At 47.4% G+C, this 288,358-nt stretch overlaps 1 protein-coding gene and 1 long non-coding RNA gene across 2 annotated transcripts; one reads left to right on the top strand and one right to left on the bottom strand.

The window, feature by feature from the left end:
• Positions 1-137,731: 137,731 nt before the first annotated feature.
• LOC138489807 (uncharacterized) lies at positions 137,732-272,426 on the bottom strand. The gene is made up of 3 exons (XR_011274916.1): positions 272,315-272,426; positions 240,696-240,807; positions 137,732-138,126 (listed from the first exon to the last, which is right to left on the bottom strand). It is a non-coding gene; the product is annotated as an uncharacterized lncRNA (long non-coding RNA).
• Positions 155,837-156,308, top strand: LOC138489548 (histone H4-like). Its single transcript, XM_069617277.1, has 2 exons — positions 155,837-155,853; positions 155,957-156,308. Exons 1-2 carry the CDS (start codon positions 155,837-155,839, stop codon positions 156,306-156,308), a joined length of 369 nt encoding a protein of 122 aa, XP_069473378.1.
• Positions 272,427-288,358: the final 15,932 nt, after the last annotated feature.

Below are 288,358 nucleotides of genomic sequence, written 5' to 3'. Positions count from 1 at the left end.
CGGGGGTTAAGCTCGGTGGCGTATATGATGTGGTGCAACCTACGCAGGTTTTCGGTGATAGAGCGCCCCGGTACGTAGCCAGTCTGGTCCTGGTGGATCAGCTGGGGGATCACTCTGCGTAGTCTATTAGCAAGCAGTGCTGTTAATATTTTGCAGTCCACATTTAGCATAGAAAGTGGTCTATAAGACCCGCAGTCTGTTCCATCCCTTCCAGGCTTTAGCAAAGGGATTATTGTGGCCTCCCTCATGGAGTCGGGGAGGGTGCCACGCTCATATGCCTCATTGAAAACCTGTGCTAGCATTGGGGCGAGGGCTTCTTCATATGTCTTATAAAATTCCCCTGGTATGCCATCTGCGCCTGGCGCTTTTCCGGTTGGTAAGGATCTGATTATAGCCAACACCTCATCTGGGGTAATTGGCTCCTCTAGGGCCTCGGCCGTTTGGGCGTCTAGTGAAGGTAGCTCTATGCCACTCAGGGCATCCTCTATTTCAGTGTTGGTGGGGGGAGGGGTCTTGGAGTAGAGTTCTCGGTAGAACTCGGAGAAGGCCAAGTTAATCTCATCTTGGGTATGTGCTGTGGTGCCATCTGGTCTAAGTATGGAGCAAATGGGTGTCCTGGGGACTTCTCTCTTGTAGAGCCAAGCTAAGAGTTTACCAGGTTTGTCCCCCAGTGCGTGCGTCCTTTCAGAATGTTTAGCGTAGCTCAGTTTCCCAAGCGACTCCCAGTGAGCCAGGCAAGCCTGTCTCAATTCTGTAATTTTCTGTATATGTTCCGGGGTCGAGTCTGCCCTACCCTCCAGCACACTCAGTTCTCTTTCAGCGCCCACTAGGGAGGTTGTGATGGACTTCAGGGTACCCCCGATTGTGGCTATCATCTCACCTCTCATCCCCATTTCCAGTGTTACTTCCCATTCCAGCGTTCACGGTCTGCCCTGCGCTCATCGTTTGTGATCATTGCAACGGTGACTGTTGGGACTGTCGTTGTGGAAAATTCACTATATTCTGAGGTTGCAAACCTTGTTGTGCTCCTGGGGCTTGATGTTGCACCGTGTGATTCTGTGCAACTCCCTGTTGTATGAAGGCGGGTGGATTTGCCACGCCTGCTCATATTCCTTGACCGTTTTGCATCATGCCTTGATTTCCACATGTGCGCGCTAAATGCCCTGTCATCCCACACAACCAACATACTGGCGGTGGTCGGATCATTTGCCCATTTAACAAGTCTTGATTGCCATTTTGCATGTTTTGGAAACCTCCTTGATTATTCTGGAAACCTCCCTAATTACTTTGCCATCCTCTAAATCCTCTTACCCTGGGGTAACAGCCAGTGCTGCCCTGATTATTCTGTTGCGGATTATTGACTTGTGGCATGCTTGATTCAGCCGTGTTAGTTATCATGGCTCCCTCAAGAGCATATTTTGACAATTTCTTCTGCACCAATTTTGCTTCCTCACCCATTCGTACAGCTTCCTTTTTGGGTTTCTTCTCTTGCAGTAACCTGCAATAGTGTGCAATGGTCAGCTGTATTTCTGACCAAGGTTTAGCCTCGATTCCTACCAATTTCTTGAGCTGTTTCTGTACCAGTTCTGGCAGCCCTTGGCATACTATATGGTATAACACAGGTATAGATTACCCCTAAGATTCATGAGTCTCGAGTACCCACGCATCTTGAAAATTCTGTATGTAAATCAACAGATCCTCAGACTCCTTCATTTTATGTGTCATTATAGCTCCCATATCAGAAGTGTCTGGATAAAGCACTCATAGTGCCTTCCATACCGCGGCTCTGCAATTGTTAAATGGAGCTCTGTCATGCGCAGTATTAATTGTGTTCACACCAGGGTAACCTGCCCATGTCCACACGTCGTCTGCTCTCTCACCAAGTATGGCGATTAGGAGACCCTTGATATCCCCTATAGCTAACCTGTTTCCTCCTGTCATTTTTCTAACTCGTGTATCCATTTTCCAGCTCCCGATGTCAGCATTGGAATATTTTTTTCAAATGTTCTCGATCCATGTGTAGCCATGGAATATATTGTGGTCTTGCTCCTCCTTTCTCAAGTAACGGAAATTGGGATGTATAGCTCTCTCTCTCTTATCTCATTGTTCTCCTGTCTACTGCAGGTGTAATGTTCCCGCATCACCACCTGCCTGGCAATGTCCTAAGCCTGCTCACATAGGGAGGTGGAGACACCCCCCTCTGACCGTGAGATACTTCTTCGTATCGGTCTGACTGTGTGGCTGACTCTGAGTCCCTCGGTGCAGACTCGCTAGTGTCTGACCATCGTATCCCTTTCTCCCTTGGGAGTCGTCTTTCGCTCCTTCTCCTCGCACTCCTCCCTTTCTGTGTCGGACATGGTCTGTCCCCAACTCATGCAACTTCTTGTGTCTTCAGACATCTTCAGTGTCATAAAGCTGAGTGCTCTCTAGGCGCTCGTCTTCCCCCTCCCTTTGGGGTATTTGTTCTAACCCCATTTCGTCATATATTCTATTGATTGTTTCTCTGATGCTTCTGATGTCGAAGTCATCTTCAATATTTGCCCTAGTCGTGCCTGGGACTGAATCATACGCAGGGAAGAATTCTTCGATGTCTTCCCAATCTACCACTGGATCAGGTTTTTTAACCTCTCTCTCCAGATATTCAAGATCACACGCTCTCTGTCTTCGCTTACGTTCTACATCGTCATCGAATTCCCTGCGCTTCCTCGCCTTTTCTCTGACCCTATCTTCTTCCTTTTTCTTTTCCTTTTTACGTCCATCTGACCTCCGGATTTCCTCATCCCTACCTCTCTTTATTTTTTCCTCTCAGATCCATTGCTCTTCCTCTAATTTATGCTGCTCCTGTCTGTCTTGATCATTGGCTGTTCTCTGTTTGCGATCGAGCTGTCTTTCTTGCTCTTCGCGATATAACTGTTCTCGTCGCTATCTTTTTTCCTTATTCTTTCATCTCTCAATTCTTTCTCTTTCTCCTTTCTCTGTACATTGTCTAGCCTCTCCTTTTGTTTTGCATCATCAATGCCTTCGCCATCGAGTTTCAATAAAATGTGCCCTCCCATCCAATCGTCTTTTGCGAATGCTATCTCATCAGTTCTATCTTCGCTTCCTTTCCATCTTTTACCTTCTCTCTCCTTATCGAGAGATGCACTTGTCTGTGTCTGGTCCCTTCTCTCGTCATCGCATCTCTCCTTGTCCCTTGGGACTGTGGAGGTGATATCCTTATCATTTTCCTTCCCTTGATTTTTGTCACTGCTTTGCGTAGGTGACTCATATGCCGGGTTGCTATACCCTGTAGCTGCATTAAGTTCTCTCAGCGGGTATAACCCCTCGATTTTATTTTCTTCAATCTTCATTTCGGATGGAGTGGGTGGCGCGGTAGGCATCTCACCCCCTTCTTTGCATACATTAAGTATCCAATCTATTGGCAGCTCCTCTCCCTTTTCTTGTTCATACATCTTCCAAAGCTCTAGAAAAGATAGGCATTTGTCTAACTTTTTGCCCGTGTATGTGGCGTGCAAATATGTCGTCATGTGTTGCAAAACAGCTTTAGATAAGGACCCGCCCTGTGGCCATGGCATAAACATCTTGTGGGCGGTTCCTTTAACCCACTCTGTACTGTATTTTTTCAGTTTAGGAGCATGTTTCGGCAACTGTTTGCACAGGTCTGCTAATGGAGTTATGTCCTCCATGTTTAAATCTGTTCCCTTTCTCCTTATATAACACTTGTCAAAGCTTCATGTGACTTAAACAATTCCCACAATGTGAGCAAGCACCAATCATCACAAGCTCCAATCCCGGGACTCTGAATACCCGTTTCTTCTAGCCGCTATATTAGCGTAGGAATAAGGCGAATTCTCTCTCTTCTCAGGTGTCCTCCCCGGTATCTTTCCTCTATTTACTTCATTATTCTTGAGTCATTATTCCCTTCCCCCTATATATATATACATCCTTCTCTACTTCTAGCTCTATTTTGTTTTCCCACCTCACTCCGTTACCTTTTCCCTTTACTTGTTCTAAAGCATGCACTTTTGCCAAAACACTTAGGGCCTCATTACACGGTAGGCGGTAAGGGTTTACCTATACCGGTAAGGGCACTGGTACTGGTAAACCCTTACCGCCTTACTACGTGGTCCCTTTGCGGGACCCGACCTTAACGGCTGGTGTAGATCAGCCGTTAAAGTTGGGACCCGCAAAGGGACCTTGGTGCTAATTACAGTACCGCAATTTGCGGTACCGTAATTAGCGCCTTCCCCATTCCCATTATGCCCTATGGGGCAAAAATGGGAATGGGGTAGGGCCATGGAGGAAGGGGGAATTACCGCCCGACCAACCTTGGAATGGGGTGGTAATTCCCCCTTCCTCCATGGCGGAATCGGTAAATTACCGGCATGAACCATGGTGCTAATAGCACCATGGTTTAGCGCCTACCGTGTAATGAGGCCCTTAGTCTTTTTCACTCACCGTTCGTATGTTTCCTCTATGGACCCTCATGATCACCGCCTTTGTCACCGCCTTCTTGGGTTTTTCTCCCGCTCAGCTGCCCGTAGGAGTGGGAAGGGGTTAGGTGGGTAACACGGGTTCCTTCAGACCCTAGTCTGCAGATTTTCTCTTACACTACCACTGTCTACAGGGAGCTTCATGGTCTACTCAGCCGAATGGCAAAGGACTTGTGATATTGCCGAAGACCTGGAGTTACTTTATGTCGACGATCAACGGGTGTCTTATTCTAATCGATAACTATCAATCTCTGCTACCAAGTGTACTCCGAGATCCCTGGCTGGCCCATAGAGCCGAGGTTTGCTCAGAAGTACTTTAAGACAAGATAGCTGCACCCGTGAGATGGATGGGGGTGCAGATTTATTACTCCAACACCAATCAATAAGGACAACTCAATGGTTTGGCAAAGGGAGTCCGTTTAATTACAAGTACAAAAAACAGGGAGTTATGGATATCAGCAGTGATGCAATCGTCCTTCTCGCTTCAACTCCAACGAACTTCATACAAGTTGTAACATTTATACTCAAAACTCGTCATCATTGACGTGTAACAATCAAAGGTTAACATGCAATTCTATTGGTTAGGAAAAGGTAACTTTACTATTGGTACTTTATCTGTATATGGCAACGGAGTGAGGGGATTGGGTAAACACTGTCAGGTGGGCATCTAAGCCCTTCCTTCAAAATGACTACTGCAGACGTCACTAAAAGTATGATGTCCTATTGGTACTACTAACTATAGGACCCTAGATTATTTGGTCCATTGTGATTGGGTTGGCACCAACCCCATGTATACTTTTCTACTTTTCTTAGCAGCACGCAGAATGGTCGACCAGGTGCAGGGTGCCCCATAGTTACCCGACCTTCCTCAGATTATGGTTACAATCAATCATCACTTTAGTAGCCATGTGTCAATTAGTTCTCTGCGGTTGGCCTCGAAACTGTCATGATGCCTACCTCCAAGGAGCCAGGTCCGACCCAGCAACCCCAGAGGCAGGCATCATTTCCCCCAGGGGAGTGCCAGCGGGCCCAAGCTGGGGCCCTTTGGACGCAGTCCTGGCGCCTTAGGCGCCAGGCTCATGTTGGACCTCTGTCCTGGCGCCTTAGGCGCCAGGCTCATAAAGCTAGACATGTGTTCAAGTGTTTTAATGTGCACTTACCTGATGCAGACCATGCTGCCACATCCAGGCCCTCTTGAGGCCTGAATAGGAACTACTTTACCTGTGGGACTACTTTCCACCCGGGTGTGGTCGGGTAAGGATACATACCTGATCGGAGGAAGGATACACACTTGGAACTTCTTCCAAAGCTATTTAAACCACACCCGATCAGCAACTCACGCTTCGCGTTGTTCTGCTCCTCGCAGCTGGACGCTCACCGTGTCAGCTCCTGCATCTGGACTTCAGCCACGCCTGTCAGCATCCTGGGTCACCTGCAAAGGGAGACAAGAGACCTACCAGCTAATCTGCACCACGGAGACATCACCGACGATCCTGAAAGGGAAGACATCATTTTTAAAAGCATTTCGTTACGATCGCTGCAGCGCTGCATTTCACTCACCTTTCCTGGGTTCCTCCATCTTCAGCAGCGATCATCCGGATACACAGTCACTTCCCAGAGCCTAGAGAAAAAGACAAGAATAAGAGGTGAGAGAAGGAAGGGAATAGGAAAAGCTCAGTTTCCTTCTAAGACTTACCTGTTGGGTCATTCCCATTTCATTTCGGGTCTTGCTGCTTCCAAGCAGTACCCCGGCCCCTATGGGGAAAAAAGACAAAGACATTAGATGAGCGAATGCAAAAACATTACCTGAGCGCTCATCTAGGACTTACCAGATCTTTACTGGAACTGCATGTTTCACTTCGGGTCGGCGCCATATCTCCGGCATTCCGAACCCCGGCCCCTATGGGGAAAAGACATCAACATCAGCGCTTTGTTGCAAGAAGTCTCCAAAGGAATCTTCATTCATCACCTGAAAAAAGACAATGAACATTATTATTTAAAGCTTGAACTTTTGAACTTGCAACAGAACTTTTACAGCGCCTTACCAGTATAATCAAGCTTACCTGAACTCCCATCCAACCTCAATCCAGTGAAGTAACTGGGTTCAACGCGCCCCTTCCTCAGAAGCAGGATGGAGAGCTCGTCCTTTCAGACCCTAAGGTGAGACTTCACGGGGAATCGTGGAAGGGTATCGTGGAGGGTTGGAAGAGAGTGGGAGGCTTGAGCATAACTCAGTCAGTAGGTAATACTCCCTTTTCACGCACAGGGGAATATTCCTGCGAGCCAGAGAAGCCAGAGTAGAGGGCCCTTCCTGTCCATCTTCAGAGTCCTACGCTTCACCATTGAAGAAGCATCAGCACTCGAAGCCAGACCTGCGCCTCCGTGGGAATCAGGTGAGCGTTACAGAAACTGCATCTTCTGTCTGGAAAAGGTTCTGATAGCTCTGCCTGGTCAGGTGCCAAGCGTAGGTGTGAACCCTCGCTTCTTCTTGCTCGGCTGGTCACGTGATTCTGACACAGTGAATTTGTCTCTTTTCTCTCAATTTGTGTATTTGATTTTCGTTTCACCCGCCACCTGCCTTCGCCTTCTTATCTCGACCTTTCAGAGGCAGGATATTCTGTTCTTAGTTTCAATTAAATGTAGCTACTTTTCGGAACTTCTATTGGTATGACCTTGGCTCTCCTAGCACGAGTTGCTTCTGCTGAGTTTCGTTTCAACCATCCTTCTCGTTTTTGCTAAATATGAAGCTTTCTCGTGTGGCCTTTAGTAACCTGGGTTGATTCTGCTTCTTGTGCAAAGTAGAAATATACTTATAATACTGTGCTTCGCTTGAGGTAGATTATGTAAAATGGCTCTTGCCGCACTACTCTTCTACTAAGCATAGCAAGCCACACTGTTTTCTTAGCTTTCTTGCGATTCCAAGCATATTTACATGTGTAAACTGGTCGAATATCTTCATCTTGCTTACAGCTTTAAACTTCTTCCATTTTGACATTGTTCTTTTACTTTAAGTTCACGATATCATTATTCATGGCGTTTCGTATCTTTGTGTCATTTTCGGATCGTCATTTCTTCTATCTGTGAGTCTGTCCGGCCCTCGTGACATCACCATTCATCTTTCATTAAGGCCTTTTTGGTTTCTTCAGGGACTGTACTCAGACGATCTTCATTTCGTTTCATTTGTTGGTAGGGTTTTCTCAATGGGTACCTTACTGTCCATGGTTTTCTTGGTATTGGTACGTCAATAGGTGCTGTTCTTCTAATAGGTACTGGACAGAGCCCTACTGCGGCTCTCTGCTGGTTTATTTACTCATCATACGTGACATATCCCGGTGTGAATGTTCCTGGTACTTCAAAATGGGCGACTGGAGTGCAGGCTTTATTTGGGACCTCCTCTACAGTTCATCCAGCCTTGGGCTCTGTTATGCGGTGCCAAGGTACGTGGTGGGGAGGAGGGATGGGCGAACCGCTATGATCAGGTTTTAAGAAGTTACTCCCTTCTCGCCCCCATGCCGATGTTCTCTCTTTCAGACATGCCTGTGGCACTGGCGTGCCATCCACCTTCCCACATACACAGTAAGCCTAGCAGTTGTGCTATCTAATTGGGCCTGGAATAAATGGCCACTGTTCCACCCACGTGATGAGAACCACTGTGCTAAAAACCAATTTCGCTCAGTTATTGAATTTCCTACTGTCCTAACCTGTGTGTGCTTTCCTTCGATGGCCACTTGGGGCGCTGTGTGTTCATTCATTATGGGATCAATTGGCACGGTAGCTACTTGCACCTGGCTTTCAAAGAGATCACAGTGTTCTCGCTGCTACCAATAGAAACTAATTCACTTAATAATTGCACGCTGTCAAACATTATCCGGTGCGGTTTCATCTGTTAGGCAGAACTCCCCTTTGCACACTGACCTTAGTGCTTGGGCTGCTGTCTGAGCCTAGTGAGGCCTGGAATTTTGTGTTAAACCATTTTATATCAGGATGCAGTATTTCAGAATTGAGGCCTTGCAGGGTTTGGTCTAATTAGTGGTAGTACTTCTGCCCTTTCTCTGCCATGTTAGTGTTCTTTGTGCCTTGCATTCCCCCATTAATTATTCCCTGCCTGTGTATGCTGCAACCTCTCCCTACCTGCCCATTTCAAAACTACTTCTATAACCCTGTCTGGGTATTCTGAAACCTTTCCCTACTTTTATAAATGCAAACTACTTCTTGCCCTACTTGTGTCGCACAACCTATTCTACTCTTCATGGCAGCTGCGTGACCATTGGTGTTTTACTGAACGTTTCTCAGCTTGTACTTTCGTTCATACCCAGGAACGGGTGTGGTGTGACCAGACCCAGTGCAACTCTCATCTGCACCATCAGACTCCCCCCACACCTCCATTCTCCTTCATGCGGTCGTACCCATATTTAGGTATCCATACGTTACACCCCTGAACCCCTCAAGCTACCTCCTTGTTTTATGTACTCCTATGGTCCACATGTTATAAAGCAACAATCCCAATCTCCTTCACAATCGACCCAGTGCTGTGTGTAATTATCAGGGTGGAAAGGGGGTGTGAACCTGGTGCCAGGGGGTCCAACAGAAATTTCGATGACGTGCATCTGAGGTGTTATTTCGGTTGAGTGTGGACATATACAACGTTATCGTTGCCCAATATTACTGTCATCATGTACTGCTCTACTATCTTTTTCTTCTTTTTTTCTACACTGTGCTAATATTATTTGCAATATGTAGAGACCTGCTAGTACCAATACCAGAACTGCTATTATTATTTTAAACATGTTACCTAGCCAGGTAGGCGCCTAACACAACAGAGCATTAAACCAGTCTTTATCTTCAGCTCCACTAATTTCCTGGGCAATTGTTGTGTGCAACTTTTGCAGGGAAGTTATCATGAGTTGGTGTGAATGTGCAGCAATTTGTGGCAATTTTTGCACATACGCCACGTTCCATGGCAGTGAGGCGGTCGAGGACATACCTATTTTGGAGAGTCCTCAATCTTATAGCTTTCAGATCTTCCTTAATCGCATTGAGCCTCTTGTCAGTGGCATTTATAGTCTGTACTAACTCCCATCTAGTTAGCTGCAACCACTTGGCATTTACTGCCATTTACAAGCCAAGGGCAAGAAGAGACGGAAGGAACATTGATGCCTTGCTAAACAGCCTGTGTTCAGATGGGATAGCGTCCATTGCATTGTTAGATGTCTTAGAAAAAGAATTGTCTCTTTTTGTGCATTGTAGTCTTTTGTTCTTTCGGTTCACTTTTTTTTAACTATAGGGTAGTTTCCTATATGTACCACATCACTTTGAGGCACTACCAGTGCCGGTGCATGTAACACTGCTAGTGAGCATGTGCCAATTTGGGGGGAGCTGCATATAGGCCTGTGAACCACTGGCCCAAAAGTGGTCCATTGGTACTGCTGTGCCTACTTTCATACCTGGCATATCCATGATACGTTTGCATCCAACAATGTCTCCCATCTGTACTGTGCCATTGTTTCTGAAGCACAGCGATTAATTTTCTATCCTTATTATGTGCAATGGCGCTTCTTCATCCTCCATCTATGTTAACAGTCTGGCATATTTTTTCCATCCTTCTATGCATATCTTATTAATGTTTTCTACAGGTGCCTTCAAGAATCCTATAAGTGCTTCTGCTCTACATCCCATCATCCCTTCCACCCAACTTCAAGAGGCAAACACCTCTCCTATTATGTGTAACTGCAGTTTGTCCCAGCAAAAATGTATCTCATTTCCTTGTGGTCAGTACATTTCAACAATTGATGTTCACTTACTGTTACTTCACCTCTTTGTAGCCCTGATATTATATATTTCATCACCTTGTTAATCATTTTCTTTTCTTTGATAACATTATCTTCATAAAGGGATTCTGCTTTTGTCACCCATTTTAAATAAGTCGTACTTCCCTGGAATTGTCCCATTGTTTTGCATAATGCAATGTGAGTTAAGCAATGTGCCCTGTTACTGGTATTTCCTAGGCCACAAACAATCTGGAGACACTCAAGGCATACGGAAGGAGCGAGTATACGAAGCAGTTTTCATCAGATTTCTCCCTTCCCACCTTAGTCATATGCCTATACCACAGGTTATTAAATGTGTTAATATAACCTTCAAAGTGTTGTCTCAGGAGATATTCGTCATTAATCACATCTTATCTAGTTCTTGTCATTCCTTCACTCATGTTAGGAGCTACATTGATACTATCATCACTAACATATCTTACTGCCATAGTATAAGCAAACCAGAATAAATAAAAGATGAGAAAAAAGCAGCAATCATGTGTAAGGAAGGCATGATATCAAACAGTGAAGACAGACACAAGTGATCACAGTTCAAGGGTGTTTATTGAACTTCAATGGGTTGGATAAACACATATGTAACTCTAAATCTAAGGATGGGAGCAAGCTACAACCATCAAAGTAAAAATAACACAGTCCTAGTGGAGTCTTGTCAAAATAAAAAGGGCCTATACTAATAAACCTATTGGCAATCCCTGCTTCTAAATTCAAATGGTGTGGGAAAATGATGTATGCAAAAGAAAGAGTGTTCAAGAAACAATATGTCAGCACAGCAGGACAATTAGCTTCCCTTCCCCACGTTTTCAGCACGGGGCAAGGTGGCACACTCAAGTTTAGCACAGACTCTGGCTTCTCCAGCATGAGGATGCAGTTCAGGATATAAACCAGGGCCGTCTGCAAAAAAGTCTCTTTCTGTTCAAAAGTCTCTCATTCGAAGAATACCTTGGATACAAAACACAACATTAAAGTTCCTTTCTCTTCAGGAGTTTCACGCATACAAAGTCTCAGGTGCACTGTTCACCTTGGGTCTCCCTCAGACGGGCTCGGACCTCTTTATACACCAATTCACAATAGGTCTCCCTCGATCGGAGTCAGACCATGCACTCTCGCGTTCTCCTTATTTCACTGTTTGATAAATTCACAATTGGTCTCCCTCAGCCGGGCTCAGACTTTGATGCATTTATTCATAATCGAAGACTTTCGATTGTACGATGGATTTTTCTTATACCCTTGCAGGCCCACTTCAATTAATTCTTATTGATTTCTATTCTTCATTTTCACATTCACGTATTGCAGTTCCTTTTGCCACTTCTTTGTGGGATACATCAGTCAAAGACCTTCGATTGGGCACACGCGTGGTACTGGACCACTCTGCTATCTTGTATCTTACTTCACGTTAAATGTTCAAACAATTCATCAGACAGCTGGCCTTTACCCACGTCTTTCATCAAAAGCTTCAACGTTCGCTCTTTCATGCAACAATGGTGCTGCTTGCAACCTTCGCTTCAACACAGACCAGCCTTGTACAGTTTCCTTTAACTGTATGGAACTCATGGTGGCAACAGTAAAGACAGACCGAAGTGATCACAGTTCAAGGGTGTTTATTAAACTATAAATGCAGTGTGGGAAAATGACTAACCTAAACCTAAATCTAAGATGGGAGCAAGCTTCGACCATCAAATGAAAAATAAGGCAGTCCTTGTGGCGTCTTGTCAAAGTAAAAGGCCTATACTAATAAAACCTATTGCCAAACCCTTACAACTATTACAGAGAGTGTGGGATAGGGTTTCAATAAAGAAAGAAGTGTTCACAAATAATAAGCCAGGATGTGATTGCCAGAGGTCTCCCTTCTCCAGGTTTTGAGCACGGGACAATGTGGGGCTTCTGAGCAGAGCACACATCCGAGCTTTCCCCAGCACGAGCCGACAGTTCTGATCCAGCTATCAGGTTCTTCGATGGTTAAGTCTCTTTTTACTAAAAAGTCTCTTGCCTTCGAGGGCCTGATATTTTCAACAAACAAATATAAAGTTCTGTTTCACGTATGGCTATGGGTTATGGCTTCAACCCTGGGCTCCCCTCTTCCGTGTGCAGACACTCTCAACGAACTATGGTGATAACTTTCCACCCCTGGATCTCCCTCCTTCGGGTTCGGACCACTCTTCAAAGTTCTGTTTTCAATCGTCAGACTCCCTCTTTCGGGTTCACAATTACTTTTCCTGCATTCACTAATCACAATGTACTTTCAAATATTGCACTGTGGACATCCCTCCGCTGGGTTCACTCCTGTCAACACAATGTTCATGAGTCTTCAAACTTTGTCCCTTCTTGTTAGCATCCCTCACTCTTGCCAACCTTTACAACACACTGTTCGTGTAAAACCTTTACCATGCGGGATTCATTCCCCTTCGCTTCACAATCATCTGTCGGTCAAAGTCTTTCGATTGTACAGAGGATTTAACAAGACCCCCCCGTATGACCACTTTGACGCCCCTTCTGCCTTTTCGTAAGGCCTTCTGGTTATGGTAGTTTCTTATCGTCGGGTAATCGCCCAGAGTTTCCTACTTGAGCACCCATGTGGTGCTGGACTTTTCTGTTGCTGGTTCCCCCTTGTTCAACAATAGTTATTTTACCGTTCAAATCAGCCGTTTGCTACTTTATGTTCAATACAGCTCAGTTTCTTATCGACTCCCCCCTCGACTCACCGGCTGTGATGAAACGCTTTTCTTTCCTTCTTTTTGGAGTCAAGGTTGGTACCGAAGAGACAAGCGTCTCTCCCCGGCCTGGCAATCAGCCGTCGAGGGTCTCGTGTACCGCCGACACCTGCTGCAACACACGCTGGCTATTTTCTGCGGTCTTATGCTCCATCGGCTGAGGCTTCATGGGCCATAATCGGAAAGGGCAGGGTCGCTCTCTCCTTGTCACCCACTCGGTACGTCCCATCTTTTGCCTTCTCTTGAACTGCTGTGCTGACTTAGCTCTCACATCGTGCGGTCTGCCTTACTCATCCTGTGCTCTTGTGCTCAACCTTTTATCCCTGTGGGGAAGGGAAAGGGCCGTCAGGTGTGTGTGGTTCTAGTCAATTGCCTGACCCTTGTATTGGGACATGTCAGGTAAACGGCGCTGGTGTTGGTCTGTTGTCTTTCGTGTTGTGCCAAAGTGTTCGTGTCAGAAAAGGGGGGGGGCAGTGTTTTGGAATGTCCTACGTGGCAGGATGGGGAAAAGGTGTTTAAAGAAGGGGGATACTGTGTCTCACTCGTCAGTGTCCCACTCCCACTCCCCAAGGACTCCCCATCCAGGCGATCCTCCCTCACTGATCCACCCCCAGGAACTGAATCCAAAAGCGATGGCCGTGTCCTGGCCACCTGGATGACTTGGGGACTAGTCAGTGAGACACCCTCTGGTTTCTCACATTCCCTTCCCCTATGCAAGGTGGATATACTTGGTCTTTTCCGAGGTCCTTCAATTTTAGGACCTTGGAAAGAACAAGTGGAAAACGTATCCAGGGAATCTTGAATATTCCATGGTTTCTTTTCCTCCATTCTCCTAGAGGCGGGGTGTTCATATTTATCTCCCGAATGTATCTTATAAACTGGGATCATTAGGTGCTCCTAATGTTTCATGGTAAGCTCTTGTTGAATTGTAGGTTCATGAGATTCTGTCTCCGTCCACTCCCACACTGGAGAGGTTTGGGAGTAACAGTCAAATTTCCCAAAATCTTGGGGCATAAATTCCCTATGGGGGGTTGGAGGTTCTTGTAAGAGAGGGGAGCATGCTGGGAAGTCCCCTCCCACAATGACTGCTTCGGGGAGTCCAGGAATATTGGCTGATGACACCAGCTGTAATTTCCCCCAGATGTTTAAGTACACAGGTATCTTGGGCTAGATCTCATTACCTCCATGTAATCATGAGACTCTAACTAGAGTCGCATTCTCTAGGTCTGTTGATGTAACCAAATTGGCCCTTATGGCAGTCTGTTTGCTGCCTGAATCGATTAGCGCCTTTATGGGTTTCCCATTCACCAGGGCTTTTTAATACATAAAATCAGCTGAAGACTGGCATAAACATATGCTGAAGGTTTCTAGATTTTCCTCTGGATCTTGCCACTCATACCCTTTTACACCCTATTTCAATAGGTTCTTCTTTTAAACTTTTAGGGCAGTGTCGGGCCAGGTGGCCAATTTCTCCACATGAAAAGCAAATGGGAGGTGACAGTTTAATTCCTTTAAGTTCTTCTCTCCTGCTTTCCTCTCTACCCCTCGGGTCCGGTCTTCTCACTTCTATTCTTTCTTTTGGGATCCACTCTTTGGGTTTAGAGAGCCCTACGTCTCTTTCTAGTACCTGGGATTGGAAGCGGTAAGTAGGTTTGTGATCTCTCCGCTTCTCACTTCTGTGTACAGAGTGAAAGTGTTTTACTGTGTCTGAGTGGTTTTGGGCAGTCTCAATACATATGACTAGGGTGGGTCAGTTCAGCTGCACTACTGTTTTCTGTAAAAAGGGAGGTAAAGAATTGGTAAATTGTTCCAGAGTTATAATTACTACCACTTCTTCCATTGTCTTGTTAATCCAGAGGGAGACTGTGTTCTTAATTCGTTCCCCAACTCAAGGGGGGTCTCACCGGCGTTTAATCTAATGGCCCTTCATTTCTGTCGATAGAAGTTACAGGTTTGGCCTACCCTTTTGAGAAGTCCCTCTTTTATGGATATAAAAGTAGCCCTCTGGGCAAGGTTAAGTAGTTGGTAGGCGGTCTGTAGCTCGCCTCTTTCAATAGGGGTCCCCAAAAACTTTTTTATAGATTTTCTTCCCATCCCAATTGCTCAGCTAATCGCTTGAAATTCAAAAAGAAATTCCCTAGGTTTTCGCCCTCCTGATAGGGTTGTAGTATCCCTTGAGGTAGTAGGGGTTTTGCCTGTAACTCGACTAAATTTGTTAAGTTTTCTTGAAGACAGGCTTCGGCCTGAATCTGATGGATAGCCAGCTTGGCCATGATAGCTTCAAGGTTGGCCATGTCTTCTGGGGGAGTAAGGGGTCCCTCTGTGATATTTTCTGAGTCCGAAAAAAATGGTCTCAACTTCCTCCGAGAGGGTTTCAAAGTCGTCTGACTTTTCCCAGTCTGATTCTGATGGAGGTGAAGATCTGGTTATGTTGATCTCTAAACCAGATGCACCAGGGACTGAAACAGGCCTGGTACCAAAAAAGAAAGGTTCTGGAAAAGGCAGGTTCAGTGCGCTAGTTCTAATGAAGATGCTTGAGGGTCTTATTTTTAAGACTATTCGATCCCATTGCTGAATGTTATAGTAGGAGATCAGAAGAGTATCTAATAACACCTGGGTTTTGAAAAACAAATCTTGTTGGCCAATTGGGACTTGAAGCTGGGAAAACAAGGCCTCTTTTAGAGTAGATATTCTATCAAAATCAAGGAGTTCAATAATCCTACTTTCCCCTTCTGGTGGTTTGATGATTACCAGCATGGATTCTCAATTTTTGCAATTGAGTCACATCCCACTCCTGAGATCACATGTAAGGAAGGCATGGTATCAAACAGTGAAGACAGACACAAGTTATCACAGTTCAAGGGTGTTTATTGAACTTGAAAGGGTTGGATGAACGCAAGCTACAACCATCAAAGTAAAAATCACACAGTCCTAGTGGAGTCTTGCCAAAATAAAAAGGGCCTATACTTATAAACCTATTGCCAATCCCTACTTCTAAATACAAATGGTGTGGGAAAATGATGTATGCAAAAGAAAGAGCGTTCAAGAAACAATATGTCAGGACAGCCAATCAGCTTCCCTTCACCATGTTTTCAGCACGGGGCAAGGTGGCACACCGAGTTTAGCACAGATTTTGGTGCTTGTTTGTTACGTCAGGTCCTCTGCAATAAGAGACTGGGGAAAGAGGCTTTGGGCAGAAGGCCCTGATACTTATGCTTTGAACTATATTCTCGTGGCAGAGAAGCCAGAGTGTGCGGAAAACACGGGGAAGGGAAGCCAACTGCTCAACTATCCTGACATATCATTACTTGAACACTTTTCTTTTTTAATACATTGTTGTCCCACACCATTTGTATTTAGAAGCAAGGATTGGCAATAGATGTATTAGTATAGGCCCTTTTATTTTGACAGAGACTCCACTAGGGCTGTGTTATTATTATTTGATGGTTGTAGCTTGCGCCCATCCTTAGATTTAGGGTTATACAGGCGTTCAACCAACCCATTGAAGTTCAATAAACACCCTTGGACTGTGATCACTTGTGTCTGTCTTCACTGTTTGATACCATGCCTTTCTTACAGTGCTGAAATTCCATGTGGGTGTATCTATTCCCTGACTCCTACAAAAGATCAGGCTTTGAAGGAATATATAGATATAGCTCTCTGTATCGGCAGTATTAGACATTCGCAATCCCCTGCTGCCAGCCCGATCTTTTTCGCTCCTAGGAGAGAAGGGGATCTCTGCCCGTGTGTTGACTACAGACGGGCGAATCAAATTACCATCAAGAATAGATATCCCATTCCTTTGATTTCTTTATTACTAGAGCAATTAAAGCAGGCAACCATCTTCACCAAACTGGACCTCCGAGGGGCATGCAATCTGATCTGCATGAGGAAAGGTGATGAATGGAAAACCGCCTTTTGCACTCAGTATGGTCTCTAGGAGTACACTGTGATGCCTTTCGGCCTGTGTAATGCACCTGCTACGTTCCATAGGTTTATGAACGATGTCTTCCATGACATAATTGATCCTTATGTTATCGTCAATCTGGACGACATATTGATTTTCTCACCTTCATACCAGTCTCATGTGAAGCACGTTACAGAGGTTTTCCTTCATTTTCAGCGGAACTCATTATTTGCCAAGGCTGAGAAATGTGCGTTCCACGTGAAGGAAATAGACTTTCCTGGTTTTCATGTTAAGGCTGAAGGTGTTGTCAATGAGTACCGCCAAAGTCCAGACCATACTGAACTGGCCCATACCCACCATGGTCAAGGCATTACAATCCTTCTTAGGGTCCTCCAACTTTTACCGGTGGTTCATTTCTGTCTTCTCTGCTATTGTCTCTCCATTAACTAAACTCACAAGTTCTAAGGTACCCTATGTCTGGTCAATGCCTCAACAGAAGCCTTTGACACACTAAAAGTGGCTTTTACTACTGCCCTGATTTTGCAACATCCCAATGTGGATATTCCCTTTGTGGCAGAGGCTGACGCCTCCTCCTTTGCATTAGGTGCTGTTTGTCTCAAACTTGTCCGACCTCTGTCTTTTGCATCCAGTGGCCTATCATTCTCACAAATTCTCATCTGAATTGCATTATACGGTCGCAGAGAAAGAGTTGTTGGCAATCAAAGACGTGTTCCGAGTATGGAGACACTATCTGCTCAGAGCTCGATGGCCCGTGATGGTGTGTTCCGATCATCGTAATATTCAGGAACTAGCCTCTATGAAGTGTGTTAACAGTCGGCAAGTACGCTGGCACTTGTTTTTTGCCGCCTTCGACTTCTGTATCAAGCACCGTCCCGGGTCAGCTCATGGAAAGGCAGATGCTTTGTCTCACCTTGCGGTGGGTATGCACTTCCACTTTTCTCAACACCATCCTTGGGAAGGCTCATTTTGTATGTTTGTGTACTCCACCTCCTAGTCTGGTCACTGAGGTCCGAGGATGGGTCTCTCAACATCCGGCCGTCCTGCACAAATGGATTGTGACGCATCATGAGGGCTTGCCCTTTGTCCATGATCCTCTGTTCTTAACAACCTACCACACGAGACGCCAGGCCATGGAATGGTCTCATGATGCATCGATCAACGGGCACCCTGGTCAAAAGAGGACTTTGGCTCTCCTTCAACAATGTTGTTGGTGGCTTTCCATGCGTCGGGATACAGTGGATTACAACAGTTGTTCCATTTGTGCCTAGGGTAAGAACCAGAGAGGCAAACCACTTGGTCTACTTTAACCCATGCCGATCCCACATAAACCCTGGCATGTGGTTTCGATGGATTTTGTAACTGACCTTCCCAAGGTCCAAAATGATGATACAATCTGGGTTTTAGTGGACTGTTTCACTAAAATGGCCTGCTTTGTTCCTTGCTCTGGTATCCCTTCTGCTACTGTATTGACCGAACTTTTCTTCTGTCATTTTATTTGCCTGTTTGGTCTTTCTTCCATCCTTATTTTGGATCGGGTTTCCCAATTTACATCACGGTTCTGGAGAGCACTTACTGCACTTCTGTGCATAGGCGCAGCTTTTCTTCATCTTACCACCCCGAAACGGATGGACAAACAGAACATGTGAATCAGATTCTAGAGCAGTATTTGCGTTGTCTTTATCTGCAGCGTCAGGAGACCTGGTTCAATGTGCTGTGCACAGCAGAATTCGCCTATAACAACACACCACATTCATCCACAGGCTTCTTTCCTTTCTAGTCCTTGTACGGCCAGCATCCCCATACTCTGCCAATACTGGACCTACCATCTACTTCCAGTCCTGCTGCAGATGCCTGTTATAGCAACATTAGGGCGATTCACGAGCAAACACAAACACATTTACAGGAAGCTCAGGCTTCAATGCGCCACACAGCGGACAGCCACCGTCGCCCGGCCCAGCTCTACAGACTTAGTGGCAAGGTCTGGCTGTCTACACGTTACCTCCGTATCCCAGGTTGCCATAAATTGCTTCCTCGTTTTATAGGCCCTTATCGGGTCACCAATGTCATCAACCCAGTCTCATTTCGCTAGGCTGTGCCTTTTGCCGGGCGCATACATCCAGTCTTTCACACTTCACTCCTGAAACCATGCCCTTCTTCTGCCCGTATTGCTGTGCTGCCTCTTCCCCTTGTTCAAGGTTCTGCTGACGAATATGAAGTCCATGCCATTCTTGACTCTCGTTATCACAGGGGTCGTCTGCAGTACCTCATTGGCTGGAAGGGATACGGCCCTGAGGAGAGAACCTGGGCATCCGCTGAAACGTCCCTGCGTCTGACCTAGTTTCTCATTTCCATCAGGAACATCCCATATGCCCATGGGGTCGCGGGCCTTTTGGGGGTGGGAGGGGTTTCCTTGCTCACCACTGCTCCAGGTCCGGGCTGTGCTCCTCTCGCTCTGTGTCACATGCAGGGTTTGCTGGGGCACTCCAGGGTTCCTGCACCGCTGCTCCGATCTCTCCGCCTCTCCAGGCTTCCGCCCGCTCAATGTCCTCTGCGGCATGAATGGAGGTTGCCATGCCGCCGCCTGGAGGGCAGGTTGCAAAGGCAACGCTTCGCCTCCCAAGTGACCCACGCCTGCCACGTGACAAGAAAACCAGGAAGTACACTTTGAAAGGCTCAGCAAGCATTTCCACGGTGCTTCTCAGCGTTCCTGTAAGTGGCATCCTGGCTTTTTTGCCTTGTGGATTCTTGATGACTTGCTTTCTGGCATTTTTTGGACCTTGTGTTCGTTTTTCCTGGATTGCTTTTTGGATTTGCCAGTGGTTTTTGGCATCTTGGTTTTGTTCTGGCTTTTGACCTTCGCTTCTTCTCGTTTGGATTGCTCTTGGATCCCTCCAGTGTCTTAGGTGTTTTGGACTCTCTTCTGGATGCATCAGTGGCTCAGGACTTGGTTGACGTTCCTGGATTTGCCCCTGGAACGTTGCCATCAGATTTCTGAATCTTGTAGAACATTTACTTTTGAACACTTTTTTTTCATCGTTGTGGAACCTCCTGTGTTTGAACTGTTTTTCTGCATCAGCTGCGCCCTCACTCTATTCGGGGAGGGGGTGGGGGGGGAGCACGTGGAGGGGTGTTCCCTATCACTGGGTCTTGGGTCCTTTCTACAATCTGTTGCTGGTTTTCACACTAGGTAGGTGTTACACCCGGTTTCTAAACACTTTTGAGGTATCTTTGGATTGTATTGGGTAATAACCATGTCCTCTTTCTTTTTAGCTGCCCGGGATCCGGCGCTGCAGTTCCTGTCCCACCTGTGGCCCCAATAACTGGTTAGCGAGTGCTGCTAGTCCCTCTCTGACTGGTGCTTGGGGACGGAGGTATAGCCCACTCGGGAGGCCACGTCTTGACAGAGAGTTAGTTTAGAAGCATCTGAAAACCTAGGTATGCTTTTAAGGAATGCTATAGTAACAGCTGGAATTCTGCTCGGTGCTGGCTCAGGCAGCCGCGTCGTGGAGTCACAAACCAACTGTAATAGTTTCTTACAGGTGCATACTCATGTCACAACTGGTAGAAGAACTGCTGAAGAACTTGCAATATCCTTCTAATCTACAGTAGGGGGTACTTTGTCCTATATATAATACGCGTGTGTGTATAATTCTTCTATAAATGCTTCACCATAATATTCTTATTAAAAGAGTTGTGATGTCACAAATTGCTTGTAATAAGAATCAATTCTGACTACTGCAGTTGCGCCCTCCACCCGAGTCATGAAAGAAACACAGAACTGCCCCTCCATCAAAGGTCTCTTATTAGAAATAACCCTCTGAAGTGATGAAAGCATTCAAAACAATCTACAGAATAGCCTCCAGAATGACAGAGTGCCTTACCCTACCAGCACTGTGACACCATTCTGTGGTACAGGTGCACGTCATAAAATTGTCTATGTTACAAACGTCTACCATAGTTCATATCATCCTTAGAACATCTGTGCTGCTATTACATGTAGTACCTGTACACAGACAGAGGTGCAGGCGAAAAAAGATAATAGCATTGGCAATGCCAACAGTTTGTAGGCTGTGTAGGCATGGGAACGTGCTTGACTGGCACTGCCATAGTGGTATTAACTGGCTATTGACGGTAGCAGGTGCAGAAAGGTATAAGCACCTGGGCATATAATAGCAGTGCCTGGCAAATGCCTAATACTTATACACAAGCCAAAACGGTTGGCTTTGCCAATGCTTGTTTTTAACAGGACGTCATCAATGAAGGACATGCATAGTGCTTATAAATCGAGTGGCTGAAGGCAGACCTGGTTAATACATTTTTGTTACGCCAGTACCACGTTTTCTTCTAAAAAATCACAATGGTACTATTAGAAATAAAGTACCCCCAGTCGTATATTATAAGGACACTGCAAGTCACATCAGAGTTCTGTGACCTTATAAAGACACTGACTCAAGCTGCAGCATTATGCCTCTATATTGTCACAGACGTCCTAGGTGACTTTCAACATCCTTATACAGAAGTGGACCGTGAACCAAACGAGACCGTGTTTTTTTCCATAGAGGCCCCATTCTACCCTGTGCAGGCGAAAATAGCATCTTACTTGTGTGTGCTGCATTCAGCAACATAAAGCAATCTGACCGCTCTTAAAAAAGAGGCCCATGGGGAAATCTCCACACTTCCCCCGCAAACCAGTCCGCCACTGCCATTATAATGTACGGTTGGGGGTTCTTTATCCCATATAGTATGTTACGTTATTACGTTCGAATTATAACAACAATTGACTTGTTTAACAATTCTATTGATATTTGAATTGTTGTACTTTGACTGCATTTGATGTTTTCTGTATTTTCATAGTGTGCACTTTTATGGAATTCATCTCCAGAAATAAAGTGAATTGAATTGATATTACGCACAGGTGTGGGGATATTGCAGGCTTCCGTGTTTTATAACAAAACATTTACAGGTTTTTTTTTTAAATAAAAGTTACGGGCTTCCATGTATTCAAACCTATAGACGCCACTAAATTAACGAAATGTTCGCTTGGCATTTACACTCAAGGTCAAATTGGGCGACCTTTATATTACGCATGAATTCACAGGGTGGGGCGGAGCCCACTGGGGACGCTCAGGGCGCGCTGTCACGTACAGAGCTTTGCTTTCTAATGACACGGGGCGACCTCTAAGGAACGAAAGCAGAAAAGCTTTGTTTTTTTCAGTGGGCAGCGGGGGCCTGTCTTCTGCCCCAGAAGGCCCCAGAAGGCCATGCGCGCGCTGTGATCTCTGACATGGTACAAGAACACTGACTCAGGGCCGCACGAGGGCTCGCGGATACAATGCTGCAAGTCAGAGGTCGCAGAGTCGAGTGAATTAATCATCTTATGGGTGCGTATGTTTTACATCCAGGTCAAGCGATTAACCTCGGATAGCTTCAGACTATCCACGGGGAGCTTTGCGGGATTTAACGGGGAGATCCCCCATTGGCCACCCCCTTCCTCTTGTGGCCACAGTGTGTCATAATGATGCAAATTATTTCTACTGGATCCAGTTCCTGCAGCATGATTTGTGGACACAGGTTTTGATATGGGTGTGCACTGGACAAGAGTAGGTGAATTCTACATGTGAAATAAAACCGCATACTGAAATTGATAGACCCCACTGTTTTAAGAAGTTGATGGAATGATTTAGCTCCATAGCAGGTTACCCGGGGCGAAAGGCCTTACCTCCACGTCCATTACCTCGTCCCAGGACTTAAATCATGAGGCAACTTCTCTCCTTAACCTTAAGCTTCCAGTTAAATTTTTCCTGCCGTCGGCAGGTTTCCTATTCCGTGTGTGGGGCACCAGGGAACTCTGTTTGCTGGCCCCCTCAAGGGGCTGGGTGGCAGGGCCTCGGTCTCTTGATGATGCGGCGTGCTCCTGGTTCCCCTGCGGGGCTTGGGCTCCAGTTGAGTATGGAGCCTCCCCGGTCCTATGCGGGGCATCGTGGCCGGCGTGTGGCGTTGCCGCCTTGGAGGACCAAGGTAAGGGGCTGCAGTGGGGTACGGAACCCTGTCCTCACCCCGATGTACGGCGCTGACCTGCTTGAGGGTTCCACTCCTACTGGTCATGTTCCTGCGGTGGATGTCTTCTCGAGCCTGTAAGGGCTTCCGGAGGCGGGATGGCCCGTCTCCAGGGTTTTTTGTATGTGATTCGGGAAGCGTTTAAAACGGCCCGTTGCCATGGGGGATAATGCTGTTTTGCCCCGATTGGTGTGTTCTCCCGGGCCTGGTATTTAAGTGTACGGCTAGGGGGTGTTTCTGTTGTTCCAGTTTTGTGGCAATTGTACTTCTGGCTACACCATGGGGAAACGCGCTACGAAGCTCAGGCACCTTGCGCTTTCCTCTTCCTCGCCTTCCACTTCCTCTGTGCACCGCAAAAAAAGGGGAAGAAGTCGAGGAGTTTTTCCTTGTCCTTGTCCAGGAGGGACATTCAGAAGTTGCTCCTTCGTGGTCATGGACACTCTCATGGGCACAAGCGCCGGCGTGTGTCGTCTTCATCTTCATCCTCTTCTGAGGCAGGGACCTCCTCAGCCTCTTCCCGTTCCCCCTTGGCTGATGCAGAAGGGAAGTATCTGGACAGAGGGGGGGTTGAGGAAGTGCTTACTGTATAGGGTTTTGAGAGCCCTTGGTTCAGGAGGATGGGACTGACCTCTCGATTAGACAGTATAAACATACCCCAAGGATGGGATTGCCGTTGTCTCTGAAGTCCGTGCTAAAATCCTTTGTGAGTGGCGTGATCCGCAGAAGATTGCCATGCCTCGCTTTATGGCAAAACTCTATCCATTGAAGGGGAGTGAGACGTTGCTCTCGGACACTGTTGGTGTTGATGATATCCTCGCTAGTCTGGTGTGTCACTCCTCTATGTCAGATGAAGAGGCGACGGTCCGGGACCCGGTCGACCATAGGGTCAATTCCAGCCTGAAGAAGGTTTATCTGGTCCTCAGGGCAAATGTCTACGGTTCCTACACTGCGGAGACGGTGCTGGGTGGTTTCAGAAAGGGGGCTCTGACTGTGCCCCGCTACTGGCAGACATGCAATGGCAGGTAGAACTCTTGTCCGATCTGGCATTTGATGGAGTGCGTGGCTCGGCCATGGCTATGGGTGCTGGTGTGTCAGCCCGAAGACATGTTCACCTGCGAGATTGGAAAACGGAGGGTTTACAGAAGGTGGCTGCCCTTAAGCTTCCTTTTGACGGTTCCAAACTGTTTGGTTATTTTCTTGAAGATAAAAGTGTTTTGTGCTGACAAACACGCTGATAAATTACGCCGGAAGTCTTCCTCGACATTCAAGAAATCCTCTTCTGGTGAGGGTGCAAGGACCAGACAGTCGTTCCCTAGTTCCTCCTCCGGCTCCTTTTGGAGACCCAGAGGGGGCCGTGGTCCGCCGTTCTCTTCTCGTCCAGGCCCAGCTCAGAAGTACTGACAGTTTGGGCGGGATGGTGGGCTGACGTCTTCAGCAGTTTTCTCCCATATGGGACCAGTGGTGCTCGAATTCTTGGGCCCTGGACACTGTCCAGAGGGGTTATTGTGTGCATTTCCTGTCTAGCCCTGTCCAAGGTTGCATGGTTCGGACTGCTGTTTCCCATTCTCAGCCCAGGAGATTGGCTATGTTGACGGCTCTGTCTGAGTTGTTTCAGAAGGCGGCTATCATGCCGGTTCCTCTTCTGCAGCTGGGTCTGGGATTTTACTCAAGGGTGTTTCTGGTCCCCAAACCTTTGGGAAAGTTTTGCCTCATTTTGGACCTCAAGACCCAAGAACTACTTCGTCCGGAAGGAACAGTTCTAGATGGAGACTTGCAGAACATTCTCCCGATGTTGCGCAGTGGGGACTGGCTGCCGTCCCTGGATCTCCAAGATGCATACTACCACATGTCTCTCCGCACCTGCCAGATGAAGTTCTTCCAGTTTGCTGTGGGGTCTGAGTATTTTCAGTTCTGAATGCTCCTGTTTGGGTTGCAGTCTGCTCCCAGGGTATTCACCAAACTGGTGACTCCCCTGGTTCTCAGGCGGCAGTGTGTCAGGGCTCACCTGTTGCTCATGCTTCTGGGACACATGGCCTCTTGTGTCTTCCTGGTCCATTGGGCTCATCTTCATCTATGTTTTCTGGTCTCTTATCTGCTCGCCCACTGGCTGCCGGCTTCTCAGGCTAACAAGGCCTTGATCCCAGTGTTGCATGCTCCAAGGGCCGATGTACTGTGGTGGTTGAGGGTTACGCATCTCGGGGCGGGGTTGTCCCTAGTCCAGCCCCCTTTGACCACTCTTACTACAGACGCCAGCAGAAGGGGTTGGGGTGCCACGCTGGGCGTCCTCTCGGCCCAGGGGTTATAGACTTCAGAGGAGGTTCGTCGCTCGTCCAGTTGGAGAGAGTTGTGTGCCATTCTCCGGGCCCTGTTGTACTTCAGGGTGCTTCTGGAAGGGTGGGCGATGTTGGTCCGGACAGACAATACCACAGCTTTGGCATATGTCAACTGCCAGCGGGGGTCCGGCCGCTCCTTGAATGCTCCGGCGGCTTAGATAGGTTCCTGGGGGGAGTCACACCTGTTATCTCTGGTGGCCTCTCGTGTCGGGGATGGACAATGCTCGGGCAGATCTACTCAGCTGCTGGTTCCCCTCCTCTACGGAAGTGATTCTGTCGCACAGGGTGTTTGCGGAGATCTGTCATATTCTGGCTCCTGGTTCTGGATCTCTTTGCCTCAGTCTCTGCAAAGGTTCCTCTCTTCTGCTCCCGGTTCCCAACCAAAGGGGCTTGGCGGGTGGATGCCCTTGCTGTGCAGTGGCCTTGGGACTCTCTTTTATGCGTTCCCACCTCTCCCCCTTCTTCCCCGGGTGGCTCAGAGCATCAGGGAAAGTGGGGCGAATGTGCTATTGATTTCTCTGCTTTGGCCCCATAGGAGCTGGTTTCCCTCCCTGTTGGAACTTCGGTCCCAGGAGCCTTGGTTGATTCCAAGTTGGCCTTGTCCCCTGCAGGCAAGTCTGGGGTTTGGGGTCAGACAGATTCAATGGGTGGTTTGGCTATTCAACGGTCTTGGTTAGTCTCCCAGGTTTTTCGGGTCCTGTGATTAAGTCTATCCTTAATGCTCGTAGACCTTCTACTCTGAAGGAGTATGACAGGCACTGGGGCTACTTTCCGCCTTGTTGTGGGTGGTCTGGCACCCCCCCTACATTCTGGTCCATCTGCTATTCTCCAGTTCCTCCAGGAGGGTTTTGACAAGGGCCTGGCAATCTCCACGCTTCGCTCCCAGTGGGCCTCCATTAAAATCCTCTTGGGGGACTCTGATGGCCACCTGGATGGGGAGGTCTTAGTGGGGAAGTTTCTTCGGGGTCTGTCTGCTTTCCACCCTTATACCTATAAGGGCCTTCCCCTTTGGGATCTCCCTCTAGCCCTAAGGTACCTTGAGGGGCCTTAAGGTACCTTGGGATCTCCCTAGTCTTAGGGTACATTGAAGGGCGTCCCTTTGGGCCCCTGTCGGAGATTGATATCAAACACTTTACTCTGAAGACTGCTTTTCTGATTGCTATCATGTCTGCCCACAGGCTGTGGGAGGTTGGGGCTCTGTTGTGTCGACCCCCTTTCTTGAGAGTTCTACCGGACTCTGTGGTTTTGCAGTGTGATCCAACGTTTCTGCCTAAAGTTGTGTCTCGGTTTCACATTTCTCAGGATCTGGTTCTCCCTGTGTTTTTCCTGGATCCGCAGACGCCGCACGAGGTGGCTTGGCATGCCATCGATGTGCGGCAGGTGGTTGTGGAATATTTGACTCCGACTGCCCCTTTCCGGCAGTCTGATAGTCTCTTGGTTACTTTTGGCCCCGCAGGTGCCCTCTGTGGTTTTCATTAGCCGGTGGATAGGTACTGTTGTCTCCATGGCTTATGTGGCTTCTGGCTTGCCTGTACCTGACCACGTTCAGGGTCGCTCTACCAGGTGTTTGGCTGCTTCCTGGGCGGATGCTTGGGGGGGTTTCTCTACAGGAGATTTGTAGGGCTGCCACCTGGGCAGATCAGAGCACTGTTTACAACCACTATCGGTTGAATGTCTCCCACTCCGGGGATGGTTCCTTCGGGGTTGGTGTTTTGTCTGTGGGGATGTGATTTTAGAGTACTTTTTTGTTGCTGCACGTTCTCTCTCTGTTTCTCACTGGCACCTCTCCCCGTTGCTGCTATGGTATGCCTCATGAAGTAATTACTGGGACGAGGAAGAGTAGACGTGGAGCTAATGCTCTGATTACTTAGCAGTAATCTGCATTACTCCTAGTCCCACTCTTCCTCGTCACAGTACTGATGACACTCCTCTCTCTCACTGCGGGTGTGGGCAGGAGATCCCAGGCACCAGCTTGGATTTGTTAAACTGGAAGCTGAGGGTTAAGGGGAGGAGTTATACAAAACAAAAGAAATAGAAGAAGGTCCTGTGTTGGAGGCAGGGGCCTCATAAAGAAAGTACTGTGATGAGGAAGAGTAGTACTAGGAGTAATGAAGATAACTGGTAAGTAATCAGAGCAATACTGGATCCAACTGGCTCCCCAAAAAACATTTGTAAATGGACAGCTGCAACGTTCACAAAGAGCATACAGCTTTCCCTTACAGTCTGCCCTCTTTCTTGCTTGTTTTCCACAAAGGGACTCACACTGTCTCCAGATTTACTCTTTTGCCTGATAAATGCTTTTGGTCCACAATTGTCATTTCGCTACATTAGTACCCTAATACAATAGTTTCAGCTTATAGGTAGCACTTTTGCGCCACCTAATAGTCCAAATAGAAAATCTGCCCTTGAGAGATAGCACAGTCATGTACGTCCATACCCCAGGCTTATGCAGCAATATGGCAAGTTCCTTTCAGAACAATGCCATTTCTCTCTCTCGCTCCCTATTACACTCCATTATTGACATTTGGGCACTATACAAGACCACTTACCTTACATTTTGGAGCTGAGATTGCTTGGTGAAATTATCTGCTGCGCGCTCCTTTTGAGGTATTGTGCTTTTTCAGGTGTATTTCAGTTTGTATGTGCCTTTACAAAAGAGGCCTGTATTTTTCCCACCCCTTCATCACATTCCTCTTGTGAAATCAAGACCTTTCCTAGGCCACGGAAGTCACCGGACCCCCGCACCCCCAGATCGGTTTCCCCAGTTAGACTAGGGCCTGTTCGCCCAGAGCCAAGCCCTGCACCAGAGCCTGAACCAGGTTTGATCTACAAAAGAAAGTGTGTGTAGTGGTGCACTCAGTAAGTGGTGGGTGAGGTTCAACTGCTGTAGTTACAGTACAGAAGATTTGGGGGCTCCCAGTCAGATCTTGGCTCCAAGATCACATTAAGGTATAGAGGAAAGGTCCATCGAAGGACAAGACTTAGGGCACACAGCCGACAATGTCATTGTCAATAATTGAATACATTTGATAAATTCCAGTAGGGGAAATGTACTGATTTGTACATAAAGATAGTCAGATTCGACAGGTAAGATACAACTTATAATGTTTTTGCATATCACTGAGGAGCAAGAATTACATATACAAAACATATTTCTTACAGTGTAATGCAGTTTGCATATGCGTACGCCACAGGGGTAATGCCCATACATGTGATATAACTCATTGACTTCAAACACAATGAACAATCACTAAGAGTGTATCATAACATCAAACAATTCAATGAATCAAGGTTGAATGACTCCGATATCTCAATAGGGACGGGCGTCAGGTCTCTGAAGAGATGAAGTCTCTGTGTCGGCCGTCTCCTATTAATTACTGAGTAAGGTGCCAACGCCCTATTTTATGCTGCTTCCTACACTGCCTTGCTTCCACACTGTAACTCGGGCCTTGGATGACCCTCATTTCAGGCATTTAAAAGCACATCCCATTTGTGAATTCAGGATACACATTTAAATGCCCATAAATACCCCCTTATATCAGCAAATGCGCAAAGATGGGGGTTTTGGGGGGAACGGGTATCTGAATACGTTTTTCCAAGATGCGCTCATTCAGATGACCTTTGTGAAATGGGCTTCTCCTTTTTTTGACACATCTCCTCACTTGCTCTGTGTCTTCATCTGGGTATTCTGCAAAGCGTATTAGGTAAATTCCACTTCTTTTTGCCTATTAAATTGCCCTCTGCATAATATTGTTTACACTGTTACCCTGCATCCAGGTATTCCAGAGCCCAAAGCATCGCTAATTGTGTTGATCTGAATATCATTTCTCTAGACAAGTGCACCCTATAGTACACACTAGGCCTTATTACAAGTATGCCGGTCCGGAAATAGCGGTGCCGGTAACAACGATGCCGGTAGGTCCGGGGGCACGGAGCCGGAATGGGAGTCAGCGGCAGCGAGGGTGCCGGTGTGGGGTTTTTGGGGGGCGTTTGGTGGTGTTACTGGAATACCGGAATGCGCGTGCACGCTGACACGGAATGAACCGTTGATTCCGGCAGCTGTGCCACATGGACACAGTAACACTGGCATGCCGGTAATTACGATTTCATTCCGGCTAACTTGTAATGAGGCCCACTGTATGCTGCATTTAGGTCTCCCCATCAGAGCCTTTCGTTTGTTTAAATTGTGCTTGTCCTTGTGGAGGTTCCAAACGAAGCGCACTGTATTTTTAGGTTACACTTTAGCTCTAGGTGGCCCAGGCTGGACCCTTTAACCTTACCTATTCCATTGTATAAATCTTGCCATCCCAGACCTAACTCACCCGTACCTAGGAGTTTCTAAAGTAGGTTATTTACATTACCTGACAAAGGGCCTCACGTTGCCACCTCTGAGTACACACAGCTAAGAGTACTAGAGAGAACACATTGCATTGCCCACAGTCTACTCAATATCCAGGCCTCCCAAGCATAGTTGAAATCACTGCTTATACTTTGTTCTCCATTTAAATATCCCCGTCCGAACACGGTCATTGCCTGCAGTGTTCCTTCATATTTGTTACTTTGCTTATAGATTGTAAGTAGCACAGGCTGAGCACATCACCTTGCTAAAAGAACTCCCACATTTAAACACACCCGACTTCGCTCAGTACACGTCTTATACTGTCCTGCAGCATTTGTACTATATTATGTTTAAAGTGCATAGCCTGAACACATCCACTGGCTGAATTTGTGCTCTTTTTAAGTACCCTGCTATAAACACCTCATCGTCCTTACATTATGCTCTGCCCTGAATATCCCACCCTAAGCGTGGTTTGAACTTCCTGCCCTGGGTTTACTGCATTATATTGTGCTTTGCCACATTCATACTGACCTCTGCATTTTAAAGACCTTTGGCTGAAAATAATACATTCATACTGTGGTGTGCTTCACAAACAGCATAGACTGTGAACACTACTTTGATTTTACGGCATGTAAATATCCCAGACCTGTGTTTGGTGCATATTGTACTGTCTTTCTGTCTAAATAGAGCAGATTAGACACAAATCTATTACTTATACTGTGCTAAAGGTGGTAGGCATCTTAATGTTGTTTCCACTTTTCTATTATTTTTGCATTTCCAAATAGCATAGCCTGACCACATTACATTGCTTACTCTGGAGCTAATTTTCTTGAAATCAGTAATTTGGCGATGGGGAGCCGTTACGTGTTGACATACATATAGGTGGCTCCCCACTTCCACATTTTTGTCATTTGCACGGCACAGTGCAAATGTGCGTAGCAAAAGACAGCGTACATGTGTGTACACTGACTTTTTCCCTGCACTTTTGCACTCTGCGATGCAAACTGAATAAATTCTGCCAGTGAGCGCTGCTTGCTTGGAAAGTGGCGCTTACAATGAAACCCTGTCCGATGTGAACCCATGTCGGGCAGGGTTTAATTTCAATTATGAACACTGTTTACCATGCACACATGGTAAGCAGTGTTCACAATTACAAAAAACTCATCCACAAAACCCACTACCTTTGCTTATGTTAGGTTAAGTTGATTTATACCACGCACCGTTGCCATTTTCATGGTCTCCAGGCACTCTCATCTCTGTAAGGTAAAATGGGGTGGGTTGGTTAGGGAGGAGTAGAGGGAGAAAACAGGTGTGCTCAGCTGTTGATGTGGTAGAACCCGGTCAAACTGGCATCGGTGACTGTGTGTTTCCTGGGCGTGTTTTGTACACTGGATGTTTATTGTTTCCAGATGGGTGGCGTCCAATGTTTTCATTGTTGGGTGCTAGAGGCTATTGAGATTTGTGAGTTGGTTTGAGAGTAGTGTGCCATTTTGGTGGTTTAGCAACGTGGCTAGCTAGCCATCTCAGTGCGTGTAGTAAGTGTCTGATGAGAGAGGGTGGTAGAGCAAAGGAAAACGGTTAGTACATTTTTGGGTGGTCTCTGGGTATTATACAGCTATGCTTTGGTGTTCTGTTTGTAGAACATTTACTTTGGGTTGGCGTGTGGTAAGAACAGCTGTCACTGCAATGGGCATTATATAGAGGGGTTGGGTAAGGGCTTGGGATTATTGGGTTTCCTGGGTTCTCTTGACCTGTTAGGCAGACCTGTGTGTATTTCTTGAACCATCGGTCCGAGAGATGAGGAGCATTCAGTTGTCAGGGTCCTCACGGTTCATACACTCAGGGCTAGAGTTTAAATGCCTTGATGTTGTTTAGGGTATTTCATGGGATTTAAGTGGTCTCCCGGTAAGGATGATGGTTGTGTAGTTGTTGTTGATCTGTTTGTATCCCAGCAAGTTGAATAACCATGTTTTTAGCAGTTTCCATAAAATTAGGTGGTCTTCCATCGCTCTGATTTCCTTTGCGATCGAGTTCCATAGTTAAGCTATGAGAATGGAGAAGGCACTGCCTCCAAGTTTAGTTTTCTTGTAGTGTCTTTTTTATGTTTGGAGGTCAGTGCTAAATATTAAGGTTCTTCTGGGGTGATATCGGGTGACTTTTGCTTGGATTCATTTTGCTCCTTGTCTGTGTAGTGATATATGGGCAATTAAGTTAATTAGATTCTTGACTGGTAGCCAATGTAGACTTCTCAAGGCTGTAGTGATGTGATGTCTTCTATTCAGTCTTAAGAGTAGTCTTGATGCTGTGTTTTAGAAGTGTCGTCGTTTTTTGGTGAGGTGTTCCGGCGTCCCTAGATAGAGACTATTTGCATAGTGTGAGGGGTCAGAAATGAGAGGCGGATACAAAATTGCACTATTTTCAACATCAGACATTTTATTAACTCAAAAGGGTTGGATAAAGGCCTTTCTGTCCCTATCCTAAAGAGAGTTTCCCTGCCCAGGAAACTAAAACTAAAGATCAGTCTGTGTCTTGTCCTCAAAATTATAAAAACGGTCCTTGTGTCCAAACTATATCTGACCCTCACACTTAAACAAACAACCAAAAGGTGCAAGGTAAATGTTCTGAATTTTAATTAATAAAAAGTGCAAGTATGAAAATTCAATGAATAATTTTAGGAGTAGCTTCAAAGTCTCTTGCATAAAGCACTTTCTAAAGGATTGCAAGCATAAAGCACTTTCTTAAGAATGGCAAACAAGGTCCTTTTTCAAACAATGCTTCCTCAGAAATAGCAGAAATGTCTTTTCCGACAGCACTGTTTTGGTGGCTAACAAAATAAGTATTTTCAACTTTAAGGAATAGAAAACTGATCTGTGTTTCACAACTACTTCAATATTAACAGGATGGCAAAACGTCTCTTTCACATTACTTTTCCAATGATGGTTTCCTGCTATACTTTGCCAGGAATAAGTCTTTAGATTTTCTGGCACACTCTCTTGCCAAGTATCTTTCACTGTGTCTCTTTTTCTTTTAATGCGTTTTATGGATTACCTGGTATACTCCCCTACCAGGAATCCCCTCTTTCTAGAATGTACAGATTCCCTGGTGTACTCTCCTGCCAGGTATCTTCCCCCCCCAAAACAGTTCAGTGCCCAATGGGCTTTGTTCACCAGGCCTTTCTACAATGTTCACTTTCTTTCTAAGTATAATACAGTTACCCTCCTTTACTTTTTATAGATTTTCTACTTCAGGTACCCCTTCCTCCAAATTGATATCTCAGATAAGGAGATTTGTACAACTTGTATCTTTCAACTTCTTCTTTAATATCTCCTGGCTGGTGGCAATGCTTGTTCCAATTTTCCCCAAACTGATATTTCATGTAAGGGGATTTGTACAATCCTGGCCTTTCCACTCTATTTGGTCGGTATTCAAATCGACTATTCAATTGTTCGTTAGTTTGCAAACACGTCCAGGGAACCCCAACGTCTCTGGGCTGACTCGCTGGTCTGACATGTGGCTGCGTCAAAGTGCTTTCTATGGGATGGCTTCCCCAGTCACGCAGACCCTCTTTTGCTTCCAGCATCGGCTTTCCAACTCCTCGCCAATGGAACCAGGGCAGCTTAACAAGATTGTGTCTCCTGGAGTCTCGCAGCGGCGGTCTGCTTTGCAGCGGCTCTCCCGCTACTCTCGCACCGGTTTCTCCAGTCGGTGGTTGCCTTTGAGAGCTTCGCTTTTCCAGCACAGCTCGTCTCTGTGTCTCTTCTTCGGCTGTTGGTCACGCTTCCCGCTTCGCTTGCTCTTCAGCTCTCCTCTCCTTTCCAACTTAGAAGTTCTTCACCAGGTTTAAATACCCCACACAGCTGATTACCATTCAGACAACTAGTCTGCACGTTGTGCTTTATGTTCCTTTCATTCCACATTGACTCCTTCCTCCTCTTCCTCATGTCAGTAGTTGAGGCTTTATGGGAGTTGGAGTCCCTAGGCGTTTCAGCCCTTTTAATGTCACAATGCTTTACTTTTGTGTTTAAATCCGAAATAGAGACATAAGATGTTATGTTGGTGTAATGCACATCTGAAGTGTGAATGTCATCAGTTTGGCAGTATGCCATCAATATGTTAGAGATTGTGTTTCCAAAAGGAAGGGAAGAATACTGAGTCTTTTCTGAGGGAGTCATCACTTCCTGCCGATATTCATCCCCTCTCACATGAGCCTCCCTCATAATGCCACCCCCAGGGTCAGGATCAGATAGTGGGCTGCCGTCCACTGGCCATGTGGCAGGAGATCATCACCGGGTAATCAGTGATGAGTTTGCAAGATTCATCACATAAGTCTATTATTGATGATACCAAGGAAATGATAGCAAGGGTTTGATGAGGTAAGGGAGGATCCCCCTTGTTAGTCAAACATGGTAATACATTTTTTTTGCTATTGCATTGACCTGGTGTTCCAGAGTGAGACCACTGTCCATGAGTATTCCCAGGTGTGTTATCACTGTTGAGGATTCAGGTTGATTTCCCATACTTGGGTGCCAGGAGAGAGCTGTCTGTGTTAGATTGTCGTCTCATGGAGTTATTACATCCATTTTGAGGGGTCTAAGTTTAAAGTTGTTGTTTGTCATCCAGGTGTTTATATTTTATATTGTCATTCATTTAATATCTCAGACTGAGCCAAGTTTTCATTTTCTATTTCAGCTTGCAGCAATTATACTATGTAGGTGCTTTCAATAACATAAATCGAGCACATTACATCACATTGCTTATTCTGCACTTGGGTCCCCCACTCAATGCATTTTTACTGTGTTCTGTAAGCTGATTTATAAGTGTCCCACATAAGACAATTTCATGGTCTATTTTGTTGTTCTAATTTATCTTTCTAACAAAGCACTGCCTGATCTCTCATTGTGAGGCAACCCTATATTGCTCCCTGATTGATGTACCCTCCATATGAACTCGTTGACGATAATCCATTCCAAGCTAGTGCACTGCATGTCACCAGGAGCACAACCCGTGAAGATGGATTAAACATCAAGGAAGGACTAGAGATGTTACCAAGAAACGTCTGTGTTGCATTTGGCTTGCCCTGCTAACAAGCATGGGCGTAATTATAGGAGGGCTGGGGGGACAAGGGTGTTGGTCCCCCGCCCTAGCTTTTGTTTCATCCCACTCATTTGGCAGGGGCCTCTTTCATTTAGATGTCATGCACCCACCCAACATTTTCAGCAACATTACTCCACTGCTAATGAGTCTCATCACAGCTGGCACCCACTCACTCACTCTCTTTTCCTCTTGTTCCCATTGTGCCTGAAGTTCCCTGCTAGGGTTTCTTTTGCCTTGGATCTTCTCTCTGCTGATCTGCTTCGTCAGGGCTGCTTGGACTCCCCATATGACACCAGCCCTGCACAAAACACAGGTAATAATTTTCCTGTGATACCAGAAATATGGCAGGTAAGAAGGAGGTTTGGTTCATGTGGTTATTATATATGGGAGGTGATTAATCTAGCGATGTCTTCACTCCCTCTCCAGGGAAACTCTTTTCCATATGGCCAGTTAAAGAAGCCGCTACCTGATCTTGACCCTGGGCGTGGCTGTCTGAGGACCATATGGGGTGAGACAACCCTCATGGGAGTGAGGTAGACTCACTGACAGGAACATGGTATCCCCCTTTTCACTCACGGTATGCCCCCCTTTAGGGAATAATAATACCAATGCATTACCTTCCCATTTCTGTATGGCGTACTGTGATGTAGAACATCCCATTGAAAGTGATAGCCACACATACACATATCCAGATAGGCATACTGGGACGAGGAAGAGGGCTTGAGCAATGAAGATCACATCCACTGAGAAGCTCACCATGCGTTCTAGGCATTGGGAACATGTGACCGATGCCGGGACATTCAAAAAGTCCAACAGACCAGAAAGAGAGAGACATACCATTCCCGCAGCCGGTCGGGACACGGAGAAGCAGTTTGCAGAACGGAGCGGGAGTTCTGCTGAAAGCGCAAGATGGAGAGGCTCTGAGAGGGAAGGTCTGCTGCACAGGTGCCATTGGTAGAGGATGCTGCCAATCAACACAGAAGGCACAGGAGGGACCAAAGAGCAAAGAGGACGTCTTCCAAGGCTGTACGCTGACCGCTGGGAAAATGGGAGGCTACGAGGGACGCTTGAGCTGGCAACGAAAACCAGTGAGCCCAATAGGGGAATTTGGGATCCTGGGGCACTCCAAAGCGTTTGCCGCACACCATTAATAAACTGGGCATATGTCAGCAAGGGAGCTGGAACACCAGGACAACTCAATGAAAGAACACATATGAATGAGAGCAGCTCATGGACCCAATAGCTAAATAAGGAGAAGAGAAAGGTTGTGAACTGTTTGGAATTAAACGAAACAGCACACTTGAATGTTGATGAAAACACAGTGAGTTGGGGACTCGCATCCACATATGAGAAAAAGGGGAAGACCCATACCCCTTAAAAGTGGAAGCTATTAGAAGTGTAATTCAGGGGAAGGAAAGCCCCCTGAAGTTGGTGAAACCTTTAAGTTGGAATGTTAAAAAATGTCCTGACAGGAGAGTGTACCAGGTAATGTGATTGTGTCTGGGACCCGCACCCAACTGCGAATAAGCATCAAGAAGAGGAAAGACAACATTTTATGTGTGTGAAATCCAGGGGAAGGGAACTATAAATGAAAGTAAACAACTTTGAATGTGGGAAACCCAGGGGAATAGGGGATTATACCCCCTGGTTTGGAAAATAGGAAACTGTGTAAAAGAAGCAAAGGGAGGAACCATATGCCTTGAGATATTGTGTTTGCAAACTATAGAGTGTCTGTAAAACTCAGTGGAAGATAAACACCACCTGAGAATTGAGAGTGTGAACTGAAAAGAATCTGAGAAACTCAGGGGAAGGGGACAGCCTCCTGAGGATTGTGGAAAATTGATTATTTGTTTACTTTTGCACCTTTGGAACTCTGTGTTGGAACTTTGGAAAAAGCTACAGATGGCCAGTTGAAAGACTATATCCCTTTGCAGTTTATTTTGAGTTTAGCATGTAAGGGTCAAGTTAGGAGGCAGAGAACATTTTACTTTTGGACATTCTGACACCAACATCCTTTAGTTTCGTAGAGGCATGGACACCCCTTGTAGTGATAGGGCGAGATAGTTCTTTCTCCAACCCTCTTTTATCTTTAATCAAAGTCCATAGCAACCATCAGAATGACCCTGTGTCCAAGTGTTACTCCTGATTCCTCACGGGGAGTACTATAGGATAGGTTATGAGCTAAAGCATGTGTGCAGCATATTGTATTCTGTAAAGTGTAGTACATGGGTTACTCATATGTATATGTATGCCCAGATAAACAGTGACCCACTCTTATTTATTCCATATACCATGTACAAGGGTAAATGTGAAAATCATAAAACAATAAGATACATCAAAGGTGTACCACAGGAATACAGATATAGTGCATTACATGTACAAAACAATCAACACATTTATATCAAAAAGCAGAAACAGTAAGTCATATGAATGTGAAGCGGCCCATTTCACTCTGTTGTGGCCGTATACATCTATAGATGCCACATTAATCATCCAATTGTACAGTGTTTTGGTTAAACCCTGTAATTTCGTTTAGTTGTCGACACAACAGTGTTTCAGCCTAGCGAGCAGTTGGAAAGTGCTCCTATTTCATCATCCTCAACAGGATGTGAGGTGATTGTCATGTCTCTTTCATTGAGGAATCCTGTGGTCAAAATCTAGAACACAAGGGCAAACAAAAATCTAGTGTGAAAGGGGTCTTATCTGGGTGGCATTTATCAGAAGCATGTAAGCGTATTTCTTCTATGCCCTGTATGGGGCACTTAACGTGCAGTGTAATATCATGCAGGTCTGGGGAGAACTCAAGAGGTATTCTCCAAACCTCTGTGTCTGGTATCTGTAATAGTAACACACAGAGCAAAAAAAAAGGTCAGTGGACTCTACAGCCTATCTATAATGTATAGGGCGTGAGCTCGAGTGTCCAAATAACTGTGGCTAGGTAGCTGGTACCGCATGGGTCAATAAATCCCCTTGTACTGTTGCGGGTCATCCTGGAAAGTCCTCAGGTGCTGGTCCTGTGGAATGATAACATATAAATGTATATATGCACCGCTTAGAACACGATATCTGTATTGAATATTTTTATTCTGGAGGAGCCGGACTTACCAAGCTGGGAAAGGACTGTCAATGGGCCAGTGAATGCAGGGTGGCTGCTCCCTAAATGGAAAAGGAAAGGAATGAGCTGCTAACCTTTGTACAGAGGTACATATATCCCAGGTGTGCTTGCTTACTGGGGGTGCCAGGGCCCAACCCAGTAAGAGTCATGCTTGACGTGGTGCCTCAGGTGTGGTGTCACGTGTCCCGACAGACAGGGTCACGTGGCGCAGGATGAAAAAGAGTAGAAATAAAGGTATCACCGGAACTGGCGTATTAACGCCAGTCCGGGTTTATGCATCCGAGAGAGTGGTCGTGTCTCTGTGTACTGCGCCGCCCCCGCGCCTTGCGTATCAGCGCGAGCCCTGATTGAGGCCTTAGCTCGGCCTAGCACATCCGCCCGTGCCCGGCGGATGAAACATCACACTGGCGACGAGGCGGTAAGTGGTTCGCGAGCCCCGATACAAAAGGGAGCCGTCGCATCCACGGACCCGCGTCCTACGATATCGCGGAGCCGGCAAGCATTGACGCCGGCCCCGCCCACCATCAACAGAATCCACTCGCGGCGGCCGGAAGTGTTCCCAGTACTTCAAGGCCCCAGCAAACACTCGGACAGCATCCTCAATAGCCCTGGCAGCAGCAACAGGCAGTAAGCGTCGCCCACGCTACGTGTGCCCTGCAAAACACACGAACACCACGCGGCCGGCCCGGCCATCATACGCGGCCCGCCCTGCTGACGACACCGCACGTGGGACCACGCGCTGCACACACACAAGGCCCAACTGCCACAACACGGCAAGCTGCAACACAGCGCCGCAACACCGCGAGGCACAACATGTCCGACCCGACATCCAGCCCAACAGAAGCCAGCACTAGGTCTTCGTCAAGGAGGAGCTTCACCGAAGAGCGCACCGACCCCTCGCTCACAACGTTCATGCCACCATTCGACCCGTTCACCAATGGAGCAGCCATCAGATGGGAAATATGGCTACAGCAGTTTGAGATGCACCTAGATGCGAGGGACATCACTGTGCCCAAAAAGATGCGCACTTTTCTCCTACTCAATATAGGATCAGCCGCCCTGCGCCTATTCAACGCCACGCCAAACAGAGGAAGCGATGCCAACTACGCCGCAGCGAAAGCCGCGCTCACCAACATGTTTAAACGAGACCTCAACCCGGACTACGAGCGCTTCCACTTCTGCATGGCGAGACAGCGAGAAAAAGAAACAGTGGACAAGTTCCACGCTCGCCTTCGCGAAATGGCAGTAGGCTGTGAGTTTCCAGACGAGGAGTTCGCCACCCGCCTCCAAATCATCAATGGGATCTCTTCTGAAAAACTGAGGAGGGCGATACTCTCGGAGAAGAATGTACGGTTGTCACGCATCCTCGAGATGGCGCGACTCCGCGAACAAACAGAGGACCAGGTGGCAGTAATGGAAGCAGCCATTCAGAGACTACCGTTGGACAACCCCGGGCCAACAGAAGACGTAGCAGCCATCTCCCGACAACAAAGCACTCGCCCTAAACAGAACCCGAGAACGCAACCACCACAAAGACGTGACCAAACCTGCAAATGGTGTGGAGGCCCATGGCACAAAGGGGAATCCTGTCCGGTGCGGGGATCCACGTGCAGGAAATGCAACCGTCTGAATCACTATGCCGCAGTCTGCCTGAATCCGCCGAACAAGAACGACAAGGACACAGACCCGCGGCCAGCACAAGAACCACGGAGGAGATTTGCGCCCAAGGGATCCCGCCAACTAACGCGGAGAGGAAAAGCCCGGGCAGTCGATGAATCACAAAGATCCCCAGCCACGAGTGATAGCGATGAGAGCGACAGTGACTCATCACCCGAAAGGCAAGGCAAAGAAAGGAAGAAAAAAGGGAAGAGACGAGTACACCGAGTGCACCTAATATCAGCAGTGGACCCACGAAAATCACGGCGGAAGAGGAGACCATCATGCACAATCCTCTCCAATGGGGACCCGCTGAAAGTAATCATTGACACGGGTGCCACTGTAAACGTCATGCCCGTGACGGCATTCAACAGACTCAAACCAAGACCAGAACTCCTCAAGAGAAAAGTCAGGCTATACGCCTATGGATCAAAGAAACCACTGCCAGTGCGAGGATCGTTCAAATCAGACTTTGCTCACAATAACGCCAACTGCCGGGCCCGAATATACGTAGTAGATGCTGGGTGCGAAACCCTCCTAAGCTGCAAAACAGCCGAAAAGTTGGAGTTGATACACTTCGCATTCAGTGCGCAACATGACGAACTACACGACCTTCTAGGACGACACAAGAAGCTGTTCCAGGGCATTGGACACCTCAAAGGGAGAACGGTCAAGCTTCACATAGACCCCACTATCGAACCCAAGGCAGTGCGACACAGGCGAATCCCCTTCCATCTGAGAGAGGCCGTAGAAAAGGAACTACTCAAGCTCGAAAACGCAGGGATCATCGAGAAGACATCATGACCAACCCCGTGGGTTTCACCGATGGTAGTAGCCCAGAAACCGAAACAACCAGGCGCGGTAAGGATATGTATAGACATGCGACTCCCCAACATAGCTATCGGCCGTGAACGCCACGTCACTCCCACCATCGACAAGCTCATTGTAGACCTCACGGGAGCGACGATCTTCAGCAAGCTCGACCTCCGGTCCGGCTATCACCAGCTGAAACTATCTAAAGAATCCAGATACATCAGAACATTTTCGTCCCATCTTGGCCTGATGAGATACAAGAGACTCAACTTCGGGATATCGTCTGCTGCGGAAGTGTTCCAGCATGAGATCCGCAAAGTCATTGCGGGACTCGAGGGGACCACCAACATCAGTGACGATATCCTCGTATATGCATCGAACAAAGACGACCACCACCAACGCTTAGCGGCAGTTCTAAAGAGACTCGAAGACGCAGGCCTGACCCTCAACGCGGAAAAATGCGAATTTAACAAAAAGGAACTATGCTTTTTCGGATACATATTCAGCGCAGCCGGAGTATCCCCAGACCCGTCCAAGGTACAGGACATAAAGGAATTTGAACCACCACAATCCGCCTCGGAAGTGAGAAGTTTCATGGGAATGGCCACCTACTGTGCGCGCTTCATTCCCGGTCTCGCAAGCATTGCAAGCCCACTCAGAGAACTAACCAAGAAGGACCAGAAATGGGAGTGGACGGAGGTTCACCAACAAGCCTTTCAACAAATACAAGACACCCTGTCCGCCTCCACCACCATGGCATTCTTCAACATAGACCGACAGACCGAGCTTCTCGTCGACGCCAGCCCGGTTGGCCTAGGAGCAGTGCTGACTCAAACAGACAGGGACGGCAGAATATTCCCAATCGCATTTGCCAGCAGGGCCCTCACTAAGCCGAAACTAAACTACGCACATATCAAAAAGGAAGCCCTGGCCATTCTGTGGGGATGTCGCCATTTCAAAGTATACCTGCTAGGAAAACAGGCAAAAGTCTTCTCCGACCATAAGCCCCTAGTCCCGATATTCTGGGGCTCCGCCCCGCATCCCCCAGCCCGTATAGAGAAGTGGATGCTGCAGCTGCAACCTTATAACATCGAAGTAGAATACCGCCCAGGATCGGACAACCCGGCAGACTACCTGTCCCGCCATCCGCGGCCAGCCACGGACAAAGAACAGCACCATGCAACAGAAACAGACGAGCACGTCTGTCACGTAATAGCGTGTGCCCGACCACGAGCCTTAACACTGCAGGAAGTGATACAAGAAACAGAAGACGACGCTGTCCTGAAACACACGACCGCGGCCATACAATCAGGAAATTGGAAAACTTACCTCATGTCAGTGACTCACCGAACAGCCGGAGCCCAAGCCAAACTCAGGGCCCTGTTCGGTATCAAGACATGAGCTCTCGATAGCTCCAGAAGGAGTAATATTGAAAGGGCACCGGATCATACTGCCAGCATCCCTAGAAGACAGAGCACTCAAGCTGGCCCACAGTGGACACCAAGGAATCGTTAAGTCAACCGCCTACCTAAAATCCCGAATGTGGATGCCAAACATGCATCAGAGAATAACCGAGCTCGTAGAATCCTGCGCAGCCTGCCAAGCGTCACGGAGACCAGCAAACCCAGAACCAATCAGCTGCGCCCCACGAAGCCAAAAACGGTGGGACGCCGTCAGCATGGACCATTGCACCATCGCAGGAGAAGGATACCTGCTAGTGGTAATCGATGAATTTAGCAGATACCCCGAAGTAGAACATGTCACCTCGACAAACGCTGAAACCACCATCCTCACACTGGAGAAAATGTTCGCCACACATGGCATCCCGAGGAAAATAAAAAGCGACAACGGGCCATCGTTCACCAGTCAAGAGCTACGTGAGTTTTTCAAAGAGGTCAACGTCAAACATCAACGCATCACCCCAAGATGGCCTCAAGCAAATGGTGACGCAGAGCGCTTCATGGGATCACTGAACAAAATCATCAGGATTGCCAAAGAACAAGGACACCCCTGGTTGAAGTCTGTATATCGGTTTCTGAGAACACACCGACAAACCCCACACTCGGCCACGGGATTCAGTCCAGCTGCCCTCATGTTTGGAGTACCCATCCAGGCAGAACTACCTGTACACCCCAACTGGACAGCGCCAGATCCGGACATCCTCGAGATGGAAGCAAGGCGGGAAAGACACAATGAGCGAGAAAGCATCGCCCGACGAGCACTTCACAGAGAACTAAACCCTGGCGACACAGTTCTCGTCAGGAACCGGGCACCGCCGAAGAAAATGTCCCTCAACTTCGAAGCTCGCCCATGGACCGTCAAGACCGCCAACCATAGCATGATTACAGCAACCCGAGGAGAAGAAACGGTAACCAGGAACGTCTCCCACTTCAGAAAAGTGCCCCAAGAAATGTGGGAAGAACAACGGTCACCCCAGAGAGGAGAAGTAGCACACTCACCCCAAAGATCCACACCACAACAGAGCATAGAGGCGACACAAGAAGAAGAAATCGAAGCAGAGGCCGCCATTGAAGACACACCACGGGAAAGAAGCACCCGATACAGTCTGAGAGAAAGACCTAGACCATCATCCCGCCTCCAAGGATATGTAGTGGACGGAATATATCGAGGAAGACTGAAGCCGAGACAGAGACACTCACCTGTTCAGAAGTAAGACTTAATATAAATACTGTTGTTAAGCCACGGGAAAATTTGCCTCCAAGTTGGGGAGGAATGTGGTGTCACGTGTCCCGACAGACAGGGTCACGTGGCACAGGATGAAAAAGAGTAGAAATAAAGGTATCACCGGAACTGGCGTATTAACGCCAGTCCGGGTTTATGCATCCGAGAGAGTGGTCGTGTCTCTGTGTACTGCGCCGCCCCCGCGCCTTGCGTATCAGCGCGAGCCCTGATTGAGGCCTTAGCTCGGCCTAGCACATCCGCCCGTGCTCGGCGGATGAAACATCACATCAGGCAGCAGAAAGTGAACCTTAAGAGTGTGTATAGGGCTGGACACAACCTAGTCTAAACGTGGAATGACACAACTCACATGGTGATGAAACCGCAGGGGGCCCTGTGTGTTAGAAAAGTGATGGTACCCATGCTTTATGGAGAGGCCTGGCCTGTTAGGGGTCCATATATGCATGTGCTATTCATGTTCGTGCTCGTAATCAGTATAAAATGAAACCTAATATAGGAATGGACTTGTGTGAATGGCTCGCGTTGTCAGGGAAACTGTGTACATGTTGTGGGATTGCATTGGAAGAGACCATTGTGCCCACGGATCGTGCACCCCCAGGCGTGTCATTACAGTAAGGCATCTCTGTGGGACCATGTTGGTAATAACTAACTCACCGATTGGTGATTTACTTTGAATTTGGAGGGTCCGCCCGCCGGCTATGCTTCAAGTAGATCTACTGTGAAGCGCGTCGCGTGGTGAACAGGGTTTATATGGTTGTCATGGAAACCCAGGACCGCGTTGGGTGATTGTTTCCGTGGTGGCCATCTTATAGTGTACTCGTGACAGTTCATGTCTGTCGACACCAGGCATTCAAAGGCTCTTACCCACTGGTAGGGGTCCCCGTGGCTAGTCAACGTGGAATCACAAAGGTAGTGAACCCCAATGAGATCGAATACACGGATTGGTACATAATTGTACAAACAATTTTATAAATTCATAAAGTAAAAATAGATGTCATAATCACAGTCTCGGGCAAGCCTAATGACCAAGGAGGCAATGTATGTCCATTAAGGTAGCCCATAGAATGGCAGGCCGATCCGGAATTTGAGCGAAGTATGTCAGCAACTGCCTGTATTGGTCATCACCTCTGTGTGTCTTGGCAAAGCGGACTAGCCTGCGCAACTGTGCATCACAGCTAGTATCCAGTTTATTATAGGTAACTAAGCATGAATCACATTTAGAATGCCAGCTATATAGTGGTCAGGTCTGGCACAGATAAGTCACTTGAGGTCATCAGATTACATAATGAGAAGGGGTGCTTGATGCAGTCACCACTTATACAGATGTGTGCTGCCTGGTACGTTCATCTGCAGAGGTCTCTTGTGCATGATGATCTAGTTTTATAAAGAGCATGCAATTTTTCAGTCCAGTACATACATATACTCATGCATATGTTTATCATAACCAGTGTTACAGTGGTGTCAGTGTCTCAACTGGTGTGTGTGGCTTCCTGCTCAGACTTTCCTCATAGTCTACATACCTACGTTACTCAAGGGGGTTCTCTCGATTTCCGTATCATCCCCACTAAGTGATTAGGCTGTGCCACTTCACTGATACATTGAGACGTACGTTGGCAGTATCTAGTCAGTATATCCATCTCTGTTCTAACTTGCAGAGTTGTTTATCGCCGTCTCCCCCTCTCCTGTTTGGGGTGAGTATTTGTAGGACAAACCAATTGAGATTTTGGTCAATGTGCTTTTTCTGGAAGTGGCTTGTCTGGGACTTTGTTCCATAAACATGAACAATGTTCAGAGATGCACTCTTTTACAGGCCATATGGTTTTACCCATGTTTAGTAATTTACAGGGACACTCAAAGATGTAAATAACCATCTTGTTATTACAGTTTGTGTGAGTATTCAAGATCCAATGAATGTAGCCGTGGCCAAAGGTGTGTTTGGTTTCTGTAAATTGACGAGTCACAATATGGCCACATTTATAAGACCATTGAATGCCTTACCATAGAAAAAAATGCATAGAAAAAAAGCATTCAATGCATTTTTTTCTTTTTTAATGGGGGAGTACCCCCCCCTTTTTTAACCTTTAAAACCCATTATAATTAAAATAAAACCCTTACCTTTAAAAAAAATGCATTCAATGCTTTTTCTCGATGCATTATTTCTATGGTATGGCATTCGATGGTCTTGCATTCAATGCAATGACTAGATACCCATTGCTTTCATAGCCAAAGAGTGATAGTTAGGTTGTCTCAAGTGAAAGGCAAATCACTTAAATTTGAATTGCTATGCTAACCCATTGAAAAGTGCTTATCGTTATAGGGTGTGTTTTCTTTTATTCTCACATGTGTTCAATGCAAACAGGGTCGTATTGGCCCCTCTGCCTTTCGGCCCTAGGGATTGGGGGCCGGTTTCTGGCCATGCCTGGGCCGCTTTGGAAGAAATAAAATGTGAATAAAACATTTTTTTTCCCAATTTTCTTTTTCTTTTCAAAAAGCCTTTCATCCTTCTTAGGTCGATAAATGAGTACCAACACAGGTTGCGTGATATTGTATGCATATTTGTTCCATAAAAAAGAGCTTAAGCGTAAGTGCTATACAATAACATATTATCATTTGGCCTTGGACGTCTGTGGATTCATAGTAATTTAGTCTACTTAGGAACAATGCTATTTGATGCCACTTCCTGTTTTGTAAAGGGGTGAAAGGTTGTGTTTCATCGCTTCCCAGGATGTCACTTTGGGGTGGGGTCAAATGACATCACTTCTGGTGATGTCATCAGAGGTCAAGTGTCGTGAGGCGAGGGGTGGGCCACCTTTTTGAGGCGAGGGGTGGGACACTTTTTTTTGGGTGACGGGGCCTATTTCCTGTCCCAGTCCGACCCTGAATGCAAACACTCACCACAAATGTTTCCATGTTTACCAAATATGAACTGGTTTGATTTTCTATCTTTTCTTTCTGATGAATGAATATAATAGTGCACAATTGTGAAAGCATGTGGTGGTTATTATTGTGTCTAGTTTGTTTTCATTTTGGGTTGCACTTAGAGGTAAATGCACATCTAAAATGAAATGAACAATACAAGGTCTGTAGAAGTCCAGCTAAGATCCTGTGTTATAAAAGAAACTGTGGCAGAAAGTGAAGTGTCAGGATTTCTCCTACAGTACAGATGTTCCCAAACTGATATGTGTCCCTTTGTATTCCTGAAGGGAGATAGTGGGGGCAGGATGTTACAGTCAAATTGAATATCATGGAGCTGTTTACTTCATCATCATCATCCCTGGGGGTCAGAGAGTAAAGCAACAAGTAGATAAACACCTGGGCAGCTGAACCCGTTGCTCTTCCTTTCGCTGACCATTGGTAAGAACACAACAGTTTGCATGGCCATTAAGCATGGAACCCGACCCATACCCTTCATTAGCCATAGCCTAGGCACTAAGGAAACTACAGGCAGAAGTGAAAACTTTTCGGGGTGAGAATGCCATTTTACTAGATTGAGGGAATAAATTGCTGGCAAAGGTTGGGGTGGAATTAATCATGGGTGATCCAGGGACTGGGACATTTGGAAATTCAGATCATCAGGCAACAGGGGCAGTAGCCCCAGAGTTGAGCATTCCTCCCCTAGCTCCCCCAGAAAAGTTCCACAACAGTGTATAGCATTTTTAGCCAAATGCAAATTACATTTCTTGTACCACCCCCCTATGTTCCAATCAGACCAGGCAAAGATTATGTTTATGCAATTGGTTTATTCCAAAAGTGTCTTGTGTTGGGCCATGACCTTAATTTGACAGGATAGTCCCTGGCTACAAGATTGTGCTATCTTTTAAACAGAATTTAAGTTAATATTTGAAAGAAGGCAAACCAAACAAAAATCACCAGGTGTTGGAGCTAAAACAAGGTTCAAAGGAGTTGGTCCCGTATATCGCTCATTTAGCAGCTGGTCTCCGAGATGACCTGGCCAGATAAAACAGCTGCAACTATACTTTGCAAGGTGTTAAAGGAGGAGATTTTGAGTCAGAGATGGTTTCTCGCCCAGATACATCATCACCTGTATTGAGCTGCTCTGCAGATAGAACAGCAACTAAGAGAGAAAAAAAAGTGAAAAGAAGGGAGAATTGCGATTTTTGTGAAAAACACTGCAACATCAGCTGCCCAATCTCAGGGAAAGTTTGTCGTAACGTATGCAGATAGGAATGTTAAGTAAACCCCTTACTCATTTGGAACGGCAAAGAAGAAAGCGGGAAACCCTGTGTCTACTGCAGACATTATGTGAGGGATCGCCGCAGTTACAGAGAAATGTCAGTGCTCGATACTAGATGGTGGAGAGGGGTCGGGCCATGGGGAAAAGTTGTCTGCCTACCCACATGCGCAAATCTTCTTCAAAATCAGCTTGTTATTATTGAGTGTAACAATTCCTTTGATAGCTCTGTTAGATTCCGGAGCCTCAGGGGTAAGGCCCTTGCTACCCAACAAGTAGTCAAGCCTAGGACAGAATCTGTTAGCTTAGTTGACGGAAGCGCCTTTACCTCAGGCTATGTTACTATGCAAACAGTGAAAAAATGCAGCTTGACAGCATATATTGGCCTAACTTTCAGATCATTTTGGGAACATCTTGGCTTTGTAAACATAATCCTCACAGTGATTGGGCAAAATAAGCACCTTCTCCTCTGCATTTTGCATCCAGATTTGTTTGTTGGATCAACACCCTGTCTTAAATCAGCATCTAATATTCACGACCAAAGTAGGTGCAGTTGAGGTAAGACCAGAATTGCCAGCTCACTATTCCAAATTTGCAGATGTATTTTGTGAACAGGCAGCAGAGGCCATACAATTGTGCAATAGACGTGATATTGGAGAAGCCTATTCCACATGATCGCATTTACACTCTGACTGGAAGGGAGATGAGGAATTGTGTAAATACTTGAAAGAAAATCCCAGGATGGGGTTTATTCAACATTCTACCTGACCGGAAAGGAGCACCTATTTTTGTCGTGCCAAAAGCCAATGGGTCTTTGAGGCTGTGCATCGACTGTTGTGAATTACATGCCATTAGCCATAGGTACCCTCTATCCTTAATAGCAGCTCTTATTGATCAGCTTTTTTATGCCCATATATTTATGGAACTGGACCTGCAAGGTGGTGTGGAATCTGGTGTGGATTCTGCCAGGGGATGAGTGGAAGATTGCTCTTACCACCCAATATGGTTATTTTGAATACACGGTTATGCCATTTGGCCTCTGCAACGCCGTGGAAGCTTACCAGCACGTTATCAGTGATCTTTTATGGAACCTCATGGATTCATGTATAGTGGTACCATTAAGTGAGATCTTAATATTCTTGCCCTATTGTGAGATCACCAGCAACAGGTCCAGCAAGTGCAGGAATATTAAAGGAACCCTTGTCATACGACAAGCTGGAGAAGTGTGAATTTGATCAACATGCCATTACTTTTCTGGGGTTTACAGCTGTCCTGCAGTGGAAATCGCCATCGCCTGTAAAAGAGTCACAAATGTTCTTAGGGTTTGCCAATCTTTACCTGCGGTTTATTGAGGACTTTGCAAGGATCGCCATGCCTCGAGTTTCATTGATCAAGAAGAGGGTGCCAGTTGAGTGGACAAGAGAGCAGGAGAATGTCTCTTCAGTATCTCAAGCAGCGGTTTACTTCGGCACCCATTTTGCGAGACCCTGATGAGAATCTGCCCTTTATTGTGGGAACGGATGCATCTGGGATGGCCATTGATGCCATTTTATTACAAAAAGATAAAGACACGTGCGGCTTGCATCCTTTGGCCTTTCTGTCAAAAACCCTTTCTACTGCAGAGTGTAACTATACCATCTATGAGAGGGAATCGCTGCCCATTCGAGGGGCATTTATGGAAAGGGCCTGTCATGTTGTTACAGTGAGGGCTGGTCATAAGAACCTGGGATTCCTTCATTTCCTTATGTCTACTAATCATCGGTTGGCATGCTTGATATTTTGTATGAACATTTCCAGTTTCAAGCAAAGGTTCAGCTAGGCCATTGCCGTGGGAAGGCTGACACCCTTTCTAGAGCTACGAAGGAAAGGTCGATTCTGGGGCCTGTGTCTAAAACAAAGGTCTTTCTGGACCTGCAGTGGTGGCACTTCTGCCGTTCGCATTGGTGGATTCCACAGGGAGGGCATTAAGTATGGCCCGACAAGTGGGGAATTTCAAGGCTTGGGTTGGTTCCGAAACTGGGCAACAGACTGGACTTCCTTGTCATGAGGGAAATAATTGTGTGCCTCCAGGTGCAGCAGGAGGTATTGAAATGTAGCCAAAAGACACCACTGGCTGGACATGCTGCTATACTGCATATGGCAGATTTGGTGCAACAGTTATAGTGGCATTGGTAGGAAAGAATGGGGACTGCTGTGACGAATCCATGGATGTCGTCACTTCTCCCATGGGGGAGAGCACTTCTCCTGTGGCAAGGGAAGATCACAGGGGGAGGAAAAACCCTTATGGGATGACACCCTAGGAGAGACGCAGTATATTTCTACCACTGTCCCAGCTCCCTCACCCTCTTACCATTTCCAGAATTCTGGAATCCCTCATACGTCTACGTATGCAAGCAAAGTAGAGGTTTGTCTTCCCCTAAAAAGTAATGAGATGATAAACAACAGTCGTGAAATCTTAAAGAAATGTACTGAGATGAAGAAGATGCGCAGAGTGCGGAAGAGCACCCAGCGGAACCACAGTGAGCAGACCAGCCTATTCAATCTAGCTCAACCCGGCTATAGGATAAAAACAAAAGAAGGACTATCAATGAAGACCAGTCCTCCCTGGAGGAACATTGTGGAACGGCACTGTGTCTGCCATACACAGGGAAAAAGCCAGAACCCCAAGAAGAAGCCCAGAGCTCCGGAGCCAGTCTAGAGACGCAGGAAGGGATGGCAAGCTGGCAGGTGACCCGGAGGCTTCGGAAGCACAACGGCTTCCTGAAGGTCGGTTGGTGCTGCGGAGCTGCCGCAAATCAAAAGAAGCCTTACCAAGCACCACAAGGCCCACGGCTGACATAGTAAACTGGGAGAAGGTGGATGTGTTTGTGAACCAAGGAAAAAGGTACGCAAAGGGACAGGGGGATGCTGGGAACTTCATAAAAGTGGTGGTAAGTATAAAAGAAGGGGAAATACCCCAAACCTAAGGTCTGAGACCCTGACCAACTGAGAAAGTTGTGGCAAGTAGAAGAGGGGGAGAAATAACCTGAACCTAGGGTCGGGGACCCTGACAAGCAGAGGAGGCAGTGGCAAGTAGAAGAGGGGGAGAAATACCCTTAACCTACATTCTGGGACCCTGAGAGTAAGACAAGGTGGGGGCAAGTGGAGAAATACCCAGAGCTGAGGGTCTGGGACCCTGAAAGTGACATTGAAGAACATTTTGCATCTGTGATCATATATGGTAGTGCTTGGCAGAAGAGTAAACTAAGCCTACCAAAAAAGAGAAGTGCTGAAGACAGGCAGGTCTGGCACTCACACCATAACAGAAATACATCAGTTGCTCATCTTCGCAGTAACTGGGAGGAAGCTGAAACGCATTGGCTGTGCAAAAGGTAGTACTTGGCCGGATAGTAGACCAAGTCTAGAATGAGAACTGTTGAAACCAGGCGAGTCTGGGACTTGCATCCACATAAAAAGGACAGTTGTTACTCCTCTTCATAGTCAAAATTCCGGGGAGAAGAGTGAACCCGGTTGGCTGTGCAAAGGAAGAGAAACTTGGGGTAGGGTGACAGCCCCAGGGATTGTGAACATTGTGGCCAAGCTCACTGCTCTTATAGAGGCACAGCTCCACCCTACTGATGAGGTAAAACCAGACCGAAACACGTTTCTCAGGTTGCTGTCAGCAATCTTGTTCAGAGGAGAATTACCTGGCATTTCTGTGCTGGACTGCCCCAGGGCAGGACAAAAACTGATATCTTATGGATATTTCTCCTCTGTGAAACAAATAGTGAGCAAAAGAATCTGGCTAAGACTCTCAAAACCAGGACTAATGGCAGGTAGAGGGACTCCCAGGTCCCTCCTTTGTTTTTACAACAGGTAGCACTTGGCAGGAGGGTATACCAACGTTAGAAGTGCTGAAACCAGGCGAGTCTGGGACTAGAATCCACATAAAAAGGACAGTTGTAACTCCTCTTCATAGTCAAAATTCCAGAGAGAAGAGTGAACCCAGTTGGCTGTGCAAACAAAGAGACCCTGGGGAAGGGAGACGGCCCCAGGGATTGTGATCTTTGTGGAAAGCTAAGGGGAGGGGAGACATTCTCTTAGCTTTTCAAGGGAGAGGAAAAGGAACGAAGAAGTAATTCCCCTTGGGACTTGTAAAGACTGTGAGAAGTCAAGAGAAAGTCAAGAGAAGGGAGACGTTCTCTTGACCCCTGTGGAGCTTTGTTTGTTTTGGCACCATTTGGAACTTTGTGTTTTGAACTTTGAAAAGAACTATGAAGGATCTGCTGAGAAGACAATCCCTTTGCACTTTATATTGAGTTGCTAGTATGAGGGCTACAGTTAGGGTTTTGACACAACAGTGGACTATCTTTATTTTGACATCCTGATGGATCCATTTGAGATTTGTGTTGATGCAGGGAAACCCCTCTTAGCGTTAGGGCTAGTGAGGCCTTTCCCCAACCCTATTTTCATTTAAATAAATGTCTGTAGCAACAGATATGCCACCTGTGTGTCGATCTCTCACTACTGCACCCTCACAAGTAGTGTCAGAAGTGGGATCCGGTCTACTTAACATAAACTGGGGGGCCCTAGAATTGATCAGATTAAGTGTAAGAGCCAAGAACCCTTCAGTGGCCATGACAGAGTTAACAGGGTTTGACCTTTCCAGTAGCCAAAAAATGGTTATAAACGCCAGGGGTGGACGACTTCCTCTTTGAGGAGGAGCTCGATGGCAGGCTGGCTACAGAGGCTGAAGGCGATATTGATTGCACCTATCCAACCTGGGACCTCTATCAGTGGCAAACCTGGTGGAATCTGACGACAGGGAATTTTCATGAGCATGTGAATCCATGCCAGATCCCATGCTGGAGAACTACATTTTTACCTCCGGTCTTTTGCTCCTTGTGCAATTGTTCAAAATACTTAATGCTCTAAAAGTGAAATTGAGCAGTGGATCTGGGGTTCCAGCACAGTATTACCTTTGTGGGTGTGGTTTAGGCTATGGGTTTTGCTAGCTTGTTTATTATTATTATTATTTTTGGTGGTCTGGTTTGTGCATTAAACCTTTCACCATTCCTTTGTGTATCCCGTGTTATTACTGAGTGTTTCTAAATTTATGAGTCGTCAACTTGAGTTGTCTTTAATTTGTACGAGGTTCTTCTAATGTCACTGAAAGGAAGCGCACAATAGTGAAGATTTCTTTTCTAGTAGCACCTTATAGGAACTTTGCCCAGCAATCTTCAGGTTCCAGTTGTTGCGTAGAAGTCAAATACATGTCTCTTGCGCAGAGCTTTCTCTTTAACAGGGCAGGGCAGTCAATGATAATATGCCTGAGTGTTTCAAGCTCGGATTCCAGTTTGCAGAATCTGCAATGCGCCTTTTCCTTTGGTATTTGTTTCCTATTGGAGAGCAGTTCTCGTGTCGGAAGGAGATTCAATCGAAAACGTAGAAAGGTCTCTCTAGCTTTGGCTGATGGAAAGCCTTGCAAATAACTTGGAGGGAAGTTCACTCGGTGTGAGTCAAGTTTGCAGTCCAAATTGAGTGTGTATTTGCTTTTGATCTTGATTGTCTCTATCCAGTCGTTTTCAAGAAGTTTCTTGTTTGCTTTCCCTGGTCGTTGATATAGCAGTTCCTCTGAGATGTCAGCTGCATTTCTGACATCATCCATGAGTTTCCCCCATGCAGTTAAGGCAGCTGCTTGAGAAGTTATTTCTCTTTCTTGGAAGATTTTTAACAAAGGTATATGCGTATGGGTCACAAACTTCCTATATAAATCAAGTTGCCCCCATGTGTGCAGTGACTTCAAAGATTGTAGAGCCAATTCATATATCAACCGGACCATAGGGAGTGACTGTGGTAGTGCTAAAACCTTTCTCCAAAACAAGCCCTCAAGGCGTGACCATATCGATCCATCGATATTGATCATCGATTCACTTCCGTATAGGATAATCGCTACTTCTTTTTGGTGATAGAATGAGATATTGGGCTGCATTGAGTATTTCCCATTATTTCACAGTGGAAACTTGGGACAGTATTTTGATTTCAGGTGCATTGACTTTAGTGGTCCATTTTTGGTATTTGTCGGCGCTAACATCATAACTGTCGACTTTTGGATATTTATTTCAAAGGGGTTTGCATCCATATAGGATTCCAGGTTTGTCACAGCGGTTTGCAGGCCTCTCAGGGTTTGTGAGCACAAAACAATGTCATCAGCGTACATGAGGCATGGAAGGCATGTTGCATTTAACTTTGGTGGGTTTGTTTGCGGAGTATGTGTCTCTTTTTCGTAGTCAGCGGTAAAGAGATTAAATAATGCAGCTGCCAATGGGCAGCCTTGTTTGAGGCCGTTAGATGTTAGAATGTCATCGGACACTAATCAATTTTTTGATAATCGAACTCTAATTGATGTATTACTCTGGAGTTGCTTTATTGGTTGCAATATGTTGTCCGGGCATCCCCATCAACTGAGTTTTGACCATAGATGATTTCTGTTGACTAGGTCGCAAACAAATTTGAGGTCGATAAAGGCGGCAAATATTTGTCTTTTGTTTTTGATTGCTTCATGCTTTAAGAGATTTAGTAAAAGTAGATTGACGTTTGTACTCACATGTTTTACAAAACCTGTTTGTCTTGTTGCATATATGTTGTTTTGATTGGCCCAGGTGTTTAGTTTCTCCAAGAGGATATTTGCAAAAAGCTTTCCTAGCGGGTCTAACAGAGCAATCGGTCTGTAATTACATGGATCTTTTGTGTCGCCCTTCTTAAAGATAGGTATCAATACCGCTTTCTGCCATGTTGGTGGAATGATTTTGGTGTTGGCAATAGCTCTGAAGATTTGGGCGCAGAAATCAGACCATATGGGTTTATTTGCTTTGATGATTTGATTAGTAAGGCCATCAGGTCCCGGTCTTCAGTTTCCCACGTGAATGTCCAGTTCGCTTGGTTGTCCGGTGAGTGGATATCGTCACTTCACCTGGTGTTGTATAGGTGCGTAAAATGGGCCTTCCACCCCTCTTCGTCCACATCCGTTATAATTTTTTGTTCAGTCGCTGATTGAGGGTTTAATAGTCTCCACAGTTCTCTGGTGTTGCGTTTGTTAAGTGCTTGTAAAAAATGTCAGCGTCATTTTGGCTTTGCCGATCTCTGTTGGATTTCATCCAATTCTTATACTGCTGTCTAAGTAATCGTATATGTGCAGTATTTCCTTGCGGGTCGCGGCGTGCTTGCTTTATTGCACGTCTCAATTCCTTTTTTTGTTATTGAAATAGTTGTAGAATAAGCGTGAATGTGTTGGACTGCTTTTGATGTGCTGTCCTTTGCATGTAGTTTAAAGGTGTTGAGGATATTTGGGTAATACAGCATCTGTGTGTCGGCCATAGAGTTGCTGTGTAATAATCGTGCTATTTTACCACATTCATTGTGAGAAATCTTTAATCTATTTAGGCCGTTGTTTAGTGTCATTTCTGGAAGATTTAATTTTTCCTTAAGGGGGATGTACATTTGCCACATTATTGTCAAGATGGAGTGGTCACTATTCTCCGAGAAGTTTTGATTGAATCTGTTGCGGAATGAAGATGTAGTCTATTATAGACGTAGAGTTACCGCGAGACCAGGTGTGTGCCATCTTATTAGTATCCTTGTCTAGGAAGTTGAAGGCAAGCGTCCCCAACCAGCATGATCCTCCCCGCAATGAGAGAAAATGACGGACTCTCCCAAGTTGGGAATGAAGCCAAGACAGAGTGCGGGTGAGCTTAAGTGGGAGTTTATCAATCAGAATAGGGCATGCAAAGAACTCTGCAAACTCCGAGAGCGCTCTGTCTGACAATAGCAAAGACAGGCGTATATATTTACAAAAAACGTCATCAGAACCTACATACTATAGGGGGCACAAGTTCAATGGGATTGGGTGGCGACGACTAGCTATAGGTGGTGCTGTGGTGTGGTTGGCCTTGGCTGGAAGACGTCACTGGTCAGCCTCGTGGGTTGGGCTGGGCCTGGCAGGTCGGCGTGAGTTCATCCGGGCGGTGTTGTTGTGCCAATGTGGCCTGTGTCAGAGATGAATGCCTTTTCCTGATTTATTTGCCCTAGGCCATGCACACCGCAGTCATTCAGTCATTGCAATATTATTTTCTTTAGTAAATCTTTCAATAGGTTATTCTACAGGTTAATGCAACACAGGAGGAATGCACCTTGTGAAGGGTCTGATGGTCATTCATCAGGGCACGATTACCAGTGTCCTGTTGACCGGTACCATAGGTTGAGGGGCTAAGTCTTAGGGCATGGGACGGGCGGTGCATGTCTTTCTGTCTTGTTAGAAGTTATTATGAATGGGCCGCTGTATGTTGCCACAGTATTGGGTGTCTTGATTGCACAGAGTCATAAGTCTTAAGGTGATCCGGTGAGTTGTGTGGTTTACGAGGGGGCGCCTGTGGATCGGTGTATTCAGGCAGAGGTTTACTGCTGTGTTGTAAATAACGCAGGTGGCGGGCAGTGGCCTTGGGAGCTGCAGAGGGGGCTACAAATCTTTGAAGCGGCTCCAGTCTGGTTGGGGGAGGTGGAGCAGCACGGCGCGGGCCTCTGCTCGCTTGCTTGGCAGTCTTCACAGGGTGGGAGGGGGAATGGCCTTGCACATATTCACAAAGGTATCTTCCTCGGGTGTTGCCAACTTTTAGAGGTGGAACCATCACAAACATTTGAACACTCTATAATACTTATTTGAATCACTTGATAACATACGTTTCGATTTTACTACATGTGTCTCGAATACAACCAGTCTAAGCACCTTATTCGTGCACTATGTTTTAATAACTACAGCATTTAGTTATATGCATATACATTTACAGTAGGTGAGGTAGCAGTGAGGTTGGTGGAGCACATAGAAAATGACTCGCCACCGTACGTGGCGGTAGTGGCACATAAGGGTCTTAGATATACACGCATGACAGGTGCACTCTCGCACATTCTTCACATGAGCCCTCTGTACAGTTACATCCATCTTCTCTTGTACTCTAGCAGCATTAGTCCGGTTCTGGAGCAGGACCATGGAGTGTCAGTTTTTTAATGATACACATAACAAGTAACCCCTGGAACGCCCTTTCATTGTTAGTACCCAACTGCAGTGGTGTGGGCTCTTTTATTGCTAAGATCATGGAAGTATGTATTCTATCATGGTTATGTATTTAGCAGGTTTTCGTAATAGCAGAGGTTTTGTGGAGAAGTGCACATTTTTGCAAGTGGTCTTGGCATTAATATTTGGGGACTTTCAGCCACCTGATGATCATTTTACAGTTTTTTCTCATCACCCAGGCTCGCAGGCCGGGTCAAGCTGGGAGCAGTGATGCACTGTGGAGGGTGAAATGTTACAGTGTTAGTATCTTATGCTAGCTCATGTCCGCCTTGTTCGTGAGAACAGGCTCACAGCGGATCTGCCAGGGTGCTGTGGCAACAGGGATAATTGGAACTCTTCAAGGGTGGGGGCCGCGCTGCAGAGCGCTGAGCTCTCACCATCTTTATTAGACAAAAATTGTTTCTAAGGCCTTGCTAAATTCACTGTGTGGGCAATGTCTTCAGCAGGTGAGCCCCCCACCGCCTGGGCCCTGGTGGTACGGGGGAACGCCCAGTGAGCCATGGCCCTCACCTTGGGAGGGATGTAGGCAAGGGGGGTCTTTTGGACCTTCCCTCCCCTACATTTCCCCCCTTTCGTTACTTAAGTAACGAATACTTTAAATCCTCCAGCCTCCTACACTCGGCTTCGTCCATCACTGCCTCATCCCATGCAGGTGTTCCTTTTATAGGCATCCATGCTCTGCACACCCCCCGCAAGCTCTCCCCTCTCCTGGCATACTCATCTGGGGTACAAGTTAAGTATATACATCCACCATCTCCTGCCAAGTCTACCCAAACCTCCTCGTACCATTCTAGTATACGGGGCTCTCTAATGGTGGTGTGCCACAATTTGTCTACAATATCCTTATCGTGATATATGGGCACTAGCTGATATCTTGGTGCGTTATCTGTTCCTGTTTGTACTTGCGCTTCCTGCATGGTTTGTATTGTCCCGCGGGTGTTGCCCATTGTCACCATCATCATTGCACCATTTGGTACTGCGTTGGCACAACATCGAAGACCCACCTGGCACAGGCAAAAAATAAAGAGGAGGAACACCACAGCTGGCATCAAAAATTTCACAGTCATTCCAAGCCATGAGGGAACCCAGGAGAAGATATTGTCAAACCACGTACTGTCCTCTGCTCCACCTTCCATTTTAATTCATTCTCCTAGGTTATGCACTGCTTCGATCACATGGGACAGGGAGCCGTTTTCTGCGTCTTCGGAAGGTACGAAAGTGCAGCAGGCACTTCCGATTTTTCGGCAAACACCTCCATCCATCGCTGTCAATAGGTCCAGGACATACCTGTTTTGCATGGTCATCAGCCGCAAAGCTCTTAGTTCCACTTTTATTACGTTGAACCCTTCTTCAGTGTCAATCGCCAGCTGAATCAGTTCCCAGCGTGTTATCTGGAGCCATTTTGCATTTGCTCTTGCTTGGACACTTGAGATGAGGGAGGCAAAGAATGTTTCTGCGGAGCTGAATAATCGATACCTGTCTGGGATCTGTGCCAACAATTCAGATGATGCCTTTGATATGTAGTTTGATGCTCGTCTGTTTCGGGATAGCACTTCTTCCTTGCCCCAGGAAGACAGGACATAGATATGTGACTCTGCAGTAGGCTGGGCCGCACTCTGTTGTACGCTTTTTTGTGTCCTTCTGTTCCCGTCAATGTGGCTTTCTGGGATTACCATTAGGGCTGAGTGCAGAGTGGCCATTGAGCAGCTGCCACTCCATGACTGGGGAAGGTGCAGGTATGCCTGGTTACCGCATACCCAGTATGTGTCCATCAGGGGCGCTGTCCCTTTTCTCAGATCTGGGATAGTAAGGGTCTTGTTGCAATTCTTGTTTGTCCCCATGGGCGTTTTCCCCTCTCCTTTAAAACACAGTTCATAGTCTATTTCATTCTGCAGCTTGAAGGGTTTTTCAATGGCTGTTACCCACGTTAGTTTTGAAATGTGTTCCTTCCATACTGGTGTGCACGTTTCTTCTATCCATTGCAATTTCTCTGGTGCCACACCCCTCAGTGCTTCAGCTTTACACATTACTTCTTCATCCTTCCACTTGTTGTCAGAAAAAAGTGTCCCTTGTATCACAAAAAATGGTTCCTTCAGACATACCACTCCTACTGTCTTTGGATAACAAGTTTTCTCGTTCTGCAGCATTCTAAAAGTAACTTCATGTGCCTGGAAGGTGTTCTTAATTCTGCATAGTGTGAGATGAAGGAGACATTGGGCATCCACAATAGGCAATTCTTTAGGTAACAATACTTTTGGTGTGCCTGAAGCATGGGGAATGAGGGAGCACACATAGCAGCTCTCGTTTGTTGTTTGTTTGGCTGTTGCACTCATATCTGCATACCACTTATTTGTTTGGTGGGGGTGTCGCGGGTCTTCCATTTTATCTAGTCCTAACCCATAGTACTCATCATACTTCCTCCTCCCTGCTTCCCTTTTCCTTCTGTTAGTCTTGTTCCTTATGTACTTCCCAGCTTCCTGGGCAAGGGACAAAATAGACCCCCCTTTCTCATTCCCGCCCCCCTTTGCCCAGTCATCATATAATATTTCGTGTGTTGCTAGCATTTTTTCCTTTCCGTCCTTTTCATTAACTGGCAGATCGTTTTTTTCTATGGGGGCAGGTTGGCTAGTGGGGGTGTTATACAACCATAATATAGCAGATAAGTTTCGGTCGTTCAAGCTGCGAGCATTGTAATTAGACACTTCTGGTAGGGATACTGTATCATTTTGCATTTCATCCTGCAACCCTTTGTTTTTCGAGATCACAGCATTGGATGGTGTGGTATAATAACCCCATACAAGTTTGGTTCCGTCCCATACCAAAAAATCACCTTCCTTAGTATTGACACTTGCAGTTGAATTGGTCCCAGTAGTGCTGTTACTCCCTCCCCCCTCGTTCATCTCGATAGAGATGAACGCTATGAACCAATATGTAACCAGGCCAAACATTAGTGTAAACAACAATGTAATGCACACAGATAATCCACACTCATACGAATATCTGCATCTCTCAGTTAGCAATTCTCTCAATCTAATAAATCTATCCGTTGCAGGCTGCCCGTTAGATGCCATGGTAGCTCCTGTTTGAGATATAAAAGTGCATTAAGTGCATGGGAGTAAACATTTTGTTGGCACTATCAGTGTCACTGTATATTGAACGGGAATGGGAGCGGGTAGGGTTGTAGGGATGGGAATCCACAGACAAGGGAGTAAACACTTCGTAAATTTCATTACATCAGCAATTACATATAAGTTCACACGTTAAAGAATCGTTCTATGTTTTTTTTTTTTTTTTGGTAACATTTTTCAAATCCAAGTATACTTGTCAGCTATTGCTCCATTCAAGTTCATTACTGTCACACACACAAGCTTATATTCAGACATTCTGCTCAGGGTCATTGTTTGCTGTTGTCTGTGCCTCCTCGTCTACCTCCTCCTGTACAGTGCTATATGCCCTTCGTACATCGGTCAAATGCACCCAATATTTCAGGCCCTTCACCTTTACTGCCGTGGGCGTGCAAAACACTACCTCATATGGGCCATGGAACCGTGGTGCATTCCACCGACGCACAAAACTCCTGACATATATGAATTCGCCTGGCATCAGCTGTAGCTGTTGTTCAGGCTGCGTAACGGGCTCTGTTGTGTTTCCCTCCTCTCTCGCGAAGGGTGGAGAAAGCTGCTTTGATATTGCGCGCGCTGCCCTTGTTAATTTCTTCAAATAGTCTGTGAACTCCTCACCCAATATCGCGGCGCTCCTGTGTGCATCTGAGTGTTCGCACAGTGGGGAGTGTGCTGTATGCATTTGTCTCCCAGTCACGATCTTGTGCGGGGACAAATGGTGGTCTTTGCTTGGCTGATTTCTCAGCTCAAAGAGTGCAAGGGGTAAACAGTAAATCCAGTTCTTTTTTAATGAAAAGCATAGTTTTGATAACCTGCCTTTTAACAGTCCGTTCATCTTTTCTACTACGCCATTACTTTGAGGATGATAAATCGAGCACAATTTATGCTTTATTCCCAACAATGTAGTCACCTCTTTAAAAAGCTAATTTACAAAGTGAGTGCCGTTATCTGAGCGAATCACGTCACAAATTCCCCAGCGCGGGAACACTTCCCTCACTAGGAACTTTGTAGCGCTTTTAGCATCAGGACGCGCGCATGCGCCTGCTTCTACCCACCTTGTGAATGGGCATACAACCACGATCATGTAATGTGCCCCATTACACCTTTCTCCCATGTCCGCGTAATCGATATGGAGCTCTCTGAATGGCCCAATGGGTTTTGGAATTGTTCCCCTGAGCGTGCGTAATGTCATTCCTGCATTGTATATCTGACAAGTTGTGCATTCTAGTGTCAAGCGCGATATGTGCTCCTGGAGACAGGGCACAAACCATTCCTCCTGTATCTCTGCTGCAATGTGCTGCTTCGTATTGTGTGCAGGGAAGTGTAGTTGTTGAAACGCAATTTCCAATAATTTTACTGGCATTACCACTTTTCCTGAGTTATTTTGTCGCCATAGTAAAGCTGTCGCTGACTTGCTGCACCCTCGTTTTGCCCACATCAATTTTTCATCTGCACTAGCTCCCTCCTGCAATTCTAGTATTTGTGATATAGGCATCATATTGTATCCTTCCGTGAGCTCTTCATTTGTTTTGTGCTGCAGCATGTACTCACCTGCTTCATATTTCTGAAAGTAGGAAGCTTCCTTGGTGGCGGCGTCTGCTGCCGCGTTTCCCAAAGACACAACATCTGTGTTGGATGTATGTGCTTGGCACTTCACTATTGCTACCGCTGTGGGATCTTGTAGGGCCTCAATTAGCTCCTTCAACAACTCTGCATGTTGAACTGGTGTTCCATCTGCTCGTCGAAACCCCCTCCGCCCCCATCTTGCTAGGCCCCCATGTACTGTTGTTGTCATGTAGGCTGAGTCTGTGTATATTGTCACTGCACAACCCTTGGCTGCATGTAGTGCTTCTATAAGTGCAATCAGTTCTGCTGCTTGTGCGGAGTAATGTGATGGGAGGCGGTATTGTACTAGTGTCTCATACTCATCCTCTTCTAACCTCACCACTGCCATACCCACATGTTTCTCTCCTGTATCCATGTCAATTGATGCTGACCCATCTACGAAGTACACTTCCCCCTCGCTCAGAGCATTCTCACACACCACTGGGTCCTCTCCTCTTTCACCTGTGTAAGTTGCACAGTCGTGTTCCTGCATGTCCTCTATCGTGCACGCTTCTGTGATAAATGTTGCTGGGTTCACTGTCTTGCATCTCACCACATGGATATTGGCGCTGGGCAATATTATTTCATAGGCTGTTGCCCGCTGTGTTGTCAGTGTACTCTTCGACCTCTCAAGTATTGCAAATAATGAATGTTCCACAAACAATGTTACCGGGCATCCCATTACTATTGTGGCACTTTTCTCAATGGCGAACGCGGCTGCAGCGAGTGATTGCTCGCACGCGAAATGTCCTTGCATCACAGCATCCAAAGTGCCACTATAGTAAGCCAAAGGCTTGTGTCCTAGGGACGTCTTCTGTGTCAGTACAGCTGTCATGAGTGTTCCCTTGCAGTGTGAGAACAGGTAGAACTTGCGTCCATAATCTGGATTTGCGAGTACTGGGGCGCTTGAAATTAACTCTTTCAATGAGTTAAAGGAGGCACTCATTTCTTCTGACCATTCTATTTTTTTGTTCTCCTGTTGTGCTTCCTTGAGCGCTTGTAGTAAGGGCCTGGTGTATGCCGCGTAATCTAATATCCATGCTCGGCAATAGTTGCACATTCCCAGGAATTTCTGCATGTCTTTCACTGTTGTGGGTTCTCCTACTGATCTTATTGCTTCTACCCTGTCGGGGATTATTCTTTTTCCATCTTTTGATATTAGCTGTCCTAAGTACAAGACCTCTGTCAGACAGTACTGTAGCTTTCCCTTGTCTACCTTGTACCCCTTATTGGCCAGTAGAGTCAGGAGTGTTATTGAATCTTTTCTGCATGTCTCTTCGTCCTGTGCAGAGACGAGTAAATCGTCTACGTACTGAATGATTGTACTCTCAACTGATAGGTTTCCCAAGTCTTCATGTAATATGCGGTTGAATATGCTCAGGCTCTCACAGTACCCCTGTGGTAATCTGCAGTGTTCGTATCTCTTTCCCCCTAGTGTGAATGCTGTCAAGTATCTACTCTCTTCAGCCAGGGGGATTGAGAAAAATGCGTTTTTCAAGTCGACCACTGTGAAGTGTGATGCTGTTTTTGGGATGCTGCATAGTATTGATGCAGGGTTCGGGACCAAAGGGAACTCTTTCTGAATTACATCATTTAGGGGGCGTAAATCCTGTATCATTCTCCAAGACCCTCCCTTTGCTTTTTTGATTGGGTAAATACATGTGTTACATGGGGAGTTTGAAGGCACTATTATTCCTTGTGCTAGTAGTGCATTTATTGTCTCTTTTATCCCTTCTTCAGCTTCACGGGACAATGGATACTGTTTCACTCGCGGTAGAATTGCTCCTTGTTTTAGTTTTATTATTACAGGTTGTACTCCATGCAATAGCCCTACGTCATGGGCGCCAATTGTCCACAAATGATTTGGTACGAGCCTCATGTCATCATCGAAAAATGACGGTGGTGCTCCCACCACTGCCATTACTTGAACGGGGATTTCCCTTGCTTGAATCAGGATGTCACAGGGCATTGCTATTTCCATTACTATTTCACCATCCCCCTCTGCATCTGAAAAGAGATCCTCATCTGTTAACTCTCTTAGGGCGATATTGGCATTTGTACACAATACTGTACGCCACTCACATCCTTCCATGTCAATCCCAATCACTGAGATCCTTTTTGCTGATACCTGCACAGTGTGCAAGTCTAACGATACCACTGACCCTGGTGCTGTGTCGGGGCACACTATGGGGCGGAAGAGGAACTCTGCTGGAATCCTCCAGTCCATTCTCCTCAGCTCTGGGATTATGAGGGCCAATGTCTTTAGCCCTTCAATAAACATTTCCTCATTCTCTGGCAAACCTCGTATTTCCTGTGTGTTTGTATGGGCCTGTACTACCACCATTACGCGTAATGGGCATATTCCGGGTGTTGAACACACTATACCTCTCTCAGTGAATGATATTGTCATGTTGAGTTTACTCAGGAGATCCCTCCCTAGCAAATTTATTGGTGAGTGTTCATAATACAGTAAGGGTGTCTTTACTGTTTTGCCCCCCACGGTTACATCCAATGCTTCTGTGTAAGGAACTTCAATTACAGCCCCAGAGAACCCCTGCGTCTCTAACTTCCGGTTAGATAACGGGAACCGGCCCTCTTTAATGCATGATTTCTCCGCTCCCGAATCCACCATGAATATGAATTGCTTGTCTCCTATTTGTGCCCCTACCAATGGTTCCTCTGATGCATCGTAGGTGGTAGATAAGACTGGACACGCAAGTGTTCTCTGTGGGCTGTCCTATGCGGGGTGTCTCATTGCCCCCCCTTGATTGAAGACGCTCCCTGAAACCACTGACACGCCACTATAGGGTGCTGGTGCGGGGGCCCCGTTTGCTGTTGTTGCGAAAGGGTTGCCTGGCGTGTACTGCATAGTGTCATTGTTTTGTGGGTGGTTCTGTGTTCTATACTGATGCCCCTGTAGTTGCTCATTGTGCCCCTGACCTGCGCTTCTCTGTTGTGGTTGTCCCATTGGGAGACCATATGGGCTCCCTGGGTGGGGATGACCATAATGTTCTGCCTCTTGGAACCCGTTGTTGGGTCTGCTTCTGCATTCCCTAGAGTAATGTCCCCATCTTCCACAGTTCCAGCAACTCCCTTGTGGACCTCTGGGACCCTGCCATCCATTTCCTCCCATTCCCCCGTACCCTTGTCCACCCCTTCGGCCCCTGTACCCACCTCGTCCCCCTCGTGGGGCCCACTCTTGCCACATCGGACCTCCGCCCTGCTCCTGCTCGTTCCACTGCCGCTGCCCTGCTCCAGCCCAATTAGTTGCCATCCTTCCTTGTATTGCGATCAGCCCCTCCTCCTCTTCATCCCCCTCCCTGCTGTGTGGGAGCGCTGCTACTGCTGCTGCGACCTTCACCAACTTTGTCTGCACTAGTTTCGCTTCATCTGCCAATCTTTTCTGCGCCACCTCCTTCTCCCTTTCTTTTATTCGCTTGCAGTGGTGCACTATTATGCTCTGAATCTCAGGCCACCCCTTCGCTTCAATACCTGCTATCTTGTCGAGCGCCTTTTGCACCTCTTTTGGGAGCCCTCTTTTAATAATGAAGTAAAATAATGATGTCGATTGATACCAGGGCGTGCCCGTTTCCGCTCTCCACATCTCTTGGACCTGAAAAATGTAATCCATAGCATCTTCCCCATCATTCATTGTACACTGCATTACTGACTGTAAATCTGGGGTGTCTGGGAACGTTTCCCGCAGAGCATCCCACACCCTCGCACGTACTGTGTTAAAGGACGCCCCATCATGGCGGTCGCAGTCCAATGTTACTCCCGGGAAACCAGCTTTTACCCATACTCTGTCGGCCTGGTCCCCTACTGCTAATACAAGCAAGCTCTTCACATCTCCTATTGCTAGGGGTACCCCGGCGGTGTGTTTCTCAAAGGCATATACCCACTTACTTACCCCTCCCGATAACGGGGGCAATAACTTTCATAAATTGGCCTTATCCATCTGGGCCCATGGGATATAATTCGGCCTACCTCCTCCCCTATGTATCAATGGGAGCTGTAACCTTCCTTTTGTCGTGGCATCTGTACCCGTTTTTGCTACTGATGTTCCCAGTGACGCCATTTTCCCCACCCTATTTCTTAAACGTCCCGTCCACTCATCGTCCAGTGTTCCCATTGAACATGCACCATCTAACCCTTCGCTTTCCCCTCCTACTGCCATACTCAACCTGTCGCTCTCCTCCAGATCGCCCCTTATATCACATAGTAGTTCTTCTCTGTCCCCTGTAGGCCTTCCGTCATTATCAATACATCCCTCTTGTGCCCCTACTCCGATTATTCGTGTCGGTTCTTCCTCAATCCTGAACAGTATCTCAACTTTTTTCCACCCGTCTTCAAGTGTTCTATTCTCACTCAGCGCTCTAGATGTGCGCCCTGATCTTGCTGCATTAAGTGCTGTTCGTTCACATATATCTTTTATCCTTGAGAGCTCATCTTTGGCTATTGTTAGTCTTGACTCTAGATCATCTGTTAGTTTTTCTATGTCCACTCTTTGTGTACTTACCTGGGCTCGCTCCCTTGTACTTTCGTATGGCGGGGGTGCCGTTGGTCGTTGAGGTGTAGTGGCTGTCGGGGGAGGCACATAAGTGGGGTCACTGTACCCTTCTGCGGGCACCGGCTTGTTTAATATCGGGTACAAGCTTATTACCTCTATTGGTGGCTCTACATTTGGCACTTCTTTAGTATCTCTCTGTATCATTAGTGGATTGTCAGTGGTGGATGGTAGGTCAGGGTTTAATGCTGGAGCTTTAGGTGGTGGTATTTCTTCAAATAACCTCCAGAGGTCTAATATTTCCCTCCTATTATGCAATTGTTTCCCCTTATATTTCAAACAAATGCACGTGGCTACCATATCCAGAACGCTTTTGTCAAATGACCCCCCCTCGGGCCATATCTGGGGTAATCCCTCTCCCTTCAGCTCTGTTATCCATTGGTCATGATATTTCTTAATTCGCTCTGCGTACCCCGGTAGGTTCTTACAAATATGTGATAAGGGTGTTTCTGCCCCCATGCTTTGTGCCCTCCTGGTATTTGTGTATCTGTGTTTGTCCCAAAATTGGAATGCAAACGTGCCACCAATATGAGTTTCGTCTTCCTTTTTTTTCACATTCAAAAATGGGCGTCTTTACGCTCTTTCCCTTGCCTGCACACTACAAGAATAGCTGTACACAGTCTCTATTCTATTCTCCTTGGGGGCACATACGAGAGCAAACCGTCTGTGATCTCGACAATGTCAACCCCGAAATAAAAAAGGTGCACACTCACTTCACCTTACTATCTTTGTCTCCATGAAGCTTTATCCGGCCACACTTACCATGACCATTCAATGGCTATACATTTATGACCACTCTTACACACCCACAACACCAAAACATCTCCTAACACATACGATGTGCACACGCCTCTATGTAACACGCTATTCAAAATTCAATTTACCCTCCCTTTCCTCCCTGGCCGGCTGTCCCTGTCCGTCTTATTCAGTTATATGCATACACATATATATGTATCTAAGTTTAATCTTCACTTTTACAGTAGAACTCTCTGTCTCTTACTTTATCTCTATAGCTTTGTACTGTTCTCGCTTTTTATTTTTTTTCCCCACCCCTAAAGAAAAGAATAGAAATAATAGCAGTCACTAATATATTCTTCGTGTCCCCCTTTGCCAGACACTTTTATCTTATTATTCACTTCTCATATATTCCCAGTACTAGTCAAGATAGCACTATGCGGCGCCGCCTTCTACCCCCTCGCGGAGCTAGATTCCCGTCACTTCTATCTCTTATTCACCTCTTGATCCTAATGGCCATATGCAAAGAAAAAGCAAAGAAAGTTTAAGATGGTCCTTAGTAGACCTACGTGCTCCCCCCTTTCTACCCGTCCTCGTCCCCTGTCCTAAATTTTCCTCTCCCACTCCCTTTATGATCGCTCGCACTCAGTACTCACGTGCCCGTCTTGAACCGATAGTCTCCGAAACTGGGTCCGTCCAGGCAGTGTTGCCGTCCGCTCAACAGTCAGCCCCGGCTCCGGCGAGCGGTACTCAAAGGGGATTTTTCAACTGGGATCCCCTACCCTCTCTCTGTTGAGTGCGCACTTCTTAGTGTACCGGTCGCCGTTGGCGGGCAGCCTCCCGGTGCCGGCGCACCGTGCGTATCCCTTTTCGACCGGAGATTCTCGTGCCAAAAGGGGACGGTAATGATGGCCTTGGAAAAATAATAAAAATCACGCTATCGTGGTCACCACTGAAGGCAAGCGTCCCCAACCAGCACGATCCTCCCCGCAATGAGAGAAAATGACGGACTCTCCCAAGTTGGGAAGGAAGCCAAGACAGAGTGCGGGTGAGCTTAAGTGGGAGTTTATCAATCAGAATAGGGCATGCAAAGAACTCTGCAAACTCCGAGAGCGCTCTGTCTGACAATAGCAAAGACAGGCGTATATATTTACAAAAAACGTCATCAGAACCTACATACTATAGGGGGCACAAGTTCAATGGGATTGGGTGGCGACGACTAGCTATAGGTGGTGCTGTGGTGTGGTTGGCCTTGGCTGGAAGACGTCACTGGTCAGCCTCGTGGCTGGGCTGGGCCTGGCAGGTCGGCGTGAGTTCATCCGGGCGGTGTTGTTGTGCCAATGTGGCCTGTGTCAGAGATGAATGCCTTTTCCTGACTTATTTGCCCTAGGCCATGCACACCGCAGTCATTCAGTCATTGCAATATTATTTTCTTTAGTAAATCTTTCAATAGGTTATTCTACAGGTTAATGCAACACAGGAGGAATGCACCTTGTGAAGGGTCTGATGGTCATTCGTCAGGGCACGATTACCAGTGTCCTGTTGACCGGTACCATAGGTTGAGGGGCTAAGTCTTAGGGCATGGGACGGGCGGTGCATGTCTTTCTGTCTTGTTAGAAGTTATTATGAATGGGCCGCTGATGTTGCCACAGTATTGGGTGTCTTGATTGCACAGAGTCATAAGTCTTAAGGTGATCCGGTGAGTTGTGTGGTTTACGAGGGGGCGCCTGTGGATCGGTGTATTCAGGCAGAGGTTTACTGCCGTGTTGTAAATAACGCAGGTGGCGGGCAGTGGCCTTGGGAGCTGCAGAGGGGGCTACAAATCTTTGAAGCGGCTCCAGTCTGGTTGGGGGAGGTGGAGCAGCACGGCGCGGGCCTCTGCTCGCTTGCTTGGCAGTCTTCACAGGGTGGGAGGGGGAATGGCCTTGCACATATTCACAAAGGTATCTTCCTCGGGTGTTGCCAACTTTCAGAGGTGGAAACATCACAAACATTTGAACACTCTATAATACTTATTTGAATCACTTGATAACATACGTTTCGATTTTACTACATGTGTCTCGAATACAACCAGTCTGAGCACCTTATTCGTGCACTATGTTTTAATAACTACAGCATCTAGTTATATGCATATACATTTACAGTAGGTGAGGTAGCAGTGAGGTTGGTGGAGCACATAGAAAATGACTCGCCACCGTACGTGGCGGTAGTGGCACATAAGGGTCTTAGATATACACGCATGACAGGTGCACTCTCGCACGTTCTTCACATGAGCCCTCTGTACAGTTACATCCATCTTCTCTTGTACTCTAGCAGCATTAGTCCGGTTCTGGCGCAGGACCATGGAGTGTCGGTTTTTTAATGATACACATAACAAGTAACCCCTGGAACGCCCTTTCATTGTTAGTACCCAACTGCAGTGGTGTGGGCTCTTTTATTGCTAAGATCATGGAAGTATGTATTCTATCATGGTTATGTATTTAGCAGGTTTTCGTAATAGCAGAGGTTTTGTGGAGAAGTGCACATTTTTGCAAGTGGTCTTGGCATTAATATTTGGGGACTTTCAGCCACCTGATGATCATTTTACAGTTTTTTCTCATCACCCAGGCTCGCAGGCCGGGTCAAGCTGGGAGCAGTGATGCACTGTGGAGGGTGAAATGTTACAGTGTTAGTATCTTATGCTAGCTCATGTCCGCCTTGTTCGTGGGAACAGGCTCACAGCGGATCTGCCAGGGTGCTGTGGCAACAGGGATAATTGGAACTCTTCAAGGGTGGGGGCCGCGCTGCAGAGCGCTGAGCTCTCACCATCTTTATTAGACAAAAATCGTTTCTAAGGCCTTGCTAAATTCACTGTGTGGGCAATGTCTTCAGCAGGTGAGCCCCCCAGCGCCTGGGCCCTGGTGGTACGGGGGAACACCCAGTGAGCCATGGCCCTCACCTGGGGAGGGATGTAGGCAAGGGGGGTCTTTTGGACCTTCCCTCCCCTACAAAGTGTACTCTCGTAAGTCCTCTATTTTGCATCTCTTTATTCCAGTGTCGGGCTCATGCTGACATTTTGGATGATTCTAGCGGCGCCCCAGTATGATCATGCATATGAAGATTAAGATCGCTGCATAGGATGAGAAGAATGCTTGGGTGCTTCAGGATGGTTTCGTCGATGCCTGTACATACCTTATCAATGTATGTGTCATAGGCAATAGCAACAGGGTTCCAATCATTATTTATTATCCCAAGAAATTACCATTTGTCGAGCTCGGGGGACTTATCGAGCTTCAGTACGGTGATTTGTACCCACGCATTGATGTTTGTCGTCTCAACGACAGTTCAATTGCTCTCTATCTTTATGACAGTTAGGAGGCCTGAAGATGGGCGTCCTACTCTAGTTTTAATCGCAGGTGTCATCAAAGTGATGTACCCATCACAAAGCGGTTGAACTGAAATCCACGATTCTTGAAGGCAGATTATGTCATATTGTGATAAGACATGGTTTTGGTTTCTAAACAGATGGCTGTTTCCCTGCGTGTTCCAGGAGCATAGGGAGATTTTGTCACAGGATGCAATAGTGGTTATTGATGATCATCCGGGCTTTCTGGAAAATGCTGTGTTTGACCTATCCATAACTCTCTGTATATGGTGACCATGGTATTCTGGATGGGAGGGGTCCATGTTTGGGACTTATTGGTATCGATTTTCTCTGCCCCAACTGTTTGCTCGTCTAAAGTCCCCACAGGTTGGCTTAGGGGTAGTTGATTAATCGTTAGTTCTTTTGCTCTGAAGTCCTTGGTTTCTCCGATTTATATTGATTTGTGTCTCTTTTGATGGGTCGATGCTCTGAACTTCGAATCCTAAGTTGGTTAAGTTGGTGTGTTGACTGATAATTAGTTGTTTAGTATGATCAGATTTAAGGAATAGTCGGACTTTATCCAAGTGGTCATCCTCAATGAATTTGAGTGTCAAGATATCGCTAGTGGAAATTATTTTTAGACTAGGGATTGACTGAAACAGTCTTAGTACATTAGTGCGGTTCAGAATCAGTTGAGTTGAGTTTTGTTGTATTCTTTTCAGAGATATGACAGTTGTAATCGTTCCTTTCCTTGGATTTAGAAAAATAGGCTGAGTTAGTGGGGCGCTCAGTACCGGATTGGATGGTGAAATTGAACGAGGTGGCAATGCATCAAGTCCATTGTGCTGATTGTCTACGCAGGTTGAGTTGAGGGAGATACTGGATATATCTTCACCAGTCAGTGTGATCAGATGATCTTGTGGTATTTGTGTTTGTTCATATTCATCAATGATGATCATTGAGGCATTGCTAGGCTGAATCCGGGCCTCTTCAGACATGTCCAGGTCCTCGTCTAAGTGTAGCGTCAGGTTAATAAGGATTTCATTCTGCTCATCCTCACTCATTGGTACACTTGGAGTTTGGTGGCATGGCGAGGAAGAGGTAATCGACTGTGAAATTGGTGTTTGAATCCCCGTAGGATTTACATTTTCATGACATTTCTTAGTGATAGTTTCTGTTGTTAGTTTGGGCATAGTAATGTTTCTAAGGAAAGCGCGTGAGCCCTTCTGCTTTTGCCTTGGTTGCCTGTTGCGCTGGGATTTAGCGATTCCCTCATGACGTCTGGGCAAGGTATGGATGGTAGGCCCACATTGGAAGCGGGAATATCCGCAAAGTCGTCTGTGGACCTGGCTTGATCGTTAAGTGGGAGAGGGATGGTTTCTTTGGTCGATTTAGCTCCTATAGTTTTGTTCATATTAACCGGTTGGTCGATTGTTTTAGGGGGATTTGATCGGTTGATAGATGTCATTCATTGAAATTAGCGCTGTTGTAAATTGGTTTTTATCGACTCGATAATTTCTGGCAATGTCCAAGAGGCGGGATTGCCAGATTTTACTTGTCTCTGCTTCATAGTCGAGGCGATCTTGGATTTTTTGTATGAAGGATTCTATGTAAATCTGCTTCGAGTGGATGAGAGCGAGGAGCGTGGCTTGATCCTTGTTCGCATCTACTAATGCTTCTTGCATTTTTAAAAATGGGATCATTGTTTGCGATGTAACCGCAATAAGCATATTCTGGAGGTCCAGCATCGTTGTAGGTATTGCTGGCATATATTCTGCCGGATCAGGAGTATCTGAGTTCTTAGGCACTAGTGGCTTATCATCAAAGGAAGCTGGGCAACTGTTCGTCCGTATCTGTGGGGGAGATGCTGCAGGAGATTTAGTTGTGGGAAGCTCGGGATTTAGAGTCGGAAGATTAGTGAGCCCATCTGCAGCAGATTCGAGAGATGTTGATACTGCTATTTCTTTCTTTAGAGGAGTTGCAGAAGAGTTCTTTTATTTTTTCTTGATTGTCCATGAGCATTTCCATTTTGAGCATATCCATCGAAAGACTTTGGATTTAGTTGAGATGAGCACAAGTTCAACATTTCCTGTGACAGACGTCTTCTGTGGTACAGAGACTGCCAGTATCGTTTGGCAAGTAAGGCCTTATTCTTTTGGAAAAACATAGGCGTGAAATACTCACCTGATCCAGGATTCCAGGACGATGCAGGGGAGTTACAACTGAGACTCCCTGGGAGGGCGTCAGCTTTTGCTCCGCACTGTTTTGATAGTTCAATGTGTGTCAGACACTCTGGTTGAGATAACATTGCAGTATTATCTGCTAAATGTTTACCGTCTTCTTTTTGATTAACAACTGCATTAGGGAAGATTTTAGTGTGAAGTGGTGGTTGTTCCACAGTTGAAGTTATTCTTTGGAGTTTTTGGGGGATGGCATCTGAAGTGGAGATATCAGGAGATCTCGTTTTATTTTCCTCGATCGCAGGGTTCACTTCAGGCCCAACGCTATAACCTTCGTCATTTATAGTCGTAGTCTGTGAAGTGTTATCTTCGTTCGAATGTGGGAGGGAGAACAGCCCATCCTTGGGTTAGAAGCTCCGGACATCGTTAATTGTTGGTTGTTCGGCTATGAGGTTTGCAGAGTTGGAAGTATTAAGAGGGGTGCCTTGGGCCTGACTTTTCTGGGGTATTTGCTGAAAGACACTTGTGGTGGAGTGCGGTAAAATGTAATCACTCCAAGAGCCTTTGGTTGGATTTTTCTTCATTGTGTTAAACGTTTTTTCACATCCTTTTGGGACTGGATTCAGTGAGGATAATGCTTTAGAGCAGTATCTTGTTTGTGGTCCCGATGGAGATGTGAGGTGCAAAGATTTATCGTCTTCAAATTCCATCTTTGACGTTGAGGAGAGATGGATTCGTAGAAGATAGCGGTCACTCAAAAGGGCACTGTCTTTTCCGAGAGGTTCCACAGGTCAGAGAAACTATAACGGGTGCACACCCTGCAGTCCTTGGGAGAGGCAGCACAAGAATTTCACTGGGTCAAAGGGTGTAGCCGGGCACACACCCCGCAGTCCATGGGAGTAGCTTCACAAGAGTTTCACCGGGTCAAAGGGTGTAACCGGGCACACACCCCGCAGTCCCCGGGAGTTGCTTCACAAGAGTTTCATCGGGTCAAAGGGTGTTACCGGGCACACACCCCGCAGTCCCCGGGAGGAGCTGCACAAGTGTTTCACCGGGTCAAAGGGTGTAGCCGGGCACACACCCCGCAGTCCCCGGGAGTAGCTTTACAAGAGTTTCACCGGGTCAAAGGATGTAACCGGGCACACACCCCGCAGTCCCCGGGAATAGCTTCACAAGATTTTCACCGGGTCAAAGGGTGTAACCGGGCACACACCCCGCAGTCCCCGGGGAAGATATTTAGTTAGATAATAGGTACTTCGCTACAGCAGACGCCTCAGGCTGATTGAGGTGTTGTTGGTAATATGCAGAGTATGCAGATCTGGTGGGACTTGGTCGAACCCCAGCACAGTACGATTTCTTTTTTTTTTTTTCTCGCTAGAAAGCCAAACAGATTTTGTAGATGAGACAGCTGATCAAAACAGTGTGAATGTAAGTGTTCCTGTGGCTGTCGGCCAGTTTAGAGCATGGAGCGTGAATAATAGTGTTAGTTCACATACCTTGCTGCATTGATGATACCATACATGGTGCAACGATGCGACAATTGTTTTGCGAGGTAGGATTTGCAACAAAGCAACAAACAGCCAAACAGCAGGCAGAAAAAAGCTTTGCCCTTGACTTGTTCGGGCTTAACGCCACAAGGACAGATGCGGAGCGTTTTTATCGGCGGACTTCCTGGAGTAGGCGGGGCTTGGATACGCCGCGTTCAGTGGGCCGTCAGGGCTCCAGTGACAGCCATCCGCGCAAGGCGAGATGAAGCTGGTAAAAGCAGTAAAGTCAGTAAAAGCAGTGAATGCAGCAAGGGACCTCAATGGGCCAAACAGCAGGCAGAAAAACGTTTCGCCCTTGACTTGTTCGGGCTTGCCAGCTTGTGTTAAATGTAATTTAAAATGTTTGTTAACTCTGTAGGGTTGGTTGGACTGTACAATACATAGGAACCTTTTGAGATGTGTGAGAATAGATATTGATGTCCTGCAGTCATTTGAAGTACCGTTTCACAGTAAAAGTCCTACCTTGTATTTCAAATATAATGAATGTAAAGATGACTTATACACATCACAGTTATGCATTGTGTGACATACTTTGCAGTTGGTTCACCTGGTAGTACTAAGCGTGCAACAGAATGTCATTAAAAAGCCATTTCACGGATTAGCACTAAGCAGCTTCTGCAAAGATGGCTGAATGGATATCTTTATGGGACACTTTTACAGCTGTGAAACAGTGCATACATTTGACACAGTTTTTGTTCTCACCCTTCTATGGCTTTGAGTATCCTTTCAAAGGTTTCTTGATGCACTTGCGAATTCAGATTTAATTTTTGCCATTTTAACTTCTCTATGATCTATTTCATGCTTGCACCTTTTGGGTGGTCACAGACCTCTGAAATGTGGGGACGTAGAGAGAAATGAGTGCTTGCTTCTGAACATCATCTTAGTGCCAATTGTGAGAACTATGTGCTTGACTTAAATATAGGAATGCATGAAAACCCTCATTTTTGCAACGGTTTAAAAAAATGCATGTTGTGTATTTCAATATAAAAGTGATTGCTTAACACAGTGTGTGTGTGTATTGATTAGAAACAACTCCAAAGATAATGTCAAGTGGGCACCAATAAAACCTATGAGGGTTTGGCCGTTTTGCATATTAGAGAGCATTCTGGGAGGATAAGAATGAATTTTATATCTGTCATATGTCTGTGAGAGTTGTATGACTGAATCACTAAAAACCTAAAGCACGCTGCATTTGGTATTTATTTATTCTTTTTTGTTAGTCACCCTAACAATAAAGCTTTTCTAAATATCAAGCATATATACAAGTTTGGCCATCAACCACTTCAGCTGTTAGAGTGGAATGACTGCTAACAGCTCAAAATTACTCACAGGGTTGTAAATCAGCCAGATGCAGAGAAATAATATTGGCTATATATTTAAAAAATGACAACCAGTAAATTGAAAATAACCTGTAATAAAATGCTGTTCCTCTGCAAATCTGCCTATGCCTCAGGTTTTTCTCCTTATGTGCGGCTTCCTCACAGTAGAAGAGGCCAGCCTTGCATCTAACCAGGGTTTTGCCAGCAGCTGTGGTTCTGCTGGCCACAATACCTGACTGCAGTCAGAGAGACAAGGCTCACGACACAGCCTACAATGAAACTGAGCAGTTGGGAAACAAAATCATTATTTCTGTACATGCATATCAATAGGCCTTCATCCACCAAATGGAACCACAGACTAGCTGTTCTGCGTTCAGTAACTAACTGGGATGCTTTGGTAAAGAGCTGTCCAGAACAAAAAGAAGACATTTTTAGTAGGGTGCTTAGCATTTGCTGTGGTGATCGAGTGGATTCTACACCCATATAATCCAAACGATAACACTTGGTGTTCTCACTAGACAATCTGCAGGCTATAAAAAACGTATGAGCCAATAGCCACCATAAAAAAAACCTTTGTACATTGTGACCTTTTGCTCAGTCTTTAGGGTCCATACTATCCAACATAGCCCTAATGGTCAATAAAGCCTATTTACATTTTTTTTTAAAGTGTCAATGTACATAATATGTGTTTGGTAAACTCTTGCCTTCATATTTCTGGTGATTCTCAACAATACCCTTGTGTCAAAACAGGCATGTGTAAACCACGAGCAACCTGCGTCAAAGAAGTAGACGGGCCACAATAAGGCACAGTACTTCACCTCTTTCTGACCCTTTTCAATTCCCCCAAAAATGGTCAGTCCCAGTTCCCCAATTGTCAGACATGTTATAAATATAATAACCCAAAGTACAGTACGTTCATGTATAGTGCCTTTTGTCTGTCCTTGTTCTTCTGTACTCTCTACACACCACCGCGCGCCCCACGCACTGACGCGGGTGGCTGCCACAGGTTACTCACATTCCCTGCAGTTCAGGGCTTACCAGCCCCAATTTCCTCTGTTGCGGAGCTAGACTTAACCATTAGGGCTAAAGAAGTCTCCTTTCCTCCGTGGCGGTGCTTCTGTTGACAATTAGAGTTGTGCAGCCCTAATTTTCCTCCATGGAAGTGTCATCCAATCCAGCGGGTTGCCTGGTGAAACTCCACCCAGGCCTTGCCCACCTGGGTGGAGATACTTTTTTGTTCCTGGCGGTGTCCAGGCAGGCAAGATCTCAGTTGGTCTCTGCCTAGGTCCCACCTACCTGGGCAGAGCCTGAGAGACCACTGCACTCTCAACTAAGCCACAGCCATGTAGGATGCAGCGGCTTGGGCTCCAGGTAATCCCTGTGACGCAGAGCCCTCCATGTGTGGCCCCAGAAAGTGAGCTGATTCTACAGACCCCTCAGCGGGGCTGGAGGCGTTATTCACACTGCTGGTAACTTCGAAGATCTCAAGCTTCACCATCTGCCCTCTAGGTGGGTGGACCTTCCCACAAGCCACTCTCCATCTTCACCCAGACTGCTGCACGCCACATGGCTCAGGACTTCAGATCATCTCTGGTCTGTCCGAACTGGCGCTTGGGCGGACAGTTCCCTCAGTCTATGTGGCTTGCCTCGGGTCGTCTCACTAATGCAGCCCAGGGTGGTGGTATTTCTTCATTCGGGCCATGCTCCTCATACAGCCCGTGCTGGACACTGGTTGGGCTGTGTGCTCCACAGGGTGAACCACTGTTCTGCAGCCAAGCTCCATACAAACCGGCCACAAGCTGGGACTCTCACGTCACCTGGGCTGCTCCAGCACACCATCTGGAGACTCCTCTCAACCTGGGGCAGGCGGCCTACCAGCGTGATTGCCAGAGCCAGTCCTGCCCCAGAGGAGGAGTGAGGGCCTTGGGAGGGCCCCAGTCTCTGTCCCATCCACATGTGCCTGGCTGAACTTGCAGAGTACCACTTCTGATCATACCATACCTGCCGTACAACAGGCTAACCAGTTTTCTCTCTCTTCCCTTGAAAGACCGCTAAAACCAGAATTCCTTGCGGTGGAGAATGCAACATACAGCCTACCCAAGGGAGGCGGCAGCGAACAGCAAGCCGGTGAAACGTTGCTCACAGCAGATCGAAATCCAGATGCTCATCCAACACAAAATACAAACTTTGAAAGAGACTGACTGTAGCTGACCACTATTACGTGATACCAGCAGACCACGGCCTAAAAGGTGGCGGGGCTTAAGTGGCACGTTATTGTTTCACATTGCTGTAAACGGCCCCGCAGGAGAGCAAGACAGAGATTGGCCGTGGTAACCAGATGACGTGTGCACAAGGTGAGGAACTGGTTGGTGAGAACAAGTGGTTCTGGGGTGTGGGAGTACGCAAATGGTGTATGAAGAGTGACTGAGGTTAAGTGCTAAATGAGAGAGTAAATGAATGTGACTAAGAGAAGGAGGAGTGCAGTGGAGAGAAGTGGTAGGAAAGAGTAGTGGATAGTAGTGGTAGAGAGAGTAGTGGAGAGTATTGGGAGGAGAGAGTAGCGGAGAGTGATGAGAGGAGAATAGTGGGAGTGGAGAGTAGTGGGAGGAATGAGTAGTGGATAGTAGTGGGAGAGAGAGTAGTGGAGAGTATTGGGAGTTGAGAGTAGAGTATTGGGAGGAGACAGTAGTAGAGAGTAGAATTGAGCGTAGAAGTAAATAGTAGAGGAAAGAGAGAGGAACACCTGAGGGACACAGAGAGAAGAAGAGAGAAAGGGATAGAAGACAAAAGTGGGTGGAAGAGTAGAAGGAAGGGAAAGGAAGGAAAGGGCATCATGTGGAGGAGTACAAAAAACGTGAAAGGTAAGGATCAAAGCGAGACCTGAGTGGATGGCAGGCATCACTTCTTGAGATCATTCCTCTTGTGGGACCCCAGGTTTGGATCTACCAAGAAGGGAATACAAAAACAATAAGAGTCCTTGAGCCCCTCACCACCAGCCAGCCAGACTCTAGACAGCAGGGGTTACCAATCTCTTGCAACCACCTTGGAATTTAGGGAAGTCTGGGCTAGGGTGGAGGGAGACCTGGGGAAGACGAGAGAGAGAGAGAAAGCCCTTAGTTGGGCTCTATTAAAATACTTAATAAAAACCCTTGAATCATCTTCGAGAGTTGGTATGTTCTGTAGGCCATTTGTAACACATGGCATCATTCGGGCCCCGATGCAGAGGCTGCCCATGCAAGAGAAAAACAGATGGGAAATCAGAGGCAGGAGACTCTTGGGTGGCTGCAAGTGCTGAACCTCTCAACCGAAAGATCCGGGAGGCGGGAGTAGAAGTGGAATTCCTTAATCTGGACTCCCCAGGTGAAGAATCTGAGGATTCATGGAATCAGCCAGATCTGACCATACCCCAGCCATAGCTGACCTTCCACAGGAAACTGCCCCCGGCGGAGGTAGTGAAGAGGAGTCTATTGGAACAGATGCAGGGGCAGGGGAAAGAACTAGCTGGTTGACAAAAACGCAAGCCAGTGTAAGTGGTCTGCCAATCCTCCCAAGCGTTTCCGCATTTCGGCAGTGGAGGGATCCCATGGACCGAGATGAGGAAGAGGCAAAGTTTACTATCACACACCTAACGAAGATTCCAGTTCTAGAGGACTAGATTCCACGCCAATACCCATGGAAGACCTGTAGAGGGCCCTAGTGTATGGTCAACTGGCTATTAGTTGTCAACATCAGAAGACCTCTTATAGACTTAAGGGGGGGCTATCACGAAGAGATGAGAACAACGGCTGTAACACCCGTAATACTGCGTAATGGGAAAGACCCCGCCAATTTCTTTGTGAATTTTAAAAGGGTGGTTGAGGCCAAAGACCCTCACCACTAGTCAGCCAGACTGTAGACAGTTGGGGTTACGGATCTCTAGTACCCATTTGGGATTTTGGGAAGTCTGGGCTAGTGTGGAGAGAGACCCGGGAAAGATGACAGAGAGCGACGGCCCGTAGTTGGACCCTATTCAAATACTTAATAAAAACCATTGAACCGTTTGAGAGTTGGTGTGTTCTGGAGGCCATCTGTGACACTCATAACTGATACAAGCCACCGAAAGATGATTACGGGTAAGTAGCATCTGCCTTCTGAGATATATGTATCTGTTTAGACGCACATGCTTTGCATAGACTAACAAGCAGTGCATGAAGATGGTAGTGGGGGAGATGGAGGAGCAGTGGCAAATAAATGTCTCAGTTTAAGCTGGCCCACATGTGAATCAGCTTATGCAGATTCACATGTATGGTATGGGTATGGTATTAGCACTAGGGCAAACGTTACCTCGTTGCAAAAATGCATCGGAAATGTGTTTCTTTTGCACTAGGGCAATATTTGCACTGCTGCTTATACCATAAAAACTGTCCTTGTCATGGTGCAATGCCTTTCTAATATGTCCCAGTGTTTATAGAAATAGGGCACACCTTTCCCTAGTGCTAAAACCGTGCAACTTTGCACTTGCACTGGTGCAAAGTTTCTGTAATCTGGTACCGGGCATGTTGGTGTGCCGATCAAGACTGCTTTGTAGATGATACAAGTAGTTTGAATAGGATCTTGGTGTAAATGTGGAAGTAGGATCCTAGTCACAAAGCCGCTTCCCCTGTCAATGTTGAAGATCACAAGAGCTATCACACTTTAAAGGGCAAAGATCATTTAGGTATCAAACCGATGAGGAATCAAGCCTATTCGTTAACACTATACCACAAAAAAGGAGGACCCCTATAACTTAATTATAGTGCTCACATCACTCAATCTGTCCCTCTAAGAGAACAATGCAATCCCTCATGTTACGGGCTGTCCCTAGAGTGTGATGATGTGTCACCTATCTACAAGGGATAGACAAAAGAAATACCCTACTGTTTTCCAAGTTATTACAGATAGTGGAGAATCGGGTAGAAGAGCAACACAGTTTGCTCCCAATTTCAATGGCATTCAATGCTCCTAAAGCCAATGCCACGTACTGGAAGGTACTTCTGCCTCAGGATAACCCATCTTCTGGGGTGACTACTACATATATCACACTTAAAAAGTGCGCTGGTAATAGTAAATTCAAATGGCGATTTTTCCTTTTTATGAATTAGCCCACATTAGAATACGTAACCATCACAGTTATGGCCGCCACTAGGTTCATCAATCTTATGTTCTTGACTTGGGTATCTACTACCAGAGATTGTCGAAAGGACGTTGCTTTCATCAGTACCAATGCGATATGTGACTATTTTCTAGGGCCAATTGAGCATTTCTTCACTCTGCATATGGGCTACGAAATCAGTCTGTATCTTGATTTCTGCCAATTTAGCCAATAGTGCTGTTTTCACGTTGTGAAAGGAACGCCATGTGTGCCATATTCTTCCTCTCTCTATTTTGCGTCCGCATCGAGGCATCCGCAACCCCAGGTGGCCAAGAGATCCACCTGGGGATGACCCCACTTGTATAAGATATTATAAGCTACTCACCGTAGTGATTAACGTACTCTTAGTTCATAGTCCCCTTTACTCCATACTGCATGGGCATCCCTTCCAAGGGACGGGAGACGGAACCTTGGTCACCAGAAAAAACCTTCTTTGCCTTTAAATTTAGAGGCGCGCATGGAATGCGGCCCAGAGAGCATGCGCTGTCCTAACTCCGCCATCCGACGCCACACCTAAGTTTCCATTGACGCGTCGACAATAGATTTAACATTGCCTAATGACACCAGTATTATGAGGGGGGAGGTTGGTGGGACGTATGGAGGAAAGGGTACTATGGACTAAGAGTATGTTAGTCATTACTGTGAGTAACTTGTAATTACTCTTACGTCCCGTCCCCTTTCCTCCATACTGCATGGGCCATTACAACCGAATGTAGCCCCAGGGTGGAGAGGAGACCCTCCTTAAGCAAATAGGTTCCTGAGAACCACCTGCCTGAAAGCCACATCAGATTTAGAGCTGGCATCCAAACAGTAATGCTTGCAGAAAGCAGAGGGAGTGTCCCAAGTGGCCGCCCTGCTTATGACTTGCCAAGGGCATGGATTTTGGTCGGCAGCAGCTTGTGCTGGCCCTCGTACGCTTCTTTGATGGCCGAGACCATCCAGCGGGATATGGAGGCCTTGGAGGCTTGATAGTCTGGTCTTGAGCCTCCGAATGTGACAAACAGGGCATCTGATTTGCGGAAGCCCTTGGTCCTGTCCAAGTAGAACTTCAGGGCACGCTTGACATCCAGGCAGTGCAGCACTCTCTGTGCTTCGTCCTTAGGATCGGCAAAAAACGTAGGAAGGACTATTTCCTCATTCAAGTGGAAAGCAGACAGCACCTTGGGCAGAAATGCTGGGTGTGTCCGCAGGACTACTTTGTCCCTGTGAAAGGTAGTATGGTTCTGAGACTCCTTGATCTTGCAAATCACTCTGTGAATCAGCGGAGTGGGCGAGAAGGCGTAAGCCGCCATGCCGTCCAACTGAAGCCGAAATGCGTCACCCAGGGAGCCGGGAACCTGTCCCTACCAGGAGGCGAACTGAGGGCACTTCTTGTTGTGCCAGGTGGCAAAGAGATCCACCTGGGGATGACCTCACCTGTTGAAGATCTCCTGAGTAACGAGGTTGTTTAGATGCCACTCGTAATTGTATGCTCCCAAACTGCTGAGCCTCTCTGCTATGAAATCTGGCGTAACCATCTTGACTTTTTGTAGGGGTAAGGAGAGGTTGAGGGTGGAAAGGTCCAGCACAACTCTCAGGCCCGCCTGGATTTTCTTCTGAATGGCAAAAATCCTGGAGTAAAAGCCCAAGCCCTGCAGGTAGGCTGGGACTTCCTCCACTGCCTGGCTCTCTACAAGCGACCAGATCTCCACCAGAAGTGTTGCTGTCCCAACCTGAGGGAGAGCAGGGGAGGAGGGAGGAGAAGCTGGGATGTGTAGGCGGTACCCCATGTATACTACAGAGAGGATCCAGGGGTCCCCGAAATTCTGGCGCCAGAAATGTGCATGGAGTGCAAGCATGCCTCCCACCGAAGACACGTGGACCCGAAAGTGCGTGTCCATGCCTTCTTTCCGTCGGAGGGAGCCAGGCTGGACTTCTCATGTCCGTGGCGATACAGATGGCACGGCCAGAGGTGTCAATATGGGCCACAGTGGATTCCATGAGATCCTGCGCCACCAGCTTGGCCTCAGCCAGCCCCGCCTTAACACGTGATTGGCTCTGTGAAGGGAGTTCCGGTAGGTGTCCGCAATTTTCTGCCATAACCTTTGGTAAGCGGCAGCCAGCATGGCATCGGCGTTGGCCTGACGAAGATGCATGGATGCGTTGGAATAGAGTTTCTTCCCATGCGCCTCCAAGATCTTCTCCTCTTTGCCTAGCAGCGCCGCAGAGGAGGAGGCTGAGGACGACTGAGGCTTGGAGTATAGTGATGCCGCAGCGATCACCGAGGAGTGTGACTGAGGATGAGCCGAGAGCAAGAGTGCATTCCTCTCCATCTGAATGTATTTGGGGTCCAGGCGTCGATTGACCAGCTGGACCGGGTGGGGCTTGTGCCAACCCTTTTTGGCTAGGGAGACTACATCGGTTTGCAGTGGAATCCCAGTTTTGGCAGAGGGGCGTCGTGTGAGGACTTCCGCCAGAACCCCCTCTGCCAGCTGTTCAGCCTCGGGTTGGGGTAGGCCCAGGTACTCTGCCAGCCCTGCAAGATGTTCGTGGAAGGCCCTGGCTGAGGATGGCGTGTCCAGATCCTCCTCCTCATCCACATCCTGTAGATCAGTAGGATCCTGTGGAGGTGTAGCTGGAGCCAGAGGCTGGGGTACAGTGACTGCAGCCGGAGGCTGATACGGAACCGCCTGAGGAATCGGCTGGGGAGCCAGAGGCAGCAGCTACGCCAGGAACAGGGGTGCTGACGGAGGAGCTTGTGGTGCCAGTAGCATCATAGGGAGGACCTCACTGATGGCGTCCTTGAGGATAATCCCATCTGAGGTGACTTCATGAGCCCGAGGAACCTCTCAAAGAATCCCTCTTCACAGGCCTGAGAGGCGGTAGGGGGTGCACGGGGTAGCAGGGAGCTGCTGGACCCGCTGCATACCCTGTCCGTATGGATGCAGTAGAAAGCCACCTTGCGCATAAGAAGGATAGGCTGTAGGCCACGTACCTGGTTGGGGCCAGTCCCATCTTGACACTCGTTCGTCGCCGAACTCCTTGAATGGCATCGGACGGGTGCCTCTGTCTGGCGCGGCGGCCATCTTGTCGACCTGCCTGTCACGTGCCTGCAACGTGTTGCTCGGCTCGCTGGGCCCAGCCTCCTCCAAGACTTTTGCGTGTGGATCACAAGGCCTACCCTGCTCCTTGGGCCTAGACCCAGTAGGTGTGACACCCTCGACCCGGGGGTCGGTAGAGCTGCGTTAAGGCACCCTCCCAGACGTATTGCTGGTACTAGGGCATAGCACCTCGGCCTTACTGCTGGTAAAAGGGCAGAGCCCTTCACATGACAATCCGGTACAAGAACCTTCCGGTCCCTCAACACTGCCACCGGGAGGACCCAAGGATCCCTTGGTCCGAAGGCCGGTAGCTGCAGCAGCCTCGGTGCACGTGCTAGTACAAGGACCTGAACGGTCCCTCTGGGAAGGAGTCTCATTTGCGGGGTACGATGGAGAATAGCGGCTCTACCTTGGGCCGGGTTCGGTGTTTCACAAAGTTCTTGCAGTCCTATGGAGGTGACTTCTGGAAGAGCCCCCCCCACCTGACTACTCTGTTCTTCAACGATTTCGATGACAGCGAGCCACACGCTGAACAAGCCTGCCAACCGTGGTCTGGCCCAAGGCAACGTAGGCAGAGGGCGTGGGGTCTGAAGTTGGGAAGAGCCTGTTGCAGGATGGACACCTGCTGAACCCTGGGGAAGTCGACATGCTGCCCGGAGGAGCATGACGCCTGAGGACCGAGTACCTGAATGATAAAAAGACCAAAAAAAGACAAAGAGAAGAAGTATCTGCGCGTGGAATTACATGGCCGAAGCAAAACCCAGGAGCGCTATTGAATTTGGCCCGTTCCCGTCAACGCGGAAAAGGGGACTGAGGTGTGGAGCCAGAGGGCAGAGTCAGGGCAGCGCATGCTCCCTGGGCCGCACCCCAGCGCGCCTCTAAATTTAAAGGGGAAGAAGGTTTTTTCTGGTTAAAAAGGTTCAGTCTCCCGTCCCTTGGAAGGGACGCCCATGCAGTATAGAGGAAAGGGGACGGGACGTAAGAGTATGAATCTGTCCAGTTGCATATCATCAGTCCACTTTTGGACATGGTGTTGTTGGCAGGAGGACTGATGAGGATGAATATGGTCTTTGTGCGGTTGAACTTAAGGGAGGCGTTTGACAGTTAGGTTTGGTCAAGTACTCACAGAGGCTGGTGATGACCTGTGGGCCTTAGACGTTGAGGTACAGCTGGGTGTCGTCAGCGTACGGATGAGCAGCTTAGTTGGGGCCTTTCTCGGAAAGCTCCCAGAGGTTCCATATCGAGGTTGAAGATGATTGGGAAGAGGATGGAATCTTGGTGGGCCCTTCATGTCACTGGGAGTCATTTGGATCAGAACAGGCCCACCTGTGCGGCTTTCTGTCTGCTAGATAAGTAAGAAGCAAACCATTGTAGGATGCCCCACAATTCTCCAATTTTGCAAATCTCTCAAAATCACCTGACCACAGACTCATTCACATGGACACACATACTGATGTGCAGACCTCACAGTACTGCGCTACTGTTAAAAGATGCTCATCCAAATGCTGTCTACCCACACCCTGTACAGAGCTCCACTGCTCTCAAGCTAGTTTATTTAAACAATATAATAGAAATTAAATAAATGATACCGGAGAAACCAATCTGGTCAGCGAGGAGGGCAAGGAATGTCTGATTGCTGGCACTGTTGAATTCCACCAAGAGGTCTAAATGGACTAGGAGGAATGGGTCACGCTTGTCGAACTGCAATGTGTCGTTCACCACTTCGATTGTGGCAGTCTCTGTATTATATTTGGGGAGCAAGCCAGACTGATAGTAAGGGAGGAGGCCGATTTGTTCAATTTTAGCCAGTAGTTGAGTTGCAAGAACTTTTCCTATGTGTTTCCCAACAAATAGGAGGCTTGTGATGGGTGTGTAGTTCGATATGTCCTGCTGGTCAAGTGTGGGCTTCTTTAAGAGTTAAACTGGGAATCAGCCTTCATTCAGAAAAGCGTTCACAATGCCAAGGAGAGCACTGGGACGATTAACTGTTTGATAAGGGAGGCCGGACGACCAAGTCTGTGTAAGTGGTGGGTGTGAGGGAGACAGATGTATCTCAGAGATTTCTGGAGGAGAGGGGCGTGAAGGTAGTTCAAGGGGCGAAGTGTGTGGGAGGGGTTAGAAAGCAGAACTTTGTCAACACAAGTTCACCTCCTGAGCCAAGTCCCTCGGGTTGCACATCGACAAACACCTTTTCTTCAAGACACAAATAGCTAAGAGACAGCTTGGTACCAGCCCTCCCTCCCTCCGGACAGCTTTAGATCCACCATTCAAGCTCTGGCCCTATCCCACCTGAATGGAGGCAATGCCCTCCTCGAAGGCCTCCCGTCGTCCTCCCTTCTGCCCCTAAGGAGTATCCTATACGTTGCTGCACGCCTCATCAAGGTTCTACGCAGGTACCACCACATCACCAAAGCCCTCATCGACCTTCACTGCCTCCCAATACACGCACACATCACCTTCAATTCTTGCTGCATCATCTATAAGGCAGTCGCCCTCAAGTCACCCAGCTACCTCACGGAGAAACTCGGCATCTCCGGCAGACAGCACACCACCAGAAGCCAGGACAAGTGCAGACTTGAAAACCGCTGCTGCAAAAAGGAAAGGACAAGAAAACAAGCCTTCCCTGCCTACGCCCCGACTATAAAACCTCCTCCCCGTCAGCATCAGACTCGACCCAACGCTCCTACAACTCAGAAAGGAACTCAAGACCCACCTCCTCAATGAGTCTCTCCTCAACACTTAGTCCATCACATCACCCCCTCTGCGACCTGACTCGCTAGACCCCCTCCGCCCCTCTCCTCCCTGCACAGCGGTACCCCTTCTCTGTGCCCCTTTGTATCCTACCCCCCGTATCTCTGTTCTGTTACCTCTGAAAAGCGCTCTGTTATGCATCTGTATTGTTGTATATCTCTGTAAAGTGCTACGTTACTTCTCAAAGCTAGGTCACCGCTCAGAAAATACCATCATAATAACTTGGAGGTGTCAATTAGAGGGGTTGCATGTCTATACAACAAGAGAAAATACCTTTTCATTTAAATGACGCGGAAAAATATGAGATACCGAGTTATCTTGGTTATGTCCTGGAAGGATAGCTCAGTGGCAACGTGTTCACCTTGGAACTCAGAGCAACACAGGTTTGATCCCTGGGTCCGCGCTTAGAGATCTCTGGCTATTTAAGCGTGTTTTAAATACGCAACTAAGACAAAAAACAATTAAGAAACTAAAAAAAAAATTCATGTAACAGCGCTTCGATGCCCGCGGGCTGCGTGAGCGCTTTAAAAAAAATGCAAATGAATGAATCTTTCTAAAGCTTTTTCATCAACCTCATTTTCGCCCTACAGTCACCTCCAAAGTGTTCTCAGTTTTCTGTTTCCTTTAGTTTTTGAATGAAGAACATGTTTCTCCTTGGTCAGGCATCGCCATCTAGTGGGGATTTATTGAATAACAAGACAGAGAAAACAAGTGTTCTTCCAAATGGATTATTTTCCACATAGAACGTGAATTGTACATATATTTATTAGATTTCAAATATATAGTACCCTCTTCCCAATTCCTTCGTCTAACTTTCCCACACCCGCCCTCCCCTTTATGATAAAGGTATTGCCAGAATCCACCTTCAAGTGCATCAGCTGAATTTATTAAAAGCAAAATATTTTGTTTTGTGTTCTTTAAATCGAGTTTCATACACCGATAATAGGACTGGGTATCAACGAGGTTATATGGGGTTCATTACATGTATGGTGGTGCGTGAAAAATTTGGCGGTAATGGACTTACTGCCACTTTTCCCGCACCACCATACTCAGAGCATGGCCCTGGAGTGGCGGATTTACCTCTAACAACATGCTGGAGGTAAATCCTCCTACTTTTAACCACGGCTGTAATTCCGCTGGTGGTAATTTCACCAAAAATGGTCTCTAATAAAATGGGAATTAACTCTGCCACAGCCACTTTTAATCCAGCAGTAATTCTGAAGGACCATGTGGCAGTAACGGTAATGTAATTGGGCGGTATTCTGGCAGATTTATCACCGGAATGCCGCCCAACCCACATTGAGGCCCTATTTACAACAGAAAAATATATTTGCAATTAAATGACACAGATTTTGTTAACATAGTTTATGAAGAAGGTATTGATTCCATCACATTCCACTTTTCAAGCTGGCTCCCCTGGGTCAGTTGGGCGCTTGGTGCAGTGCTGGACTACTTTGAATAAGGCTTTGCTTTGCTAGAGGATGCCTCAATGGTGGAGGTGTAGTAGCTAGTCTTAGCCTTGGAGATAACATGTTTGCTCTAGGCAGCGATTCTGCCAGTGTGAGATCCTCCGAGATGCTTTTTTTGCACCACTGATTTTCCAAGGATCTGATACAGCGTTTATGGGAGGCAGGCTTAGGTGTGTATCACAGCAGCAATGGGTTGGCATTTGCACGGCTAGGCTTTAGGGCAGTGGTCTTCAAACTTTTTTGGCCAGGGCCCCCCTGAGCAAAATTTGGGCAGGTCGGGACCCCCCAGAAATGCCAAATGGACAGTATATATTGCGCGCCGTCACCTGCTCCCATCACAGTCGCTGGGCTCCCTCATCCCACTCCTACCCAGTCGCTGGTCTCTTCCCCACCCCATCACAGTCGCTGGGCTCTTCCCCACCCCATCACAGTCGCTGGGCTCTCCCCACTCTGCTCCCACCACTATCCCATGGTTCCCGCCCATTGTGCTCCCACCATAATCCCTGGGTTCCCCCATCCCGTTCCCAACAGTCTGAGGGCAAGTGGCGGCTGGTGATTTTTTGTAAAAAAAAATTTATTTTATTTTTTTTAAGTGGGGGGCATAACTATTTCTGCCAAAAATGCAATAGCGACCGAGCATAGTGAGGGAGCTCGAACCAATAAGGGGAGGTTAGGGGGGGTTTCCCCCTGTGAATTTTTTTAAATAATGGGTTAAAATGTTGCATTGTAGAGCATACTTTGAACAAAAAATGGGTAAATAGCCAAACAGTTTGCAATTGGTGCTGGGAGTCCAGGGGGCAGGCATTGATATTGATATTGATATTTTATTTCTATCGCGCTCGTACACAAGTGTTTCAGAGCACAAGGCAAGGGAGGGGAACAGAGGAGAAGAAAACAGCCATCTTACTAGGCCCAGTAACATTGAGAACGCACAAGTGCGAGGGGGAGGGGAAAAGTGCATTGAAGGGGGGAGAAGTGGAAAGTGCGAAGCAGAGGAGAAACAGATAAATAACAATAAATAAATAAATAATAAAGGCAACAAACAGTGGTAGTGCAGCCAGCAATTTGCAAGTGCTACGTTTAAGGCAGCAGACAGGGTAGGTCTGAGAAGTGCAGGAAGAAAGATGTTCTCCTCAAGTTTTAGAGTTGCAGGGCGCTGTTCCAGAGGGAGGCCCCAGCCGAAGACAGAGATCTACCCCCAGCTTGTTTCTTTGATAAACGACTGACCCTGAGGGAGTTGGAGGTAGAGGAGTGAAGAGCTCGAGAGGGGAGGTATTTGCGGAGGGATAGCTGAAGGTGTTTTGGACCCAGGCCCCAGAAAGCCTTGTGGACAATGCAGAGGGTTTTGAATGATAGATGTCCAGTAAAAAGATATCATCCGTGTCCCCTGGGCCCCACTGGTCCTAACACAATCAACATGATTATGTGTGTATGCAAGGCGCTGCACATTCATACTGCAATCACTCTATCATTCACATGAGCATCTTTCACCATACACTCACTCATAACATAAGCATACACGCATCCATACACATGTTTAAATAAAAACAATGAACATAAGCGTACCTTCTGCATTGGCCTGCGTGTGGGTGCTGAAACGGCCTGCTCTGGCTGCTCTGTCCGTATGTGCAAGGAGGCACAGGAGCTCCCCCTCAGACATACAGACATGCAGTGCCCCAGCCAGCATTTCCAATGAGCTATGCAATGCTGGCGAAGCAAAACGCCCTAGCACTTGCATGGCTCAGTGAGCATGTGCGGCTGGGGAACTAAACTAAACTGTCAAAGGGAAACTGTTTCCCTTTGACAGTTCAGCCAGCCGAGGAGCACTCCATTAGCTAGATAAAACAGTTGAGGGAGTGCTCACTGTTTTACTGGGCTGGCTCCTTAGCTCCTCCATAATGGGTGAGGGGCCACTGGGTGGGCGCCCCCTCGCCATTATGGATGAGCCGCCAGGCTCGGACAGGCCTATAGGGCAATGCCTGTATCAAAAATGTAAAATGCTAGTGTGGGCCAGTCAAAATGGGCCACCATTTTGGCAAATGTGGACCAGTTTGATGAGTTACTTAACTATGCAGTTAGTAATGTTGACCGTTGTTGCTGAATATATCACAATTTACTTACATTTTAACACAAAGCACCCCCTTGGGTACTATTGAAACAGTGGGCTTCATTAGAACTCTGGCGGTAGCTGTGCTGGTAAAACCGGCACGGCTGCCGGTGGAGTTGCATCCGCGTCCGGCACCCGCGAATGGGCAATTACCAGGTCATGCCGAGTTAGGCGGACATAATTGACCTTTCGTGGGTGCCGGTACCGGTAGATCCCCATTCCCATTGAGCCCCATAGGGCTCAATGGGAATGGGGGGCTCGGATGCACCGGCAACGTTCGTAACGGTGCCGGCGCAGCCAACGAACTGTGCTCGCGGGTGCCGCACGGCCTACCAGGTCAGACCTGGTGGGCTGGCAGGCACACGCAAGCACAACTCTTACTATGGCGGTACGGTAGCAACGGTGCCAGTAGCTTACCGGCACCGTTGTTACCATACAGCCATAGTTGTAATGATGCCCAGTCTGTGACTAAAGGAATGAATATCCATTTACAACTGTGGGTCACTTTTTTCATTGTTGCCTGAGACAGTTTCATGCTTCAGCCCGACCATGTGAGCCACCCCTATCATTTCTACGAATCTAAAAAAAAAAAAGTTTTTGCTTTTTTTTTTATTTATTTATTTTTTAAAATTCATGCTGAGATCTCAGGGCCCCCCAGGGATGCACCCGCGGACCCCTAGGGGGTCGCGACCCACAGTTTGAATACCGCTGCTTTAGGGGCACATGGAAATAGACTACCACCTTGGCGGAGCGAGTGAATAATTCCAGAAGGGCTGCGGTATTCCTTGTGATCGGGAATGCCATGAAGGTTGCCTCGTGTAGTTAAGTGTCCATGTGGAAAGCAATGCATACAAGACTTTGTGGCCTCTAATACAGAGTTCGTAGCATATGCCCTTGCGGTCTGGTCTACATAGGCAAAACCAAAGGTACATTAACGATCTGAATCATACAACATGCACAAGCAATCGAAAAGAGAAGAATTATTCGATTGCTCTGCGTTTTGCTAAGTGCTTCCAGAGAATCTGGATCTTTTGGAAAGGACTGACCTGAGTGTAGTAAGCAAGAAAGCGAGAAATGGCAAGGTTTAACTCATTTTGTGACGTTTGGAAGCAAGACTAATCTTGGGTTTCCAGAATAAAGGCTGAGGGAGAGTTAAAGACTTTTAAAGGTTAACTGTTTCTGAGCGAGTAATGACAAAGGTTGACTCCCAGTTTTACATCCACAGTGCTCCACTGACGCCCAGCCAGTTTCACAATTTATAAATCCCATACATACATACCTCAATGCCTGCAAAGTTTTTTCTTCTCTTCCAAGACCTTTTTCTGTGAGAAGTTGTCAACTAAGGGTCTTCTCCGCAATGGGAGGATGCATTGATCCTTCAATTTTGATCAAGAATGAATTTGCAAATTGAATGAAAGATGTGACTGCAGGTATGATAATAATTCTGAAAGAAACACAGTTTTGGATAATGAATACACCCATGAGAGAAGTACATTTCTTAATCCAAGCATTGTTTTAATGATATAGTATAAGGTTATGGTTTTATGAATCACATCTAGCCGGTGGAAACAATGGGCCACGTTTCAAGTTTGGTGGTATTCCAGTGGTAAATCTGCTGAAATACCGCCAAACTCAATCACTGTAACCACATTTGGTCCTGTGGCATTACTACGGGACTATAAGTGGTAATAATTCCCAATTTTTGGAGTCCACAGGACTCCATGTGGATTTTTGCCGGATTTACTGCCAGCAGAATTACCGCGCGGTAGATCTGCCAATTTTTGGAGATAAAGTGGAGGCTATACCTCCAGCAACAAGCTGGAGGTGAATCCACCACCTTCCCACCAAAAGTCAGCAGATTGACAGCGCAGTAATACTGCCGGCGGTAAATCCGTAAAAATTTAAATTTGGTGGTACGAGAGAAACAGTGATAATCTGTAAACACCCAAAAAAGTGTCATTAACGGAATTACCGCCACTTTTCCCCTGCACTGCCAAATGCGTAATGAGGCCTAATGTGCTTTTGTAAAATTGCTAAATGCTGGGCAGAGATGGGAAACGGGATGGGTTACTACTGGTCAGATGCCAGTGTGGAATGGTAGGATGGAGTTACAGGGTGAATGTTAGTTTATCCTTGATGCTCCCAATCAAGCCGCTGGGGCGGCATGTCCTGAAGGATGCACGTATTTGTTTTATTTAATCATTTTTAACGATTTTTAAATAGATGAAACGGCCACGAAGGGAGCAGTTTCTTCACTGTAATTCCATTTCTCCAGCGTTGGTATCTTTCATGGATTCACAGGCTGTCAATAATCCCTGTCGTCAGACACATGTCCAGATAAAAACAACAGCGCAACAGTTAGTTCCGACCGGTTGTGCCGGGCCCAATTCACTTGGTTTTTGCTGGAGTCTGAATATACGTAAATATCTATAAATAAAAGTGTGTGTGGTTGCTTGACTGGATGCATGTAGTGTTGGAGTGTTTTGTAAATGGGTGCATCAGGATTGTAGTGTAGGGTTTGTAGCATATTCCTAGGTAGTGCCATCATATGGCTGCTATCTATATCTATGATGTGATACATGATAGGTTATTTATAACGCGCTTCATACCCAGAGGTTTCTAAGCGCGGACCCGGGGGTAAAACCTGTGATGCTCTTTGTCGTCTTGTTTCCAAGGCGAGCACGTTGCCCTTGAGCTATTCTCCCGAGGATATGAGATAAATGTTGTATGAAAGGACCCTTTCATCTGATTACATGCATAAAATGTCCACGGTGGGGGCAGCAGGCAGATGACAAAAACTATGAAGTGCTGGGAGGCGTGTTTTAGAGCAGTACGCAAATGTAGGCACGAGTGCAGCATGTGCACCAGATGGCACCCGGTTACTCGGTACTTCGCAGCCGCAGAGAGAGGGGCTAGCTATCAAGGGTGGAGCAACACAAGGGGGATTGTGGGCCAGTGCCCATATGCCAGTTAAGATTGACTCGTTGCTGAGGTGGTTGGAATTATACTTGGATAGAAAGCGGGGTGAGGGCCCTGGAGAGGGCTTTGTGTTAGGTTGGATAATCGGAGAACCAAAGTTGGGTGGAAAATTTGAGGTCAGTTAAGGAGAGAAGCTGTAGGTGGTGGAAGTGAAACTTGGAAAGGAGGTGGAGTAGGTGAGAGTGGTGGGCCCCTTTAAGGATTGGCCTGGAAAGTATTTGGTGGTGGACTCCCGCTCCCTCCTTTCCTGTCGCTCTCTAGCCGGCCTCTCTTGGCCCTCTTCCTGCTCCCACCTGCAAGGCTAAAAACCCCAGGGTAATTTTCGACTCCACACTCCTCCTTCTCTCCTCACATCTCAGACGTCTCTAAGAAGTCACACTACCAGCTGCACCTCCTCAGAGGTATTCTTCCTTTCCTCTCCTTCCCCAAGAAGCTCACTGTCTCCAGAGCTCTGGTCCTCTCTAGGCTGGACTACTGCAACAGCCTCTTTCTAAATCTGCCTGCCTCTACTCTCCGCCCTCTGCAACTTATTACATTACATTACATTACAAGGTATTTATATAGCGCACTATAGACCCTCAGGCATGAAGGCGCGGACAACAGAAAAAGAAAGAACCAAATAAAGTCCCCTAGTGCCCTAGAAATACCAGAGTCGATATGGGTGGTACTGGAGTTAAGAATCAGAAGAGGTAGGTTTAAGAGCCTTCTTGAATTTAACAAGGCAACCAAGATTACGCAGATAATCTGGCAGATTGTTCCATAGACTTGGAGCCATAAATGCAAAGGCCCCATGTTCGGCCTTAGATGTCCTGGCTCTAGGTTGCTCCAGGAAGTTTTTTGAATCCGACCTTAAGGATCTCCTAATGACTTTGTCTGTAACATAACATTGAAGGTACGGAGGCATCAACAACATTCGACACTTAAAAGTAATTATCAGCATTCGGAATGTAATTCTGGATTCCACTGGCAACCAGTGAAGCCCTCGTCTGGCCTCTGTAATGTGCTCCCGTCTAGAGCGGCCGACTACCACTCTCACAGCCCAATTATGGACCACATGTAGTCTCTGTATGACCCCCTTACTGGATCCCAGCAGAAGACTGCAACAATAGTCCAATTTGGCCCCTATTATTGCCCTCGCGATAGTTTCGGCACTTTTCAGCGAGATAAGAGGCCTCAAATGTGACAACAGTTTTACATAGTATACTGCTGAGGATACTACAGAAGACACATGCGCTTTCATATTAAGGGATTGATCTAGTGTAACACCCAGTATCTTGGTTTTGGGGAGAGGGTTAATGATGTCATCCCTAACTTAAAGGCACTGTAAGATGGATTTAACATTTTAAGTGCGTGTGGACGCCCTACAATCATTAATTCCGTTTTGCTCCTGTTGAGGGCAAGATAGTTGTCTAACATCCACCTCTCAATTAGGCTGAAAACTCTGTTTACTTCAGCCTCATCCTGTCCGTGATTGCCTGTCAGTGGAACTATGCATTGAGTGTCGTCAGCATAGTTTGAGAAGACAACCCCCTCCTGTTCTAACATGAAAAAGAAGGGAGCCATGAAAAGATTGTAAATACATGGCGATGTACTAGCCCCCTGTGGGACTCCATAGAGTACCGCGATAGGATCTGCTTCCGTCATATCCAAACACACACTACTCAGCCGGTGTTCGAGAAAGGACGAGATCCACAGCGCTGCTCGCTCCGAGAAGTTTGGAGAACTTATCCAGAACAGCACTGCGAGACTTGTGCTTGCCTTCAAGCCCAGGGATCGTATCGCTCCAGGACTGAAATCTCTGCACTGGCTCCAAGTGGCTGCGAGGATCAAGTTAAAAACCCTCTTCATTGTCCACAAGGCCTTCTGGGGCCTCAATACCTTCAACTCTCTCTTCCTAAATATCTTCCCTCTCAAGCTCTTCCGCCTCCAACTCCCTTACGGTCAGTCACTTCTCCAAACAACGAGTCGGTGGTAGATCTCTTTTTTCAGCTGGGGCCTCCCTCTGGAACAGCCTCCCTGCCTCCCTGAAACTTGAGGAGAACCATCTCCAGTTCCGGAAGCACCTAAAAACCTTTCTTTTTGCTTATGCCTTTTCTCCTCCTCACCCCGGCTGACCTCCTGGCTGAAACTGAATCTGCACTGGTTACCTGGCCACCCTCTGTTCTTGGGCCCAGGTCCCTCCCCCACCAGTCACACACACCTGCACTGCCTGCCTGGCAACCCCCACACTTCGGGACTGTTTCTGGATCCCAAAGTCCCACTACCAGCACTTGACATCTGATGTCTGCAATTACCTTTGCACTTGCCACCTTCTGGCCGTAACCTTAACTATTGTTATTATTCTATGCCATGTACTGCACTGCCCCCTCCCCCTGCACTTTCCCCTTCCCCCTTCCCATGCACTTGCGTGATCTGAATGACACCCAGCCTAGTAGGATCGCTGTCTGTCCTCCCTCTGTTCCCCCTTCCTTGCCTCATCGTGCCTTGAAACACTTGTGTATAGGCGCGTTATAAATGCCATATCATATCATATCTTCCCACTTGGTGTCGAAGAAGACGCAAAGGGAGATCAGGCTCATACATCACTTATGGTGGCTTGAAGGGGTTTTGATCAATTATTTAATTGCAAAAGTGGACTGTGTAGTCACTTATGCAAGTGTGGACCAGGCTGTTACATCGATACAGACGTGAGTGAAGTGCGATATCAAGCCCGCATTCCGCTTGCTGCTGGTAACCTGCAGGATTTTTAGCTGTTGGGGAATAAAGTTTCCGGGGTGTGATCTATGCGGACAAGGTACTACCGGTGGGTTGTGCAATATTCTGAGCAGTGGTGTCTTTCATTTAAGACGGGATGTGAGCAGGTATTGCATTATTTGGATGACGTTTGTTTGTGGGGAGCACTGCAGGGGCTAGTGAGTGTGGCATTTTACCGAGCGGGTTTTTGACTTTGATGGATGAGTTGGGTGTGCCTTCGGCAGCTGAGAAGACAGAAGGGCGGGCCTCAATGGTTGAAATGTTTGGGCATTGAGCTGGCCACTGTAGCAATTACTTCCAGGTTGATGGTGCAAAGGATGGTGGGGCTGCTGTTGGTGAGTTGACAGATTTAGGAAGTTGCTGGGCATCTTGAACTTTGCATGTAAAATGGTAGACCCACGATGGAATTCTACAGGGACATCGCGCAGTCAATGTCAGGGGTTAAGCTAACACTTCATAGGGTGAGGATGTCGGGAGCGGTAAAAGAGGATTTTAAGGTGTGGCTTTCCTTCATGAAGGTGCACAATGGGATGCCAATGCGGCTTATGGGGGATCCAGAGTCCTGGGAAATGCAAATATTCTCAGCTGCCTCGGGGACCGGAGGTGTTGGCTTGTTTGTTTGTTTGTTTGTTTATTCACTTATTATGCGCACCAGAGCCGTAAGTAAAAGGGCGCAGCAGTATGAAAATGCAAGGCTTACATCGTTACACAATATACAGATATATACAAATATAATATAGAGGCTTATGTAGTTACAACAATATACAATGTGCAAATATAGAGGCTTATGTGTTTACAACAATATACAATGTACAAATATACAAATTACAAAGTGTTGCACTCCGTATAACACTGAAACTCACAAGTAGAATAGATTACACATGAGCTTCAAGTAGTAACGCAGAGTTAGATGAGAATATTGGGTGAGTAGGAATAGGTAGCTCCAGCTACGGACACAGCCTTGTATTAGAACGGGAGGTTGTGTGCCCAGAGGTGGCTGGAGCAGTGGAGGGGCAGAGGGTGCTGCATAGCGCTGGTAGAGTTTTTTTCCGTTGATGGCGACCTTAACTCTGTGGGGAGGCAAATTAGCAAACAAGAAAGTGAACTTTAGTGTGGATAATAAAGGGGCTGTGTAGGTGGTGAAAAGATGGCCTGCAAAGGGTGAGAGGGTCGGAGCTGTTGCTGATTTGTGTGCTTGGGTCCTTGCTCAATAACATTGTGTTTATAGCGGGAAGAATAATGGATGCCTGGTCTCAGTTTCAGTGGAAGCCGTTCCGTGGGTTGGCTCCAGAGGTGGATGGGGAAGGACCGTGGCAGCTGGGACAGTAAGGGCGTTCGAGCTGGAGTAGAAGTCTGGTCAGGTTTTGCAAGAGGGGGCCAGGAGGTGTCATTGTTTAGGGCATGCTTTGAGTGGATGTGTTTGGGGTGTTCAAGGTGTCAGAGTTGGTTGGGGCAAAAAGGGAGGGAAGGTTTGCATTGGTACGACTTGAGGTTGACGGTGAGGGACTGGCTATATTAGTGAGACAGTCTAAGGGGGATCAGCAGGCAAAAGAGACTTGGGTTTTGTTATGTAAAGGGGGAGCAGGCCTTTGTCCAGACAGGGAGGTCATAATATGGAGAGGGGTTTGCGGGGGCAGGTTTGGTCTTCAAGTATGAACAAGGAGAAGGGTTGACAGCATGGCAGGTTTTGGGGTATTACGCAAGGCTTTGGGAGTGTTGAGGGAAGATGCAGGAGGTTTTGGGATGCACTTCTTTAGAATAGGGACTCATCAGAAGGCATGAGATTAGGAATGCGTGAGTATGCGTTAAAGAACCTGGATCGGTGGAGGTCCAGCAGCTATACAAGGGATACAATAGAACACTTTAGGGGTTTAGTGGGGGTTTCAGCAAAGGGGAATAAATATACATCATTACATGTTTGGGATTTGACTGTTCTTTTCTCTTTTCAGATGCGGTGCAAGTACAGGGCGAGTGCCGGAGGCATGGATCTTAGGACACTCATTGGTTAGATGGGTGGGTCAACATGTGGGGGGGAGAGTGTTCAGGGTCCATCTGCGTTGTAGATATAACATAGGTGGTCTGGTTTGGAAGGATTTAGGTGGGATCACAGTGTCATGATCTCTGCTTCCAAGAGGTCAGGACTTGCCCAACTCCCTTGGAAGCAGACCCATAACCCAGGTTCCGAGCGCCAGCCGGTCCCAATTGGGACCTTTTGGACCCTGTCCTGGCGCCGGTGGCGCCAGGCTCATAAATGTGCCCAGTCCCAGCGCTGGAAGCGCCGGCCTCATAATGCTTGGGTGGACTTACCTGCGGCAGACCATGCTGCTTACTTACCTGCCAGTTGAGCCTCTGATCCTCTTCTGTTTGGGACTACTTTTCCTGTTGGGTGGGGCAGGAGCCACTCCCTAGGTTCAGAACCCTGGAACTCTTCTGGAAAGCAGGAACTCTTTTCTTACCTAGGCGTGGCTGTGGAAGGAGACACCTGAGCACTACAGGAGACTATTTAAACCACACCCGATGGATGAATCTTGCTTTGCGTTATTCTGCATCCTCTGCAGCAGAACGCTCATCGTGTCTTCTGCATCTGATCCTGGGCCTAAGGAAAAAGGCTTACCATCCTGAATCCAGTCTTCAGCAACACCTATAAAGACAAGAAAGAACAGGTTAGCATTACGGTCTTCAGTGACAGAGCTCCACTTACCTGATCCATCGGCTGTCACCAACGCCTCGCGCTGCATTCCGGCATCTGAAAGACAAAGGCTTACCTACTCTTCGTGCGCTCCGGAGGTCTTCGCACTGCATTCCGGCATCTGAAAGACAAAAGCTTACCAATTCTTCACACGCTCCGGAGGCCTTCGGCGCTGCATCCCGCATCTGAAAGATAAAACAAGGTGCGTTTAAAGACTTTGGGGAACTTTAATACTCACGTGCAATTACTCCTTTCACATCTAACCCAGTGGGTATTCCGGCACCCTGCAGCCGCTCCGAACTTGTACCTGCAAAGGAAAAAGACAGTTAGAGCGCGTCGTGAAGCAGGCAGCAAGCGCTTACTTACGTGCTTCCAGGCGCTTCTATTCATCACACGGGCTCCATCTTAAAACTCACTTCAGCCCGTCATTCGCCATAGCCGGAACCCTGCAAAACAAGATACAACATTACTAAAGACTTTTAAAGACATTTGAATTACTCGAAACTTACCGTTTGTGAACTAAACGACGGACAGCAGTCCTCTGAAGTCAAGAGGCCTGCTCCCCTTATCCAGTGAAGAAACTGGTTTCAGCACCCTGCTCCGAAGCAGATGGAGAGCACGGCGTTCACTTACCTAAGGTGAGCGCGTTAACCTTTGGGGTTCTACAGGGGAAGAGAAAGGGAAGAAGAGATAGACATTCAAGAACCCAGTTCATTAATCCCATATTTTCTATCTGCAGACACCTTACCCTTCGAGTCAGACATACAGTGCACAGGGGTCCAGCCCAAAGAGCCAGCCGTGTGTTACACATCACCTTAGAAGATACGGTATACGCCCAGTCAAGACCGGCGCCTCTACGGGAATCAGGTGAGCGTTACAGAACGCAAAGCCTACCACAAAACTCCCGTCCAGGCGCTATGGAAACCTCGGATACCGACCAGCTAGCCCAGTTACTTGGGGAACTAAGGGCAGAAGTGCATGCAGCCCGTCAGGAAACGAACGCTCTAAGAAAAGAACTGATTATTTCCAAGGAGCGAACAGATGATCTCGCTAGACAATTGCTACAGTCACAAGCCGGACAGACCCCGTTACCCGCATCTGGGGGAAATCTTCCTTCTACATCCTCTATGAATCCAGTGCAGATCAACCTACCTGGGAATGTACCTCTGGCTCCGCCCGAACGATTTTCTGGTGACCCAAAGAGGTTTGCAGTATTTATCAATCAGTGCCGGTTGCATTTCTTATGCCGGCCAGCAGCATTTCCAACTGATCAAGCGAAAGTAGCTTTCGTGCTTTCGTACCTTAGTGGTAATGCGGCAGACTGGTCGATCCCTCTAGTAAATCAAGATGATCCGGTCCTCCATGATTTTCAAGCTTTTCAGCTCAGTATGGAAAAACTTTTCGCAAGACATTTACAGGGGCAGGCTTTGGACAATGAGCTTCTTTCGTTGCGACAAGGTAATCAAGACCTTTTGGCTTATATTGCATCTTTCAACAGACTGATAGTGGAAACTCAATGGCCTGAGGACAAAAGGATTACGCTGTTTTATAGAGGTCTACGTGGAGAGCTCAAAGATGTGTTAGCCCAAGTAGTGAATCCCCCACAAGATTGTTCGGACTATATAGATTTAGTTGTTCAAATAGATCACAGACTGCAGAACAGGAAGGCCGATCGTTCCAAGTTTGATGCTCGAGTATTTTCCAAACCGCCAACTCCTTCCAAAGGAGTAGACTCCGGGGAACCCATGCAAATAGGGGGCCTGAAAGGTCCTCTAACACAAAAGGAGCGGGAAAGGAGAAAACAGTTGCAATTATGCCTCTATTGCGGAAACTCAGGGCACTTTCTTCGAGACTGTCCGGTGAAACCTGCCAAGAAGGCAGTAGGAGCTGCAGTTACCAAAGTTACAAACTCTGAGCAGGGAAACGACCTCGCCCGACAAGAATAGAGGTCCTCTTGCCGAGCGTGAAAACCAGTTCCGTGACCTCGCATTTCGTGATACCTATGGTCCTCATTAGCCCTGATAATCCGGATCGATTACATGCAATTGAAGCTTACGTCGACAGCGGTGCCATCGGCAATTATGTGGATCATGAAATGGTTTTGAGGATGAATCTAACTCTTTGTCCCAAGGCTGTAAAGGACGTCATTACTACGGTGGATGGAACGGAGATAGCCTCCGGACCAGTAACGCATACCACTCAAGAAGTGACGCTCGTAAGTCAAGATGGACACCATGAGAAGATCGTGTTCGATGTGATCAAGGCCCCTCAGTTTCAGGTTATTCTAGGAATTCCTTGGTTAGAGAAACACAATCCTCTGATCGATTGGCGAGCAAGAACGGTCCAGTTTCCAGAATGTGTCTCTAGTTGTCATCCTCCACCTGGTGTTGCACTGGCAGCCACTTCTTCAGAGACTCCTCGGTTACCTCCCGAATACCAAGAATACCAAGATGTTTTCCGGAAGGATCAGGCTAACTCTCTACCTCCTCATAGGTCTTATGACTGCCAGATAGACCTGATACCTGGATCTACTCCTCCTTGTAGTAGAATTTATGCCCTCACCGAGCCTGAGAACCTTCACCTTCGTCAATACCTGGATCAATACCTGGCAAATGGGTTTATTCGTCCTTCCAAGTCCCCTGCTTCTTCAGCTTTGTTCTTCGTTCCAAAAAAGGAAGGAGACCTTAGAACTTGTATAGATTATCGCTCCCTGAACCAGATCACCGTCAAGAATAGATATCCGTTACCTTTGATCCCTGAACTCCTGGACCAGGTCAGAAAAGCATGCATATATAAAAAGTTGGACCTTAGAGGAGCCTACCATTTGGTTCGAATAAAAGAGGGCGATGAATGGAAGACGGCCTTCCGCACCAAATATGGGCTATTTGAATATCAGGTCATGCCCTTCGGACTTTGCAATGCCCCGGCCGCCTTTCAATATTTTATGAACGATGTCCTCAGAGAGCTCATAGATGTGTGTGTTGTTGTTTACATTGACGACATCCTCGTTTATTCTTCATCGGAATCTGAACATCGGAAACACGTAAAAATGGTCCTCGAAAGATTGCGTCAACACAAACTTTTCGCTAAGTTGGAAAAATGTGTTTTCAACGTAACTGAAGTTGAATTCTTGGGATTCATATTATCACCTAGCGGAGTGCGTATGGATTCAAAGAAGGTCGATGCAATTCTCAAATGGCCATCACCATCCTCCGTAAAAGGTGTGCAAAGCATGTTAGGCTTCGCTAACTCATACCGCAGGTTTATCCCCAAATTTTCTCGAATAGTCCAGCCCATCACTGCCTTGTTAAAGAAAAACAAACGTTTTGAATGGTCTACCGAGGCGGAACAAGCTTTCCAGGATTTGAAGACTAAATTTATCTCTGCACCAATCTTAAAACACCCTCGCCACGAACTCCCCTACATCGTGGAAACTGATGCTTCAAGCCTTGCCATGGGGGCAGTTCTATCACAAAAGGACCCGGTAACCAATCAGTTGCATCCTGTGGCATTTTGGTCCCGCAAATTCTCGCCTCCTGAAATCAATTACACGATTACTGACAAGGAACTTCTGGCTATCAAGTCTGCTTTTAAGGCTTGGCGGCATTATCTGCTGGGGGCCCGACACACCGTTACTGTGATTACGGATCACCGAAACCTGCAATATTTGAAAACTGCAAAAGCCCAATCCTCTAGACAACTCCGTTGGGCATTATTCTTTGCCGAATTTGACTTCATAATTACCTATCGACCTGGTACAAAAAACGGTAAAGCCGATGCCCTTTCTCGAATGGGAGTGGAAGAACATTTGATCAACCCTAAACCTGTACCAATCATTCCCGAACAAAGAATCCTGGGTGTAATCGCCACACAATCCATAGAGGAAGTTAAGGATAAAGCCAGGCAACTTGTAACTCCAGCAGACATACAGAATTGGCATTTAAAGGGAAAGGACTTTGCAGTAAAGGACAACTTATTGTATTTCCAAGAACGATTATACCTGCCCAGCACAGATTTACAGAAAAAAGTAATCTCTTGTTATCACGATTCTTTAATGGAAGGACATCCCGGTATGACCAAGACTTCAGAAAAGATCAAGCGCTACTTCTGGTGGCCGTCTTGGAAAAAAGATATCAGAGACTTTATAATGTCCTGTGGAGTATGCGCCCAAAACAAGAGTCAAAAGGAAAGACCAGCAGGCCTCTTACGCCCTATTGACACCCCACCTCGCCCTTGGCATACGCTTTCTATGGACTTCATCACCGATCTACCTCCATGCTCCGGATACAATACGATTCTAGTAATCGTGGACTTATTCTCCAAGATGGCGCATTTCATTCCGCTCAAAGGCTTGCCAACAGCAGCAACTCTGGCCCGAGAATTTCAGGAAAACATCGTCCGACTGCACGGTTTTCCTTCGGTTCTAATATCGGATCGAGGTAGTCAATTTATTTCTCATTTTTGGCGAAGTTGCTGTCGGTCGGCTCAAATTGATGTGAGACTATCGACCAGTCACCACCCTCAGACCGACGGACAAACCGAGAGGACCAATCAAACTCTGGAACAGTATTTACGCTGCATGCTGCAACAAACTGAAAAAACTTGGAAAGACATCCTTTGGATAGCCGAATATGCCTACAATAACTCTGTCCATTCGGGAACTGGGAAAACCCTGTTTTTTCTTTTATACGGCAGTCACCCTCGAACCTCGGAGTTGGATCCCCTCCAAGATCTTGAAACACCAGCAGTAGACTACCTGCATGCTACAATCACCCAAGCCTTTAAGGAAGCTGTTTCTCACCTTCAAAGGGCTAAAGAACAATACAAGAAAGGAGCAGATCAACATCGGAAGGAAGCCCCTCAATATCAAGTAGGGGATCAAGTCTGGTTATCTACCAAATATCTACCTCTAAAAGGGCCACGTACATTCAACCCAAGATACCTTGGTCCCTATTCCATCACTACCATAGTAAACCCAGTAGCGGTCAAGTTGGACTTGCCCCCGCACATGAAGATACATCCGGTCTTCCACGTCTCTCTATTAAAACCCGTGCAACCTCAAACCCGACTAACTAAATCTCCAAAACCTATCCTAGTTGATGGAGAACTCGAGTTTGAAGTCAAAAGCATTCTGGACTCCAAGATCTCCAAATCTAAACTATTCTACCTAATTGACTGGAAAGGCTACGGCCCCCAAGAGAGATCCTGGGAACCTGCTGAATGTGTCCACGCTCCTCACCTAATCAAAAAATGTCATCGAACATTTCCTGACAAACCCAAACCCCCGGAGAAGCCCGGTTTGGGAGGGGCCTTGAGGGGGGGTACTGTCATGATCTCTGCTTCCAAGAGGTCATGACTTGCCCAACTCCCTTGGAAGCAGACCCATAACCCAGGTTCCGAGCGCCAGCCGGTCCCAATTGGGACCTTTTGGACCCTGTCCTGGCGCCGGTGGCGCCAGGCTCATAAATGTGCCCAGTCCCAGCGCTGGAAGCGCCGGCCTCATAATGCTTGGGTGGACTTACCTGCGGCAGACCATGCTGCTTACTTACCTGCCAGTTGAGCCTCTGATCCTCTTCTGTTTGGGACTACTTTTCCTGTTGGGTGGGGCAGGAGCCACTCCCTAGGTTCAGAACCCTGGAACTCTTCTGGAAAGCAGGAACTCTTTTCTTTCCTAGGCGTGGCTGTGGAAGGAGACACCTAAGCACTACAGGAGGCTATTTAAACCACACCCGATGGATGAATCTTGCTTTGCGTTATTCTGCATCCTCTGCAGCAGAACGCTCATCGTGTCTTCTGCATCTGATCCTGGGCCTAAGGAAAAAGGCTTACCATCCTGAATCCAGTCTTCAGCAACACCTATAAAGACAAGAAAGAACAGGTTAGCATTACGGTCTTCAGTGACAGCGCTCCACTTACCTGATCCATCGGCTGTCACCAACGCCTCGCGCTGCATTCCGGCATCTGAAAGACAAAGGCTTACCTACTCTTCGTGCGCTCCGGAGGTCTTCGCACTGCATTCCGGCATCTGAAAGACAAAAGCTTACCAATTCTTCGCACGCTCCGGAGGCCTTCGGCGCTGCATCCCGCATCTGAAAGATAAAACAAGGTGCGTTTAAAGACTTTGGGGAACTTTAATACTCACGTGCAATTACTCCTTTCACATCTAACCCAGTGGGTATTCCGGCACCCTGCAGCCGCTCCGAACTTGTACCTGCAAAGGAAAAAGACAGTTAGAGCGCGTCGTGAAGCAGGCAGCAAGCGCTTACTTACGTGCTTCCAGGCGCTTCTATTCATCACACGGGCTCCATCTTAAAACTCACTTCAGCCCGTCATTCGCCATAGCCGGAACCCTGCAAAACAAGATACAACATTACTAAAGACTTTTAAAGACATTTGAATTACTCGAAACTTACCGTTTGTGAACTAAACGACGGACAGCAGTCCTCTGAAGTCAAGAGGCCTGCTCCCCTTATCCAGTGAAGAAACTGGTTTCAGCACCCTGCTCCGAAGCAGATGGAGAGCACGGCGTTCACTTACCTAAGGTGAGCGCGTTAACCTTTGGGGTTCTACAGGGGAAGAGAAAGGGAAGAAGAGAGAGACATTCAAGAACCCAGTTCATTAATCCCATATTTTCTATCTGCAGACACCTTACCCTTCGAGTCAGACATACAGTGCACAGGGGTCCAGCCCAAAGAGCCAGCCGTGTGTTACACATCACCTTAGAAGATACGGTATACGCCCAGTCAAGACCGGCGCCTCTACGGGAATCAGGTGAGCGTTACACACAGATGCTGGTAAAACTGAATGGCAAGTGGCGCGTGTGGGAATTATTTTGCACACATCTCAAAATGACCTGGCTAATGAGCGAGGGATTGCACTGTTAAAGAAGGCGAAAAGAGATATTATCTTTTTTTTAAATTAATAACTGTGTTAGCAGTTTAAGATTAAACTTCCCACACAACATTCTATAGAAGTGCAGATTTACAAATTCATATCAACACATATTACAAATCATACATCGTAACAACTGTTCATACCAACAAAAAACAGCTAAGATAGCCTTAATGTTGTATTCCTACTTCAATTGTATGTTTTACTACATTCCTATACTAAGTATTTAGTTGATTTAATTAGATACAATTAATTGCTCTCAAGTTAATCCAAGTTAAGGTGTCGCCTCCTTTTGTGATTTCCTAGTTTATTTCCCATAATCTGATCAATGAAATAGTCAAAGATACTTCAGTCGCTCCCAGGCAGCATTCCAGAAACCATCCGTAGTAATAATTCCCAGGGAATGGACATTCTGAGATATAGCTGTCTATGATGGCCTACTGCTGGTCATTCGAGCAATAGATGTCATTGTTTCCTGCCCCTCTATTTGATTACAAAGGCAGCAGCACCGTTTATCTAAGGGGAGTCCCAACTGAGGACCATAAATTGCAAGGCAAGGCAATTTATTGAATCGTAGTAATACAAATTCCCTTCTAAATTTAAGGCACAGGAATTTTAACAAATAGGGATGGGGCTTGCCGCGTGAATAGGTGTAACCTATTAATGACTGTGTTGTTTTCCCCCAATGCCATCTCGTAATTGTAAACATTATCCCAGTAAATGGTCGTCGTTTTTAATTGGGATATCAAGTTTTCATGATAGTGACCAATCAACATGCAATTCTAGCATCGTTATGAATTCCTGTATTCTCTAATAATATTTAGCCAGGCATAGTTAACATTGGTAGCAAAGCGCATTAGTGACCAAATTGGATGCTCACTATTTATTTGTATTTCTAGGTATGACATGACTTCCCTAATCATAGCCAGTAAAAACATGGAAGGTGTCCCCAGTTCCAATCGAATAATCGAGATAAGAACAGAGTTAGCAAGACCAAATAGCTTTCTCCATATCGCTTCTTCTAAGGAGTCGATGGCGTGTTCCAAGCCAGCATCCCTGGCATAAAGGGCAGTTGGCGCCAAGCTTGTGCCGTATGCATGAATAGTGCTCTTTAGGTTAAATCCTCCACATTGTCTGGTCAATTGACTAATGGCTCCCAGCTTTTTAATACCTTTATCTTAATGGTCCTCCAAATAGCTAAATCGCTATTGTAGTTCTGAAAAGAGTACACCGATAGATATAAGTGTTTACACATTCTAAATGGAATTGCCTAGTGGCCATATCTTAGAAAGGGGAGTTTTTTCCTGCCGAAATGCATTATCTTGGTTTTAGATAACAAATCATGTTCTGCCGAGAACTGCCATAATGCATTAAGGGATCTTTTAAGAGCCATGGGGGTATGGTCCAACAGCACAATATCGTCCGTGTAAGCCAACCATTTTATGTGAGCATCCATAATCCTGGGCGGAAAGGTATGAATTCCTTATAATGTGCTTGATACAGATTAAACAACCAAGGGGGCAAGAAGACACCCTTGCTTCAGTCCCCAGTTCATGTCGATTTTCCTGGAGACATGACCCATGATATCCAGCTTTACCCTAACCTTGGTGTCAGTATAGAGTTGCATCACCATGTTTAATAGTCCCTTGGGGATACCCCAGCGATCCAGCGTATGCCACAATAGTGCTCCATTAACTCAATTGAAAGCTGCCGAGTAATCCACAAAGGCAGCATATAAGTGGGTGTGAGGGGGACCCCAGCGCTGGCCTCCCCAGAGAGGAGTCTTAATAGAAATATATTGTGGGCCGTCTTGTTACCCTTTCTAAAACCAGCTTGATAAGGATCTAATAATTGCTTTCCCTCTGCCCACTTAGTGAGTTCGCTTGAAGACTTTCCCCAGTATATCCAAGAGTGCCAACAGCCTGTAGATGGCCCGATTGTTTTAATAAAATAAAAATAGGCACTATGCAGTATTCCTTCCACGAGTCGGGGGATCCTATTGGTACAGACAATTTTAATAAAAAGCTTGGAGAGTATGATGGCCCATGTTTCACGGTTAGTTTTTAGCACTATGTCTGCCAGCCGAACACGTCCTGGCACACAGCAAGGTTTTTTTTTTTTTTTTATAAAGCTGGCAATGGCTGTATACCAGCTTATATCCAGGAGGCAATCGCCGTGAGGGGGGGAGGATCTGACTTTATTTCTCTATATATCAGCGAACTGATTTATCTACTCTGCGATTTTTCATTCACCAAAGTGGTTAGCGGATTAACAATGGGTGCATTAGATTGATTAATCAGGTTCTAGAATTATTTGGAGTCTCCACTAGCTACCGTACGGGGCATAACTTGCCATCGAGCAGTACGTTCCATCTGCTTATATCTGCAGAGCAAATTTCCACATCTGTTCTTCATGAGCCTAGTTAATGACACTTTCTTCTCAACAGATAATAGAGCTTGCACATATATTCTGTTTTTTCTTTCCTTACATTTTGTTTATGGGATGCTATCCTTGCGTCATATGGCGCCCTTCCTTTACAGTTCTCCCATTTATTGTAGCAGCAAATCTAGCCAACATTCTCAGTCAGACCATAAATCCACTCTGAGAATCCCTCTACAGAGCAATGGTGAAGTCAGGTTAATATTTTCCTGCTTAAACCACTGATGTGCTCATTCAGGGAGGCAATGTTAGCGCCAATCAACCCCTCTCTATAGTATTAGCCTTATCTGACCTTATATTTTCCCTCTCAGAGGACTTCATGTCCGGTGGTAATATTCAGGCTATGCAAGCATGGTCACTCAGTATATATTATGAGGGTCCTCCAGTAGGTTCCTCAGATGAAAACCCTTTAGTGTAATAAAAAATGTATCTAACGTAGACTGCTTGGTACCCATCACCCAGGTATATGATCCCGGCATATGCCCAGTAGTAGAGCCATTTAGCATGCAAAAAGGGGTTTTAGTAGCCCATTCCAGCCACATGAGTCCTTGTTTATTTGACTTAGTATGCAGCATTGTACATTAAAATCCCTTGCTGCCAATATGACAACTTTCTTTTTAATACATGTGTACTCCTCCATATTTTCCTCCAGGATTTCTATGATGGTCTCTGTCTGCTGGCCCCCGGTGGGGCCGGGGAGGGGGTCATAAATATTACTAATCACAAGGATAAGCTCTCGGGCCATCATAATTTCCACTGGAAGTATATAAGGGGAGGACATAACCATCACTACTTCATGTGATGAATCCTACTGAGTCCTCACAGAAACCCTGCCTACAGTCTCCTCCCAGGTGGCCAGGAGAAGGCAGCCGCTACCCTATCCTAACCCTGAGGTAGTATTAGCCGGTTGGACTCTATTAGGACAGGCACAGTTTTTTCCTCTTCAGAGGGAATGATTTTCATTATACCAGAATATACAATGGCTTGTTGTCAGAGTGAGACTTCCCTTCCCAAAACTATCCACCTTGTCAGTAATAAAAATCATGCTGACCAATATGGGAATAATATATATAAGAATTACGGCAGTAACTCCTTAATGTTGGATATTTCTAATTCTTCCTTAGGTTTGGGCTATGAAGACCAGAATAAAACCTTACCTCCTCTAAAAACCTTCCCTAAAGGTGTACTCCATAAACAGAGTAAATTACATGAAGTAGAAATTGAGGCTTTTAATGGAAAAAGAGACCAGTACATTGAGGACTTCAAGTCCCACAATGCCCTGTAAGTACTGGGACGATGAAGAGGGACTTTGAGGTGCAGAACTGCATAATACACTCTTAGTGGTTCTAATGACCCACACCTGAGTGGGACTTTTGAATATTTAAGGTCCCCTCAGGTGCAGGCCTTTAGACCAAGAAGGTGGAGAGGCAGAAGAAGTTGCAAGCTGCAGTTGCAGAAGCAGGAGTGGAAAACCGAAGATGACGGTGCCACGGCTGTATATGAAGCAGATACCAGTTCTGAGTGGGTCTTAGTGTTTGCAGATCAAAAGTGCAAAGGTCGCGCAGTGGGAAGCACTGTTTCGAAAGGCTTTCCCCGTGGAGAATGAGAGACTTTCCAGTTTGCCGTCTTGTTCCGGTGGCCAGCGAGCACCAGAGCACTTTAGGAGCGAGAAGAGCTCCTTTCCTGATTGGTGTGGGCCACAGGAAAATGACAGAAGCCGTTGGTCATACAGAAAGCAGCAAACGAAGCAGAGTTGGATGCAGCAGCAGATCGAGCAAATGCGTATAATGAATCCAGTGAGTTTACCGTTACTAGGTCATACCAGAACGCTCCATAGTCGTCCGCTTGCTAATTATCCTTATTTTGAATACCAAACTAATGAAAGAGAATCATATTTGTGTTATAACAACATTGACAAACAACAATAAAGGAAAGGTTAAAATTACTATTATCCTGGGTCTGGGGCCTGGGTCCAAAATACCTGCAGCTATCCCTCTGCAAATACCTCCCCTCTCGAGCTCTTCGCTCCTCTACCTCCAACTCCCTCAGGGCCAGTCGTTTTTCAAAGAAACAAGCTAGGGGTAGATCTCTGTCTTTGGCTGGGGCCTCCGTCTGGAACAGCCTTCCTGCCACTTTAAAACTTGAGGAGAACCATCTCCGGTTCCGGAAGCACCTCAAGACCTTCCTCTTTTCTTCTGCCTTCGCTCCCCCTCTCCCCTGTTCTCTCTTGGCATCGTGCACCTGGCGACCCTCTGTCCTCCGGGCCCAGGAACCTGCTCACCCTGCCACCCTCCCGCACTGCCTCCGGGCCACCCCTTGCACTGGGGTCTGTATCTGTACCCATACAGCCCCCCCTTTTTTTCCTGCACTTATCAGACCTACCCTGTCTGCTGCCTTAAACCTAGCACTTGCACATTTCTGGCTGCACTACCACTGTTTGTTGCCTTTATTATTTATTTATTGTTATTTAACTGTTTCTCCTCTGCTTCGCACTTTCCACTCCCCCCCCAGTCCATGCACTTTTCCCCTCCCCCTCTCCCATGCACTTGCGTGTTCTCGATGTCCCTGGGCCTAGTAAGATCGCTGTTTTGTTCTCCTCTGTTCCCCTCCTTTGCCTTATCGCGCTCTGAAACACTTGTATACGAGCGCAATAGAAATAAAATATCAATATTAATATAAAGCCAAGAATATTGCCAAAGCAGAGAAAGAGCAATATTAAACCAAAATAGAAATACACATTGTCAAAGCCAACATTATCAAAACAAAGAGAGAAAGATATCACAGATATATTGTTACCATTATTACAAGTTTGAAGAAGAGGCAATAGTGAAACAAGATATCAACAAGCATTGCCTAAGCCAATGAAGGGCAAATGTCAAGAGACCTTGTCAACAGTTATTTGATGTGAAAGTTGGCAGGAGAGACAAGGAGGAGAGGAATACAACCTGTCTTGCATGTGACTCTAAAAGGGTTACTTCCAGGAAGTCAAGCCAGGGGAGTCTATCTGATAACATCAGGTGTCACAGCGCTGATAGAATAAAAGGATGAATGTCTGGGGGCTGCTTCCTGAACATGTTGAAGGACACTTGGCTTGACAAATGGGAGAAGGGTTTTCTTATGAAGCCGCCTTCTTCTAAGCTGTGTATGTGGATGTTTGTTGTTGCCAGGTAACAGGAGAAGAAGAGGAGGAGAGCTGTTACGAGTGGGCATATTAAAAAGTGCCCTTTGAAAGAGTTTGGAGTTCTTGCGAGAAAGCCTAAGTTAGAAAAGGAAGAAAGGTGCTGATCAGTAGGTCTCTGCAGTTTAGAGACATCGTAGTGATTAAATTGTGAGCGGCGACGAAAGAAGTATTGAAAAGGCTGCTACGTTGTCAAGACTTGATGGTCGTGTAGATGATGAAACCTCAGTCTCAAAGTACCTCACGGACAAGTATAGAATATAACTGCCCGTGCAATCTTTGGGGCCACAGGTGTGGAGTACCGTCAGCCTGGAACCAGGAACGCCGGAAGTGAACCCCCTGACCACTGTAAGGCAAGCAACTAGGTTAGAGAAAGCAAGGCAAGACAGTGAATGGTTACAAGGACAAGTCAAACTCTTTCTTAGCCCAATGGCAGTGGTCAGATACCCTGGGTGAAGTACTGGGCAGGATTCTATTATGGTCGACAGCGGTAGGCAGCAGATGGTAATGTGGCACTCTTGATGGAAAGAAACACCCGATTTTGCTAAGAAACGTGAGCAAAGTACTGTGATGGGAAATCTGCAATCAGTCCAAGATGAAGTCTGTGGTCAGAAAACCGGCCGATCACGACAATAACAATGGATGATCCAAAAGCAAATCCGATGGAAAAACCAAGTTTGTATTTTGATCCAGGAAAGATCGCCAAAGCAAAGGTACCGAGGAGAATCAGAGCAGGTCCGTGAAGGCAGTCTGTGATCAAGGATTCCAAGGAACAGAAGCAGGAAAAGCGCTCTACAAAACTTGCCGTAAGCAGCTGTGAAGCGACGTGTGAGCGTTTGCTCGAACCTTTTGAAAGGCAAAGAAGTCATGTGAGCGCGTCACGTGTTACGCTCCGTGTCACATGAGCGCGTCGATGCTTCCTTCCTGATAACATGATGCGTGCTCCTCGTCTCGTGTAACCAATCGAGCCTGTCACTTCCTGATCACGTGTCGCTTAACGCGACGGGGCCCAAAACCAATCCGAAGACCATGAAGTGGCGTGGACAGTCTCCATGGTAACCGCCACTGGAGGTAAGGGGCTCGTGTCGGAAAGGAGTTTCTCTTGAGTCGTTTGCTATGCTAACATGAGCTGTAGTCCAACCGCTGTCGGGAATTACATGGGGACATGGTGGTAGTGCGATGTGTGACCGGGGACGTGACAGAGCCCCCCCCTAAAGGCCCACGACCCCGTGGGCTGGAAGGGTGTTCCCGGTGAAACCGAGCAACTAATTTCGGGGCATGGACATCAGAAGAGGGGACCCATGACTGATCCTCAGGACCGTAACCCACCCAGTCCGCCAGATACTGTAAACGCCCCCTAAACAGACGGGAACCCAGAACGGCACTAACCTCAAACTCATCAGGGGAAACCACAGAGACGGGAGCAGGTGCAGAGACAAGGCGAGTAGGGCCAGGGCACGGCTTGAGTAAGGAGGTGTGGAACACCGGGTGTAACCGCCAAGAGGAAGGGACGTCTAGGCGATAAACGACTGGATTCAGGACTTTAGACATCCCGGTAAGGACCAACAAAGTTTGGGAGCAACTTTCGGCAGCCAGGGATGTGTAAATGCCGAAAGGACAACCAAACCCGATCACCCACATGATATACTGGGGCATCCACTCTTTTCTTATCCGCCGCCGTTTTCATGGATGACTGTGCTTCCCGGAGATGGACCACGGTTTGGGCATGAATCATGGTGAGATCGCGGGCACAATCATTAACGGAAGGGGTATTGGTAGGCGTGAAGTCAGGAAAGGGAAGAGTGCGTGGATGCTGGCCATAGAGGGCATAAAACGGGGAAAAGCCAGTGGAGGAATGTAGTGCATTATTGTAAGCAAATTCTGCAAGATGGAGTGAATCAATCCAGGTATACTGGAACTGCAGGGACAAACAACGGAGGTATTGTTCTAACACCTGATTTACCCTCTCCGTCCGTCCGTCGCTTTCAGGGTGATAGACTGAAGAGAAGCTGGCGTCAATACCCAGAATTTTAGTGAGGGCCTTCCAAAAACGGGACGTTAATTGAGAACCACGGTCTGACACAATGGCCTGAGGCAGACCAAACAGACAAAACACGGACCTAAAGAACAACCGGGCCAGGGATGGAGCGGAAGGGATTCCTTTACAAGGTACAAAACGAGCCATTTTGGTATAAGAATCCACCACCACCCAGATTGTATCGAACCCCTGTATACGAGGTAAGTCGGTGATAAGGTCCATTGAGACCATGTGCCAGGGTCTTGGGGGTATAGGTAGGGGTTGGAGCAGTCCGAGCGTGTCACCCCTGCTTGACTTACACTGCGCGCACACCGAACAGGTGTTCACATAATCCTCCACGTCACGTCTCATCGACGGCCACCAACACCAACGTTTGAGCAGATCCAAAGTGCGTCGTTGTCCCGGGTGACCGTTGATGATGGCATTGTGGGACCACTCTAGTGCTTGGATGCGCGTGTCAGTTGTGGGCAAGAGTAATTTCCCCTGTACGAACGGCAGCCCGTCCTGCAATACCGGGTCCCATTCTGATAATGCATGGGGATGTTGTACGATCCATTGACGGATGGTTTGTAACATGGGTAGCGAGGGTGTACAGGACATATCACATGTCCCTGTTCCAACAAGGAAAGGATGGCAGAGAAACCCCCCCCGGTGAACGGGATAAAGCATCCGCTTTGCCGTGGAAAATCCCTGGTCTGTGTTTAACCATGAAATCGTATGCTGCAAAGAACAGGTGCCAACGCACCTGTCGACTGTTAACGCATTTTAGTGATGCCAGGTCTTGCAGATTCTTGTGGTCAGTGTAAACAACTGCGTTCTTCTGAAGTCAGGATAGCACCTCCCTGACATGGACGATGTGCTCTTCGAATGTAGGAGAGAAGATAAGTATGTCATCTAAGTAAATCACTACGTAGATGTCTAGGATGTCACTGAATATGTCATCAATAAACCGTTGAAATGTGGCCGGTGTGTTACATAGGCCAAAAGGCATAACGGTGTATTCGAACAGACCTTGACGTGAACAGAACGCTGTCTTCCATTCGTCCCCCTGCGCATACGGATTAGATTGTAGGGCCCCTGGAGGTCTAGTTTTGTGTAGATGGAAGCATGGGTGAGTTTGTCTAGAAGGGTAGAAATTAGGGGAATCGGATATCGGTTCTTTATGGTGACAGAATTCAACAGCCTGTAATCCACACAAGGACAAAGATCCCCATCCTTCTTCGGAACAAAGAAAATGGGGCTTGCTGCAGGAGAGGAGGAGGGTCTGATGTGACCTAAAAGCAGGGCTTTCTGGATATATTCCCTCAGAGCTATTTCTTCAGTCGGTGACCAGGAATAAATACTGCCTTTAGGTATCGAGGCCCCGGGAACTAGATCGATAGGAATGTCATAAGGTCTGTGGGGTGGTAGACCCTCAGCCGAAGCCTTATCGAACACCATTTGGTAATCATGGTACACTGAAGGTATACCCGTAAGGGCGGCCCCTACCGTGTGTGTAGTTTCGGAGGATTCGATCTCATTGATTGTTAATGAAGCCTTCGCCCGAGATCTCTTGCGGGATTCGAGATTTCCCCAGATTCTACCAGGCAGAAGTGTTGACATATATCAGACTCAAACAGAACCTGGCCTGTACCCCAATTAATGTGAGGGTTATGTTTCCTCAACCAAGGAATACCGAGTATGATCCCAAACTGTGGTGTGGAAATGAGGTCAAAAGACAATGTTTCCTTGTGGGTATCATGGATAATCATTTCCATAGGAGCTGTTTGTTGCTTAATCGGACCAGAGACCAGGGAGGAACCATCAACAGCTTGTACGGGTTCGGGGTGTTTCTTTGATATCAGTGGTAAATTCAGTTCTTTTGCTAAGGTGATGTCTACGAAACAACCGGTAGCCCCAAAGTCGATGACTATGTGTACTGAGTGTGAATGTTCTCTGGTAGGGTACAATAGGGCATGAACCATGACTGGTCTGATAAGGCCGAAAACAGAGAGAGTCTCGGAGGAGTGCGTAAAGCTCGCCTTGTCCCCCGTTCTACGGGGGCAAGCTTTCTGAAAACCCGAGTGCCTGTTCTTTGGGCGACGCGGACATTCCTTAACAAAGTGCCCATTTAGGCCGCAGTAAAAACAAGCATTGTCGGTTCTCCTACGCTCCCATTCAGCATGAGTGATGGGGCTACGGATCCCCCCTATTTGCATGGGTTCACTAGACGGTTCTGCCGTACTGGGGAACTGGTTGTTAGAAAGGCCGATTTCGGCCCGACGCTCGGTTCTCCGTGCATCCACTTGGAGTGTTAGATCAACCAGATCAGAGAAGGCAGCTGGGAGGGACGGCACAACCGAGAGGGCATCCTTCATAGCATTACACAAGCCTCGATAGAAAACTACCGACTTTTTATTTTCGGGACAAGCTGTTTCTGCGGATAACTGGTTAAACCGTGTGATGTATTCTATCAGGGATAGCTCGCCCTGAGTGAGGTCTAGTAACTCTAAGTCTCTGTATTGTGCTTTGTGTCTGGTGTCAAAGACTTTGGACATTTCGCTCACCAGGAGGTCGAAGTCATAGAGTGCTGGATGATCATTCTCTAATAAGGGATTTGCCCAGGTGGCCGCTATACCCGTCAGATGTGAAATCAAAAAGGCTGCCTTAGTGGTGGAATCATGAAAAGCCTGAGGCCGGCAGAGGAAATGGAGCTTGCATTGGTTGAGAAATGTCCGGTACCCCCTGGGATCACCCTGATACCTCTCTGGGGCTGCTAGAGGAAACAGGGTAGGCAAAACCACTGGGACCGGGGGTGTGGGAGGCGTGGAAGGACTTGGGTTTGGGGGCGCGGTGTCTCCAAACTCAGCGTCCGCCGGCAATGGATGGCGGGCACTCTGCAAAGAGTCTAGACGGTGGTGTATGGCGGTTGTGGCTGTCGCCATGTCCGTTCTTAGAGCTGTGACAGCTTGCATTAGAGCAGCCACGGGGTCCTCGGCTGAGGCTTCCATCATCTGAACGACCAGTAGGCTTCACAGTCTGTCAAGACTTGATGGTCGTGTAGATGATGAAACCTCCGTCCCCAAGTACCACACGGACAAGTATAGAATATAACTGCCCATGCAATCTTTGGGGCCACAGGTGTGGAGTACCATCAGCCTGGAACCAGGAACGCCGGAAGTGAACCCCCTGACCACTTTAAGGCAAGCAACTAGGTTAGAGAAAGCAAGGCAAGACAGTGAATGGTTACAAGGACAAGTCAAACTCTTTCTTACCCCAATGGCAGTGGTCAGATACCCTGGATGAAGTACTGGGCAGGATTCTATTATGGTCGACGGCGGTAGGCAGCAGATGGTAATGTGGCAATCTTGATGGAAAGAAACACCTGATTTTGCTAAGAAACGTGAGCAAAGTACTGTGATGGGAAATCCGCAATCAGTCCAAGATGAAGTCCGTGGTCAGAAAACCGGCCGGTCACGACAATAACAATGGATGATCCAAAAGCAAATCCGAGGGAAAAACCAAGTTCGTATTTTGATCCAGGAAAGATCGCCAAAGCAAAGATACAGAGGAGAAGCAGAGCAGGTCCGTGAAGGCAGTCCATGATCAAGGATTCCAAGGAACAGAAGCAGGGAAAGCGCTCTACAAAACTTGCTGTAAGCAGCTGTGAAGCGACGTGTGAGCGTTTGCTCGAACCTTTTGAAAGGCAAAAAAGTCATGTGAGCGTGTCGCGTGTTACGCTCCGTGTCACGTGAGCGCGTCGATGCTTCCTTCCTGATGACATGATGCGTGCTCCTTGTCTCGTGTAACCAATCGAGATGTCACTTCCTGATCACGTGTCGCTTAACGCGACGGGGCCCAAAACCAATCCGAAGACCATGAAGTGGCGTGGACAGTCTCCATGGTAACCGCCACTGGAGGTAAGGGGCTCGTGTCGGAAAGGAGTTTCTCTTGAGTCGTTTGCTATGCCAACATGAGCTGTAGTCCAACCGCCATCGGGAATTACATGGGGACATGGTGGTAGTGCGATGTGTGACCGGGGACGTGACATACGTGTTTATACGAAGCTACTCGTATTAACGTGAGCAGATTCCAGGGCCTGTGAGAATCGCCGGATAGCCTTTGTCTCCGCTCTCGGCTGCAGCTGTGAATCCGGAGAGGCGAGTAAGTGGAGCAGCTGAGGGGGCGGAGCCACATAGACATTTGCACGGACTTGACCAGCTGTTTACTGTTTATTTCTATGCAACCACAGTCCTTAGATGCGAGGACCTCTGCAGGTGAAGGAAAGAAAAGCAGGACAGCCGCAAAGACCTCTGGCGGCAGACCAAGGAATAGCAGGTACTGATTAAGAAAGACAGCTGAGAAAGGAAAAGGGGATATTTGAAAGGTGGACTTTGTATCCTTTGAAAGAGGAATTGAGAGAATTAACAAGACAATCAATTGTCTACAATGCAATAATTGCATACAGTTTAAAGAGAAGCAGCCATTGAGGGTAGAAAGAGCAGAGGAGAGGAAAGCAATCTGAATAATATATATTAAATGCCAGAAGTGGCATGAGAGGTTTAGGGATAAATTGAATTTCTTAAGAGCCAAAGGACTAATATAAGATCTGGAAGAGGAGACTTGCTCTGGTCCAGCTTAGGAAGGGAACCAAGATCCGGCAGGCCAGAGAAGAGAATCCAGATTTCTACAAAGTTATATACTGCTGGAGGTTACAGTTAAATTCCCCTGTTCTGTTTAAATAAAAGTGTCGTTCTTAACTGTTACCAAGAGTGTTGACCCTTCATTCACGTTCAGAAAACGTGACATTTGCTGGCAGCGGTGGGATAAGGCAGAACAACATGGAAGCCTTAATAAAGACTTTAAGCGAGGGTCAATATCTTTTGCAACAAGCACTCCAGTTACAGAGTCAACAGACCCAAGCCGAACGCTAGGCATTTAAACAAGCGTTACAAGTTCACCAGGCCCAACTAATCGAAACCACTAATCTAAGAAGGCATGCACAGGTACCTGCCTCCGTCCTGCAGAAATATGCCCCAGCGAAGATCCGGCCCATTTTTTTGTAAATTTTGAGAGCGTTGTGAGAAATGCCCAATGGCCACCTGACAGATGGTGTCATTTTATCACTCCCCTGATGACGGGGGAAATACAGAGTGCATATCAAGCTGCTAATCCTACCGGTGACACCAATTATGTGGACATGAAAAGAGTGGTACTTGAAAGGTTGGGACACGACGAAGAGGGCTATCGGATTAAGTTCAGAGAAACCAAGTTACAAACTGATGAAACACCAAGACAACTGTATTATCGGGTGAAAGAGTTGGGGGATAAGTGGCTACAAACCGCCACTACTTCGACTCAAGAAATGGCCAAGAAGATTGTGTTAGAACAGTTTGTCGGTGCTCTACCACTATCCATTCAAAGATGGGTTAGACAGCACCATCGTCCTAGCTTAATGGAAGCAGTGAACATCACCTCAGCATACCAAAAGGCAGGTCAAAGCAAAATGATGACCTATGCGGGCCCAGTAGAAGTACCATTGGTAATCCGGCCATGACCAATAGACCAACAAATGTTTCAAGGTGGCCAAATTCAATGATACGTAGGTCCGAGTGGGAAGGTTCACGAGCCCGACCTGGTAGTGAAGGTATTGCAGGATCGATTGCAGCAAGACCACCCAGCCTGACCTTTAAAGGACCCCAATGCTTTGAATGTGGAGAGTGGGGCCATCTAGCACGGCTCTGTCCTAAGCGAATCAAATCTGAGCCGATGGAGGTTGGTACTTTTGAGATCCCAAAAGAAAGTGAGACAACTGAAGCGTATCAGCTTATAAAATCGCTGTATTTTTATACCTGTGATGCTGAGGTGGAGGATCGCCCAACTCGGGCCATGATTGACTCGGGAAGCTTGCAAACAGCAGTTACTGCTGACCTGGTAGGTGAGGTGCCTGAGTCGAGTGTTAGCATCCCGAGAAGATGTGTGCATGAGGATGTAAAAAGGTATCCCACTAAGGAGATCAGGATTAAGGTGGTGGGTGAACAAATTGGGGTAAGAGCTGCTGTGATGCCGGTGTTACCAGAACCTCACTTGGTTGGGTCTGATGTTCCTGATCTCCCTCGTTTAATATGAAGCATAGAGAAAGATTGGTTGCAGGCTGCCCCCTTCTATGATCAGGAGATTGTGGCTCCTTCCACAAAGGAGCGGAAAAGCAGGGCCAAACATCGGAAAGACAGGAAGGAGTGGGTTGATCAAAATATGTACCCTGTCACAGTGGATTGGAGACTCGACGAGCAGGGGGACAGTTTCCGAATGGCACAGGAGTTGGATCCCATCTTGAAGCATGCACGAGAAAATGTAGGAGAAAGACAGAATGAGAAAGGCATGAGTTTTATTAAGGACAAAGGACTATACTATCGGGTCACACAGGGCTAGGGGGGTGAAGCAATCGGACAGCTTTTGTTTCCCAGCAAGTACTACAGACCTGCATTAGAAGTGGCTCAAGTCCAAGTGAGAGAAGGACACTTGGGAACAGAGAAAACAACTCAGAAGATACTGGCCCGATTCTTCTGGCCCGGAGTATATGGTCAAGTGGCCAGATTCTGTCGGCAATGTACGGTGTGTCAGAGGAAGAATAAGGCTACGATCACCAAACCGCCACTACAATCTATGCCCCCTAATTGTAGAACCCTTCCATAGAATAGGAATGTATATAGTTGGCCCTTTGGATCCTACTAGCCGAGGACACAAATACATATTAGTGATAGTAGACTACACCACTTGCTATCCTGAGGCTTTTCCGTTGAAGTCTACCAATGCACAGCAGATATGTGATGTTTTAGTCCCCTTTATTGCTCGAGTGGGAATCCCCAAGGAAATTGTGACAGATAGGGGATGTAATTTTATGTCCGCAGTGATAAAACAGGTGTGCAAGTCCCTACAGATTGAACATCTCAAGACCGCTGTCTATCATCCCCAGACGGACGGTTTAGCCGAGAGATATAGCCAGACAATCAAACAAATGTTAAGAAAAACTACCACTTGTCGAGAAAGGAATTGGGATCGCTTATTACCTTGGATATTGATGACACTCAGAAATACACCACAGTCGTCAACAGGATTTGCCCCTTTTGAACTTCTTTTTGGCAGACCAGTGCGTACACTACTGGATATTTTAAAAGAAGGATGGGAGGAACAACCAGATCAAGAAATAAGTCTTACTGAATATGCTTCACAACTGAGAGAGAGAGTGGAAAATCTCCGCTCAATAGCACGAGATAATCTGTTACAGGCACAAGGGAATCAAGAACGATATTATAATCAACATTCCCGAAAGCGGAAGTTTCAAATAGGGGACAAAGTACTAGTTATTCTCCCCACCTCTGAGAATAAGATGTTGGCCACATGAAGAGGTGGAAGAAGTTGTAGGTCCAGTGACCTATAGGATTTGTCAATCAGATAGAAGGGTGCCTCTTCAAACCTACCACATGAACCTATTAAAGAAATGGATTGAGCCTATGACTATGGTGTCTATGATTAATACTGAAGAGATGTCAACTGAACACTTACCCCAGGCATCAGAGAATGTGGGGAAAGAAGCGTTAAATATCAATCAAGAATTGACCCCAGTTCAAAAGTCAAATCTTTCTCTGCTAATTGACAGATATGCAGAAGTTTTTTCATCCATTCCTGGAAGAACCACACTAGCATATCATCACATAAATACTTCTCTGGGAATTACAGTATGCCTACAGTATGCCTACGCCGTACAGGATACCGGAAGCCAGGATACAGAATATTGATACAGAAGTAAAAGAGATGCTCAGATTGGGAGTGATCGAACCCTCACACAGCGCATGGTGCTCTCCCGTGGTATTAGTGCCTAAACCAGACAGAAGTTCGCAATTCTGTATGGATTTTACAAAATTAAATGAAGTGTCTAAGTTTGATGCATTTCCAATGCCACGAATTGAATACCTGTTGGATAAACTGGGAAAGGCAACATTTTTAACGACCATTGAATACTGGCAAATTCCTCTATGGCCTACGGATAAAGAGAAGACAGCCTTTGTGACACCAACAGGCCTATATCAATTCACAGTACTCCCTTTCAGGCTCCACGGGACACCGGCTACCTTTCAGAGATTAAGGAACTCCTTAATCAAGGGTCACAAACAATATGTAGGAGCATACTTGGATGATATCATTGTTTACAGTCAAACTTAGTTGGATCAGATGACTCATCTGGAGCGAGTACTGAAGAGCCTACAACAAGCAGGTTTACACATCAACCCTAAAAAGACACATGTAGCAAACTTTCAAACCAAGTACCTAGGATATTTTGTGGGGCAGGGTATCATCAGACCGCAATGAGAAAAGATGGAAGCTATACAAAGGTTACAGTTCCCTGCTAAGACCAGGCAGATTCAAGCCTTTCTAGTATTTGTGGGCTACTATCGAAGGTTTATTCCTCATTTTTCCACTATTGCAACTCCTCTACCCAACTTGTTAAGATCATCAGCCCCTCCCAAAAGGGAGTGGTGAAACGAAGAAACAGAAGGAGCCTTCAATGCCCTTAAGAACGCTCTGTCTGACCGAGCCATGCTATGTCCTGATATTACAGCGCATATTTTTTTACATACAGATGCTTCAGGAACAGGATTGGGGGCAGTTTTATTTCAAAGTCAGGGTGAAGAAGAGAGACCCATCCTATTTATTAGCATAAAGTTACTCCCTCATGTGCTAGGGAATGCGACTATCGAAAAGGATTGTCTAGCCGTCAAATGGGCTGTAGAGGCTCTCAGGTACTATCTCCTGGGGAGAAATTTCACTTTGGTGACAGATCATGCACTCTTGGTATGGTTATCTAGGAACAAAGATACCAATAATCCCAGAATCTTAAAATGGTTCCTCTCTTTACAACCCTATTCTTTTCAAACTGTCCAACACCCTGGTCACTTGCTGACACAGGCCGATTTTTTGTCACGTACCCATGCCCTTCCCAAACGTAAGGGCTCATGGGGGTGGAGGGGTCTGTGAAAGGTTAGGAAGTGAAGCCAGGGGGTCTATCTGATAACATCAGGTGTCACAGCACTGATAGAATAAAAGGATGAATGTCTGGGGGTTGCTTCTTGAACATGTTGAAGGACACTTGGCCTGACAAATGGAAGAAGGTTTTTCTTATGAAGGTGCCTTCTTCTAAGCTGGCTATGTGATGTTTGTCGTTGCCAGGTAACAGGAGAAGAAGAGGAGGAGAACCGTTACGAGTGGGTATATAAAAAGATGCCCTTTGAAGGAGTTTGGTGTTCTTGCGAGAAAGCCTAAGTTAGAAAAGGAAGAAATGTGCTGATCAGTAAGTCTCTGCAGTTTAGAGACAGCGTAGTGATTAAATTGTGAGTGGCGACGAAAGAAGTATTGAAAAGGCTGCTATGTGTTGATACGAAGCTACTCGTATTAACGTGAGCAGATTCCAGGGCCTCTGAGATCCGCCGGATAGTCTTTCTCTCTGCTGCGGCTGCAGCTGTGAACCCGGAGAGGCGAGTAAGTGGAGCGGCTGAGGGGGCGGAGCCACACAGAGACATTTGCGAGGACTCGATCAGCTGTTTACTGTTTATTTCTACGCGCCCGCGCTCTCTGTCGCTGGTGAAAGACAGAACAGCAGGACAGCCGTGAGGACCTCTGGCGGCAGACCAAGGAATAGCAGGTACTGATTAAGAAAGACAGCTGAGGAAGGAAAAGTGATATTTGAAAGGTGGACTGTGTATCCTTTGAAGGAGGAATTGAGAGAATGAACAAAAGACAATCAATTGCATACAGTTTAAAGAGAAGCAGCCATTGAGGGTAGAAAGAGCAGAGGAGCGGATAGCAATCTGAATAATATATATTAAATGCCAGACGTGGCCTGAGAGTCTTACGGATAAATTGAATTGCTTAAGAGCCAAAGGACTAATATAAGATCCGGAAGAGGAGACTTTCTCTTGTCCAGCTTATGAAGGGAACCAAGATCCGGCAGGCCAGAGAAGAGAATCCAGATTTCTACAAAGTTATATACTGCTGCAGGTTACAGTTAAATTCCCATGTTCTGTTTAAATAAGGAACAAGTTACTTACCTGTAACTGTTGTTCTCCAGCATGGGTCTGGCATGGATTCACATGCTCATGAATATTCCCCGTCGTCAGGCTGGGAATCCTCGGTAAAGAAAAAATCAGTTTCAGTTTCGTTTCTGAACTGTCTTTCTACTAATAACCAATCACTGGTCTCTGGGTCATACTGCCCCCAGCCAATGACTACCCTCTACCTAAGCCCCTCCACTGGCAGCCATCTTCAGATTTGTTAGCACGTAAAGTGGCAGTATGACCAAGAGAAGAGCCGCAGAGGGGTTGGAGGGAGGGTTTGCATGTGAATCCGTGCCAGACCCATGCTGGAGAACAACAGTTACAGGTAAGTAACTTGTTCCTTCTCCAGCATGGGGTCTGGCATGGATTCATATGTTCATGAATACAAGAATACATAGCAGTACACACATGCACACCCACGGCATCTCTTACCTCCTCACTAGGCTGACCTTCAAGTGAACAGGTTGCGCAGCACTGCCTGGCCGACTCTGGACTCGTCCAAGGAATCCCAGTCGACGCAGTAGAATCTCGTGAATGTGTGTGTCGACCTCCACGTAGCAGCCCTGCAGATGTCCAGCAGGGGCACACCAGACCGGAACGCCGTGGTAGCGGTGATTGCTCTGGTTGAATGGGCTCTCGGACGGTCGGGCAACGGTCGGTTTGCCAACCGATGACAGTGCATGATGCAGCCGGAGAGCCATCTGGAAATGGAAGCCTTCGAGAGGTACTTCCCTTGGTTCACAGGTCCAAAGTTCACAAACAGCTGTGATGTCTTCTGAAGACTTTTTGTGCGATCCACGTACAACTTCAGCGCTCTAGCCACATCCATTGAGTGCAAAGTCCTCTCAGCCGGTGACGAAGGCGACGCGAAGAAAACAGGTAACACCAAGGGCTCGTTGAGATGGAAGTCCGATGGTAACTTGTGCATGAAGGAGGGGTGCGTCCTCAGCACTACCCTCCTCTCGTGGAATGTCAGGTATGGAGGTTTACAGAAGAGGGCTTGGATCTCTCCCACTCGTCGTGCGGAGGTGATTGCCACAAGAAACGCTGTCTTCCATGATAGGAACTTCAGCGGTGCCGAGTGCAAGGGATCGAATGGGGGACCCATGAGCCTGGTCAGCACCACGTTGAGCTCCCACGCCGGGGCCGGAGCCTTCACCAGCAGGAATGAGCGGAACAGTCCTTTCATGAACTCCTTCACCAGGCGGTGAGACCAAAGCGATGACCGCCCCGGAGTTCTGGTGTAGCGGGAGATAGCCGCCAGGTGGATCTTGATGGAGGATCTTGATGGAGGCATGTGCCAGCCCTGCCTTGGCCAGTGACAGCAAGTACGGCAGCACTTGAGGGGCCGTAATCCGCAGAGGGTTGATCTTCTGTGCACGGCATCAGACAGAGAACCTCTTCCACTTATGTCCATAGCACTTAAGAGTCGAGGACGACCTGGCATTTGCAAATACTTCCTTGTAGTCCGCCGGGATATCGTAGCCTCCGAACTCTAGTGCTGCAGGAGCCAGGCCTGCAGGTTCAGTGATCCTAGGTCGCGGTGTACGATGGCGCCTCATTCCCTGTTGAGGAGATCCACGTCCGTCGGCAGTTTGACTGGGGGGTGGGGGGGCGGTGACAATACCAGAAGGTCCGGGAACCATATCTGCCTCAGCCATGCTGGTGCGACGAGGATCATCCTGCACCGGGACCGTCTGAGTTGATTGATGAGTCGCAGAAGCAACGGCAACGGTGGAAACTCGTACAGGAACAGGCTGTCACAGGGGAAGGAGAATGCATCGCCCATGCTCCCCAGCTGGGGAAACCTGCTGGCGAACCTCTGGCACTTGGTGTTCGCCTCTGTCGCAAACAGGTCGATCTGGGGACTGCCCCACTTTCGGAATAGGAGGTCCACTTGATCCTGCCGAAGCTCCCACTCGTGGCAAGAGCGCAGCTCCCTGCTGAGTGAGTCGGCGACAGTGTTTTTCACTCCTGCCAGATGAAAAGGTACCAGGAACGTCCCCTGGGCGATGGCCCAGTGTCACAGATCCTGCGCTTCCTTGGATAGGGCTGGGGATCTGGCGCCCCCCTGCTTCCGGATGTAGAACATCGTGGTGGTGTTGTCGGTGAAGATCGTACCACTTTGTCCTTGAGGGACGGAAGGAAAGACCTGAGGGCCCAGAACACGGCCCGGAGCACCAGGACATTGATGTGCAGGGAAACTCTCCTCCGGGAGCCAAAGGCCTCTTGCGTGGAGATCTCTGGTGTGTGCTCCCCATCCCTCCAGGGAGGTGTCCGTAGTCACCGTCTCCTGATGCGCTAGGGTCTGGAAGTCCATGCCCGCCGCGAGGTGTGTGCGGGTGCCCCACTACCGGATCGCTTGCCGGAACGTCTCGTTGAGGGAGATCTTGTCTTCGAAGCTGCCCGCCGCTTGCATCCAACGGGCGTCGAGGAACTCCTGCAGTGGCTGCATCCGCAAACCTGCATAGACGCACAACGTAGATGCATGATTACATCATGCCGAGCAGGGACTTGATGGACGTCACCCTGGCCACTTCCATGGTCAACAGCTGTTGTACCTTGCCCAGGATGGCGTTCATCCTTTCCTCCGACGGTAAAGCCAACCATGCCACTGTGTCGAGTCTGGCTCCCAGAAACAGGGCATCTTTCGACGGTACCAAGTGGGATTTCGCGAAGTTGATCGAGAATCCCAGATCCGAGAGCAGGCGGACGGTCTTCGCTACGTGATCGACGGCGAGTTCTTGGATGAGCCAATCTTACATAGGGATATACGTGGATCCCCTGCAGCAGCGCCGCCACCAGTGCTAGGCACTTGGTGAAGACCCTTGGCGCCAAATTCAACCCGAAGGGTAGGGCCTTGAACTGGTAGTGTCGGCCTTGGACCACAAATCATAGGAACCTTCAATGTCATTTGTGTATGGGGATGTGGAAGTAGGCATACTCCAAGTCCAACGACGACAGGAATTCGCCCCCCTCCAGCTGTCCCAAAACGTGCTGGAGGGTGACCATCTGGAACTTCTGGGACTTGATGTATTTGTTGAGGCAGCGAAGGTCCAGGATGGGCCGCCAGACGCCCGTCTTCTTTCAGACGAGGAAGTACCGCGAGTATACTCCGGAGCCCCGCAGCCTCTTCGGGACGAGTTCTATCGCACCCTTTTTTAGCATTGCTCGTACCTCCAGAAGCAGCTGTGGCACGTGGTATTCCTTCCTGGCTACGGGTGTTAGACGGGGGCACTTTCTTTGGAACTCCAGAGTGTGCCCGTGGGCCAGGGCATCTAGCACCCAATGGTCGGTGGAGATTGACTCCCACAGGCTGATGAAATTCGCCAGCCGGCCTGCGACCGGGGTGCTCGGGTGGGTGCCCGACGTCACGGCCGGTTCAGTCTTGCTTCGCCGAGGCATTGCCACCTTGGCCTCCTTGGCGACGACGACGGTGTCCTCCGGCCTTGCTGCGGCCTCTGTAGGCTTCCTGCAACGAGGAGCGGGCCGCCTGGCGGTACAATGCGGAACCTCCGCCGAATCCTTTGGAGGCACCTTGAGACTTGCCTCCGGTGGTATGAAAGGACAGCCATCGTTGATGGAGGGAACCCAAGGCCCGGGCCGTCTCGGTGTCTGCCTTGATGGCCTGCAGTGACTCGTCCGCTGTCTTGCCGAACAGGCTGTTCCCGTCGAAGGGCATGTCCAGTACCCTGGTCTGCACGTCCTGACGGAAATCGGTGGCCTTGAGCAAACCACGCCGGCGAAGGCAAACGCTGTTGCCCATCTGGCGAAAGCCGATGTCGGGGATGTCCGTGGCCACCGTGATGGCGTGGTCTAAAGCCACCTTACCTTCCTGCAGGATTTCAAGGGCTTCCACCCTCTTGTCATCTGGGAGGAAGTCTAGGAGGGGAGCGATCTTGAACAACTCCCTGACGAAGCATGCCACGTTCGCGAGGGCGTTGGCCACTTTGATGGTCGTCCCATGGCGTCCAGCTTCTTCCCCTCGCCGTCCGGTGGGGAAGTGGAAGTTGATGCCGTCACCCCTGCTGATTTCTTCTTGGCCGCCACAGAGACCACCGAATCCGGGGACGGCTGTGCTCTGAGGCACATAGGGGCGGAGTCTGGGACCCGGTACTTCTTCTCGTACCGGTCCCTCTTCGCAGGAGCCGTGGACGGGTTCTTCAGGAGTGCCAGTCCTTCATCCCAGATGTCATCCAGTAACGGGATCGAGAGAACGGTCTTCCTCTTGGCCTCCCGTCATTAGTAGAGGAAACCTTCCTTCTTCTGCTCTTCAGTGCATAGCTGGAAAAGCTCCAATGCCCTGGCGATCATGAAATGAAAGGAGCCAATTTTGTCGGGAGGGGAGGCCCGGGCAAGGGGTGATGGGAGATCCATCCCGTCGTCACCACCGTTATCATCCGTCCCCGTCGCTGCCGTCTCCGTTCCCATCTCATCCCTCGGTGGAGGGGATGGAGGTGAAGGATGGAAGGGAGGGGGAGGATGGATTCCCCTCCGCTTGTTCGGTGTGCTCTCCGACGGTCCAGGCACCGCTGGATCGTCCGCTGGGGGTAAGGGCAACCTTGTCCTTATCTCCGTACACAGGGTCTGCAAAGCTATCAAGATTGCACCTGAATTCTCCTGTGGCATAGGAATCGGTTGTGACGGGAGCGACGGCTGGGGCGTGGGTTCCTCTGTTTCCTCTATGGGCCGCGGCTCCTCGTCGGCTCCACCGTCGTTCTCCACGTCCACCTCGTCGGGATCCCTCCTGTAGGACCTGACTTCCTCGTACTTCTTTTCCAGGATGTTTTTGACATCAGCCAGCTCATCCTCTGTGGTGGTATCTGTGTCCGTTATGGCTACCGTGCCCCCCCCGCTCTTTCTCGTCCCAGGGTTTCATGGGGGTCTTCTCGACAGGCTGGAAAGATGATTCCCCCCGGGGTGGCAGAGAAACTCTAGGCTCGGAAGTCGTCTCCACTGGGGTAGCCTCCACAGGCTTCGCCAGGGCTGCCACAACTCCTTCGATCGAGGCCCTCGGCGGGTGAATCAGGTCCTTCACTACTGAGGGCGCGTCTGAGGCCTTCACCTTAGGGGGAGGGTCACCGCCTCGCCCCCCCCTTGGCTTTCTCCGTCGGGATCGACCGGGGCTTCTCCCGAAGCTTACCAGGGTTCTCTGACTTCCTTTTCCCCGAGCCACAGCGTTGGCTCGTGGATGATGGCTTCGGTGACATCACGCCCTGCCTGGCAGCCGAAGAGCCCGAACCAACAGCGCTCCCGGTGCCCGCGGACTCACAGTGCTTTGCCTTTTGTTGGGCCCTCGTTGCCGGAGTGCCCTCAAAGGTTTAAAAGACCGCTCGGACTTCTTCTTCTCACCTGCTTCCGGACGGACATGTTCTTACAGAACGCACAGTCCTCCTCCACGTGCAACTTGTCGGCGTGAAGGCAGTAGAGGCACCGGGAGTGCATATTTTCCTTGAAGACATTCTGTAGTCCACATCCTGGGCAGTTCCTGAACAGTTTGGATCCAGTAGGTGTCGAATCTCCCTTGTCCTGGGCCACGTCCAAATCGGGGTAGGCTTCAAAGGTCTTCCGGAATCCTCCAAGAAGTGTAATTCGATGAAAATCCGCCCTTGAGGGTCATAGAAAGTTCCGAAACGGGTCCCCGTTGATCGGAAGAAGATTTGGTGGAGCTTGAGGCCGAATAGACAAAAAAAAAAGGCAATACGCAATAAAAGTTCGAGAGCTACAACACGAGGACACCCAACACTTGAACTTGCGGTAAAAATCTGAAGATGGCTGCCAGAGGAGGGGCTTAGGTAGAGGGCAGTCATTGGCTGGGGGCAGTATGACCCAGAGACCAGTGATTGGTAATTAGTAGAAAGACGGTTCAGAAACGAAAGTGAAACTGATTTTTTCTTTACCGACGATTCCGAGCCTGACGACGGGGAATATTCATGAGCATGTGAATCCATGCCAGACCCCATGCTGGAGAAAAGTGTTGTTCAGATATCAACAAGCATTGGCTAAGCCAAATAAGGGCAAATGTCAAGAGACCTTGTCAACAGTTATTTGATGTGAAAGTGGGAAATCAGGGTTGGCAGGAGAGACACCCCCCTTGGGATAGGTATCAAGGAGGAGAGGAATACAACCTGTCTTGCATATGACATATAAAGAAGTGGAATAAGTGGAACAAACAGCACAAATGTGTTTATTTTAAAGTTGTTATAGGTCAGAGAAGTAGTCCTGGCAAGTTAGTGGACCAGGAAGAAGACATTTAAGTACTGCATTGTGGTCAGAGGTTGTGAAAGAAGGAACAGGGCAAGGTCACTAAAATATTTGATGAACTGTGGAAAAATCATCCTGACAAACTTTGGTGGTGATCAAGCAAAGATGTAAAAGTATTACTTTTGCAGGAGAAGTTGAACTGAAATAATAATTACAAGCGTCAAGGCAAAGATCGTTTAGTTTTGTGGAAACTTTGCTAAAGGCCAAGAGGCAGAATTTTGAAATGAGAAGAACTTGGCATTGTATTTTGAAGAAGGCCTTGGCTTCTTAAAAGGAACTTTCTTATTTTAACCTTTTTGACCCCTGCTTTAAACCTGGCGAAGGGGTCCGACCCTGGTTGCAAGGATATTTGATAATAAAGTTTATGTTTGAGTATACTTGTTATATTGTTAAACCTGAAACGCCATATCACACCTTTATGAGTTTGATGTATGTTTAAGTGTTACCAACGGATTCCTTTTGTTAGAGTGTTTTCCTTAGTCTTAGTTGGAGAGGCAGGGAATTACACTTTAGGTTAGGGATAGTGAGGCATTTATCTCACCTTTATAAGTTCATAAAATGGCTAATTGTGAAAAACCTTCATAAAGTTGTCCGCCTCAAATATTTCTGACCCCTCACATTCCCTCATAATGGCTAGGGATACCCTTATTGGCTCTCCTATTAAAAACTCTTTATCCATATATCACTACCTCAGAGAAGCCAGCTCGCCTGCACAAGGAACACATGGGGGGGTCATTCTGCGGTTGAAGGCAAGGGATAAGCGATGCCGGTAAAGAATTACCGGCATTGCTTACCGCTCCAGGCAATTCTGAACAGCCAAACCACTATTAGCGGCACCGTAAATAAAGGTGCCTCTAATAGCGGCATGGGCGCGGGCACGCGGGCCTTCATACCGGCAATAGCGGCATGCCGTAAACTGTAGGTCATCACAAGTGAAGCAGACATGCAAATACCGGCATCATGAAGGCGCTAAAAGTGGATTCTGGCATGCCGTAAATACCGGCATCGCTGACCAACCGTAAAATGCCATGTGCAGTGTTCCCAACTGCCACAGGTGGAGTCTGGGCTTGAACAAAAGGAGCACACCCACACACCACACCCCTTTCCACACCAAAATCAATCCAATAGTAGCATCAACACTTCAGCTGGAGGACATGCATGCATTGCAACACCAGCAACAACAGCAAGCACCACCAGCAAGCACCACAGAGGAGACGCAGCAGGAGAAGGAGGGTGAGACAGACCCAGCATGCCCCACCAGCGCAGCCAGAGTAACCACGCAGTGAGCCACCAATCCCAAACATCAGAGCCAGTCCTTCCAACCCAACCCCGGAGCACAACCACACCCTGTACCGTCTGGACCGGGACACCATCAACACCATCGCGGACATGATACACGATTGTCAGCCTCATTGAAATACGCACCGCCATCCCCCCTCTAATGAAGGTAGTGTTGGTGCTCCACTTCCTTTCCACAGCCACCTACCAGCACACAGTGGGGCATATGTGTGGAATATCACCACCCTTATTCACTCGCATCCTGAAGCAAGTGCTGGATTCCCTCCTCAAGCACACAATGGAATACATATCTCTACCATGGACTCCCCAGGAGATTCTTGAAGGTGAGGTGGTTTACCGCAATTGCAAGCAATACCACTCCAACCAGGTGCAGATGGGAGGCGACGCAAGCAAGATCATCACACATTGTTGTGCCCGATATCCCGGATCAACCACAGAAATGCTGAATGTCACCATGGCAAAAATCAGCGCTGAATGCCTAACATTGCAGAGCCTACTGCCATACTGCCAACGCTCCCCATCAGAAAATCCTACATAACGCTACACATCACTAAATGGACATGGACACAGCATAATGCGTACACAATGCATGAGCAACAACACGGCAGAGCACACCGTCTATCATCTTGAAGATGCAACCCACACCATTATTCAATGGCACAGGACACATGGATGGCTTAAAAATAGCGTGCATACATCCAGGGACATGTGCATGTGGCCAACGATAATCTGGCGGCATGTGTATCCGACGCGACGTGCCCCTGCCCCCTGACATTGAACTGCAATCACCTGGTGATGATGAACGGGATGAAGAAGAAGTGGCTGCACATCTTTGCGGTGCCGATGCACAGGAGGGACGTGCTGTGCGTCAGTCAGTGATTGCACAATATTACTGACACACATGGCTGCAGAGGGTGACATGATAGTTTGACAGAGGCCACTGGGTGTTGGGGTACATCCACACTATGTACTGTATAGGAATAAATGACACATGCGCAATGATGAATGTCCACTCAGGGCTTGCTTTTGACATAACGGGTGTATTGAATTTAACAATGAAAACGATAGTGCAGTAACCCTCCACCACCCTCATCCCCCTTTTCCTCCCCCCACAACTCCCCCACACACCCTCACCCCCCTCTTCCTCCCCCCACAACTCCCCCACAACTCCCCCACACACCCTCACCCCCCTCCACCTCCCCCCACAACTCCCCCACACATGTCCCATCAAGTCTCTAATGCCTACTTCAGGCTGGCCAGAAAATTTTATTAGCACTCCCTAGACTAGGTGGCGGCATGTCTGGCCGGTGCTGGGTGCGTGATGACCTGCGGAGCGGGCTCGTCTGGGTAGAGCTTGGTAAAGGTGTGGCCGCCTGCTCAAATTGGGTTGCCGGACGCCCTGACTCCATGGCAAATGGCTATTGTGGCTGAGTACCTGCCCATGGAGGCGGTGTTGTCTGAGATGGTCCTGCCTAGGGAGGCGATGTTCTCTCGCCACTCCTGCCTTGCCTGGGCGTTGTCCTCCACGAACTGCCGCACAAGGGCAGTCAGCTGCTCAGCACGCTGCGGCCCTTCGGGTGCACCTGTGGAGGTGGACGGTTCCTGGGTGTCTTGCTCTGCCTCACTACTGGCCACTATTGGACTAAAGAGCCCTTCAATTTACTCCCGCCTAGACTGCTCCGGGGTGGTGGCGTGGTCTGTCTCAAGGGATGAGATTTGGGGGGATGCCTGTGGATTGGGTGTGCGGGGCAGTTCTGAGGAATCGTCCTCAACAGGCACCCATACCTCATCCTGTGCCTCCTCCACAGCCAGGGGTGCTGTGGCTGCCACCTCACCAGCCAAACTTGACTCCTCTGAGTGTGGTGCCTCGGCTGTTTCCTCTGGCTGTGCAATAGGTGTTGGCGCTTTCGCCTCTACGGTGCTTGGCAGCACCGGTGCACTGGCAACCTGGGTGTCTTCACTGGTGGTGCACGTCGGCCCTTGGGTTGGCCCTTCGAGGTGTAAGGGCGTTTGGCCTCATCCCAGGCCCTCTTCCGGGGTGTGGTTTTCGTGGGGGTTGAGTCCTGGGCATCGCTGTCATGGTCAGAGCCTGTGGGGGTCGAAGATAGGGACGGCATGAGTGACGTTTTGATAGGCATCATACATACATTTGTACAATTGATCATCCACACCATCGAGGGTAATAGGCATTTGAGTTTGGATGATCACGTTGTTTGATACATGGGTGGGTTATGCAGGCATACCTCGGGGTCACTCATGTTGGCCAAGACCTATGGTATGTGACATGCATATTTGTTGGGGCCTGCATGCTGTGTGACGTATGGCATTTACATTTTGTGTGGTATGTGTCATGTACAGCATTTCCTTGCTGCAGGCATCTGCATGTGTCTGTGATGCGTCCGACAACTTTGCTAGGAGTGTGTGTGTGTGTTGGGCCATGGCTTGCTTCTTTGAACTGACATATTGGTTGACTTTCATCAGACTCTGCATTACAGTGTTTTCTTAGGACACTCACCTCCATCCGCCGATGTAGTGGCGCCACACTCCATGTCACCAACACCTTCTATCCCCTCAATGCCAATCATGCTGGCGCAGATGTCCTCCCATCGGGACAGCTTGATGGGGGAGCCTGTTCCCATTGCCTGGCTCCTGTTTGCTGATAGTATGTTCCGTACTCGCAGCCGCAAGTCGTCCCAAATCTTCCTACACTCTTTTATGGTGGGTGGGGTGTTCCCCGCTGCACTAACTTTTTTTCCTAATGATGGCCTCCCTCTTCATGCTGTGGGCGAAGACGTCCTCAGCATGTTCCTGCAGGGTCCCAGCTAGCATCTACAACTCGTCCTCGTTGAAGTGCTCCTTGCGGTGGTGGGCGGCGCCCTTCTTAACGGCCTTGGGCATTGTGGTGTGTAAGATGAAGAGTTTCCAACAAACAGCAGAGTCCCGCAGGTCCTGTGCGCTGAGTGTGGCAATGGAGTGTGTTTTTAAAGATGGCCGCCGTGCTCCTTCCCCTTCCTGTGCGATGACGCTACTTCCGGTTCCGCTTATTTACAGTGACCGTTATTAGCGGTGACCGGCTAATAGAAGTCACTGCTAATGCCGCATTGGTTCATGCCAGCAGTGCAATCTGCGCTATGCATGATTTCCGCTAAGGGCATTTTTCGTGCCTTTAACGGCATGGTGGTAATGACCTTACCGGCATGGCGCAAAGCTCGTGCACGCAAAGTCGTAATAGCCCTCTATTAGCGGGCTATTGACTACACAGAAGTGCTATTAGAGCCATGCCGGTAAGGACCGTTACTTACCTCCAAACTCGGAAGGACCCTCACCGTTACTTACCTCCAAACTCGGAATGACCCCCATAGTTGGCTAGTAAACATCGTCCACCCTCCCTATCATTGATAAACTTCTTAAAGCCTCACATGTTTCACAAGCAAATAGCTTTCCAGAGGATACATTAGGGTTGTTGTGCTGATTCTGGTTGTAAAATCTCTAGTAGCCAATCCCTATCCCTATATTATTATTTTAAGGAGAACTGGGCAGACGTAGCTTTGTAGTAAACCAAACGTTTGCTGAGGCGGGTTTGGAGGGGAGCCATCAGGGAGGCGGCAGTTGACAAGACTTTGAGCGATAAATACAGAGAGGAGAACATTTTGTAGGATTTGAGGGGGTTACTAGTAGTGGAGAACCCAAATATTAGATACAAGGTGGTTAACCCATTTAGGTAGGCTGGTGTATGAGCTTTACGTATTGGATCTGTGGGTGGCTTTGGAGGTGCTGGTAAAAGGTTTAAGCAAGCAGGGTTTGGGAATGGGGCAGAAATAACTTCTATGGGGAGGGTTTTTCTGGGTGCCTGGTTGTCTGACACTTAAGGTACTGATGGGGTTAAAGTTTGGGTTTATAATATTGTTAGGGACAGTGGTTAGTTCTGTTTGGACAGACAGGCTAGCCAAGGATACAAGAGAGGGGAGGAGCTGGTGGGAGGAGTACAGCACAGCGACACAGTGAGAGGATAGCAGCAAAGTTATAAACCTGTTACGAAGGGAAAGTGGGAGGGATTGCTTGATTGAGGGATTAGGAGAGGGGTGATGTGTGCATAGGTCTCTATAGTTCCATTATTTGGTTTAGTCTGTAGGACTAAGAACCCAGGTTAGCAAATGTTGGTAACCTTGGGCCTGCCACATTAAAGAAACCTTTTCCACTTTAAGTGAGACTGGGGTGCTTTTATACTGTCTAGCCCGAATTGGGTGGCCTGATACCTTGTGGACCTCAAGCCACCCACTCAGCAACTGCACAGCCATTGCTTCAATTGTAGCAAGTACTAGGCGTTTAGTACATCAGTGAGGGGTAGGAACACATCCCTTTATTAAATACATTGTAAAACGATGTGTTTCGGAGGTGCAAAAAGTAAACTTGATTAGAAATCTATACAATTAAGAATTCGTCCATGTACAAGTTCGATCGAACACCACTAAGAACCCAATCTCTTGGCACCAGGCATAGGCTCCTACATCGCTGTGCCATGCACTTCCTTGCCAAATGTTGTGCAGGGGATCTGGCTCAATGTGTTTGGTAAACCTAATAACCTGCTGGAAAAACACCCAACAAACTGGTCTGCAAAGGCAACCCCTACTGCTTGCAAATTTGTAGGGGTCATTAACCCTGCAACGTGTGCGTTTACAGGGAGAAACAGTGTAAGCTGACTAACACAACCAAAGGGACTCAAACAAGAAATACCTTGTGGCATGGTGGGTTCCAATGGAACATTAGACAAGATTGTTGCAGATTTAAAAAAACAAAAACAAAAAATAATTTCTCATAAAAGTGTGACCCCCACTGTATGCAACAGCATGCATGTGATGCATAAAAGGTTAACACCCTCTTCCCAATAGCAAGCAATTTGGCATGAGTGGGATAAGGATTATATTGCTATCAGACAACCTTGCAGTAGGGTGGAGTTCTTGATTATCCACTCTCCCTCACATTATACAGCATGCAGGCCTGGCACATCTCAGCAGAGCTCTGTGGTGGCTGGATTGGAGAAGGCTTCATTGCAAATATCGCCAGAGGTAGAAGCACGGGGAGCAGGAGAATAACTGATACCTTCATTTAATTTATGATTGCACAGAGGTAGTCTCTGATCTCGCCAACAACACCCACTGTTCAGACATGTTTAAAGGCAATTAATGCCTGTAAAATATCCCATTGATTAAGTGTTGGCATCAAATCTTTAGAACCACCCACCACAAAGTGTAATTTAGACCTCTGGCCACACCAACACATTTGTTCATCATTACAAAGCAGAAAAATGTAAGAATGACCAGAAGAGCATTAAGAAGAGGTAGATGAAAACAGGATCTATGGCTGTAATAGTTACATTGGGCACATGACAAGCTTGCCCTATCCTATGCCATCATGCACAATGGCTCAAGGACTTTTATAGGTCAGATATATGTGTATATGTCATAAAAGAAAAGTGGTCACCTTTTGCCATCTAAATGCTGTAATATTGGGGATAATATGTCTAGGTATATGTATTTATTTGGCATATCTATAGCGCATAAAGCCCAGAGGCATCCAGGAGCTTTTTGTTAGAAAAGCTGGTTACAGTAGTTTCTAGAAGTGGTGAGCGGTTACAGAGGATACATTATTTGCTTGCAAAGGTATTGGGTTACAGACGTTACATTAGTTGCATGCAAAGGTATTAGGTTACAGACATTGTTTACATAGGTTACAGTAGCATAAGTTACAGACGATGGTGGCATTGAATTATAAGATACCGGTTGATAAGGCTTCTAGGAGTCTTGGTCAAAGAGCCAGGTTTTAAGGCCTTTGCAGAAGGACCAGAGGGAGGGGTCCGATCTCAAAGCCAACCGCATGGAATTTCATAGTTTGGCTGCGATCACAGGGAAGGTGCAGCCTCCAGCTTTTTGCTGTCTAAATCTAGGTATGGTAATAAGGCAGGAATAGGCTGATCGAGTGGGTCTCTTGGATTGGGCTTTGGATATTTGTCTGGATAAGTAGATGGCGCTCTGTTGGATAGGCATTTATGAGGTAATGATAGGGTTTTGAATTTGATGCGATCTTGAACTGGCAGCCAGTGGATGTTACGTCTGGCAGATGAGATATGTTCCTTTTTTGGGATGTTCAGGGCAGCTCTGATTGCATTATTCTGAACTATTTGTAGCTTGTTGATGTTATGGGCGTTGGATTCCGCAAAGAGGGAGTTGCAATAGTCAATTCTTGATAAGAAGAGGGCTGTATCAAGGGTGACGCAATTGTCAAGTGGTTAAAAATGGTCTACTGGCAATGATCATTTTGGCGGTGTAGGCCGCTGCTGAGGCAATAGTGTTGACTAGCCTTGTTAGGGAAAGTGATGAGTCCAGGTAAACTCCTAAGGTTTTTACATCATTAGCGAACGTGATAATGTTGCCATCAATAATGAAGGATTTGTAGGACTGGGGTAGATTGTTTTGCCTGGAGTGGTTGCCAATGATGAGTAGTTACGTTTTATCGACATTAAGACAAACCTCATGTTGGGCCATCCAGGCTTGGATGGTAAGGTACATTTTGTTGAGTAGTTTAGAGTCTGTGGGCCTCATGATGACCCGGGCGGTAAGGGATTACCGGTACCGGTAAGGGCACCGGTACCGGTAATCCCTTACCGCCCAATTCCGAGGTCCCTTTGCGGGTCCTCCCTTAACGGCTGGTTTTACCAGCCGTTAAGGACGGGACCCGCAAAGGTACTTTGGAGGTAATTACGGTACCGCAATTTGCGGTACCGTAATTACTGCCTTCACCATTCCCATTGAGCCCTATAGGGGCTCAAATGGGAATGGGCAAGGGCCATGGTGAATGGGGAATTACCACCCCCGCAAACCTTGGAATGGGGCGGTAATTCCGCCATTCACCATTGCGGAATCGGTAGTTTACTGGTGGCAACCATGGCACAAATAGCGTCATGGTTACCGCCCGGGTCGTAATGAAACCCTGTGTCATGGTTTCCCTTGATCGGTAGGAGTAATTGCGTGTCGTCCGTATAATTGGTATACGTGACTCCCAGTTTGTCTAATAGGTCGAATAGCGGCTTGGTGAACACGTACATTGTTGGAGAGACGCAAGATCCTTGGGGGACTGCACAGGCGACTGGGGCAGGGGGGTTCTACTCTCGTGGTGCGGTTAGACAGGAAGGATTCAATCCATTTTATGGCGTTGGATGAGTAATGGGCTGCTAAGGCAAGGTGTTTGCAGAGTATATTATGCTTGACTAAGTCGAAAGCTGCAGATAGGTCGAGCAGGAGGATTGCCAAGTCCCCCTTATCTTTGATTTGGTCCATTTGAATTTGGAGGTCTGGGAGGGCAATATCGGTATCGTGACCAGGGTGGAAACCTGATTGGTAGAGGCCTAGAAGGTTATGGGTTTCCAAGTATTTTTGAATCTGTAAGTATGCAACTCTGTCAAGTATTTTCAAGAGGAAGAGTACTGTTGTGATAGGGCGGTAGTTGGTAGGGACATTTGGATCCAGTGTAGGTTTTTTGAGCAGTGGGAGTACCCAGGCTTCTTTCAGGTTTTCTGGTACGTTGCTGGAGGAGAAGGAGCTGTTGATCAGGGTGGTGTTAAACGGGACAAGCTTATCAGCGCAATATTTGATGAGAGAAGCTGGCCAAATGTCTCCTTGACATCTGATCTGACAATGTCTCTATGACATTGATCCCTGACTTATGTGGATTTCATAAGCATGTTCAAGGCTTTCCATAAAACAAGCAGTGGAAAACCTCTCTATGCCTCTATTCAGGAATCCCCAGAAGCAGTGCTTTAGTGTCTTACGATATGAGCTCATCAAGTGTTGAGTATTCAGAAGATTCAGAACTGTTAATAGCACGTTCAGGAATGAGTCACGGGCATTCAACATCATCAATTTCAATTCGTTTTTTGATTGTTCGGCACCCTTTTTTCAAGCAGGGAGGATATAATGATGACAGGCTTCACAGAAATGGTCACTTCCAGATGTGGAAAGCCATCAGCTGCTCCTCAGCGAATCAAATGTCATATCTTCAACTTAACTGTTTTGTTGGATGTAGGTCAGACATGAAGTTCTTCAGAGCGCTGGCATTTTCTCCTTCAGGTGGGGGTGTCCAATTGTCATGGTCTGCGGATTGGTAAGAAAAAGAAAAACCATGAATATTTTCTTACACCAACTGTAAAGTTTAAACATGAAATTAGAAGATGCTGTTCGGGCTACTTAAATCTGGATCTTTGTGTGCCTCGAGGTGGCTTCATCAGTCACTCGAAATGGTTGGGTCAATAACATATCTCTTTTTAATTGCCTTACTTACTGGCTTAGTAATATTACAAACTGGGGAACATGTACTACTTAATTTACATTCAACTAGGGCACAGAAAGCAAATAAAACATTGGAGAGAGAACTAACATTTGCCCAAACACACGCACCAGTTCCAACTCTATGTAGACAAGCCTGTAAAAAATATGCCAGACAAAAAGGTGGGGGTGAGTAATATGATGAATAAGGACATTTATCCATTCTCCCCCAGGGGGTGCCACCCCCTTTGGGACTAGGGAGGTGAGTCTGCAAGCCTAACACCCTCTAAAGGACAGGGAAAGCGGGATCTCTCCACCCCATTAGGGACAAGGAATCCCCAAGTAAAACTGTTACTACATCTCCCTTTAAGGTCCCACAAATGTGTTAGATGTATGGGGGTTGAGCAGTACCATAATGTGCAAGGTGTTAAGGTGATTGGCTTGTTTTCTCTCCTGAAGAAAGGAGCGAATGGTGTCTCCAATGTAGAAGTGGAGAGAGCCAGCCTCAGGGCAAACCACAGCAGCCTGCACTGCAGCGCAGAGGGGGCTTACTGCAAGGAGTGTCAGATGTGGGCTACAAATTACCTGAGAGAGAGTCAGAGCCCAACAGATATGTCTACGCCTACAGACAAATTAGCCCCTATGGGCCAGTGGGGTATTAGATCCTCTCAAGGTGCAGTGTGAAAAGTCCCCTCTTTAGTGGAAAAGCGTCCACTATTGATCCAACCCACCCCTGCCCTCACTAGCGAACTCCCAGGTAGATCTAAGGGTGATGAGGAGTGTGACTCTGTAGGCCCTGAAATATTTTTAGACACCAAAATTAGTGATCCTGAGGACATTACTACTGGGGTCTCAGGCCTGAACATGGCATCCTCTGCGTTGCTCGAAACTCTGTTACGAGAAAATTATTGACAACCAGGCAAGGGCAGACCAACACCATCAGGACTGTCTTGATCATTTAGGTTGCAGCCCAGGTAGTCGAGCCCTCCCTCACAGAGTACTAAAGCCATATTTGAGAAGGGGAGGACTGCTTTATTTTAAGAAGTTGGCAACCCAATTCCACATGGACAGCACTCTTAAAACCTGCTATCTAGCCCCTCTACTAAAGGGAGAGTTACAATTGCCTTATCAGATTATCAATAAGAGTGGGACTACCTCGTTTAGTGAAATAAAAACAGACCTCTTAGGGAAGGTCAAGCAAACTGCATCTTTCTTTCAGAGGAAGTCAAGGGAGACCAGTTTCTTCCAAATGAGACAGCGATGGAATTAGCTGGGAGGATTTAAATTCTAGTAAACCAGTTGCTGGGAGAAAGAATTTACCAGAAGTTCTGCAGAGATTGATATTGGAATAATTGGTGAAACACTTTTCCCCCTCCCCTCCAGAGAGCAGTCTTACAACAACCCCAACCTTCCATGAAGACGGCCATCCAAATTACTCAGGCCAATTCTGGGGCTTTCAAATTCCTCAGACAACACAATGGGAAGCCCATTGAACCTGGACAGGACACACACTCTTCATAGATCAAGAGCCAGGAGAGCCCACCATCCTTTGTCCCGTAAAGGAAGGAAGAGATAGGCAGGAGACAGATAGCTTTTCAGAAGAGGCTGTTAGTAGGACAAAAGTAATTCCTCCCACAATCTCGTTCTGTTTCTCATGTGGTGAGAAAGGACCCTTTGCCCGTGGTTGCCCAAAAAACCAACCCACAGAACCCATGGAGATAGATTGGACAGGGATGGGGGAGTGGAGAGAATGGGAAGAAACCCAAGAGGAGAAGCCTGATGAAGTAAACATACTCTTGTGTTAAAACAGCCCCTTTCAAGAGACTGAAAAGGTGCAAGTAAATAAATCCTGGCCTAGTGATTCAATTGATTCAGGCAGCCGACAGACCACAATCTTTCGCCCTCATCCCAACAATCATACCCCTCCTTTGCCTCTTTACATGCAAAGCTCTTCAAAGCCATAAACTATGGCAGGAGGCACTATACAAATGCAAGATACCATAACAATCTGATCAGAGCTGCGCTATCCAAACAGGATAGACTTGGGTGAGGCCGACAAATAACCTGTGTCCATGAAATGCAGAAATATGCCCCAAGGTCCGTCTCACCTTAATGGGGCAGTGGAGATCCAACAACCCTGAAGGTGGCCACCGTCCCAGGATTACCATAGGAAATAATTGTAGGCACCAATATTCCCCAGCCCCCTTCAATAGATTTCCAAAGAAAGAACCACAGGGAAATACTCCTCTCTGTCATCCTGGGAGGAATTTCCAGAGAAAAGCCCAGAAGCTCCTTGGGACTGGCAGGGAGGTATCTGTACCAGAGTCGTCAACCGACAAGAGGGGGGCTCCAACTTGATGGAAGGGTTATATGACGAATCCAGGAAATTCATCCCTTCTCCCCATGGTGAACCACCCCCTTTGGGATGAGGGTGGTGATCTCGCTCTGTTTAACACCCACTAGGGGATAAGGCAAGCGGGATGTCACTGGAAGAAGGACTATGCATTTTGCCAAATACTCCCTGGAGGAACCGAGAGCTGGAAGGCGACGCACCGCAGAGAGCAGGGAAGGCTGACGAAGCCTCACCGAACACACGCTGTCTTACTGTTGTCCAGGTTGATGAATCGGAGGCCTGGCAGAGACTAGGAGCCAGACCACATGGTCCGAACGAGAAGCACACACTGAAAGGGACCAGACCTGGGAATCCTGCGAGGACATGCAGAGACCGCTGTAACGTGTGCAGAAGCTCACAGGAGGAAGAAGCAGGTCCATGAAGCTGTCAGAGCAAGCCGGTAATGCCACAACAGGTACCTGGGTTTCCGTAGTGGGTGGTGCAGATAAAGGAGGCTGAAGCAGGCGGTTGGGGAAAACTGAAGAACCCCATTGCCCTCGTTCCAGTAAATGCGAACTAAGAAGAATCCATTTGAGAAACAGTGCCTGGCAGGTTAGTGAACCAGGGCTGGGTACGACATGTGATAAACCTGACAGAAGGGTCTCTTACAAAGCCCTGCAAAAGCAGCACGCCAGGGACTGGGACCCATACAGAGTCAGGAGAAACATGCAAGCAAGGGGCTGTAGCCCACAACAAGTCAGGAAGGTCCCAAGACATCAGAGGGGTCTGGGACCCAGACAGAGAAGCTACACAACAAGTCGGGGAGATCCCAAGACAACTAAGAGGGGTCTGGGACCCATACACATACGAGAGAGAGAGAGAGAGAGAGAGAGAGAGAGAGAGAGAGAGATATAACGTGATCAAGCGGTTAGCTTTGCCGCGAAACGCGTAGTTGTCCGCGCACTTTCTCTTTTGTCCATGGCATTTCATTAAAAGAATATTTTGGACGTTTGATGGACTGCTGGTCTTTTGTAACTCTGGGTCCAGTGTGGAATCACCACGTGGGTTTGTTTTTTCTGGAGTGCACTCCGAAAGCCTTATACTGTGGTACGAGGCAACTTCATATATGTATATATGCGAGAGAGGTGCGAGAAGTGAAAATAGTATCTCACATGTCTGGGTGAACTTACCTGGGTGCAAAGGGAAAAGGCTAAACGACTGGTATACCAAAGTGTCTGGCAAGAGGACATTTTTAGGATTTTGGTCTTGTGGACAACCCACATATTTGGCCCAGGGGTGTCGCAGCCACTAAGGAAAACAGGGTACCCCATGCATTTCTGAAAAGAAGACACCTGTGGGAATCCAAAGTGGTCTGACTTTCGCGAATGGCCCTAGAAGTAATTACCCACAAGGCCTGGCAAAGTCCAAAATGTAGTGAAAACACAAATCTCAAACATTTGCCACCAGGAAAAGACCGAAACATGCCGGCAACAACACATGTCCTACCTTCCCACATTGCCAGAGGTGTCCTGACAAAAATGATACCTCACATGTGAGGGTGCACCTACCCGGGCACAAAGGGAAAAGGCTAAACCACTGGTACATCAAACACCCTGGGGAAGACTGGATTTGGCCTTGTGGACAACCCACAGATTTGGGCCTGGGGTGTCGCAGCCGTCAAGGAAAACTGGGAACCCCACACATTTCTGAAAAGATGATACCCATGCGAATCCAAAGAGATCTGACTTGCGCGAATCGCCCCAGACTTTATTACCCACAAGGCCCGGCAAAGTGCAAAATTTAGGGCAAAAAACACAATGTTCAGACTTTTGCCCCAGGAAACCCCTGAAACATGCCGGCAACAATACATGTCCTACCTTCCCATAGGTGTTCTGATGAAAATGGTACCTCACTTACCTGGGTGCACGGGTGCACTTACCTGGGTGCAAAGGGGAATGGCTAAACGACTGGTACATCAAACACCCTGGGGAAGACTGGATTTGGCCTTGTGGACAACCCACAGATTTTTGCCCAGGGTGTCGCAGCCGTCAAGGAAAACGGGGAACGCCAAACATTTATGCAAAGATGACACCCATGGGAATCCAAAGAGATCTGACAGGCGCGAATCGCCTTAGACTTTATTACCCACAAGGCCCGGCAAAATCCAAAATGTAGGGGAAAAAAACACCATTTTCAGACATTTGCCACCAGGAAACCCCTGAAACATGCCGGCAACAATACATGTCCTACCTTCCCACAGGTGTTCTGATGAAAATGGTACCTCACTTACCTGGGTGCAAAGGGAAAAGGCTAAACCACTGGTATACCAAAAGGTCTGGGAAGAGGACATTTTTAGGATTTTGGTCTTGTGGACAACCCACAGATTTGGCCCTGGGGTGTCGCAAGCCACTAAGGAAAACAGCGAACCCCATGCATTTCTGAAATGAACATACCCGTGGGAATCTGAAATGGTCTGACTTGCACAAATCGCCCTAGGATTTATTACCCACTAGGCCCGGCAAAGTCCAAAATGTAGGGGGAAAAACACAATTTTCAGACATTTGCCACAGGAAATCTCTGAAACATACCGGCAACAACACATGTCCTACCTTCCCACATTCCCAGAGGTGTCCCGACAAAAACGGTACCTCACATGTGTGGGTGTAGCTAACTGGGCGCAAAGGGAAAAGGCTAAACCACTGGTACATCAAACACCCTGGGGAAGACAGGATTTGGCCTTGTGGACAACCCACAGGTTTGGGCCTGGGGTGTTGCAGCCGTCAAGGAAAACAGGGAACCCCATGGATTTCTGAAAAGATGACACCCATGGGAATCGTAAGAGGTCTGGCTTGCGTGAGTCGCCCTAGACTTTATTACCCACAAGGCCCGGCAAAGTCCAAAATGTAGGGGAAAAAACACAATTTTCAGATATTTGCCACCAGGAAACCACCATAACACGCCAGCAACAACATATGTCATACCTTCCCATGTTCCCATGGGTGTCCAAACAAAAATGGTACCTCACATGTGTGGGTGCACTGACCTGGTTGGAAAAGAAAAGTGTTGACCGTCCACAAGGCCATCGGCAGTCCAAGGGGGGCCCCGGCAGAGTCCCCATCCCTACTGTGAGAAACCAGAAGGTGTCTCACCCACTAGCCCCTGGGGATCTGTCATCCAGGTGGCCAGGAGATAGCCATCACTTTGGGATCCAGTACCTGGGGTTGGACCAGTGCGGGAGGATCACCTGGGTGAGTGGTCTTCTGGGAGTGGAACACCAGATGGTGAGACACGGTATCCCCTTCCCTATAACATCTTTACTCCCTCCTACCAGGGAGGAATGAACATTGTTAAAAACCATGTGATAAGAATTTACTGATGATGACTGAACTTTAAAACAAAGATACAATACCTTTGGGTGGGTGCTCAATCGACGGTCTCTGTAAGGTGTTCAGCTGAGGAGTGGCAAAAGTGAAAGGGAGAAAAATTCATTTCAAGAAGAGAACGAGTAATCGTAAATCGAAGTGGTCCTGCGACGGGTAAAATAAAATCCTGGGGGGAGGAGGGTGCGTGGCCTAGGCTCATGGTGTGAGGCTGCGTTTGACCGGAGCTCCTGCCGAGATCCTCTAAAGATCCTACTAACACTCGATAAAAAGCTGAATTAAGCAGATACAAGCACACCGGTGGATACTGCAACCGATACCCTGAACTCCGGGCGAAACGCTTCCAAAAATCAGAGGACGGAGGCTGAGGGAAAAGCCGGCGAAGCGGTGCCCCTGCGGAACCAAGATGGCGGACGCGATCAATTCCCAGCGGGGAGGAGGAGCAGCCAGGGCAGGCATCAGCGCGACAAGGCATCGAGCGCCCCAACAAAACAGACGTACAGGAGCAGAGAGCAAGGCCTCACAAGTGAGACGGAACGAGGCAGCTGAGTGGCCCAGCACAACGGCTACCTGAACGCCTCAAACGCTGCAGTAAATCAGACACGGGAAGCACAACAACAGAGACGGCGGCATGGGAGTACAGCAGTGGCGCTCTGAGGGCACGCACTGGTCCTCCAGCAGCCTGAAGGGTGAAATCAGCGGCACGAAACAGCGGACGGCCCCTGTCGTGCTGCCGATATGCATAAACAAACCATTGCAGACAGCAACACAAGACCACAGGCAGCGGGCACCAGGGAGAAAGGACTGCCAGGGGAGCGAGTAGACCAACGCAAGCGTGGAGGACACAATGTAGGCAGGGACACATCAGACCAATAAAGCGGAGTCTTGAGGTGGAATCCACGGCTGACAAAAGGTAGGCTGTGACACCCAAGAAGCGGGTGTACAGATCTATGAGGCTGCATCAAACTGGCCCATGGGTACGAGACCGGTTATGACACCAGGGAGAAGATCATTTTGCTACGGCCCCCAGGAAGGCAGCAAGCACAGGCCAAGCCCAAACCCTAGCTGGGTGCTGGGGCAGCCTGAACAAGAAAACAAACCACAGTAGCGGGAGACAGTCGCAGCAGTAAGCATACACCTGCAACTGAGTGACCACCTCGAAGGCACAGCTCGAACAGAGGAGGCATTGGACACAATAAGAACGCTACTTTAGACAGAAAGAGGGAAACCACGACCCATTACGCTGTTGTAATCACACCATAATTTATACACGGAACCGAGGCAGACATGAACAGCATCACCAGTGAAATGCTGGGATGCCACACAGCAGAGCAGAACCCCCACAAACTGCAGTTGGCTTAAGAAACTATAAGCCTATAGTCACAGAACTACAAAGCAGAGTGGTAGATAGATGAATTGATCTGAGGGACCCCCCGCGTGAGGGACAACAACATACAGAATGTAGTGCGCACACCACACAGACTACACTCACTACATAGCTAGGCACCGTCGAAGACATGCCCTCCACCAAAAGTAGAAAGGACACAACGATCATGGACTCCTTCAACACTGCTAAACAGAAAGGGCAACCACAAACTGCTTCAGAGGTGCAAGTTGAGCAATCGGATCAGGAATCCTCCACTAAAGATGACCAAGTGCTCGAAGCAATTGCAGCCCTAAGATTCTTTATAGACACAACAAATGAGGAGGTCAAATCGGATGTACACCTGATGAGGCAGGATATGCGCAACCTCACAGAGAGGGTCACCACGGCTGAAACAGTGCTAAAAGAGATGACAGTAACCACTAATGACCTGGAGAAGAAGCTGACGGAGGTAGAGAGGATAAACGCGATGCTGGAGGCCCGGGCGGAGGATGCGGTAGGACGCGCCCGGCGCAACAACATATGCATACTGGGAGTACCGGAAGGAATGGAAGGCTCCAACCCAACGGATTCTGTTGAAAATATGATACTGCAGGAAATAGGGGCAGGAGCACTGTCACAGGGGTTTGTAGTGGAGAGGGCCCACAGATCCTTGCAGAAAAAACCACCGCCGGGCTCGTACCCTCTCCCCATGATAGCAAAAATATACTCTATAAAGGGCAGGCTGTTTTCCTGGAAACACCGGCGGTGGCCACCATGTGGTTGGAACACAATAACTTGGATGGCGGCAAAGAGGCGGTGACATGAGAAGCAGCAGGCTCAAGAGATGAAAGGGGGAGGGAAGAACGCACCAGCGGAAGGGTGCGCGATAAGAAACAATAGAGTAATTTGTTCTTTTTTACGGCAGGAGCGGGGGAAAGCACCTAGAACAGAGCGAATACACACCACAAGAATTGTTTGGTGTTGGCCAGTTGCCAAAGCACCAAAGCCCGCACGCAGTGGCCCGTATGGGACAGGCAGATGCGGGGGCGCTCGAGCAGCACAGTCAAAAAGTGCCTGCTGAGTGCAGTTTTCCAGTTTTGGTTTGCTTCGAAGTTTGTAATGTTTTGAATCCTACACAAGGTGAGGTATGTGCCAGGAAATGTGTTTATGTGGCTTTGTATGATTGGAAGGGGGTGGGGGCATCTGGGGCGCAGAACAATTGGGAAGGTTTAAACAAGAACTGGAGTCCAGAGCGGTAGGAGGGCTGGGGGTCGGGGGGACCCACATATCGGAGGGCCAACAAAATTAAAGTACTGACATGGAATGTTCGGGGCCTGGCAACATATATGCGTAGCTATCGAGTGAAATCCTTTATCAACAGGAAAAAGGTGCCCATTGCGTTGTTGCAAGTGACCCACCTGACCCAGAAAACTATGGCTGCGATAACGGAACACTGGGATGGGCAATGTGGTCCTCTCTACTCAAAATATGCTCAGGGGGTGCTCATCTGGATAAGTCCAGCAATTCCCTTCAAACTACTGAGCTGGGAGGCAGATCCAGAAGGCCAGTACCTGTTAGTTAAGGGATGCGTTGAACTAGTTGAAGATTGTATAATAAATTCGTATTTCCCCAACCATGGGATCCCGAAACACCTAAATGCGCTGGGGGCCAAACTAGCCCAATGTCGAGAAAGCTTTTTCATATGGGGAGGTGACCTCAATTGTGTTAGAGATTGGGAGCTGGACAGGACTAAACTGACAGCGACCAGAAATGAGGCAGCAACAGGGGCACTAAATGCGCTGGTAGAAGCTCTGGACCTGGTAGATGTGTGGAGGGAAATTCATCCTAAAGATAAGGGTTACTCATACTTCTCCTCACAACACTCTCTGCACACAAGAATTGACTACTTGTTTGTGGCCAAAAGCTATCAAACACAAATAGAATCGGCACAGTACTTAGGTAGGTCAATATCAGACCACTCACCACTGTTGATGGCTCGGAGAACACGGGGGCCTAGACCGGCCATACCGTTGTGGCGCATGGCACCGAACGCCCTAACGAACCAGGCTTTCACGGAAGAGCTGCGAGACAAACTAGAGGAATATGTAGAGAATAACGTAGGTAGCGTTGAAAGATGGGGCACAGTTTGGGAGGCAATGAAAGTAGTGGTGAGGGGAGAGGCCATCACAGGAGCGGGGGGCATACAGAAAACACTTCGAGCGGAACTGGAGAAATTGGAGGAAGAGATAAAACACAAAGACTCCAACACACGGGTGACATTGGAGGAGAAGATAGAGCTGGCACGGTTGCAAAAGAACTGCCAGGAAGCATGGGGAAGGCTCTCCAAGTTTGACTACTCTGTGAAACCCACCAGAGCACAAGCGGACGGCGACAACCCAGGCAGACTGCTGGCCTGGCTGTGTAGAAGGGAACACCCACGATGTCAAACCACTGAGGTCAAAGACACAACAGGCACAGCACATAAATCACAACAGGAGATTAACGACACATTTTGAGAATTTTACTCCCATCTCTATAGCCACGACCAACAGGTGCCACAAACAGACATACTAGACACACTAGATGAAATAGGCCTTCCCAAAATAAACCTGTTACAACAGGAAACTTTGGAGGTGGAGATAACAGAGGATGATATTGCAGAGGCGGTAAGGTCACTAGCCTCTAGTAAAACACCAGGGAGCGATGGACGCCCCCCGGAGTTCTACAAAACATATGAGGCAATCCTGACACCGGTGTTGCTTGAGGTTTTCCGGAAGGCATACACTAAAGGGGAGTTGCCGGAGTCCATGAGAGAAACCCTAGTTATACCAATACCCAAACCGGGGAAACCAATGGATGAATGTGACTCTTACCGCCCACTGGCGATGTTGAACTACGATGTCAAGATTCTGACCACACTACTAGCCAAGCGCCTGAGCAGGATAATGGGGGGCCTAATATATAGTGACCAAAATGGTTTTATACCAGGGCGCAGCACTGCAATGAACTTACGCAGATTGCAACACATTCTTGCGCAGACAGCAGGCTCCCAAGAACAATATGCCATACTTTCCCTGGACGCTACAAAGGCGTTCGACTCAATATATTGGGAGTGGCTGGTGGCGACATTAAAGGAATTTGGATTTGGGGAAGGATTTATCCAATGGGTTCGAATACTATACACAAATCCAACAGCTAGCATGAAAACCGGGAGGTTAGAGTCAGCAATCTGGGACATAAAGAGAGGGACCAGACAGGGATGCAAACTATCCCCAATGCTGTATGTGCTGGGCCTTGAGCCAATAGCAATATACCTCAGGAAACAACACCTAGATGCTGGCATATGGGTTGGAGGAATGGGACACTTGCTATCGCTCTATGCAGATGACGTGCGGCTATATGTAAGAGACCCGCACCTGGATGTCCCAGTGATCTTAGATATACTCAACAATGATAATGATGTGTTATTTATATAGCGCCTTAATCCAAAGCGCTTTAAATAGAACATATTTACATACAATATCACCCAACTGAGATTGGTACTCATTTATCGACCTCGGAAGGATGAAAGGCTGAGTTGGTCTTGCCCGGATTCGAACCTGTGACCTGCAGATCACGCTCAGATCGCAGCAGTGAGCGCTCAACCCGCTGAGCTGTCGAGGATCCGTTTTAGCAGAACCAAATCTTGCATATTCCCGATAGCTGGGCTTAGGGGGAGGAGTGTCAATGAACTGCCAGTGGTGGGACTTAACTGGGAGGTGGACTTGTTCAAATACCTAGGAGTGAATATCAGACATACACCTGAACAGATGCATGAATATAACACGGCGAAGGTGGTGCAGGAATTGAGGAAGTCCATGAAATTCTGGTCTCAGCTGCCACTTTCACTGTTAGGTAGGGTAGCCATCACCCAAATGATTATCCTGCTGAGATTCCTGTACTTCTTCAACAACGTGCACCGCTATGTTAAGGCGTCCTTTTTTCGATCACTGGAAGTGCTGCTCCGAGATTTTTTGTGGGGCTCTACCGCCATAGACTTTCACTACAACGCTATATTTACCATAAATGGGAAAGAATACTGGGCTTTCCCAAAGTAGTATCGAGGAGCCATCGTTTCAAACTAATACAATTGAACATGCTGTATCGCACATACATGACTCAGCACAGGATAGCCACGTTTAACAAGGACGCAAGTCCATGATGCCCATGGTGTAGAGGCGAGGAAGCTGATCTAATACACATGTTTTAGGGGTGTGTGTGTGTGAGAGGTTTCTGGGCATGCATAGAACGAGCCTGCAGGAAGGCTGGATTAGCAAGGTATGAGTGGTCACCGAAAGAATGCCTGCTTGGTGCTTACCCCAGAATCAGAAAATACAAACATGTGGCTAAGTTTATGGATATGGCCTGCATATTGGCCAAGAGAACCATCGCCATGTCCTGGAAAACTGCTGGGGGGCCACAATATGGAAAATGGCACAGGGAATTTGAAAGGTGGGCAGAGGCGGAGACCAGGGTGGGGATGGAAGGGGCGGAGACCAAGGTGGGGATGGAAGGGGCGAACAGATCGGAGCCTGATGGTAATGATAAGTGGGTAGCATGGAAAGCGCTGGTTCGCGAACATGTTTCACCCATCCAACGACAAACCCCCCCTGAGCGTGCCAATCAGGGAAAGAGACACGCACTACTTGCCCGAAAAATCACCCTATTGCACCCAACTGACAATGGCGAGGAGGACTTGGAGAGTGCAAGGAAGAGTTGAGCCCAAGACACTGTGGCATTTGCCCCAACCAACGTTCCGAAACAATACATGGCACATGTAGGAAGTTGTTTGTTGTTATTTGTTGTTATTAAAATACTGGTTTAAATGTAGGGTATGGGGAAAAGAGATATGTTTAAATGGATGGCTGTAACTAAATAAATGCCAATAAAAACATGTTAAAATAAAGCAAAATCCTGGGCACAGTCGAAAGTCTTTGATTTTGATGAAGTAGAGAAATTCGGTCTGAGCCCGGTGAAGGGAGGCCAATTGAAGGTTTTGTGTTAAAATGGGTCTGAGCTTGGCATAGGGGAACAAGGGGTGAACTATAAAACACCCGAGAAGTTGTTGTAGAGGAGCAGTTGCATGCCTCTGGAGGAAATCCTGCCCCCTACCTCCTGTATCATGGAAGCCTGAGCTTGTGCCATGCATGACACCAGCTGTTGTGATAATTCCACAACAAGTGTTCGAAAGAAGAAATCCACTGAGATGACAATTTGAGGGAGGAATTCCCTGAAGGAATATGAACATTAGTAAAAGAGAAGCTGGTGAAGTCACGAGAAATGAGTGTGACGTCCTGAACATACTGGCTGAAGAGAATGCATGGGCCTTATAGAAACTGATGATGAAGTTAAGAATCGAGTAACAGTCGTATGCGAAAAGAAGATTGCATGTGTGTGACGCACTGCAGAAAATGCAAGCCGTTCAATAATTGTACAGATGCTGTAACACAAGTAGACTAAGTGATCATAGAAGCTGGCTACACATAGTGAATAGACTGCAGGCAAAGCTTCCATTATATAGAAGCTGGACATCGGTATCATGAATTTTAGTAAGCCTGAACCCATGGCGGGGGAAAGGCCGAAAGCTGTGTCACAGCAAGAATTAGCGGAGGATCGTAGACAAAGAATAGCAAGGCTGTCTAGCCTGGTGCCTGTTATCTATTCTAAAAGGTAGTGAGCGTGAGAACCTGAATCATCCCTTGTTAAGGTGCAAAGAAAGAACACCAAGCGTGCTAAGTTTTATTTAATTAAATCATTTAAATACTGAAACATTGACCAAATTGTGGTCTCCTGTCACTTGAGCCAAGGATGGAATTAGAGTTGCGCTTGGCGTTCTAGAACAACGATAGTGCATGCTCGCACTCCCATTTATTCCCAGAGACAAGAATACAATGCAAGGCCAAGTTCAAAGACAATCTTCATGGCAGAAGGCATGGATCATGAGCGACATTGGGCTAATTGGGTGGGGAGGTAAAGTCAAGTCCACCACCTGGCACCTGGGTATGAGCTTACGTGTTGCTAAGTGAACTGAATGTTCCAGACATGGCACGAGCGTGCCATCCAATTGTAGAGGGCTTTATAATGAAGAGCCATTTAGTTTGAGAACCGAACCAATGATATACTGTGTACTTAATAGTGTTGAAGATGACACGTTTTAGAGGAAGGCATAAATTGTCAACCTGAAAGTAGATATCCAACCACAATCCCACCCCTTATAGAAAGTGTACTTAGTTGTTCCCATTGAGCGTATCACAATCCATCTTAGGTTTTTCATATTTGCTACGTAATACGAGGACACCTATGACAACTTTTTTGTATATAAATGTGTTTTTATGTGAAGTGAATCGAGAGCTCGAGCGAATGTCTGTTGTTATCCATTGTAACCTCCCTGTTTTAGATAATTGTTAATAAAACAGCAACCTTTGCCATCTTCCTGAGTTGGTTTGATTATTTGAACTCAGAGATATTCTGCATCCCATCCATTGCATGCACATTATCCAAAGGGCTCTATGTTCATTGTATATGTGAAATCCTAAAAAGAAAGGAACTTTAATGTTTGTCGTGTTGCATAAGGCCCTCTGAAATAAGAGACTTTGAATGGCAAAGAGAATTTGGCACACGAGGCCCTGATGTTGAAGTTTTGAACTGCATCCTCATGCAAGAGAAGCCAGAGAGTGTGCTAAGCTCGAGTGTGCCGCCTTGTCCCTTGCTGAAAACATGAGGAAGGGAAGCCAGCCATTTGTATTTCGAAGTAAGGATTAGCAATAGGTTTATTAGTATAGGCCCCTTGAGACTGCGTTATTATTTGATGATCGTAGCTTGCTCCCATCTTTCGATTTAGGGTTAGATAGGCATTTTGCAAACCCAATTGAAGTTTAATAAACACCCTTGAGCTGTGATCACTTGTGTCTGTTTTACTGTTTGATACCATGCCTTCCTTGCACTACCCAGAGGGAAAAGCTCTAACACAGCACAGCTAGAGCTCCATGATGGTCAGGGGTGATGTCCATGGCCTTGGGTGCCTGTCTCCCATGTGGATCGATTGTCTCCAAGTCCAGCGCCGGTCCCAGGGAGCCCCGGCAAGGTCCCCATTCCTACCCAGAGGGAAAAGTTCTAATGCAGCGCAGCAAGAGCTCCACGAGGGTGGGGTGATGTCCCCGGCCTTGGGTGCCGGTCTCGCATGTGGGTCGCCCATCCCCAAGTGCAGCGTCAGTCCGAGGGAGCCCCATGGGAGACAGTCGTCGAATGCCAGGGACATCGCCCCCAACTATCCTGAAGTTCTGTCTGGGCTGCGTTAGAGATTCCTCCTCCGGTAAAGGACGGGGACCCTGCAGGGCTCCCTGGGATTGCTGCTGTGCTTGGGGACGGTACACCCACATGGGAAACGGATGCCCAGGGACATCACCCCCTGGAGTTGTGGCTGGGCTGTGTTACCAATTTGTGGCTTAACTCTGCAATTGTGTCCCAGCCTACCGAAATACCTCCCCAGAATGCCCACTCCCACCCACAACACCAACAATCCAGCCCCAGTCCCACCCACCCCACTGTCAAATGCCCCTAATGGTAGAATTTAAAAAAAAAAATGACTTACATAACAAAGCAGATGCTTCTAGCGTAAGAAAAGCTATAAACGGAACCAAAAATATTAATTATCTATTGTCAGCCCAGCAAAACAAAAACAAATCCTATCACGCTATGATCACTGGACCCCCGCCCCCTCAAGCCATCCCTGGTGGTCTAGTGACCACCCCACAACCAGTAACACCAAATGTACCCCTTCCTACGGGCAGATTGCACTGCCAATCTGCCCCCAGGGAGGGATACATGGCATGCCTCCATCCATTTGGGGTAGGAGGAGAGGGCAACCTCAATTAAAAGTGGTCGATTTAGAGTTTGTGGGATTGCTGCGTTGCAGCGATCGCACAAACACAAGTGCTAAAAAGGACGAGTTATCTTGTCCTCAGCACTGCAAACGTAGTGCTGAGGAAGAGATAGCTTGTCCTTGGCACTTAAGTGGTTAATGCACTAAACATTCTGCATAAAAACATGATCAGATCCCCACAGACCTTAATCTATAGATGACATTTAAAGCTTCTGTAATAAAATAGGCATATTTTATTAAAAACCTCTCGTCAACACTGTTCATAAAAAAGGCCATAGCGTCCACTCAAGTCCAAACTTGAGTCTTAATAAGATGAGGCCTTAGCCACTGTTTTGTCAATTTGACCAAAAATGTACAATACATTAAAACGTGCATAAGATCCTCTCTGTGATGTAGGCCACATGGGCGCACCTTGTCCAAACCTAACCACGGCAGCCTTGTCCCAAGTGGGAGAACATTCAACCTGAAAATTGAAATATATCTGCGGCTGCTTGTGGCCTTGATCTTAGATAAAATAGGAAAAAACAACAGGTTTTTTAGGTATAGAGGCATAATGAAATAGAGAAGGACGTTTCATACATCTCACTGGAAATGCTTCAAATTCGAGCCCCATACTGTTGCCTCCCGCAACCCCCACCCTTTCAATAGGCAAAGCCCGCTGTTATACCAGCACTTCTGATCCATATGAGTGTTATACAAAGAATCAGCACAGGCCACCATACTATTTGAATTAACATAAACGCTTAATTGGACATTAACAAAAAAATTCAAGAAACCCGTTAGACTTGCAGAGATAAGCTAACAAGGCCGAGCTCGTGTCATCTAGCATCCCCCGGGGCTCTAGTAGGAAGTCCCGCTATCCTCCTCAAATCTGAGCTAAGAAGATTGTACAAGTGTCCACACGAAGCTGCTCCCCATACTCTGCTCCATACCATAAAGTACAGCAGCATTCATTGTTTAACACATTAACTGCAGACAGTTATCCAGGTGTTCCCCACAAACATAGAATAAAGTCGGTAGAGCCCCCACACACTCACCTCCTTTTAAAAACACCAAGCCGAGATACCTATATTCATCCACCACCTCAATCGGAGAATCATTCAGAACCCATCTATAAGTCACTGTGTTCCCTAAATAGTCACCTGAAAACTCTAAACTGCGCTGTAACCTATGGGGTGTTAAATCAAGAAGCACTCTGTCATCTGCATATAGCAAAGCACTAAAATCCACACTGTTTAAACGTGGGGGAATCGAACCAGATGACAGGGGGGGGGGCAGGGGGGTAAGGAGATTTAAAATCATAATAAAACAAGGAAAATAAAAGAGGCGCCAGGGGTCAATCTTGTTTTACACCATTATTAGTCATAATATCCCCACAGTATTTGTGGCTGGTGGCCCACCTAATCCTTTATGTAGTATCCTCATAAAGCAAAGTTATGAGTTCATGAAGCCTTACCAGGACCTCCATTCTTCTATGTTTTATCCATAGAAGATTCTGGCTTACTGAGTCAAAAGCCTTTGTGAGATCTAGGAAGGCCACATAAAGATGGCTCTTTCTCCTTCTAATATATTTCTCCACTATCGTATTTAAGACAAAACATTGATCGAATGTGTATCTGGTAAAATGGCGTTTTCCATTGCCTATTCTTCCAAATATGAGGCGAAAACACCCTGCAAACATTTTGTTAAGAGGCATTTAAAAACGCAATTGGTTGGTAAGTGGGGGTCCAAACTGATCCACCTTTTAAAATACTGGAACAAGTAAGCTTTTTTCAAGGAGTGAGGTATCATAAAATATTAGCAATTGAGTTAAAAACACATAAAAGAACTTGGGCCCACCAATCCACCACAGCACTAAATATTTCTGGTCTCAAACCATCTGGAGAGGGACAGAGGCAGAGACACAATTGGGTGGGGGTCCAAAAGCCAAGTAGAGTGCGAATAAAGTTATGTTGTTTAGTTGATTAGTTGTAGTGTTAGAGCAAAGGATAGACTAGGTTTGGACAGAGGACAGGCGTTCTGGGAGACATGCTGACGAGCACCAGTTTATTATTTCATTTGAGGTTAGGGAAACCCATCATCTTAATCATAGGGATAGTTGAGGCCTTCTTTTCTTTAATAAAACATGTCTTCTTGCCTGTCTCCTATGTCTGACTTAGCACAGTGGTGAGACTAGCGTTTTGGTGTAGGTAGTCTAGCCGTTTGTTACTGTGGTATTACACATCACGAGTTGCACAAACCCCTAGGGATGATCGCATGCTCCCGATGCCCATGCAGCTTTCTGGGTTCATGGGCAAAGTAGGGCGGCACAACGGACTGTGAGGCACAGATGGAAAGGGTGGGAGTGAGTACAAAGGGCTTAAATGGAGGAAGGGGTAGGGGGGGCTGGGGGTGTGTGTGTGTGTGTGTGTGTGTGTGTGTGTGTGTGTGTGTGCGCGCACCCTCTTGAGAAGCGTGGTTACCTTTCTACATTAAAGGTCTGACAATCAAGCTCTTTCCTCCTTTACCAAGCTCTGAGAGAACAAAGGCCAGCTGCGGTAATGGCTGGAAAGCGCAGGTATTTTGAAATGCTGCGCATGTGAGCACTGGAGCGGACGCCTGCTGCGCTCCCCATGGTCCGGCCTCTGTCCATATAAGCAGCCGATTTCCGTAAGCCCCAGCTCCCTTGTGACGAGAAGAGCAGCAGCACAGCAGCAGCAGACGTCTGGTCGCGGCAAAGGAGGGAAAGGTCCCGGCAAGAACGGCACCAAGAGGCACGGGAAAGTGCTCAGAGACAACATCCAGGGCGTTACCAAGCCTGCCATCCGCCGCCTGGCCCGCCGTGGTGGAGTCAAGCGCATCTCCGGCCTCATCTATGAGGAGACCCGCGGTGTGCTCAAGGTCTTCCTGGAGAACGTGATCCGGGACGCCGTCACCTACACTGAGTATGCCAAAAGGAAGACGGTCACCACCATGGATGTGGTCTATGCCCTGAAGCACCGGGGACGACCACTCTACGGATTCAGGGGTTAAGGGAACAACTACCACAGCACCACAGGCCATCCCCACCCCCTCTTATTCCCCTGTGATGTTCCCTTGTGCCTCCCACCCTTCTCGCACACATGTGTTGCATGTGTTGTTTGAATCTTCTACCCTCCTCCCCCGCCCCCGCCTCTAGCCTACTTCTGCAGGAGTCTCTCCTGATACATTCTGGTTTCACCATCACTGTTTTGTGGCCAATGCTGGATTTGACTTTTATGGACTTCATTGATTCACGGTTCGTCACCCTTTCTCAACTCTCATGCTGGACTTCCTTTGCATCTTGTACTCATGGTGGCCCTGAATTATGATGTTCCCATCTTCATCTTGTATCCTGACTTGCAACATTATGTGTTACTTACTACTGACTTCTGAAATTGTATTCGCTCTCCCCTCTTGCTTCTCTACTCTTTTGACTGCTTACTCTCTGTTCTCTCCTCTTCTCCCTTTTGCTATCTCCTTTCTCTCCTCCACTTCTATACACTTACTCTATCAGAATTGTCCCTGGATCTAGCATGATAGCAACCTCGTCTGTCTCCTCCCCTCTCCCCTTTCTTGTTCCCCCCACCCCCAGCACTATCTGAAATGTCGTCAGGCCTAGTACGATAGTCGCTTGTTTTGTTCCTCCCCTCCCTTTCTGCACCCCTCTCCCTCACCTTTTGTTTTTCTCCGTCTCTACCAGACATGTCGTCAGGCCCAGTAGAGTAGTCGCCTGTCTATTTCCATTTCCTTCCCACTCTCCCCCTCGCTTCCTTATCTATGGGCCTCATTACGACCCACCCGGTCCGGAAAGTACGGTGGTGGTAAAACCACCATGGGGACTGGGGACTTACACAATTCCACCTCCGGAATTCCCAGGTCACCAGGGTCATAATGCCCCGATAATTCTGGGAATCACGGAGGCGAAATGGTAATACGAGTCCGGCGGTAACCTGCCGGTTTTTCCGGCTCGGTTAGCGTCGGACTCGTAATGAGGCCCTATGTCTTAGCTCTTGCTCTATCTGAAATATCGTCAGGCCGAGTACGATAGATAATTTCACATCCTTATTGTTCATGGCCTGTAAGAATGCCATTGTATTTTCCCTTGTTCCCTCCCTTACCTTGAAGCGCTTTGAAATACATAGGCATTATATAAATAAGCAATCATATCATATCATGTTTTACTGGCCATTTATGATAAAGCAAGCAATATAAGTATTGTTATGTTGCTAGACCGGCATTTTGATGCAGCTAGTGTACCTATTTGTTACTGTGGCATGACATTTCTTACTGGACATCTATGATAAAGCAAACATAATGAGTGGTATTACGTGTCTAGACTGGCCAGTTTGGACATTTTTTCTTACTGTGGGATGGCATTTTAATTGCCAAGCCTACAGGAGTATGTTCTTACATTAGCGTACAGGCATATATTGGCAGTGCCAGCTTGGTCATGGTTTCTGATGGTACCTTTACTGGCAATATGTGCAAAGCAACCCCAAGTATGTTCTGTGAAGGCATCATGATGTAAGACAGACAACAGATTCAAATTCAGTTTCAAAAGTTTTATTAAACTAAAATGTAGGATGAAGTAAGGCCTAACTTGCACTATGCAAAGGTGTGATTTTCCTACCTAAAGAAAACTAAGGATAGTCTATGTCAGGATGTCCAAATCAAATGTCTGTCTTTGTCCAAAACCTATACTTGCCCCCACAACTAACTGTACATATGGTGTAGGAATGTCAGCAACAAAAGGAAAAGTTTTTAAAAGAAAGTTCAGTGCTTCTTCCAGCTCTTGTTTTAGGATTAGCTTCCCCTTCACACAGATCAATACAGTTCACAAAGTATCAGGGTTCTCATCCCAAAGTTCAACACAGTTCACAAAGTCTTGGGGTTCCCTTCCCCAAGAGTTCAACACAGTTCACAAAGTCTCTGTGTTCCCTTCCCCAAGAGTTCAACTCTTCCCGCTTTAAAAAAAACAAAAAAACAAGACACGTTCAAATGTTCCAGCTTTTCCAAAATAACACAGTTCTTTGGGGCACTTCCCATATCCTTTGTCATCAATGCTTTTCACTGGTTCACATTTGGGACACTTTCAAGTTCCTTTAAGATTAGAATCTTGTAACAGTACACTTAGACATTTCTGTTTCTTAACTTCAATTTCCCATTTCAGGTTGTTGCAAAATATAAACATCTTTAGACATACTCTCATTGGCTTCTTCCATGTAGTCCACTCGGTTTAGGCGCAGTTGTTGGACCACATGGTCCACCCATTACAGGTCACGAAGCCGATACCCCTTCTTACTGTACAGTGAGGTATATTTTAAAAAAAATATTTTTATTGTGAAGCGGTTTACTTTAAACCTTACACAAAAGATACGAAAATACAAATACATATAAAACAGATGCTTCAAAAAATGTAAACATGTTCATACAGTTATAAACTCATTTGAGTCATTACATCTTTTAACAAGCTTTGGCAATGCCAATAGTTTGGGCCTATGACAAAACTGTTGGATTTTCAAATTCTTGTTCTTTACAGGACTTCAGTGAAGGGCACACAGATTGCTCAGTAGTGGATTTCGAACTCCAATTAAGTAATTAACTCGAAGAAACATGCTTGCATACAGTTATCAGGTACTTAAGCCCTGTAGCTAGCAACATGTCGGGACTCACACTCGTCTACCTCATGAACTCTCTATTACAATTTCTTTACAAAAACATGTACTCAAATAATCCACCAAATTAAATTCTCAGAAGGGCGCTATAAAATCCCAGTTTACAGTACTATTTGTTGTCCTCTATCCTAGTTCATATTTTTTCCAAGTATGTAATCAATTCCAAATACCAGTTTCATGGTATAACAAAAAAAACTAAAAAAAGGATCATTAAACCCTACAATGTACACAGAGAAGGAAGTGACCTAAAGTACACACTCAAACCCATTTACAGTCTCTGTGCCTGCATAGTCACATGACTCTTAAGTCACAAACAAAAATAAAATACCACCAGTGATGATCCGGAAAAAAGCTTTGCATTTCAGCCATATGACCTGCAGTGCTTGCCTGCGAGGGAACATCCCCAGCACAGATCCCACACAGCATCCCCCATACCTACATTTCTTTCCCGGTTCCTTCATGCTGGCATCCCTTGAGGAGGGGACATTTTGCAGACAAGTGCCCCAATGCGCCGGGCCACGATTGCCACAGTCTGAAAAATTTGGTGTGGGCGGCCAGGCTTGGACTGCTAGTATTTTGCCTATTTAACCTGTCTTTGGCACTCCTGCACGTTTAGGCACTGCTGGGAATCCAATCAGAATGACAGGAGGATTATTTTAAAAAAATGCAACATCTCCAAGGATCGCGTGGCTGGTGAGAGGAGGGGATGTTGATGCCAGCTTTGAAGCCAACCTTAGTTGTACGCGGGCAGCAGGAAGCTTTGCATTCTCCCTGATCCCGTGCATGCAGGGCAGGGGGACCTCTCAAGCCCGAGGCCCCGCACACCTACGCGGGCGGCATGTGACCCGAAGGCTTGCCTTAGTCAATTAGACGTGCAGTCAGCTGCCTGCCGAGCAGCCAGCAATTAATTTTTTACCAACGAAGAGGCGTGGTTGCATCCCTGCGAGGCGTTACGGTTGCGTTCCCCGCAAGATGGCAAGGCGTGGCCAACTATTGTTTTTGGCTCCTTGTACCAGGAGAGGGACAGTTACTGCATGTGTTATTTGGCGGGGCTGCGATTTTGAGGAGTTCTACCACACAGAAAACACCAGTATAATTTCACTTTGCTTGGATAGGAAATCAACAGCTGAAGTAAAGGAAGTAAAGAAAACAGAAGCTATGTAAAGTAAATATACTGATGGTTTCTAATGATAAACAAGTATTGGCAAAGCCAACAGTTTTGGCCTTTATGTCCCACCGGATAGAAAGATGCATGGTATATTTACCATTCAAAGATGGCCAGCTTGTTTCCAGAGAGTTTCCTTAGAGTCAGTCATCCATGGTAGAGCTCAGTCCAAAACAAAGAGTTCAGAGATTGCCAGGAATGTGTGTAGATTGGCTAGAGGCAAGTAATGGGTGGGATTACAACTGTGTATCCCTCCTCAAATATCATCCCCATTGGAAAAGCATTACAGACCCACTTTCAAAGCCCATATTTGAAGCTCTTATGTTCATGACAATAGTTTCAGCTTTTAAGCTAGTGCTTTCAACGCCACCTAATAGCCGAAACTAAAAAAAGACATAATGCAATTAGAGAAATATTTTGCCCCCACATCAGCCTAGACCAGAATACATTTGTAGAAAAATCTGTATCAAAACAGTCCAGATCTTTATGAAACACTTGTCTATTAATAAGATGCCGACCATCAATAACTCAGTGTCACAAGATTCAAAGGACTCTGAAAGATTACAGAAGCAATAAGTCATGATAATATCTGATGTGGGTGCCGAACCCCAGAATTTAGACTGCTCTCTGGTCAAAATCTGATTGAGCCAAAAACCCATATACAGTGTACGTAGCTTATTGCAAGGGAATAAAGTTAAGTTCAAGGAGAGGTGACCTTTTTTTCTGAGGAAATTTAGAATACCCAGAGTATGAAGAGTAAGTATTTAACAGCTCAAATGTCAACCTCCAATCATGCCTAAAAGGTTGAGGTTCACGCCTCCTGGGTGATGTATTAGTTCTCTCTCTGTTGAACCAATAGAATCCAATAACAATAACTCATGCATCCTGTTTTTAAAGAAATGTATAGAATGAACAGTGGAATCTGCCATCGTTGTAGCTAGATCGTCATACGAGTTTTCTGGGGGTTGTACAAATTTGGCATAATTCAATAGATGCCTCCATAAAAAACGAGCCTGTAATGATGTCAAGTCTAATTCATGACGAATAATGACATTTGGTACGTAAGTGGATAAACCAAGTACTTTTTTCCATATTTGTCCTTGAAGGACGTTCAAATGGCTTCCAGGATCATTAAGGGACACATCAATCCCATAGAATAGGACAGGCTCAATCTTAAATTGATAGTAACTCAAAACAGGAAGTAGGGAATATGTACACAGCTTCAAAAACAAACGTTTCATATGAGAAATAAAAGGGCGAAGCTTGTCCTTCAGGGTCATTTTCCACTTTGCAATAGAGGAGGGGTAGATGAGATTATAACCCAAGTAGCATAAAGACGGTACAAGTTCTACTCTCTCGTTACCCCATGACCACCACATTGTTTTTGGTTTTGCACTTTTGGAAACATTACCACTCGCTTGAAGATTGTTCTTTACAGACTACTGATAAAACAAATTCAGTTTATGCGGTAGGTTCATAGGGGTTTTGACAAAAAGTATCACATCATCTGCGAAGGCCAGCCAATGTAGTCTTAAATGGCCTAACCTCAAAGGAGAGATGTTATTTGAATTCTACAGCTCGTCTATGTCACTAACATACGCGTTAAAAGGTGTAGGGGCTAATATCCAGACAAAACTCATTAATAAAACGTCTTTAACTGCTGGAATTTTGTGTGGTGGCATTGAATTGATGTATTACATTTAAGAGAGTAGTGGGATTATAAAAAGATTCACGCAAGATGTGAACCACTGCGTGACGCTGCTACTGACCCTAATGGGAAGAGCGGCGCTCTTCAAGATGCTGGCTCTCTGCCCGCTTTTTATATATCCTACCAAATGCTCCTTTGCCCATTCCCACATCTGAATTCCGCAAGATAGACAAGGCATTGTCGAAGCTGCTATGGGGGGTAGACACCCAAGGATAGCGCTGCACACCCTCCAACACTCAGTGTGGGAGGGAGGGATTGGACACTCGCATATTCAAACATACTACTGGGCGAGCCAGATGGCGGCTATAAATGATATGTTGCATGGTGATCCAGAACTACGGCACATACGAGCAGGGAAGGCTGCGAGGCAAGGCATGCCCCCGCTTGAAAGCTTATATCACATTGTGAGCCGTCCTCCTTCTCGCACGATAGCAACCCACATGACTCAGTTCTGGGTGGAGACACATAGGCATATAGGCTGGGAAAATAAAATCACCCCGGTACAACCCCTATGGAATAACACTTACCTCCCCGAGCTACAAAAGCTGCCGAAATGGCCGAGTTGGAAAACAGCTGGCATATTAACAATCAAGGAAGTGATAAAAGACTGCAAAATTATACCCTTCTCTGACCTATCGGCCAGTCATGGTCTCCTAGCAACTGAACAATACCATCACACATAATTGTCCCACACACTTCAAAAACAAATGCCAGACCTGGCTGACCTACCGGAATGCACACCCATAGAGAGGAACATCGTTCTGGATAGTGTGAATGTTAAAACAGCATCTGCCATGTATAATGCAATCTCTTCCTTTGCCACAAAAGAATTATGTAGTCTGAAAGCGAAATGGGAGAGGGATGTGGACCCACTGTTGCCTGAGGACTGGACCTCGACCTTAATGTGCCCCAAGGAGACAGCGATATCGGCCAGGATCAGGCTTATACAATTGAAAGTGTTACACGGAATATATTATCCACGAGTGACACTGTACTGCTGAGGCAAGATTGCAGATGCCAATTGCCTACGCTGCAAACAGGAAGAGGGTACCTTCTCCACATTCTATGGCAATGTACACGCATCCAATATTTCTGACAAAAATGTTGTGATAGACTGTCAAGAGTTTTGGGCCGGCCAGTTCCTAATGTGCCAAAGCTGATGTTGCTGGGAATTAAGGAGGAGGGGGAAATGACCCACTTTGAAAAACTTTTACTGTCAACGACCACGGGACTGCCCAAGAGGAACATTGCACAACTGTGGGGCTTGGAAACCGCCCCCCAATATGATCAATGGTTAACTGACGTGGATGGCTGTATAGCAATGGAGCACCGTGTGTATACAGCTAGAGGCTGCCCTGGAAAAGCTTCTAAAATATGGGAACAAACTATGTAGAAAATAAACTACGATTCGTGGGGTTATGATATGTGGTAGACATAACGGGAGATTCATGTGCTAGCCCACAATGAGCTGTACAGTTGAAATCAATTATGGTAGCAAATCACATTACCTTTGTTTTACGTATAAATGTTCTTTTCATATTGTATGTTGTTGTTCTTAATTAATGTAAAATACAATAAAAATGTGTTATAAAAAAAAAAGAGAGAGTAGTGGGAGCACTCTAAGCCCACACACAATGCAACGGAGTAACTGGCTTTGAACATTGTTACATCAAACTGAATTACGGATCCCTGTTGCAGCAGGATCCCTCCACCGAAACCCACAATCAGATTTCCAATCATACATAAGATATGTACATTTTTCGACATTCCATTATTCCATCTAAGAGTCAAATCAACTGTATCCAAAGTTAAGAATGCCAGAGATGGATTCAACTCATGTGCGGAGTGGCCAAATTGTAATGTAAAATGGATAATAAGAAGGTCTCCTAACTGTGGATCATAGAAATCGACAGGGCCACTTTTAGATTTTATTTGAAGACACAACAAAGTAATCAATACAAAAAGTTGCCAACCCCCTACACCATGTGAAAACAGGGGCGTTAGTGGCGACTTCCACCTCCAATTGGGATAGTTCCCAGTCTGTAAGGAAAGAATCCCACGCAGCACCCCTACTGGCATTATTCTTGGAGGTGTACTTAATAGCTGTGGATGAATTTAATTTAAGGCCTTCCACACAATTTGAATTGAAATCCCCCCTAAAATGATAGCATGATTATGTCCCTGCACTAACCAATTCTCAAACAACTCTGACAAAACCAGATACAATGATTCCATCGTGTGTCTTCCATGATTCTAATGCACATTAACTAATAAAAGCTCCAAGTTCAGTGAATTTGCCTTAAGACGAACAGCCAAAACGCCTTCAGTAGCTAATATAAATTCAGTATCTAAATTCTGTGCATTGTCTATGGCTATAGCCAAACCACCACTCGGTTGACCCATGTCGGTTCTTGTGGCTCGCAATGTATAGGTCAAATACCCCTCCAAAACAAATTGAGAAATCATCATGGTTTCCTGGAACAAAAGAACATTCACATTTCTCATAAAAGTAGTATCCTGGAACATTCTATTCAAATTTACATACCCACATGCATTCCAAGATAGGACATTAATTGCCTTAAGGTTAGGGTTGTGTAAGCCTACTGTTTTAAAGCAGCAAATGATTTAAATGCTCAGTCAATCCAAGACCAATCCTGGCCCTCTTTTAGAATGTTAGTAATCCGAGTTGGAGAGCTAAGAGGTGAAGGCACACCAGTGATTTGAAACAGCCAAAGAAGTAGAAGGCAGGGAGTACGGAGAGGGAACGTTAGCTGTCCTATAACCACATTTATATCATAAATAATGCATGGATCAGTGCCAACGTCTGTGGTAGTCGTTGTTCGAGCGAAAATCAGTGGATTTGTGGCAGGACAATTAGAGGTAAGTATAGCACTTCCTGGCACCGATGCCACCACGGGCTCACCTGATTGTCGTTCATTGTTGGCTTGTGGGTATTCACCTCCTTTACCAATGTATTTTGAGTATTGAGTATTTAAGTCTATTATATCGTCTGATATTGAAAGTCTGTTGTAGAAATTTCAATGAAGAAATTCGTCATATTTAATTTGGGTCCTGGGAGATTTTTAGATTTTATTTCCTAGGGTTCTTTCTCTTGTTATTTGATTGATTTTTAATAGGTGATATGGAATGGTTCTCAGTAATCAGATTCCCAGCACTTCAATTTATAGGCGAATAAGTAATCACATTGCCAGCACTTCTATTTATAGGCGAATTAGGTGAGTTTAAAGTATCCCTTTGTCCAGATGGTAAAGTATTTGATATAAATGTAGTTTTAATCTCATTGCCCGCTAAGGCTGGTTGTGTCAAACTCCCCCTTTTGCACAAATCGGTCAGGGTTTGTAAACTTTTTTCTAACACAGAACATTTATCGGAATTTGTGATAACAATGGGGCTCATTCTGACCTTGCCGGTCCGGAAACAACGGTGCCGGTAAGCTTACTGGCACTGCTGTTTCCGGACTAGCATATTACCGGTCTGCCTATCGAAGCCGCTGTGCCAGACAGGTCTGACCCTGCCGGGCACAGCAGCTACGGTAGGCAGACCCATCATGGAAGCACCAGCACCATTAACAACAGGGCCGGTGTTTCCATGTACCCATTCCTGTGGAGTCCTATGGCACGGTAACAAGCTCTTTTGATTGATCCTTAACCCACCCAATGACTAGTTAGGACAAAATGGATGTGTCGGCATTAAAGTTGTCAAACCAGCCGCTGTCTCCTCCGAATGTAATCCTCGGCTGCACAAATACAGAAGTCCCAGTCTCATCCCGCATTTCCAATGCTTCCTATATTGTTTCAGATTAACTAATGTCAATCTGCTTATGGAGAGTTGCTACGTGTACATTTTCCATAAGCGAACCCGAATCAGAGTCCGAGGTAGATAGTCACCCAAAGAGGGTGGGGGAGCTGAAAAAGGCTGCTTAACCACCCGGGACTTGCTACAAAGGGCGGCTGCAATATAAAAATTAAGATCCTTAATAGGAGTTATACACTGTGGGTAACAAAGTCACTCAGGACTGAAGATTCTTCCGTATAGATGCTTCTATACCATGGACAACCTTGCGTCTGGTGCCAAGCACCAAATGCCAAAATCACTTCACCCTATTCAATTCATGCAAATATAAGGAATACAGAATTAGCACGAATAAATGCTTGCCTTACCAGCAATCCTTTTATTCCGTTTTCTAGCGTTGTGGGGATGACTGCCAAATGACAGTCTTAAACTCCTAACGCAGAAGGCGGTCTCCTGGCCATACGCCGAACACCAAACACTCAACACACTCTGTGTAACGCTCTGCTTCCAGCAGGAGTTTTTAAGATGGCTTGTGACACGGTGGAGTAGAGATGAAAGAAAGACTCCACAATCCGCTGTCCACAGTGAAACAGTGTAGAACCAAACACTCAACGCACTTTCCGCCTTTAACTCAAACAGCAGTACATGAGGCGGCAATGCACCGAGAGGCACGGAATTCAGCAACCGATGTACAGTTGATTCTCCAGTGTCACACTCTTCAGACACTATACCGTGACATGCTTAGCCAATATGCACTTTGTTATCCTTTTTTGTATTCCTCTGGTTCTTGCCAACACAGGTTTCCTCTTGGACTGCAATTCCTAGGCCCCTCTTGTCTTTGGGCCAATACTTAGTTTCCCAATTTCATAGCCTTCTTGGTATCCTCTTGACTTTGCCAATATTTGTTGCATTGGGCCGTCTTAACATTGGACCAATACTTGGTTTCTCACTTTCATACCATTCTTGGTATTCTCTTGACTTTATAAAATACGGTCTCATGTAATACTTTGCTTTCACTCCATTTATGAGTATTCAATGTGCTTTGTATTCTCTGCGGCATTCAAAAGGGCTCTCAATCAGTTTCATTACACTTTGTAGCTTAAATGTACTTCATCATATGTTTATTTCGGATATGCACAAAACATTCCATAAAAACAGTACAAATTACAAAAATACATTTCAATTATAACAGTAAAATCCAACATAAAACATTACAAAGATGACAACTAAAAAACGCAGAGCCCAGATTGTTAATAGTTATGCATAGTCACATTTCATAAAAATCTACTTAGCAATTGTTTCTTAAATGTACTTGTTACGGCATGCAAAAGTACTTTTAGTTACTTTCAGTTAGTTCGACATTCACAAAGGACTTTGTTATGCGTTACCAGTGCACCCCGGCATGAGTGTGTAACTGCTTTACAAGCACCGGTCGCAAACGGCAGCGTCCTTCTCTTTGGCGTCTCTATACTTCTTCGGCTTCCCAGCATCCCCGGACTCTGCCTCTCCTTCGCAGCTTCTGCAGAGAGCACCGCTCGCTCTCCTGGCTTCCTGTGATTGCAGCCGGGATCAATGAGAGTTACACAGCCTCTCCGAAGCAGACCCGCTCTGGAGGGTGACAGGACCTCCGGACCTCGCACAGCCGACCACGGCTCTGACGACTCCTCCTGCACAACACCGTTCCCGGCACCTGGGTCGCCAGCTTCCTTTCCTCCAGCCCGTCTCCCTTCTCCAAAAGTGGCAGGCATTTGTATATCCATCAGGTATGCTAATGACCCCAGATGTGGGTCATTGAGTTCCATTTCCGGACTATGGAGAACTCCATTAGGCGTACATGCCCGGTTGTTCCATTGGTATGCCTCCATAGCCCTCTTATTCGTCTCAGTACCAGAGTGGTGCTTGGAACTGTCTGATTTAATAAAAGGAGCATTCATAACTCTGTTTTGTCTCCGATATGTGTGTGTATCAGTAAAATGAGGATGGATCCTCCTAGTTGGTCTCTTCCTCGTCCCAGTACTAAGGTGCTGTTTCTGGCGGATAGTTTGGAAGGAGGAAAAGGGAAAGGGTTTACAATACCCTACAAAGGCTTTCAGGATAGAGTGCTCATTGTGAAAAGGGAAGAGGGATACCAGGTCTCACCTAAGGAAGCCCTCCTCCCGCTCCCCAAGTTCCCTCCACCCAGGTAATCCTCCCTCGCACATCCAACCCCAGGGTCGGGATCACCCAGTCCACCTGAGAGGAGGATTCTGGGGAAAAAGAAGCAAGGACGCCCTCCGACTCCTCACAGTTCTTAAATGGAAATACTGGAATATGTAGGTGCAGCCAGCATGCAAATTTATGGGCTGTGATGATTCACGGGATCTCAACACTTCTCCCCACAGGGGAGCCCTTCCCTGTGAGGCCAGGGAAGTGAGCCCACGATGCAACATTCTCCCTAGGGATGGCGGTCAGCAGGACCTCAGAGGGAGAGACTCCCCTCTTTAGAACAAGGACTCCCATTCCATGAAGCAACTCCCTACCCCACTTTCCAATGAACCCCTCAGACCATCACTGCCTCAGAAGACACAACCTGAACAGACCACTGTGTGCTATTGTGATACCACTTCCAATATTAAAGGCCAATACCAATCCACTGAGAGGAAAAAGAAGAAGAGTGTAGGAGGAATGCTGATCGCTCTTCTACGGCAAATAGGTAATACTGCGAAGTGTGATGAATCTTATGGTGTCATCACTCCTTTCCCTGAGATAGCCTCTCCTCATGTGGCCAGGGGACGGCATTCACTACCTGATCCCGACCCGGGGGGCAGCTATTTGAGGGAGGACAAGATGGGGGGAGGTGAAACTCGGGGGTGACATGACATCAGGTGAGGCACAATATCCCCCTTTCCCTTTTAGGGATATTTCCTCCATCCCTCATGCCCTAATGGCATACTGCCATCACCCACTTCAACAACTTGACAATTTTACTGACAGTATTCCTCAATATCAGAGAGCAAATAAAGAAACAAAAACTGAGACAATAAAGAGGCAAGAAGCAATGATGATTACTCCTAATGCGAACCAACGTTAGCAGTCGTCTAGCTGGAAGAATGTGGTTGGTCTGACATGGTTAAAAACCATGCTGGGAAAAGAAGCATGGAGTTTGTCTTCTTACCCAGCTGTGGTGAGCACAACCCAGGAGAGAGACCGGAAGTACCGTGGTTGGCGCGCAGGAGATTCACTGCTCCCGACGCAGGTCGGAGCAGCCAGAAGAAGTAGACAGTCTTGCTAGTTGTGGGAGGCCTGGGAACCTCATTCGGAGAGGTTCACGGCTCAAAACGCTGCCACAGACGCTGAGAAGAGAAGAAGCTGCCAAGGGGAGCCAGAGGCGTGGGGTAAGCCGGCGCGCTAACAAAGTGCTCCAAAGACCAGACAGCAAGCTGCAGATCAACACGGGAGACGAGGGACTCCAAACTCACTGTGCCTCACCCTCTAGTCCCCGGGGATCTCTCTCTCAGGTGGCCAGGGCACAGCCATCGCCTTTGGATCCAGACCCTGGGGGTGGACCAGTGCAGGAGGATCACCTGGGTGAGGGGTCTTTGGGGAGTGGGGGTGAGGCAACCGATGGGGAGATGCGGTATTCCCCCCTTTTTTGTTCACCTAACCCATCCTATTTTTTAGGATTATCTGAGGCCCCCAACTCACACCCCCCACCCCTTTTTACACAAACACTGGGTCGAGGAAGAGGGTGACTGAGAGTAACAAGACTAGGGGCCTCATTCTGACCCTGCTGTCTGCAAACAAGGGTGCCGGTAAGCTTACCGTGTCCTATTGTCAGGAAAAAGGGCTGGTGCAAGAAAGGAGTGTGCAAAAGGTCGTAGATGTCTGTGGAATTCACAAATTCAACTCTAACTACATTTCCCAGCATGCTTTGGGGAAAATTGTAGTTGCGGCCGTGCGGCCGTTGACACAGCTGGTGAGGATTAACAAACGTTTATAAGGAGTAACGGAGCCACGGCAGGTGTGGCTTATTTTGTGTATCAAAGCAGAAGCAGGCAAAGCTACCACACAGGCAGTATCATGTGAAAAACTCTCTACGGGAACACGGACTACAGGCGGCTGCAGAATCCATTTTAGAAGCTGAAGACTGCTACGTCCGGGAAGGCTTGCGGGTCTCCCGGACTTGAGTTAAGTACAGGGCGAGTGGCGGCGGGCAGAATCACGCTCTTATGGGTGTTATTTGCTGTGTGTGGAAACGGCGCGCTTACCGCTCGGACATAAAGTAGTTTGTCCTTGTTTCTAGTACCCTGCCGCCTTGAAAATCCAGTGCTAGAAGTTTGTTCGCTCGCAAGGTTCAATTGATCAATGCGGGTGGAACAGTCATTACTGCATTGTATAACAACCAATCACGTTCAAAAATCAAAAGGGGCATATGTTATTTGTTATTTATGTTGCTGCAAATACGTTCCATGTTTTCATGTTATGTGTTCATATTCATTGTTTTCTGTAAGCCCACAGGCCATGTGTTTGTTGATTCATTGTGGGATTTTCTCCCAAGTATGACATGTGCAGAGTATTATCTATGTTTCTGTGTTTATGAGGTCGTAGGGACAGGTCTAAGACTATGGTAGATGCACGTATTAAGGTGTTTCAAATCTCAGGTCTATATTCTGTGTATGGTATGCTGGACACAGGTGTAAAGTGTTCAGAGGAAAGTAGGTAGGGTCCTTTCCCGTTGCTTCCCTTGTCCTATCCAACATAGGTTTTCCTAACCCTCTTACCGGTGTTCCTAATTACCGCCCACCCTATCCACAACCTCTTCCTAACTCCTCTTCCCCCCATTGGCTGCCACGTGGTGTCCTGTTTATTCTATCAGGTGCCTGTGCCAACCAAGGGTGGAGGGTCGACTTCATTTGGCTTCTGTGGTTCGGGAGAGAGTGTCGAATTCTCTTCCCTTGTACTGAGTATTATTGACACCTATGGGACTCCATGGGAATGAGGAACAATATTTTACCCGCACCTAGCTCCCGGTCCGCCACAACTTGTAATGTCCCGGTGGCACCAGGAAGCTAGGTGCCGGTAATGTTTACGAGTCTGGAGGCAACCTGCCGGTAGCACCGGCAGGTGAATCGCCGGACTCGTAATGAGGCCCTAAATCTCATACATCGTACTGGACATGTCCAGTTAATCGGGTCAGGCAAAGTCAGGCCCTTGACTTTAAGTGCAAACACCTGATACCAATTAGCTCTCCTCACACGGATAAAGGGCAGATCCAAAAGACACACTCTGAGTTAAGGCGGAACACGAGTACGAGCAGAACTTCCGGGGTGAAGGCAAACATACTGGAGCAGAGCGACAGACCAAAGGTCGCGAGCAGTGGGTCAAAAACCCCAAGAGTTCCCTACTGGAGGTCGTTGTGTGCGCCAGACCGCGAAAGACACGTGGAGAAGGCTAGAGCCCACAGGTGAAGGCTGCATTGTGTTTCAAGGACGCCACTGACACTCCCGTGTGAACAGCAGAGTTGGGGAGGTGAGGCCAAGCCTTTGGTACTAACTTTGACTCGTGAATTTGAAATTGTAAAATCAAGAAAGAAACACACACAGCCGGTGAGTTGGCAAGCGACCTGAGAGATCAGTGCGTGTGTTAAAGAAAGTTTGAAGTGGCAACATTATATCGCAAGTAAAGGCTGCACGCGTGCGTAAGAGACGTGAAGAAAGGCAGACTTATGAATGAACTTTGAAGTAAAGACAGCTCGGGAATCAGTGATACTGAGTAACGGAATGGTCCGGCGAAAGGAAGTAGCCCACTCAAAAGTCTCTGTGAAAGGTGCATTGTGTTTAACGATAGAGCAAATGAACTGAAAAAGCAAAGTAAGCAAAATGACTTCCTAGAGAAAGGGAGAGTGAAAGTTGATCCTTGAACCTTTAGTCTAAGTGGTCCTGTGGAGGTCTGTAAAGAAAGCCAAGCACATTCGAAAGTTTTCAACATCCAAAAAGCGGTCTGAGCCCGGCTTAGGGAAACCTGAAGTCTAATAAGCTTGGGGAAGGGAGCCCTGTGCAAATTTTGTTGAACTGTGTTTGAAGAGGTCTGAGCCCGACAGAGGGGGACCTACGTGAACTGTGTTTGAAGAGGTCTGATCCCGACAGAGGGGGACCCTGTGAACTGTGTTTTGAGGAGGCCTGAGCATGACAAAGGGGGGCCTATGTGAACTTTGTGTTGAAACATTATTTGGAGGTCTGAAAGAAAGATTTTAACTGGGAAGGCCAGACAGGCCTCGATTCGCGTTTTGGAATTGTTTATGGTATTGAAAACCCGAGCCAGAGTGTGTCATCCTGCCTACAGGGACCGGCTTACTCTGTGTGGTCTAACGTGGGGAGGAGAGCTGATATCAGCTACATTTACTCTTTTGAACACTGATTTTTCCTTAACATACATTTTTCCTTTATACACTTTTTGTACAAGAGAAAGGGCAGGCATTAGGCTTTGTTAGCATAGGCCATTTTGATTTGACAGATTCTACTAGGACTGTTTTGTTTATCGTTTGATGGTCGAGACTACTTCCCTCTTAGTTATAGGGCAAAGTAGGAGTTTTTCCAGACCCAGAAACCTCAATAAAGGTTATACAAATAGTACCCATTGTGTCATTGTCATACTTGTGATACCATGCCTCCCATACACGTCCCTCGGCTTGCTTTCTGCTGCAGGCCTCGGGCTTAGCACGGTCAGGGCTCTGCAATTACAGCCACTAGGTGCACCTGGGAAAACCTTTGCTCTCAGCACGTCTTTCTCATTGTGTCACAACCCGTGACCCAGAACCACACTGGCATGGTCACATGCCAGGTAGGGTTAGGACTCGGAGTTCATTTGGGGCCCCAAGGGCCTTACATTATCATCATAGACTCTCCTGGAGTCCGTCTTGGTGCCTTTAGCGCCAGGCTCATGTTCAGATTGGGACTTTACCTTGAAGGGACTACTTTTTCTGTGAAGGCCTGCAGCCAACATGGAGGCACCCACACAGTCTAGTTCCTAAGAACCAGACTGTGTGGTGCAGTGTTTTAGGGTGTGGTAGCCTGGACTACTTTACAGGGGGGCTATATAAACCACACCCAAGCTACAGAAAGTGCTTTGCGTTATTCTGCAGCCAGCAGTGTGACGCTCATCGTGTTCACAGACCAGCCCCGGCGATCCTTGAATAGCGAACCTGCAGAGGAGACAAAAGAACATCATTAGCAGTCTCTGCTTACCTGCAGCTATCCATCCGTCGATTCCTGCTTCTCCCGGTCCTCCATCCAGTTGGCAGCATTATCAGGCCACCACGCACGCAACGCAACGAAACACCTGGGAGGAGAGAGAAAGAAGGACAACGTTAAACAGGTTACTCACGGCATTCATGGCAGTAATCACAAAATCCTTACCTGGCCGGGCATTTCTTGACTGGTTCCGCTCCGGAAATCTTCACACGCCCAGAAAGACCACCGTGACCTGAAAAGGAATAAGGAATAAGGAATACAGGTTAGCAAGAAAAAACATTACCGCGCCGCACTTCGCGCTTAACCTACCATCCATCATACGCTCCTGCGTCCATAATCCCGGGAGGAGCCTGACCCAAGTAGCGCACCCACCGAACCTCCGTACCCTAAGGGGAAAACAGACAAGAAAAAGACATTAATAGCAAGAAAGGAAAGCAAGGACATTTAAAGACTGCTATAACCAGACTTACCTCCTTAAAGACACTTGAATGGGTTAGCACCAGTGAAGTTAACTCGGTCGCTTTAACCCGCAGAAAACTATGCACCCCTGCACAGAAGGCAGGACGGAGAGCACGCCAGACATCATAACAAGGTGAGGAGGAGGCCATCAGGTCGAGTCCAGGGGGCTGGTGGGAGGAAACGAAATCTGTTCCTAAGTCCAGTCCTCCTGTGTTTTCAGGCCCACCCGCCATAGAAGGCATCGGCCCTCATTACGATACCGGCGCTAAACCATGGCGCTATTAGCACCATGGTTGGTGCCGGTATCGTAACGTGTCCGCCATGGTCAAATGGGGAAATACCGCCCCATTCCAAAGTTGGCAGGGCGGTATTTCCCCATTTCCCCATTGCCCTTCCCCATTCCCATTTTTGCCCCATAGGGCATAATGGGAATGGCGAAGGCGCTAAGTACGGTACCGCAAACTGCGGTACCATACTTAACGCGAAGGTCCCTTTGCGGGTCCCTACTTTAACGGCTCAGCAAAGGGACCTCGTAATTAGGCGCTAATGGGTTAACGGCGCCGCAGCCTTTTACGGCGCCGTTAACCCATTTGCGCCAGGGTCGTAATGTGGCCCATCGTCTAGAATTGGGAACTTCCAGGGTGAATCCGGCAACCAGGGCATAAGGGCGTCCCCGTGGATACCAGGTGAGCGTAACACATTGTAGCCTCGGCAAGGAAGGGCTTGGGAACACAGGACCCTCTCAGAACCTGCAGGTGAAATCTGCTGTCTCTACGTCTCGGCGTCCTTTAAGTGTTCACACTTCCTCATTAACTGCCATCCTCGTGCTCTTATACTTCTGCTACTACTGACAGCATTCCAGCTCCTTCCTTCTCCCCTCTCCTGCTGCAGCCTTTTATGCCTCTTAGGTGGGGCAATTGGTTTCAGGTGCAACCCATTAATGTCAATTGCCTGACCCGTGCAATGGCTGTTAGGCCAAATTGCATATCTTCTACCTCTACATGCCTCTTCAGGCTTCTTCTTCGTCTCAGTCCCTATGGGATTATGGGACATGTAGTTTACTTTTTCAAAGTCAGAGCTTTCCACGTCTTGTGTATTTTTAAAGGTAGATTTAATTCCCTCAATAATTTTAACAGAGGGGCTGTAGGATTTAACATCATTATAGGAAGATGGTCTAGAGAAGGCAATATTTCCGCCATTCCTTTTAGTGTGCCCTTGGTATTAAGGAGGGCATTTGATTTTAAGGATAAAAAAGATTCTTTGGTGTTACAACCTTAGATTTTACGATCTTAGATTTAACAGGATGTTTAGAGATATTAAAATGGCAATAAGCCATAACCTCTTCGGGCATAGTGGTAAACATCTCCCTGTCAGAGGAAAAATACTGTGTTTCATCCCACGGAATCTCCTCACTACCCTGGGCCCTGTCTCCACCCAGGTGATTCTCCTGCAGTATGTAACCCCCACGGTTCGATTAGGAAGCGTCAGCTCTCCCCTTGCAACCTCGGAGGAGACTTTATGCAGGGTTTCACTGAGGCATCCGCAGGATTTTTCACACCTTCACTCACTCACATTATATACTGTGGGCTTCATCACAAGTTTGGTGGTTATCTCGTGCATTTTCCGCCGAGCACAAATAGCATTACCGCTGGGTCATGCCCCGACTCTGGCAGCAATGCTATTAGCGCCTGGCAGAAACTGCGCCAAAATAAGGGTTACCACTGAGAAACCAGCGCTAATAGAGCTACCTTCTGCAATCCCAGCGCTATTAGTGCCGACGCTAATTGTGCCAGCAGAAATTGTATCATCGCAGGAACAGGAAGCATTGAGGCAGCCATTTTGAAAAACACAATCCATTAAATATCTCTACTTCCTGCAGCGCTCTGGTCCCAGAATAGGATAAGAGGCAAGGTGGCAGAACATCACCTGCGGAAACATGAATTTAGTGAGGGAGAGCTGGTGGCCTTCACAGGTGAGGTCATTGCCCACTGTGAGTAACTTTATGGCAGTCGGCAACGGAAGACCACTGGGCAGCGCAGGACAGCCACCTGGAATGCCATCTGCCAGAAGATGACACCAGTGGCAAGTGTGCCTCGTGATGGAGAGGACTGCCGCAAGCGGTGGAACGACCTGAGGGTTAGGGTGCGGTGACTGCTGTCCCAACATGGCAAGGAGTCCCTGGCGACTGGAGGAGGCACTGTGGAGCCACTGGTCCCCACTGCCTGGAAGGAAAAATGCAGTACGGTGCTGGACATCGAAGGGATAGAGAGAGTCGGATGTGCGGAGGCGGGTGCCAGCAGCCAGGTGAGTCCACCCGCCCAGCCTAACACAAGTGCACGCACAAATGACAGCCCAGCATAAGATGCCCCAGTGGACAGGGACACGTGTCAGCAGATCCAGAAGCTGGGCATGCCAACAGGGCGGAGTGACGGGGTAGGACATCAGCGACCCTTCCAAAGCAGCCATGGGGCAGGGCACCAAGGGCACCCCGAGCATCACAGCAGCGGGAAGGGGCGGCAAGTGACCCAAACAAATGCCATGTGCACCACACTCCTCCTGGTGCACCCTGTGCCAGCAGGATTGAGATGTGTGAGCTACAACAACACTGTGCAGCAGTCACACCAGCATGTTGCGGGGCCACGTTGGCCTGCCCCATGTTGGCATGGCAGACACGCCACAGGGAAGCACACGTTCCTCACACCGACATCTGCGCAGCCTGCCAATCACTGTGCACCACAGTGCAGCCTTGCTGGCTGCACAGCAGTGCCCCATTGAGCCATGACAGTTCCATGGACTAAGCCACAACTCCCATCCCCAACCCCACCATATAAGTGCCACCCAGGGAGGGGATGCGGGGCATGAAGGACAACAAGCATGCATGCCAGAAGTCTAGCTGCCACAGCATGGACACCCTGCCCTCCCCACACACAGGCCAAAGATCAACTGGCTATGTGTCACACACTCATCACTAGAGACACGGGTAGCATAACTGAGTTGCAACGCGCTCGTCTTGAAAGCAAGAAAACGCAGAGAAACACAGGTTCGAATCCCAGGTCCACCCTTAGAAACCTCTTCGGTATTAAGCGTGTTATAACAAATAATTATAATTATAAGCAACGGCATGAAGCTGGACCCACATACAATCTCCCCTGACCAACCATGACCATTTACCCATATGTGTATGCCAACACACATGGGGGAGCCACGCATCAGAGGAGAACATTGCAGACCCATCTGGGAGCGGCGTATCCAGACCTTCAAGGTCTGCCACTACCACAACAATCCCCCCACAAAGGCCCACTCAGGCTACACTGAGGCTTATGTCCCACTGTGTAACACCGCAATACAGCAGGGCCAAGCAACACCACATGTCACCAGGAGCAGTGCAAGGCACACTGCACCCACACCCACAGTTAGAGGCACAGACACTGAAGCCACATCTGCTGGCAGGGTAACTGAGGAGTCAAAGGGGGGACACCATCAACACCTGCTAAAGGGACACAGACCCCAGAGAGCCCTCCATGCCGCCCAGCATCCACACTCCCCAGAGAGCCCTCCACGCCGCCAGCATCCACACTCGCCGGAGAGCACGCGACGCTGCAAGTAATCCACACTGCCCAGATCGCCCTCCATGCCACCAGCATGCTCTGTCACCTGAGCCGGACGTTGATAAGCCCTCATATGGCTCCCCTGAATACAGTGCAGGGCCAGTGCAGTGCCCCTCACTCACACAGCACACACCAACATGCAGTATGATGTTGCAGAGGCTTGACAACATGGAGCGCAGACAGTGGGAAATGGAGGCAATTGGCCACACGCACTCCGAACACCTGCATGCCATTAGGGAGAGCATTGAAGGGGCCACACGCAGGATTGTGCGGGCCATCGTGCGCAACAGCGCAGAGACAGCAGCCAGCACGGCCGACCTGACACTGTACGGCCAGAGGGTCAGGAAGATGACTGAAGTCGTGTCTGCACTGGCAGAAGCCATCGGCATAGCACGGAGGTGCAATGGCAACAAACCTGGGAACAGACACCGTCCCTTCCACTTCACCCACACCCACAGAGGGGTCCCTATAGGGCACGCTGAGGCGTCTGTCACATCGCCTTCTGTGCCCAAAATCACTGGGGTCTGGCAGAGGGGTGGGGGAAGAGGCCACTGTTGTGAAGGACTGAGACACTGATCGCCATGAGTGGCCATACTGGGGAGTTGGTGGGGCCAGGGGGATAGTGTGATGGGGAGTTGGGGGACGAAGGGGGGATAGTGTGATGGGGAGTTGGTGGTGGGAGGGGGGTTAGTTGGAGCACTTCATTACATAAAACCGTTGAACTTCATCAATGCGAGGACATTCCTGATTGTGTCATTGTCGTGTTTATTGATTGAGGTGGTGTCACACAGTCATGCATGTAAAAGTGTCAAAAGAAATTGTCTATCAGTCCCTGGCATGCCAATCTCCCATCCCTCACGTCATCTCTGCAATGCATGCATTTGCCCCAGCCACAGGCACTGCATCCTCATCCTCTGGGGGAGGCATGTCCACGTCAGGGGGTAGTGGAACATTTCCCCTCAGACAGATATTGTGCGGCATGGCACACACAAGCACAATTGTACCCACTTTCTCTGGAGCAGACATCAGGGCTCCACCGGTATGTCCGAGGCAGCAGAAACATGCCTTCAGGAGACCGAAGGTACACTTGATGTACACATGGGTCCCGCTGTGAGCGTGGTTGTCAGCACTCTCCTGCGGTGTTTGTGGATCACGCACAGGGGTCATTAGCCAGGGCAGCTGCGGGTATCCAGAGTCACCTGCATGGGGGGAGGCACAGGCATTAGACACAGTGTAAGGCGTGGTGGTGGATTTACACAATATCAGGTCAATGGACCTTTATCACGGCATGTGTCTATTCTATGTCTGTGCATGCAGTGTCACTTGGGTCATGCAGTGTTTGTGCTTCACGTGTACCCTGTTCATTTGCAGTATTTGTTACGTAAGGTGTCTGTCAGTGACATGTGCAGCAGGCATGGTGGAGGTCATGTGGCAGTGTATTTCCACCATGCATGTGGCATGTTTGGTTCCCCATGGGCCCACCCTGGGCATCTGGTGCCAACGGGTGAGCATTGTGGCTGGCTGCACATGAGTGCATGGTTATAGTACTGGCAGGGTTGTTGTTGTGTGAGGCAATGTGGCCATTTTTCAGCATTGATTCGGTAAGTGCATGTTGCATTGTGGTACCTGTAGTCATGTTGGTGAATATGGTTGCTACTGTATGTGTACAACTGCTTCTCCATGCAGGTAGGTCTGACATGTGCATGCTTCCTGGCCTGTACTGTGACGATGCTGTGGGAAGTGCTGAAGTACAGATTTTGCATTTATCTTTTGTGTAGTCATTTGCATCCCCCCCCTTTTCTGGGCATGTGCTTCGCAGCACTTGTCTGCTGGCTTTTTTACTCACCCACTATCCAGGTCTGTTGTCCTCTGTGCTTCTCCATGTATCCTGGCAGTGTGCTGTTCCGTAAGACCATTGCATCATGGGTGTAACCAGGGTAGCGGGCACAGCAGTGGGTGATGTACAGGCTGGAGTTGCAGGTCACCTGCACATTCAGGGAATGGTAGTGCTTGCGGTTTTGGTACACTGCTTTGTGGGCTTGGGGGGCCAACAGGGCAAAATGGGTGCAGTCTAGCGCAGCGATCACATTTTGGCATTTGGGGAATGGCATAGATCTGTGCCTTCATGGCACTGACCTGGGCTGGGGTGGTAGGTAGTGAGATGTGGCATTGCACTTGTCGCAGGAAGGCTTCAAACACATGGCAGAATCTGGGCTGTGCCATGCCGTGCATCATGGCCACAGACTGCTGGAAGGTGCCAGTTCCATGAAATTGTAGGACAGACACTAGCTTCAGCAGTGGGGGCACAGCTGTCCAGATATTGATCTTGCTCCCGATGTTGTCCTGTATTGTGGTAAGCAGCTCTGTTATGGCCTCCCTGGTGAGCTGGTACATGGTGACCAACTGGCTGTCGGTGAGGGTCCAGGGTGAGGGCCTAAGCCTGGGGATCGGTGCATGCCTTGCTTGGGCTCTCCACCTCCTCCTCCCCACCCCTCCCAACCCCCCACCCTCGGACTCCCTGTGCCTGGCCTGGTTGTCCGGCCTCTCTTCTTCCAGATGCAGCATGTGCAGCTGCCTGTCCCAGCTCACAGTGGCTAGTGGCAGCATGGTGTTGGAAACAGTGTTTGTGGTAGGCGTGTGCCTTATGTAGCCCTCTGGAGTGGATTGGGATCACCTGTGGCTTCATTCCAGGTATCTGTGTTCATTTACCTCCAGCTACAAGCTGGAGGTAACTGCAACGTGTTTTAGGCGGTATTAGCATGGGTTTTCAGTGCTAATTATGCCGGACATAGACTTGTGATGCGGCTCTGTTTACGCCTTGTGTGGCTGGCTGAAATAGCGCTAGCTGCTTTTGCAGTCGGTGGTATATGCGCCAGCTCGTGATCTGGTGGTGTGGTACTGGCGGCACCAATTCCGTTACTGCCGCTTTTAAGGGTTACCGCTGGACTTGTGATGAGGCCCTGTGTGTCTACTACATTTCACCTCTCCCCATCCATTGGCTCTAGTGCTCATCTGACTCTAATGGCCAATCTGTTGTTGCCTTTTTCTCCAGGGGCTGAGCCACACAGGTAAACAGCTTAAAAAAACTCTCTGCTTGCTGTGGGTCTGGCATTTTGTTTTTCTTCTGATTTTTCACCTGTGCTGGTGAGTTCAGTTTCTAATTCTGTTTGGGGAGTGTGCATGTGTCTCTCCTCTCTCCCTGCAGTCGCTCCTCACTCCCAATTCGTTTTCTGTTACCCCACCTTTCAACCAGGACCAGTCTTGGGTTGGCAAGTAGGGCGGGGGTGTCTCATTTCTGTTTGACAAAAATATTCCTAGTCCATTCCGTGTCTGCCCTTGATTCTGTTCTCCTGGCTCGAGTTTGGCTTTTCTTGGATACTCTCAGGTGCCTTCTGGGAGTTGTTGTCCAAAACAGAAAAGAGCACCCACTAGCCAGAAACAGTACTGGGAGGCATTGTGCAACAGAGGTTGGCAGCATGCACGGCACAGGTGGTGGGTAATAGTAACTGAGGACCCCCTCTCCCAACGTCTGGAAGGGGATCCTGATCCCTCCTGACAGGGTCATGACCCTGACCATGTCAGTGAACCCATAAATCACAGAAATTAGCTTAAACCATCGAATGTAACTAACTCTGTAATTTGAAACCTAGGTAATGAAGAGTGAAGGTGACAATATGTATGGGTCTGTGGCAGAAACACATTTAAATGGCTTTTCTGGGTTTCACTTGTATGCCTTTTGGAAGAGAGGTATTTAAAAAAGACTCTCTACAATTTGTGTAGGTCCAGGGATCCGTATCCCAGAAGAAAGGGGGCCTAAAAGATAATGAATTATCCGTCTGCAACATTCATTAGCATTCGTATTGATTGACCTGTGGAGGGTGCCCGGGGAATGGGAACCCCCAATGGGCTTCCTCTGGTCAATTGTAGTTTTATTTTAGGACTGCATTCTATGGAATGTGTAGGCATCTGGAATGCTTTCGTCACCAGCCATGTGCACAGTATTCCATCACCTCGTTATTGTGCACCCAAACGGTGAGCAGACGTACATGGTTCCCCAACCCAGGTAGCACTGGATAGCTTGCATCACGGTTCACGCCTCTCTATTTCAACAGAGAGTGGACTCCGTCTTCTCCTGCCTTTTGAGTTATGGACACCATGTAAATGGGTTAGTGTGCTGCTCTTGCTGTGTGCCACCAATTACTTGACCTGGAGGACTCTCCAATTATTTGCCTGGCTGCAAGTGCAGAAGAGAAGTTTAGGGGTCATAGAACTGGGAGTGCAGGATAACGGAGCTCTGTGTCTTCTTCAAAAGCAACACAAGAGACCCACAATAGCAATGCCTCTGCATACCCAGCTAAACATGAGACACACTTCTAGAAAAGCCCCTCCAGGGCTCATAGTGTAGATCTGTTCTAAATCTCTGTGACTCTTGCGTGTAATGTCTTTTTTAGTTAAGAGTCAGGCTCAGGCACATGTGGCAAGTCCTTATCTTCGGTTCACAACTCAGATTCGGTTTTCTACTCCCCTAGCCTGCGGGGATGCTGAAGTGTGAAGACCCTCCAAGTGAGAGTGTTAGGTCACCGGAAAATGTATCCTAACTATGAGAAATAGCAGGTCTGCACTTGACGTAAAACCTGACTTCTGAACCCCCATATGACTTCTAAGGTGTGCCACAAGTGATCAACTTAAAATTTGAAGCCAAGGTTCAAGGGTGTTTATTAAACAAAGCAAAAGGGGAGGAGCTGAATTGGGCTAGCTCCGCATTGGCTCCTGAAAACTGCCGGAAGCATGATGTGGTTGAACAGTAACTGGTGAAAGAAAGTCCAGTCTCCATGAACCAGGGAGACGAATGGCGAGTCTTCCTCATGATATTTAATGGTGAAGGGTGCCCCCTCCTGGATCTGGTGAGACGGCCGTAATCGATGTGGCAGCTGTCTGCCCCTGATCATAAGAACTGGAGTGGAAGAGGAGTTCTGTGCGACTGATAAACATAACGCTGTTAGACTTGTTTCATTGATTGAAGAAAAACTGTTACCAATGAATTGTGCAATTTTTGATAGGATAGGTTTGCCCTATCCGCATGGGTAATAAGGGGTTAGGGTGCAATAATTAGTTTTGTACCTCGCTTTATTGCTGTCTTCTCCTCTGTTTTTGTTTGTGTTTTTGTGCGTTTTGCTTGATTGCTTGATGTGTTTTTTTCTTTCCTTTGCGCTATTATGCGCATGGGAGTTTTTAGGTGGTGGGTATTCTGATATGATGTATTGCAGGTGACTTGTTGTTGTGCCTACAGTGTATTTGCATAGTTGTATAGTTCTGCCTTAAGGTTTTCTTTAGAGGAAATGAATTTAGGTGAGGTGACGCAAAATTATCATATTATTCTCATGTACATAACATGTTTTTAAATGTATTTTTATGATGATCAAATTTTGTAAAGGTGTAAAGGAAATTTACTACCAAAACAATAAAAAAAAAAAAAAAAAAAAAAGATAAACATAACGCCTATGTTTAAAGGCCCATACTACGGGTGTGTTCGATCGGCCTCAATGCTATTGTGGTGGCACCTGGCCAGCAGGAAATGATTGGGCACTTGTGCTTGGGAGCCAAACCTTTGGAACCTACACCGCTGGTATACCCATGTGACTGGACGTGGCCGGTGACAGGTGGCCGTGGAAGCAAGCTGGTCCAGAGTCTTTGGTAATTAGCTACCATGCTGTGTAGTCGCATGGACAGCACCTGACACAGGGCCCTTTTAAAAAAAAAATTAAATTGTTTTTATTACAGTAACCTGTGTTTAGGGGTCTGACTAACTGGAAACAGCTGGGCCTCCTCAGCAGGCTTTGCTATCAATGGTAATATTGGAGGATCAAGCCTGAAACTAATGTTGGAAATCAACATGTTTCAAGGTTAAGGGCGAAAGAGAATTACAGTTTATGAAGACCACACAATTTCCTAGAAAAATTGCTCTAAGAAAACTAGCTGGATCCAATGTTTGTAATTACAACTGTGGAAATGTTTCACAAAAGTACAACACCTTGTCGGAATATGACTTTAATAAGTACACATGGCGCAGTACAATACATTCAGTACTGTGCAAAAAATAAAAACAGTTCCTTTATAGACATTGTTGTGCAAACAGTGAAGTAACACAGCTAAGCTTCATAAAATAATGCAATGAGAAGACGTCAATAATAAAATGACATTCATATATTGCACACCACAAAATTCTCTTGGTTTACACAGGAAAACCTGGCATCCAGGATGGGGAAAACAAATGTAGCATCACATTCTTTTGCTTGACCTGTTTCTATAATGTATGTATATTTGTCAGGTGCATTTATTATGTGATTTGTGCACTTTTCAAGGCATGCTAGACAATTATTTACCCTTTTGATTACCAAGCCTTAAAAATACTAATATGAAGGATACCTGGGAAGACATGTGGTCAAGTTCTTACATCTCCACCTGGGACAGAACCCTAGTTTCGCTACCTAAACAAAGTGTTTAATCCTGGGAAAATCGTGCAATCTCATCGTGCCTGATCTACCAACATTGGGAGCCCATAAAAGCAATTCAATTTTCAACTTTTGCCATGCACTCTCAAGAGTCACTACACTTGAGTTGATGATAATTATTGGTTACGTAAATAGCGCTTCTCCAAACCACTATACATAGAACATATTCACATACAATAATCCGGAACTAAAGTTGGCACTGATATATGGACCTTGGAAGGATGAAAGGCAGAGTTGGCTTTGCCAGAATTAGAATCTTCGACCTGCAGATATCACACTCACACACCCCATAGAGAAACAAGTGCTCAACCCACTGAGCTACCTTGCTACATAATATTAATATACTGTCCATTCATATAGCACACAACATAAACTTCGCTTCGCTTGGCATTTATGTGAAAACCTTGATTCAGAATGAGCAAAATAAACATCTCACATTCTTTTTGCTTGACCCATTTCCATAATGTATATACATCGGGAGCCCATACAAGCAGTTCAGCTTGCAGCTTGCAACTTTTCTGATTGGCCACCCTAGGTGCCACCCCATTATCCTAAACTATGATCATTATGTGTGTGCGCTCGTACTTCATGCCTCCCCTCCATAAATCAGTGCCCCACTTTGGGACACCCCAGCCAAAAGTGCCTAGACAGCCACTGCAAAGCACACTTTAAACATTTGTGCGGCGCATTTGTTGTTTGGGGACCAAACTGGGAGCAAAGTCAGCTGTCAAGACTGCCAACAAGTGGTCTGTGGGCCCAGTGAAGCAACACTTCTTTTTTGCCACTCGAGGTGCCTCAATGATCCTACTAGCCCCCGATCTCTTACCAGTCTTTCACCGCCTGCGGCCTGATAGCCATTGCTGTGGGTTTTAAGCTTGATGTAGAGCCATGCAGCCCCAACTTGTTACTATTCTCCCACAATCAAGCTGTTTTGTTAACGGATTGCGTGTGGAAATGCTGAAGAACAGTTTCAAAACAACAGCTAGAATGTTTCCCAACGCAAAAGCAAGAGCCCCACTGTAAAATGTATTATTATCTCAAACAAAACAGTTAAGAAGCTGTTCCATGATATTTAAATACCAAAGGGGCAGGGGGGGGGGCGGGATTTCCTTACCATCCCTTTACAGGTATGTGTCGCAGGCGGGGTCTGAACACGACCCAAGGGCCTCCCAAGACCTAATGAATGCACTTAACCACTAGACCAATGCAGCTCTTTTAACACAGAGAATGCTTCGGCAGAATGTGTCCTTTGTGTTCCTTCCTCACTGACATTTATTTTATGGGAATGGATGGCACTGGCTGAAGTCACAGCAGAAAGGGCCTTGTGGCCTGTGCCTCAGAGAGAGACTGGGAAGGAAAGGGGCAGGGCAGGCCACAGGGGCCCGCTCGCTGTTTGTTCGCCTGGCGACCGTTAAATCCGCCTCTGCTTTTGAGCCACTCCTGTGGATATAGTTTGTTTCGGAGCAACGAACACTCGGCTGTGTATAGTGTCTGAACTGGACCACTGTATAAAATCCCGGTCAAACACTGGTGTTAAGGGCCGTTTTGCGTTCACAGGCTTTTCTGACTCCAGCTCCCCTCTATACTGTACTAGCACCCTTGTATTGCTTCTCAACTCACCCACAGGGTGACTAGGGGATCAGGCAAGAAAGGTCCCATGGACTCCTTTACAAACACCCAAGCTAGGGATGACACACCAGGCACCTTCATCAGTATTGGAGGGGACCAGTAACACAATTCCACAAGGCCAACTGGATTGGATAACGGAAGCCATGCAGAGCAGGGTCCCCTCAGTAAATTTTAAACTCAACGACTTGGCAGCTAATACTAACTCCCTTCATACCAAGCTAGACAACGCGAGGTGTCGAATTACTCAGGCAGAAACCAGTTTTGGTGAAACTGAAGATAAAGTTGAATCAATGGGAACTGCCTTAACAACCCTCAAGAAAGAATGTTTGACCATCAAAATGAAACGTGAAGATCTTGAATCCTGGCTCAGGTGCAATAACGTGCGAGTTATGGGAATACCTGCGTCAGCTCCTAAGGGTTCTATGGAGATGTTTGTCAAGAACACGTTGAGGCAAATTCTTGGAAATCCACAATTCTCCTCCAGATTCCTGGTTCAGTGAGCCCACAGAGCATTACAATACAGACCAAAGCCGGGTGCCCCTTCGCGCACAATCATAGTGGGACTGCTCAGTTATAGGGACAGAGATCTAGTCCTCAAGCTGACTAGGGAAAAAGGAGAACTGTGCTTTCAGTCTAGCAGATTAGTCATCTACACAGAGTTTTCCCCGACCGTTCAGACAGCATGCAAGTCCTTTGATACAGTCAAGCAGTACCTTAGGGAGCAGGTAGTTCCCTACTCTATACCCTTTCCATCTAAACTCAGAATCCAGTATGGTGGATGCGCCTACTTCTTTACATCACCAGCAGAAGCAAGGTCCTTTACTGAGTCCACGAAAACCTTGAGGCCATCTGAAACCGTGAACTCAATTAATGCACATTGCCCCATTGAAATCTCCCCTACACGATGAAGGTTGACTCCCACTGGCCTGCACGGCTTACATTTTAATTTGACTCTACCCTGTGATCTAATGATGTTTGTTGAGATGGTCTTGTAAGAAGGCATGGTATCAACAGTAAGACAGGCACAAGTGACCAGAGTTCAAGGGTGTTTATTAAATTTCAAAAAGGGTATGATAAACGCCTATCTAAACCTAAATCTACAGATGGGAGCAAGCTATGACCATCAAATAATAATAATGCAGTCCTAGTAGTGTCTTGTCAAAATAAAAGTGCCTATACAAAAAAACCTATTGCCAACCCTTACCTCTAAATTCAAATACTGTGGGGAATAATGTTATGAAAAAGAAAGAAGTGTTTAAACTGACATGTCAGGTGTTCAGGTGGATGGCCTCCCTTCCCACATTTCTACTACGGGACAAGGCAGTTCACTTGAGCGTAGCACAGTCTCGGGCTTCTTTAGCACAAGGTCACAGTTCAATCATTAGCATCAGGGCTTTCGGAGCGTAAGTCTCCTTGCTTCTCAAAGTCTCTTCACTCAAAGAGCCTGATGCGACCAAATAAACAACAAGTTCTTTGCCTCTTTAGATTTTCACAAGTATTCACCCCGGATGCCCCTTGGCCGGGCTCAGATGCTTTTAGCACAAAGTTCTGCACAGGCTTGCTTCAGCCGGGCTCGACCCTGTCTTTCACCTTTTACTTGGTCACACAATGTTCGTATGTTACTCTTATTTGGGTGACTCACGGTTCATCCTGGATCCCCCTCAGCCGGACTTAGATCCCTTCAAAACAATTAGTCTCCCTCAGCCGGGCCCGGACAAATGGCAATTTTACATCAAGTATCAAAGACTTTCAAATATGCACAGGGCTTGGCTTGACCTGTTGCAGGACCACTTCGATTTCACAATTCTCTTTCTTTTAACGTTTGCACCCTTTCAGCTGGATACTAAACAGAAACTTTCGAATGAGCACCCACGTGATGCCGGCCCACTCTGTCTATGGTATCATATCTTAGCTTCGAAATTCATTCACTCATCTGTTTTAATAATCTTCTTTATACAATGTTGCTGCTTGCAACCTTGGTTCCCACACATGCCGGTTTGGTATCAGTCTCCTCAACTACTCACAGGCAGTGCTGTCTTCACTGGTATGACTTTGTTGTAGGAGCCAAGGACAGTACCTGTTACGCTCACCTGGTATCCACAGGGACGCCACCCAACCATAGGGACTCTGGTATTCTTCTCTGCAGTTCCCAGGTGGGACCAGCAGGGGAGTTCTACCTGTAATGCAGGAGGGCTATGTTCAAGACTGGCCAACTGGGGTAATCAGCCCCCCACCACCGCGGATGCCTGCAGCCCCTCTGGGCCTCTCCTCACCTTATTGTTAATTCAGGTGTGCTCTCCGTCCTGCCTTCTTGGCAGGGGCGCGTTGTCCTTTGTGGGTGATGCGATCTAGTTACTTCACTGATGCCGGCCCGTTTGGAGTCTTTCAGGTAGGTCTTATTGCTGTTATATATTGTTGTTATACTTGCATTCTTTTCTTGGTTTAATAAATGTCTCCTTCTCTTCCTTAGGAGTGCGGAAGTCCAGTGTGATGCATTGGCTGAATTGGGTCTCGCAGGTAAATGATGTCGTGTAAAGAGCGCTATGATGCGGTAAGTAGGCGCTATGCACAGCGCTGTGATGCCTTGCCTTTGCTAACCTGTTGCCTTTTCTTTCCTATAGATCGCGGTGCTCACCCGGAGTGTGGAATTCCAAGGCGATGCTGGTTGAGGGGCGACTTGCAAGGTAAGCCTTTCGGCACAGTTTGTTATGTTGTAAGTCTCTAATATCTTGTTTTCCTTCCTTTTTTGCAGATCCGTCGGTCCGAGGCGTGCTTATCCTAGGAAGCTGTTCGCAGGAGCTGTGGGCAGCTAACGATGAAAATGACAGGTAAGCTGCTAACTATGTCCTTGTCTCATTACAGATGCTGTTCTTCCGAGGTTCGTGGGTACAGCTGAACACGGTGAACGTCACGTTGCAGGATTGCAAAGTAACGCGAAGCATGTTATCCAAGTCGGGTGTGGTTTAAATAGCTTCAGGAAAGTAGTCCAGGTAAAGTAGTTCCTAGGCTACCACACCCAAAACACTATACCGCATAGATTGGTTCCTAGGAGCCAAGATATGTGGATGCCTCCATGTTGGCTGGCACTTGAAATAAAGTAGTTCCCTAAACACATGTCTTTATTAAGTATGAGCCTGGCGCCAACGGCGCCAGGACCGGCCCCAAGAGGGCCTAGGCAATGGATGCCTAAGTTTATTGGAGACCCGAGCCAAGACCCCTCCTGGCGCCTTGGACTTGCCAGAGGGGTGTCTGGATGTGGGTTGCGACAGTACCACAGCGACAAACGCTTCTCCCTGCCTTGACTATCGACACAGGAGAGCCCCAGATACCTCCGATACAAAATGCAGGAGTCTTCAGATTTAATTCCAGGTCTTACATTTCCTATTCTCGAAGGTTAATGAGAGATGCAGTCTTTTGGTGAAAAGGTCAAAGGCACTTGCCTCCTTGCAATCCTCTTCGGTCTTGCCATCTTCCGCCTTGTATTAAACTGCCATCTTGGAACTGCTGCTTCCTTGTGTGATTTGCCTTGCTCAGAGTATGCTCTCGTGCTCCGCCTTTTATCTGTGTCGGGAAGTGTGATGGAAGTCAGGTGTGCGTAATGATCAGTATTTGCCTGACCCTGCCTGACTATTGTATTGGGACATGTCAGGTATAGGTGTTAGTCTGTTTTCGCTCACAGTGAGTTGTCCGTGGGAAAGTGTTTGTGTCGGAAAATGTGGGGGGTGTTGAATCCCTAAGTATCCTACCTGTTAGGATGGGTAAAAGTGTTACAGGAAAGGTGATACTGAGTCTCGCCATCCGGCGTCACACTTCCACTCCCCAAAGACCCCTCATCCAGATGATCCTCCCATAATGGTCCACCACCAGGAACTGGATCCAAAAGTGATGGCTGTGTCCTGGTGACCTGGATGACAGATCTCCAGGGACTGGTGGGTGAGACACCTACAGGTTTCTCACAGGCTGCACACCATCCAGCTATAACACTGACGTGCTGCTCATAATGCCTCCACTAAATCTTCAAACCTTTGTTTTTTATTACAAGTTTCACTATCTTGTTGGGGTGTATGGTGCGGGAGGTGGATGTTGGGTTTATTGCAAACCTATTAGATGCATTGGTAGGATTGTCACATTGTCTAGTTGCTACATCGCCAAACTTTGTTGTAAAGCCTGGAATAGAAGATGAACTCATTACTAAGATATACTTATTGCCCCAAATTTAAACCAGAGACATCTTTATGGGAGGGCAAAGGGGGCCCTTGTCCAGGCCCCTAATTAGGAAGGGGACCCCACACGACTGCATGAATTAAAGAAGTAAGTTCCCTTTGTTCACCAACACCAAACTTAAATAGCATGTCAATATATTTTATGGCATGCTGCTGAGGCTCCAAACCTGTGGCCTCTCTGTTGTTAACATGTACATTCTGCATTAACAATTCATCCTGTAATGCTTTCTGTGTTCACTGTGATAAACACAGTTTGTGTGTTCACTATGGCACAACTCCTGTAGCATTCTCACATTTCTGTGTAGATTATATTGATCACGTGCAATAGCCAGGGTGCCATATTGATAGATTTAGTTACTGCGATGGCTCAGAAGATAGCTCAAAGTGTTATGCACTCCTGTGTAGATTATATTGATCACGTTCAATAGCCAGGGTGCCATATTGATAGATTTAGGTGCTGTGATGGCTCAGAAGATAGCTCAAAGTGGTATGCACTCACTGCAGAGATCTGTGTTCATATGTAAGATTACAATACCAAATTCCATTAAGCCTTCCTATGTCTGAAATTGATAAACCTGCATGTATATGTACTTTGTTTTGTAGCACAACAGGTGCTATTATCAGCAATGTGCCTGCACTAGATAGTGGTTGCTATAAAACCAAACATAGCATCAGTGTATTCAAGGTCTAGAAATTGGTTCGCTCAGATGGGGAGTTGTAAAACTTAGGCCGTCACCTCCAATTATGTACATAAAGTGTAATTTCGGAGAGGGGATTAGGTATCCAAATTCAACACTGTGGAACCAACGCGTTCATGTTTGTATCCTGGCGTTGCCAGCAGACGATATAGTGAGCCTGGACAAATCATCATATTAGTGTGCTGTTTTCTGTGAAAGGTTTAGCCCATCGCCTAATCTTTCTTTTTACGTAGGCCATTTCAGTGGAAGGGGAACTAGACAGAAGAAACCGGACTAGATATCGCAAGCCTATGGCAAGCATATTTTAAGGTCTGCTCATTTGATACCTAAAACTGTTTGATTTTTTTGTACAACTGAGCGGTTTTTCTGCACATTTATAAATAACAATTTCACAAACCTGTGTTTTGGCTGTATTTAAAGCTTTAAAATACATTAGAGAAACCCAGATAATATCTTTTTCACATAAATTAGTATGATGGCACTGACAATGAAACTAGAATCATTCCCATTTTGAAAAATACTCTTCTATAACATTGGCCCTCATTACAAGCTGGGCGCAAAGGGATACCGGGCACCGGTAATGACACTGGTGCCGGTAATCCCTTTGCGCCCTATTCCGAGGTCCCTTTGCGGGTCCTTCCTTACCGCCTGGTTTTAGCAGGCGTTAAGGACGGGATCTGCAAAGGGATAACGGGGTCAATAACGGTACCGTAAGGAACAAGTTACTTACCTGTAACTGTTGTTCTCCAGCATGGGTCTGGCATGGATTCACATGCTCATGAATATTCCCCGTCGTCAGGCTGGGAATCCTCGGTAAAGAAAAAACCAGTATCAGTTTCGTTTCTGATCTGTCTTTCGTAGTAGTAACCAATCACTGGTCTCTGCGTCATACTGACCACAGCCAATGACTGCCCTCTACCTAAGCCCCGCCTCTGGCAGCCATCTTCAGATTTGGAAGCACGTGAAGTGGCAGTATGACCAAGTGAAGAGCCGCAGAGGGGTAGGCGGGAGGGTTCGCATGTGAATCCATGCCAGACCCATGCTGGAGAACAACAGTTACAGGTAAGTAACTTGTTCCTTCACCAGCATGGGGTCTGGCATGGATTCACATGCTCATGAATAAAGAATACATAGCAGTACACACATGCACAACCACGGGAGGTGGCAAAGGCTCAACATTAAGCATTACATCAAACTCAACATTAAGCATCTTACCTCCTCACCAGGCTCACCTCAGGCGAACAGGTTGCGCAGCACTGCTTGGCCGACCCTGGACTCCTCCCTGGAATCCCGATCGACGCAGTAGAATTTCGTGAAGGTGTGCGTCGACCTCCACGTAGCAGCCCTGCATATGTCCAGCAGGGGCACACCAGATAGGAACGCCGTGGTAGCTGCGATCGCTCTGGTGGAATGGGCTCTCGGACGGCCAGGCAGCGGTCGGTTTGCCAACCGGTGACAGTACATGATACAGCCGGAGAGCCATCTGGAAATGGAAGCCTTCGAGAGAGCCTTCCCCTGATTGACAAGTCCAAAGTTTACAAAGAGTTGTGACGTCTTCCGAAAACACTTTGTGCAGTCCACGTAGAACTTCAGCGCTCTAGCCACATCCAGCGAGTGCAAAGTCCTCTCGGCCGGCGACAAAGGCGACGGGAAGAACACAGGCAACACCAAGGGTTCGTTGAGATGGAAGTCCGACGGTACCTTGGGCATGAAGGAGGGGTGCGTCCTGAGCACTACCCTCGTGTCGTGAAAAGTCAAGTACGGGGCCTTGCAGGAAAGGGCCTGGATCTCTCCCACCCGTCGTGCAGAGGTGATGGCCACGAGAAACGCTGTTTTCCACGACAGAAACTTCAACGGGGCCGAGTGCAGAGGCTCGAACAGAGGTCCCATGAGCTTGGTCAGCACCACGTTGAGCTCCCACGCCCGGCCGGAGCCTTCACCGGCGGGAACGATCTGAATAGTCCCTTCATGAACTCTTTCACCAGACGATGAGACCACAAGGACGTCCGCCCCGTGGTTCTGGTGTATCGGGAGATCGCAGCAAGATGAATCTTGATGGACGCGTGTGCCAGTCCAGCCTTGGCCAGCGTCAGCAGGTACGGCAGTACTTGGGGAGCCGTAATCCGTAGAGGGTTAATCTTCTGTGCGTGGCACCAGACAGAGAACCTCTTCCATTTGTTTCCGTAGCATTTAAGAGTCGAGGACGCCCTGGCCTTTGCAAGAACCTCTCTGCAGTCGGCCGGTATGTCGTATCCTCTAAACTCTAGTGCTGCAGGAGCCAGGCCTGCAAGTTCAGCGACTTCGGGTCGTGGTGGAGGATGGCGCCTCCTTCTCTGGAGAGTAGATCCGCGTCCACCGGTAGCTTGATTGGCGGGGACGCTGACAAGTCCAGAAGGTCCGGGAACCATATCTGCCTCGGCCACGCAGGTGCGATGAGAATCATCCTGCACCGTGACCTCTTGAGCTGGTTGACTAGCCGGATTAGCAGTGGCAACGGAGGGAACGCGTAGAGGAATAGGCCCTCCCAGGGGAACGAGAAAGCATCGCCCATGCTCCTCGCCTGGGGAAACCTGCTGGCGAACCTCTGGCACTTGGAGTTCGTCGCCGTCGCGAACAGGTCGATCTGGGGTGTGCCCCACCGTCGGAAGAGGCGGTCCACTAGATCCTGCCTTAGTTCCCACTTGTGGCACGAGCGCAGCTCCCTGCTGAGTGAGTCGGCGATGGTGTTTTTTATCCCTGCCAGATGAAACGGCACCAGAAATATCCCTTGGGCGACGGCCCAATGCCACAGGTCCTGCGCCTCCTTGGACAGTGCTGGGGACCTGGTTCTGCCCTGTTTCCTGATGTACAACATGGTGGTGGTGTTGTCGGTGAAGATCCTCACCACCTTGCCCTTGAGGGACGGAAGAAAGGACCTGAGGGCCCAAAACACTGCACGGAGCTCCAGGACGTTGATATGTAGGGACTTCTCCGTCGGGAGCCACAGTCCCCTTGCGTGCAGATTTTCGGTGTGCGCTCCCCACCCTTCCAGGGAGGCATCCGTGGTCACTGTCTCCTGGTGGGCTGGGGTCTGGAAGTCCATGCCCGCCGTCAGGTGCGCGCGGGTGCCCCACCACCGTATCGCTCGTCGGAAACTCTCGTCGAGCGCGATCCTTTCCTCGAAGCTGCCCGTCGTCTGGACCCAGCGCGCATCCAGGAACTCCTGCAACGGGCGCATCCGGAGCCTGCACATGGGAATGAGGTAGATGCAGGAAGACATCATCCCGAGGAGGGACTTGATGGACCTCACTTTGGCCGCGTCGGCCACCAACATCCGCTGCACCTTGCCCAAGATGGTCCTGGTCCTCTCCTCCGACGGGGAGGCCAGAAGGGACACTGTGTTGAGCCTCGCTCCCAGAAACAGTGCGTCTTGCGCGGGCACCAGGTGTGATTTGGCATAGTTCACGGAGAATCCCAGGTCCGTGAGAAGTTGGACGGTCCTTGCCGTGTGCTCCACGACGAGCTCCCTCGTCTTGGTGCGGATGAGCCAGTCGTCCAGGTAGGGGTAGACGTGGATCCCCTCGCGGCGCAGCTGCGCTGCCACCGGTGCGAGGCACTTGGTGAATACCCTGGGTGCCGACCGTAGACCGAAGGGGAGGGCTTTGAACTGGTAATGACGCCCTTGGAACACAAACCTGAGGAATTTTCGGTGCCCCTTTAGGATGGGAATGTGGAAGTAGGCATCCTCCAAATCCAACGACGATAGGAAGTCTCCTTCCTCCAGCTGACCCAGGACATGCTGGAGGGTGACCATCCGGAACTTCTGCGCCTTGATGAACTTGTTCAGACGTCGCAGGTCTAGGATGGGGCGCCATCCTCCCGTCTTCTTCTTCACGAGGAAGTATCTCGAGTAAACTCCGGAGCCCCGAAGCCTCTTTGGGACGAGTTCAATGGCGCCCTTCCTGAGCATCGCCTTTACCTCCAGGAGAAGTTGAGGGACGTGAAGTTCTTTCCTGGCCACGGGGGGGACGCGCGGACACCTTCTTTGAAACTCGAGTGCGTGGCCCCGGGCCAAGGCGTCCAGCACCTAACGGTCGGTGGAGATGGACTCACACACGCTGACGAAGCTCGCCAGCCGGCCTCCCACCGGGGTGCTTCTGTGGGGGCCCGACCCCACGGCCGGTTCAATCCTGCTTGGACGCGGCCTTGCCGCCTTGACCTCCTTGGCGACGACGGCGGGGTCCGCCAGACTTGCCTCGGCCTCTGTAGGCCTCCTGAGACGACGAGCGGGCCGCTTGACGGTAGGAAGAGAAACCGCCGCCAGAACCTTTGGAGGCGCCCTTGCCTCCGCTGCTCCGAAAGGGCGTCCGTCGTTGTTGCAGAACTCCAAGGGCCCGGGCCGTCTCAGTGTCCGCTTTAATGGCCTGAAGGGAATCGTCCACTGTTTTCCCAAACAGGTTGTTCCCATCGAAGGGCATGTCCAGGACTCTGGTTTGAACGTCCTGCCGGAAGTCCGTAGCCTTGAGCCATCCGCGCCGCCTAAGGCAAACGCCGTTGCCCAACTGGCGGAACCCAGTGTCGGCGATGTCCGTCGCCACGGTGATGGCGTGGTGCGAAGCCACCTCACCTTCCTGTAGGATCTCCAGGGCCTCCGCCCTCTTGTCGTCCGGGAGGAAGTCCAGCAGGGGAGCCAGTTTGTACCAGAGCTCCCTGTCGTAGCGGGCCACGATAGCCAAGGCGTTGGCCGCTTTAATCATCGTCGCTGCCGACGAGATGACTCTGCGTCCCATCGCGTCCAATTTCTTTCCCTCGCCGTCCGGTGGGGAAGTCGATGTGGAGGCCGCACCCCCCCCCGCTTTCTTCCTGGCTGCTGCGGAGACGACGGAGTCCGGGGTAGGCTGCGCCCGGAGGCACAGGGGGACTCGGTACTTCTTCTCGTACCGGTCTCTTCTAGCTGGCGTCATGGAAGGGTTCTTGAGGAGGGTTAGGCCCTCATCCCAAATGTCGTCCAATAGAGGCACTGCGAGGACCGTCTTCCTCTTGGCCTCGCGCCGCTGATAAAGGAAGCCTTCCTTCTTCTTCTCCTCAGGGCAGAGTTGGAAAAGCTCGGACGCCCTAGCGATCATGGAGTGGAACGATCCAATCTCGTCGGGCGGAGAAGCCCTGGTGGGAGGAGACGACGGTATATCCTCGTCGTAGGCCTCGTCGTCCGTAACCATCGCTGCCGTGTCAGTCCCCGTATCATCCCCTCGGGTGGACGGGGAGGAAGGCTGGGCGGGGCGCGACGGCTGAAAAGGAGGTGGAGGGTGGATCCTTCTTTTCTTGGTAGGGGGAACACCAGAAGGCCCCGGTTCTGGGTCCCCCGACGGGAGAGGTTCCTCCGTCGGCAACGGTAGCCTCGTCCTTATCTCTGAGCATAAGGACTGTATGGCCAACAAAATGGCTGCCGAGTTGTCTTGCGGCGCTGGCAGAGGGGAATCCGACGGGCGAGCAGGGGCCCCGTCGGTATCCTCGACGATGTCGTCGTCACCTGCGTCGGGGTCCATCCCGACGGGCCGGTCTTCTTCCACGCCGAGGCCGTGGCTTAAGACCTCGATCAGCTCCTCTTCTGAGGTTGAGGCCGAATCTACGACGACGCCCTGCCCCCCCTTCTTCTTCCCCACGGGGGATTTCACGGGGGTCCTATCGATGGGCACAAAAGAGGACTCCCTCCGAGGTGGCAGGGAGACTCTGAGCCCCGAGGTCGCCACCACTGGTGTAGCCTCCACAGGCTGAGCCAGGGCCGCTGCGACAGTTTCGATAGAGGGCTTGGCCGGATGGATTAAGGCCTTCACCACCTTAGGTGCGCTCACCGCCTTATCCTTGAGGGAGGGGGCACTGCCACGCTCCTCCTCTGCCTTAGAGCTCGACCGGGGCCTCTCCAGGAGCTTCGCCGGGTGCTCGGCCTTCCTCTTACCCGACCCAGAGCGTTGGCTCGTGGTTGATGGTGCCGGGGAGGGTGCGCCCTGCCTGGCGCCCGTAGAGCCCGACCGTTCGGCGCTCCCGGTGCCAGCGGACTCGCGGTGCTTGGCCTTATGTTGGGCCCCCGTCGCCGGGGCGCCCTCAAAGGTCTTAGAAGACCGCTCGGATTTCTTCCTCTTCTTCTCGCCAGACGGGCTCTTCCCTTCCAGCCAGTTGGCGAGACGTTGATGGCGGTCCTTCATGGTCCGTTCCGACATGTTGCCGCAAAACGCACAGTCTTTCTCCACGTGCGTCTTGTCCTCATGAAGGCAGTAAAGACAAAAAGAGTGTTCGTCCTCCTTAAAGACGTTCTGTAGCTGGCATCCAGGGCAGACCCTGAACAGCTTTCCGGGCGTCGAGCTTCCCTTCTCCTGGGCCATGTCCGCGACCGGGCCTGAGAAACTTCTGGAGTCCTCCGAAGTGTAGCTTGACGAAATCTTCACCCTTGAGGGGCGCAGATGAATCCGACACGGGTCCCCGTTGATCGGATGTAGAGTCGGTGGAGCTTGAGGCTCTTTTGACCGAAAAAAATCGAGGTTTTTGAGAAAAAACGTGAAAAAATAGCACTAACGCTCGAGAGCAATAGCACGAGGATCCCAACACATGAACGTGCGGTAAAAATCTGAAGATGGCTGCCAGAGGCGGGGCTTAGGTAGAGGGCAGTCATTGGCTGTGGTCAGTATGACGCAGAGACCAGTGATTGATTACTACTACGAAAGACAGATCAGAAACGAAACTGATACTGGTTTTTTCTTTACCGAGGATTCCCAGCCTGACGACAGGGAATATTCATGAGCATGTGAATCCATGCCAGACCCCATGCTGGAGAAATTACGGTACCGTTATTGCCACCTTCCCCCTTCCCATTGAGCCCTATGGGGGCTCGAATGAGAATGGGGAATGGCTTTTCAAATGGGGATTTACCGGTTCTGCAATGGTCGGAATAGACCGGTAAGTCCCCTACCACCAAGTCGGTGGCGGTACCGTTATTGGTGCTAGTCATGGCGCTAACAGCGCCATGACTAGCACCAACCTCGGAATGAGGGCCATTGTGTTTTTAAAAATGGTCATGTCGGGTTATGTGATTTGTGTGCTTTCCTATAAAATGGGATTGTTTCGATTCATGGTAGTAACTGGAAAAGAAAGTAGTAGAGTGCAGAAATTGCAGAGTGGGTGCAAATCCCACCGCTGCCTCTTAACCAATGTGTGATCCAGGTCATATTATGTAATCTCGCATTGCTTAATTTGTCAATATCACCAGTCCCTAAACCATTCAAAATTGTCATCCTTCAAAGTGATTTTATTCTTAGAATATGATCTTAAAAAAATAAACTCACTCATGATTTCACTGGCTATATTGTTGCCTCCACTATAATAATAGCCAACATTTCTATTGTGCACACCAGGGCCTCTTGTTCCTTTTCTCTCTAATGGCAACACTACTTGAAAACCATATCCCTCTTCTAATCTCAGTCTGTCTTGATACAGACCCCTTCCTGGTCGCTGCTAATCCACATCCACTATCTATGCTATGGTATCTGCAGCTGTGTCCTTGCTTCCAACTGGTGTCCTGTAACCATGCTTGAACACTTTTGTATTCTATGAGGCAGCTAATATGAGTCATCTATTTATTCTGGATTATGTGCACCTTTTTCAGATGCTCTCTGTCCTGCAGTTATTCTATGGCCCGTGCACCCTCCTCGTGGCTGCTATTGATGAAAAGTGTCCTGTACCTATGCTAGAAAAAAGTCGCCCTGTAGTGGACTGTGTAAGAAACTCATGATGGCAACAGTAAAGACAGACACAAGTGATCACAGTTCAAGGGTGTTTATTGAACTGTATAATGGGTGAGAATAACACCTAATCTAAACCTAAATCTAAAATGGGAGCAAGCTACTGAACATAAGGTCCTTAATCAGTAACATGTTATGCACAGGATGGGATGCAGACTAATTCTTTCACCAAAGTATCCGACCGTCTCAGGAAGTTGGCAAAGCCTGAACTGACTGTTTAAATTTCAATTGACTAAAACAGGGAGTTATAACGGACATCAGCGCGACGTTCGATAGAGCGCACAATACATTTTACATAACATCACATCTTTATATACTAAAATGTGTCATATTTGACGTCATACTACGTGGCAAATAAGAAAAACCTACGGAGGTTGAGGTTGGCTCAAGGGGGACATCTAAGTATACTCTTTAAACAGGGGCAGGTTGTGATAGGACATTTACTATCATGTGGACAACTTAAGCCTGCCTCTAGTGCAAATCAACCTCAATACTTATTAGATACACGGTACACCATTGGCCCTCAAATTATACAGCCCTTAGTAATATGGCCCTCTACAATTGGTTGGCACACTCGTGCCATATCTGGAACGTTCGGCTCCTTAGCAGCACATAAGCATATACCCAGGTGCCGGCAGGCGGGCATGACTTTGTTTCCCACCCAATTAATCCAACATCACTCATCGTCTATGCCTTCTGCCATGAAGATTGCCTTTGAACTTGGCCTTGCAATGTATTCTCATCTCTGGGAACATAAGGGAGTGCAGCACACGCTTATCGCAGTTCTGGTCTGCATGCCCAACTCCTATTTTCATCCTTGGTCCACATGGCAGCAGACTGCAATTCGGCCCGATTTGCAGCATTTAAATGTCTCGAATGAATAAACTTAGCACTCATGTTGTTCCTTCGTTGCACCGTAACAAGGAACAATGCAGTTTCTCATGTTTTGCTGCTTTTCAGAATAGATATCCGGCCTCGGCTTCCTCCAACTTTGATATCAGGCCAAACAGCTTCACTCTTCAAGTCTGCGATCTCCAGCTACTTATTTGCTGCAACACGCACAGCTCTCCATCCTTCTTTATCTGTGGGTCAGAGTTTACTTAGGTTTACGCCCCCGATGTCCAGACACTATACAATGGCGGCTTCGCCTGCAGTCTATTGATTACGTTATCTAGCTTCTATGATCAGTCAGTCTACTTGCGTTGCTGCACTTGTACAGTTATTGAATGACTTGCAATTTCTGCAGTGCGTCACACACACACATGCAATCTTCCCCACGCCTATGAAAGTTTGCTTGACTCCTTATTTCGTCATCAATTTCTATAGGGTCCATACATCTTCTTCTTATTATTGCGTCATTCTTACTTGTGACATCACCAGCTTCTCTTTTTCTCGGTTCTCATATGTCTTCCATGAGATTGTCATTGTCATGATGGCTGCTCCCGGGGAGCCAGGCCAGGCCCAGCGTCCCCGGAAGCAGACCTATCACCCACATCACCGGATCCAGCAGACCACTACTGGGGCCCTTTGGACCACGTCCTGGCGCCTTTGGCGCCAGGCTCATAAAAGGCTTCAGTCCTGGCGCCATAGGCGCCAGGCTCATTTGGTCAAAACATGTCATAATGCTTGGGTGGATTTACCTGAGGCAGACCATGCTGCTTACTCACCCAGAGCAATCCAGTCTGGCTGAGGTCTCCAGCCATTTAGCCTGGGAGGAACTATTTTTCCTCTTCAGGAACTGTTTTTCTTACCTGGGTGGGGCCCGGAGGAAGGATACTCACTGAAGCACTCCTCTGCTATTTAAACCACGCCCGAAGGAATTCACGTGCTTCACGTTATTCTGCATCAGCAGCAGGACGCTCACCGAGTCGGCTCCTGCATCCTGGCTCCTGACACGCCCGCAGCTCCTGGAACACCTGAAAGACAAAAGGAGAGAAAAGACAAGCATCCAAAGCTTTACTCACCGGAATCCTGCACTCGGGAAACCTTCTTCCGACAATCCTGCAAAAGAAAAGCACAAGGTTAGCAGCGCACCACAACGTTCGCCGCAGCGCCGCTTTCTCTTACCTTATCGTGGCCGCGCCACGTGCAGAAACGGCTACAAAGCTTGTAGCACCTCGGCACCTGCAAAAAGGAGAAAGACACGATTAGAAGCGCTCCGCTTCACCCGGTGCCACACCTATTCCACTTACCTTCACGAGGCCTTACTACGAACTACAGTGGTTTCGACGCCGGCAGCGAATCGGCTCCTGCAAAAGGGGAGAAGGTGAGCATCGGACTTGATACAGGAGGGAATACTCACCTAAGGATTTACCAGATTTTGGTTGAACTCAATCCTCCATTCGGGTCAGAAGGGCCTTTCTGCCTTTTCTAGACCCCACCCCGAAGGGGAAAAGACATTAATATAATCTAAAGACTACATACTTACGGCAATCCCAAAGTGGGATCGAACAGCCAGAGGAATCGCGCCCACTAAATACCCCAGTGAAGTAAATGGAATCAACGCGCCCCTGCACCAGAAGCAGGATGGAGGGCTCATCCTTACAGAAAATAAGGTGAGAGCCCACAAAAACCGAACTAGTGACAAGGGAATTTAGAAGGGGGAGATAGGGGGGAGCAGATACTCTTTCCAGCAGATATTAACTCCCTCTTTCCCACCTACAGAAAAATTATCCTACGAGCCAGACAGACGAGATTCGGGGGAGGGCCAGTCCAGTCCCTCTTCCGGGCCCTGCGCTTTACTGTAGAAGAATTGGTAGCAGTCCAGAACGGGTCAGCGCCTCTGTGGGAATCAAGTGAGCGTTACAGAACGCGAAGCCTACCAATAACCTCCTACACAGGCGCTATGGAAACTTCTGAGAGAGACCAACTGGCTCAGCTATTAGGGGAGCTACGGGCCGAAGTTCATGCTGCCCGCCCTGAGACAAACGCCCTCAGGAGGGAATTGATAGTGTCCAAGGAACAAACTGATGATCTTGCCAGACAGCTGTTACAGAGTCAAGCGGGGCAGACACCTTTACCCAATTCAGGGGGGAATTTCACCCCTGTGCCTGCAACTAATCCAGTTCAAATCAACCTACCCGGAAATGTGCCATTGGCACCACCTGAACGTTTTGCAGAAGATCCCAAACGATTCGCAGTATTTATGAATCAATGTCGATTAGGGGTGTCACGGTATTAGTTTTATAACGGTACGATAAACTTCTTGCCAAATGACGGTATATCATGGTTATCACGGTATAGCAGGCGGAGTTAACTAATCTTAACAAATATTTTCTAAAAGGTCACAAATTGTCAGATGTATCATCACAAACAAAACCAGGCACACAGAGCCAGAATTGGGGTTTTCAACATACTTTCCACTGAAATGCCACCCCTTGCTTCCACCAAACACACGTGTGGAGAGGCGGAGGGGGAGGGGGGCCTGCTGCAACTGGGAAAGTAAACTGATAGCTTTTCTTAAGTGGTCATTTAGGCTTTTAGCTCCCCCACTGGCAACTGGGGAAGATGAAAATGTTGCCATCTTTATAACCTGCATGCCACAGATCAATGGAGGATGATGGTAGTATAAGCTTGTGTGCATACACACACACACACACGCGCACGCTCTCTTTACGTTACAGCCTTTAGTTTACTTGCAGGCCAACATGTTACCCTTTGGTATGACAGTAGGGAATACCCACAGAGATTAGTGAATTTCACAGTGTGACTTATTATATGTAAATTCAATGATAGAACCAGGGAAATCCTCCATTGTCATATGTTTAGCAAACATTATCCATTATAAATATATAAACCCCAAAACTGCCAACCCAAAGTAAACCCTTTTCCTTCTTGGCACTGTATTTATTCTTCCTATTGCTAACATATTGATTTTGTGTCAGGCACGTGTGGTTTATGGAAGGGCATTAAAAACTGCTCCAACTGAAACTACTTTGCAGATGGCACATCCAACAGTGCAAGACCAAGACTGTGCAGAACTTGCTTACTGCAGCCTTTCCAAATCAGATTGAAAAGCACACTTAACGGTATACCGGTATAAACAATGTGAAGGTTATTATTGTTTAATTGAGTGGTTCACGGTATCTTTAACGGTATACCTTAATACCGTTACATTCCTAATGTCGATTGCACTTTCTCTGCAGGCCTGGGGCCTTCCCGAATGACCAGACCAAGGTAGCTTTTGTACTTTCGTACCTCAGTGGCAGTGCAGCTGACTGGTCAATTCCATTGGTTACCCAAGATGATCCAATCCTTCGGAATTTTCAAGCCTTCAAGACTAGTATGGAAAGACTGTTTGCAAGACACTCCCAGGGGCAGGCCCTGGACAATGAACTCCTATCCCTACGACAAGGTAATCTGGACCTTTTGGCCTACATTGCAACCTTCAATAGGCTAGTTGTAGAAACAAGATGGCCCGAGGACAAAAGAATCACGCTATTCCATCGAGGTCTTCGTGGTGAACTTAAAGACGTCCTTGCCCAGGTTGTAAATCCACCCCAGGACTGTTCGGAATATATTGACTTGGTGGTCCAATTGGATCACGGGCTTCAAAATAGGAAAGCAGATCGATCCAGGTTTGAAACTCGGGTTTTCGCGAAAATCCAGAGTAACTCCAAAGGCCTCGACGCCACTGAACCTATGCAAATTGGGGCGGTAAAAGGCCCCTTGACCCAAAAGGAACGTGACAGAAGACGGCAAATGCAATTGTGTCTCTACTGTGGGTCGTCGGGGCATTTTCTTCGAGATTGTCCGGTGAAACCTCCCAAGAAGACAGTAGGCGCCTCTGATAAAAATCCTGTACAGTCTGAGCCGGGAAACGACCTCGCCCGACAAACGTAGAGGTCCGCTTGTCGAGCTTGAAAACCAATTCTTTGACCTCGCACTTCATTATGCCAATGGTTCTCGTAAATCTGAAGCAGCCAGAACGATTGCATGCAATTCAGGCGTACATCGACAGTGGGGCTATAGGAAACTACGTGGATCACGAGTTGGCTTCCAGGATGAATCTGCCTGTTTGCCCAAAAACCATCAAGGATGTCATCACCACAGTGGATGGAACCGAGATCGCCTCTGGGCCGGTAACCCACTCAACTACCGAAGTGACATTGTTAGGTCAAGACGGGCATCGGGAGGCAATAGTGTTTGACGTGATCAAGGCCCCGCAATTTCAAGTAATTCTGGGAATTCCTTGGCTGGAAACACACAATCCTCAAATTGATTGGCGAGCAAAGACGATAACTTTTCCAGAGTGTGCACAAACCTGCTACCTACGAGCTTCAGGCACTGGCCTAGCTACAGTAACGGCTAACTGCTTGCAATAACCGCCGGAATACCGAGAATTTCAGGACGTTTTTCAAAAGGAGCAAGCCAATACCCTACCGCCCCACAGGTCATATGATTGTCATATAGATTTAATACCCGGAGCAACTCCTCCCTGCAACAGGATTTATGCTCTCACCGAGCCCGAGAATCTTCATTTACATCAGTATCTGGACCAGTACCTGGCCAATGGTTTTATTCGCCCGTCAAAGTCCCCTGCATCCTCGGCATTATTCTTCGTACCAAAAAAAGAAGGTGACCTCAGAACCTCCATAGATTACCGTGCTTTGAATCAGATAACAGTCAAAAACAGATATCCACTACCTCTGATCCCAGAGCTTCTTGACCAGGTGAAGGATGCCTGCATATACACCAAGTTAGATCTCCGAGGGGCTTACCATTTGGTGCGGGTCAAGGAAGGCGACGAATGGAAGACGGCGTTCCGCACCAAATATGGGTTGTTTGAGTACCAAGTGATGCCTTTCGGACTGTGCAATGCACCGGCTGCCTTCCAATATTTTATGAATGATGTCCTCAGGGAGCTCATTGACGTTTGTGTTGTCGTGTACATAGATGACATTCTCGTATACTCCTCTTCGGAAGCTGATCATCGAAATCATGTCAGAGCAGTACTTTAAAAATTACGTCAACACAAATTATTTGCAAAACTTGAAAAATGTGTTTTCCATGCCACCGAAGTCAAATTTCTGGGTTTTATCCTGACACCTAAAGGAGTCCAAATGGACTCACGAAAAGTGGACGCTATCCTCAAATGGCCATCACCCAGTTCCGTAAAAGGTGTTCAGAGCATGTTAGGTTTCGCCAATTTTTATCGCCGATTCATTCCGGAGTTTTCACGAGTGGTGCAACCCATCACGGCACTCTTGAGAAAGAATAAACGTTTTGAATGGTCCAAAGAAGCTGAGCAAGCCTTTCAAGAACTAAAATAGAAGTTTACTTCTGCACCCATATTGAAACACCCACGTCCGGACATCCCTTACATCGTCGAAATGGACGCGTCCAGCTTAGCTATGGGAGCCGTTCTCTCTCAAAGAGACCCAGAAACCAACCAATTACATCCCGTAGCGTTCTGGTCCCGGAAATTCTCAGCTCCCGAGATAAACTACGCCATCACTGACAAGGAACTGCTGGCAATTAAATCCGCCTTTAAGGCCTGGCGTCATTATCTCCTTGGAGCAAGACACACCATCACGGTGATTACTGATCATAGGAATTTACAGTATCTGAAAACCGCCAGGGCACAATCATCTCGACAGCTCCGTTGGGCCCTGTTCTTTGCCGAATTCGACTTTGTAATCACTTACCGCCCTGGCTGTAAGAATGGTAAAGCAGATGCCCTTTCTCGAATTGGAATGGGGGACGTTATCGGTAACACTGAACCGGTACCAATAATTCCTGAGCAAAGAATCTTAGGCATGACTTCTTCGCAATCACTTGAAGACATTCAGGACAGAGTTAAACAACTCTTAAATTAAACTGATTTGCAGAACTAGATACAAAAAGGAACTGATTTTACCTTAACCAATGGCCTACCTTATTTCTGAGGTCGACTGTTTCTTCCACACTCTGAACTCCAAAAGCAAGTTATTACCTGCTATCACGACTCATTGATAGAAGGACATCCTGGCATAGCCAAAACAGAAGAAAAAGTGAAAAGACAATTCTGGTGGCCTTCGTGGAGAAAAGATATAAAAGAATTTGTGATGTCCTGTGGTGTGTGCGCACAAAACAAGGGTCAAAAGAAAAGACCGGCTGGTCTTCTTCAACCGTTAAGCATTCCACCATCTCCCTGGCACACCCTTTCTATGGATTTTATCTCTGACTTACCCCCCTGCTCCGGGTACACCACCATCCTCATTATTGTAGATCTATTTTCCAAAATGGCACATTTCATTCCGTTAAAAGGTTTACCTTCAGCTTCAGTACTAGCCAGAGAATTCCTTGAAAATATTGTCCGGTTACACGGATTCCCGTCAGTGCTCATCTCCGACAGAGGGAGTCAATTTATTTCCCATTTCTGGTGTAGTTGCTGTCAGTTGGCCCAAATTGATGTAAGACTCTCAACCAGCCACCACCCCCAAACCGATGGTCAAACTGAGAGAACGAACCAGACTCTCAAACAATATTTACGATGCAGTCAGAAAGCAACTGGAAGGACATTCTTTGGATAGCTGAATATGCATACAACAATTCAGTTCACTCAGGAACGGGGCAGAGTCCCTTCTACACAGTATATGGAATCCACCCTCAAACCTCCAACCTCGATCCTCCTCAGGATCTCGGAACACCCGCCGTGGATCAGCTGCGCACTACTATTACCCAAGCCTTCAAAGAAGCAACGGCACACTTACAGCAAGCCAAGGAAAGATACAAGAGAGGTGCTGATCAACACCGGAGCGAGACACCTCAATACCAGGTTGGGAACCAAGTCTGGTTGTCCACCAAACACTTATCACTCAAAGGACCTCGCACTTTTAATCCGAAGTATCTGGGGCCATACCCTATTACTGCTATAATTAATCCAGTGGCTGTTAAACTAGAATTACCAACTCATATGCGAATACATCCAGTGTTTCATGTATCACTTTAAAAACCTATGCAACCTGGAACCAGACTAACTAAACCTTCGGGACCCATTCAAGTGGATGGAGAACCTGAATTCGAAGTAAAGAACATTTTGGACTCTAAGGTCATTAGGTCAAAGCTGTTCTACCTAATTGACTGGAAAGGTTATGGTCCTCAGGAGAGATCATGGGAACCCTGTGACCACGTCCATGCTCCTCGGCTGATTAAGACATTTCATCAGACCTTTCCAAATAAACCAAAACCCCCTGGGAAGACAATCTTGGGAGGGGCCTTTAGGGGGGTTGCTGTCATGATGGCTGCTCCCGGGGAGCCAGGCCAGGCCCAGCGTCCCCGGAAGCAGACCTATCACCGGATCCAGCAGACCGCTACTGGGGCCCTTTGGCTCATAAAAGGCTCATAAAAGGCTTCAGTCCTGGCACCATAGGCGCCAGGCTCATTTGGTCAAAACATGTCATAATGCTTGGGTGGACTTACCTGAGGCAGACCATGCTGCTTACTCACCCAGAGCAATCCAGTCTGGCTGAGGTCTCCAGCCATTTAGGCTGGGAGGAACTATTTTTCCTCTTCAGGAACTCTTTTTCTTACCTGGGTGGGGCCGGAGGAAGGATACTCACCTGAAGCACTCCTCTACTATTTAAACCACGCCCGAAGGAATTCACGTGCTTCGCGTTATTCTGCATCAGCAGCAGGACGCTCACTGAGTCGGCTCCTGCATCCTGGCTCCTGACACGCCCGCAGCTCCTGGAACACCTGAAAGACAAAAGGAGAGAAAAGACAAGCACCCAAAGCTTTACTCACCGGAATCCTGCACTCGGGAAACCTTCTTCCGACAATCCTGCAAAAGAAAAGCACAAGGTTAGCAGCGCACCACAACGCTCACCGCAGCGCCGCTTTCTCTTACCTTATCGTGGCCGCGCTACGTGCAGAAATGGCTACAAAGCTTGTAGCACCTCGGCACCTGCAAAAAGGGGAAAGACACGATTAGAAGCGCTCCGCTTCACCCGGTGCCACACCTATTCCACTTACCTTCACGAGGCATTACCATGAACTACAGCGGTTTCGACGCCGGCAGCGAATCGGCTCCTGCAAAAGGGGAGAAGGTGAGCATCGGACTTGATACAGGAGGGAATACTCACCTAAGGACTTACCAGATTTTGGTTGAACTCAATCCTCCATTGGGGTCAGAAGGGCCTTTCTGCCTTTTCTAGACCCCGGCCCCGAAGGGGAAAAGACATTTAATATAATCTAAAGACTACATACTTACGGCAATCCCGAAGTGGGATCGAACAGCCAGAGGAATCGCGCCCACTAAATATCCCAGTGAAGTAAATGGAATCAACGCGCCCCTGCACCAGAAGCAGGATGGAGGGCTCATCCTTACAGAAAATAAGGTGAGAGCCCACAAAAACCGAACTAGCGACAAGGGGATTTAGAAGGGGGAGATAGGGGGGAGCAGATACTCTTTCCAGCAGATATTAACTCCCTCTTTCCCACCTACAGAAAAATTATCCTACGAGCCAGACAGACGAGATTCAGGGGAGGGCCAGTCCAGTCCATCTTCCGGGCCCTGCGCTTTACTGTAGAAGAATTGGTAGCAGTCCAGAACGGGTCAGCGCCTCTGTGGGAATCAGATGAGCATTACAGTCATCTCTTAGAGCATACATCTGGTAGGGCCTTCTTAACGGATACCTTTTCCCAAACACTTGTCGCACGGTATGGTTTACTGGTGTAAAACATGGTGCAGGTTCAGTCTTCCAACATACAGGCAGTGGGGGGGTGAGACTTCCTGCAGAAGCATTCGGTTGCTCCTCTACACTACGACCATCAAAAAATAATAAGGCAGTCCTAGTGGCGTCTTGTCAAATAAAAAGGGCCTATACAAAAAAAAAACGATTGCCAATCCTTACAACTACGTTACTACGTTACAAAATAGTGTGGGATAATATTCTCAAGAAAAGAAAGAAGTATTCACCAAATGATAAGTCAGGATGGTATAGCTGGGTCTCCCTTCCCCACATTTTTAGCACAGGACAAGGCAGGACCTTCGAGCACAGCACACTCCTGGGCCTCACCAGCACAAGGTTACAGTTCCTTTCAATGATGCCAGGACCTTCCAGTGCTAAGTCTCTTTCCTGCAAAAGTATCTTGCCTTAGAGGGCCAGCTGTACCAAAACAATAAACAAACAAAAGTTCCATTGGCAATCCTTTCATGTTGGGCGATTGCTCTTCGCCCTATGGATCCAGCTCAGCCGGGCTCTGATCCTTCTTGCAACGTTAGCCTCTGTTCTGTTGGGTTCACATTTGCCACAGTCCACAAGATCTCTTATGTTCTTCTCTTTATTTAAGCTCTGTTCTTAGCCCTCAGTCAGGCTTTCCTTAAAGCCCCCAGCCAGGCTTCCCGTAAAGCCCCCAGCCAGGCTTCACACAGTGCTATTATTATCTTGTTCTCGGGTGTTTCCCTGCTTACACTGATCTGTAGGCATCCCTCGGACGGGTTCACATTTGCCAATTTCACAGTTGACTCCAATTTGCAGGCATCCCTCTGTAGGGTTCACAGTTGCCAGTTGTACATTTCTCAATTCGCAGATCAATCAGTTTTCTCTCATGTGTCAAAGACTTTCGAGTGTACAGGGGGTTTTGCTCGATCCCCGTAGGACCACTTTGACACTTTACACTAGCCTCTCCTAAGGCCTCTTGGGTTTTGTAGTTTTCAACAAAACAACACAACCCCAAAAAGGCTTCAGTCAGAGTCCTTTGAATGAGCGCCCTCACAACGCCTGACCACTCTGCTTCTGAACCTTTTACTAGGGTTTCTTTAGAATTCAAATACACAAGTTCTTTGTTCAACAAGGTTGCCGCCTGCAACCTTGGGCCCAGCACAGTTTGGTTGCACTATCTGTCTTCTCCGACTCACCGGTTGTGCTGAACTGTTGGAGTCTCTTGTGTTTGGAGTCAAGGACGGCACCACCGTGACAACCGCTTCTTCCCGCTTTGGCTATCAGTGTCGGAGGGTCCTATGTGCTTTGACATCTGTCACACCACACGCTAGCTGGACTTCCCGGTCTTATGATTTCCATTTCTGAGTGTTTGCGGATCTGAGGTGAAAAGGGCAAGGGAGATTTCCTCCTCGTCGTCCCTCCAGGTCTCTCCGCCTGTCTCCTCCGTTTGAACTGCCGTACAGAATAGCTGCTTCCTCGTGCTTATGGCCTTGCTCGAAGTGTGCATTCGTGCACCGCCTTTTATCTCTGTGAGGAAAGGAAAGGGCCAACAGGTGTGCGTAAGTTTTTGTCAATTGCCTGACTCTGCATGACCCTTGTTTTGTGACATGTCAGGTAAGTGGCACGGGTATTAGTCCGTTGTCTGTCACAGTGTAGGAAAGGGTTTGTGTTGGAAAAGGGGGAGGGGAAGAACTTCTGAATATCTTCTGGGGTAGGATGGGTTTTATAGGCAAGGGGGTACCGCATCTCACCCGTTGGTGTCCCACTTCCACTCCCGAGCACCCCTCATCCGGTGATCCTCCCGCACTAGTCCACTCCCAGGAACTGGATCCAATAGCGATGGCCGTGTCCTGGCCACCTGGATGTCAGATCCATGGGGACTAGCGAGTGAGACACCTTCAGGTTTCTCACAACTGCTAATGTTGCCCTTGAAATGCTACTTGTTTATTATTCTGATTACAGCAAGAATGAAGAGGGTAAAGGGACTGAAAGGAAGTACCCATGCTTAATCGCTGTGAGGCAGCCTATCAAGCTATGGGTTGCGATTGCGACAAGTGAGGCGTGACTAGATATTCTGGATCCCTTATTTCATTTGGTTTGGTAGCAGGGGTCTCCAAAGATGTCTATACCTGGACACAAAAGTACTTAAAATGTCCCTGTCAGTGACGTCCGTGAGCTGGGATGTCAGGGTGATGAACAACCCAATCAAAGCCAGGAAAATAGTGTCCGATCGAATGCCACTCCCCCAAAATCCTGATGCTACAGGAAACCCATGCCCTTACTGGAGTACAGGAAGCATGTGTGCCAAAATAGAGAAAGTCCTTGTACTATACTTACTAATGTTCACAGACATGGGCTGTGCTCCCTCTAATTCATCATACACTCCCTTCCAGCTCCATGTGCCCACCATAGACCTACTGGGTAGATATGTCAAGCAGCTGATCCCCAGACGAACCTCCTACTATATTATACTGAAATGGATTGCACCAACAGATGCCCTAAACCCCTCACTGTGTTGCATTATCTTGCACTTCATGGTACAACTACAATTAACGGATGCATGAAGATGTTCTCACCCCCTCGCCAGAGAATGTTCATACTACTCCAAAGTTCACGATTCAATGTTCCGGACTGACTTTTGGTTGATTTCAACTTCCCTCATAGGTACCATGAAGGCCTGCTACCGGGCACCTGCTCAGACCATTCTCTGATACTCCTTACATTCAATATGAACACCCAACCCCCTCCACGCCCATTGTGGAAAATGCTTTTGTCAGTATTGTTAGATCAGACATTTACACATACGCTGTCTGTTAACATTTCACTTTTTTTCAAATCCAATAGCGGTTCGTTGTCGCACTTGGTCCTCTGGCAGCAATTTAAGGCTTTCATGGGAGGAGTAGCTCATTCAACCTCTGTAGAAACGATTATGTCAATCAGGAAGGAGTTGCATTCATTCTAAAACAAAATTCACAACCTTGAAAATCTATATGGGATGACTGGAACCACTAAACATGTGGGTAAAATGAAGACTGAGCTGCTTAAATGTCGTAAGTTTGCAGCCAGAGTGACGTATTACATTAATATGCCTGTTATGGCCCATAATTAAAGGGAGGTCTGGCAGACAGAGCAGGGGCTTGGCACGTGTCATCAGATCGGAATCTATTGGTTGGACTGTAGCTGGGATACCAGGGCCGGATGGTAAAGTCTATAGGGATAATGCATCTCTATGTGATGCATTTGCCTAGTACTATAAGGTTCTCTACTCCTATTATGATACACGTTCAGCAGTTGGCATGTCATATTACTTAGCTGAAGTTGATCTTCCAACTCTCTGCGGAAGCTGCACATTCACTGGATGCTCCGATCTCTGTTGTATTGTACTTGCCCTTTGTATAGCACCTTTTACCATTATTATAGTCTCAATGAGCTGTTGGTGGGAACGTCCTCAGAGAACCGAAGTCAAGAGTGTTGGAGGTCATGGAGTACGATTAGGATGCGTGTGCGCATTTGGCCAAAAAAAGGCTTAGCAGGGCTGGCTAATATTCGGTAGAGAAGCAATACATGCGTTCAGGCATGTAAATGGGTGCTGAGAGGAGTGGGGGTGGCGTCAGTGCGAGAGACTTGTTATGTGTTCAGCGTGCCTGCGCTGCATTCTGCTGTGATAAAAATGGTTAGCAATAGTGGCAGTCTATGCTCCGACTATTTGTTACAGGAGGTGCAAATGGAGAAATGCCTAAATGTGAGACTCAACAGTAAATGGAGAAACGCCTACATTTGAGACAAAGCAGTAAATGGAGAATGACCTAAATTTGAGATACTTGAGCAGTGAGCGAAAATGCCTACATTTGAGACTCAACAGTAACTGGGGAAATACCTAACTTTGAGATACTTGAGCAGTGGGGAAAAACCGCCCACATTTGAGACTCAACAGTAAATAGAGAAACGCCTAAATCTGAGACACAGCAGTGATTGAAAACAAATTACTAGCTAACTAACATGGGTCTGCTATGGTATCTAATGTAATAGGAGTGGAAGGGCTTTACTGGAATACAGTGATTGCTGTACTTCCCACCCAAACTACGCTTAACTTATCAGTCGCTGCTGGGTGATGGTGGCAGGCTTCCCCAGTGAACAAAGGCAAACACTGACTGGCGCTGCTTCTTCAGGAGCTGCCCTTTGCCTGGGGCCATAGGCTGCCCTGAGTGCTTCATTTAAAAGGGCACAACGTCCAATCAGGGGTCGGACGGGCTGTTAGACGGAATGCAGGAAGGGGACCAGGAAGAGGACTATTGGAGGAGGGGGGCACAGATCGATGGCGCAGAGCAGCCAAAACACAGAAATTAGGCACAATTATAAAGCAGCACTTGGGCGGCTCTATTTGAAATGCAAAAGTGCACGGAAGACTTACCAGTTCAGGTGGCAGCTTACAAATGCTGCGAGGATCTCAAACAAGGACAGTACAATCTCCAGGTGTTGCTAAACAGGGCACCAGGCCCAATCAGGGGAAATCTTTGAGGCGATTATTGAATTGCCATCTGTGAAAGCCCCCGGATCAGGCAGCTTAGTGGCTGAATTTTATAAAGAATACAAGCACATTATAGCACCATATCTACGCAAGGTTTGGTAGGAACCTATGGAATGAGATATGCTGCCCATTGCAATTAGAAAGGCAATTATCATGGTCTTACTCAAACCTAGCAAGCCACCTGAACATTTTGAATCATATCATCCCTTATCCCTAATTAACAACAATGTTAAAATGTTTGCTCAATTGCAAGCCAACAGGTTGATGCCTACGGTGCCATATCTGGAGCACCCGGATAAATCCGGGTTTTTTCCGACCTGTTCGACAGCCCTAAACTTGAGACCATTTTTGCATATTATTGCAGAGCAATCCCAAGGCCAACGTGACTCTGGACTCCAAAAAGGTGTTCTACTTAGTGTCATGGAACTTTCTTCAGTGCTGAGAGCCTTTTGTATAAAGCCATATTGCATACATTGAATTACTGCATGGATCCCCCATTGCCTGAGTCTGTACAAACAGCTCCCTTTCTTCTAATATGTTGTGCATGTGAACACCTCAGTGGTGTCCCCTGTCTCTGTTATTGTTCGAGCTCTGCATCGAACCTCTTGCAGAGATTATACGTTTGAGGCATGGCCATTGTGATCTGCGCCTCTCTGGCCCCCTGAAATTATGGGCTCTATCATAAATTGGCGTTCCTGCTACTCAGTCTGGTGCAATTTGCACAGGATCACGAGTAGTGTTAAGGCAGTAAGTCCCCATTTCCCATTGGGTCGTTTGGACGCCGGCAGTAATAGCACCGAAAATGGTTGTACAGCCAGCACTTTCAGCTCCAGCTGTATGGCCCTACTCATGATTGGGGGGAGTGGAAAATGCAGTGGTAATAGCGTTACCACCACATATTATCGCTCCGACCAACTCATTATGAGGCCGTATATCTGTATGTGCAGACAATACCCTATTATACATATGGAAGCCGAGAGTTAACTTGAAATTCATTGTCGATGAACTTCAAACATTCTCCCAATATTCAGGCTACCGCATTAAATGGTCTAAATCCGAGCTGGTCCCGCTAACAGGCTCCACTTCCCAACTCAGGGATACCTTATTAGGTCACCTGAATCCATCAAATATTTGGGCATTCAGGTATCTCAGTCATCTAAATCTTTATATGCAGGCAACCTTGCAACATACCTTCCAACTCTGGCAATTAAATTGGATACATGGTCAATGCTGCCCATGCCATTGTACAGTTGCCTGTCACTCTTGAAAATGGTTGTACTGGGGGGCGTGGCTAGGCAGCACGCCATGGGGTTGTGCTTGCCATGAGCTCCGCTGTAAGGAGCCCAAACCATGCAAAATTGGCGCACTGAGACAAGACTTTTCACCCGATATGCGTCCCATGGGTTGCCAGAGATGCACAGCCTCTGCTGAGTGAAATATGCGGAGCTAGTTGCCCCTGGTCCTGAGGTTTCGGCCCACAGTATAACGGCGCCAATATGAACAAACTGGAGCCCTGACTCGGCTGGCGAGCTGCACGGATGCCCGAACAGCGAGGAGGAAATCAACATCTCCCGACGCGGCTCCTTGAAGAGGTGTGTGACATGGACCCTCCTGCTGGAGAGTCGGGCATAGTGTGCGACGGACCGGCTGGCTGAGCTGAGGGCCTCCGGGGAGAATAGATTTACCCCCCCCTGGATCCACGCGCCAGTGAGCAGAACTCCGCTGGGCCGGCTTGACTCCACCGCTCCCCCTCACTGGCTGGAGGAGAGGGGACCCTGAGTGGGAGCGGACCGCCTGCACTGTGAGCGCTGGAGGACTGGAGCGCTTACGGAGGACACGCTCAACACCGGGGCTCCTCCGTCATCGGCCGGTCGGCACCCGCTGGGCGCCCCATTTCGGACTGCCTTCCTGTTGTTGGGCCCGCGGCAGGCTCGGTGGGCGTCCAACTTCATACCATCTCGGGGCGCCCACCTTGAGCCCGGACGCCATTGGAGGCCTGTGGAGACAGCGAGTGGAGATCCATGCCTCCGGTCATTTCCGTCCATATGCCCTGAGTACTATGGATGTATGTGGGCTGTAAGCGGAAGGTGGGTGCCTGCATACCCCTGGGGGGCCCATTGGGAAGGTTTTTTTTGGGTCCTTCAGCTTGGTGTTGGTGGAGGGATGGGCCCCATTGGCTGAAATGTCTTTGCGGCAGGCGCAGGAACCCTGGAGCAAAAGAAACCCACCACTGCCCCAAGTGATCTGAGCTAGGGGAACTCACTCAATACCCACTGAGTACCTGGCGGGATTCCCTGTCTTCTTCCTGCAAGTTTGAACTAACTATAAGCCTCTGCGCCGCGGGTGCACTAATGCAATTATATTGGAGCCATTGGCAATGCCTAAAACTGCAGGAAAGTGGAAAACGCATGGCATCCAGGCCTTTTTAACACCGCAGCCAGCATCTTCCTCCTGCTCGCACATAGTTACAGCTGACATCCACCCAGCCCCGTCGGACATGGCGTCTCCAAAAGTGACTTTGAGGAGATGTTACAGACCCTCAAACAAGACATCACCCAGGAAATCAAAGCAGAAATTAAAACCTCAAAAGACTCCCTAGCTCGGTCACTGGCGGATCTGACGGCGCACCTTGGGGGCCTTGAGACCAGAGTCAATGAGCTGGAAAATATAGCCTGTGAGCAGACGCACTATAGCAAGGTCCTCAAGGAAAGGATGAGGGTCATTGCAGAACAGCTGGAGGACATCTGGGCAAAACAGGCGGACCTTGAAAACAGGTCAAGGAGGAATAACGTGCACCTTCGTGGTATCCCCCGGCAAATCTCAAATCAAGATCTGCCTGAATAAGTGGAAGCACTATTTAAATCCATCCTCGATCTCCCACCCTCTGAAGTGCTGACGCTGGACAGGACCCATCGGGTATACTCCTCAGTCCAGCTAAGAAGAAATCTGCTGCCGGATGTTCTTACCAGTTCCGCCAAAAGAAGAGATCATGTTGGCAGCTAGAAAGTCGGCCTCAGTACAATTTCGGGGGTGAACACTACAGCTCTTCCAAGACCTCTCCCCATACACCCTTGCAAATCGAAGACCGCTACAGAGGGTGACGGCCTGGCTGCAAGCTAAAAAGATTCGATACCGCTGGGGGTTCCCGTGCAAGCTAATCTTTGACCTTCACAATCAGCACTACATAATCTCTTCGTAGGACGAGGCAAGCGGGCTAATGTCTGAACCAAACAACGAAGACGCTTCTAGGCCTCGCACCCAGGACTCAGCGGACTCAACCTTCAGTCCTATGCCAAAGGACAGGCAGAGAAAGCCCCGGGGCTGGCGTCGACTAGGGACACCCCCACACAAGGAGGCAGAAACCACGGAAGAGGCGGATAAGCGGCAAGAGCTAGAAATCCCCTTGATGCCGGAAGGGGACAATCTTAGTACCAGTTGAACCCGGGTAATGCCTGGCTTGATAACAATCAATAAGGTGGAAGACAAGGCTCCTCATTTGTCCACGCCCGTCTAATGGCATCTCCATTGAAATAAAGGACCATGGCAAGGGTTAATTTCTGTCTTATCTGCAGATCTCGAGCGCAACCTGGGGAGACACGCTTCCTGAATGTGAGACACTAATTTGAACTAATGGTGATTGAAGTTCTCATAGAATAGCGAACTTGGACACCTGAGTGGATGGCACCCGTTACGGTTGACGGTTTGCTCATGTTAGTTGGAGAATTGAGCCCAACACGAGCTTCAACTATGTTGTTTCCTTTATCCTGTAGTGATTGTTTTCTTTATATGCGTTGTTTTTTTACTACATTATCAATGGGCCTTGTCTATGGCCCGACACACTGCATAATACTTGTAAACTGCACCACAATGCAGGGTTCCTGGGGGAGCCTCTTTCAGGTATGTTGCAAGGTTGCCTGCATATAAAGATTTAGATGACTGAGATACCTGAATGCCCAAATATTTGATGGATTCAGGTGACCTAATAAGGTATCCCTGAGTTGGGAAGTGCTTCGTGCTGTGCACGAGCTTCAACTATGTTGTTTCCTTTATCCTGTCTTGATTGTTTTCTTTATATGCGTTGTTTTTTTACTACATTATCAATGGGCCTGGTCTATGGCCCGACACACTGCATAATACTTGTAAACTGCACCACAATGCAGGGTTCCTGGGGGAGCCTCTTTCAGGTATGTTGCAAGGATGCCTGCATATAAAGATTTAGATGACTGAGATACCTGAATGCCCAAATATATGATGGATTCAGGTGACCTAATAAGTTATCCCTGAGTTGGGAAGTGGAGTCTGTTAGCGGGACCAGCTCAGATTTAGACCAGTTAATGCGGTAGCCTGAATATTGGGAGAAAGTTTGAAGTTCATCGACAATGAATTTCAAGTTAACGCTCGGCTTCCATATGTATGGCCCGACACACTGCATAATACTTGTAAACTGCACCACAATGCAGGGTTCCTGGGGGAGCCTCTTTCAGGACCCCTCCCCTCCTGACTTCTCTGCTGGTCATCATATAATGCACGTTATTTATAGGACACAACCAGGAGGGTGGGGGAATGGACGACGAACGAGAGAGCCCTCCCTTAGGCATGAAACTCTGTTACTAAACGGATCACAAAAGCCTGAGCGAATCCTGAATGGCGGCCCGTACGTTAAATGTATCACTCTTAATGTGCAAGGCTTAAACTCCCCCCTAAAACGTAACGCCTTGTTTCATAGGTTAGCATCCCTAGAAGCTGGGTTCATATTTCTTCAAGAAACCCACCTTCAGCCTACTGATGAATTTCGCCTTAACAACAGGCTATACCCCACAAAGTATTTCGCCTCCAGCGGCTTGAAGAAACGAGGGGTCGCCATTCTGGTGCGCAAGGGCATTCCTCTCAAGACACTGGAGGTGGTGCGAGATGAAGAGGGGAGGTTCCTATTGGTAGTGGCCATGTTAGATGGCGTAGAATCACCCTGGTCTCCATATATGCACCGAATGCTAAGCAAGATGTGTTTTTTGCAAAATTATCAAACATTTTAATGCAGTAATCAACCCCTTAATGGACAAAACATTGCCAACAAAGGCCAATGATAAGAGTAACTTTAGAGCACTTACCACACTGCTGCGGGAACACTCACTCATTGAGGTGTGGCAAGACTATACCTATTTCTTGCGGTTCACAAGGGGTTCTCCAGGCTAGATATGTTTTTTTTTTATCTCTGACTCACTGATTCCTTCTGTGATAGATGCAGAAATTCTCCCAGAAGCCCTTTCAGACCATTCCCCAGTGAGGCTAACAATGTCCCCACTTCAGGCAACCCCACCCAGGAAGCCCCCCAGGCGATTAAATGATTTTCTATGGGAAGACCCATTAATTTGAACTCATATAAGGGAGGCTATAGAATTATACTTTAATGAGAATGATACTGGCAACATGAGACACAATATGGGAAGCTAGCAAGGCAGTGATTAGGGGGCACCTGATTGAACAGGCGGCACAAAGTGGGAGGACCAGGAGGCTACTGCAAGTTCAATTAGAGGGAGAATCTTGCAGGCTTGAAGCGATACATATAGAGAAGGGCTCACAACGCTCTTTGAGAGACCTGCGGATAGCTAGGAAGGCGTTGGAGGCACACCACACGGTGAAGGCAGCTCACCATATGATGCTCACTGAGCAATATTTTCATACAAGGGAGAACAAAGCCAACAAATTACAGGCAGCTAAATTGAAAAAACAGACAAAGCGAAATAGGATAGACACTCTACGAGATCGGGAAGGCAGATATGTCTCCTCGGAGGATGGCAAACTTCAAATTATTGAAACCTTTTTTAGAGAACAGGCAACTCCGCACATAGCAGATATACAAACCTCCAAAGACTTCATAACAAATGCGAACCTCCCGCAAGTTCCACAAGCCTTAGGGGATCCTCTGGAGGGCCCAATAACTGCACAGGAAGTGAAAACGGCAATCAAATCTCTTCCCCTCGGGCAAGCCCCAGGCCGAGACAGGTTTTTCGAATACATTTTATAAGACCTTCAGTGCAGAACTCACACCCCACCTCACAAAGCTATTTAATTTTTTATGGGAAGCAGGTACCGTTACACAGACAATAGCGGAGTCGCTACGACCCTAATTTTGAAACCTGGGAAAGACCCAACAAAGTGCACATCCTACCGCCCCACAGCCTTGCTCAATACTGACGCAAAGCTGTACAGTACAATCATAGCTCGGCTGTTGGGGGATGTGTTGCCAGTAATAATAGATAGGGACCAACTGGGTTTATTCAAGGTCGGTCTGCACACGACAACATCCGTCGAGCAACAGACCTGGTAGCCTTGGCCCCCACAATCCCGAGCCCCCTCTCATTATTATCTCTAGATGCCCACAGGACGTTTGATAGCATGTCCTGGGACTACTTGAATCTGGTGTTAAAGGGCTTTGGTTTTGGTCCGAAATTTTTTAGACTAAACCTGTCAAATTTTCAGAGCCCTTCAACCCGAGTACGAGTTAACTCACAGTGGTTGGCCCAGATATCGTTGGGTAAGGGAATCAGACAGGGTTGTCCGCTATCCCCATTGGTATTTGCGTTAGCGATGGAGCCCATAGCCCAGCAGATTCGTCTTCACCCAATGATTCAGGGGTTCGAAATCGGAGGGCAAAGTCACAAAGTTGCGCTATATGTGGACAATGTGCTTTGTTTTCTGAGAGAGGCTAGAACTTCCCTTCCTGCCCTCATGGTCCTGCTTGCCCAATTCGCTTTGTTTCAGGGTTTACAATAAACACAACTAAACCAATGGACTTGAACCTGTCGGAAACCCCTGACACCTTGGCCGCCGTGCAGACTACATACCCATTTCACTGGAAGAACACATGCATCACGTACCTGGGTGTGCACTTGACCCCAATTTATGCGGGGTTGCTGAAGGCCAATATCCCCAATCTCTTAAAAGACTCTAAGGAATCCCTGCAGAGATGGCTCTCACAAGAGATATCTTGGCTTGGATGCATCAGCACAGTTAAAATGGTCCTGCTCCCGAGGCTATTATACACGTTCCACGCCCTTCCAATACTGATCCCAGAGCGAGATCTTCTCGAGCTACAAAAAGAAATAGGCAGTTTTATATGGCAGCATAAAACACCAAGAATCCAGCGTAAGCTCTTAACGCGCAACAGGATGCTAGGTGGCCTTTACTCCAGGGCTTCAACCCAACTCATATCATCTCTGGTCAACTGAGAAACCACTGAGACTACAAGATCTTTATGTTGATAGCCTGCCCCTGACCTTTGACCAGTGCAAAGAGAAATTTAAGTTCCCAAAAACGGAAAGATTCAGGTATATAAAGCTCTGTCATTGGATAACTAACACAAACACAAGACGGATAGCCACAAGATCTCCCACAGGTCTGCTTTGGAAGGTCAACCCTCTCGCAGAACAGCTACATGCTACCATCTCCTGGAGAATGTTCCAGAGGATGAGAAACTCCCCTATATGCTGGCATGGGAGAGGAAATTGGGGATCACTATTTCTCAGGAATCCTGGCGGAGGATTTGGGGTAGGGCCCATAGATCTTCAAGGTGTACTCTAGTAAGGGAAGGAGCTCTTAAACTCTGATTTCTGGGGGGCGCTGTTGAGCAGCCGGCAAGATGGCTGCCTAGCTTCCCAGCTCCGTGACCCGACGGCTGCTAATCCGCTAGAATCAGCGGTCTCCTACACTATCCTGCGCTGGTAACGCGCATACTGGCTGGTAAACACTTGCCCGACACACTGATCCGTGTCTGGGCGAAGATCGGACCTCCAGGCCCGTGGAAGCCCCCTTCTCCTCTGAGGCCCGCCACCCGACAGCTGAGGCCTGCTCAGCCACGGGCGACTGCTGCGGGGCCCGCCCCCTGGATCTCGCTGGCCCGGCGGCTCGCCATCCTGCGCTGCTGCCCTCCGGCGGGCTTCTTTCGCCCAGCAGCGGTGTGTACTGCTCTCTCTGCTCTCCAGAGTGCCGGGCCCTATCTCCTCGCCGTTGCCATCGGCGCGGCCGCTCCTCGGCGTGTCTCTGGGCCTTCGCCTCCCCTTTGAGCGGCCCGGGCGGCCGAGTGTGCTGCTGCCTGATCCCGACCCGCCCCTTGAGGGGTGCCTCGCCTCCCTTGTCCATCGGATCGGCGTTCGCCACGCCTGGGGGGCCGCCCCCCCTGCACTGTGGCTGTCTCTGGGGCTGATCCACCAGGCGACGGCTCCGCTGGACCACGCGCCCCCAGAGGGGCTGCCTGCTGTTCCCTTTGCTCTGGGGGCGGCCCCCTGCACTTTGGGTCTCTCCGGGCCTGATACATCAGGCGGCAGCTCCGCTGGACTACGCGCCCCCGGAGGGGCTGCCTGCTGATCCTTTTGTCCTGTGGGTGATCTGCCCCCTGCTGACCTGCACACCGCCGGAGCTCCCGCCTACTTGCGCGCTCCACCTGCGGCAGGGATCTGCGGGAACCCATACGGAGGCCAGACCTGGACTCTACATCCGCAGGTGAGAGCTTGGGGACCCAGACTTCTCTTCAGTTTTACTCCCCGGGGACCACCGACCATACTCCCCTATTAACCCAAACTCCTGGGCACAACGGACTCTGCATATGTTAAACTGCATACAGGCCCTTAGGCAACTACGCCAGCGTGACTGTGCAGCGCTCCTGCGCTCCGATGTGGTGCTGCTCCTCGCCTTGGCCTTGCTCTACTTGTCCCACTGTCTGACCACATCTGAGGCTTCCCTGATCTGCGCATCTATACGCCGGAATCCTTCAACTACTGACTGCGATTGCGCTCCCGAATCCTGCTGCACAGGTGCCTTGAGGCCCCCTGGTCACGCGGCGCCTCGAGCCGGCTTGCCCCCCATCATCTGCATTGCGCTGGTGTGACTGGGCGCCTCTACACCCTCCTCTCCCCACGCTCGGCAACTACTCGCTGCGCCTGGAGTTCGCTGCTAGGTGCCCCCTGTCTGTGCTGCCCCTCACTGCGGGCTCTGACTGTCTGTGCCTCCCCGGGGTGAGCGTCACCTGTCCCCTGGCCTTCCAGGATACACTGTCACTCGGGACGCGTCGCCTGCTTCCCGAGGTGGGCCTGGGGCCCTGGGGCACACCTGCTGAGATAGCCTACTGCAACGCCTGCCCTACTGCTCTGAGTGTGCCTCCAAGGATGTCTGGCAAGGCTCGTGGCGCTAACAAGGCTGGAGCGATGGACAAGTTTGCTAAATCGCTGGCTAAACAGGATCAGGGTGGGGCTGCCCCCTCACAAAACGACCTAGATGTACCCCCATGTTCCTCACAGCCCGACCTCACGACTCTTAAGGAATCCATGGCCAAAAACTTTGTGTCATTTCACGAAAAATTAGATGATATAAACGCAAATGTAGCCTCACTACGCACCAAACTCGACCAACATGGCGCTAGACTGAGGCCGAGACCTGGATTGGGGCCACTGAAGATGAGGTACATGTGCTCCAGGACACGGTCTCTGACCTGGTGCGGGATATGAAGCAGGTCAAGGCGAAGTGCGATGACTTAGAGTCCAGATCCCGCAGGAACAATATTCGCATTGTGGGGGTTCCGGAGACGGCTCTCAGGGGCAAGATGGAACTCGCAGTCGAGACCCTTCTGAGGGACATCCTGGGGGACCCTCAACTCTCCCCGTTCTTCACCATTGAGCGCGCCCATCGCTCGCTGGCCCCGCGTCCCAAGCCGGGTGACTTCCCTAGACCAATCATAGCCAAGGTTCTCAGCTTCAGGGATAGAGACCACATCCTAAGCCTAGGCCGCGAAAAAGGGGAGCTGAAATTTGAGTCTCAAACTATACGTATCTTTCCTGACTTCTCGGTCAACGTCCAAATGGAGCGCGTTATTATGGCAAAAATGGTAAGGCAGTGGTAGCTTTTGGTACTATGCAATGGGCCGCTGTATTGGCGGCCGGCACTTATTCAACACACTTTCTCACACATTACTTTGATCCCCCCTAAAGGGCTACTGAATGGCTATTAGGCTAATGTCTTGGAATATTCGAGGGCTCAGCAACTTCACGAAGGCACGCAGGATCACGGCCTACGTGCAGAGGCACGGGGTCAAGATACTTCTCCTGCAAGAAACCCACGCTCTCGCCCGTCTCTCTTCCGCCTTTGCCCCCGCATGGGGCTCCAACAAATACTATACAGCGTTCTCCTCACAGTCCAGAGGTGTCCTCACCTTGATTCACAAGTACTTGGAGTTCTCCCTCCGTGCCAGCCATATAGATGACCAGGGTAGATACGTGATCCTTCATTGCTACCTTGCTAATACAGAATGCCTCCTGGTCAACACCTATGCCCCATGCATTGATGCACCCGAGTTCTTTGACCACGTCCTTGATATTCTCTTAGGATATGTTGGGGTCCCTGTTATTTGGGGGGGGCATGAATCTCATCCTGGACACCGACTTGGACAGATCCGGTACTGCACCTAGAACACTGTACCGAGCCGCTCGTCGCCTCCACGCACACATGCTCAATGCCGGACTGGTAGATGCCTGGAGAGTACTTCACCCATTGTCGAAAGAGATCACATTCTATTCCGCTGTCCATGACAGCCACTCCAGGATTGACCTGTTCCTGCTCTCTGCAGGGCTCATGGGCAAAACGCTAACCACACAGATTCTGCCGCGCACTTTATCTGATCACTCCCCGCTCACACTAGACATTGCCTTACACCAGGCCCTCCCCCAGCACTCCAGCTGGTGATTCAAGGCAGACGCACTGCTCGATATTGTCTTTAAGGCCGATATCCTCGCAGATATCTCCTCGTTTTTTGACAATAACAAACGCCACGACACTACAGATGGGGTGAGGTGGGAGGCCTTTAAGGTTTACATCAGGGGCATGTGTATTTCTAGGGCGGCTGGGGTCCTGAAGGACATTAGGAACTCTGAGTGCCGTTCCGAGTCCAGACTCAGGGAGCTGGAGCGCGAGTATGCGTCTGCCCCTTCTCCACCCAAGCTTGCACAGATAAGAACTGAACTAGATGCGTTCGAGTCCTTTGCCCTCAGCGAGTTGAGATACCTTGCCCGGCCCGTTGCGGCTCGGAAGTATGGTGAGGGAGAGAGGCCGGGCCGCACCCTTGCCCGCCTCGCCTGCACCGAAGGAGGCAGAGCCCGGATCGATAGTATCATCGACAACAATGGAATGCGGCACTAGTCTGACCGCCCCATCCTTGAGACCTTTGCAGATTTCTATGCTGCCTTCTACGCCCGGCAACCAGAGCACAGCCCGCAGGATCTAGACGACCTCCTAGACCGTATCCCTATGTCCCTTATTTCCGCAGCCACTAAAGAACAACTAGATTCCCCCTTCACCCTTGATGAGATCACCGCTGTAATCTCTGCCCTCCCTAAGGGTAAAGCCCCCGGCCCAGACAGCCTAACTGCTGAGTTCTATCAGGAACACGTTGGCCTACTTGCTACACGGCTTCACGAGGTTTGGGAGGAGTCGCTGCGTCTCTCTACCCTCCCCCGATCCCTCCGTGAGGCTGTGATCACCGTGCTTCCCAAGCCGGGGAAGCCCCCTGATGTATGTGGCTCCTATACACCTCTGTCCCTCATCAACACCGATACTAAAATCTTTGCCAAAATCATAGCAAATAGGTTCCTCCCCATTATGAAATACCTGATTCACCCAGACCAAAGTGGTTTTGTCCCTGCCCGCTCCACGGCATTAAACATTCGCCGACTGTTTAACGTTATCTCTAGAATCGACCCTCAAGCCAACGCGGTGGCTGTGACGCTCGATGCCCAAAAGGCATTCGACATGGTCTCGTGGCAATACCTCTGGGCGGTGCTGGAGAAGATGGGGATCGGCCCTTACATGTTGTCCTGCATCAAACTACTATACACTGACCCAGTGGCCAGGGTCCTGGTTAACTCCCACCTGTCGGATTCCTTCTCCCTCCACAGGGGGACGCGGCAGGGGTGCCCGTTCTCTCCCCTGCTATTCGATATGGCCATTGAGCCCATGGCAGACAGTGTGCGAAGCAACCACGTGCGCAAAGGGATTCACCAGCGGGATACCCCAGAAATTATATCATTGTACGCTGACGACTTGCTTCTATACATCAGAGAACCCTCAGTCCACCTTGACCCGATCATGCACGAAATTATCAAAATTGGCATATTCTCGGGCTTCACCATAAACTATACCAAATCAGAAATGTTTCCCCTCACTCCCGCAACGACCCAACCTGCATGCGAATTTCCGCTCAAATGGGCGCCGGAGGGCTTCAGGTACCTGGGGGTTCAGGTGTCCCTCTCAAAATCCTCCTTACTGTCCGACAATTACGGGGCCGCCGCGCAATATGCTGAGACCAAGATGGAGAAATGGCGGAACCTCCCCCTCTCACTATCAGGAAGATTGTCCCTGATAAAAATGATTATAGTCCCGAAGATCCTATACATATTTGCCAACGTCCCACTCTGGCCGGGGAAACAGTATTTTGCGGATCTGCACGTGGGATGTGCCCGTTTCTTGTGGCACGCTGGTGCTGTGCGCAGAAAGTGGCAACATATGGCCCTGCCTTATGAGAAGGGTGGATTCAGTGCACCTGATCTCGCCCAGTATTGGACAGCCGCTCAGGCTCAGCATGCTACATATTGGTACCATCACCAAGACCCCCCCCCGCACGTCAAGCTTGAAATCCTGGTGACTGAGGAGATTAACGTCATGTCCTTGATCCTTTTTCATTTGTATCGCTCGGAGTCCCCCGCTGAGCCGGTCGCCTCTACCATAAGAGCGTGGCGCCAGATTCTGATGCCCGGATCTGGCTCCCCCCGTACTACAAATGGCTTCCCCTCTGGTCGTTCCCTGGCCTCTCCCCCACACAGGATAGGCTCCTCATCCGTCACTGGTCAGACCTGGGATACAGATCTTTCTCTGACCTATTCCCCGATGGGAAATTCATTACCCCTGATACCTGGAAACCGGGGCACTCCAAGTCCTCGCTGGTGTTGCTGCAATACTTACGACTTAGGGCGGCAATCCAAGATATGTGGCCTTCGTATCCTGATGAACCCCCTGAGTCTCCTGAGGTCCGCTATATTGCCAATTCCGCTGGGGGTAAGGGCATTGTGTCCTCCCTGTATAAAATGTTGGGGGCGCGAGTTGTCAGAACCCCCCATGCTGTTCGAGATGCTTGGAGTCGGGATCTGGGATTAAGCATCTCGGATGAGATGTGGACCAAAATGTGCATACACACTCGCAAGGTTTCTCTTAACTCCAGAGTTAGATGTGTCCAATACAAGCTGCTCAATCGCCTGTACTACACTCCCTATGCGATTGTGAAGTTTGCCCGAGACCAATCCCACCCCTGTCAAAGATGCAGATCTAACGATGCTGACCATGCTCACATGTTTTGGTCCTGCGGGGCGCTGGCCCCGTTCTGGGATGCGGTGCTTGAGACCCTCTCCGAGATTGTGGGGTTTTATGTCCCCCCTGACCCCCTGTCTCTTCTGTTTGGCCTGTGGGAGGGAACTGAAGCGAAACGGGAGGCTAAATTTCTGAATGTGGCGGCGATTGTGGCCAAGAAATGCATCCTGCAATGTTGGAAGCGTAGATCCCCCCCTCCCTGGAGATGTGGCTGAAAGCCCTCACCTGGACACAATCCTGTGAAGAGGACTACATTAACATGTTGCCTAGTACAGCTCATCCCACAAACATATGGACAGGGTTCTGTAGCTATTTGAACCGTAAGGTGGACCTGGAGCTTCTATCATCTCCTCCGTCTCCAGATCCGGGGATGGCTCATACTGCATAGTAATGCCTTTATTGCTTTTAACCTGTATCGGGACTCTGTGTGGCCTCCTGTCAAATCTGTCCTTTATCATCCATGCTTTAAATATGTAATGTGTGTTGTCGTTGCAATTTGTAATGTGCCAGCTACTACTTCTTGCCAATAAAGAAAAGTAAAAAAAAAAAAAAACTCTGATTTCGGTGGTCTATCTCCCTGCAAAAGCTGCACGCAATGAACCCAGACTATCCAGACACGGCACGCATTTTATATTCCCAAGATTGAGAGTAATCTCTCTCTTTGCAGAACGCCATTCCCGAGCGTATCTACCATTGCCTACAGGCACGTATACTCCAGCACTTTGACCATTGCCACGCATACGGTTTCAGCAAACATTAACAACACAAGCTCGGTAAGCAAATGAGAATGCAGAATAGAGATTAATAATGTGACTGTTAAAAATCTGCATGCTACTCTAGTACTAATGGGGCTCACCCCTTTGTCATTTTTTACTCTATAGTGTACAACTTACACTCAGCAACTTCTGAGGATAAAATACATCTCTATGCACATCGCTAAGATTAAGCGACAAACCAATCGAATATCTTTTTCTAATCGTTGATTCTAATGCAAGTTGGCGGCTTCTCATTTAAAAGAGGTATGTTAATGACCTCTTATTGCATTACTTTATTCTACTGAGTTAAGAAACCGGAACACCTTGGTTACTGACCAGATTTACTATGTCATTACAGTAACCTGTTGGACAATTACCATGAAGGAGAATGTTTGGCGACACAGTGATTTCCTGCACTTTGCACCTTACTTGGCAGAGTTATCAGCATCCACGACAGTGGGTGAGTCATTTTTGTAATATTTACAACATATACCTGATTTCATGTAATACCGTTGGTCTGGCAAGCGGGACACAGGGCTTTCTGTAGCGACTTGTCCCACCCCAGACTAATGTGTCTGTTCACTCAGATACACATTAGCGATCGGTTGCTTCCGATTGTTATGAATTCCACATTACTAGATATATCTTTTTCAAAGTTCATATTCCTTATGTGAACCAGAATTCAATTAAAATTCGACTATCTTACAAGTTTGAATGCAGGCTAATGCAGTGCCCTACCACTTTTTGGTAGTTTTCTTTGCAGTTTTTGTTGAATTAATATTGATACTTAGTCTTCCACTTATGAAATTACTTACACATATTATATGTATTATATTTTCAGAAAGAATTAATCCATATATCTAATACCTGAAGAAGGGCTTTACACCCGAAACGCATAGTACAAGATAAGTGGACAAACACAACCCGTCATTAACTTTAATATCTCCTATCAAGATATCAGGACATCCTTTTGGACTGTACATTGCAATCCACACCTAATTTGAATAATTGACATTAAATTGTTTGTTTAGATATCACAGGGGAACATTGTCCCTGTACCTTTATTTAATGTTATGTTTTGACCATTATGGTCTAATGTATTCAAGCACTTAATGTTTGTATGAAAAACAATGCGGAACATTTATTTGTTTTACACCAATTTGTGAATATATGATTTTGAAAATTGCTCACTTCAAGTCTTACTTGTTGTTTGTTTTGAAAAACTGTGAATTTATTTACAACTCCTTGAGTTGCCTAATGCTGTGCCCTTGTTTGTACCCCGATGCATTTGTGGTTGCCACTGCTTTGTTCTTCACTGATATTATGTCCACTCAGGATACGAGCGGATAGACTAAATGGGATAGGGAGGGCACACTCACAAGGGACATTTGTCCAGAGGGGCGGTGTGTATCACTTGAATATTTTATAAATTAAATGGGTAACAACCCTATTGACTTTGCAGTACTTTCATAGGAGAGCGGCCTTCAGGCGGAAGTAGGCAACATGCTCACATTATCCTGAGACGCACACATTACTCGACTATTATACAGACTGCTGGTCACCACAAGATGGTCTCGACTTTATATAACAAAGCTCAGCTCCCCCAAAGCTGCATAAGCGCAGTATGGGAAGCCAACTTCAATCCGATGAAACATGAAGGTTACCTCTTAACTAAAGAATGTGAGATATCGGCTAATCCAATTTAAAGTCCTCAATAGATTACTCAACACACCAGCTGCAATTACTAAATTCTCCACCAGTGGTGGGAGTGGGGGTGATGCCCCAAATGGTATGGCACTAATGCACATTTTATACACATGTTCTAGTCTTGCCCTTTAATTGCTACCTTTTGGTTGTCTGAAGCAAACACACTGGCCACTATTACTGACATATCACTCACACTGACACAAATTTGGTAATAGCATGTTTTACTGCCAAAGGTGCATGTTAAACTCCTAGAAGTCCCGAAGTGCCCCACGCACACAGAGCGGTTGCTTGAACTCACATTCACAAATGATAAGGAAGAGTCCTGCATTTCGCTTATTCCCCTGGCTAATGGTCCCAGTGACATTTGGGAAGACATTTGCTTGTTCATGTCTGAAATTAGAGCCAAGCCTTCTACAAATGATCAATAATGTAGTTTGTAGACACCGTTGGATATATATAGATACAGATTATTTACCATGTTGCTGCAAGGTGTTGTACAGCTTTGATTTATCTGACTTGTTTTAACATGTACCTTCCTTACCTGTAGAATTGCAAGGAACATATCATTGAAACCAATTTCCGTTGTAACCAATTTCTTCTAATGCTAGATAAGTTTTAAAAAAAGATTTTGTCCATCAGAAAAGCATGGTTCTTTGGTTTGCCAAGGGACTTTTGGGATTGGGTGGAGAGGAGGTGGAGGGAATGAAGAAATGGAGGTCCTTGACCCCGGAGATCATAAGAAAGGGTCTTGGATGCCAGAAAAACCAGAAATCATTAAGGAGTGAAATTTGAAGGGCCATGATAGGAATGGATCTGAAAGAATCAATGTGGCAGAGGATGGTCTCTCTCTCTCTCTCTCTCTCTCTCGGACTCTGGGTTACCTGGAAAAGCCAGAATTCTGAATTGAGGGGGGGGGGGGGGGGGGGTAGAGTGAACAAAGGGGTAGAAACATATTTGTGGCAAGGTTGTATATTTTCTAGAACCAATTCTGCTCTCGCAAGGTAGGACCTAGAATCAGAGCATTGAAAAGAGAATTGGTTAATTTATTCGTCACTTGGATATTAGGTTGCCTGTGTTGGCAAGGCAAATGTTCATGTCATAAATGTATCTTGGGAACAGGAATTGTGTGTTGGAGGAGTTTAATGGGGAACGGGAGGTTTGTTTTATTTGGGTTATGGTCACCTTACGGTTACAGCTACAATCTAGATGCAGGGTTAAATGGGAGAAACTGGAAACCAGTAAATAAAGATCCTGAAATGATCATACAACCGATAAATGTCATGGGTGTCCTATAAATATTTATTGTGGAATGTGATCTGTGTGACAGTATAAAAAGCGGAGGTGTAGTATTTCAATACAAAAGATCTAGCCCTAATACAAAAGGCCCACTTGTTGGTACCCAATGTATATTTGTTGGCAGGATATCATATAAAAAGATTTCGGAAGGTGAACTAGGGGAGTAGCGATTTAAATTAATAAAAAGCTCCCATGCACTACATGGATATCGATAGTGGACATGAGTAGCAGGTACCTGATGGTAGTAGAGAAGCTAGTAGATTAAACTATCAAATTAATTATGATATATGCACCTCCTCTCAATCACAGCAGAAGTCATGGCAGAGCTAAGTGAAGTAATAACAAGAGAGGAAGAAGGGCTTACTGCAACAGCAAGATATTTGTATGCTGTCCTTGTCAGGGGCAAAAAAAGGACAGTGTGGCAGGACACTATAACCCAAACAAAGCTGCATGACTGGGCACGCTCCCCAGGGTTGTTTGACGTGTGGCAAACCCTGAAACCGGATGCAGCAGGCTTCTCCTTTCATTTTGGGGCACACCGCTGTATGTCCCATATCAAATATATGTTTCTCCATAAGAGAAACACCATAAGAGTATTAGAGGCTACCTATCTCCCTAGAGGATCATCAGTTCATATCCCCCATTGTTCAGGTTGGATGGATCGAAAACACGTCCTATGGACACATGGCAACAATGCGAAGCATCTGGGGGATCTCGAGATCAGAGAAGAACTGAAAGTGGGTACAACAACTGTGGGATCAGTTGAGGGTGCCAGTAGGCTATGGGAGGCATTCAAAGAGGTGTTAAGGGGTAGAGTGATGGCAAGTGTGACTAAAAAAGAAGTATACATTTGGGGAAATCAAGCTTGCAGAACAGGAAATCTCGCAACTGGAGAAGGAGGTCAGGAGTATGTGGGATGTGGGGAAGCATAAACAACTGAAGAGAATGCAGGGGAAACAAAACATTTATGTTAGGTAATGCTAGACATATTAACAGGTTGTGAAAAGGCCAGGTTTATGCACATGCAGATATGATCGTTAAATTGCTGGTTTGGTTAGTGAAGAAGGATTTGTGGCTGGCAAGTGGAGGTCCAAAATGAGCATATACACCCAGAGAAAGAGAGGGAAAATTGCTGAGACTGTTGCAACATACCATTGAAAAGTGTACCGTAGTTATCGAGTCATTGATGATCCCACATTTGAGGCCTTCTTTTGAGGTCTCCCAGTTTCAAAACTACCAGTTCAGCAAAGTGAGTCAGCGGAAGCAGATTTTTCACCGAGATAGGACGTAGGATTAACGAACTGAAAAACACTGGGTGCAAATGGTTTATTTATTTTAATTATTATAACGCGCCACACGCCCGTGGGCCTCTGTGTATTCCCAAACAAACAATGGAAGATAGTGAGATGGTAGCTGAACACTTCCTTAACATGTTCACAAATAGTAGGGAGAGAGGAATACTCCCCAGTGACTTGTACGTTGTCAGGATTGTGATAATACACAAAAAAGATAAAGCAACAGAGCAATGTGAATTGTAACACCTCATATCACTCGTGAATGTTCACTTGATAAATGTTTGTTGGGAACGGGAATTGTGGGTTGGAGGAGTTCGTTGGAGGAACAGGAGGGTTTTTTAATTTGTAGTATGGTCACCTTATGGTTACAGCTACCGTCTAGATAAATGGCGAGGCTTATCCTTGGCCTCAAGCCCATGGACCATATTTCTCCAGCCTTAAAATATCTCCACTGGCTCTGGTTGCTACAAGGATCAGGTTTGTGACCCTCTGCATCATCCACAAGGCTTTCTGTGCCTGGCACTATTTCTTACTTTCTCTCCCTAAATACCTTCCTGCTAGAGCCCTACGGTCTTCTAGATCCAACTCTCTGCAGATCAGCTGCTTTTCAAAGCTGAGAGTGGGGGAAGGTCTCTCTCCTCTGCAATTGCCTCCCTCTGAAATGGCCTCCCTGCCCCTCTCAGATTTCAGCCGGATCTCCTTAAGTTCCGGAATCTTCTCAATACCTTCCTTTTCTCTTCCATCTCTCCCTCCCCTGCTAATGTCCCTGTCTGCATCTTGACTGGCTGCCTGGTTTCTCTAGATTCTTACAGGGGACCAGACACGCCACGTCCAGTCTAGCCCTGACTACCCCCACAACCTATCAACCTGCACTTGCCCTTCCGGGCCCCCTCCCCCTGCACTAGTGCACTAGCCTGGCTGGGCCTGCACCCCTTGAGTCCTTCCAGCCCCATACCCCGGACTTAGCACGTGGACCTGCCTTTGCCTGACCCCTCTGAATTTCCCTGGCTCTGCCCTGGCTCTGTCCACCTGGCCTCCTGTGGCACTCGCTTATCCCACAGTCCCTTCCGCCCTGACTAGCACTTCCCTCCTCCCCTCTCTCCCACACTTCTTGTTACTGCACTGGTACGATCCAAATGTCACAAGGCCTAGTAGGACCGTTTTTGTTTTTGTCATACTTGTCCCCCCACCTTGTCTTATTGCACCTTGAAATACATTGTGTATTGGCGCATTGTAAATACCTAATAAATAAAATGGCAAAAAAGAAAATATTATCTATAACACTGGTGAATAGGACTGTTGGGGTGATAGCAAGTTTGGTTCATTCTTGCAGGAAGATCCACAGGACTCACACAAGGATTTTGACTCTGCGAAGTGGACCTTTCTCTAGGCAGTATTAAACAAGATAGGGTTGGCTCCACTTTCTATACAGAGATGGTTCTAGGTGGATTTACTGAAGCAAATTACTCCATGGTAATTTACTTTGGCAAAATCACTTTGATTTTTTTTAAATAGGCCTCCCCCATAACTCGCTCCCCTACACCTATCCCACAGTCCCCCGTATAACCCCAGTCCTAAAAAACATATATTTATTTTACTTCCTCACCAATTGATTTTGTAGAAAGCAAATTACCACACAGTAATTAATTAGATAAAAACATGGTACACGACAGAGACCATTGGCAAGGGTAAAAGTAAACAGATACACCTGTTTTCCTTGGCTATTAAGGCATCCGCAGAATGGGTCCAGAAACCTTTGGCCCTGTCTGGTTTTTGGTGCACAGCAGGAGAAGAAGACTGAGTGTCCCTATCTGCCGGCTCCCTATCTGCCGGCGACCTGCTGCTGTACTTGATCAATCAAGTATTATGCATCTTGAGGGAAATGGATATTATCATGGATATATGGTGGTCATAGTGGGCTCTGAATTAAGTGGGAGAAGTTGGTGTGGTATACAGTGTAGAAAGGGCAAAGATTTAGATTTCTTTTTTATCCAATCTATTCCATAAAGCATTCCCAAAGCACAGTTTAATAAATTGGAGGGTGCTATTCAGAAACTATTATAGGGTAAATGGATTGCCACCGTGGCCCTGCGGACATTGTGCTGATAGCCATGGGAAGGACATCTGGGAGGCGTGGATCTATAGAAATATTATTGGGTGTTTCTTAAGGCGATTGTAAATTATTGGAAGTATGCTGATAAATATAGGCCAGAAATCAGGCTGTAGATTAAGAGAATGAGCTGGCATGCTACGATCCAAGTCCTCTATTGTAGGCCGATGTTATGCATACATCCCCTGGCGAACAAGCTACTAATCCAGACATGTTATGTAAAAGGTTTTTAATACTGTAAACTATCACCAGCTTCGTCGTCCCCTGGCGCTCTGATGGATCTGTAAGGCAAGAGGGTGAGGGGAGGAAGGATGGGGGGGAAGTTAGTAGCACTGAGAGGGAGAAAAGAGCAAGAGAGCTGTGATGCGCTTTTGCCAGCTTCAGTTCACTGAGGTGTGTTTTTCGGTTGCCGTCATGTGCTGTTGTGCGAGGCTATGTGTGGTTTATTTTGTTGTTGCAGTGTAGTGAACTGTGTGGGGTTTGTTGTGCTGTAGAGGTATGGATATGTTTATTTCCGAGTTTGAGAGGTGTATGCAGCGGGTGGGTGTTTCTTTTAGTAGGGTTTGGTTAGGGGCGTCACTGTCCAGATGTGAAGCATGCTAACTGTCACAATTCTATCTCTAAGTGGTGTAAGGTTAATCTTCACAGTGCCATCTAGATGAGGCACAAGGCTAATCTCCACAATTCTATCTGGATGTGGCGTGTGCTAATCTCCACAATTCTATCTAGATGCAACACAAGGCTAATCATCGCAATTCTATCTTGAAGTGGTGCATGCTAATATTCACAGTTATATCTAGATGTGGCGCATGCTAATCTTCACCATTCTATCTAGATGTGACAAGGCTAATCTTCACAATTCTATCTAGATGTGACACAAAGCTAGTCCACACAACTCTTCCCCACCCAAAACTGGACAAGTGCACACTATGGATGACTAACTAGGCTAGATGCAGAATATGGCTGAGTAACTCTGTTAGGCTGGATGCAAAATATGGTACCCTTACTGTGAAGGCATCATTGAGTGGACACTGAGAATCCAGTGACAAAGCAGACACAAAATTGATGCTTCCAATTCTTTTATTCCAAGCAATAAAGGGGTTGGAAAAACATCTAATTTGAGCTATTCGTGAATGGGAGTAGTCTCAATTATTAAACAAAAATATTAACTCAGTGTTTGTCAGGATGGAAAAACATTAAAGTGTTTACAGTCCTGTGTCAAAACAAAATTATAAGCAACCCTGCCCCTCACTCTTAACACACCACAGAAATAACACTCGGGGAAATCACAAACAATAATGAGCTGCTCGCCTGTAGCTGTTCAATGGCTCTTTTGCCTTAGTAATTCCAAAGTAAACTTCTGTGGGTCTTGAAACTCAATGTGCCAGAGGGACACTCCCCTTCCTGGTCTTATCCTATCATCTATCTTCTTCTCTACCTGTGGGGTTCCCCAGGGGCCTAACCTCTCACCCTGACTTTTCAACCAATGCCTGGCAACTCTCACCCACTGCATTGCCATTTTTCTGCCCAAATTTACAGTGCTACACTGATGACACTCAACTCATTTTCAGGCTGCCTTCGCCCACCTCCTCTCCCACTCTCATCTCTGACTGCCTGACTGCCATTCAAGATTGGTGTGCCGCCAATGATCTTTTTCTGAATGCCAGCAAGACTGAGATCCTCCTCATCGGCACAGCATCTCCATCCTGTTCCCTCACTTTCTGGCTGCCCTCCCTTGGCCCTCCTCCTACCCCTAGCTGTGAGGTTAAGAACTTCGGGGTCATCTTTGACTCCACACTTTCCTTCTCTGCCCATATCGCTGAGGTCTCTAAAAATTAAAACTTCCTACTGCACCTCTGGTACTCTGCCTTTCCTCTCCTTCCTCCTCCTTCCCCTTCCCTCAGAAGCTCACTGTCTCCCAAGCTCTGGTTCTCTGTAGGTTGGACTATTGTAACAGCCTCTTTCTAAATCTACCTGCCTCTACTCTCCGCCCTCTGTAACTTATCCAGAACAGTACTGCGAGACTTGTCCTTGGCCTCAAGCCCTGGGATCGTATCTCTCCAGCTCTGAAATCTCTCCATTTGCTCCCAGTGGATGCAAGGATTAAATTCAAAACCCTATGCATTGCCCACAAGGCTTTCCGGTGCCTGGGTCCAAAATACCTTCACCTATCCCTCTGCAAATGCCTCCCCTCTCGAGCGCTTCGCTCCTCTACCTCTAACTCCTTCTGGGTCAATTGTTTTTCAAAGAAACAAGCTGGGGGTAGATCTCTATCTTTGGCTGGGGCCTCCCTCTGGAACAGCCTCCCTGCCACTCTAAAACTTGAGGAGAACCATCTCTGGTTCCGGTAGCACCTCAAGGCCTTCCTCTTTGCTTCTGCCTTCGCTCCCCCTCTCACCTGCTGATCTACTCTCTCTTGGCACTGTGCACCTGGACACCCTCTGTCCCCTGGGCCTAGGTACTTGCTCACACTGCCACCCTCCTGCACTGTCTCCTGGCCACACCTTGCAATGGGACTGTATCTGTACCCATACAGCCCCCCACCCCAATTTTCTTCTTTCTCTGCACTTATCAGACTTTCCCAGTCTGCTGCCTTAAACACAGCACTTTCCACTTGCTGGCCGCACTACCACTGTTTATTGCCTCCATTTTCTATTTATTTTTATTATTTATCTGCTCTCCTCTGCTCCGCACTTTCCACTCTCCCCCTTCCATGCACACTTGTGTACGAGCGCAATACAAATAAAATATCATATCATATATCATAAATTCTGTGGGTCTTGAAACCCAATGTATAAAGTGTCCACGGGCTGTGGATCACTCGCATCCCCTGCACACTCAAGGGATTGTCAAAAGACAAACAATCATTAGTTAGTATTACTCTGCTGTTTATCTCAATAATTTATCAAGCTGTTTGGGATTCCTAATGGTTCCGTAAGTGGAACCGCTGTTCCCATTAAATGTTAATCACGTGACTAGTTAAATCTGTTTCTTTGGAAAGAATTGTAATAACAATTCTCAAAACATTTTTGTATACAATTTATTTATATATATATATATATTACTTCTTGTGAAGATCAACCTTTATTTAGTTAATAGTACTTTTGTCTGTTATTCAACATACATTACAACAATATTGCATGCATATTGTATTATACAGATATCATTCTCTGTATGCCATAATTTTCAGTTCAAATACAAAAGCTCAACGCATTTCGGGACTCTACTTCCCTTCCTCAGGAGCAAAAACAAATACTTATACAGTGTTCATCAATTCAAATGTTCTTCTAAGTTCTTCAGAGTCATCTGTATAATAAAGAGATAATAGAAAGTGATTGTGTTTTAATGTTGTTATACTTGAAGATGAATAATTTGTATCAATACAGATTAATAGTTCACTGTTCGAGGGGGCCCTACCTCTCATTAGTGCTCCATGGTAGTCTTAAACTGATGATTTTTGGGATTTGGCATGGAGAAGAAAAGCCAATCACTCCTCGCTTCGGTGTAGCCTAAAAATAATAGGATAAGTTTAAACCGTTTATCCCAGGTAGTTTTCTGCTAGGATATGTATTTCAAGAGATTACTTAGGTCTATCGAAGGTACCTTCCTCCTGGTGTGGAAATGACTATTTAATGTAGTTTGTCGTTCGACGACCAGCTCCTCGACAATTCTCTTAAGGTATCTCAAAAGGAGACATCAATTTCCCAGCGGGTATTTGGCTTCAGTCATCCTACTATGGCCAGATTAACCCTTATGTAGATCGTGAGCAGCAGTGCTCCATGCTCAAAGTAAACATGTCAATTCCACTCGTAGAGAATATCAAGACGTGTACAACACGCGTAACGTGATGACGTGCATTACTGACATATGACATCATCACGTTTACGCGGCTGCACGTCACGCTAGTCCCCATTACAATCTTTAACAATGCAGCATCGGATCCGCGCACCCCGTGTGCCTGCCAAGATCACGTCCTTATTAGTATTCAGAGGTAAGATCTAATCATGTAAATCCACGCACCTCCTGTTGCGGCCCGGTGAATCTAAGACTAATAGCTTAATGGTACGCTGACAAGTACTTTCAATTACCCTTAGGTCGTCCGCTGCATTTTGGCACCATTATAGTCGAATTGGATACCCTTTTTATGCTCATCAAGAATTGTAGGATCTGTCTACAAAATTAAGACCTATGCAGTAGGTAAGCACCTCATGGAGGTTATTTAATACACTATACACTATGGTTTCGTTAAGGACAGTGTACTGAATCTCACAACATTATTATTTCCTCATTTAGGACCACAACAGACTCTATTGAAGCGACTAACATTTCAGTCTAATAACGCCTATTGTGAGCTACTTGAGCATCTGAATAAGGTTCATATATAATGAAACAGCTTATTAACATTGCCAGTAAGACTAGGAGGATTTGAAATTACACAATAGATACAATAGGATCCCCCTGAAGGTGATTACATGTTTTTTGCATAGATGGACAACATTGAATAGTCATTTCCACACCAGGAGGAAGGTACCTTCGATAGACCTAAGTAATCTCTTGAAATACATATCCTAGCAGCAAACTACCTGGGATAAACGGTTTAAACTTACCCTATTATTTTTAGGCTACTCCGAGGCGAGGAGTGATTGGCTTTTCTTCTCCATGCCAAATCACAAACACCATCAGTTTAAGACCACCATGGGTCACTAATGAGTTCCCCACTCCTGAGGGGTGTTTAGGGAGTTTTCCAGTCACTCTTTTCAAGCTAAAGGGCAAAGCATGGCAATAGCCCATAATGACTTGAGAAAGGGAATTCAGGGTAAATGGAAAAAGTGGGATACCATGTCTCATCTTTGGGGTGCTCATTCCCTCTCCCCAGGTTTCCCTCTTCCCGGGGATCCTGCCTTACTTATCCACCCCCAGGGTCAGGAGCCACAGGTGATGTCCTTTCCCTGGCCACCTGAGGGGAGAAAAATCTGGGGAAAGAAGTAAGGATACCATCAGATTCCTCACATTATACAATGAGGCAGATTTAAATGCCTACCTTTTAAAATTAGGTTAAATGCCAACTATGGCTTAGTTGCATAAATAGGCTATATCCCTGAGGGAGTAGGATATTTGGTAATGAGAGTAGTTCAATAGCTCATGAAATACAGTAATGGATGCACCTCCTACCTACATCACACAAAACCTACCTGTTGCTGCTGGTTGAACACAGGCAACAAGGAGTGGAGCTGCTTCTTTGTGAGCTGCCCTTTGCCTCGAGGCCCTTAGCCGATGGCTGCCATGGGAGGAAGTCCTAAAAGGACCACAGAGTCTATCAGGGACTAAGAGGGTGGGAGGGAGGGTGGACACAGCAGAAACAAAGGAGCCGGCACAGATGCAAACAATAAGCTCAAAGCAAGCAGAGGGCTTAAAAAGAAAACACCTTAACATGCCCACAATTTAAAATGCACAGGGTTACCAGCCCAGCGAAAGTCACCTGTGTCTAGCCTCAGCTAAAATTGCTGCAGCACAGGTGGGCGAGACAAAAGACCCTTGTTTGATGCTGCAGAAACCCCCTTATGGAGCAATGCTTCACTGCCAAAGCTAAAAGAGTTACCTTAAAGTTGGATCTAAGCTGCACTATGGATATTTCCAGCGGGAAATGTTTTTTAGGATAATTGTGAATAATGCTACACACCCATTGTCTAAACTGAGGGAAACCTGGGAGACAGATCTGGGTGAGATGGAGGAAGGGGACGGAATGCAAGCACTTTACACCATAAAGGAAATAGCAGTTAGCGCCAGACTCCGACTGAATAAATTTAAGATACTACATAGATCAAGAGTGAAGAGTGTGAAGGACCCATTGACTGTCTGTCTGAGATACTCCTGGAAGAAATTCAATGGTTTGCTGGGTGTGGATGCATGTAGAGATCCTGGTGCGTCATTGTGGTTGAATCCCTCTATTAGATTGGAAAATAAGACACTATTCTGGGCAGACTGGTTTTTGGGTGGTGTGAGTTGGATTGATGATTTATTTAAGGAGGGGAAATGGATGAGTGCTAGAGAGTTGCAACAACAATTTCATATTGAAAATTTCAGGTTTTCGGATTACAGGAAATTGAAGATTGCAGTTGGTGAGATTGATTTCCAGGCGAGTTTGAATTTGGATTTTCTTACAAGAAAGTCGTTGGTAGGTGAAGGTGGCTTAGCTAGCCGGGTGTACAAACAAATAGTGAGTGAATATAAAGACAATGTTCAGCTCAGAAACGAGTGGAGTCGAAGAATTGGCTCTGAAATTACAGTGGAGACATGGACAAGGATGTGTGCAAATGTCAAATTTTGTTCCCTGGGTTTGACTGAGAGAACGAGACAAATAAAGATATTAAACAGGGTTTATTGGGCACCTGAAAGATTATGGAAGCGAGGTTTGAAAGATGACTCTGAGTGTTGGGCTTGTATTTGTGAAACTGGTACACTGGAACATATGATGTAGGATTGTAGGAAGGTGGGTGAATTTTGGAATGAGATTGGTGTGGTGATGGAAAAGGTCTTGGATGAACCGATAGGTCTTGATTTTGAGACATTAATACTGGGAAATGATGCTACCTTAGATATACTCACTCAAAGCCAAAAGAAGTGGTTATTTAGGGGAGCCATGATGGGGAAAAAAATCATCCTTAGGAATTGGAAATCCGACATTTCTTTAAAAAAAGAGGACTGGTTGAAAGAAATGCTTGATCTGGCGGATGTGGAAAAATGTATATATAGGAAACAAGGCAAGAATGGGTTGTTTAGAAAAATTTGGGGCAAATTCCTGACATTGTATTGATTCTGACAATTTCATATTATATGATGTGTACCTGGCATCTGTAAGGGGACGTAGGGGGTATTTATGTGTTTGTAATTATGTATATAGTTTTTGCTACACATTTTTTTGTTATTTCATGTTTTGTTGTTATAAGTAAAATGAAAATAAAACACGAAAAGATACTACATAGAGTCTATTACTCCTACAATAAGCCTTTTAGAATATGTAGAGCGGACAATGCTTAATGTGTCCAATGTAGCAGATGCCTTTTTCTGAATTCCCATTGGTCATGTCCGCTACTTCTGGGACATTATGTTTCTTTTTAATTAAATTAATGTGGTCATCGGCTGGAAGCTCACTTCTGAACCCAAATCAATACGGCTTTGATTATGGAGTAGCACAACTTGTATTAGATGTGCAAAGATGTTTATTGCCATGGAAACTGAGTTTCTGACTTGAGAATGGTATGAACAGTGCAATGGAAATGGAAAAGCAAGATGTGGGGAAAATGCATCATGTGGTGAGTAAAGCACACAATGGAGGGAAAGGAGAATGTTTGGACACCCACCCGCTCCCCCTCCCCGGAATTCTGATCTTTTATTATACCGGCAAGGGAGATTGCATTGGTTTCGGTGTGGAATAATACAGAGGGGATTTTGATGGAAGTGGTGGCTCATGTTATTAATCATTAATAGAGAGCTGGTTGGAAATGTGTTCCGTTTCACTCTTCAGTTGAGTATAGTTCATATGAACACAAAATGGAGGACAAGGCCACAGGGTTCCAACACAGAGGCATCCCATCTACTTCCTGAAACCCCATTCTACATTCTTCGTGAGTGGAAACAGGTTATAATCACATGGTTATGAGGGCTACACGTGAACCTGTGTGTGTGTGTGTGTGTGTGTGTGTGTGTGTGTGTGTGTGTGTGTGTGTGTGTGTGTGTGTGTGTGTGTGTGTGTGTGTGTGTGTGTGTGTGTGTGTGTGTGTGTGTGTGTGTGTGTGTGTGTGTGTGTGTGTGTGTGTGTGTGTGTGTGTGTGTGTGTGTGTGTGTGTGTGTGTGTGTGTGTGTGTGTGTGTGTGTGTGTGTGTGTGTGTGTGTGTGTGTGTGTGTGTGTGTGTGTGTGTGTGTGTGTGTGTGTGTGTGTGTGTGTGTGTGTGTGTGTGTGTGTGTGTGTGTGTGTGTGTGTGTGTGTGTGTGTGTGTGTGTGTGTGTGTGTGTGTGTATATGTATATATATATATATATAGACAAACATATGGGGGTCTGCTTTTCTGAGAAGAAACAGCTTTTGAATGTCAGAGAGGGAGAAAAATGTGTATTTGAGATTAGGTTAGCCGCAAGGCATCTTAAATTAAGGAAATTAACATTTTACCTGGTAACATGAAATATGCTCCAGTTAAGCTTTCTCCACCATCCACCCTGATTGTTGTCCCAGTGATATACGATGCAGCAGGAGAGAGCAGGAAGCAAACCATAGGGGAAATCTAGAAGGAAACAAAACGGGTAAATATCCTTGAAATGGATGGACTTCATATCTACAGCAGTTTTTATGGACCAGAATCTGAACAACCTGTAATGAATGAGTAACACTTACCTTGTGTAACAAAGTCTCCTGCCTTGTTCTGAAGCAAAGGACAGTTACATGATGCACTGCTGTAAACCCTCAGCCCAAGCAGAGATACCAAACAGACACATGCTGCTTCCTGGCTGGCTCCAGAGTACAGACAGGCACCCCACAAGAATGGGCATTTTCTCTTTACCAATGCAATGCTTCTTTTTACATATGACACAGTTATTCTCTCCCAAACTGAGAACTGCCTAAGGCAACTCAACCAGAGCTTCGTCACAAATTGAAAGTAGCGATTTCAGGCAGGCAGAGACAGCTGCGTTCAAAGACAGCAATTAGAGGTGGTGATATAGAACAAGTCCAGATGTTTGATTACCTATGGCATCACATTTTCTAGTGCTGGCTGTTGGAAGGCCCAGGTGGAGTTGAGCATATTCACTTTAAAACAACTTACAGGTGGGATCCGTAGTATTAAACCACCTGCTTTGGAGGTTACTCTGTTAGTGCCTAGTTAGATGCCTACTGGGCGAAGGCAGTTTTCAGAGCTCTGTATGCAGGTGAACTTGGGGGTATGTCAACTGTCACTTCCTTCAGCGAGATATATTTCTAAAAAATCTTATAATGATCCCTTTGTCTACTTCTTTTATTCTGACTCTGGGCTTTTCGAATTAGACTTGTATGCGAAAAGGGTGGCCCTGAAACCTATGGCTCTCTGGTTACGATTGGCCCATTTGGGCCCTTCGTTGTGTAAGGGCCATCTACTGGAACTTCGTCCCCGGCCAGACTACGAGAATCTGGACTGGGTCCTAGCCATAAAGAAATGCCTATCTAATCTAGACTTGAATAATCTTTAGGATTTCCCAGTACAAATTACTAAGGGTGACATGAGAGCCCTGAGTATAAGATACTGGGAGTTGAAAGAGAAAACTCTATTAAGGTATCCTACACCCCAGGACGCAATTCTACACTCCAGGACGAAATCCTTGTCTCAATTGAATCACTAATTCAGAAATAAGAGCTCTCTATATGACATTTTGTAAAAGTTCCATACCACTTGCTGTGGTAGGGAGGTGTATTGGAAATTATGTGAGTGATATTTTGTGTGCTTTGTGCACATATGCAATGGTCATCCATTTCCTGTTCATGTGCCCGCTCAATCCAAATGAAGGTAGAAACGGCTGAAGCCCTTATCTAAGAAGGCCTAGGAGTGGGTTTGCAAAACGGTCAGTAATGTGGTAGTGTTTGCAGTAGCACAATTTATTTGTTGAGTTTGGGTATGTAGGAAACAAAGGTGGATAGGAGTGGGGACCTAAGGGTGGTGAAATCTAATTGTGGAATGTCGATTGTGTCTCATTTTGAACTTTTTTATGTGTTTTAAACATTTTGTTATTTTGTAGTATATGTTTGGAAAAGCACCATTGCTGAACAAATACATTTTACTTGACTTTAGCTCTTACCTGTCTTGTTTTAGAAAGCAAAGTGAAGCACGGATGTGGACACCCATTCTGAGCAGAGACACCTAACAGACACACACTGCCCCTTTCAGTAAATTCCAGTCCTGGGGGTCTAGATCCTTCCCAAACCACCGATCCACTACAGCAAATTAGTCCTGAATGCCTTAGCCATGCACAAACGTCTGGGGAGACTCTGCAGGGCAATAAAACACCCCCCCCCCCACTTCAATTGTCAAGAGCATGCAGCTTATTGTGTGCTCCAGTACAGAAAAGCAATCCAGTAAGGTGAAACAGCTCATCTTTATTTTCATGTTATCCTGTACAGCAGCCCCAGTTTGCACAGTCTCACTCTTCTCTCTCAAACATCCTCTTTTCAAAGCACAACATTCTCACCTTCATTCCACGCTCTGAAGCTACCTTCTGATTCTAGATTTATCAGCTGTTTTCTCAGACAACTATTTCCACTATACAACACACCTCCTTCCCTTATGACTACTGACAACATTCAATTATGTCCACTACCCATCCGCTGCACTCTGCAGGGCTCTGAATGCATCGATTTCCCTTTGCTTACATGTCACTACTGCCCACATCACACACACGCAATTAATCGTATCAGACCTCGCTTTTGCTTTTCGTAGACCCTACACAATTCTCATCTTTTCCTTTACATCTTGCAACTTCACTTCACCCACGCTGAATTTGCTCAACCATCCTGAATTCAACCTTGTGTTGGGATTCCTGCTTCAAAGCACTTCAAAAGGGGACACACCAGTGGTATGATGTGGCGCCAATCTGTATTGAAGATCTGTTTCCATCACAGCATGCAGCCAATCCCCACCTGTTGTCATCGCTATCCTGATAGCATCATAAAAGTTCTATTAAACCTCTCCACTGTAGCGTTTCCCTTTGGATTATACAATGCTGTTGTTGTATGTTGGACACCATTCTCTTGAAGAAACGTGTCAATTTCCCTCGCCACAAACTGTGGTCCATTGTCAAAAATGAGCTTGCGTGGAAACCCATCTCCCCAAAATACAGACTCCAAAAATGGTACTACTCTCTCTGCTCGCCCTCTCATAGCAAGGTGTCCTAGTATGTCAACTGCCACTATTTCCCACACCGAGCTAGAAAAACGTGCAAACTTCATTCACTGCACCTTTGGGTGAAAAGCCTTGTCACTGTTTCGACACCCCTCACTTTCCTTTAACAACTGCTCCACATCTGCATCCAACCCTGGCCACCAGTAGCCCTGCCTCATCAACCCTTTGGTTTTACAGATTCCTAAATGCCCTTCATGAGCTATCTCCACGACCAACTCCCTCATTCCTTCTGGCCCCACTGCCACCACCAGTAGCCGATGCCCCCTAACCATCATCTCCTTCTCTGTACTTAATTCATTCCAGCACATGCCAGCACCTGTCACGACCATAGCCCCTGGCCTGGGAACTCGGGGTCGCTGGCCCTCTCCACAGTGTTCCTGCAAGGCCCCAAGGGCCCAATCAATGCCCCCTCGGCTGTCCTGGAGCCAGGTGGAGTTTCCATTGGGGAATGGACCAACATGGCTGCCCCCACAAGGTTCGGCATGGAACTGCATCATGCAGTCTAGCATCTAGGGCGTGGTCTGCCCTGGAGGCACCTGGGATACCTGCTGGCTATTTAAGCCTTGCCCGAGCCGAGGCACGCGCTTCGTGTTGTTCTGCACTCGCAGCGTGACGTTCACCAAGATCTGCTTGCAGCAACCTTGGCCTGCATCTACAGAAAAAGAAGAACACCATTATTCCTCCTTACCTGGAGCTCGTCTTCTTCCGCAAGCAACATCCTAGAGAGGAGAGACAAGAAGAGGACAATTAGTAAGCGTTCGTCTTCCGATTCCATCGCCTTCAGACTCTGCTTACCTACCGAAGTTCTCCTGGAATTCAACAACGGTCCGGACATCTTCCACACTAAGCTCTGCTTCCATCTGCCCGCATTTCTTCCAGGAACTTCTCGGCGACCTGCAAGGAAGAATAGCACAGGTTAGCCTTATTCAAAGGACAGTCATAGCGCCGCGCTTCACGCATTCTCTTACCTTCTCGACCACCGCCATCTCCATCAGCTCGACGTCTTCAACATCCCTTCTGCATCTACGAGAGAAGAAGGTTAACAGGCCAACAACTATTGCGGACACACAGAGTGGCGTTATGGAAGCTCCAGAACTTCCATGACAAAGGGGGTATAAAGCTGCCCAATTACGAGGCGTGCTATGTAGCAAGCCAGTTGCAATATGTTGCCAAATGGCTATCTGATGAAGAGACCTCCGAATTTAGGCTGTTTGGGCGGGATTGTGCACCCTTTTATTTGCACCCAGGGCGGAGATGGTGGGGTGCCCTAAAATGATGCTGTTGGGGTGGAAGGTGTGGAGTAGGGCATGCCAATTGATGGGGAACCCGTCCCCATGCTCGCCGCAGATGCCATTGGTGGTATTGACAGGGGCAGACGCTCAGCTGCGACTGATACTCCGGACCCACTGGGAGCCGGCTGAGGTGGCAACAATGGGGCATATTTGGCAGGGGGGCTCTTGTGTTACCTTTGAGGGACTGCGGGAGGAGGCTGGGTTGCACGAAGGCCAGTACATCACGTACCACAGAATGGTACAGAGGATTAAGAGGATGTGGCCCGAAACTGTGTTGGAGGAAGAACTGGTCGCCACCATAGACGTTATATATGATATAGTTGAGGGGGGCCATGAGGTCTCCAGACTGTACGAGATGTTGATGTCTAAACTGGGGAAGGAGATCACGCAGCTGAGATTGGACTGGGAAACAGAGGTTGGGGCCCAAATGGAGGATGGGATGTGGGTACGGGTGCAAAGGTATCATAAGAAGGTGTCTAGAAACGCGAGACTGAAACAGATACAGCTTTACATAACACAACAGGCTTATATGACGCATGGGAGGATATCGAGGTTCGAGAATGCAGGTCGGCAAGCATGCCCTAAGTGCGACGAAGAGAACGCAGGCATGGTGCATATGTTTTGGTCTTGCCTGATCATAGAGAGGTTCTGGAGGGGTGTAAAAGAGAAACTAGAAGGAAGAGGGGTCAAGATAGTAGTAGACACGGTATGGGCCTGCCTGCTGGGGGGGTTCCCCAGACCACGGAAACTCAGCCCTGTAAACAAACTAAGGGACCTGGTTTATGTGCTTGCAAAGAGAAGGATTGCCATGTGATGGAAGTCATGCAATGTGCCGAGGATAGAGGTGTGGTGGAAAGACTTGCAAAAATGGGCAGAAGCCGAAAGCATAGCATGGCAAGAGGCGTGCAGCAATGGGGGGAAGGAGGAGAATGAGTCCCTGATGGCCTGGAAATCACTGATAGCCGGATTGTTTGGGTCATTAGAAGACCCGACTGAACCTGTTGAGGAGGGGACCCAACCACAGGGTGTGGAATCTGATGACTCAAGGTGATAGACTCGCAAGGGGCGTGGGGTAGTGGGAGTAGTGGTTTGGGAATTTAAAAAGTGTAATGAAACTGTTGAACATACACTGTTTGTTTGGTTTATTGTTTGTTTGTTCAACATTTAATAAAAACTTTTAAAAAAACAAAAACTATTGCGGACACACATTCAAAGTCTTACCTCAAAAGTGGAGCCGCAGCCGGCCTGGACTCCCGGGCCCACGCCAGTGAAGTAACTTGGCTGAAAGGTGCCCAGCCACGATGCGCCCCTGCACAGAACAGCAGGACGGAGAGCGCATCTTATCGAAATACAAGGTGAGGAAGGATCTAAAGGGGTCGCAAGGGGGAACACTTGGGAGGCGGGCCCCGAGAGAAGGTGATTGTGGCTAAAACTAAACTCCTGTCTTCCAGAATAGACCCACGGCAGCGCAAGTCCCTGGGGTAGGTAAATCCAACCCAGAAGCGCTCCAGTCCAGTCGGGTGGCGTCCCCGTGGATACAAGGTGAGCGTTACAGCACCAGACATTTCTGAAAGTAATTAATTCATCTTTGGCAACGAAAACCAATTTAGGAAGACACTCTTATTGAGAGCCCTCAATTCAATACAAAGCCTCGCCCCAGCACTAGGCTTGCGCACCACCACAATGGGACTAAACCATTCTACAGCCTACGCTTAATCAGTAATCCCTTCTCTCATCAGACACTTGAGCTCACCTTCTATCTCTGACCTCAAAGCCAATGGAATCATCCTTGCTTTTGCCCTAACTGGTACAGCACCTGCCTTCAACTTGATGCAATGTACAAAACCCTTCAAGCATCCAGTGATTTCCTCTAATACGCCAGGATACCATTCCTTTATTTAATGTACCTGCCACTCCATACTTTCTCCTTCTACCACCAATACTTGTGCTGGATGGTCTGGGTCTACCTTAATACACAGGTCTGCTTGCGTTTCCCAAGATATTAAGTTACCCCCAAGATTAGGCCTACCTCCCGGCACCCCTCCAATTTGAATTGTGCCTCAAAGGCCCCAACAATTTTGAAAGGAACCTCCCTATAGGCATGGGCTGCTACTGGCGTTTACTGCAAATCACAACACCCAAACATACTCCTCCATGTCCTCACCTTCATGAATATATAATCCAAGCTGCTATCAATCAACAACCTTACCACAATGCCATTCACTTCAATCACTGCATGCAGTTTGACCTCCTCAGGCTTGCATCCATGCCATTCACCACACACACTCATAGGGTCCATAAAGATGCAAAGCCAGCCCACATCGCATCTTGAACCAACTTCACAGTCCCATATTTTGTCCATTATCTACAGCATCTTGCACCAAGTGCCGTTTTCTCCCACACTCTTGACCAACGATGTGTTGGGCGAAACACTCCTTGTCATTGGCAAAGTGTTTTGTAGTTCCGCACAGAAAGCATCTCCTCGCAATGGGTCTTCCTTCATTTTTGGGCTGCGTATCTAACCTTTTTTTGACTTGTGGTTTGACATCATCTCTAGGTCTTCCATACCTAGTTTTAATAATCCACTCAACCTTGGTTGGTACCCTCCGTGGGAGTCCTCACGGGCTCCACACCCAGTACCTTTATGCACATTTCTGTGTGTTCAATAATGTTTTCCACCTCAATGACTCTATCCAAACCGATATCTCCTTCTCTCCAAAGGGGTCTTAGGGTTGCTACACCTTATCATCAGTAGGTCTCGTAAAGGCTGTTCCCTGCAGTGTTCAAATTCACATTTCATGGTCAAGCCCATAGCGATCTCCACAACCAACTCCCTCCTTCCTTCTGGCACCACTAGGCAATGCCCCCTAACATCCCCTTCTCTGTACCTCATTCATTCTTTATCCTCCTGAATGCCTTGTATTCTTCTACCACTTCATCATACAGCAAACTAGCATCCCATCCTCATCACTCATATTATGTACTCCCATGGAGACTTAACAGGAATCACGTAAATTGAAACAGCTTATCTTTATGTTCAGGTTATCATGTACAGCAGCCACAGTTCTCTCTCTTCTCTCTCCACCCTCCTCTTTTCAAAGCACAACATTCTCACCTTAATTCCACACTCTGAAGCGACCTTCTGATTTTAGATTATTCAGCTATTTGCTCCAACAAATGTTTCCAATACACAACACAGCTCTCGTTAATCAAACCCTCAGCTCCAGGGTACTACCAGGGTACTCCATGGTCTTGCTTCTATGATAGGTCTTGCTCCTGGGACAGTTTGGCCCCTGGTTTAGTTTGACCCCTTGGATATTCAACCCTTTAATATCATCCTACTCACTACGCCCCCGCTCTATGCTAGAATAGCATGAACAAACACAGCATACACAAATATTTCCACAGAAGCGCCAACAAACAAGGAACATTGGCCAAGGAAAGGAAGCCACGACCCACACAATCTGTACACCGTCAAGACGCAAAAAAGAGAAATAAACGTGTGGGCAACCAGACAGCCCATCAGGAAAATACCCGAACAACTAAAATAACTGGAAAAACAGACCCAGAATCTAACAAGGAACCTACCTCTAACCACCATGCCCACACCACAAAAATGCATCATACCAGAAAAGGCCGACGCACGAGAAGGAGCCAAAATAGAACAAACCAAATGGAAGAAGACCAACCATCTCAAACCACCACACCTGAGATCAACCAACACTAATAAACAGCACACCTAACCACTCACTAGAAGAGAGCCCCTTTGCCAGAACAAGACCAAAATCACTCTGCTTATCATTTTACTTATAATACTTACTACCCACCTGCACAACCAACCTCCCACAAAGACCCTAAACACATAAGGAAGACTAATGGAAATCCACAGAAGCACAACCTAAAGAAATTAACTCAACGCACTGTTCCTCAAAAGAAAATGGCAAGACATAAAGAATCATCTACACGAGCAGGCAGACGACGGCGAAGAAAACATCAACCCAAAACGCAACCTTCTAGATCTACTCAACGAAGAAACAGAAGCAGCAAAACCGAATGCAGAATCTGATGGAAAAATAAATCCATATCAAATCAAATTACCAAGGCCACCCTCAAAGGCAAACGAAACCCAGAAAACAAAAAGATACACTGCAACCTAGTCAACCCTAGATCAATGTCAAGGCACACATCAGAGACATACTAACGCCTAGGTGATGGAGGAACAGACATTCATTTCCTCACCGAAACCTGGCTAACTCAAAACTTCAAGGTAGTCGCACACAAACCCCTACCCAAAAACTTCAAATTGCAACAAGCCAACAGAAAAGGAAAAAGAGGAGGTTTTGCTGTTGCATACAAAGATCGCCTAAAGATGACAACAGCGCCAACACTAACCATCCCAAAATGTGAATAACTCCTTCGGCACTTAGCTTTAGACCACCAAATCAACCTGTCATTCCTACCCATCGACAGACCGCCGACATACAACCCTACTTTCATGGACACACTTGTGAACACCATCACCAACATCGCCATAACATATGACCACCGGATCATACTAGGAGATTTCAACTTCTGGTTTGAAGAAGTAGACACCAACTCACCTAAAACACTAACAAATTAACTAGCATTGATGCATCTACAGTAATTGGTCAATGGAGCAACACACACAACAGGGCAAACCCTAAATGTATGGAGCCGGAATCGCAGTCAGCGAGGCTGCCGATATGGGGGGTTTTGGGACCATTAGATGGTGTTACTGGGATGCCAGTGCTACCGTTTCCGGCATGCCGGGATGCGCACGCACGCTGACTCAGAATCTTTGATTCAGGCAGCAGTGCTACACGGACAAGGTAGCACAGGCATGCCAGTATTTACCATTTTTTACCGGCAAACATGTAAGGAGGCCCTAAGTCTTGGTAAAATAGGCGATGGGGTGTTGCAGTACCTTTACAGACTGCTGTTTCAAGACTCCCCCCACAGCATATTCCGAAGCATCGGTTTCTAATATGAACGGCTGAGAGTAGTTGGGTTGTCTCAGAAAAGGGGCCATAGTAAATAATTCCTTAAGGTGTTCAAATGCTTGATTAGCCTCCGGATCCCAATGAAACAACACTCTTTCTTTCAGTAGTCTAGCCAATGGCAAAATTGGAAAAGCCCTCGACGAACTTCTGATAAAAATGTGCTATGCCTACAAATCTCTGCAACTCCTTAATGGATTTGGGTGGTGCCAAAGCCCAGGATCGACACTCAAGACACATAAAAAAGATATTTTTCAGGATTGGCCTTTCACCTGTACTCCTGGAGACGATGTAACACTTCGCAGACATGATGGTTATGTTCTTCAACGCTTTTGGAAAATATCAATATATCATCAAGATAAACCACCACTGAGTGGAGCAGGTGGTCTGCGAAAATGCGATGCATGAACCGTTGAAACATGGCAGGGGCATTAGCCAATCCAAAGGGCATAACTCCGTACTGGAAATGTCCGAATGGATTACAGAAGGCAGTCTTCCATTCATCCCCAGCACGCATGCTCACCAAGTGATAGGCGCCCCGTAAATCCAACTTGATGAAAATGCAGGCAGATCTTCCAGTCTCAAGGATGTCAGGGATCAGAGGTAGGGGATATTTATCCTTCATCGCTTTTTAATTCAACCATCTGTATTCGGTGCAGGGGCGCAGCTCAGTTGTCTTCTTTTTGGGGATGAAAAACAGGGATGCCCCTCCTGGGGATTTAGATTCCGTAATGAGGCCGTTCTTTAGGTTTTCGTCCAAGTACTTACGCAAGGCCTCCTTCTCCACAGAAGACAAAATGAACATCTGACTAAAAAGGACAGAAGAACCTGGTAATAGATCTATGCAGCAGTCATCTGGCCTATGCAGGGGTAAAGTTTGTTCTGCCTCGTTCAGAAATACTTCTTTGGAGTGCATGTATTTCCCCCAGAACCAAATTAGCAAGAACAGGACCAGAGGAACATGTACTGACGGCTTCCGATACTGACACAGAGCTATTTTTTTTACTGTCAAAACAGGCAGAGCAAAAAAATCAGTGTCCTAGCTCTCCAAATGATATATGGATTGTCGGCCACCATCCATGGCAACCCTAGTATCACAGGGAAATGGGCGGCAGATGTAAGGTCAAGCGCAATAGATTCTGTATGCTGTTGTATGTTCATGGTTCTAACCATGGTAGCTTCAGTGATCAACCCGCTGCTCAACAGTCTCCCATCATGTCACGCTCACCTGGTCTCAACGGGGGCGTAGCTCGTGGCCGAAGGATGATGTCTGCACTGGCATTGCGCTGCTTAAATGAGGTGCTAGTCCGCGTCTTCCCTTCGTTCTCACCTCAGGAGGCGTTTGCCTGCAATGTCGAAACAAGATATTAGCCAACTGAATGGAGCCGGATTGGCTTCACCACCTTCCGATTCTCTTCTCTTCCTCTGTCTCACGTTGGGTTTTTAAAAGGTGTGCTCTCCATCCTGCAATCTCTAGCAGGGGCGCGGTGTGTACAGTCTTTCCCAAGATCAAGTTACTTCACTGATCTGATGGAGGTTGCTGATTTTGAAAGAACCGGAGAAAGCAGGTAAGTCTCTATACCAATGGCTGCTTGGAATAGATGCTTAAAGTCTTTGGCGCCCAAGTTTTAACTAGTGTTTGTCGTTTTCTTTCAGGCGCGGTGTTGAGCGGTTTTCGAATGAAGGTGTTACACTCACGAAGCGCTGGTCTCTTTGGTCCAGAAGCCGGCTCTGTGGCTCCATTCGGAGTGGTACCTTCAAGATGGCAGATCGCAGTGTGAACGGTTCTGCAATCACCGTTCCAGTCCTCTCACGTTCGCCAGAGGTACGGCGTACCGCTCACGTGACTCCTCATAGGACACAGAGACTTCCAGCTCTTCGCGTCGCTACTCTTCTAGCGGATGCTCTGTGAGTTCGCAACTAGGCAATTCCAATCCTCAGCAGAAACCTCTTACCTCTGACCATTACTAACCCCTTTTCTCTTAACTTTCCTGATTCTCTACTCAGCATTCTTTGCATACACAAACCCCCCGGATTCATCTTGCGTCTCATACTGAAACGCCGCTTTTGAGTTCTCGAGCTACTGTCTTCCGGGTAATATTAAAACTCCTGTCCAAGTCCCTTTCTGAACCTTTCTTCGAGTATTTGTGGGATTTTGATTCTACGGGCTTACCGACCTTTACTTCCTTCTGACAGACTTGTGTTCCAGTCGCCCTCTCTGTGTCCCGTATTCTCGGCTTCCCTCCTGGTATTTCCAATCCGGCTGGTTAAGAGGTCAGGGGAATTAGTCTCTTACCTGTTTTCCGTTTCCCTTTCTGTACTTCTGCTATTCATCACTTCGCTTCTTATTTCTTCCCTCTCCAGAAGAAGTCATCCGACACTCAACGCACGTTGAATTGGCGACATCAGCCTGCGAACCACACTCCAATCTTCGGATCCCGCGCTCGACCAGGGTTTTCTTCCCCAGAGGGTTTCCCTGACTGGCGCTTACCTCTCGCTCTGGGTTTTCCTACCGGGTAAGAGGGTGGCGCGTTGATCGGGGAGATTCTTGATTTCAACATTTGCTTCCCATTGAAAATGTCAGTCTGCTCAGGTAAGACCTCCAAACCTATTTAATCGGGGGTTTGATAAAGATCCATTGAACCTACTCTAAGGATCCAGTAATCGGTAACAGTTAGCGACGCCCGAATAAAGGCTACGGCAGACTGATATTAAATGGAACAGCAAATGCAACAACTTATTGCCGCCATTCAAACAATGTCCTTAGAGATGCAGGCTCTCAAATAGGATAATGCTGAATTACGACAACAGGTTACTCGTGCCTTTTCAGACTCTCCCCCAGTAAGTTTGAATACAGGAAAGTTTGACGGAGATCCACACAAACTTAAGGAGTTTCTTGATAGCTGCTCTGTGCAGTTTACCTTTAAGTCCCGCTTCTTCCCCACGGACAAAGATAAGGTTGGCTTTGTGATTTCACATTTGGCCGGACCTGCTTTGGCCTGGGCTACACCTTTAGTGACTTCTAATAATGTGATCTTGGACTCTTATTCTGCCTTCACCAACAGTTTGAAATCAATGTTCAGTAGACAAGAGATCTCGGTGTCCATGCAAGAAAGACTGTTAGATCTTAGACAAGACAACAAAGACCTGCTGACCTATATCACACTCTTCAAACAGCTTTCCTCTGAGTTAGGATGGCCAGATGATGGGTTGCTCACCTTATTCCGACGAGGACTATCGGAAGAACTAAAGGATGAGGTAGCTAAGGTACCTCGTCCGGCAAATCTAGCGGATATGATAACACTCACCATGCAAATCGATTACCGCTTACATGAACGTTCTTATGAAAAGAAGAAGACTAGAGGCATACGATCCCAACTCGATTATCCCTCCGTAACTAATAAACCTATAGCTTCTGACGAACCTATGCAAATAGGAACAGTGAGAGGACCCCTATCGGCAGCAGAGAAAGAGAGAAGAAAGAGTTTGGGGCTATGCATGTATTGCGGAGCCTCATCTCATAAGTTAAGAGATTGTCCTTTAGTCCCTCCCCGACGCACTCCAGCTAAGGGGTCGGGAAACTTCAAAGCCTTACCGCAGGGGGAACAACGGTAGGGGTGCAAGATTCTGATTCCCCAAAGAGAATCCCTGTAAATGTGGACTCTGTGGCAACCACTCAGAATATGGTTATTATTTCTGTTACTCTCGTTTTACACTCGCAGATGGTACAGAACGTACCTGCTCTGATAGACTGTGGAGCTGCAGGGAATTTCATTGACGATCAATGGGCCAATAAACAAGGAATTAACTGTATACCGAAAGCGATGATCACTCCTATCCAAGGAGTTGACGGACACCCACTAAGTTCCGGTCCTATCCGAGAACAGACAGAACCTGTTGTCTGTCAAATTGCCTCACATAAAGAGACCATAACTTTCGATCTAATCAAGGCAGCCCATTTCCCCATTATATTGGGTCTCCCCTGGTTAAGGAGGCATAACCCCTTTATAAATTGGACAGCAGGTACTCTCTTCCTCGGCTCGGAATACTGTGTCAGCCACTGTTTAGCCAAGGAATCAGTTGGCATCTCCATTCCGACTGAAAACTCGATCCCTTCACCAGTATCCTCAATAAACAACTTGGAGATTGTTCCGGAATGCTATTCCAAGTATCAGTCTGTGTTTTCCAATCCCCAGTTCCCTACTGTACCACCTCATAGAAGAGATGACTGTCACATTGAACTTCTTCCTGACAAACCCATCCCGTTTGGGAGAATGTACGTCCTTTCCCAACAAGAAAAGGTAGTCCTTAAAGAATATCTCCAAACCAATTTAAAGAACGGGCTCATTACCGAGTCGGTTTCCCCGGCATGAGCTTCTCTCTTCTACATCCCAAAAAAGGAGACAAATGCACTTCGACCTTGTATCGACTACAGGGGTCTTAACAAGATCACGGTGGCAGACAAATATCCTATGCCATTAATCCCAGACATCCTGGAGGCAGTTCGAGGAGCTTCCTTTTATACTAAGTTGGACCTTCGCGGAGCTTACCATCTCATCCGTATTGCCCTTGGAGACGAATGGAAGACAGAATTTCGAACCCCATTTGGGCATTTTGAATATCACGTCATGCTTTTTGGATTGGTGAATGCACCTGCCGTGTTCCAGCGTTTCATGGGCCATCTATTCGCGGATATTCTATTCCATTTTGTTATCATCTACTTAGACGACATCTTAGTATACTCCTCCTCTCAAGAAGAACACCTGATACATGTAAAAACTGTACTCGAACGACTGCAGTCAAATCAGCTTTACTGTAAAGCATCCAAATGCGAATTTCACCAAAGACAGGTAACCTATCTCAGGTTTCTGATGTCAGCCCAAGGCATTTCCATGGATCCAAAAAAGGTCTCCGCTGTGGTTGAATGGCCTATCCCTTCTAACATTAAAGAGATCCAACGTTTTTTAGGTTTCGCTAATTTTTACAGAAAATTCATCCCTAACTTTTCGGATATCATTCTGCCCCTTACTCGACTGTTAAAAAAGGGAATTCCGTTTGCATGGGATAAATCCACCGAATCCGCATTTCAGACTCTTAAATCCTTGTTCACTTCTGCATCCTGTTTGATAACCCCCGACCAGAATAAACAGTTTTTTGTGGAAACTGATGCATCTCATCATGCTCTAGGCGCGGTATTACTTCAACAAACCGACCAAGCAGATGAAAGACCAGTTGCATATCTTTCTAAAACCTTCAATGCCTCGGAACAGAACTATTCAGTGCTCGAAAAATAATTGCTGGCTATAAAAAGGGCGTTTGAAGAGTGGAGACCCTTGTTACTTGGTTCACCCTTTCCTGTAGTGGTACGTACAGATCATCAAAATCTCAGCATCCTACAGAATGCACATACAACCAATAGTCGACAACCACGTTGGGCGTATTTTTTACTTCCATTCCGGATCGAATTCACCATACTTCCAGGAAAACAAAACCAGAGGGCGGATGCTCTCTCTCGTAAGGACGCTCCAGTCTCCCAATTCAGCTCTGAACAATTGTTTCTCAAAGCAAGGTTCATCGCTGTCACCACCGACTTCTTAAGTGAATTGAGGACTGCGTCGGTCTCTAACCTAGACAACTGCAAAAAGATAGCCAGTACTTACCATCTTAGCCAGAACGATTCTTTTTTCTTTCACAAATCACAAGTTTTTATTCCTACTTTAGAGCTGCAGCGTGAAGTATTACGAATGTGTCACAACTCTCGAGCCGCTAGGCATCGAGGCGTTCAAGGCACTTTAGACCTAGTGCAAAGACATTTGTGGTGGCCAGAAGTCCGCAATGATGTACAGGATTATGTAGCAGCCTGCATCGTTTGTTCCCAATCTAAGAATCCCAGGACCCCACCTTTGGGGCTGCTCACCCGGATGCCAATTCCAGAGAAACCTTGGCAAGTGATCTCTACCGATTTTATAGTAGATCTTCCTCCCTCACACAACAAGACCACCATAATGGTCACCATAGATTATCTTACGAAATTGGCACATTTTACTCCCTTGAGCAAACTGCCGGGGGCTGGGGAAATGTCTAAGATTTTTCTTTCGGAAATCTTCTCCAGACATGGCTTCCCGGACACAGTGGTCTCCGATCGGGGCCCTCAATACACCTCCAAATTTTGGGAAAGGGTTTGCCAAGTCTTGGGAATCAAGCGGGCTCTCAGCTCGGGGTACCACCCACAGACGAACGAACAGACGGAATGCCTTAACCAAACCTTGGAGACCTATCTACGGTGTTTCGTATCAGCTGCCCAAGACAATTGGTTGGACTTGTTACCCTTTTCCGAATTTGCATACAACAATGCCCTTCATACTGCCCTTCATACTAGCCCTTTCCATTGTATTTATGGATTTCATCCGTCCTTTGTGCCTTCTGTCACCTTATCCCCTTCAAACTGTCCAGGAGTGGATGGCCTCATTTCCGAAATACAAGAAGGACATAAATTGGCTAAAGTCTCTTTACGAGCTGCTCAAGATAGAGCCAAACGGACTTCTGATAAACATCGCCAAGACATCCCACCATTAAGCCCGGGAGATACGATTTGGTTGGCTTCTCGCTTTCTTCCCCGGCACTTGGTCCCTTCTAAGCTATCCCCTAGGTTCTTCGGTCCCTTCAAGATCCTGCAGATGGTCAGTTCTGCGGCAGTGAATCTTGATTTGCCCTTGTCATGGTCCCGAATTCATCCTGTTTTTCACCTCTCCCAGATTCGGTTGACAGTACCGGATAGATTTCACCGGTCAGACCGTACCCCTCCTCCTCCTAGCTCTACCGATGCTGGCCCAGAATATGAAGTCGCCAGTATCTGTGACTCCCGTTATCGGAGGGGGAAACTACAGTTCTTGGTGGACTGGAAGGGGTACTCCTCTGCAGAAAGAACTTGGGAGCCAGCCTCAGGAATTCATGCTCCCCGACTGGTCCGACGTTTCTTTAGGTTACATCCTGGGAAGCCGGGGTCGCCTCCCAGGAGAAGGGGGCATACTGTTACACTCACGAAGCGCTGGTCTCTTTGGTCCAGAAGCCGGCTCTGTGGCTCCATTCGGAGTGGTACCTTCAAGATGGCAGATCGCAGTGCGAACGGTTCTGCAATCACCGTTCCAGTCCTCTCACGTTCGCCAGAGGTACGGCGTACCGCTCACGTGACTCCTCATAGGACACGGAGACTTCCAACTCTTCGCGTCGCTACTGTTCTAGCGGATGCTCCGTGAGTTCGCAACTAGGCAATTCCAATCCTCAGCAGAAACCTCTTACCTCTGACCATTACTAACCCCTTTTCTCTTAACTTTCCTGATTCTCTACTCAGCATTCTTTGCATACACAAACCCCCCGGATTCATCTTGCGTCTCATACTGAAACGCCGCTTTTGAGTTCTCGAGCTACTGTCTTCCGGGTAATATTAAAACTCCCGTCCAAGTCCCTATCTGAACCTTTCTTCGAGTATTTGTGGGATTTTGATTCTACGGGCTTACTCACCTTTACTTCCTTCTGACAGACTTGTGCTCCAGTCGCCCTCTCTGTGTCCCGTATTCTCGGCTTCTCTCCTGGTATTTCCAATCCGGCTGGTTAAGACGTCAGGGGAATTAGTCTCTTACCTGTTTTCCGTTTCCCTTTCTGTACTTCTGCTATTCATCACTTCGCTTCTTATTTCTTCCCTCTCCAGAAGAAGTCATCCGACACTCAACGCACGTTGAATTGGTGACATCAGCCTGCGAACCACACTCCAATCTTCGGATCCCGCGCTCGACCAGGGTTTTCTTCCCCAGAGGGTTTCCCTGACTGGCGCGTACCTCTCGCTCTGGGTTTTCCTACCGGGTAAGAGGGTGGCGCGTTGGTCGGGGAGATTCTTGATTTCAACATTTGCTTCCCATTGAAAATGTCAGTCTGCTCAGGTAAGACCTCCAAACCTATTTAATCGGCGGTTTGATAAAGATCCATTGAACCTACTCTAAGGATCCAGTAATCGGTAACAGTTAGCGACGCCCGAATAAAGGCTACGGCAGACTGATATTAAATGGAACAGCAAATGCAACAACTTATTGCCGCCATTCAAACAATGTCCTTAGAGATGCAGGCTCTCAAATAGGATAATGCTGAATTACGACAACAGGTTACTCGTGCCTTTTCAGACTCTCCCCCAGTAAGTTTGAATACAGGAAAGTTTGACGGAGATCCACACAAACTTAAGGAGTTTCTTGATAGCTGCTCTGTGCAGTTTACCTTTAAGTCCCGCTTCTTCCCCACGGACAAAGATAAGGTTGGCTTTGTGATTTCACATTTGGCCGGACCTGCTTTGGCCTGGGCTACACCTTTAGTGACTTCTAATAATGTGATCTTGGACTCTTATTCTGCCTTCACCAACAGTTTGAAATCAATGTTCAGTAGACAAGAGATCTCGGTGTCCACGCAAGAAAGACTGTTAGATCTTAGACAAGACAACAAAGACCTGCTGACCTATATCACACTCTTCAAACAGCTTTCCTCTGAGTTAGGATGGCCAGATGATGGGTTGCTCACCTTATTCCGACGAGGACTATCGGAAGAACTAAAGGATGAGGTAGCTAAGGTACCTCGTCTGGCAAATCTAGCGGATATGATAACACTCACCATGCAAATCGATTACCGCTTACATGAACGTTCTTATGAAAAGAAGAAGACTAGAGGCATACGATCCCAACTCGATTATCCCTCCGTAACTAATAAACCTATAGCTTCTGACGAACCTATGCAAATAGGAACAGTGAGAGGACCCCTATCGGCAGCAGAGAAAGAGAGAAGAAAGAGTTTGGGGCTATGCATGTATTGCGGAGCCTCATCTCATAAGTTAAGAGATTGTCCTTTAGTCCCTCCCCGACGCACTCCAGCTAAGGGGTCGGGAAACTTCAAAGCCTTACCGCAGGGGGAACAACGGTAGGGGTGCAAGATTCTGATTCCCCAAAGAGAATCCCTGTAAATGTGGACTCGGTGGCAACCACTCAGAATATGGTTATTATTTCTGTTACTCTCGTTTTACACTCGCAGATGGTACAGAACGTACCTGCTCTGATAGACTGTGGAGCTGCAGGGAATTTCATTGACGATCAATGGGCCAATAAACAAGGAATTAACTGTATACCGAAAGCGATGATCACTCCTATCCAAGGAGTTGACGGACACCCACTAAGTTCCGGTCCTATCCGAGAACAGACAGAACCTGTTGTCTGTCAAATTGCCTCACATAAAGAGACCATAACTTTCGATCTAATCAAGGCAGCCCATTTCCCCATTATATTGGGTCTCCCCTGGTTAAGGAGGCATAACCCCTTTATAAATTGGACAGCAGGTACTCTCTTCCTCGGCTCGGAATACTGTGTCAGCCACTGTTTAGCCAAGGAATCAGTTGGCATCTCCATTCCGACTGAAAACTCGATCCCTTCACCAGTATCCTCAATAAACAACTTGGAGATTGTTCCGGAATGCTATTCCAAGTATCAGTCTGTGTTTTCCAATCCCCAGTTCCCTACTGTACCACCTCATAGAAGAGATGACTGTCACATTGAACTTCTTCCTGACAAACCCATCCCGTTTGGGAGAATGTGCGTCCTTTCCCAACAAGAAAAGGTAGTCCTTAAAGAATATCTCCAAACCAATTTAAAGAACGGGCTCATTACCGAGTCGGTTTCCCCGGCATGAGCTTCTCTCTTCTACATCCCAAAAAAGGAGACAAATGCACTTCGACCTTGTATCGACTACAGGGGTCTTAACAAGATCACGGTGGCAGACAAATATCCTATGCCATTAATCCCAGACATCCTGGAGGCAGTTCGAGGAGCTTCCTTTTATACTAAGTTGGACCTTCGCGGAGCTTACCATCTCATCCGTATTGCCCTTGGAGACGAATGGAAGACAGAATTTCGAACCCCATTTGGGCATTTTGAATATCACGTCATGCTTTTTGGATTGGTGAATGCACCTGCCGTGTTCCAGCGTTTCATGGGCCATCTATTCGCGGATATTCTATTCCATTTTGTTATCATCTACTTAGACGACATCTTAGTATACTCCTCCTCTCAAGAAGAACACCTGATACATGTAAAAACTGTACTCGAACGACTGCAGTCAAATCAGCTTTACTGTAAAGCATCCAAATGCGAATTTCACCAAAGATAGGTAACCTATCTCAGGTTTCTGATGTCAGCCCAAGGCATTTCCATGGATCCAAAAAAGGTCTCCGCTGTGGTTGAATGGCCTATCCCTTCTAACATTAAAGAGATCCAACGTTTTTTAGGTTTCGCTAATTTTTACAGAAAATTCATCCCTAACTTTTCGGATATCATTCTGCCCCTTACTCGACTGTTAAAAAAGGGAATTCCGTTTGCATGGGATAAATCCACCGAATCCGCATTTCAGACTCTTAAATCCTTGTTCACTTCTGCATCCTGTTTGATAACCCCCGACCAGAATAAACAGTTTTTTGTGGAAACTGATGCATCTCATCATGCTCTAGGCGCGGTATTACTTCAACAAACCGACCAAGCAGATGAAAGACCAGTTGCATATCTTTCTAAAACCTTCAATGCCTCGGAACAGAACTATTCAGTGCTCGAAAAATAATTGCTGGCTATAAAAAGGGCGTTTGAAGAGTGGAGACCCTTGTTACTTGGTTCACCCTTTCCTGTAGTGGTACGTACAGATCATCAAAATCTCAGCATCCTACAGAATGCACATACAACCAATAGTCGACAACCACGTTGGGCATATTTTTTACTTCCATTCCGGATCGAATTCACCATACTTCCAGGAAAACAAAACCAGAGGGCGGATGCTCTCTCTCGTAAGGACGCTCCAGTCTCCCAATTCAGCTCTGAACAATTGTTTCTCAAAGCAAGGTTCATCGCTGTCACCACCGACTTCTTAAGTGAATTGAGGACTGCGTCGGTCTCTAACCTAGACAACTGCAAAAAGATAGCCAGTACTTACCATCTTAGCCAGAACGATTCTTTTTTCTTTCACAAATCACAAGTTTTTATTCCTACTTTAGAGCTGCAGCGTGAAGTATTACGAATGTGTCACAACTCTCGAGCCGCTAGGCATCGAGGCGTTCAAGGCACTTTAGACCTAGTGCAAAGACATTTGTGGTGGCCAGAAGTCCGCAATGATGTACAGGATTATGTAGCAGCCTGCATCGTTTGTTCCCAATCTAAGAATCCCAGGACCCCACCTTTGGGGCTGCTCACCCGGATGCCAATTCCAGAGAAACCTTGGCAAGTGATCTCTACCGATTTTATAGTAGATCTTCCTCCCTCACACAACAAGACCACCATAATGGTCACCATAGATTATCTTACGAAATTGGCACATTTTACTCCCTTGAGCAAACTGCCGGGGGCTGGGAAAATGTCTAAGATTTTTCTTTCGGAAATCTTCTCCAGACATGGCTTCCCGGACACAGTGGTCTCCGATCGGGGCCCTCAATACACCTCCAAATTTTGGGAAAGGGTTTGCCAAGTCTTGGGAATCAAGCGGGCTCTCAGCTCGGGGTACCACCCACAGACGAACGGACAGACGGAATGCCTTAACCAAACCTTGGAGACCTATCTACGGTGTTTCGTATCAGCTGCCCAAGACAATTGGTTGGACTTGTTACCCTTTTCCGAATTTGCATACAACAATGCCCTTCATACTGCCCTTCATACTAGCCCTTTCCATTGTATTTATGGATTTCATCCGTCCTTTGTGCCTTCTGTCACCTTATCCCCTTCAAACTGTCCAGGAGTGGATGGCCTCATTTCCGAAATACAAGAAGGACATAAATTGGCTAAAGTCTCTTTACGAGCTGCTCAAGATAGAGCCAAACGGACTTCTGATAAACATCGCCAAGACATCCCACCATTAAGCCCGGGAGATACGATTTGGTTGGCTTCTCGCTTTCTTCCCCGGCACTTGGTCCCTTCTAAGCTATCCCCTAGGTTCTTCGGTCCCTTCAAGATCCTGCCGATGGTCGGTTCTGCGGCAGTGAATCTCGATTTGCCCTTGTCATGGTCCCGAATTCATCCTGTTTTTCACCTCTCCCAGATTCGGTTGACAGTACCGGATAGATTTCACCGGTCAGACCGTACCCCTCCTCCTCCTAGCTCTACCGATGCTGGCCCAGAATATGAAGTCGCCAGTATCTGTGACTCCCGTTATCGGAGGGGGAAACTACAGTTCTTGGTGGACTGGAAGGGGTACTCCTCTGCAGAAAGAACTTGGGAGCCAGCCTCAGGAATTCATGCTCCCCGACTGGTCCGACGTTTCTTTAGGTTACATCCTGGGAAGCCGGGGTCGCCTCCCAGGAGAAGGGGGCATACTGTTACACTCACGAAGCCCTGGTCTCTTTGGTCCAGAAGCCGGCTCTGTGGCTCCATTCGGAGTGGTACCTTCAAGATGGCAGATCGCAGTGCGAACGGTTCTGCAATCACCGTTCCAGTCCTCTCACGTTCGCCAGAGGTACGGCGTACCGCTCACGTGACTCCTCATAGGACACGGAGACTTCCAACTCTTCGCGTCGCTACTGTTCTAGCGGATGCTCCGTGAGTTCGCAACTAGGCAATTCCAATCCTCAGCAGAAACCTCTTACCTCTGACCATTACTAACCCCTTTTCTCTTAACTTTCCTGATTCTCTACTCAGCATTCTTTGCATACACAAACCCCCCGGATTCATCTTGCGTCTCATACTGAAACGCCGCTTTTGAGTTCTCGAGCTACTGTCTTCCGGGTAATATTAAAACTCCCGTCCAAGTCCCTATCTGAACCTTTCTTCGAGTATTTGTGGGATTTTGATTCTACGGGCTTACTCACCTTTACTTCCTTCTGACAGACTTGTGCTCCAGTCGCCCTCTCTGTGTCCCGTATTCTCGGCTTCTCTCCTGGTATTTCCAATCCGGCTGGTTAAGACGTCAGGGGAATTAGTCTCTTACCTGTTTTCCGTTTCCCTTTCTGTACTTCTGCTATTCATCACTTCGCTTCTTATTTCTTCCCTCTCCAGAAGAAGTCATCCGACACTCAACGCACGTTGAATTGGTGACATCAGCCTGCGAACCACACTCCAATCTTCGGATCCCGCGCTCGACCAGGGTTTTCTTCCCCAGAGGGTTTCCCTGACTGGCGCGTACCTCTCGCTCTGGGTTTTCCTACCGGGTAAGAGGGTGGCGCGTTGGTCGGGGAGATTCTTGATTTCAACATTTGCTTCCCATTGAAAATGTCAGTCTGCTCAGGTAAGACCTCCAAACCTATTTAATCGGGGGTTTGATAAAGATCCATTGAACCTAGTATAAGGATCCAGTAATCGGTAACAGAAGGATTGAGTCTCTATTCCAATGGCTGCTTGGAGTAGATGCTTAAAGTCTTTGTCGCCCAAGTTTTAACTAGTGTTTGTTCTTTTCTTTCAGGCGCGGTGTCGAGCGGTTTTCGGATGAAGGATTGACTCTCCTTACGATGTTGAGCAGGTTTCTTGCAGGTGCGTATAGCGCTATGCGAGGCGCGCTGATTGTTTGAATAGCTTTTCTTTACTGTGCGCGACTAACCTGCTGTGTCTTTTCTATTCTGCAGGTGCAGCGCAACTCCAGGAAGATGATGGAAGAACCGCTCAATGAAGTTCCTGGAGGGTGCCGACCCCAGGTGAGTGTAGATGCCCATGCGGACACCTTCTTCTCTGCTTCTTCTCTGCAGATGCAGCGGTCTGGGAATAAGCTGAAGGCGAGGCCAGAATGTTAGACTGCAGGTAAGGCCTCCGTTGCTTTAATAACTCCTGTTCTCCTCTTTTCCATTTAGAGGTGCCGATGGATTTAAAACTCTGAACGGGCATGGCTGAAGAAGTTCAAGAGCTGAGCAGACACAGTGAGCGTTACGCTGCAGGAGTGCAGAATAACGCAAATCGTGTTCTGTTTGCAGGGTGCAGTTTAAATAGCCTTGCAAGTAGTTCCAGGCAAGTAGTCCCTTAGCCATACCCTGCCACTTCAGGTAAAATAGTCCCACAACCACACCCTGTACAGAAAGGCTCAGCCTCACTAAACTGAGAATATAGTCCCATGAAGTTCAACACATACTATGAGCCTGGCGCCAATGGCGCCAGGACTGAGTCCAGGAGATTCTAGGGTACTCCTTTGGGGCTTGATAAGCACTTAAGGGTGCCAGTGTCCGGGATGGGCTCACCAGTTTCAGGGGTTTTGGAGCATGGACCATGACAGCACTCCCCCCCAAAGCTCCCCTAATGGCGGGTTCACCCATTGGTCCTGGTTTGTTCGGGTGATTGCGGTGGAACCTTTTTAGCAACCGTGGAGCATGCACGTGTTCGCTAAGTTCCCACGATCTTTCATGTGGTCGGTATCCTTTCCAGTCTATTAAGTAAAATAGTTTTGATTTGATGATTTTGAGTCCAGGATTTTCTTAACTTTGAATTCAGGTTCCCTGTTGACTGTGATCGGTTTCGGAGGTTTCAAAACTCGTGTCCCAGTTTGCACTGGTTTCAAAAGTGAGACATGAAACACAAGATGAATCTTCATGTGTGGAGGCAAGTCCAATTTCACAGCTACCGGATTGATAATGGCCTTAATGATGTATGCACCTAAATATCTGGGGTTGAAGGTATGGGTTCCTTTCACTGGTATGTGTTTTGACGACAACCAGACTTCATCCCCAACCTGGTATCTTGGAGATTCTCTTCTATGCACGTCAGCCGATTTCTTGTATCTTTCCTTAGCTTGTTTTAGATGGTCCGTCGCTTTTTTAAAGGCTTGAGTGATGGTAGAGTACAAGCTTCTCACAGCTGGCATTTCCAGAAGTTGAGACGGGTCAAGATTGGAAGTTCGTGGGTGTAACCCGTATAATGTATAGAAATGGCTCTGACCAGTGCTGGAGTGTAGGGAGTTGTTATAGGCATACTCGGTGATCCATAAAACATCCTTCCAGCTGCTTTCCGTTTGATGTTACATACACCTGAGATATTGCTCAAAAGTCTGGTTGGTCCTCTCTGTCTGACCATCAGTTTGGGGATGGTGACTGGTGTAAAGTCTTACGTCGATTTGAGCTAACTCGCAACATTTCTTCCAGAAACGTGAGATAAACTGGCTGCCACGGTCTGCCACGGTCTGAGATCAGGATGGAAGGAAATCCGTGTATTCATCTGTTTTAGAAATTCTCTAGCCAGGATTGAAGCTGAGGGCAAACATTTCAGTGGGATGAAATGGGCCATTTTAAGGAACAAATCCACCACCACTAAAATTATGTTGAATCCGTTACAAGGAGGAAGGTCCGTTATAAAATCAAGAGATCAGGTATGCCAAGGTGTAGGTGGAATATCTAATGGTTGTAGCAGGCCTGGTGATTTAGATTTCTGGGCCTTGTTTTGAGCGCAACCTCCACAGGATAATACAAATTGCTTGATGTCTTTATGCCATGTTGGCCACCAAAAATGCTGCTTGATCTTGGCGTCAGTCTTAGCGATTCCAGGATGACCTTCTACTAACGATTTGTGGTAATTTGAGATGACCTTTTCCTGAAGTTCCTTGCTTGGCAGATAGAGACGTCGTCGAAAATATGGTAATTGGTTTGAGACTGAGTGGTGAGCACTTCTGGTTGGCCAATCCTTTAGGGTGTTGGAATCAATGAGATGTGTGATTTCTTCTTGGATGTCATCTAACGTTAGAGACATTGTAATTCCTAGGATCTTTTCACCGGGGATGATGGGCACTGGGTCGGGGTTGGTGAATTCCTCGTCTACCCCTATACGGGACAGTGCATCCGCCTTGCCATTTCCACAATCAGGTCGGTAAGTAATTACAAAGTCAAATTCAGCAAAAAATAATGCCCATCAGAGTTGGCGAGATGATTGAGCCTTTGCCACTTTCAGGTACTGTAGATTGCGGTGATCAGTGATTACCGTGATCGTGTGCCTTGCCCCAAAGAGATAATTCCGCCAAGCTTTGAAGGCCGCCTTGATGGCCAACAGTTCCTTGTCCGTAATAGCATAGTTCAGAATGGGAGCCGTAAATTTCTGTGACCAAAAGGCCACCGGGTGAAGTTGACCAGTTTCGGGGTCTCTTTGTGAGAGGACCGCTCCCATTGCCAAGCTGGAAGCATCCGTCTCCAACACGTACGGTAGATCTGGACAAGGGTGTTTCAGGATTGGGGCTGATATGAATTTTTGTTTTAACTCCTGGAAGGCTTTCTCAGCCTCTTCAGACCATTGAAAACGCTTGTTCTTGCGCAGCAGAGAGATGATGGGATGCACTAGTTGCGAAAAGCCTGGAATGAAACGACGATAGAAGTTCGCAAATCCGAGCATACTCTGAACTCCTTTAATTGAGGTTGGAGAAGGCCAATTGAGAATGGCATCAACCTTTCGCGAATCCATGCGTACACCATGAGGAGTTAGGACAAATCCAAGGAACTCGACCTCTCTAACATGGAAGAAGCATTTTTCCAGCTTTGCAAATAATCTGTGTTGTCGAAGTTTGTCCAAAACTGCACGGACATGTTTCACATGTTCTTCTTCAGAACGGGAGTATACCAGAATGTCGTCAATGTATACTACGACACACACATCAATCAACTCTCGCAAAACGTTGTTCACGAAATACTGGAACGCCGCTGGGGCGTTACAAAGGCCAAAAGGCATCACTTGGTATTCAAATAGCCCATATTTGGTGTGGAAGTCGGTCTTCCATTCGTCCCCTTTCTTAATCCGTACCAGGTGGTATGCTCCGCGGAGGTTTAACTTGTTGTAAATCTGGGCATCTTTAACTTGGTCCAATAGTTCAGGAATCAGAGGCAAGGGGTAACGGTTTTTTACAGTGACTTGGTTCAATGCGCGGTAATCGATGCAAGTCCTAAGGTCTCCTTCCTTCTTAGGCGCGAAGAATAAGGGTGAGGCCGCCGGGGACTTGGACGGGTGAATGAAACGTTAGCCAGGTACTGGTCTAGATACTTTTTTAAATGCAGGTTCTCAGGTTCTGTGAGTGCACAGATTCGACCACACAGAATCTGTGCGCCTGGTATAAGGTCGATCTGGCAGTCGTAAGATCTATCGGGGGAAGCGTGTTGGCTTGATCCTTCTAGAAAACATTCTGATAATCTTGATATACCGGAGGTAATGGGTTAGTTAGGCTCATGATCGTTGTCGCTCCCGTGACCAAAGGTTCTTTAGTTTGATAACAAGTTTGAGCACATTCGACTGAGAAGGTCAGCCTCTTAGCAAGCCAGTCGATGCAAGGATTGTGTGATTCTAGCCATGGCATTCCCAAAATTATTTGAAATTGTGGAGCCTTGATTATATCAAACATGATGGCTTGCCGATGTCCGTCTTGGCACAAAAGTGTCATCTCTGTCGTAGAGTGCGTTACCGGGCCCGAAGCGATTTCAGTTCCATCGACAGTGGTGACTAAGTCTGTTGTTGCCTTTTCGCAAAGGGGAAGATTCATCCTGATCCACATAATTTCCAATGGCTCCGCTATCGATATATGCTCTGACTGCATGCATTCGAGACGGCTGTTGGTGATTTATGAGGATCATGGGCAAAACTAGGTGACAGGTCTGGGAGTTCTTCTTTTCGCTCGACAAGCGGACCTATACGCTTATCGGGCGGAGATGTTTTCCGGCTCTGACTCTGCCTCAACCTTGCCAGCAACCCCTACTGCCTTTTTGGGTGGTTTCACTGGGCACTCTCGGAGGAAATGGCCAGCTGACCCGCAATACAAGCACAACTGATGTTGTCTTCTCCTATCCCTTTCAGCCTTGGATAACGGCCCTCGCACCTCTCCAATTTGCATGGGTTTAGACACGTAGGTGGTCCTGGAAGCCCTTTGGGCGCAAATATACCCGAGAGTCCATTACGAATCTGCAGTCTATGATCAAGCTGGACCACCAAGTCTATGTATTCGACACAGTCTCTGGGTGGATTAACCACTTGAGCTAAAACGTCCTTTAACTCCCCTCTCAAACCGCAGTAAAACAGCGGTGTTCTCTTGTCATCCGGCCTATCAGTTTCCACTATCAGTCTGTTAAAGGTTGCGATGTACGTTAGCAGATCCTGGGTGCCCTGACGCAGAGACAAAAGCTCATTATCCAATGCCTGACCTTGGGAGTGGCGGGCAAACAACTTCTCCATATCCAGTTGGAACCTCTGGAAGTCTCGCAAGATGGGATCATCCCGATTGACCAGCGGTATCGACCAGTCTGCAGCACTGCCACTGAGGTACGAAAGTACAAAGGCCACCTTAGATTGGTCGTTTGGAAAACTCCTGGCCTGCATAGGAAATGTAGACGGCACTGATTCATAAAAACCACATACCTTTTTGGGTCTCCTGCGAATCGTTCTAGGGATGCCAAAGGTACAGCTCCTGGAAGGACCACCTGAACTAGATTGCTTGATGCAGTGAGTACCGTTGATCCCAACCCCGGTAGTGGTGTTTGCCCCGCCTGTGACTGGAGCAGCTGTCTGGCGAGATCGTCAGTGCGATTCTTGGCTACAATCAGTTCTCTTCTCAAGGCATTGGTTTCCTGTCTAGCTTAATGTACCTCGGCCCTGCGTTCCCCCAAAAGCTGGGCTAGCTGATCGGTTTCCGAGGTTTCCATGACGCCCAGGTAGAGAATTTGGGTAAGGCTTTGCGTTCTGTCATGCTCACCTGGTCTCCACGGGGGCGTAGCTCGTGGCTGAAGGATGATGTCTGCACTGGCGTTGGGCTGCTTAAATGATGGTGCTAGCCCACGTCTTCCCTTCGTTCTCACCTCAGGAGGCGTTTGCCTGCAATGTCGAAACAAGATATTAGCCAACTGAATGGTGACGGATTGGCTTCACCACCTTCCGATTCCCTTCTCTTCCTCTGGCTCACCTTGGGTTTTTAAAAGGTGGGCTCTCCGTCCTGCAATCTCTAGCAGGGGCGCGGTATGTACAGTCTTTCCCAAGATCAAGTTACTTCACTGAACCGATGGAGGTTGCTGATTTTGAAAGAACCGGAGAAAGCAGGTAAGTCTCTATACCAATGGCTGCTTGGAATAGATGCTTAAAGTCTTTGTCGCCCAAGTTTTAACTAGTGTTTGTCGTTTTCTTTCAGGCGCGGTGTCGAGCGGTTTTCGAATGAAGGATTGAGTCTCTATTCCAATGGCTGCTTGGAGTAGATGCTTAAAGTCTTTGTCACCCAAGTTTTAACTAGTTTTTGTTCTTTTCTTTCAGGAGCAGTGTCGAGCGGTTTTCGGATGAAGGATTGACTCTCCTTACAATGTTAAGCAGGTTTCTTGCAGGTGAGTATAGCGCTACGCGAGGCGCGCTGAATGTTTGTATAGCTTTTCTTTACTGTGCGTGACTAACCTGCTGTGTCTTTTCTATTCTGCAGGTGCGGCGCAATTCCAGGAAGATGATGGAAGAACTGCTCAATGAAGTTCCTGGAGGGTGCCGACCCCAGGTGAGTGTAGATGCCCGTGCGGGCACCTTCTTCTCTGCTTCTTCTCTGCAGATGCAGCGGTCCGGGAATAAGCTGAAGGCGAGGCCGGAATGTTAGACTGCAGGTAAGGCCTTCGTTGCTTTAATAACTCCTGTTCTCCTCTTTTCCATTTACAGGAGCAGATGGATTGAAAACTCTGGACGGCGTGGCTGAATAAGTTCAAGAGCTGAGCAGACACAGTGAGTGTTACGCTGCAGGAGTGCAGAATAAATGCATGGTATTCACATTTTTGTCCATGAATAAACCGGCTGCCCCAGAGTCTATCATAGCCGTGGTTTCAAGGATGAGCGTAGAAGAATACTGAAGCGTGATTTCAAGTAAGAATAATGGGAGGCAGTTCTTGTCTCCTTGGGGTGTCATCCCCATAACTTTGGGACTACTGCTTGAAGTGTCCCGCACCTTCATCCCTCCTAAGAACGAGGGCTGCTGTTTCCCACCCTTCGATGGGGGGAAAGAGGACAAGAAAGCACAAGATGTCCCAAGGATCCACAATATATACAGAGGCCCCTTGGTGCTTTTTCATCATCGGTTAACGGGCCACGGGCCACACGGATCTGCATGGTTTCTTCCATCTGCCCAGGCTTTTGAACTGATTCGGGAACTACAGGCACTGGCACTGGATTTCGGGTCTTCCTTTTCTACTGTCTATGTTCTTGTTTGCGGTAATACATCTGGATGACCAATTTCGCTAGGTCGTTGAAGGAAGCCGGTCGCGTAAGCTTGGACAGTTCTTCCTTTGACTCCTCCAACAAAACTCTGCGATACAAGTTGAAATATGGCTCTTCTGGATAAGTGGTCTGTTAAGCCAGCTGTTTGAACAGTGTTGTATCCGTGAGAACGTCCTGGTTCCCTATGGTGAAATCCAGTAGGGTGTCCTGCTTTGTGTAGGTCAGCTCTGGCCTGTCAAAGATCTCAGCAAAGGCTGCCAAAAACGTCTGGAAATAATTTCAAAACACGATTCTCAGCAGTAACCAGTAGCGTGGCCCAGGCTAGGGCACATCCTGACAGATGTGAATTTACAGATCAAAACTTGGCACGGTCATTTGGGAATGCTGTTTACTGGAAGTCAAATGCCATTGTAAAGGCATCCACAAACTCCTTGTACTTCTTGGGATCACCCTGGTACTGCTCGATGGTGGCCCCACGAGACTGAGGGTTTTCTATGATGAGACGGAAGGTTTTCTATGATGATTTCTCGTGCAGCCATCGCTTGGTGAAGGACAGCATTCTCTGTCTTAATCTTCAGGTTCTGAACTTCCATGGTCAGACCTTGTACTGCCACTATTAACTCCTGGACCTGCTCCATCTTCCGTTGATCTCGTTGGCATCGCAACCTTTCAACGACAGGCCTTACCTGCAATGTCTTCTTTAAAGGCGAAGAGTAGAGGTAAGACCTGTATTCTCTGGAAGCTACCATGCTGACCTGAGATGTATGCAACAGGTGCGAAGGGTGGCCGCCCGGGAAGATCAGTCTGTGGGAAAGGAGAAACAAAAAACCCAAAACTGGGACACAAAAAAAACTCAAGATAGTCTGTGATGCTGTAAAGCGCCAGTCCACGTGTCCAGGTATCCAATTGTAGAAGCAGTCCACAGGGTCTGTGGTAGAAATGCTTGGATACAAATATCAGAGATGATGCTTGAATCCAATGAGCAACGTAGAAGCTTGAATCCAATGAGCAGAGTATAGTGGAGCGCAGCAGAAAACACAGCTTCCCTTTCGCACTTCTCGTCTTCTCGGTAGACTGCTGAATTTTGGCCAGCCTCTCTAGGCTCCTTTCCTATGCCGGTTTTGGTTGTTAAAGACCTCGGAGTGCAGCTTACGTCATCCTTGTCTATGGAACCTCAGGTGAGCTTTGTCTGTCAACAGGGCTATTTTCAACTCAAACTTCTCCGTTGGGTTCTTCCTTTCAGTCCGACACATCTTCGGGCACCAGTTGTCTGTGCTCTGGTTATCTCTGTATTTGACTACTGTTTTTCTTGCCCAGCCTGCTTATGATCTGCAACGCTTGCAAATGCTGCAGAACTCTGCCGCCAGTCTGGCCATCTCTACCCCACGTTTCTTCCACTGGCTTTGTGTGGCCAAACATATTAATTTCAAGGCCCTTTGCCTGGTCCACCAAGCTCTTTATGGCCTAGTAGCAGAATATTGTGTAGCAAACTGTCACCCTTATGTCCCCTGTGTGCCTTGCACTCGGGTGGGGCTTGTCTTCTGTCAATCCCTGCGGTTCAGTATAGCCACATTGGTGGGCGCTCTTTTTCGGTTGCTGCATCAGGTCTTTGGAATTCTCTCACTCTTACTCTTCGAGCCACAGTTGCTCATTCTGCCTTTCGTAAAGCTTTCGTGAAGCTTTTTTAACTGTTCTGCGAGGAGCGCCAAGGTGTTTTAAGGCGTATGTTGCGCTTAATATAATACATTCTATACAATACAATACAAAAAGGTACAATCAGCTGTATTCGCCATGTAAACAGATCAGATTCCCCAGGTGACAGTAGCTAACGGTCTGTGCTGCAGGTCTGCTAGCAGAGGCTATAATACACTTGTCCACCATCTTGGCATCATTATGTGGAAAGTCTAATTCCCTGAAAGTGGTTGTACAGACTGGCATCTTAGTAAGAAATACAGGTTCTCATATGCGTGGATCCCGCAAGTGGGAGCAAGCTGCATCAGCGGTTTATCCTTCCACATAGTGCTTGCAGACCTTTTCCTCTCAACAACCCAGGCTTCGCTAGAGGCATTCTGTGGCTCATGAACTCCTGCAGTGTCAGGCCTGCAAGCAGTACAGTCCTATCCTCAATGCTCCATATTCTTTCTATAAAGGTGAATGTTTCCTGTGTGCTACACACTAGGCTTAGAAGCACACATGTGAGCTCCAAGAAGAGATTAGAATAATGGTTATATATTATGGAGAGGATTCCATAATGCAGAAACACAACTGTGCTCACATCCTGCTATCCTATATTTCTATATGCTGAGTCAATTGCACATTTATATGCGATGCAGATGTAGTGTAGTTCAGGAAAAAAAGGCAAACAGATGTTTTAGCATTTTTGTACCTCTTCTGGAAGTCCTAATCTCTTGGCGGGAATCTTGGCGATATAGCCTCTAAAAAAGTCCTCTCCCATTTCCTTGTAGTTCGCGACAGCTGTTTGCGAATAGATAGCCCCCTGTACAAAAAAGGAAAAAAATAAGATGATGCATTCAATATTCACAACTGCTTCTCCAATTGTTTTAATTAATGTGATCAGCAGAGACACTAGTCGTGCCTAAGATATTGAGATTTCCAGAGTGATGAGATTTGAGAGAAAGATCGACATAACATTTAGTTCTAAGGTGGGACATCAAATTAAAGTGGCACAAAAGTTTGTTAGGCATCTCTGTTTTCTAAATACAGATAGGCAGCTGTGCAAACCGACAAAGTGCGTCCTGATTGTGTCACAAATAAACATTAAACTCCTTATTGCATCACAAATACATGCTAATGGGATTCATTTGATGCGTGCAGGCTCTACTGGAAGCTGACACACAGGCCTTCACCTTTGCTAAACCAGGGGTCCAGACAACATTTACCGGAGAGAAACAGCTCCAATGGGAACTGTAAATGAAGTCCAGTACGGCAGCCTGATCATTTATCACCTTCCCTCCTTGGATCATGTGACTAGAGGTCAAACACTGAGAATGCACGAGAGTGAAGAGGTGCTTAGTACCAGTGGGTCAATGAAACCAGTGAGAACCGGTCATGAGACTCCCAACCAATGTGTGAAAGCCTGGGAAATATGGGGAAGGAACAGAACAAAGCTGAAGTGGAGAAGCTGTGAAGACTTGGAAGAGACGATACGGAGGCGATTACGGCCGTCGCCTGGAGGAAAGAGAGGAAAGACAATGCTGTGAGCTGTAGACACTCTAACATTGATTGGGCGGCATCTAAGTTGCAGCTTGTACCAAAGAACACAAGTTGTTGGAGGGGTTCTGACGTCTGAAGTGTTCCACAGGAAAGGTAGCAGATAATCCAAGAGAGCGTGTAGAGCCATGAATAAGGGATGCCGGAGGCGCCTTTAGGAAAGTTGGAAGTTTTGACTGGTAGCTAAAGAGCAGGGCAGTAACTATGAGAAACCAAAGAAGACACCAACCTGGAGAACAAGGAGAGGTGCAAAGACATGGAAACGTGATTTGCAGTTCAAATAAAGACACCTTGATCTCAGCAGGTACCTGGAATACAGAGGGTTGTGTTCCCATGAGGATGGAACAGAGGTTACACAATGATGTAGATTTAAAGGAGTAATGGGAGGAAAGGTATGTATGCTCTGGGATCTGAAATGCTTTTTTTGTCTCCACACAGGAACAGTTATACTTGGTGCACTGTAAATGAGGGAATGAGTCTGGAGATTGACACAGATTGCCCAGTATAACAAGACCTTCGAATAAATCAATACAGCAGAAATACCTCTGATCCCTCTGAACACAAGAACATTAATGACAAGTATTAGCACACATTTAAGAGTGTTGAGTGTAAGAAAGGCATGGTATCAACAGTAAGACAGACACAAGTGACCACAGTTCAAGGGTTTTTATTGAACTTCAAAAAGGATTTGATAAACGTCTATCTAATCCTTAATCTACAAATGGAAGCAAGCTACGACAATCAAATAATAACAATGCAGTCCTAGTGGTGTATTGTCAAAATAAAAGGGCCTATACTAATAAGCCTATTCCCAATCCTTACCGCTAAATACAAATAGTGTGGGAAACAGTGTTACGAAAAAGAAAGAAGTGTTCACAAAATGATACATCAGGATGTTCAGTCTGTTGGCCTTCCTTCCCCACGTTTTCAGCATGGGGAAAGGCAGCAGACTCAAGCTGAGCACACACTTGGGCTTCTCCAGCACGAGGATGCAGTTCAGAACAAACACCAGCTCCTTCTGCGATAAAGTCTCTTTCCCCTTGAAAGTCTATTATTCGTAGAACACCATGGAGTGCAAAATAATATTTTAAGTTTGCTTCTCTTTCAGGGTTACGCAATTGAAATGGGATATCCTTCCACAACCTTCTTGCTTCCAGATTCACTTAGCTTTACTGTTGGAGACTTTCGAAACTACATGGCTTTGATTTAATCCCATACATGACCACTCTGACAATGCAGCATTCTAGTACTTGTATTTCTTTAGATCAATTCCTTTACTTTATTTTATTTGCTTGCAATGGGTTACAGAGAGATCACATTTGTTTCTTACACAGGTACTTATATTTACATGGGTACATTATATTCCTTTGACATGTGTCATCAGTCAAGCTAAACATCTTTCTGCATTCTGGCATTTATTACAGTGTCTTTCTTGATCAATTCTGTTGATTATTCATATATATTCGATATGGCCCCCATATATCTTTAGGTCTGCTTGTCATTGCCACTGTACATACATATCCCTCTTCTCTTTCATTAGCAAATGTTAATTCCTTTAACCACTGCTGGATTGTTGGTGCATGTTTTGATTTCCAGTTCAGCAAGATATTTTTTTTTTGCAATTATACATCGCATTATTTTTATATCTGTCTTTCCTATATCTCCTAACAGGTATTTCAAGGGGAGGAGTGTTGGAGGGGTCTGTCATTCCGTTCAATTCCATTCAATTTCTCAGCCACTTGCTGCCAGTAACTCTGTATTAAAGTGCAGTTCTAAAACATTGGGCCTCATTACAAGGGTGGCGCTCCCATAATGAAGGGTGCCGGTACTGGACCGGCACCCTTCATTACGGGAGCGCTGATTATGAGGTTCCCCTTGCGGGACCCTGTAAGGACGCCTGGTAAAACCAGGCGTCCTTTCCGGGTCCCGCGAGGGGAAGAGGGAGGTAATAACGGGCCAGTTGTAATGTGCCCGTTATTACCTCCCTCCCCATTCCCATTGAGCCCTATCGGGGCTCAAATGGGAATGGGTTCCTGGAAGGAGGAATTACCGGGTCCTCCTATGTCGGAATGACCCGGTAAGTCCTCATTGCAGGAACCCGGTATTGGAGCCCGTTATGGAGGCAGCCATGGCGCTAATAGCACCATGGCTGCCTCCATACTCGTAATGGGGCCCATTGTATAGTGTCCGCTTCTTCACTACCGGCATGTAATGTAGTCTGTTCAGCACTTAAAATGTATTAAACAGAGTCTTGCATTCAAAGAAATTCCTGCCATCTCACTGCATCTATGACTTTGTTTGTATCCCTTTCCCATTTCAATCTCACACCTTCTTGCTGGGCTGTGCCGTCTTGTACATTGGTATACATTCTGGCTAGTAATCCTCTTCTACAGTTTCCCTGTGCCACCATATCCACACAGTCGTTAGTTTCAGGTTCTAATGGGAACAGAGATCATTTCTTTTTGTCGGATGCACGCATATGGTAGTACTGCAATGTACGCAGTGTGTTGTTGCCCATTTTATCTCTAAACTTCTCAAGCGTGACAAATTTACCCCCCCGGGATATAAATCCCCCAGGATCATTTCCCTCAGTGGGTCCCACGCCATTTGGACACTAACATCCTGTGTTAGATTGAGATCTGGACAGTTCCACAGTGGCATGCCATTTATTATCCATTCTGTCGTTTATCCTCCTCCATGCATCCACTGTGGCACGTACCAGATCATATAGGCATGTTTCTATATATCAATCTGCTAAAATTACTGACTTTAAATCTATTGGGGCTGCCCCATATTCCTCTAGTTTCATGTGTGCTATGTCGGCCTCTTGGCTATACCAGTATCCCGCATAGTGCGCCTGAGCTGCCAGGTACTACAGCCCAAAATCTGGGGTGGCAATGCCCCCCCTTATTGTATGGTTCGATAAGGGATTCCCATTTCATACGGGCCGTACCATTGTCCCAAATGTATACTATTGCCAGTGACCGCAGTTTATCAAAATAATTTCGTCCAGGCCATATGGCGATGGTGGTAAAATAATATAATAATTTGGGTACACACTACCATTTTTAGTACTGCAATCCTGCCGTACAATGACATAGGGTGTTTAGTTCACAGAGTCAGCTTATGTTCCAAAATAGTAAGGTAGTCTTCATGGTTATTCTCATATAATAATGTATGTGTGCGTGCAACCTTTACACCCAAGTATTTAAATATGCTGTCCGGCTATCGCATTCCATATAGCTCATCGTGTATGCTGTCCGCCTGTCGCATTCCATATAGCTCATCGGGTTTGGTGTTGTTGTCGGTTAGGGGGAAAAGCTCCTATTTTGTTGTGTTTATCTTATATACCGATTGCTGCGTGAATTTGTTTACTTCTTCAAGTATAGGTTTTATATTATCAGCATATAATGAAATTACTTGAGGGGGTCCTAGTATGTGGATTCCTTATCCGGCATGTGAAAGGCTCAATAGTTAATGCAAATAGCAGTGGGGGAAAAGGGTAGTTATAATATCAGAATAGTTTCTGTTAGTCTGCACCTGTTAAGAGTGATATCTTTAGAGTGCTGCATACCTGTCTGTCTTGCTTAAGATCTTGGATTGGAAGCCAGACTGTCTGTATTTCACCGAGGTAAGTGCGACGCGGGAAATCAGCCCAGACCTCAACCCAAGATTAAACTGGGCGGAGGGTGAACCGACTCCCAACGTCACGGTGTGCTCACCCCTGTTTTTCGTGACGACAGGACAGTGCAAGCACTGGCAGGGGGAGCGTAGAGATGTCAGCCCTTCAGCAGCTGTAGATAGCCCCAAGGCAAATCCGACAGAGAGGGGAAGCTGAAGGGTCTTGTCCAGGGTGGGAAGCAAATCCAGCAGAGAAGGAAGCTGAAGGGAAGGTTCCACGATGAGAAAACTAGCAGGCTGGAGAGGAGAGGGAGGCAGAACCCAGAAGGCAGGCAGGAGAGGTGGAACACGATCAGAAGGCAGGGAGGAACCAGAGAAGGCAGACAGGAAGGGAACCAAGGGCAGGCAGGACTGAAGACCACCCCGGGAGCAGAACAGGAACCAGGCTGGGAACCAAGGGGCAAGGAACCAAAGAGCCCAGGGAAAGGACCAAGAGCAGGGAAGGCAACGGGCAGAAAAACAGGAAGCAAAATACGGAGCGGGAACACGATCAGGAACTAACCGCGTTGAGATGCAATCAGCTACTGCTCATCGCTCCTCTTATAGCGTCGCCAGTACCTGAGAGGGCTGGGACGCAAGGCGCCTCTTTCCGAGGCGCTGGTGAGCCCAAAACGAGGCCTGAGAAGCAAGCTCTCGTAACTCCGAGTGCCCAATCCAGCGCGTATGCACGGAAGCGTGGACACGGTCGCCCGCGCATGCGCAGAGGAGCCTGATTCCGAACTCTCGGAGCCCCCGGGAGAGTGAAACCCCAAGCGCGGAAGTGCGAGTAGACCCGCCAAGATGATGCTGGTCGAAAGGAAGAGGAAAACCCCGGTCTCCGGGCAAGTGGCGTGACACTATGACCCCTCCCAGAAAGACCCAGAGCCCCAGGCTTCAAAGGGAACAGACGGTAGAATTTGCGAACAAGACGGGGAGCGTGCACATTATTGAATGGTTCCCAAGTGCGATCGCAAGCCGGATACCCTTTCCAATCCACCAAAAAGTGAAGCACTCCCCGACGTATGCGCGAGTCACATATCTCCTGGACCTCAAATTCAGGAAACCCTCGTACCTGGACGGAGGCCGGGCGAGGACAGGCACGCCCGAAATTGTCAACCACATAGGGCTTCAAAAGGGAAACATGAAAAACGGGGTGGACTCGCCAAGAAGGGGGTAACTGAAGGCAGAAGGCCACAGGGGACAGACACTGAACGACCTTAAATGGACCAAAATAACAAGGAGCCAGTTTGACAAGCAAAGTACGGACTGGCAGGTTCTTGGAGGATAACCAGACCCGATCTCCCACCCGAAAGCCAGGTTCCAAGGTCCGACCCCTGTCCGCCTGCCTCCTCATGCGTTCCTTAGCCTCAGCCAAGGTTCCACGTGCCAGCTCGTGTTGTCTCTGTATGGTTGCCACCAGTTGATCAGCAGACGGAACCGCACTGGGCGGTACCGGACGAAAAGGCATCAACTTGGGATGTTGTCCTGTAGAACAATAGAACGGACTTACTCCAGTGGAGGCATGAATGGCGCTGTTGTAGGAGACCTCAGCCAGGTCCAGATGTGATTTCCAATCGGATTGAGTGGCATTCATATAGCATCGAAGAAAGTCCTCCAGGGTCTGGTTTGTTCTCTCAGTTTGGCCGTTGGACTGCGGGTGGTAAGATGCCAAGATGATCACATAATTTGCTCCAAAAAGAAGAAAGGAACTGAGACCCTCTATCCCAAATGATCTTCTCAGGTAAACCATGCAGTCGATACACCTCGTGTAGAAAGGCTAAAGCCATCTGGGTGGCAGTAGGTATCTTGCAGAACGGAATGAAATGGGCATACTTGGTGAAGCAATCCACTACTACCATAATACGGGTATAGCCTTCAGAGGGAGGTAATTCGACTATGAAGTCGGTGGCTATGGTGTGCCAAGGATAAGGCGGTATTTCAGTGGGTCTCAACAGCCCCAAAGGTCGTCTCCTGGGAGCTTTGACTTGAGCGCAGACTGGACAACCGTCCACATAAACCTTGACATCTCTAGCCCAGCTGGGCCACCAAAACTGTCTGGACACCAGGTCCTGAGTGGCTTGGACGCCACGATGACCACCGACGTGCGAGTCATGGAAGCCATGTAGTATGTTCTTGCGGAGAGTATCCCCGGGAATGTAAAGCCTCTTCTGGAAGAAAAGAAGTCCGTCTTGTGACGTGACAAATGCTCGTCTGAGAAGAGCCGCTCTTTCAGGGTCGGCCCCGGTCTCCCTTTGAATGTTCTGAAGATGGGAAGACAGCGTCAACAAGAAATGATCAGGTGAGATCAAAGGTAAGTCTTGATTGGGATTCCCCTCCTCCTTTTCCAAAGAGCGAGACAAGGCATCGGCTTTCAGATTGGAAGTACAAGGTATGTATGTTATGTTGAATACATAAGGAGAGAAGAAGAAGGCCCACCGGGCCTGACGTGGTGTCCGACATTGCAAAGAACGTAAGTACTGCAGATTACGATGGTCGGTTCGTACCTCCACCGGAAAGCGACCTCCAAGCAAATGGTGTCTTCACTCCTCAAAAGCTGTCTTAATGGCCAACAACTCTCTTTCAATTACTGCGTAATTCCTTTCACTGGGAGTCAATTTGCGGGAGTAGTAGGCCACCGGATGTTCAATGGCGGTGTCTTGATCCTTTTGCAAAAGAACGGCCCCCACAGCAAAATCTGAAGCGTCAGCCTCCACAATATAAGGTAGCTCGTCCTGAGGATGGCGTAGAATGGGGGCTGTACAAAAGGCAGTTTTCAGTGAGGAAAAAGCTACAGCGGCGTGTGAATCCCACAGATAGGGTACCTTATTGCTGGTTAATCTAGTAAGAGGAACCGTAACATGGCAAAAAAGTGTGGGATCAATCGCCGGTAAAAATTAGCGAACCCCAAGAACCGCTGAAGAGACTTGACATCATGAAGCGGCTTCCACTCCTGGATTGCTTGGACCTTTCTGGAACCCATCTGAACGCCCATGCCACTGATCACGTAACCCAAGAATTCCATATTGTCTTGGTGGAATGAACACTTCTCCGCCTTGGCGAACAGCCGGTTCTGTGACAAGCGATGGAGAACCTACCTGACGTGTCTGATGTGTTCATCCAACGAGCAAGAAAAGATCAATATATCGTCCAGATAAACCCAGACAGAAATGCCTATCAGGTCGCCAAAGATGTTATCCATTAGACGCTGGAAGACGGCTGGGGCGTTGCACAGGCCAAAGGGCATAACCCTATACTCATAATGCCCGAAAGGTGTCTTGAATGCCGTCTTCCATTCATCACCGTTTTTAATCCGGACCAGATGATATGCTCCCCGCAGATCTAATTTGGTAAAAATCCGGGCAAAATGTAGTGTTTGCAGAATACTACGGATCAAAGGTAATGGATAGCGATCCTTCACCGTATTGTCATTCAGCTGCCGATAATCAATACAAGGGGGTAGTGATCCTTCCTTCTCCATGACAAAAAACAACGGAAACCCTGCGGGTGATTTGGAAGGAACAATGTATCCTTTTTTCATACAATCGGCCAAGTAATCTTGCAAAACTTGTCTTTCGGTCTGAGTTAAAGCGTACACTTTACCATGGGGAATGTCGTTACCAGGAATCAGGTCAATAGCACAATCAAAAGTCGGATGTGGTGGCAAGGGAATGTCAACAGGCTCAGAAAATACATGTTCAAAGTCAACGTATGCCTGTGGAATCTGAGACACAGAATATAAACCAGACGTATTGCCATTGTGTTCCAGAGAGGTAGTGATATTTGAGTCTTGGGACAAGACAGGCGGATTGCAATGCTGAAGACAGAAGGCAGAAGTAAAAGTCAAGGTACGGGTTTCCCAATTGATCACTGGATTATGATGTTGAAGCCAAGATAATCCCAAAACCACTTTGTACGTGGGAGATTTGATCACGTCCAGAGCTATACGTTCCTTGTGTTCAGCGACCTGGAGAGATAGTTCCATGGTGTGTAAACGGATGGGTCCTGAGGACAAGGGTGTTCCGTCGATGACTTCTACCGTTAAAGCAGTCCCTCTGGACAAAAGCGATATCATATTTGTGGTAGTGAACACCTCACCGATATAGTTCCCCGAGGCTACACAATCCAACAACCCATGGACCTCCAGAGATCGGTCAAGTCATTGTAAGCGGATCCTCATCGTCATCAAGATGGCTGGTTGCATAGGCTGGAGTACCGAACAGGAGTGGGAAAGGACTGAAAGAGGAGTTTGACCTGTTGTTGCCCTTCCATTGAACAACAGGTCCTCTAGTTTCCCGCCTTCTTTTGAGGACGTAGAGGGCATGTACCCAAATAATGACCAGCAGCCCCACAGTACAGGCATAAACGCAGATTTCTTCTGCGTTTCTTTTCTTCCTCGGACAAAGGACCTCTTATGGCCCCCAGCTGCATAGGTTCGGGTCCAGGATCCGAAGAACCAAATGTACCAGCAGGCACACTAGACGTTCTAGGATTTGATCTCTCGAACCGACATCTCTCAGCCTTCTGTTCACCCAATCTTTGGTCAATCCGAAGTACTTGCTCAATGAGACGTTGGAAGGTATCTGGCTCCGGAATGTGTAGAAGCTCGTCTTTGTATTCTTCCCTCAGACCCCGGCGAAACAATGTTTTCTAGGTTATTTCTGGCCATTGTGAATCGGTTGCAAGTTGTCTGAAACGACTTATGTATGATATTACATCTGCGTTCCCTTGTTTTATGTCCATCAATTGGTTTTGCGTGGCTGAGGCCAAATTGGGAGTTTGAAAGACCTCCAAAAACGCCTTTTCAAAAGCCACAAAATCATTTAGTATGGGACTGTTGGTGGCTACCAAAGGAGTTGCCCAAGCCAAGGCATTTCCAGCTAGGTTCCCCAAGATGTACCCGATCTTGGCCTTGTTGTTGTTGAAGTAAGTTGATCTGAAGAGAAAATGAATCCGACAACGATTGCAAAATTCGGCCACACGCCGCGGATCTCCATCAAACTTGATTGGTGCTGTATGGGCTAAAGTACTTTCGGCTGAAGAGGCTCCCACAGCCCCCTGCGTTACCAATTGCCGTAATGTTTGATTTTCTTGATGTAATACTGTCATTTCAGCTCTAAGGGCACGCAACTCATCACGAAGATCGTCCTCCACCTCGGAATCGGAAGGCAGGCGTCTCAATCTGTTAAGAGTGATATCACGGGAGTGCTGCGTACATGTTTGTCTGAAGCTGAAGGGAAGCTGAAGGGAAGGTTCCACGATGAGAAAACTAGCAGGCTGGAGAGGAGAGGGAGGCAGAACCCAGAAGGCAGGCAGGAGAGGTGGAACACGATCAGAAGGCAGGGAGGAACCAGAGAAGGCAGACAGGAAGGGAACCAAGCGCAGGCAGGACTGAAGACCACCCCGGGAGCAGAACTGGAACCAGGCTGGGAACCAAAGGGCAAGGAACCAAAGAGCCCAGGGAAAGGACCAAGAGCAGGGAAGGCAACGGGCAGAAAAACAGGAAGCAAAATACGGAGCGGGAACACGATCAGGAACTAACCGCGTTGAGATGCAATCAGCTACTGCTCATCGCTCCTCTTATAGCGCCGCCAGCACCTGAGAGGCCTGGAACGCAAACCGCCTCGTTACCAGGCGCTGGCGAGCCCAAAACGAGGCCTGAGAAGCAAGCTCTCGTAACTCCGAGTGCCCAATCCAACGCGCATGCGCGGAAGCGTGGACACGGTCGCCCGCGCATGCGCAGAGGAGCCTGATTCTGAACTCTCGGAGCCCCCGGGAGAGTGGAACCCCAAGCGCGGAAGCGCGAGTAGACCCGCCAAGATGATGCTGGTCGAAAGGAAGAGGAAAACCCCGGTCTCCGGGCAAGTGGCGTGACAGCACCCTGCCCCTGGGTTCGACGTAAAGTCGTTTTACAAGGTTAATTCCCCTACTAAACCAAAATGTCGTAACACCCCAACAGGAAGTTCTAAGACACCGAATCGAAGGCCTTCTCGGTATCCAATATTACTGCTACCACCGACGCTTCGGGGGCTATCTGGGCCATTATTCCAAACAGTTGGCGTAAGTTAAGAGCCGTGAGTCTGTCGGGAATGAATCCCGACTGGTTGGGGTGTACTAGGTCGGGCATGTGTGGTAGTAGTCTATTTGCCCACACTTTGGTGAATAGTTTTGCGTCCGTATGTAAAAGTGAGAGTGGTATATATGAGGATATCTCATTGGGAGGCCTACCTGGTTTTGGAAGAACCGTTATCATTGCTTCCGAAAGGGATGCTGGTAACCTGCCCGTTTCCATCGATTCCTCCCACACATGAATCAAACAAGGGGCAAGAAAGTCCAGAAATGATTTACACAGTTCAATTCCCAGTCCATCCGGGCAGCGGGCCTTTCAGGGCTGGAGAGATTTCATAACTTCAGATATTTCTTCAAGTGCCATAGGATTATTCAGTTTCCCTCTCGCTTCCCGGTCTAGCCTGGGCAGGTCCGTTTCCGTCAAATAGCGGTTCGCTGAATACTGTATCTGAATTTCAATACAATTTCAGGTAGTATGTCATAAACATTATTTATTTCACAAGCTTCCATGGTGTGACTGCCATCAGTTCTAGTAATGCTAGTGATATGGTGTGTGTCCCTCTCCCCTTTAAGTATCCCGGCCAATAGTCGTCCTGGTCTATCGCCCTCGCCATACTTCTGTGCTTGTATGTTCTTAACTATGAACCTTGTCGCCCGTTCTGCTAATCCACAACATTTTTGTAGGTTCCCCTTAATCAGTCCCAAGAGGGCTCTATTGCCTGTTCAGGCATATTTGTTTTCCAGTTCCTTCAGAGTGTCCTCCACCTCACCCATCTCTTTTTGTGTACTTTTAAGACTGCCTGTTGTGGAAGCTATCATTTTACCCTTAAAATGAACCACACTTTAAATGTCTCCCAAATCGTAGCGTATCTCGCCACTAATCCTTCATTTTCCTAGAAAAAGAATTCTAGATCTATCCTTAGCGTTTCAGCCAGTGCAGCATCTGTAAGTGCTGCCGGGGCAATTCTCCACAGTATGTGAGATTTAGGTTTAGGCAGACGCTGCATCTGGAGTACCACCGGAGAATGTTCTGACCAGGTGTGTGGCAGTATTGCCGATCTATAAGCCTTATCTACCCACGTGCTTGTTATCAACCAGAAGTCAATCCTAGAAAGTGTGACATGTGCTGTATAGTAGTATGTAAATTCTGTCTTATCCGGGTGTTCCTCCCTCCAGGCATCTATTAAGGGTTACTGGTCTTTCTGGTCTTTCCATCGAATGTTGTCCATCGAAGGGTTTATCCAACAAAAAAAATGTGTATCGAATGCATTTTATTTTTGGGGGGATCCCCCCAACTTCCTGTTTCTGACCCTTAAAACACACCCCAAACAAAAATTAACCCTTTACCCCACAAAAATATGCAAACAATATGCATTTGATGCATATTTTTTCATTGGAAAAAATGTCAATGGATAGTCTGCATACCTCTATTAAGGAATATTGTATCATGATCTGTCGTATCATCTGGGCAGCTTTTGTATTCCCCCAACTTCTAGTGGTGGATCTATCTCGTGTATTATCGAGGATTGTGTTGAAATCTCCTCCCTACAAAACAGGAACATCAGGGGTTTGCCCAATCAATATAGCTATCTGTGCATAGAAGGCGGGATCATCCATATTCGGGCCGTAAGTATTAATCATTGCTATCCCCTCAATGCTTATGGGTCCTGTTACAATGACGTATCTGCCATCTGCGTCTATGTGTGCTAAGACAGCATTAAATCGGACTGATTTATGAATTAATGTAAATACTCCTCTCGATTGTGACGAGTAGTTAGTCTAGTGTCTGTTTTTCCTGCACATATGTGCAATATGTCTATGTGTTGCTTCCAGTGCGTGTGTCTCTTGCAACATTACTATGTTTGGGCAATGACTTCCTAAGTATACCCATATTTTCCTGACTTTTATTGGATTATTCAATCCACGTACATTCCAAGAGATTAGTTTCAGGTTATCTGCCATTTTGGTACGCTGTGTGGTCCTTTTTCATTCTGTAAATCATACACAACATGCAAATATCTATGATAATTTGTATTTTGTATTTTCTGTTTCGTCTGATCTTCTCCTTCATCCATTTGATACTTTCACTTTACTTTGCTTACCCATTGCTCAGGAGCTTGGCTGGGTTCCACTCGCACGCCTTCCCGGTTTTAATGTCAATGCAACTTGTTGAGCCCCCTCCCCTACACCCACACCATCTGCCCCAACTTGATGATGTTGCCCCATGAACTTGGAAACTCCTCAGAGCGCTGCTAGGCTGCCAACCCCGTCCGGCTCGGCTGCAACGTGCCCCATCTTGTTTCATAAATTGTGCTCTTGCATCATTTGGTTCCGTATCTCTCTACTGGATAATTATGAAGGTCAACTTTCTAGTCGTCGTTGCCATCATGATCTTCGTCTCTTCGAGGCCGGGCCATCTTTTCTTCATCTTGACGAAGCGGGGTAATAGGAATTGAGGCCTCCACATACCTGAGTGCCTCTGTCAGATTTTCAAAGAAGTGGGCTCGTCCCCCATGTTGAATCCTCAGTTTAGCGGGGAAGATCAAGGAGTATGGAACCTGGCATGCCCGGAGGAGAGGAGGCATTTTACTGAATCATATTTTCTCTATTGTGCTTGCGAGAGGTTGATGTGCCCTTTCCACCAGGAATTGGGAGGAGAATTTGGTGTGATTGAATAGAGTTCTTAACAGTTTCTACATGAACAGTTCCATCGGGCCACAGAATGCCGTTTCGGGCACCCCCACTACACAGATATTATTGCGTCTAGATCTAGACTCTAAGTCTTCGCATTTATTCCTCATTTTGTTAAGTTCAGTTTTAATCGTTGCAATGTCTTGGGTGTGTTGTCCCAAAGTATCTTCTGTATTACTGACTCTGGCTTCCACCTCATTAATTCTACTGCTTTCTTTCTCAAGCTTCGCCTTTAGGGAGCTCATCGTCGAGACGATATCGTCCAGCTTAACATTAATTGACATGAATCCATTCTGCATTCAGATGCATTCAGATGGTCCTCCCGCATGTTGTCTACAACTATTTCCGTCTGACTTGTGCTGGGCATGGCGGGTGTTGTGGGAGGCTAGGATCGGGGGCCAGTAAACAAATCCATGGGGCCTTACTTCTTGTTAGATCCTTTCGTCATTGTCTCTGTGCCCTATGGACCTGACTTGTAGTACACTCTTATACGTAATTTCTGCCCTGTCTCAGTATTTCCTGATGTAGTCTGTAGGCCAGTTAGTGTTAAGCCAGTATGGTCTGATGGATGCGTTGTATTTGTCCACCGTATAGGTCTTATCACTTCTTCTACTGATCTCGGCACTCTTTCATTGTATCCGGCCTCCTTTGCATATGGATCCATCTGTTATGCCCGTCCTTGTTATCAGAACTGACATGATGTCGTCCAAAGGGAAATCTTATAATCAGTTGCTTATGGTGAGGTTTTCAAGGACTGGATTTTATCTGGATGGCTTGAACCCCTTTGTACTGTATTATCGGTTTGTATGGTATTTTCAGGGTTGCTTCCTTATATATCTCTTGATCAGGATTGTTTGCAGCTAAAAGATGATTATTGCCCTTGTCAGTATGGTTGCAGGATCATGTCTGCAGGCGAGCACGTTCCACACAAGGTTAATCAAGGCAAGGTTGCTTTATTGTTATATTAGTAATTCTGTGTTTTCGTTGGTGCTGTGTTGGGGCGCCACTCCCTGTTCTTGACATGCAGGTCTGCCTCCTTTATTATGCTTTAAACTGCTGTTTGCATACAGGGGAATCTTTACTAATTGCTTAACAGTATGGCCCTTGTTATGCGCCTCTTCCAGTTCAATGCTTCCCCTCCTATCCTCGCTCCTTGGGCCCGTTTATTGTTAGGGGTGTGGGGTAAGTTTCTAGTTCAGCAGTCCGCCATGTCCCCATCTCAGACTTCTTCCCCATCCCGCCATGCAGAGGCCATGGGCAGCGCGGTCATCGGTGTATGCTTGATTATTCACTGTAGTGGGACCGGACTTTCCCAGGGAGTTTAGGGCTAAGACTAGTGCCGTCTCATCACCTAGGACATGCAGTCAACATCCACGCATTGCCGGGGTAAATGTTAGGTTGGTTTCCCCTCTCAGCGGGGGTGACAGCTATGGTGTTGATTTATTTATTCACTCGGCACATCGCAGCGCTGTAACGGGCAGGGGAGGAGCAAGGAGCTGAGTGCTGCAATGCAGCGCCTGCTGTTCCAAGTGTGTCCTCCAGAGGGTAGGGGTCGAAAGGGGGGGGGGGTCAATCACCCAGTTCTCTGAGCCAAAGGATTACCGCATGCACTGCCTACTTCGGCAAACGCTCTCCGTAGTGGTCAGCCACGATGGCGTTCTCCTTTCGCTGCCCTCGAGGAGTTCCCTTAGCAGGGGCCCGTCTCCAGTTTGTGTTCCCGACTTTGCACTTCGGCCTCAGCTCAATTCATGAGTCTCAGCATGTAAGGCCCGGGCACTGCTGCGGTGTCTGTTCGATTATGCAGGGATCACGCTCCTGCTTCAGCGTGTGGGAGTGGCTTCTGGCTACAGGCCGTTTCACGATTCGCAGTTTGCTAATGGATCCTCATTCTCTCCGCGTTGTTATCTCGGACATCCCTAAGGAGAGCAGGCTAATTTTTCACTCACTACCGCATCAACCTTTCACCTTCCAGAATATTTGTTTAAATCCTTGATTATTGATGTGCAAGAGGATTTATTTCAATCAGGATCTTCGATGGGGCTGGAGCCTTATTCTCAGGTGGCCATCTCCAATGGCTGCTCAACAGCGCCGCCCTAAAATCAATTCCTTTTACTTTACATTCAGTTCTGTTTCAAACAAGCCTTCTTGTGGATTCTATTCACTTTTCCTCTAGTTAATGATTTCCCTGTTTTGGCTTTTAGTTTTGTTTCCTTTTCAGTGTTCACATCACTTCCCTTCACTTCAGAACCTTTGCATTCATTTTACGGAGACTTCCGATATCGTGTTCACTCACAGTTACTTTGGCTCTTATTATCTTTCAGGTGCTAGACAGAAACCTTTGCAGTTCCCTCTGGGACCACTGCAAAAGATTTAAGACTACAGGTGTTTGGCAGTAAACCCACTTGGTAGCAGTCTGTACCACACAGATTCACTTGGTAGCTGTGGCTGAGCAGTCAGACTTCCCTCAAGAAGACTTAGGTAGTATACAGAGTATCCACAATAGGTCAAAAGAACACAGTAGAACAAGTAAACACTGACCAGGGCTTGGTGTAAAAGAGATATAATTATTTATTTAGAACAACTTCTAGAAAAAACACATAGGCACTAATAGTAAGCAATTCAAAAACACGGTCACTAAAAGATATACACTCCCTTAGAGGAATATTGGACAAGTCTTAAGTAAAGCTCCACTTATTTCAGACAGCGGTGAGCACTTAATGTAGATGGCACTCTAATAATTCGTTTAAAAAGGGAGGGAAAAGCAGAGAATAAATCGAAACAG

This window comes from Ambystoma mexicanum, chromosome 9, assembly GCF_040938575.1.
Source record: "Ambystoma mexicanum isolate Mex_15411 chromosome 9, UKY_AmexF1_1, whole genome shotgun sequence".
Lineage (NCBI taxonomy): Eukaryota > Metazoa > Chordata > Amphibia > Caudata > Ambystomatidae > Ambystoma > Ambystoma mexicanum.
Note: the sequence above shows the minus strand (reverse complement) of the source record. Positions and strands in the feature narration are given on the sequence as shown.